Consider the following 273,062-nt stretch of genomic DNA (forward strand, 5'->3'; position numbering starts at 1 on the left):
AATGCTTTGCGGCCGGTTATAGGATGTGTTCTTTGAAATCAATAGAAAGATGGATGCTTAGACTATATAAAAAAATCTCTGTATACGATATGAAATGTGCAATAATAATGCGAAATAAAAAAAAAATATTTATATTAAATTAATTAAGTTGCTTAGTTAAACTTAGCGAGTAGTATAATTTCATCAAAATTAGTTTATTTACTAATCCGGGTCTGCTTGACGTCTTAAAACGCTATGTCTAGGTAATAAAAAATGTAGGTATTTAAAAAAATACACGCTTTTTAAATGACTTCAAATATTCAAGTCAATTGTTTTTATTTATTTTAAGGTATGCTTTTTAAATTATTTAAAACTTCGACATTGTTACTTAAAAAAAGATTTTCTATTATTTCAAAACTGATCATACTTTCCATCAGGCGAGATGCCAGCTAAAAGTTTCTGTTGTTAAAAAAAAACTAACGCGGTATTTATTTTGTTACTTTTTATGTAATTTAAAAACTTAATGCCCTTTTTTATTATAATAGTGACTGAGTTTCTTGCGCTGCTTCTTCTCAGCACTGCCACATTTATTGTCCCGAAGCAGTGGTAGCGTTAATATTGGGACGTGTAAAAGTGCTTTTTCAAAGCCTATTTGCAAAAATAAATGAGTTTTATGAGTTGTTTTATGAGTTATATTGTTCGCAATTAGGTATTTCGTCAACTTTAATCTAATCTCTCGAAGACAGTTAACAGTATTGACAGGATACCCCGTCCAGTTTCCTCATAAAAACCGGTCCGTTGCGAGAACTCCTTTCCCTAACTAACCACTTATTAGCACTGTCACAGTGAAAATATAACCAGTAGGTAGTCTCTATTTATTTATTTATTCAAGGAAAATCTACAGCATATTCTTATAAGTAATTACAAGTACCTACCATGTTTAAATTGTATAGCAAGTAATGCCAATTACAGGTTTTCCTTAGTTACATAGTAAAATAAATGCGAGTCGGATACAATGATCAATGAACACATATACCTACCTATATCTAACAGTAGATAGATGTTGCACTACTTCACATTTTTTATTACTATTAAAATATGTTTGATTTTGAGTTTGAAGTATTTATATTTACTTAAACTTAAATTTTAAATTGTAAACAATATCATCACACTACATAACGCAACAGCGCCACAATTTAGCACGCGACTTAAAGAAAACATTCCAACATTACAAACCTCGCGATTGGAGGTGTATTTGATAACAGTACTTATTCATTAAATGTTAAATAAGAAAGAAAAAAAAAAGAGTTAGGAATTTAATAAAACCTTCACGTTTTATTCGCACGTATAAAGTCCGGTCGCCGAGCACGTAAAATTTCGTCCAATGACCCCAAGCTACCCACAAGGTGGGTCGACAACCTCATAAAGGTAGCAGGAAGGCGCTAGATGCGGGCCGCTACCAACCGGGCGATATGGAAATCATCGGGGGAGGCCTATGTTCAGCAGTGGACGTACTGTGGCTGAAATATTGATTATGATGATTCCCACCTCTAGTTCCCACCGCTGCAACTCCTGTGTAGCCAGGATCTACAGCTTGACCGTCAATAAATATTTTGATTTGCTTTTGTCGAAACTGTCATAGAAATGCTACTGCCATCTCTTTTACTGTGGCCTATGACGCAACATTGCAATTTTAATCGTGAAATATGGAAAACTGGCCTAGCCAGCTATTTGTGAAAATATATCAATATTAGTTTGTATTAAGGTAACCTACTTTTAAACTGTCAAGCCTCCTGGTCGACTAGTTTGATACGGGAATATTCCCACCTCTCGTTCCCACCGCTGCAACTCCTGTGTAGCCAGGATCTACGGCTTGACCGCCAATAACCCAACCAGTGAAGGTTAAGTTGGTCCCGGGGGAAAGTTAAACTGTCATTGGACCCGCAACGAAATTAATCAGAAGAAAGAAGAAGAACTACTGACTGTCCCCATCGGCCAGTTTGCAAGGCATTTTCCGACGAAAAAAAAAGAAAAAAATATTTGCTGTAACTCTCAAACGGAAGGAGTTATAATGAAGTTACGGCAAGTGCAATGGAGCGCGTCATAGCGGGCTATCATTATACTTATTAAATGTAATCTTGTATGATGTTAGATAACGCCCGTTTGCTATAATCAATTCCTATCCAAATCCGTCAGTCCACTGTCAAATCAATTATCCACAAATTCCAAAATATTACACTTTCTTATTGATTAAAGTTGTATAAACAATATGAAAATATGAGGACATCGAAAACCAAGGATATTTTGACCAAAACAGATTAAAATTTGGATTGAAATTGACTGTAGCAAACCGGCTCATGTCACTGAAGATTGAAACAAGGCTCGTATGTGTCTACTAGTTTTTGCTTGCGGCTTTGCCCGCGTGAATGTTGGTTTGGAAAACCGGGATAAATCTTTTTTCCCAGGTCCTAATGCAAATGTTACAATCTTTTTACATATTATTTAGATTTTAAAAGGTAGATGCAAATCGCGCAAAAACCAAAGGAAGTGAGATTAACACATTGATGGACAGTAATGTCCACAGGTGTTCAGGTAGTAAAGGATGATATGACAGAACGCCTATTATATAGACGTCATAGTTTTTACTCATTTTACATTGACACTACTCACATAGGCACTGTATGTGAATAAGTAGTGTCGTATTGGGAAGTAATTCTTAACCTGTACTGTCCACCAAAGTGTTAAATAAAAGGATTTTGTGTTATTTGACATTGAATATCAATGACGCGGACACGTTAAGAGACTTGAGACATCTTTTAGAATTCCAAAATACAGATACAGGCTGCTATCAATCGGCCAATCTTAAAATCATTGGGGGAGGCCTATGTTCAGCAGTGGACGTCCTGTGGCTGAAATAATGATGACAATGATACCGAAGTTGATCCTTTTTTGGCTTATTTCGGTGATGCTTACGTAAAATATACCTTTTTGACCCATTAAATGTTTATTTATTTATTTATATTAAATGTACACTGAACATCAAATAAACCGCACCTTCCGCGACGCGAACTTTAAAGATTTTCTTCTGACACAATCATGGTACCCCAACAATATTGGTGTTATTTGAAAGCCCAATAAATATCCTTAAAGAAAAATACATTTCATTTCTAAATAAATGATTAACATATACCATAAATGTGACTTGAAAATAGACCTCACTTTGGGCTCACCTCTGGGATCAATTAGACCAATTTTTATGGTTATAAAACCAAATAAAGATCTCACGTGTCCTCTTTAACAGATGGATAGCGATTAATCCCAACTTAACAGTTTTATAGTCATAAAAAATGGCTATAGCGTAACTACCTATTTTTTGAAGAAGTGTCTCTGGATCCTTGTAAAGACACATTTTTGGGGTAAAAACCTTTCCTTTAATGAAATGAAGTTTAGAACTAGGCTTTCAAATGGTACCAATGTTGGTGGGAAGTGGGGATGCATACGTTTGATAAGTGCTTGTCGCGGGAGGTGCGATTTATTTGATGCCGAGTGTATTTAACGCAGTTCTATTTCTTCCAGGGCAATCTGCGGGCGCATCGAGTCATACATCCAGTCGCTACCACCACCGTTCCGCCTACACCGACCTCTACTGGCTCGCGCCGCAAGCACAGAAGCTCGCACACCGGCTAGGGCGCCGTCTTTCAGCGTGTGCTGGTGCGCCACAACTAACGTGAGTACATGATCAGCAGGTCAGCAGTGGATACACTGCAGGAGCACAACCAAATGAAGGATTTCCTCAAATATTTTGTTACAAGAAACTATTGCCTCTAGGGTCTAAAGAGTCCTTTAAAGTGCTGTTTCATATCCGGCTCGAAGGACCATGAGACGCGACCGCGCGCCACTATAATGAGTGCTAAGGGTTTTGTTTTAATCCACAACGAAAAAGCTCTTGGTCTGCAATCTGAAATCAACCTTAGAGAAACTAGTTGACCCAGTGATCGAGGGGACCCAGTCTTGTCCCAACATAAAAAAGGATAGGTTAGGTTTCCTAACCTTTCCTTTACAAGTGCTAGATGTCTCAAATATTGCATGGGGGTTCCTTTTAGAACGTAGGTGCACACTAAGACGCTGGGCGCTGTAAAATCCGTCATACATTTAATGTCACTTTTTTACGCAGTAGACATCGAATGCGTTTGACGTAAACTCACTTCGCCCCCTGTACATCATTTTTGCCCATTACCAACTGTTTTTATCATCTTTTACAGCTACCAGAGGTGGTGAACGCAACCACCGGTAAACTAGAGAGTGGGCAGCCGTCGTTGCTCTGCAAGCAGAGTATGTTCGCGCGCTGGCAGCACGTCGTCAAGCGGCTGCCGCTGCTGCCGCAGGTAGGTTAAAGTGATAATAATCATTACATCACTAATATAGCATGCCCTGCTACCACTTCAGGACAACTTATGGTCTGGCTGAGAAGTGGCGGAAGAAACTCAAACGCGTCTGTCAAGTATTTGATAAAAAATGTACTAGTTGACAGCACGTCATCAGGCGGCTGCCTCTGCTGCCACAGGTAATCATCATCATCATCATTTCAGCCACAGGATAGCCTACTTGACACTGTCAACATCATCATTCAACATCATCATCATCATCATTTCAGCCATAGGACGTCCACTGCAGATCATAGGCGTCATGAATTATCATCATCAGTTCAGCCACAGGAATAGGCTACATGAAACCATTAGTCAATAAGATAGGTGACACCACTAGTCAATAGGTTACACGTTACACATCTCTAGTCAATAGGCTGGTTGATACCACAGGCTAGTCACTATTAGTCAATAGGCCACTTGACACCTTTTAGTCAATGGTCTAGTTGACACTTTTAGTCAATAGGCTAGATGACACTATTAGTCATAGGCTAGGTGACACCATTAGCCAATAGGCTAGATGAAACCATTTGTCAATAGACTGGTCATCACTAGTCAATAGTAGTGTACACCACTAGTAAACAGATTAGTTGACACAATTAGTCAATAATATGTTTGACACTAGTCAATAGGCAATTTTACACACTAGGGCTAGTTGACATCATTAGTCAATAGGCTAGTTTCACTACTAGTCAATAATAGTTGACACCACTAGTCAATAGGTTAGTTGACATTAAAAAAGTTAATTTATTGACTGCTACAATTTTTTTTAAATATTTCCCTTATTTCTCCGTTCCAGGACAACAATATCGGGATAGATCCGGTGGAGATGCCTGAAGACATGGAGCACTTATTGTACAACGAGGCGAAGCAGCTCTGCCCTACTTATCAGGTAAGTGGCATTTATATTATCTTTCTATACAGGGTGTTAGGTAAATGGGTATATGAGCCGACACTAGCCCATGTTAACATGGGCATATAAATGGTATGGTGAAGTCAGAAAATTGATATTTTCATTTTAATTATTTTTATTTTTATACAAATCGGATTTTATGAAAAAAAAAAAAACAATGGTGATATCAAATTTCTGACTTCACCATACCATTTATATATCCATGTTAACATGGGCTAGTGTCGGCTCATATACCCATTTACCTAACACCCTGTATACTTGTGATTAAAAGACGTAGCACAATAAAATTATCAACCCGGAAAGGGATTTGTAACCGTATCAACTCAGTATTCTTAACTAAAATAGAAAGACACGGGTCTTATTAATAAGTTACATTATGTACTCACGGCTTGACGTTTCGGCTGCGATGCTGCAGCCGTGGTCAAAAGCAGTTGCCTGCTTGTGACCACGATTACGATTAATAAACGTCGTGTTAAGACCTGTGTCTTTCTATTATAGTTGAAATGGAACGCGAAAGTTTAAAATCTTCTTATACAGGGTGTTAGGTAAATGGGTATATGAGCCGACACTAGCCCATGTTAACATGGGCATATAAATGGTATGGTGAAGTCAGAAAATTGATATCTTAATTTTAATTATTTTAATTTTCATACAAATCGGATTTTATAAAAAATATTTTGTATGAAAATTAAAATAATTAAAATGATAATATCAAATTTCTGACTTCACCATACCATTTATATGCCCATGTTAACATGGGCTAGTGTCGGCTCATATACCCATTTACCTAACACCCTGTATATTCTTCTGATTAAATTCCTTGAATTTGTACGCCGACCTTGGGCCAAACATAGTGATACCGACTTCATTTTTAACACCTGTAATATGTTATTTACCTATGTTCCACAAATAAACGAATTTGATTTGATTTGATTTGTGATAACCCTTTAGGAACTTAATAATGCAGAAAGCATTTTGCAGCAGAGGGAAGTCAATATTATACACTTTGAACTCCTCTTTTATTCTTCTGATTAAATTGTAGCTCGTATTGTCCTCGAAAATTCAAAAGTGAGATTTTACAATCAGTGAAGATAAAACTACTACAGTCAATAATTTACTACCATGTATAAGATTTTTTAAATTACCTGAATTTACAGATATTCAAAGATATCTGAATATTAGAGCTACTTTAAACGAATTTTGTAAGATTTTTTTCCTGTTCAAAGTTATCCAGAAAAAAACAAAGTTACCCAAGATGACTGTAATTCCATAGTTATTTTGATTTAAGCATTGAAGATATGCATTTCAATTCTCACTCAACTTTTATTTATCTACCCGCAGGTAGCAAAACAGTGTCTAATCGACGCGTTCGACAAAGCCAAACTAGGTAGGTGGGTGAAGAAGCCGTTAGAGCAGGATCAGTTTGCGTGCGAAGTGGCCGATGCGCCGGCGCACGTGCTGTTTGCTTAGGCGGGCCGCGCGCTGTCCGCGCCGGGGGGGGTGGCGGCGGCTGGAGGGGGCGGGGACTTAGGTGGCGACGATAGGGATGGTAGCTGGATGGATAGGGGTGTAATTGGAGACGATATAGGGGTGGAAATGGATGAATTTGGGTACTGGGGTGTAATTGGCGACGATTGGAAAGATATTGATCAAAACAATAGTGAGTTTATACGAGGTGATGCTAATAGGGGGAATTTGAGAACATTAGGCGTTGATATTGGGACGGATAAGGGGTACTGGGGTGTAATTGGTGACGATAGGGATGGTAGAGAGATGGATGAGGCTGAGTTTGTACAAGATGATTTTAATAGGGGGGATAAAAACATTAATAGGGACAATAGTGAGGGTAGTAAGACGAGAATTGCTGAGTTGGTACAAGAAGACGCTTATATGAAAGGTAGGATTAATAGAACGGATGATATTGGTATAGGGAAGGCTGTTGGAAGAGAAGACAGGGACTTGAATTGGGGCGATAGTGAAGGTACTGGGATGAATGAGGCTAAATCTGTTGGAAAAGTGGGAGCTAGTTATCGGACTGGAGCGCTTAGGGGGGGTAGAATCGTAACAAGAGATCGTACAGATGATGTTGAGGTGAAAAAGGCTGAGACTATTCAAGAAGACGCTTTTATGAATGATAGGATGAAAAGTGGGGACAATAGTGAGAGTATTAGAGTGGATAAGGCTCAGTTTATTAGAAGAGACTCTCTTAAAGGAAACAATACTGAAAGTATTAGGACGAGAAAGGTTAGATTTGTAGAAGAAGTCAGTTATAGGGGAGGCAGGGTGAATTGGGATGATACTGAAGGTTATAGGGAGGATAAGATCAGAAATAGGGAAGTTACTGAGAGTATTGGGATGGAAAAAATTGGACACGTCAGAAGAGAAACTTATAGTAAGCACCATAATGTTGATTTTACTACCAGGTCTGGACTAACTGGACACGATGCTAATGATATTAGCACAATAAAGGCTGGAATTGTTCGCGAAGACGATTTTAGAGTCCAAAGCGATGAGCCTGTAATTGAAAGTAAGGTTGATGAGCATAATTCTGAAGATGACAGCTGGGACGATGAACACCCAGATAATGATGTGTCATCAGACACCGACGACGCAGAAGAAATTGTGAGGCTGAAAAGTTATGTTGCTAGTATGATCGAAAAGGATGCAGCGAAATTTAAAGACGATGTAGTTGGTAATATTGATGCTGGTAAAAGAAAGAGCCGTAAAGATTCTTATGGAGATGACGCTAATGATGCAAGCAAAGGGTTCGTGTTGAAATCTTTTGATAAAGATAAACGGAAGAAGAATAAAATTGAATCCATCTATGACACTGTTAAATGTAGTCAAGGTTCAGAAACAATTAGTAGTATTAAAAAAGGTAATATTTCTAGCTTTAGTGATGAAGTTAGGCCTAAACCTAAAAGCTCAATCGCAGACAGACTAAAACAATTTACAGAGTTACAGAATGAAAATAAAATGGGTCTAGATAAAGGTCAGAGATCTGATACGAAAACAGAAAAAGATACAACAAAAGACGCTAAAATTAGTAATAAAAACAGGGTAACACAAGATCCAATAAGCGCGTATTTTATCAAAAACAACGCTAGGCACAGAGTTAATCTGGATGAAAAGATAAATAAAAATTTAAAGAAGCCAAACGTTTTTGAATGTAAAAGCACAGAAGTCGTACGCGTGAGAGAAACTTACCATAGGAGTTACAGATCACCAGACAGCGAAAGTTTTCTAGCAGATGTTCTTAATAAATACGAAAAAGACCCCCTCAATTTCAACACTGATACATTAGAGTCAGAAATAGACGAAATGTGTCAAAACATATTCGATACCAAAAACACTGTAGTTATTAAAAATGAATGCTTTTTAAAAGACGAATTGAGAGTTCAGATCGAATATACAAACGAAATAAGTAATGTAGTTGACGAACAAAATATATACAATAATAACAATGATAGTCTATACGATACAGAAGCGACGAGCGATCTAATGAAGGAATATGACAATGAATATAACAACACTCGTAGTCGGCACATAAATATTCTAATGAACAGGTTTAAAGACATGAAAATAAAGCACGAGAATAGCCTACAAACAAAAAATCTGGAAGCTTCCAAAATGGACACACCACAAGAAACAAAACCTAGCATCAATAAGTTTTTAGTATACGATTCTAAAGTCCGAGCGAGCTTCTTGAAAAGTTCCCAAGAAAGTCCCACTAGTCATGTCAAAATTGCCCCTAATCCTTACTCTACTATATGGTCACCGAATTTAACAGATTGCAATCCAGAACCTAAAGTAAAAGAATCAATTTCACAAAACGATGCTAAGTCACAAGAATCAATTTCACAAAACGATGCTAAGTCGCAAGAATCGAGCTCACAAGTTTCAAAAGATGATTCTATACCAAGTATGCAGAGTAAATTTTTGCTAAAGAAAATGCAGATGTTTCAAAATTTAAAGGATGTAACTTAGATTATTTCAATATTGATTGGGATTTTGATTAATTATGATTTTGGCGTGAAGTCGGGAGAAATATTCTAGCGGAGAGTCTTGGTATACGAATTTATATACAGTCAGTGTGAAATAGTTCGGTGACACCTGTAGTGGCCAAAAAGTTGAAACACAACCTAATTAAAAAAAAAAAAATAAAAAAAAAAAAATTCAAATTGTAACAGAAGACGTGTTGCGAACTTTTTGGCTACTTTGGGTGTCACTATTTGATTCTGATTACTGCAATTTAATTTCAAGTTATCTACTAATTTTTCGATTCAAAGTAATGTTAAAAAGAAATAGTATTATTGTCGAATTCAAAACTTACTTTATAGCAATTCAATGCCTTTTATAAGTTCATATATTTACTGAAGATATAACTTATTTTCCATATAACTCATATCATAAAATAGCGTCAAATTACACCATATAAAAAAGTAAATAGCGTACATAAATTCTCGTCTCGTAAACTAATCGTACAAAATGGGTAATGTATAATATTTTTGATACAAAATGGAGGGTAGTCATTGAAATACTTTGGGGGGTATTTTTGTTTGTAAAGTAGTCGTAAACCAGCCATCCCCGTCAGCCCCCACAGAAAAGTTGTCGAGAACATGCAATATTCTATAATATATGTGAAGTTTATAAATATATGAAATATGTATACTGTCTGCTTGAAGTGTAGATATAGACAATAGACATGCATGTAGACATGTGTGCTTTTATATAGTTACCATTTTGTTAATAATATCTTACTTATTCCTTATATATCACCATTTTTCCGCATAGGTGCTTCGTAATTTAATATTCTACATTATACCTCAATTGCATAGTTATATATTTATTTCAAATCGTTATTTATATTGCCTTTAATAGTCTATTTCATGTTCTAGCAACTTATTGCGGTGCGTATAGTGATAGAGTGTGACTCGCCTTGGCTTCAGTTTTTTAGTAAATTAATAGGAATAGTCAGTCTGTGCATCCTTTCATTTTTACCAAGAATTGTGTCAAAATTATGATGAATGTCACGATATTGTTGGCAAATCTGAGACGAGAACAGACTCTTTTACACCAAAAACTCTTTTATCTAAATATTATATTAAAGTCCAGTTTTTGATTAGGTAATATTATTTGAATGTTACTATGTTTTACTGGATAATTTTATGTGTTGTGTAACTCAATATGTATCACGATAGCTTGTAATGTAACAACCTGTTTCTAACAATGTCAATTTAGCGTCCTGTTTCTATTGATGTCAATGTAACGTTCTGTTTCTAATCATTTTAATGTAACATTCTGTTTGTAGAAAGTACAATGTAACAATCTATTTACAAGCTTTTGCGATACATGCTGAATTACACAAATAAGATCAGTACGTTGAAAATGACCGGATTTAATGTAAAATTGTAGTTCATTCGTTCATTTTTATTCTAAGTGGCAGCGTTCATAGAACATCTTTAAATTAATATAATGTCGTTTCTAAGTCATAAGTTTTAATACCATAGTTTAGGTTATCTAATATGACATTTAAGCATTTGTGTTATTTTAAAAGTGACATTTGTGTATTCAAATGATGGTATTTAATTAAAGGCAGGGCTTTAATATCTATGGGGTGTAAATTTACTCTCAACGGGGTGTAAAAATTTAATTAATTAATTAAAAACATAATGATTACTGTTAAACACGTGTTTTGAATCTGTAAAAAAGGATTAAAGATCCAGTTAATGAGAGTGAGGAATATACAGATACCATGCGCCACGGTTTATTTTAAATAAGGTAAATTATATGAAAGGTGCGCTTATTTGATAAAAAATATTAAGTTTTATGACTGATAGTATCTCCTCTCACAAAACAATTATAATGGTAAAATCTCTACTCTCTGCGTTAAGGGTAAACTTACACCCGTTAAATGCACGTTTAGTTTTAAGTTAAAAATCTTTGATACTTTGTTTTAGTGCCATACGTTCAAAAATTATAAGCTGGCTTATTTACACTTCATACTCAAATTTATATTCACACTATGATAGTAAAGCCGTATATTTACTTCAGTAAAGTATAATGTAACGCGCGTGGTTGACATAAGAGCATTACATGTAACGTTTGCACAGTGCAAGTGTGTTCAGAATGATACAAAAATAGAGCACAAGAGTTCAGTTCAGATGGCGTCCATTTGTGTTACTATAAACGGAACGTTACTATAAACTGTACGTTACTATAAACGATACGTTACATTACACGTTACATAAATTGAGATCCGGATTAAAATGTTAATGTTGATCATTATTGTTTGAATTACCGTTGATAACACGTATGCCGTTTAAATGCAAATATTTTATAAAGTGTTACCTATAATAGTATTATTATAATAGTATTATTATAATGTCAAAGTTGTAATGTTAGAAGCTCAGGATGTTTGAATGTTAGATTTTAAAACTGTTAGATATAAGTAATTTTACTAATTAAAAATTTTGGGTTTATTACAAAACTTTAAACGCTCGTTGAACACTTGTTTAAATTGACATTTAGTGTGGAAGTGACATTTTAAACCAGTGTTTAACGCGCGTTTAACTGTTTTTTTTTAATAAGGCCCTTTATGTCTGATTTTTAGATGCTGAGAAATTTGGTACTTTTAAAATGATTCCAAAATTAATATCCTAAAAAATACACAATTGATTTTACATTTTATTGATTTATTAAGTACAAAATACATAGAGAATTAGTTCTTTGTTGCTTTTATAGACTTTGCCACGTTTTTTTTAACCGATTTATTGAATCAATTACTAATTTCTCAGCAATTAAAATTAAATATAAAAACTACTTAATTTCAAACAGATTTATTGCTATTACTAATTTTGTTCACAATAGATCTCAGAAAGCTGGATTTTTGACGATATTTTGAGTTCCAATGTAGGATTTGTAAAGGTCATCCAAAATACTCACATTCAAATTCAAAATTCTGACTTATGGTAGCTACAGTCAGCGTCAAATAGCTCGTGACACCCAAAGTGGCCAATTTGACAACACAACCTTATTCCAATGAGGGCTATCCTTTTAGCGCTCACCAGTTAGCGCCACTGTAGAGTAAGGTCCTGTCACTTGCTAGTAGCGAAGACAGTGGCGCCAACTTGTGAGCGCTAAAGTGGTAGGAGGACTATCGCATTTGCACTCATCAAGATGGCGCCACTGTAGAGTAAGGTCCTGTCAATCGCCAGGGGTGCCAACTGTTAAGTATAAAACGATAGCCCTCATTGTAACAAAGACGTGTTGCGAACTTTTTGGCTACTTTGGGTGTCACGATCTATTTGACGCTGACATAGTAAAAAAGTCAATAATTTCTTAAAATTCAATTGTAACTAGATTTTAGTAGAGTTATTTAAGTATAGTATTTTGGATGGCCTGTATTAATGTTGTAAGTAATACTTTAGGTCAATTTTATGTTGTAACGAATATTATGATAGTTGTAGTAAGCGCACAATAAATATGTGAATTAGAATATTTCTTTTATTTAAATATACCAACCAATGAGGGCTATTGATTTTTTTAATTTTTTTTAATACACAACGAGGAAGCTCTTGGCCTGTATCTCACCTGATGGTAAGTGACGATCAGGCCGAAGGTGGAAGCGAGCTTCACCCGGAATCCTCAACCACGGAGGAACTGGCTATCTTACCTCTAACTGCCGGAACACAATAATGCTGTTAACATTGTTGTTATGGCGACAGACTTAAGTAAGACGGTGGTAGCTTAGCATTAGGAAGACTGTTATACTTTCACATTCCAGTTGGCGCCACTGTCGACTAAGGTCCAACTGGTTGGTTCTGAAATTGTTCGAAGCAAATAAAAGAAAGGGTCATTTTGGCACGTAATATAATTTATTGATACAGTTATGACACAGTAAAAAGTATTTTAACGCAGGTTTAGAAAATCCTTATCATTTACTTTTGTTAAAAAAAAAACATGATATGCCAATATACCAAATCAAGTAAATAGATTTTAAACTGAATTCATGGATCGACAAGAGTTAAAACCTATTGGGGATTCGAAGAAGATTCAACATTTTCATTATTTTACAACCTGTTGATTTATGATGATTAAGTAGGAGATTAAATTGGTACTTGAAAAGACAATTAACGCCCGTATTCACAAACGACTTGCTTAAGTGAAGCAGCAAATCGAATGCACAGCGTTGAATGGAGCTCTGTGATTGGTTCATGTGTCACCCTGTGCTTCACGCACACTATGAGACCTCATAGTAATTGTTTGTGAATACGGGCGTAACTCTTGGGTCTTGATCCATACTTCAGTTCTTATTGTGAAATACGCACGAAGAAAATTATTTTTGATTGGATATTTCAAATAAATGCTGTAGATATTTATATTTGACTTATACTATTTGATCACAGTTGCCCCGTAAACTACCTATAGACTTTAAAAATACTTTTTAACATTTATATCTTATAAATTATACAAATATTTTATATAAATCTATATAATATCTAAAAATACACCTTTTTCTTTGCCTTACGAACTATCAATGATAAAACTAAATAAAGATAAAATGGAAGGATTGTCTTCCAGATTTAAGAATTAAATAACAAAAATATAGGCATTAATTACAAATAATGGCGATTCGCTGAGTGGGTGGCGTTTATTTCGAGGTAGGCGTTATTTTAAAAGCTGTATAAAACAGTAGTTTTTAACAATAAAAGTAACTTGCCAAATGGACTATGGACGCAAGTAATCTGTATAAATTGATATTTAAATGTAACTTTAATGGACAAAAATTTATATAATATATGGATATATACATATATTATATGGATGAACATATAATAAATATTCGACTGTCTTGGAGTGGCTTATTGTGTAAAAATATGGTATAATAGTAAAAATACAATAACTATTCGATTTCGTCTTGGATTGGCTTATAAAATAGTTATATTTATATGAATATTGCTGGTCAATTAAATAATATAATTACTATTTTAAGTCACGATGTTACTATGGTAACTATACATATTTTTCTTGTATTCAAAACACATAAATGTGTCTAATCATACTATTGAAAAAACTACATTTTTACTGTAATGGAATCAAGTTTAGCATCACAATCTGAGGTAACTATGAAATAATTGGTAAATAAATGGTACCGTGCTGGCTATCTCAGTTGGCGCCAATGGCAAGTGACTCGATAGTGGCGCCAACCGGCAAATGACTTAAGGGTGGCGCCAAGTGGTATGTGCAAACAAACGAGACATTTCTATCATATTTACGCTTGCCCCTTGGTAAGTGACAGAACCTTACTTGATAGGGGCGCCAACTAGTGTATTCAAAATGGACAGTTCTATAATATTTACGTTCATCAGTTGGCGCCACTGGGTAAGGCGCCAACTTGTGAAAGAATTCGAGAGCATTCGTTAAAGTCTGAATCGTGCACAATAAATTATTTTGGTTGTAAAATCGACCTGTCCATAATTTTGGACACTTGACTTTATTCTAGGACTTATTTTGCCCTTAGCTGATACCAGTTAGCTCCAGCTTAAAGGACGAAGCACACTTATCAACTCGGAAACGGATCGTAACCGTATCAACTCTGCGGTGAGTATTCTTTATACGAAACTCCGTACTTACTGCAACGCACACTTATCCACATCGTATCTTACGCCCGTATTCACAAACGATGCTTGCTTAAGTGAAGCAGCAAATCGAACGCACATAGTCGAATAGAGCTCTGTGATTGGTTCGTGTCATCCTGTGGGTTGACGCACTGTGAGACCTCATAGTAATGTTTGTGAATACGGGCGTTAATCGCCTCGAAAGGCAATACAGTGTTGATTCCTTTCCAGGTTGATAAGTGTGCTATGATCTTAAGAATCTCCCAGTTTGGCCGGTTTGAATCAGCAGACGTCCTATGGCTGATCCGATGATGATAAAGAATCTTCTGTCTCGCTCTCGCACCTGCATTTCTTCAGCGCCGCATGCATAAGGGTCATCAGTTCTTTGTACAGCATACAATGGCGACTGGTCGGCTTGCATATCTCTCTGTGGTCAACTGGGACGCCGTATAGAGAGCCTATGCCTGCGTCTGGAAAATAAAGCCGAGGTTAGTTGAATTTATTTTAAAAAACATAATTAACTTAGCTGGGGCCAATAGTACCAGGGCAACAGATATACCGATTGGCCGTGTGGGGACGGCCGTAAAGAATACAATTCCCCACCGCCAACAGGAGGCGTGTCGTAAGAGGCGACAAAATCCTGTAGCACGAGATGGGCAGCAGCGTCTGCGTGCGAAATTTATAAAAAACTGCGCTCGCCAACCCGCCTGCCAAGCGTGGCGAGTATCGGCAATGATCCCCCCAATGAGGAACACAACAGCGACCAGGCCCCCAGTCTCCGGTAGCCCCGCAGTTCCTGGCTACGGTAGCGGTCAGGATAGCAGCGGGGCGGGGGGTGCTAAGAATCTCCGGAGGCGGACTGGCTACCCACACCAACGACGACTGGCCCTGGTAACGCATAATATACGCACATTGAGGACTGACGAAAGGATCACAGAGTTGGAAGACGAACTGAGTAGGTTGCGATGGAGTATAATGGGACTATCGGAAGTCCGACGAGAGGGCGAGGACACGATCACTCTAAAATCCGGCAACCTACTCTACTACCGGGAGGGCGAACAACTGTCCCAAGGTGGTGTCGGGTTTCTCGTCCACAAGTCCCTCATTAACAACATCATCACCATCGGAAGTGTGTCGAGCAGGGTTGCTTACCTGATACTCAGAGTATCCAAAAGATACTTGCTGAAGGTAATTCAGGTATACGCACCGACCTCTACACACCCAGATGAGGAAGTAGAGGCTATGTATGAGGACATAAGTAGGGCCATACATACTACTAAAACCTACTTCAATGTTGTTATGGGGGACTTCAACGCGAAGCTGGGCATGCGAAGTGATGATGAGCTGAGAGTGGGGCAATTTGGATGTGGGCAACGGAACCCCAGGGGGCAGAGGCTGGCCGAATTTCTGGAGAAGGAAGACCTCTTTGCGATGAACTCCTTCTTCCAGAAGCCGCCTCATAGGAAGTGGACATGGATGAGTCCCGATGGTTCTACGAAAAATGAGATTGACTTCATCATGACCACAAAGCGACGAATATTTAGTGATGTCTCCGTGATCAACAGGGTGAAAACCGGTAGTGATCACCGAATGGTCAGAGGCATACTAAATATTAACGTCAAGCTAGAAAGGTCCCGTCTGATGAAGTCTACGCTCCGACCCTACAATTCCCATATCCACTGCCCCGAGAGCTTTCAGCTCGAGTTGACAAATCGCTTTGCATGCCTGGAAAACTGCGAGTCAGTGGATGAGATCAATAACGGGTTCGTAGAAACTGTCCAGGCGGCTGGGCTTAAATTCTTTAGACCTCGTCGTAAAGACAAGCCGCAAAAGCTCACCGACCACACCCTCAACCTCATGGCAGAACGACGTGCAATGACGCTGCAGTCCTCCGTTGACGCTACGGCATATAGGCAGCTCAATAGACAGATAAGGAAGTCCTTGCGACATGATATTCGCAACTTTAATACTAACAGTATTAAAGAGGCGATAGAGCGGAACCAAGGCTCCAAAGTGTTCGCAAGAGACAACTCTATTGGGCAAAGCCAGCTGACGAAGCTAACGACGGCGGACGGTAGTGTAACGTCAACAAAAGCCGAGGTTCTAGGTGAGATCGAGAGGTTTTATGGACAGCTATATACCTCGGTCACCAAACCCGTTGATAGCTCAACTTCAGATCCAAGAGCTAAGCTAACTCGACACTATACCGAAGATATCCCGGACATCAGCCTATACGAGATTAGGATGGCTCTCAAACAGCTAAAGAACAACAAGGCACCGGGTGATGACGGAATAACATCGGAGCTTCTGAATGCGGGTGGAACACCGATACTGAAAGCCCTTCAGAGACTCTTTAACTCCGTCCTACTCCAGGGAACTACGCCAGAGGCATGGAACAGAAGCGTGGTGGTGCTCTTCTTCAAGAAAGGTGATAAGACCTTGCTGAAGAATTACAGACCCATCTCGCTTCTGAGTCATGTCTACAAACTGTTTTCGAGAGTCATCACGAACCGTCTCGCGCGTAGGTTCGATGACTTCCAGCCTCCCGAACAAGCCGGATTCCGAAAAGGTTATAGTACCATAGACCACATCCATACGCTGCGGCAGGTTATACAGAAGACTGAGGAGTATAACTTGCCACTATGCTTGGCGTTCGTGGACTATGAGAAGGCCTTCGATTCGATTGAGACTTGGGCAGTGTTACAATCTCTCCAGCGGTGCCGTATTGACTATCGGTATATCGAGGTGCTGAAGTGCTTGTACAAAAACGCCACCATGTCGGTCCGAGTACAGGAGCAGAGCACGAGGGCGATTCCACTGCAGCGAGGCGTTAGGCAGGGAGATGTTATATCTCCGAAACTGTTCACCGCTGCATTGGAAGACGCTTTCAAACTCCTGGAATGGAAAGGATTCGGCATAAACATTAATGGCGAGTACATCACTCACCTTCGGTTTGCCGACGATATTGTGGTCATGGCAGAATCGTTAGAAGATCTTGGCACAATGCTCGAAGACCTTAATCGAGTTTCCCAACAGGTAGGCCTGAGGATGAACATGGACAAAACGAAGCTTATGTCGAATGTCCATGTCCCTACCCAGTTTCAGTTGGGAGCTCAATTCTCGAGATTGTCGACAAGTATGTCTACCTCGGACAAACGATTCAGCTAGGTAGGTCCAATTTCGAGAAGGAGGTCAATCGTCGAATCCAACTCGGCTGGGCAGCGTTCGGGAAACTACGCAACATCTTTTCGTCCAAATTACCTCAATGCCTGAAGACTAGAGTGTATAACCAATGTGTGTTACCAGTGATAACTTATGGCTCGGAAACGTGGCCTCTCACTATAGGCCTTATACAGAAGCTCAAAGTTGCACAGCGTGCTATGGAGAGGGCTATGCTTGGTGTTTCTTTGCGAGATCGAATCAGAAATGAGGAGATCCGTAAACGAACCAAAGTCGCTGACATAGCCCGACGGATTAGCAAGCTGAAGTGGCAATGGGCAGGGCACATAGTACGCAGAACTGACGGCCGATGGGGCAGAAAGGTTCTGGAATGGAGGCCGCGTACCGGAAAACGCAGCGTGGGACGTCCACCTACAAGGTGGACCGACGACATCGTAAAGGTAGCAGGGAAGCGCTGGACGCAGGCCGCTACCAATCGATCAACATGGAAAGCATTGGGGGAGGCCTATGTTCAGCAGTGGACGTCCTATGGCTGAAATGATGATGATGATGATGAACAGATATACAAAAATACAAGGTAACATTCAAATCAGGGATGTTATGGATATGAAGTTTCGGTTATGGATACGGTTACGGAGATTAGAATTAGAAAAATGTAAAATCCAAATAGCAAGATGCTGCGCGACCCATATAGCCTATGATAATGGTAAAACAGGTGAGGATATCAAATTGTGCCAGGAAATGCCCGACAATTAACAAATATTAAAAAACATAAAGATTTAGACTCCGCCTTTATCCGAAACTATCCGAAACTTGAATCGGTTTCGGTTACGGTTACGGATATTTTTTTATTTCGGATATCCGATAGTTTCGGTTACGGTTACACATATCCATAACATCCCTGATTCAAAGCGAACGTGCGTCCACGTGCACTGTGAGACCTCATAGTAATGTTAGGCATTAGCTAAGGTGTTCTCTTACCAGCAGAAGGCACGCTCACGATCCTCAACCAAAGCACCGACATAAGAGTCTTGCATGTCTCCACCAGGCTCCGAACCGGCGGCCGGGACGGGTCCGTCGCCTTCAACCACCGGTCCTGCAGGGACAGGACGAGGGAGCAATCTGGAAAGGAAATGAAAGGTTTTTAGAGTTATATAAATTTTGGTCCTTCGAGCCGGATAAAAAATATTTGTACGTGAATTTTCCGTCTAGACTCAATCGTAATTTGAACACTAATATCCTAGCCGTGATTTTCTGATTAGTTTTCTATTAAGCGAAAAAATTGATTAGACAAGTGACAAAATAAATTGAGTGTAAATAATACCTACTATGTTATATGTATTAAATTCAAATTCTTCGATTTTGTAGGTAAGTAGGCTTTTAAAAAGCTCTATTACCTACTGTGTTTGAGATTTTTTTACTTTCGCACTTGATGGTGAGATGCAGTCTAGGATGCTACATATTATCTGCCCTGTAAGTGCCTATTCACAGTTTACACTCGCCTTGAAAAGCCCGCCTAGTGTTTGGGAAAGACAGCAGCAGGCAACGAATTCCAGTTCCTCTGTTCGTATTATGAAAGAGTGAAGAGAATGCGTGTGTGGCGGATTCAGGCACTTGCCACCAGCAAGTATTATCTTTCCTCTCATCCTACTACAATTTGATATATTAAGGAAGGTATAATTTTGTGTTGTCTTTGAAAAACCACTGACCTTTACTGATTTCCAAGATCTCAATGCTTCTAGCCGTGATGGGCGTCTTGATGTCCGCCAGCGGGGAGCCTCGATGCGGCACTGAATAGAACATGAATCCGGCACTGTTCAGCCAGAGGCTAGCTTGCTGCGATCTGGAGTCTTCTGTAAGGTAATCATTACATCATTCATCATCATCATCATCATCATTTCAGCCATAGGACGTCCACTGCTGAACATAGGCCTCCCCTAATGCTTTCCACGTTGATCGATTGGTAGCGGCCTGCATCCAGCGCTTCCCAGCTACCTTTACGATGTCGTCGGTCCACCTTGTAGGTGGACGTCCCACGCTGCTGACATAGCCCGACGGATTAGCATGCTGACGGATTACATCATTATCAGTCACTAATTAACTGTCTAATCCGTCGGGCTATATCAGCAACTTTAGTTCATTTACGGATCTCCTCATTTCTGATTCGATCTCGTAAAGAAACACCGAGCATAGCCCTCTCCATAGCACGCTGTGCAACTTTGAGCTTCTGTATAAGGCCTAAAGTGAGAGGCCACGTTTCCGAGCCATAAGTCATCACTGGTGGTAACACACATAGCCCGACGGATTAGCAAGCTGAAGTGGCAATGGGCAGGACACATAGTACGCAGAACTGACGGCCGATGGCAGCAAGGTTCTGGAACGCCACTTACCGGAAAGTGCAGCGTAGGACGTCCACCCGCAAGGTGAACCGACGACCCTTTACGAGGAAGGCGCTGGATGCAGGCCGCCACCAACCGGCCATTGCGGAAATCATTCGGGGAGGCCTATGTTCAGCAGTGGACGTCCTATGGCTGAAATGATGATGATGATAAAAGAAAGAAGTGGTTGCCCCCAGCAAACATGGCGGCGCACTGGTAGCAGACGAGGCGAAGAAAATCGATCAATCGCGATCAAACGCATCATTTCAGCCACACGACGTCCATTGCTAAACATCTTTACTGAATAATTTATAATCTTACCTTGACTGTTTGAAGACGAATCTTCTTCACTAATTTCTCTTTCCAACTTCACAATTTTACAATCTGCATTGGATTCATTACATTGTTCTTTATTTTCATCTTCTGTTACAATTTCTTTTTCACTATCTTCTATTAACACATTATCGTTTTCATATCCAATATTATTAACTTCATTAATATTACAATTTAACTCGTTCATTGCCTTCTCGTTTCTTTCATTAATTACATTGTCGTTATTATTTTCAATGTCGTTAGCATTAGTCGTTTCATTTTCGTCTCTAAATTGATTTTTTTCTTCGTTTGTTTTTGTGAGGGTGTTAGAAATATTGTCTTTTTGACTCTGCAAATAGGCTTCGTAAGCTGGAAAAAAAAGAGAAATTTTAGTTAAGTAGGTACACTACTTACTAACTTATCGTCAGATATCGAAATAACAAGAGTTTCTTAATATTCTGTCCACATGCAGTCGCGTGTTTTTCCTATGCACCTATAGTATCTCACGATCGCGGGAGTAAAGGTCATAGCAGACTTATCAACTCGGAAAGGGTACAACAACGTATCGCCTTTCGCGCACTGTCAACCGTGAGGCGAGACGTTTACGTTACGTTGCGGAAATGTGCGTTGCAATATAAAGGTTCATACAAAGAATACTGACCGCCTCGAGTTGATACAGTTACGATCCGTTTCCGGCTTGATAAGTGTGCTACAACCTTTAAGCGCGTCATCTAGTTCTAGACCACGTTACCTTCGCAATATATCTGTTTGATAAACAGTCCCCCTTTCGAATGGCCGACCCAAATGATCGGTCTCTCTCCCACGCCTAATTCTAGAAGCTGCTTCGTCATCTGCTCCGCTCTCTCGTGTAGCCGCAGCCTGGAAAATAAGATCATCATCATCAAGTCTTTTAGTCTCCACTGCAGGAGCACGACCTCCCTCCCTAATTTCATCATCATCATTTCAGCCACATGACAGGACGTCCACTGCTGAACATGGGCCTCCCCCAATGACTTCCATAAAGTTCCACATCGCACGGTTGCTAGCGGCCTGCATCTAGCGCCTTCCTGCTACCTTTATCAGGTAATTTACTGAAGACAAAATATGGAGTAGGTACATATTTGGTCTACACTCCCCAAGCTTCAGTCAAATGACGTCCACTGTTGGACAAAGGCCTCCCCCAATTATTTCCACAATGACCGGTCCTGCGCTGCCCGAATCCAGGCACGTTCACCAGAATATCGGTCTACCTAGTGGGGGGCCTGCCCACACACCTCTTCCGACCCTTGGTCGCCATCCGAGTGCTTTTCTGCCCCAGTGGCCATCATATCTGCGAGGTATGTGCCCCGCTGACTGCTAAGCAAAGATTCAGTCAAACCAACGTGATCACACGCAATCAGCCGGCGTGCAGCGATGGCGATCAGACTATGCATTGATCGCCATCGCTGCACGACGGCTGATCGCGTTGGTTTGGCTGAACCTTAAGGCCCAGAACACCCGAAACTGCAACTTCTAGTTACTTTTGAGTTGCATGGTTGCATCTAAGTTTCTGCCATAGATTCCGTTGAGAGACCACACATGACGCGACCCTTCAAACCAGTTTCAACGAAATCTATGGCAGAAACTTAGATGCAACTCAAAAGTAACTAGAAGTTGCAGTTTCGTTGCAATTGCGTTTCACCGTGTGTTCTGGGCCTAAGTGTAATTTATTTAATTAAAGAATCCAACAATATTTACCTTTTGCATTGCTTGATCCACAACGGCCTCCACAAGTACGGGTCGCTAGTATAGTTTATAGAAATGACCCTAGCTTCAGGATAGTCTTCCTTAATCCAGTCTCTTGGCCAGCAAGTGGAATAGCACTCATCACACACACACCCACACCCCACTTCACACTGCCTACCCTCAGTCACTTTGCACACACAATCCACTTCTTCTGGCTTCACTTCTTCACACTTCTCTTCTCTATTCTCATTTTCGAATAAATCACGAACGAACTGAGCTTGCGTTTCGAAGTTATCTAATATCTCAACTTGATCTAGAGTTTCGTTGAAAAACTTTTCCGTAGTAAACGCTTCATCGTTGGAAATGAGTTTCTTGAATTTGTACAAGTCGTCGATGTTTTTGAAGTCGTTTTCGAAGCTCTTCTGGGTTCGTTTGTCTATGCACTGGCAGGGTGAAGGTCTCAGAAGGGGAACCCTGCTGGGTTCGAGCTCGTACTTCTCCCGCCAGTCACCCTGTCTCCAGGTGTTGCCGAGGGATCCTGAAAAAGTTTTTTAGGTTAGTATTTTCTGTTTCATGATAGGGCTTTTTTAAGGCCGCCTTGATATAGCTATTAGCTACCACCTAAGGTTGTCCCCATATGTAACAACAATGTTAACAGCATTATTGTAGGTATTTTGGGAGTTCCCGACAATATTGTCCCATCGGGAATCGATCCCGGGACCTCTGGGTCTGAGACTGGTGGTCTTCCTAGTCAACAGAGATTTAAAGATAGCTGATGAAAATTCCTTTTAGCACAGAGTCCGTTTATGACCGACTGGTGGTCTTCCAACGGCTTTTACGTGTCAATAATCTTTTTGCCCTACCAGCGCTTCGAGAGTTCGAGACCATTTGGCAAATGCTGAGAAGAAGCGCCGGAACAAAGTCAGTCAACACATTGTGTGTAGAGTGATGGTTTTCCAAACCACATAGGTTTAAAGTCGCTGACATAGCCCGACGGATTAGCAAGCTGAAGGGGCAACGGGTCGGGCACAGTACGCAGAACTGTCAGCCTATGGGGCAGCAAGGTTCTGGAGTGGAGGCCACGTACCCGAAAACGCAGCTTGAGACGTCCACCCACAAGGTGGACCGGCGACCTCATAAATGTAGCAGGAACTGCAGGAAGGCGCTGGATGCAGGCCGCTACCAACCGGGCGATGTGGAAATCATTGGGGGAGGCCTATGTTCAGCAGTGGACGTCCTGTGGCTGAGATGATGATGATGATGAGAGCTGATGAAGATCCTCTTACCACAGAGTCCATGCACGAAGATGACGTCGATGCTGTGATGGGTGGGCGCGTGTAGCACCTGGCATTCCACCTTCGGGATCGGATGGAGGTGCTCCGTGCCGGCCACTCGTTGCTTCACCGGCTTGCTCGCTGAAAGAAGAGACAAGATTTGGGATATTATTAAGCTACTCAATCTTTGCTAGTTTTAGAAACAACGAGGATGGAGTGGAAAAGTCATCTACTTATGGCATACAACTGCACGCGGGAAGATTTAATGAAGGCTACTGACAACGCCACTTTTGTGGCGGGGTTTTGGGCTGACACTGTAGGTTTGTTGTCGACACGACAAGAAGAAGAAGATGGCATCCACCCCGAAACGACGAAGCCAGCAACACTGTTTACGTAGTTTCGGGTCCATCTGTCACCGTCTCTTATGTTGGCATCACGCTTTATGTGAGAGAGATGGCATCATTCGATAAGACATTTTTCGGAGTAACATCACAGGTTGACCGGAATGACTAGGATGCATTTTTCATTGAAGGTCATAGCAGATTTATCAACTCGGAAAGGGATCAACTCTGTATCGCCTTTCGCGCGCTGTCAGCCGCGAGGCGAGGCGTTTACGACACGGTGCGGATAAATGTGCGTTGCAGTATGGAGTTTTATACAATGAATACTGATCACCTCTAGTTGATACGGTTACGATCGCTATCCGGGTTGATAAGTGTGCTACATCCTTAAATAGGACTTCCGTCTCGTTCTGTGGATGTCGTAGAAGGCGACTAAGGCCGGGTTCCCACTATGCCGGACCGGCATTTCTGCCGGAAATCGGACACCGGACAAGGGTGTTCACATATCCATCCTAGACTGCATCCCACTTAACATCAGGTGCGATTGTGGTCAAATACCTGCCTTGTTATGCATAAAAAAAAAAAAAAAAAAAAACATTACACCGGATCACCGGATCCGAAATGCGAGCCGAATGAAGTGCGGGGAGCACGGGCGGGGCGGGGTGGGCCGCAACTCGTTCACATTACTCCGGTCCGGTGATTTTGCCGGCATTTTGTAGCGACAAAACGCTCGGTAAAAATGCCGGGCTCGGCGAAAAAGCCGGATCCGGGATAATGTGAACAGCTTCATACAATTTGTACCGCCGCTAGGCCTTCCGGCGATTTTACCGGACCGGGAGTTCTGCCGGTCCGGCATAGTGGGAACCCGGCCTAAAGCATAAGTATGTGAACATCAAGCCTCCCCAACCCGTCTGGCCAGCGTGGGGAGTGTAAGCCAAATCCTCCATTTACCTCTAGTAAATTAAAGGGTCGTGCTTCTGCAATGGAGACTTAATAAAGGACTTGATGAGGATTCTATGGTCTCACCTGCAATGGAAGGTCTCAGGGCGTGTCCAGCCAACAGCCTGTGTATTAGCAACGTGGCAGTACTCCATAGACACGATACACACCATCGTCTGCCAAAGAGAAAATAAATCCGTCATTAATGGGGCCCAAAGACTGAAGCGCACCAGACATTGTGACTGACAGTGTGGTGGTAATGAAGGGAAGACGGTTATAGTGCGACAAGGCTATCTATAAAAGCGAAAGGTTACTGATTGACTGACTGACTCACTCACTCATCACGAAATCTCAGAGAAACTACAAGTGCTAGGAGTCTCAAATGTTGCATGGGGGTTCCTTTTGGACGTAGGTACTCACTAAGACGGGATTTTGCAAAATTCAACCCCTAAGGGGGTAAAACGGGGTCCACGCGTACGAAGTCGCGGACGGCCGCGGGTGGAGTTTCGTAAAATACTTTCTTAGCGGATGCCTACTTCAAACATCTACCTGCAAGCCTTTCCGCCCGATCCGTCCAGTGGTTTAGGCTGTGCGTTGATTCAATAGATCACTATGTCAGTCAGTCAGTCACCTTTGAGTTATAATATTTAGATTAGATTTTCTCTGTGCTTTAAAGTATCTAAACAAACTGTTCAATTTAAAGTAAATAATACATGATCAAGATTTTACAAAGGAAAACATAATGGATTAACTCATCTGATAGATTGCGTCATAGCTAATAGAATTCAACAATTAGAGTTAGTCACTGTTGATAATTAGATAGATTAGACTACTGTCTGTACCTATATCTTTATTCTTTGTCTATTTTGTGATTATTAAGTAGTCAATTAATCCAACGGTACCTAAACTCAAAAAATAAACTTAATTAAACTAACAGTCTAACCTACCAACTTACTCATCTTTATTCTTTGTCTATTTAAAGTGATGACAATTAATCGATTAATTAATCTCTAACAACATTATACAAACTTGAAAAAAATGTTTTTACGTTTTTCCAATGTTTCTCTTCTCAGACTATAACGAAAAAACGCGTAAAACCTAAATCAGGTAAAATCTCCCAAGATTCCTACAATAAACTTAGGAATTTTTTTTTTTTTTTATTTTGGAATTTCTTTATTTGCATAATTGACATACATACATGTTTAGTTAGAAACATGATAACTTAAAAGCTAGCGTTTTTTATAGACTTAATAGTACGTCTTTATAAAACATGCAACATAATCATTTAATTTAAATCATAAAAAAAGAAAAAACTTAGGAATTGTTTAAAACGACTTATGCCCGTTTTCACCATCAATCCCTAATTTTTAAGTGACCCCTATGGTCCCTATATAATTTGTTTGGTTTTCATAGAGGGGTCACTTGAAAATTAGGGATTGATGGTGAAAACGGGCAGTGGAAACCTTTTTTTCAGCCATAATATCCTGATTTGCAACGAAACGAAGGAAAGTCGTTAATATACGGGACTAGGTACTGTTAATTATGAAAAATCTAAAACGTTAAAATAACGATATCGTTGTGGCCAATGAGATGCTGTCATAGTGACATTGACAATACGTCAACGTCACGCTAGCATCAAACGTCAGAATAGAGGGACGCGCGGAGACGACTCCGCGCGCTTTTGTGCTAAGTGATGAATTGTATCTAAAATAAGGCAATATAATGTGAAAGTTAAGTATCCAGTGTTTTATTTATGAGAATAGATCGACCGGCCTCTAATAGTACTTATTCCCAATCCCACATCTCGTCACACTGTGGGAAGGAATAAATAAATAAAAATATCACTACATAAAATATTATTACTTTTTAGGGCTCCGTAGCCAAATGGCAAAAAACGGAACCCTTATAGATTCGTCATGTCTGTCTGTCTGTCTGTCCGTCCGTCCGTCCGTCCGTCTGTCCGTCCGTATGTCACAGCCATTTTTTTCCGAAACTATAAGAGTATACTATACTGTTGAAACTTGGTAAGTAGATGTATTCTGTGAACCGCATTAAGATTTTGATGCAAAAATAAAAAAATAATAATAAATATTGGGGGCTCCCCATACTTAGAACTGAAACTCAAAAATTTTTTTTTCGTCAAACACATACGTGTGGGGTATCTATGGATAGGTCTTCAAAAATGATATCGAGGTTTCTAAAATACTTTTTTTCTAAACCTAAAAAAGTTGCCCCCCCCCCCCCCTCTAACTTCTAAAATACTTAATAAGAAAATGAAAAATCTAAAAAAAACATAGGTGATGTACATTACTATAAAAACTACCAACGAAAATTGTTTTGAACGAGATCTAGTAAGTAGTTTTTTTTAATACCTCGTAAACCGCTTATTACCGCGTAATCTTTCATACAAATAACATAAATTAAAAAAAAATCATAAATCAATGGTACGGAACCCTTTGTGCGTGAGTCCGACACGCACTTGGCCGGTTTTTGAAACAGGGACGCGCGCGATAAAGTTTTTCTGTGACAGACAAAATTCAACGCGCGAGGCCGCGGGCGGAAAGCTAACGTAAATAATAAATTAAAACTATAGTCCGAAGGAATAAATAAATAAAAAAATTAAAAACCTTGGGTTAAATTACTTTTTCTGCTTGTCTTACAAGTTCTGGTTTCCTAAACATGTACCTACATGATTTTAAAGTTGTACGTCAAACTTATTGTTTTTGTTTTGTTAACATAACCATTGTTGAAAAGACGTAATATTTACGTAGAAAAAAAAACATTTCACGTAGGTACATTATAATTTTAGTTGTAAAATTAGTATAAAAAATAGGTTTCCGCCCGCGCGGCTTCGCTCGCGTGGAATTTTGTCTGTCACAGAAAAACTTTATCGCGCGCGTCCCTGTTTCAAAAACCAGGATAAAAACTATCCTATGTCTTTTCTCGGGACTCAAACTATCTCTATGCCACATTTAATCAAAATCGGTTCAGTGGTTTAGGCGTGATAGCAAGACCACAGCAAGACAGACAGACAGACAGTTACTTTCGCATTTATAATAATTATTCTAGTATAGATTAATAAGTAAAAATTAGTAAGACTACACAGTTTCTAAAAAGTTCACTAAATTCTGAAGGGACTATTCCCACCTCTCGTTCCCACCGCTGCAACTCCTGTGTAGCCAGGATCTACAGCTTGACCGCCAATAACCCAACCAGTGAAGGTCAAACTTGTCCCGAGGGAAAGTAACTGTCATTGGACCCGCAACGAAATTAATCAGAAGAACATAGGAGTTCGAAGTTAAGGTTCGACTTCCAGTGTAAAGCGGATGACAGGTGACAAAACAAAGGTTTAATAACCTTGTTAAAGATGATCCACGCTGAACTGTCCCACCAAACTCAATGACAGGGGGGCGCTACCATCATTCAACTATACGGTTTCCAACATGGCAAAAATCGGAACCAGCGATCCGGTATTGACGGTGGCGCCCCACTGTCAATGTCATGGATAGGACAATTCAGTATTTTGGAACTATAAACAGTCAGTAGCCTCATTTAGGGGAACGGCAAATCTGAAGCATAATCTGAAGTGTCACTGGCGTTTGACGTCTCAAAAACACCCTCCCGCTTCCATACCTCAGGTACGGACTGAGTTAAGTGCTAAACCTTAACTTGCTAATGTCTATTTCAATCAGGGATCCAGGTCGCATAGTTACGTATTAAGATAATGGTTTCTACACGTGTATAATATTACTGGATGCGTCCTACGCCATGTTAGCACGTAAGGGATATGCCTTTATTAACAACCTACAAGATAATCATAGAATAGTTAAACCTACCCACCTTATTCCTTGTTAAAACTAAGGCCCGGTTCCCAAAGCTGAGAACGACGAATTTTTCTATAGAATTAAAACTCATTTACTATTTTTTGCAAAAAGGCTTTTAAAAAGCACTTTCACACGTCCCAGTATTAACCCTACCACAGCTTCGGGACAATAAATGGGCCAGTGCTGAGAAGAAGCAGCGCAAGAAACTCAGTCACTATTGTCAGCCTCCTTTTCAAGGGTTTACAATCTTTATAATATGTATACAAGTCATAAATATTGATGGTGCTATTATAATGTGCTTTATTATGAATGGCTCTTGAATCCGCAGTCCTATGCCTAAACCGTTGAGCTATTGTGGCCTCTTTCTATTACAGACGCCTATGGCTTCATTCAAACTATGTAACTAAATAGGTGTTATATCACAAAGATTATTGGTTAGATAACCACTCGTAATAAGTTTACTTAGTTAAGAGACCCACCCCCACTTATCCGGTGGATGTCGTAAGCGATTAAGGGATGTCTGGACTTTTCTCCCTGTTCCTGTTTATTTATTCATTTAGGAAAACTTAGGTACTATTTACTTACCTTACTGGAATGGTTAACGGGAAATACTAAATATTTTCCCTCCGGGCATTTTTTTAGACACTTTTATTTTTGTAGTCGCTCATCGTTACTGTACATTAAACATTGTATTTTTCTTAGTTTATTTTGAACTAGCTGTGCCCGCGACTTCGTACGTATGAAAATAATTTTATTTCCCGTTTTTGCAACATTCTTTACTGCTTCGCCCCTATTGGCTGTAGGGTAATTCCTCAATGGCAGTGGTTCTTAACCGGTGGTCCGCGGATCACTGGTGGTCCCTGGAGGCATTCCAAGTGGTCCACGAAGACATCGTAAAACGTGATAAGTCAACGCAAACGGCGCACCTCCCCTTTCATAGGATTTTGAAAAAAATAATAATAAGTAGTCCCGACAAGACAGAAATTTGGTAAAATGGTCCCTCGTGACTTACCTCCTTACTAATAAAACTTACACGCTCGTTGAACAGTGTTTTAAAGTGACCTGTGTAACTTTTTATTAGTAAGGGGGTTAAAGTTTAAGAACCACTGCTCAATGGGCTAAAACACAAAAATATTTTTTCAAATCGGACCAGTAGGTAGTATTATTATTATTCTGTGCCAGTAGTTCCTGAATTAGCGCGTTCAAGCAAACAAACTCTTCAGCTTTTTTATCTACAACGAGGAAGCTCTTGGCCTGTATCTCACCTGATGGTAAGTGACGATCAGGCCGAAGGTGGAAGCGAGCTTCACCCGGAATCCTAAACCACGGAGGAACTGGCTATCTTACCTCTAACTGCCGGAACACAACAATGCTGTTAACATTGTTCTTATGGTGACAGACTTACGTAAGATGGTGGTAGCTAGCCAGGCGGACTTAGAACAAGCCCTACCACCAACCAAACCGAACAGAAAAATCTGCCCCCACTGGGAATCGAACCCGGGATCTCTGCGTCTGAAGCAGGTGGTCTTACCACTAGACCACAGAGGCGGTTATATTAACTAATATTAAAGATTTGAACCTACCCTAATGTAATTTACATAGTGTAGTCTTGTACATATCATGTTACATATATCACGACACACATACATCCAGCAAGATGTATCCCTGATACTCGCTCTAAATAGAGCTACAATTGCTTGAATGGCTAAATTGGTGTCAGTCACTTAATATATTTATTGGTGTACTGACGCGATATCTGGGGTCCCTGGACTATCAGGGTCAAAGACAAATGATTATGATGTAGTTATATCTTTTAGAAAGAAACATTTATTGCTATGGGCATCACACAAAGACCAAAAAGGTAAATAAAAAAAGACAGAGGACATAACAATGGAAGAAAAAAAGCAGTGCCACCCTGTCGCACAGCGATGCCTATCGCAATGGGACCCCACTCAGTATATGCCATGGCCCACGGTGGGGAAGGCCACGACGCTGGTTTTCAGTGTGCCCCATGTCGAGTGGGAGTCGCGGACACTATACGATATCACGACAACTCGACCCCGGGACAACTCGACCCCGTCAACTCGACTCCGTCAACTCGACCCTATGACCATTCAACCCCTGTTACAACTCAACTCCTGCAATAGGGATGATGATGATGACTAGGTAATGAAATCGAAATCTGGGGGCACGGCAGTGCCCCCACCAAGTCGAGCAAAAAAGCGGCACGGCCGTACCATCCTTTTCTCGAAGCAATTCAGGCCATTTTCGACCGCCTGTAACTTCGTTGTGGATAAAACTAGAAGGCTGAATTTTCATTAGCTATGCAGGCATTGTAAAGACACGGTATATTTAAAATTTCATTCAATTTGAACCAGTAGTTTAAGAATTATAACGGGTCAAAGTTACTTAATTTTGTCACTCACTGACTGACTCACTGACTCACCGATCATCAAAATTCTAAGGCACTTCTAGCAGACATAGAAGCTTCAAATTTGGAATATAAGTAGTGTTTGGTGTATGAATCAAGGAAAAACTAAAATATTTGGGGGCACGGTAGTGCAACCGCCAAGTCGAGTAAAATTTTTCAATTTCGGTCCAGTTTTCTAGATACATAACTGCTGTCTACAAAATACAAAAAGAAATGAGATTTGGGGGCACGGTAGTGCAACCGCCAAGTCGAGTAAAATTTTTCAATTTCGGTCCAGTTTTCTAGATACATAACTGCTGTCTACAAAATACAAAAAGAAATGAGATCCCATCAAAAACAATACTTGTCAAAAAAACCAAGTCTCGCAACTCAGTTGTTCTACGGTAAAAAGTTGTGAGATCCATGTAATACCAAGTCCAGGCCAGGAAATCTTTAACGTTTTACATAAATATATTGAATTGGCCATCGCATGAAAACACGTGTAAATTAAATTATTTAGTGCGATGGCCAAGTCAATAATTTATGTAAAACGTTAAAGATTTCCTGGCCTGGACTTGGTATTACATGGATCTCACAACTTTTTACCGTAGAACAACTGAGTTGCGAGACTTGGTTTTTTTGACAAGTATTGTTTTTGATGGTTCTATTTAGTCCGTCAGACAGATAGTTAAAAAATATTACTCTTTTTTTCCATAATCGAATAATTACAGTGTTATATTGAGTTGAATTGTCATGTGACGTCACTTTTGAGTAAAAATTCTGCTCAAGCGTGACGTTTCGCGCCATTTTAACTCGATGTAGCACTGTTATTATTTAATTATGAAAGAAAATAAAAAATATGTGTCTAATATTTTCTAATTATCTGTCTGACGGACAAATAATTGAAATTTTGTCATCCAGCATATTCTAAATTCCTTCATGGCCCTTCATCACGCTACTACCCATGCGGCCATGGGCGTACCAAGCTTTGGTTTTAAAGACTTTTCTCGGTTAAGTCACATTAAGTTAGTTTGGGACTAGAAACGTAGTGTTAAATATCCAAGGATATTTATTTATTTATTATCACCACGTACTTACCTAAGTCATTTTTTGGCGAAAGAGACGCGTCGTATTGTCCAATCTCCTGAGAAGTTGCGAAAAATGACACGTACTTAGTGATAGAATTAAACGACGTTTTTTAATGCTGTTAGCTGCTGGGACACAGACACAAACAACAAAGGCAAGGGTATATAAGGTCTAAAGAACAACAACAATATTATTTACAGCTCTAAGTTTTTTGTCTGTAACAGTAGCCACTTCCTAACATAATAAAAAACGATTCAAGGTCAAAATGACCACTTTTCAATACGAAAATAAACTGCATCTCGATTACCCACTGTTAAGTGAGTCTATTATTATAATAACAAAATTATTTAACTGTCTGTCCAAAGGCGATTGAGACAAAATTAGTAGCATGCAACCCGTCTGGCCAGTGAGGAGTGTGAGGCCAAATCCTCCATTTGCCTCTGGTAAATTAGAGAGGGTCGTGTCGTGCTCCTGCAGCGGAGAACGATCGACCGAACTCTTAAGTTCTTCTGATTAATTTCGTTGCGGGTCCAATGACAGTTTAATAAAAAACTCATTTATTTTTGCAAATAGGCTTCTAAAAAGCACTTTTACACGTCCCAGTATTAACCCTACCACTGCTTCGGGACAATAAATGGGCCAGTGCTGAGAAGAAGCAGCGCAAGAAACTCAGTCACTAGTCAGCCTCCTTTTCAAGGGTTTACAGTCTTTAAAATAAACTTTCCCCTGGGACAAACTTGACCTCCACTGGTTGGGTTGGCGGTCAAGCTGTAGATCCTGGCTGCACAGGAGTTGCAGCGGTGGAAACGAGAGGTGGGAATAGTCCCGTTTTCATTGGTTGGATTTTTATTGGTGGTCAAATTGTAGATCCTGGCTACACAGGAGTTGCAGCGGTGGTAACGAGAGGTGGGAATAGTCCCGCGGCAGTCAAGCTGTGGATCCTGGCTACACTGAGATTGCAGCGGTGGGAATAGTCCCGCGGCAGTCAAGCTGTGGATCCTGGCTACACAGGAGTTGCAGCGGTGGGAACGAGAGGTGGGAATAGTTCCGTTTTCATTGGTTGGGTTTTTATTGGCGGTCAAACTGTAGATCCTGGCTACACAGAAGTTGCAGCGGTGGGAACGAGAGGTGGGAATAGCCCCGCGGCAGTCAAGCTGAGGATCCTGGCTACACAGGAGTTGCAGCGGTGGGAACGAGAGGTGGTAAAAGTGGGAATAATCCCCTAACCTACATATGTTATTACCGTTCTACAGGGTTCTAAACGATCACCCAGCAAACGTGTGTAGCGTATAACTTTATAAACAGCCGCGCTATAAGGTTTCGCGCCCTTGAAAAATGGTTGACTTTAGGGTGACCAGCCGTTAGGGAAAACTATAGGACATAGGTACCCTAAAAATACTTGTGAAAAATGTGTTGCACTTCTTCTATTTTATCTTATATTCTATTCTATTCTATCTTATCTATCAAATGCACTTCTATTTTATCTATTAAAGATTAGTAGCATGGATTACTTCGTTCGTCTCAGCCAAATGACGTCCACTGCTGGACAAAGGCCTACCCCAAGATTTTCCACAATGAACGGTCCTGCGCTGCCCGCATCCAGGCTCTTCCCGCAACCTTTACCAGATCGTCGGTCCACCGAGTAGGAAGCCTGCCCACGCTACGTCTTCCAGCCCCTGGATTACTTACCTACCTACATATTCAAATTCAAATTCAACTTTTATTGTATGTTACATTACAATTTAAAGTGTTAATTTTGTTTAAAATGAGAAGTGCACGAGTTTGTTGCCCTAACTTATTCTTGTACACATGTGTATTTTTAATTACCTAACTACCTAAGTATAAATGTTAAATAAATTGTATTTTCTATAATAAATAAAAAGGCTGACAAAGGTGACTGAGTTTTTGCTACAACTTTTCAGTAACTACTAGCCGATAGGCTATCCCAAAGGGAATGTTAAATCAAAATCAAAAATATTTTATTCAATTTAGACCACAGGTGGCACTTATGACGAAAATAAAAGCGCGTGTACCTACTTACCCATCTACTTTAATATTTTTTATTAAAAAGCTGGTGCGATGGTGTTCAATTTTAATTTATCATAATAAGTAGTCCTACGTATTCAAGAAAGCGCGTCCCTAAATCTCCCCAGAAACTCGATTTATGGTCACCCTATCGCATCGCACGCTTATATCGTATGAACGGCACCAAGCTAAAGAATATCAATGTTATGTAGGTTACAATAGATGCTATTTTACGATAAAGTATACCTACTAAATTATCAATTACTTACTGACTGTACATACGTACATAACGAAGTCATAATCTAACTAAAAACTGTAGCATTTTATGACCTGTATTCATAAAGACCTAATAAAATATGCGACAAAAAATATAGTGTTTTAAGCTATACCTAAACTAATAATTGAGGCTGGATTTTACTATTGTGTAGTTAAGTAGGTAGGTAACTAAAGAACATTGGACAAAATAGACCAAAAGTGAAGTAGTAACAAAATTTTAACTTGGAACTTGTTTTTACATGCAATTAATCACTCAAAATTAAGTTAAAATTTAGTTTACTATTATTTTTGCTCTATATGTTAGAGTAGGCGCACACCGTTGATTTTTAGTTGGCCGATAGTTGTGCCCGATTTTAATTTGTATGAAGAATCGGCCACATCGAATCGGCGTAGTGTGCGCACTCCCATACATGCCCATACTGATCAACTGCCCGACTAAACTATCGGCCGACAAAAAATCAACGGTGTGCGCCTACTCTTAATTTTTATATCTATTATTTTAGTACCAAGTAAATATTTTTTCTTTCTTTCTTAATACGTGTAAATCACCATAAAGACACGTACATTCGTTTTAGTTTATTCCCTTAGATTAATAAAATTTATTCCAGTAATCAACCGTTTAATGCAAATTGCAAAGTAGTAGGTAATTATTTTTTGTTTTTTGTATGGTTCAGGTGTCTTGAAAATAATTAAGTACCTACATACTAAACGACGTCGTTAGTTTTTCTCATGAAATTCAAGGAATTAGTTCAAAAGTATTTAAAAAAAGGAAAATAGAAAAAAGGAAATATTCATTCACTGTCTCGCATCGCAATAGCAGGTGGAAATTTTCGTAAAAACACAATAGAACTTAAAAATCTCGAAATGATTATTAAGAGACCATACTTAGTGAGTCCTATAATAAATAAATAAATATCCTTGGACATTTTACACTGCGCTTCTAATCCCAAACTAAGCAAAGCTTGTACTATGGGTACTAGACAACAGATATAAACATACTTAAATACTTTTTTTTGTATACATACATATTATACATAGTAACACCCAGACCCGTCACAGAAATTAAAATTACTTAATTATTAATTCAAATTCTGCCCGGCCGAGAATCGAATCTGGGACCTCTCGGAATAGTAGTCCGTTCCGAACCACTACACCAAACTGCCGACTATATTTATAAAGTTATCAGACACCCTGTTATTGATAAAAAATAATATAATTGCACCTCCTCCTTTTTCAAGTCGGTTAAAATGAGAAAAACAATCATTATTCAAAGTGAAGGGCCTTACGGAGGTGAACTTCTCTATATGAAGTTATGTAAGACAAGGCAAAGCCCAAAGGGCTTGCCAGTGTACCTTCAAGGTTTCTAATAGTTCATGACCAGTTTTAGAGCGTTTGAAACATTGTGAGATAAGATAAGATTAAACTTTACTTCCTTACGAAGTTATAGATTTCAATCTATCAAATAAACAATCAATTTTTTCATGTCTCATAAAATTAGTGGTTTTTGGATTTCCCACAAGTTTTCAAGACAGACAGACAGACATATCAAAACTATAAGGGTCAGGATCCTTGTCAGGACTGCGGAACCCTAAAAAGATTTATAAAATTAGTTTAGACAGGTGCGCATGTCTTAAACTTCCTTAACCAAGGCTTCCATTTAAATCAATTCAAAAACTAGAACATGGACCCTGAACGGCATTTAGAAGAGAGGAGGGAGGGACATTATGAATTTGTTGAAAAATTAAACATTACCCTCCATTTAGGTCTCACAGTCAGGTAAGTAAACGTCAAATTTTTAAAACATTACCCTAATTTTTAGGGTTCCGTACCTCATAAGGAAAAAACGGAACCCTTATAGGATCACTTTGTTGTCCGTCCGTCCGTCTGTCAAGACCCTTTATCTCAAGAACGCGTGAACGTATCAAGCTGAAATTCACATGAAATACTCAGGTCTATTGTCCCTTTAAGCTGTGAAAATATCAAACTTCTAAGCCAAGCCAATCAAAAGATACAGCCGATTATGTCGATATTTTCAACAAATTTTCGACACTCGCAAAGGAATCAAAACCTACAGGATACTTCCCGTAAACTCAGAATCTTGAAATTTGGCATAAAGCATTGTCATATAATGCAAATATAGGAAAAATTGCGAAAATTTCATTTTTTTAGTTATATAATATAATAAAAATATTTTAATAAAATGAAACTTACTACCTTATTTCTCACGAACGAATAAAGGTATCAAATTGAAATTTATACCAAATACCTAGATCTATTGTCCCTTTAAGAAGTAAAAAAATCAAACTTCTAAGTTAACGCGATCAAAAGATACAGCAGTTTATACCGACACCTTAGACGAATTTCCGTCACACGCTAGGGAATCAAAACCTACAAGGTACTTCCTGTGAACTCAGAATCTTGAAATTCGGCACGAAGCAACGTTATATAGTACAGATAAAGGAAAAATTGCGAAAATGATAAATTTGAAGTTATATAAAATTTAAAATATTATTTTTGCTTACATGACATAAAATATTTTTTTAATAATTATAAACTTACTACCTACCCTTTTTCACATGAACGCGTAGAGATATTAAAGTTGAAATTCATATCAAACACTTCTTAAATCTAATTGCCTCTAAACTGTGAGAAATTCTAAATCAACGCAAAAATTCAAAACGCTGAGGTAGGTTACCTATAATGCAAATATAGGAAAAATAAATAAATAAAAAATAATCATACCGTATATTTTGAAATTCGCCACTACTCGCAACGGAATCAAGTAAGTAATTTGATTTAATACGTCATAAATTGTAAACCGCTACGTTTGTACGGCGGAACCCTCGGTGTGCGAGCCCGACTCGCACTTGGCCGGTTTTTTTGAAAGTACAATCGGGTTAAACGTCAAATTTTTGAAACCTTACCCTACTTTAGGTCGTACAGTCGGTTAGATCTTCAAATTTTTTGAAACATTACCCTCTTTTAGGTCGCGCAGTCAGGTGAAAAACGTCAAATTTTTGAAACATGACCCTCCTATTAACGCACAGTCGAGTAAAACGTCAATTTTTTGAAACACGCCCCTCCTTTTAGACGCACAGTGGGGTAAACGTCAAATTTTTGTGCAATTCGTCATACATCAGTCATGAATGCTGTTAACATTAATCTACTAATAGGTCAGAGGTCGGCACGTGTTGATAAGCAACTGTTGCTACACTTTGTAGTGAGGGGACAACGTCGATATGTTGTCGATATGTTTCGCTGTTGTCGATAAGTTTTGTGAACAAAAATTGCCCTTTTTAACCTTAAATGGTTTATCTTTACGGGTTTTCTTTGTAGTATGGTTTTAGCAGACTGAAATAGAACCATGCTCTTCCTGAATGTTTAATGTGAAGACGACTTAGGAACATAATAATACGCCTTGCGAATATCTGGCCGACGTGGAGAGTGCAGGCCAAATACTGCATGATTTATGTGAACGTCAAGCCTCCTCAAGCCGTTTGGCCAGCATTAGACGAAATCCTCCACTTGCCTCTGATAAATTATCGAGACTCGTTCTCCTGCAGTGGGAACTGAACGACTCGTTAATGATGATGACGAAAATTCCCTCATAAGATTTTAGTGCACAAAATTAAGAAGGTGAAATCGTGACCAAAACACTTATAAAGTATATTGGTAGTTAAGTAACGTAAGGTCCAGTTTCCATCGAATGGAGAGGATTTGTTTGAAGCTGAACGGAGAAGTGATGTGGAAATAACGAAATCTGATAAGTTATCCATACTTATACACCTCTTCTCCTCTCCATTTTGGTGGAAACCAAAGTAGGTAATGAATAAGGTTTATACATAGAAATAGTATTTTTATAAAAAGGAACATCGATAAAATTTTGTACCGCACTACTAATCCCAACTAATATTATAGGGACTAATATTATAAATGCGAAAGTAACTCTGTCTGTCTGTCTGTCTGTCTGTCTGTCTGTCTGTCTGTCTGTCTGTCTGTTACGCTTTCCCGCTTAAACCTCGCAACCGATTTTGATGAAATTTGGCATAGAGATAGTTTGAGTCCCGGGAAAGAACATAGGATAGTTTTTATCCCGGTTTTTGAAACAGGGACGCGCGCGATAAAGTTTTTCTGTGACAGACAAAATTCCACGCGGGCGAAGCCGCGGGCGGAAAGCTAGTTAAAGATATTTAAATAGCTGTTTAACTGCATTATTCATTAAAAGGGTACTTAGATTCGACCTTACAGCCTTACAGTTTGACAAAGCAAACTCAAGTGTTTTATTGATACCTAGTCAAAGTAATAAAATACTATTTACTTATCTAAGTAGTAGGATCCATCATCATTTCAGCCATAGGACGCTGAACATAGGCCTCCCCCAATGATTTCCATAATGACCGATTGATATTACCTATTTAGTTACTCAATAACTTGTTTATTTAGGTAGATACTTTTTATCTCGCGGACACGCTTTTATTTTTGAATAAATAATATTTATTTTATAATTTAATTCTTTAAAAAAATATGCTGACTTTCTTGCGCTGCTTCTTCTCAGCACTGGCCCATTTATTGTCCTGAAGCAGTGGTAGGGTTAAAGCCTAATACTGGGACGTGTAAAAGTGCTTTTTAAAAGCCTGCTTGCAAAAAATAATGAATTTTTATTTGTTTTGGCGCTGGATGCAGGCCGCTACCAACCGGGCGATGTGAAAATCATTGGGGGAGGCTTATGTTCAGCAGTGAACGTCCTGTGGCTGAAATGATGATGATGATGAATGATTTTTTTTTATTTTTAATGCAGAATTCATACATTGATCGTTTCCCACCAAAACATTTGTAAATGATACATCGTGCCCCAATAACGTTATCAGTAACTGTTATCAGTTGTAATTGAGCAAATTGAGTCTTATCTCCTTGGACATTACATTATCTAGTTACGAAGGTACTATACATGTATGTATATGTATACGTATAAGTAGCTGTAAATGGTGATTAGGTTTAGCAGAACTCGCTCATAATAATAAAAAAAAATAGTAAAAAATAATACGGTCATTCTCCTGATCTGGATTATTTTGTTGATTACCCCGACCTTTTTTATTTTTGAATTTAGAGTAAGTTTAGGTAAAACATTTCAAAATAGACATTATTACGAGCATATTTTTTATATTGGCCCATCGGTAGCAAGCAGGAATAAAAAGTTATGCGACATCAAAATTTTCATGGTCGGGGTAATCAAAGTTGGGAGTCAGAGTAATCAAAAATAAAAAAAAATATTTTATTTTCTAAGGTTTTTTTTAAGTTATGGTAAAATAAATGTTATTATAACTAGCCATTTGTTATTTTGATGTATAAACGACAATATTGTAAAGTTTCAACAAAATCTGTTAAGTAGTTGTTGCGTAAAAGAGTAAAAAACATACATATACATAATACATATAATATTAGTGACTCAATGTCCTATGTCTCCTATATGGGACAGAAGGCGTCCACAACAGTCCTCCATCGCATTCGGTCTTGAGCTTCGTGTTTGATCTTGCTCCAAGTCTTAGCAGTGCGCCGCTATGTTTTTTTTGGCGCGACCACGTTTGCATTTTCCCTGGGGGTTCCAATCTAGAGCCTGCTTGGGGATGTGATCGGGGTCCCTTCGGAGAGTGTGGCCGATCTAGTTCCACTTGCAGCGTTTATTCTGCTGAAAGATCGGTATTTCGTGGCAGCGTTCCAAAAGTTCGTCGTTTGAAGATTTTGGAGAATTCGGCGAAGACAGCGGCTGAAGAAGATCTGCAGCTGGTGCGAGACAACCTTAGTGACCTTCCACGTTTCACGCCCATAGAGCAGAACTGGTTTGACGTTGGACCCGAATATTTTGATCTTGCGAAGTTGTGCGAAGGTAGCTCTGGCCTTGGCAATGCACGAAGTGATGTCCTCTTCGGTACCTCCAGGCTCTGAAACGATGCTCCCGAGGTAAGTGAAATTGTGGACTCGTTGGACATCCTCTGCACCAACGGTGTGCAATTCCTCACTCCAGATCGCATCTCTTGGGTCTTCTGGTACTGATATCCTTGCTTTACCCTTTTTTCGGCACAATAATTAGAAGTCCCTTATGCCAGTCGTCTGGGAGTTCCTCTTCCATCCAGATGTTTTCGAAGACAGGTGTCAGGACGTTAACGGCGGAGTTTACATCGGCTTACAGCATTTCAGCGGTGATAAGGTCGAGTCCAGGGGTCTTGCCAATTTTGAGGGATAATATTATGTATTAATAGGAGATAGGATTTCATTTTAGTAAAGGGTAATTTTGCTTATTAAACGTTATTTAGTTAATCATTTATTAGTAAAATTACAGTATTATTGATTACTCGGTGACAAAAGTCGGGGTAATCAAGGTCGGGGTAGTCAAAAAATTAAGGTTTATCCTGAGCCCTGCCCAATCTGTAAGTTGAATCCCATATGTTTTAATACACAAAAATGCGGTTACATGGACCATTATTCCTGTACATTCTCGAGAACTTTCCATGTAAAGAAACCTAAAAAAACAGGATAGAGTAAATCAATCGTGCACTGAACCAAGGTCGGGGTAATCATATTCTTATCTCGATAACTCCGAAATCCTGCGACGAGTTGCATTACCGATCACCTCGGCACGCAGGCCACCACTAAAGGTTCACGGGGGAGGATAGAGCTCGTTTCTTAATTGCGTAGCTAGGGACGTAGGCGCACATTAGTGACGTGTCGGGGTAATCACGGTTAACGCCCGGACACAACTTCAAATAGTTATTTTACAAAACCTTTTAGTCATATAGTTATATCGTATTTAATTTATCAATGTTTATTTAATCAGTAATCGATTACATAAGCATTGAAAGCGGTAATAATAACGGATTAATTTATACGAGCAAATTTGTTCTGAAATCGGGAGCGCGGACACGTCGTGGTAATCAATTTTTGACGACTTACGATTTTTTTTCAATTACTTAATTAACTATTATTAACTATCTCTGTGGTTTAACAACAAGAACCAAAGTTATACTATTAGATAAAAATATTTGTTACTAAAATATTATGATATTCGGGTACTTTTTGGCCCCGTACACGTTATTTTCTTGGCCGGTGGAATGACCCAATAACATCCAATAAACCTACATTAAATAAAATTTTCGAAAATAACTGATTTAAAAAGAAAAACCGAATAATAAGTAATTGAGAACTTCCCCTTTTTTTGCCGAATAGAGAACCTGTTTTTTGAAGTCGGTTAAAAATCAATTCAGTACAGTACAGCCTGACTGCTAAGAAATGTTACTGAATTCAGTCAATTTTTCAGTCGGATTTTTTAAATATCTTTGTTGCAATGTCAATAGTGGTCCAATGACAGTTCTTTCCCCCTGGACAAACTTGACCTTCAATGGTTGAGTTTTATTGGCGGTCAAGCTGTAGATCCTGGCTACACAGGAGTTTCAGCGGTGGGATTGAATGGTGGGATTAAGACAAGGTATCAATCATGATATTTTATCGTTAGGATTAAGCTTATGATGGATGGATTTGACCCATATAGATTACACTGTTTACGCCCAAAATAATATTTTTTAGCTCCTTAAATACGTTACATAAGAAAATTAAAAGTCATCACCAGGTCATTTTTAGTCTCCACTGCAGGAGCACGACTCTCTCTAATTTACTAGAGGCAAATAAAGGATTTGTCCTACACTCCCCACGCTGGCCAGACGTATTTAAGTATATCTTTGGGTACGGAATCCTAAGAAAATGCCTTTTCTGTGAGCAGACCCGAATTCTACGCAGACAAAACCCCGGGCAAAAGTTAGTGTAATAATGTAATTTATTTGGTCGCGTATTTATTTAATTTTGTCAGCACGTGTGCATTTTCCTACTTGGCGAATATCCAATATGGCGGGTCGTTGAACTGAGTTAGATAATGTGTGACATTGGTGAGTCACGCGTGCACATCTGCAATTAATAATTATAATTACATATTAACTTCCGTAATTAAGTTGTTTTATTATAAATCACGTTTATAGATTACCACTTTATTGTTTAAGTACCTACTAACTTTTTCGCGCGTTTTCCCTCGTGTATATTTCGGACTGTCACAGAAATACTTTTTCGCGCGCATGTCCTACAGATTATAGAGTAGGTATGGTTCAATTACAAGCAGACAGTTACTTTCGCATTTATCTTGATGATTACAGACTATTAACTGATAACGTACAGCTACTTATTTTAAACACACATGCCATTAACGTTTAAAACTTTATTTCCTGTGAGATAACACTACTAGCTACCAGTAAGTCTAAAGCTGGGTTGTATCATCTTACTTTAACTTAAACAAACGTCAAGTCTGTCAAATTCCATACAAAAGCACCGGTTAGTTACGGTCAATTTCGGTGGTGCAACCCAGCCTTAGTTATTTGTGCTAAAACTACAGATTGGGTACTGTATCTATAAAATTTTAAACTTTCGCGTTCCATTGCAACTAAAATAGTAAGACACGGGTCTTAACGCGACGTTTATTAATGAGTTACATTATGTACTCACGGCTTGACGTTTCGGCTGCGATGCTGCAGCCGTGGTTACAAGCAGACGTCGTGTTAAGACCCGTGTCTTACTATTTTAATAGTTGTATCTATAAGGAAGTTAACCAAAGTTCTTTCAAAGTAGATTAAGGCTGAGTTCCACCATCTTACTTTAACCGTAACTTTAACCATAACCGGTGTATTTGTATGGATTTTGACAGACTTTTGACTTTGTTATAGATAAAAATGGTAATAAGATGGTGCAATCCAGCATAAAAGTAGGGCAACACCCACTCTTCCCGTGGGTGTCGTAAGAGGCGATTAAGGGACAGATTTAAATATCAGGGGCCCTTAGAGACAATAACATTCTTGATAGTTTTATTTCCAAATCTCCTAGAAAGCGAAGGGCATAGCTGGGCATTAACTCGTTAATCCGTTAATCGTTAATTAACGAAGTTAACATTTCTATTAACGGATTAACTTTTAAGTTAACTTTAAAAAATGTTAACGGACTCGTTAACTTCCGTTAAATTATCCTAAGTCCGTTAATCCAGTACCTACTATTTACCAAAAAGATACAGCAGGCACGCTGAAAAACGCTAGAAAAACGCGTTCTGACAAGTACGTTCGGGCTTCCAGAACTTCCAGAACCCAAAACAAGAGTTTTTGTAACCAGATCACTAACGACACTTGTTAGTATGTGAGTTGTCCCACACTCTTGCAGCTGAATTTAAGACCAGTTTTCCTCGAACCGATTGAGCTGAAATTTGGTATACTTATGTTTGTACGATGACAATGCAATGTTATGGTATCATTGAGCTGGTCTGATGATGGAGTCATGAGATGGCCATAGGAACTCCTAAATGAAATGGTGGCATCGCATCGAATTTGGGCTCGTTGGATTTGTCTTTTCGAGCACTTTAGTACTAGATGATGAGTCAAGAGGTGGCCATAGGAATTCCTAAACGATACGGTGGAAACTTATCGAGTTTGGGCTTGCTGGATTTTGTATTGTAATTGAACCAAGGCTCTGAGATTGAGATACCTACTACTAAAATAAAAAGTGTAAAATCAAATTATAATAGTTAAAAAACTTTTTTAAAAACAAGCTTTTATACTGACATGCAGCTGTACTAAAACGAAAAAAAAGAATTGTACTTATGCAAGGTTCAAATAATTTCGAAAGCTTGTAGCGCAAACATAAAAGAGAAATAAATGCCATGCGCGATACAAGCTTTCGAAATTATTTGAACCTTGCATACAATTCTTTTTTTCGTTTTATTATCATGTGTTAACGGATTAACGATTAACGTTAACTTGCGTTAAATCTTCCGAAATGTAACGTTTTAACGTTTAACGAAGTTAATTTTTCTATTAACGGTTTAACGATTAACGAAGTTAACTATTTGATTAACGGTGCCCAGCTATGGCGAAGGGCACGACTTCTAAATCCGTCTGGTCAGCGTGGGGAGTGTAGGACAAAACTTAGGTTATTTTTAGACCTTAAAAACACGCTGAAAACTGAGTTCGAACTTAAATAAAGCCTAACTACGGCGTTTCTATTTATGAAAAGTTCTAGGTACAAGGTGGACCGACAACCTCATAAAGGTAGGAAGGCGCTGGATGCAAACCGCTGCCAACCGCATGTTATGGAAATCATTAGGGGAGGCCTATGTTCAGCAGTGGACGTCCTATGGCTGAAATGATGATGATGATTGGTTTCTTCAGTTAGACACACATTGTAGGTATTAAACCAAGATAATGGCTACACTAACTATGGTAAAAATATCATAAAATACTCACACTAAAGCCACCAAGTACGGATGCGCTTTGACATTCCCCTGGCCGCCATCCTGCGCTATAGTGACGTCACCGGAAGTCGCCATCTTGTCAACCGTCAATTATGTCAGCCAGCCGTCTGTAAAGACACGAGCCGAGGTTGTAACTAGATTTTAAACTGCAGTAACTTATTTACTTAACTTTTTATCGAGTTGATAAGATTTAGGAAATGTGGGTCAGTCAGGCCCTTTCTATAAAAATGCGGTTCGAAATAGATACAGCGATAAACGGGTTTAGCGATTATTTATGAGATGTCAAAACGCAATTTCCACGCACATTTATAGCGTTTAGTAGGTTCTTGAATAAAGTATGCGACGTAGTAATAGTAAACGGGAATGTACCCTCATAAATACCTACCTTGTTTGTACCACATGAAGCAATAGATATTATGATTATGATTATTACATAACACCCCTAGTCAATTGAGATACTTTTTGTGAGCTGTCAAAACGTTTCTTTAATAATGAGCATAGTTTATCAATTGACCTAATGAGAAGTTTTCAAATTACTTGTGTTTACATTAATTACAAATTATTAGTGCTTAGCTTACTGTAATCAATAAAGTATTTAATTCTATTCTATTCTAATAAATATCTAGTTATGTAGTTAATAACTATCGAATACTTAGTTCATAATAGGTTTGGATAGAGTAGAATAGGGCCACCCCTACTCAACCCAAGGAAATCGTAAGAGGCACTATTATGGCAAAAATATGCGAACATCAGGCCTCCCCAACCCTTCTGGCCAGCATGGGAAGTGTAGACCAAATCATCCATTTTCCTTTGGCAAATAATTGAGTGTCGTGCTCTAGCAGTGAAGACTTATGATATTTTTGTACAGCAAATGAGCCAATGATTTATTTTAAGTCTTCTTTTTTATTAGTCACTTCAAAGAATGATTGTGAACAGTACCAGCTCCTATTTCGTATTATTACGTTCAAACGAGTGTCAATTGGTTCGTTTTCATTCATGCCGTGTTGCTAAGCGGACCGATTACCATTCGACGCTTGCCAAATGTCGGCAAGGCCATGACCTAACGGCTATTTGAAATTACGAGTAACATTGTCTTTTCGCTAATATAAATTACAGTTTTAATTGAATTGTAGGTGAAGTTGGATTTTGGATTGTATAATTTGTGCCGACGTAAAGGGCACTAAAGGTAGCACACTATCAACTCTTGAAAGGAATCATTTAACTGTATCAACTAGAGGCGGTCAATATTCTTTAAACTCCATAGGTAGGTACTGCAAACTGCAACGTATATTTTTCTCATCGTAACGTAAACGCCTCTCCTCGCGGTTGACAGCGCGCGAAAGGCGATGACAGCTCGCGAAAGGTGATACGGTGTTGATCCCTTTCTGAGTTGATAAGTTTGCTATGACTTTAATACGTCTCAGCCTTACTTTTTTAACATAACCTCAGGGGCGTAGCGCGTAGCAACCGCCGTATCAGCCATATCAATGATACAGGGACCCCGGGCTACTGGGGCTAAAGGGGCCGAAATTGTTCAGATTGGACAGTAAGCAACTGCCTAGATAAGTTCTAGTTTTTTTTTCAAAGATTTTGAACTTGATTGTATGAAAATCCGCGACCACATTGCGAATCTTAACTCCTCCAATGTTCTGATTAATTTCGTTGCGGGTCCAATGAGAGTTTAACTTTCCCCCGGGACAAACTTGGCCTACACTGGTTGGGTTACTTATTGACTGTCAAGCTAGATCCTGGCCACACAGGAGTTGCAGCAGTGGGAACGAGAGGTGGGAATAGTCCCGTTTTCATTGGTTGGGTTTTTATTGACGGTCAAGCTGTAGATCCTGGCCACACAGGAGTTGCAGCGGTGGGAACGAGAGGTGGGAATAGTCCCGTAACCGCATTGCGTAACGACAGTCAAACAACCAAATGAACAAGAAAAGAAGACGGTAAATATTTTGATTCCACCACCATCCGTCGATTGAATCTTACGCGGTATTTATTGTTTGTAACACATTCTATTGTTCTTTAAAGGAAATGTCGTCTGACAACTAGTTAGTGTGTTTATTTGATTAGTAATTGTTTACTTCGAGTGCTTTCTCAATAGGGCACTAGATTTCACACATCATGTGAATTATTATGAAGCAAAGATTTGTATTTTTGTATGTTTGCAACGAATAAAACTCAATAAATACAGAATCGATTTCAAAAATTCTTTCACCATTAGCATGCTACATTCTTTATGAGTAACATAGGTATAATCAGATTGAAATTCACTAAGATAAAGCTAGTAATTAAATAACTCTACGCGGTGTCTTCACAAATTAAATAAGTTATTATAAAAACTACTTTCAATTAAATTAAAATTTTATTTATTGCGCAACATGAGGTATTTACGCAAATTGTTTCGCTTAGTTGGCATACAATTATGTAGTATGATAATCTGACTCATTTACGTTTATATGCTGTATTTATTACAAATAAATAAACTCAGTTGACTTTGGAAAATATTTTTACATGCAACATAACTACAGATCTATACAACGTTTTCTTCACAACTCCTAAAAAGTATCTCAATTGACCGATTCCCTATTGATTTGACATTCAATCAATTGCTGTACTTTTTTAAGCTGTCAAACGCGTTTCCTGATTGGGGTTTTTTTTATAATAGTACCGTTGTTTTTACGGGTTAATTTCTAAAGAATTCAGTTGTTAATTCTTTTTTCATGCAATTCAGTAACTTTGCTATAAAGAACTTAAACACGTCCCATTATATGTATTTTCGCCTTACTGCTCGGGGAATGATATGAGTACTAGGCCAGTCTAGGTACATAGAAAACACCCAGGCCGATACAAAAAGATGTTCATGCACTTATATGCACATATCGGACGGTGTTTCTTTACGAGATCGAATCAGAAATGAGGAGATCCGTAAATAAACTAAAGTCGCTGACATAACCTGACGGATTAGCAAGCTGAAATGGCAATGGGCAGTAGGGCACACTACGCAGAACTGACGACCGATGAGGCAGCAAGGTTCTGGAGTGGAGGCCACGTACCGGACTGCTACCAACAGTGCGATGTGGAATTCATTGGGGGAGGCCTATGTTCAGCAGTGGATGTCCTGTGGTTGAAATGATGATGATGATTGTGCGGAGATCGAACCCAAACCCACGACGTTTGTAATAGATTGTACGCGAACCACTAGGCCTTGCGGCTAATTTGAAATCAGTTGTGTAAATAATAAAATAACATCAGTTTCTAAAATAAACGTTTAGGACCGGAAAATCTAGTTTTTGTGTTGAAAGAACCTTTAATATCGTGTAAATTCATCCTTTAATGGCCGGAAATCAAAAAAAATCTAAATAAACAAAAAATCTTATAATACTAGAGATGCGCTTTGGTTTCGCCTGGGTTTAATAGTAGATGGCCTACTTTGTAAACTGACTTATTTATTATAAACTAGCTGACCCGGCGAACTTCGTACCGCCTTAGCGTAGAGATTTTCTTAATATTTTTTTCCGTAAGAACCATCCTTGGACTTCCACAAACATTTAAAAAAAAGAATTATCGAAATCGGTTCAGCCGTTCACACGTGATGCCGTGACAACGCGAAACGGGTTTCATTTTTATATATATAGATTTAGTAATAGGTAAGTCAACATTTTCAGTTAGATTTAGGTATCGCCATAACTCAAATGATTTAAAAAATCTATAATAGGTAGGTAACTACTGTTATATTACTAAAACTGATATCATTGTATTAATTAAAAAAATTATAATACTGTGTAATATTTTTATTTTGTGATAATTTTGTTTCGTAATATAGAACCTGTCGAAAATAAAATAAATGGGCCATTCTTATTCTTACGCATTTTTGTGTGAGATGTAAGAATAGCATATGTTTTTAAAGAAAATCAGTGCACTGTATATTAATTTACTTAGTAAAATGCCCAATATCATTTTTATCATAAAACTATTAGAAGAATATTAAAAAAAAGTTACAAGTCCAAAATGTCACGGACCGTGTAGTGTGAGATTCCCGGATTTGGACATACAATATTTTTTTCTGAAGAGATGTTATGTTATTTTGATAAATATTACAGTAATTATGCAAGATTAATACATGTTATATAAGACTGTTAAAAATTTATATCAATAATAATTACCATTTTTGATTTTGAACACCAAACATTGTGTGAGCAGTTTTTGTGTCACAACCACGTGCGCCACTTTAAATATGCGTAACTCGGTAAAAAACTATCTTTGATATTGACATCCCTTGCTAAGTTTTTTTAGAACAGTAACATTGTCATCTTATTAGATTTGCAAATGGCTGAACGTAGTGAGTGAGCCGCAAAAAAATATTTTCTATTTATTTAAAAAAAGGGACAACCATAACACGTCCATCCCGTGTACGGTTTTTAAAGGTAGGTATCAATGTCACGCTATTGTATAAAACATAATTATGTACCTCATGCAGTATAGTTTCAGATAATTGCACAAGATCTGCTAATTCACAGATAGTTTTTTGGATATATCGGACACGTTCCAAATTGTCACGGCCATGGTATTAAAAATGTGTCACTACCGCAAACTATTTAAGTACATGGTCGTGACATTACAACGCGTGGTTGTGACATTCTATTTTTATTATTTTAATAGTTTTTGTTGTTCTGCTAAATTATTTTGTGTATTGTGCAATTTTTAGGAGTAGCCTTTTAGTAAGTGTACTTATTTTTCGCTAGTATGATTTTCTAGATGCCACGAAGGAAAAATTATTGCACTTTCTCATTTCTGCAGTAATATCAAATTTTACTGAGATAGCTCCCGATAAAGGCCCTGCAGAGTTGGTAGGAGTTGTTTTAAAAGGAATTGCTATTAACCATATTTTTAGTGGTACGGTGACTATGAAACATGTTTAAGTTGTCAAAACCAACTGTTATGTGAATCCTACAGAAATCTCATATGATACTCAATTAGGTACCTACTGTGTTTAAGATTTACTAATTTGTTAAGCATATTATCATATCGAAACCATGTAGGTAGCATATCGGAAGCATGATCAGATAGTGCCAATAATAAAAAGTCTATTTTTTTATTATCTAGTAGATATATTAACTACCTGACGGTATTTTTGATCTCAATTTTAATTAAATTTTTGGATGTTCAGAAAAAAGTACATATTACCAAATAACACCTTTGTTGATGAAACGAATTTAGTGTATTTTATTGTTAATCAATTTAAACTATTATGATATAAATTTAACAACATAAATATTATTATTTACAGTAAAAATGTAAAACTGTCACATCCGTGTCATGTAGTGTCACAGCCGTGTTTACGTAGGCTATTTTGTTTCCTTTCCGAGGGCTTTAAGGTTGTCCATATACATCAAAAGTATGGTTTTGGTTTATACTTTCGATACACATCGCAAAAACTTTAAAAAAAAAATCTTTAATTTTTAAAAAAAATATGGCACAAATTTAAGAATGGCCCAAATAAGAAATAAACCTAATGATAGTCTTGTACTAAGTCTTGTACCAAAACGGAAATCAATAAAAATACTTTTAAAATGAGGAAATAAAAAAATCTTTTTTACCGTCACAACTCTACGACGCAAGCACCAAATCCATTCAGCCTCCACCATATTATTAGATTATAGTAAAATAGACACTGGGCTCGTATTTATGTAATAAGAAAAATTCGTGACAACTACAAACGATCACAGAACATTACACAAAAAAACTGAATTCATAAACTACAAATCGTCTTGTGTTTCCGCGAATATCATAAATCGTGTTAAAACTTTTTTGTTCAGTGAAACTTTTTAAAACAGATTTTTTATTGTCTGTGGCACGCAACCATCTGCGACGCGGTTTCCCGCCATCATGCTAGTTCGTCTTTCTTAGTACGTATCAAATCGAGGCTCGCAAGCGCCATCTATCCGCCTGACCCCGTACTTTTTTGACCTTAAAATGCGTTTACGTTTATAAAAATATTAATTTGTTATACAATGTTTTATTATTAAAAGTTATTTAATTGAAATAGAACTCTATAAAATATTTTATAGTCTCTTAAAACTTTATAATCAAGAAAAATTAAAATTGGTTTTAAAAAGTCTTGAATCGTGTGAACGCTTCCATAATATGTCGGTTAACCACTTGAACGTCAAATCTGACATTCTAATTTGAAAACTTGATCGTTGCTGTTGCGCGCTCCGTTTTCTTATTGGATTTCTTTCTCTTTGCATTCGCGATCCTTGATAGTAAAACGTTGAGTCGAGCTAATGCTCCTCCGTTCTAACTTCAGGTCTTGTGTGTGTTGAGAAAGTGACTGAGATAGTGACTCTGTTATATACCTACGTGTCGTGTTGAGATAGTGACTCTGAGAAAGTGAACTTTTACTTTTGTTTATGTGCTTGTGTGACCACAACCATGCCTCAGAAGATCTGCTGTGTTTCTTCATGCAAATCATCACTTCAAAATGGTTAGTAAATAAATACTTGTAACAGTAATAAATGGTTACCTACAAATAACCAACCTTATGCTTTACTTAGCTGCCAAGTGCCATAAAAATTTATTACTTTAATAAAACTTGTACCTACCTACTATTCAATCTCATCTTAATCTGATGATGTAGAATGAATAGGTATCTAAATAAAGTACAACTAAAGTCTTAACAACAAACAACCTTCAAACTTGTGAGAGTATAAATTTATTGCAATCCGTGATGATAAAATTAAAAAAAACACCTTATGTTTATGCCATCAAAAAATAAATTGTGAACTCATGCCAGATTATAATCTGGCGCAGTTAGACTACAATTTGTAATCTTACCTAACCCACTATTAGTTTACAATGCCACTCAATAATATAATACTCTAAACTAATGGAGTGCACAAATTGTTACGGAGACATAATAAAAGAAAATTCAATTTAAAAATAACTTGTATTTTAATATGTTGATGGCCACCGGTGGCTTTGGTCAATAGCCCATTTGCGCCAAGCTTCAGGTGTTACAACAAACTATAACTGAGAAAGATTACAATTTGACATTAACTTAAATCTCATTTTGCAGGTGCCATTCTTCATAGCTTTCCGAATCCATTGAAAGAGTTGGAAAAGTTTCGCACATGGGTGAAAAATGCTGGTATTGATGGAGAGGATGACAAACATATATTTGCCAACAGAAGAATTTGCCATCTTCATTTTAATAAAATATATCATTACCCGAAAAACAGATTGAGCAAACTGGCAATTCCAACACTGCATCTTCCAGGTATTTTAGTTAGTTATACATATACATATAGGACAATAATAATTATTACCTATGTAATATTTTTTTCACACATTCTAAAATTTTATTCACCGAGATAGTGTGGTACTAAATTTAAAAGTGGTCTTATGTTAAAGAGATGTGCAATTTATCTCACCAGCGCAGCTGGCATGTAAATTTGTGTAAAAATACATCCGTAATTATTAACTTTTAATTAATTACTTGTAATTAAACTAAGACACAGGTTATCATTACCTACATTATACACCATTCTTCCAAAATCTTAGTTGTTAATTTTGTAATAAACTAGTTGTACCTAACACATTTACCTAAGTTCCCTATAAAAATAGGGTACATAAATTTTGTGACACTAACTACTAACATAAATAAGTTCCTACTATGTTTATAATGTATAAAAGCCATAATAATTATGGATTGACATTTGTACCAAAATTATGGCCTTGCAGGATTGGAACCCGCAACCACTGTAGACTGGAGCGTGGTTTTCTTCTTTCGCATAAATTAAGTCCTGACATTCCTAATATACTAAGGCAACATCTTGCAATGTCACCATGTATGTTGTTCTACATATCTCCAAGTCGAGCAATTTTTTATTCTTATGACGGATGAAATATTAAATTTGTCTTTATTTTTTAGATGTCCCATCCAGTTACACAGCAGAGCCTATGGACGTGTGTGAGCAGCAGCCACCCACATATAAAGAGATCTATTGTGGTCCTAATACTAGTAAGTAAATATTATTAGTGTTCTCTTTTATAAAACAGCAAAACATTAAATGGTATTGTACCTATAGTTTATTTACAAATCAGTATGAGTTCATAAACAGTTATAAGAGTTTACAGAACTTTTAATTATTAACCCCCTTACTAATAAAACTTACACGCTCGTTGAACAGTTTTTTAAAGTGACGTTTAGTATGGAAATATCATTTTAAAACAGTGTTCAACAACTGTGTAACTTTTTATTAGTAAGGGGGTAAGATTATAACAAAAATGAAACAATGGACAAAATGTCAAGTGGCAAAAATCGGAATAAATAATAACCCAGCATTGATTGAGCCTATTGTAACTAGGACACTGAAATTTTATATTGCATAATATAAAAAATTATGCTGGACCTTGGAGGAGGGCTTTGTCCAGCAGTGGACGTGAAAACAAGGCACTGACATCATGTTTTTTTTCATTGTATTAAAATGAAAAGTGATGCCGTGGTCTTTCTTTTTAGTTCTTAAATTGTTCATATTTAAACAATACAAAAAGGCGTGTAATGTGTGGGTAAGATTGATTGTTACCTGTCAAAAATGCTATCCTGGGACGCCATTCGAGTGTGACGAGACGTTTAAGTGTATCTTCCCTTGTTTTAATCTTATGTAAAACTAATGCCATAATCAAATATCTGGTCGGATTATTTGTATGAAATTTTGTGAATTTGAGCAACAAAATCAGGTCTTAAGAGGTTATTATAATCTTTCAAAATACCATGCTCATTTGAACCAGAATGAAGTAAATTATAAAATTTATTTCTTTTCAGGTGCACCACAACCAACTTCTAAAAGGCCTCAGCCCATGACAATGGATGACCAGCAGCCAAGCACGAGCACTATGACTTACACTGGTGTTACTAGAAGTAAGTTTTGTTTTATTTTATAAATGAAAACTGATGCCCAGCCGGGCTAGGATGCGCGTCGTGATAAACTCATTTTAGACGACACATGTATGAGTTATTATTATTTAAAAAAAAAACATAACCCTCCTTCTGGCGTAGTCGGGTAAAAACATTACAAAAAGGCTCTCCGTGCGTGTAATGCGTAGGTATAGACCCAATATACTTAACTGTCCTATCCGTGACATTGACAGCGGGGCGCCACCGTCAATACCGGATAGCTGGTTCCGACTTTTTCCATGCTGGATGATGCTTTTACACTACGCGGAAATTAGTCAAGTCAATGTGAACACACACCGAACAGTGAGGTGGGGATGAAAAATAAATGATTTTCATCCCCACCCCGCTGTTTGGTGTGTGTTCACATTAACTTGACTTTTCTAATTTCCGCGCAGTGTAAAAGCAGCAGGAAACTATAAAGTTGAACGATGGTGGCGTCCCCCTGTCAATGAGTTTGGTGGGCCAGTTCAGTTTAGGTCATCTAAAACACCGATTGTTACCTGTCAAAAATGGCATCCTGGGACGCCATTCGAGTTTCACATTTACAAGAAGCATAAGCCGTATCTTACCTCTTTGTTTTAATCTTGGGTAAAACTCAAATTCAAATTAAAAATATTTATTGCGTAATTCTAATCCCATAATCTCAATATCTGGCCGGTTTATTTGTATGAAATTTTGTGAATTTGAGCACCAGAATCAGGTCTTAAGAGGTTATTATAATCTTTCAAAATACCATGCTCATTTGAACCAGAAGGAAGTAAATTATAAAATGTATTTCTTTTCAGGTGCACCACAACCAACTTCTAAAAGGCCTCAGCCCATGACAATGGATGACCAGCAGCCAAGCACAAGCACTATGATTTACACTGGTGTTACTAGAAGTAAGTTTTGTTTTATTTTATAAATGAAAACTGATGCCCAGCCGCTGAGCCGGGATAAACTCTTATGGATGATTTTAGACGACACATGTATGAGCTTATTTAAAAAAAACATAACCATACTTCTGGCGCAGTCGGGTAAAAACATTACAAAAAGGCTCTCCGTGCGTGTAATGTGTAGGTAAGGCCGATTGTTACCTGTCAAAAATGCCATCCTGGGACGCCATTCGAACTCGACATTTACGAGACGCATAAGCCGTATCTTGCCTCTTTGTTTTAATCTTAGTTAAACTCAAATTCAAAATCTTTATTGCATAACTCTAATCTCATAATCAAATATCTGGCCGGATTATTTGTATGAAATTTTGTGAATTTGAGCACCAGAATTAATTAGAGAAGAAGAGGTTCTTATTATCTTTCAAGATACCATGCTCATTTGAACCAGAATGAAGTAAATTATAAAATGTGTTTCTTTTCAGGTGCACCACAACCAACTTCTAAAAGGCCTCCGCCCATGACAATGGATGACCAGCAAGCAGCAAGCAAGCAGCCAAGCACAAGGACTCACAGTGGTGTTATTAGAAGTAAGGAAAATAATTTTTTTTTTTTATACATAATAATGTGGTTATATTAAACTAACTCTTACCATTTCTTAATTTTAAGGCCATATGTTCAAGAACCAATTTGAACAAGATCTATATAAAGCAGTCGCCAAAACACAAGCGGAACTCAGACGATGCAAAAAAGCAAAAGCGGGATTAATACAGAAGTTACAAATAGCCAAGAAATTGACCCGTTCCAAAGCTTATCAATATGTTACAAAAGACTTGTCACCAGCAGCAAAAACATTTTTTGATATGCAAATAAGACAATCTACAAAACACCCCAAAGGACATCGTTTCACATTAGATGAAAAGATATTGGCATTATCATTATATAAACCTAGTCCAAAGGCATATCGCTTGCTGAGCCAAATATGTGTTCTGCCGAAAAAAACTACCTTGAACAAATTAATGACGAAAACATATTTAATGCCTGGGATAAATGATATTATCTTTAATAATTTAAAGAAAAGGGTAGAAAAAATGCCTAGTAAGCATAGATATTGCTCTATAATATTTGACGAAATGGCCATTGCTGCCCATGTTGCATTTGATAAACATACCGATAAAATAAAAGGTTTTGAGGACGACGGATTCGAACGCGAAAGAAAATTTGCTGATCACGTGTTGGTATTTATGGTCAGAGGAGTATTCAAAAAATTTAAGCAGCCTGTCGCTTATAGCTTTTGTACTGGATCCACAAAAACGGAGAAGCTCAAAAGGCAATTAAAAACAGTAATTGAAAACGTTTTAGCAACCGGACTCAAAGTCATTTCGACAACGTGCGACCAGGGATCCACTAATATGGCTGCCATAAATTCACTAATAAATGACACCAAAGGTCATTATATAAGGCAGAATCAAGAATTTAAAGGGGGGTTTTTTGAAATCAACGAACACAAAATTTACCCACTATACGACCCCCCTCATCTTTTAAAAGGAATAAGAAACAATCTGATTACAAAAAATTTGGAATTTACTCTGAATGGGAAAAAGCGCACGGCAAAATGGGCCCATTTAGAAGCTCTATACAAAAAGGGCCCAAGCTATAAAGGCATGCGCTTAATTCCTAAACTTACCGCGCGCCATGTAATTCCTAATTTAATACCTAAAATGAAGGTTAAATACTGCACGGAACTTTTTAGTAAAACTGTCAGCGTTGCCATGGGATTTACAGCAGGTAAACATTTATTTGTACTTGCCTTTTATGCCAGTCATCATAGTCACGAATATTATAATTTATAACTTAGTTTCTACTGCAAGAGTTTCATGTCATCTGCTTGGAAATATTCCATGATTTCATAATGTCTAGATTCGTTTTTAACTGACTTTAACATAAGGATTTAATTTTACAAAAATGCATTGAATACATTGGACTTGACTACAATTAATTTGATTAACGAATTAATAAATTAAAATTAATTTGGTGCACGACACTATCTGGACTACCTTATAATAATTTTATTTAAAACAAGTATATAAATATATTTTATACTTGTATGTAACTATATAATGTGTTTGTTTATAGGAACTGGCAGAATCCCAAAAGAAGCTCAAGATACTGCAGAAATTTTATTATTTTTCGACAATTTGTTCGATTCCGTAAACGGTAGTTACAACAGAATTGAAAAGGGTAAAGTTTACCGATCTGCGGTCTCGCCAAAGTCACCACATCATAAGTTGTGGTATAAAAGTCTACCAATATTAAAATCCATGCAATTTGTTGGTGGAGCACGCTCAGGGGTGGTTCCATCTTTAAGAAGTTGGATTAAAACTATAGAAGCATTCCAGCAAATAACAAAAAAATTACATTCCATTGGGCTCAAATCTTTACTGCTGCGCAATTTCAATCAAGACCCTTTAGAAAATTTTTTTGGTGCAATAAGGGCTCATGGGCATCGAAATATAATGCCTACAGTGCCGGCATTTGAGGCTTCTTATAAAGCGCTTTTAATAAATAATATGGTGTCGCCTAAATCAATTGGGGCTAATTGCGAAAGTGATGATGGCTATTGTTTACAAAATCTCAAATACCTTTTTTATGAAAACATTGTTAGGCCCTTACCTAAAAATATAATAATAAATTTTGATCACATAAACATGGATCTAACCAACATTGATAATTTAATAAAAAGCCAAAATCCGTTAAACATCGAAAAATGCGCAGCAGCTGCTTATTGTAGTGGTTGGGTTATTAAAACAATTTATAAAAATATTGGTTATTGTGAAATGTGTAAAAGTGATTTAGAAGGGGATGGTGAAGAAATCTATTCAAAATTTATAACTATGAAAAAATATTCAGAAAAATGCAATCTTCACTATCCCAATAAACATTTGCTGGAATGCCTATTGCATATAGAAGAAATCACATTGTTAATTTTATCAACACAGTGTGAATCGGATCAAATATCCGAATATATAAAATTGGTAACCACTTCTCTTGTAACATTAAATTTTGTGACATGCGAAAGTCATAAAGAAAAAGTTAAAGAACTTATAATATGTAAAGGAATTTCCTTGATGATAAATGACTGGTGTAAAGAAATAAATAATATATTAAATGGTAAAAATATAGTTTTTGATGAAAATTGTCCTATGAAAATGTTAGCGCACAGATATTTTGTATCACATAAAAGTAAAAATAAAAGTTTTAAATGATTTACATATTTGTTTTTTATTTCTTTTACCTTGTTTAGCAATTGGTTATGTGCAGTTTTATTTTGGTAGATTTTTTTTTCCAAATTAATGCACTGTTGCATTGTTTTGGAAAAAAATCTACCGAAATAAAACTGCGCCTCAAAATAATATTTGGAATAATACCTGGATACGAACCATGAACGACGAAAGCACCGTGTTACAAGCAGAAGCGAGTACGGAGCTTGAGAACTAGATGGCGCCTCTTTCTATCAAAACCTTGAGACGGCTATCTATACGTAGTACTTATTCTTATCTATGCCCGCCATACTATTTTCCGATTACGTAGTTTCTTCACAAGTTTACCGATTCGCTTTGGCTAAAACTTAGTTAGCTCATATTGCTTTGCCATTAAAGTTCAAAATATATCGAGTTCACTACACGTGTAACCTTGTATAGCTGAATACTTTATCACATGTTTACAAATTTCATTTGCTGCCTCAACAACCTGTATAACAATGAGCTAAGGTCGAAATTCGTCTACTCAGAAACTGTTCTATTATGTCCCCATAGGTACTATCACTATACCAAGTTATCAGTGCAGTTGGATAGCTAACCACCTTTGTAGCAGTAGCAGTAGTCTAGTTAAATGACCGCAAAGCTAATGTTGTTTTGTAAATCCACGAATGAAATCATTGTTGTCAAATTGTTACAATCAAAACAATGGAATTTGATCGCGTTGAGTAGCAATGCTCTCTGTTATTGAATAGTATGTTACAAGCATGGACCAAGATGTATGATACTTATGTATCAACTTTTACTTTATAGTACGAGGTATTTACCATTTAAAATAGTATTCACACAAGTGGCACCTTTATTTTATTGTAAAGAGTAGGCAGGCAGCATTAAATTAATTACAATCGAAATAAAATTTAACTTTTATAAATGCCGCGTGAATCCACAAAGTGCTCTTATTCAAACATTCAACCATACCTACTTTTTAATTTTTTTCATTGCATTTATTCCTTTAAATTATTTATTTCTAAAATATTAAACTTTTTACATAACTATTTTATTGTTTTTATTAAAGTGAGCTGTGTGTGAAACGGAACGTCCATTAGAAGGGAGTGGGGGGTGGCCTTGACTTTTGACACTTACATATGAATGTTGCCTATAATAATGCTATCTGCTGTAAATGACGGAAAATATAAATGCTTCTGCGAAATAATACTAAATTATATATGACCAGGAACATAAAAACCCTGGCATAGAGGCGCTTCAATTGCATTTGATAGTGCAACACTGAGTACAGTCGTACATGTGTTAAATTAATAGGCTAAATTTATGTATCCGGATTCAGGATTACGGGCTAATTTGATATATTCATAAATGAACGAAAAATATTATTAAAGGTAACCTGGTTTAAATAAATTAAATGAAACCATCAATCGAGCTAGTAGGATTTATTTTATTATTCATCAATAATCAAATTCATAACTTGAATATTCAACTGCAATGTCTGCTCATGAACGCTTCAAACTCGGTACTTCTTTCCCAATTCCATAAAATTCAAAACTTAGAAAGTGACAAAAAACTTTAAAATAGGTAGTTGAAACTAGAGATGTGCCGCTGAGAAAGTTCTCGTTCCCGGCAATATTCCCAGTGAGAATATTCTCGAGAACCAAGAACGCTCCCGAGAATATTCTCAGTGTTCTCGATAGAATACATTTAGTTTTAATTTTAATTTTGTTGGTTATATGATATTATTTGTAATGTTTTGAAACTGGGCGTTAAGACTAGTCGTTATAAACAAGGCATGACACGTGTGAGTGAGATATTGCTGTCTTGCTCACTCTTTTCTTGGCGAACGCGTACCGCGGCTTTAGGACTCGGCTACGGTATTTGAACATCAGTCTGCCTCTGAGTTTTAAGGCCCTTGCCACCCTAGCGGATTGCAAGCGGATTCAAAGCGGATTTAAAGCGGAGCGGCAACGCGACGGAGACGCCGCGTGAAAATATCGTGAAGCTTCCCGAAGGCTGCTCAGCCGAGCTGGATTAGATGATTGACCTTTTTTCGAAGTTGAACCTACCTAACTGGACTGTTTGTCCCAGGTATACATTATTGTCAACAACTTCGAGTGTAGAGTCTCCAGCTTTTAGAGGAGTGGGTGCAACACGGTCTTTAGACATGATTTTTAAATCTTGTCCATGTTCATTTTGAGACCCACTCGTTGAGAGACTCTATTGAGGCCATCGAGCATTGTGCCTAGATCGTCCACGATCTCGGCCATGACTACGATATCGTCTGTTGTCTGGGTGATGTGCTCGCCGTTGATATTTATGCTGAATCCGATCTAGCCCAGAAGCTTAAAAACATCTTCCAGGGCGATGGTGATGACGTCGACGATGACAAAGCAGCTGATTGTACTCCTTCATCTTCCATCATGCCGTAGTGTATATTATTATGGTCTATCTATGGTACTAAAGCCTTTTCGGAAACCGGCTTGTTTGGGGGGCTGAAAGTCGTCGAGCCTGCTAACGTGACAATTCGTAATGACTATCGAAAACAGCTTGTAGACATGGCTCAGAAGCGAAATGGGTCTATAATTTTTCAACAAGGTCTTGTCGCCTTTTTTGAAGATGAGTATCACCATACTTCTTTGCCATGCCGTAGGCGTTATTCCCTCGAGGATGACGGAATCGAGCAGCTTCTGAAAAGCCTTTAGTGCCGGCGTTCCGCCTGCTTTCAGAAGCTCAGCCGTGATTACGGTGCCTTGCTGTTTTTCAGCTGTTTGAGAACCATTCTAATCTCGTACAGACTAATGTCCGGGATATATTCGGTAAGTGTCGGATCAATCTAGCTAGCACGTATTTACGTAAAATGTGTCAAATGATCCGTTGTCTGACGGATCTATCTATCGGACGGAGCTATCCACAACTTATCCAGAAGTGGCGAAACAGGCCCTTACTAAGCGATTGTGAAATAAGTCCTTAATGTCAAATAAGAATAGTTTAAAAAACTAAAAACACGCTTTTAATTACTAACAGCACTAAAAGGCCAAAAATCATCAGGACCCTGGACATCATCTAGCATTAAAGTGCTCAAAAAGACAAATCCAACGAACCCAACTCGATGAGTTTCCACAGTTTCGTTTAGGAGTTCCTATGGCCACCTCCTGACTCCATCATTAGGACCCTGGACATTATCTAGCACTTAAAGATCTCGAAAAGACAAATCCAATGACCTCAAACTCGATGTGATTCCGCCGTTTCGTTTAGGAATTCCTTTGGCCACCTTCCAGTCCCATCATCAGACCAGCTGGTACCACAATATTGTATTGTCATCTAATCTACATTATAATTGCCAAGTTTCATGATGATACAAGACTTAGAAGTACGTGTAATTCAGATTCTAAGATTCCATTACATAGTTAGTTACATACACGACGACCTAATAAAAGCGTGTTAAAAACGAAAAAATGGACAGTTACATTATTTAATTACGTGTAAAAAGAAATTTCTGTCATCTTACATATCTTTAAAACGACATTTCACGACGAAAAAAATAAAATACAGGGTGGCCAAAACAGTGAGGTCTAAAAGAAAAATTTAGATTCCTTACATCAAGGTGTACCTAAATCACCCCCATGTATATTATACGATTGTGCTTAGTTTAGGAGATAGAGTTAATTTTGTGATTTTTTAAAATTTTATGACCTAGTAGGCTTTAAACATTTTTATCTTTTTTTTGGGTTGACTTTTTTCAGATTTCTTTTTTTCTACAGATTTGTTATGAATTGCAGATGTTTGAAAAAAATAATCGCCTTTCTATCTTTGATTCAAGGTACTTTGATACAAAAGTTTTGCTAGAAACATTAAAATTATGCTTTTATCAGAACACTATCAAATTTTCAACTTAAAAGTTTAAGTAAAAAAAAGAACTTCCATAGGTCCAAAACCATTTTAAAAACTGCGCCGTTTCCTGAACATTCATAATAATACAAAAAAAGATCTACTTAATAGGCCACTATTTCCTGTAATCGGTCCACTAAAGTGGTAAGTCGGAGATTCCGTTACATGTTTTTGACTTTCTTAGAGTGAATTAATATTGGGAATCCTCTAAGTTTACATTACGTAGAACAGATTTAGAGCAGTAACTGGACAGAACATGTTTTTATTCTAAACGAGGAAGCTCTTGCCCTTCATCACACCTGGTGGAAACTGATGATTATGCTGAAGGTGGAAGGGAACTTCAACTACAAAGGAACTATGGCTTCCTACCTCCAAATTCCGGAACACATTGTTATTTTAAGTAAGTTTTGATGACCATAAACCAAATATCCCTCCTTCTTCTTCTCACTGTAGTAGGTATTTCAAGGGTAATAGTAAAATGTAACAACTGCCTCTGTCTTCAAGTGGTAAGAGGTAAGCTTCAGAGGTCCCGGGTTTGATTCCCAGTGGAGGTGAAATTTTCTGCTCGGTTTGGTTGGTGGTAGGGTTTGATCTAAGTCTGCCTGGCTAGCAACTCTATTTTCCTAAGTCTGTCACTATAACAATAATGTTAAAAGCATTACTGTATTCCGGCATTTGGAGGTAGGAAGCCATAGTTCCTCTGTAGTTGAAGTTCCCTTCCACCTTCAGCCTAATCATCAGTTTCCACCAGGTGTGATGAAGGGCAAGAGCTTCCTCGTTGAGAATAAAAACATGTTCTGTCCAGTTACTGCTTTAAATCTGTTCTACGTAATGTAAACTTAGAGGATTCCCAATATTAATTCACTCTAAGAAAGTCAAAAACATGTAACGAAATCTCCGACTTACCACTTTAGTGTACCGATTACAGGAAATAGTGGCCTATTAAGTACATGATTTTTTGTATTATTATGAAAGTTCAGGAAACGGCGCAGTTTTTAAAATAGTTTTGGACCTATGGAAGTTCTTTTTTTTACTTAAACTTTTAAGTTGAAAATTTGATAGTGTTCTGATAAAAGCATAATTTTAATGTTTCTAGCAAAACTTTTGTACCTTGAATCAAAGATAGAAAGGCGATTATTTTTTTCAAACATCTGCAATTCATAACAAATCTGTAGAAAAAAAGAAATCTGAAAAAAGTCAACCCAAAAAAAAGACAAAAATGTTTAAAGCCTACTAGGTCATAAAATTTTAAAATATCACAAAATTAACTCTATCTCCTAAACTAAGCACAATCGTATAATATACATGGGGGTGATTTAGGTACACCTTGAGGTAAGGAATCTAAATTTTTCTTTTAGACCTCACTGTTTTGGCCACCCTGTATAATAAAGGTGCAGTTGCCGAGAATATTGCCGGGAAAGTTCCCGAGAATATTCTCGGGAACACTGGGAATATAGCCTTTCACTGCAAATAGAGTGTATTGTTTAATATACACTTATCTGTCGACTTAATTTAATACTAATTTACTTGAGAAAGTTTGTTTATTTCCATTTGATAAACATGATTCTCAACCTTTCTCACTTAGGAGAACGCTCCCGGGAGCGCTCCCGAGAATATTCTCAGTTGGGAGAGCATTCTCGGGAACGGCACATCAATAGTTGAAACAGACTACAGCTAATTTTCATAGTGGACTGTACTATACGATAAACATGTCAGTCAATTTGACAACCTTTGTCGGAAACATTATTCAATGAAAATATTGTCCGAACCCTTAGTATTTCTCTTGGACAAATACATTAACACATCGTGAACCACTTTTCTTTCACGACTATAAAAATATTTTAGCAATTTAATTCATAAAATCAATTGCACACATTTAAAATAAAGTTTGTTTACACTTTGACAACAATAGACTGACATTCAAGGTGACATGTCAATGAAGTTTTCAGTTACTGTTGCCATTAAAAGAAATTAGTACCATTAGTTTTCCGCAACATGGCGAGGTTTTTTATGTTCCTGGTCAGGCTATATAAGGTGTTATTTTTTGTACTGATCATACTTTACCAACGCATCTAATAAAATCATACAAATACAACCCAAGTGTTTTTAAAAAAAAAATCAGGCTAGTTTTCGAGTAAAACGACAAAGAATGTTTCGAAAAAAATAAAAAATAAATCATCCTTTGAGCGCGGTGAGTATTCGTTTACGCACTATCGTAGTAGCCGGCCGAGGGCAACGACCACTGCCACGTGCCGCGCCGCGTGAGTCGGCCATATTGATATCGCTGCCAGTCGCTCCGCGCCCACAGCCCGCGCCGAGCCGCCGATCGGCATGCGGGAGCGCAACAACATAAATAATCGTCCCAGTCCGTCCAATGCGCCCAAACGTATTGCAGTGTATGTGTCATTTATTACAATGCCGCGCTTGATCAATAACAAAACGCAGGTGAAATTATGTTTCGGGCACACTAACTGGCCGACGAGAAACATTGACGAGTCGAAAACCTTCATACCTTGCTTGTTTGGAGCCGCGCAGCGTTTCAGGGAGCGAGCCGCCGAGCAGCAGCCTGACTTGACGAGATCCCGTGCGCTTCGAGGACGAAGTTCTGGATTTCAATTTCAATCACCGGCACAGTGCTGGCGGTACCCAGATGCGAGCGCCGCAGACGGCGGCTTTTGCGTAAAAATACGGAATGCCTTATCAAGGAGTTGTTGCCAGAGGGCCACGACCGCGACCTAGTTCTATCGATGGTTATTGCGGAAGTCTACCTAGGTACATACCTACAGTGTGATTTGGACAGATGAGTGCTTGTTTACGCGAAAGGGACTTTTTCCGTAAAAAAGTTAGTGCGCGAATTGTGAATACAACATCCGACGTGGTGTCTAGTGAACAGCAAGCAAGTGTGCAGCCCGAAAGCATTACCTCAATTCGATCGTGGCTAGATTAGACAGTGCAAGACAGTGTTTACGTGAACATTCAACAAAGGCTTGACGTTCAAAATGTATTGTGATTAGTGTAATAATAACCTAGGAACTTTAAATAACAACATTCAAAATAGGTAAATGTGTGAATAAGTAAAATCAATGAATCTAAAGTGTGATGGCAAATCATAATTTAGGAATTAAAACCAGGAAAATTGATCAGTGAGTTTTATTTACAACACCTATTCATATTCAATATTAGGGTGCATTTCCACTGAAGCGAAGCGAAGTAGTAATAGGTATGTACCTATCAATTTTTTATTACGTCTCTAAATAAATTGCGTAGGCATTACGAAACCGTAGATATTGAATTCCAATTTCTATCCTTTTTTAAATTTCTAGTTTAACGCGGATGATTCGCCTCGGTTCGTTGGAAAAGTCCCCCGCTATTACACTAATGAAAATACACTTATTTACCTACTTATGTAGCTAGATTTTGTTTCTCCCAGCGCGTAGTACCTATTAACATGACGTAACATCGTACATACTCACGAGTGATAATTTTTGGTAACGTAGGTTTAGTGTAATCTAACCTTTATGTGTGAACGTTGAATGAACGCGCGCGGCCATTGTTCGTACTCGTATGAATGAAATGAGTAAAGAAAGAGAGAGAGGCAGTGAGTGAAGACAGGATGGTTGTAAAAATAATATCTTTTTTTTGTTAGGAAAAGTAAAAACAAAAACTAGCCTGAATTTTTTTTTAAAAACACTTGGGTTGTATTTGTATGATTTTATTAGATGCGTTGGTAAAGTATGATCAGTACAAAAAATAACACCTTATATATGTGTTTTAATCTAAAATAACAAAAATATTTAACATCAATCTGTCCAAAGATTTTATCTTCTTCTTTGGTTTATGGCGATGAACTTGCGTTTTTTCGCCACTGAGGGCACACTATTCCGCCAATGTCACGTGCGCCAACCAAAGATTTTATGCTTTTCAAATGCGAAAAAGAAGATTCCGTGGAGGGTAGTTGAACGGGAAGCATGGTCGATCTATTTTAATGGTTTCAATTTATTATTTAATGGACTTTAGTGTACAAATTTGGTGTTATTTTGTGTTCTAAAGTGCAGTGAAGTGATAAATTATAAAAAACATTGAAATACTTCGAATTTGAGCGCGCATCGAGTGTCGAGTGGGTTGTCGTATGAACAACCCGCTTTGGACCCGGTAGCGTCTCGAAACCTGCTTACGGGCATACTTAACTCCACGGAATCCATGAAAAATCAATAGAACTGAAACACCCACGTTCTATTGATAACTTTGTCAATTATTTTTCACTCGACATTGGCAGAAATAAACCTCCCAGAGAGGTTTGGTTGCCATTAAAAAAAAAAAAAAAAAAAAAATGCGAAAAAACATGCTCACTGTCAAAAATAAAGATTAACAATACTACTGTTTTTAGTGATTGCTTTTATGCTATTACTTTTTTAACGTTGATATTGTTTATGTCTTCGCTCGATTCTGCTATTTAATGTATTATTTTAAAGGTAAACCATAATCTTATTTGTATCTCTAAGCAATAAATAAAATATTAATAAAACTGCTCTTAATATACATACATCCAAAAAAAACAGCAAGCATATTATCCAGTTGATTAAACTATTATAATATGCCAATGATATGCACATTAAAAAAAAAATCAATACATGTAAAACATGGGTACATTATTTTCCAAATATAGCAACACCAAATATGACGGCCATGGCACTTCTTTCAGTCACGCGAGAAAAAATCCGAATTTGTGATTAAAAATTCTGTTGTTAAAACTTAATGTTTAAACTTTAAAGTGTTGTTGTGTTGTTTATAAAGTGTTTGAGTGTGTATTTGTGTACTTTGGCTGTGTAGTTGGCTTGTTATAAGCGAAAAAATGCAGCATTTTTTCTGTTCTACATAATGTGTTGATAAAAAAACAACGATTTTTTGTGACTGCCCATCACAGGTAGGTCGCACTTTTTTCCTCGCTGTATTGATTAACTCGCCGACGAGTTTGTGATGCTCTGTAATTTTTACGTGGCGCTGGAAACACGCGTTTTCAGGCTAAAATGGGTTATTTTGTAGTGTTTACATGCCGAAATAAGTCTAAAAATGCACTTAGTTCGTGTAGAAAACATATTTTTTGTGGTTTATAGGTTTTAATTACTAAAACTTGCCATTAAATTCTAATTAAACACTCATTGATGGTAATAAAGTCGTCAATAACTTAAAAAATTGGTTTGTTTACTAAAATTGAGAGGTTATAGACACAAACTTTTGATTCTTACTTGAAAAAAGTTGGTAAAATTTATATTTTACTTGTATTCTACTTCATAGTACTATTTAAGTGCTTTTATTATTAAAAAAAACCTAAGATAAAACAATTTTTGTAATAAAAAATGCATAATAAGTATATACAATTATACATTTTCGTCTTTTTGCACTAAAAATTGTTCTTTTGTTGTTCTTTTAAAAGTGACTTAACCAAATAATATTTATAATTTTCAGATAACACCAAAATGAATCAAAACATGGTTGAAATGGATCCGCTCAGTTCGTACGAATACCCAGGCTACGATACGTACAACCCTGCTCCAATTATTACCCCAAATTTAATTCCCCCTAACATTATCCCCCCTAATATCATCCCCCCTAATATTATCCCACCCTACAACTATGACGTCAAAATGGAACCTCCACCGATGACAAACCATGAATTCTTCAACAACTTCCTTCAAAATGTCACCGAAAGCAACGTAAACCAAGAGAAAGTACATACAAACCTCAACGAAGAACCAAATAGAAATAACTTTAGTAATAATGTAGCACAAAATAATACAGATAATGACGTAAAACCTGATATTAAGAAAACGATTAAAAAGGAAAAATTAAAAGGGAAACGCAGCAGTTATTGGTCTGAGAAAATTACGGATGACAATTTCCAGTTTTACGGTTGTGCTATATGCAATATAAGTTACCCATCGTTAGGTGAGCTAGACCAACACGTTACTATACACAAAGATAGATTAACTAGCTACGATTTAAAAATTAAGAATTTAATGAAACGGAAGAAACTAAAAAAAGAACAAAAAAAGCTAAAGAAACTCAAAGGAAAGGTAAAAAAGGAAGACAAAGATTTTGAAATACCAGAAATTAAGCCAGAAGAAGGATATATAGGTAACGAAAAGGCAACGGAGTATAACGGTGAAAATTCAAATCAGAACAACGAAAATCAACCATCAAATAGTACGGATGATAAGAAAGATGTGAAATTGACGACTAACGAAAATTCAAATGCAACGGACAAGAATTTGGAGAAGATATACAAATGTTTCGCGTGTCAAAAACAGTTCACGCTTAGTTATTATTTGAAACTTCACGTTAGGTCACATACAGGTAAGAGTGAAGAAATTACGTTTTTAATTTTTTGTCTTATTATTTTCCTATTAAGGTACCATGGTATTAGGTAAAAGCTAAAAGCACATCAAAGCATACTTACACCATGATTCTAAAATGCCCTTTTTCCTACAAAGTTCACAGTCTGTATACAAGTTGTATTGCTATAAACGCGTTGACGGTGCGCTTAAAATATAGTATTTTAGAGTTTACTCAATATTTCTTTTTCAGCAATAATCAAAGTCAAAAACATGTGTTTCTGTCTCTATTTTTGTGTATTCTGTCTGTCTGTAATGTCTGTCTCCCAGTGTTGCCAGACGTCCCGATTTTGGCGGGACGTCCCGATTTTTAAATAAAATTTAAATGTCCCGCGCGGGACAGGCTCGGTCCCGCTTTTCGGAGAGAACTCGACCGTACGTGGCGTACGTACTAAATCTTATTTAAAATATTTTTTTTTTGTTAAAATACATTTTGTATGGCTACTTTTGCTATCTATTGTCACGTAAACGTAATTTTAAGTCAAATAAAAAGATAAATATTTGAAAACCTTTGATTATAATACGTTTTTTTACTATGTCCCGCTTCTGACGGAAGAATCCCGCTATTATCACTCAAAAAGTACCAAAATCCCGACTTGGCAAAAAAATAACTGGCAACGCTGGTCTCCACTGTCCTTATATTACAACCAGATAAGACCCCACTGTATTAACTTGATATGCTGTCTTCCATACATTGTTGACAATGTATTTTATTAAAAACGCATTGTTAATTTGATTTCAGACGAAAAACCATACACCTGCTCGGTATGCGGACAGTCGTTTATAACAGCAAGCAAACTGGGGAGGCACAACAAAAGAATTCATCTGTCCGTCAGATACCAATGCAGGATATGTTACAGGTTTTTTAATAGGTAAGTAAACCAACATGCATTGTGCCGAAGTGGTGGTAGGGCAAGCTTTATGCCCTGAAAAGAAGCGGCCGCCCGCGACTTCGCACGCGTGGATCCCGTTTTACATCCTTTGGGGTTGAATTTTCCCAAATCCCGTCTTAGTGAGCTCCTATGTTCTAAAAATCCTTTCTTAGCGGGATGCCTACGTCATAACATCTACCTGCATGCCAAATTTCAGCCAGATCCGTCCAGTGGTTTGGGCTGTGCGTTGATAGATCACTATGTCAGTCAGTCACCTTGAGTTATATTTAGATTAATTAATTATTTTACATTCGTTTTTAAAAAATCTGTTTTTATTTTTCAGGTTTGAAAATTTGACCGTGCACTTTGATAAGAAACACCCGGATGACAAATTGGAAGGAGAACCGTATGGTAAACATTATTATTTTGTAATCTTAGAAGTATTTATTAATTGAGAAACTCAACAGCTTATTTTACATGTTATGTTAGTTATCATTGCGACTATTTTTAAAGTGTGACGAATTTGCACAGATATATTTTGTGACGATTCATATTTGTGACAAATTTCAATAAAAATGCTTGTTCACAGAAAAACAAATTATTTTATTTTGTACTAGCATCGAATAAATACTCTTCTTTCTTTCTATCATGAAAGATATTATTTTTACTAATAAAAAGTTGCTTCGATTCCTTAGGCTTATTTAAATTTAAATAAAAGTATGATTTGCTTTCTATCCGAGACTTGTGCAACAAAATTGTGGTTTATCAGACAGATAAAATCCTAATAGGCTAAAATAGACTTTTTATAAACAATTGAAACTAATCCCTAACAACAATGCAAAAAAAAATATCTATAACTAAAAAACCATTTTTTCTTCAGACTTCAACGCAATCCTACCATACCTGAAAGAGCTAGAAGAACAACTGAGAGAGAAGGCAGAGGCAGAAGCCGAAGCGAAACCGAAGTCCGAGGACATGTGGGGAGACGTGTTTGAACACAACCAGACAACGGATAGTGGTCCCAGTGTACTACCTAAGGTAAAAATTCATAATAAAATAAATATTCTTGGACATTATACACTTCGTCTTCCAGTCCTGAACTAAGCATAGCTTTTACAATGGGTACCAGACAATAAAAGGTGACAATAGTATTCAAACCCAACCAGCGTGCTTAAAAAATTCCTAACCAGCATGTAGATAGTGGTCCCTATACAGTATTAAATTTAAATTGTTTTGATACATTGGAAAAGAAGTCTTCGCGCAAATGGATTTTAGCGCAAGTGTATCACGCAAGGGTCCTCAGGAACATCAGGCCTCCCCAACCCGTCTGGCCACAGTGCAAATTTAGCATTTAGCAGTCCACTGCTGGACTATGAGCCTCCTGCACTATAGTGGAGGGTTTTGCCATAATCCCCACGCTCGGCATGGTTAGAGATCGTAGTTTAAAAGATTGATGTTTTTCATAGAGCGCTGCTGTCCGTTCTCTGTTTGATTGTAGTCCCTAAGTAGCCTCTTACGACACCCGCGGGAAGAGTAGGGGTTGGTGACAAATGTATTCTACTTTGCCGTCCGCTTGGAAAAAAATTCCCATCCAGTCACACCCTTACTCGATGGAACATGGCGACGTGGCGGAGACGAGGTGAAAAGTCTAGCCGGAAACGTTGCGCATCCGCGGCGATCCGCTTCGCCTTGAAACCGCTTGTAATCCGTCAGTGTGCCAGCTCACTAGCAGTGCAGCCAGTAGCAGTGTGACACGTTGGGACAAAACATTTTAAAGAGATGTATCTTATAGATGCCCCATCGAGTAACGGTGTGTGTGAGCTTAAGAGCAAAATGACGATTTGTAAGAACTATTTATTAGTCTAAACAAATAAAGAAATTTTGACTTTGACTTTGTGACTGAATGGGAATTTTTTTCCCAACAAGTAACAGGGTTACCCGTTTGGGTGTGACTCGTTGGGAACAAGCGCTAAAAGTTTTTACTTTGACTTATTATTATTCACAGGACGAAGACACCAAACACTTCGACCCTCCCCCTCCCATCGACGTTCTAATCGAAGAGGTCAAAGTGGACCCTCCAGACGTCGACATCAAGCGCGAGTGCGACGACGACGCGCCGGCCGACGACGGCAGCGTCAAGGACGAGAGGTGGGTAGTTAATTTAGAATGATCTCGCGGTTGACAGCGCGCGAACGGCGTTGACAGCTCGCAAAAGGTGATGACAGCTCGCCAAATGCGATTACAGGTCGCCAAAAGCGATGACAGCTCGCGAATTGCAATGACAGGTCGCGAAAGGCGATGACAGCTCGTGAAAGGCATGACAGCTCGCCAAAGGAAATGACAGCTCGCAAAAGGCATGACAGCTCGCGAGGAGCAATGACAGCTCGCCAAAAGCGATGACAGCTCGCCAAAAGCGATGACAGCTCGCGAAAGGCATGACAGCTCGATGGCAGCTCGCGAAAGGCAATGACAGCTCGCCAAAGGCGATACGGTGTTGATCCCTTTCCGATTTCGAGTTAATAAGTCTGCTATGAGCTCCGTGAAGCAGCAACGCTATGCGAAGTCGAACGCACAGCGTTGAATAGAGCTCTGTGACTGGTTCGTGTGTCACCCTGTGCGTCAACGCGCGCTGTGAGACCTCATAGTAATGTTTGTGAATACGGGTGTAAGTCTGCTATGATCTCCCATCGACGTCCTGATCGAAGAGGTCAAAGTGGACCCTCCAGACGTCGACATCGACGTCGACATCAAGCGCGAGTGTGACGACGACGCGCCGGCCGACGACGGCAGCGTCAAGGACGAGAGGTGGGTAGTTAAAAATTATAATATAACCCAGGAAGAGTCCAGAACAACCCCCCTTCCATTCCATAGCTTGCCAAAAGCGATGACAGCTCGCGAAAGGCGATGACAGCTCGCCAAAAGCGGTGACAGCTCGCGAAAGTTGATGACAGCTCGCTAAAGGCATGACAGCTTGATGACAGCTCGCGAAAGGCAATGACAGCTCGCGAATGACGATGACAGCTCGCGAAAGGCGATGACAGCTCGCGAATGACGATGACAGCTCGCGAATGACGATGACAGCTCGCGAAAGGCGATGACAGCTCGCGAATGGCGATGACAGCTCGCCAAAGTCAATGTCAGCTCGCGAAATAGCTCGCGAAAGGCGATGATAGCTCGCCCAAGGAGATGACAGCTCGCGAAAGGCGACAACAGCTCGCCAAAGGCCATGACAGCGACTTAATATGACTTTTGGCGACATCTATCGACGCGCCACTACAATTACCCAACAGATGGCACTGACACCTACCGTACTATGGCGCCCGCCGCCGCGCCTGCAATCCTGCATCGCGGTATTAAAGTTTTTTACCCTGACTGAGTATACATACAGGGTGAAATTTTGTAATGCCACCTGGAGGGAAAGTACTCTTAATACTGTAGATAGAAAATTTTACTCGAAGTAAACATTCCTTTATTTTTTAAAAGAAAGAGAACTGAACCCACACACTACCCCCTGCGGTTGCTAAATGCAAAATTGGCTTGAGTAACTTCGTCACATTATTTTTTCAGGAAAGTATTTTGGTGTTTCAGAAACATGTGTATTCTGTCAAATATTAATAGAAACACCGAAATACTTTACTAAAAAAATTTACTCAGCCATTTGCACGAAAAAACTTATTGTTACTATTGGGTGAATTCGTTACATATTACTTATTTAATTTTGTAAATCTTGGTGTCTTTGTCTATTTGTCACAAAAAAATATCAAGTCACACTTTTCATTGTTTTGTATATTTAAATTGCAGTATAAACTGGTCACAGGTTTATTTTTTGTAATCATTATTTTCGACCTTTTATCCTTAAAAATCTAACAAATATTACAGCTCCTATTATTTCTATTCCAGATATTCCGACGACGATTACTTCCCATCCAACACATGGGCTGCCTCTCCCAAGATAGAGGACGTTCCTCCCCCCTCCCCGACCCGCCACAAAAGGACAAAAGGCGACGGCCCCCTCAAATGTGACGTGTGTTCTAAGAGCATTAGCACAGTGTCCTATATGAGGGTGCATATGCGGACACACACTGGGGAAAGGCCTTTTAAGTGTTATGTGTGTGGGAGGGGCTTTATTACGTCGAGCAAGATGCATAGACACGTGCTGACTCATCAGGAGACTTGGGAAGGTGAGTTACTTGAGTATTTTCCATGCAGCTTTCAAATAAGGGGGTGCATATGCAGCCTCAAACTGAGGAGAGGCCTTTTAACATCAAGCATGATGCATAAATACGTTTTGACTCGGAATGTCCTATATGAGAGTGCATATGCGGACCCATACGGGAGAAAGGCCTTTTAAGTGTTATGTGTGTGGGAGGGGCTTTATTACGTCGAGCAAGATGCATAGACACGTGCTGACTCATCAGGAGACTTGGGAAGGTGAGTTGCTTGAGTATTTTCCATGTAGCTTTCAAATAAGAGGGTGCATATGCAGCCTCAGGAAAGGCCTTTTAACATATAGCAAGATGCATAGCAACGTTTTGACTCATTAAGAGACTTAGGAAGGGGAGTTACTTGAGTATTTTAAACGTAGCTTCCAAATAAGGAGGTGCATATGCAGACATAAACTGGGGACAGACCTTATGACGTCAAATAAGATGCATAGAATCGTTACTTTAGTAATTTAGGTCAAAAAGCATCAGTACAGTGTCCTATATGAGGGTGCATATGCGGACCCATACTGGGGAAAGGCCTTTTAAGTGTTATGTGTGTGGGAGGGGCTTTATTACGTCGAGCAAGATGCATAGACACGTGCTGACTCATCAGGAGACTTGGGAAGGTGAGTTACTTGAGTATTGTCGATGTAGCTTCCAAATAAGGGGGTGCATAATATGTAGCCTCATAGTGAGGAGAGGCCTTTTAACATCAAGCAAGATGCATAAATACGTTTTGATTCGTTAGGAGACTTGGGAAGGTGAGTTCATCATCATCATCATCATCATTTCAGCCACAGGACGTCCACTGCTGAACATAGGCTTCTCCTAATGATTTTCATAAAAGCCGGTTGGCATCGGCCTGCATCCAGCGCCATCCTGCTAAAGCCCGGTCGCCGAGCACGTAGAATTTCGTCCAGTGACCCCAAGCTACCTATCCTTATCGCTCGCGCGTAATTATATTGCTGTCGTGACTGTGCGAGCTAGAGAGGTTATACCTTTATGAGGTCGTCGGTCCACCTTGCAGACCACTCCAGAACCTTGCTGCCCCATCGGCTGTCAGTTCTGCGTACTATGTAGGGAAGGTAAGTTACTATAGTAATTTAGGTCAAAAATCATCATCATTTCAGCCATAGGACGTCCACTGCTGAACATAGGCCTCTCGTAATGATTTTCATAAAGGCCAGTTGGCATCTGCCTGCGTCCAGCGCCTTGCTATCTTTATGAGGTCGTCGGTCCACCTTGTGGGTGGACGTCGTATGCTGCGCTTTCCGGTACGTGACCGAGGACCTCATAAAGGTAGCAGGAAGGCGCTGGACGCAGGCCGCTACCAACCGGTCATTATGGGAATCATTGGGGGAGGCCTATATTATTATGTTCAGCAGTGGACGTCCTGTGGCTGAAATAATGATGATGACCCCTACTGGGTTCTGTCAAAAGTTCTGTCCTTTCTGGACATATTGATACTTATGTGTCCTTTTTTTTATCCACAACGAGGAAGCTCTTGACCTGTCACCTGATGGTAAGTGACGATCAGGCCGAAGGTGGAAGCGAGCTTCACCCGGAATCCTCAACCACGGAGGAACTGGCTGTCTTACCTCTAACCGCCGGAACACAACAATGCTGTTAACATTGTTGTTATGGCGACAGACGGTAAGATGGTGGTAGCTAGCCAGGGGGACTTAGAACAAGCCCTACCACCAACCAAACCGAACAGAATAATCTGGCCCCACTGGGAATCGAACCCGGGACCTCTGCGTCTGAAGCAGGTGGACTCACTAGACCACAGAGGCGGTTTAAATATATTCTGATATATTTTTGTCTGTTTGTCTTCAGGTGACGAAGCTCCAGTGAAATTAGAAGATGTAAAACCAGACATGGAAGAAACGGGAAAAGATGGGAAATTGGATAAAAAGTAAGCAATCTTAAGTCATTCAAATTTTTTCTTAACTTTACTATCATATAAGTTCCTGATAGGCTATTTGCGAGCACTAGATAAATGATACTTACAAATCGTCAAATACCCTTAAGTTTATCTGACAGATAAGTTCCTGATAGGCTATCAGCAAGTTGTAACTAAAGCTATATTGCATAATTATAAATCGTCTACTAGTTCTCATGTTTATTTGACAGATCAGTTCCTGGTAACATATAAGCAAGTTGTAATAATTCAATTTGCATTAGTTACTTATCTTAGAAATCGTTAATCTTGGCTCTTTTAGGTATTTATCTGACAGATAAGTTCCTGATAACCTATCAACAAGTTGTAACATAAAAACAATTTGCATTTACACAACTTAGAAATCGTCACTTTGGCTTTATTTATCTTATAGATAACTTCCAGATAAACTATCAGCAAGTTCAAATCAAAGCTATATTAGGTACAAACTTAGAAATCATCAATTTTGACTTGTCAGGAATTTATCTGTCAGATAAGTTCCTGATAAACTATCAGCAAGTTTTAAACTAAAGTTTTTTTCAGGAGTCTAATAAAGAAGGCCAAAGCGAAATTCAACAAGAAGCAAGGTCCGGGCGAAAAGCAGAAGAAGTATAAGAAACGGCCGCACGCGTGCGAGTTCTGTCATAAACGGTTCCTGCATCTGGAGACTTTGCAGGTAATTGATATACAGGGTGGAATTTTGTAAGGCCACCTGAAGGGAAAGTACTCTAACGCACGTATTTACAAACATTACTATGAGGTCTCACAGTGCGCGTGGACGCACAGGGTCACACACGAACCAATCACAGAGCTCTATTCAACGCTGTGAGTTTGATTTACTGCTTCACTTGTAAGCAAAGCATCGTTTGTGAGTACGGGCGTAAATACTGCAGATAGAAAAGTGAATCTTTTTTTACACTACTTACTGGCATTAATAGATTCTGTTTAAAAATCTGGGAAAAGTATACCCAGAAAAAAGATATTTTTTTTAAAAGCCTTCTAGGTAGGTCATGAATGTTTGAAAATGTTACAAAATTCATGATAACTTCTAATCTACGAAAAATCGTAGAACATACATGGGGGTGGAATCGATCGGTATGGTCCTTACCTATCAGGTGGTCGGCTTGACACCTTACAGGAAACACCCTGTATATTATGTATGTCTAAAGTCTGGTCTGTGAGCACGTAGAATTTTGTCCAATGACCCCAAGCTACCCATCCTTATTGCTGTCGCGCTCGCACACTCACTGCGGGCGCCCGTCGCACAGTCGCATAGACAAAATTCTACGTGCTCACAGACCAGACTATGTAAAATGTAACAAACCATCATTATTTATATTCACAGGTCCACAAAAAGTGCCACGACGGTGAGGACCTAGTAATGAAATGCAACTTCTGCCTGGAGACGATGCCTGATGAACCGACGCTCCGGGAGCACGAGGCTACGCATAGCGGACCGAGGCCCTACCTATGCACGATATGCGGGAAGGGATACAAGAAGAAAGAGACCATGGTCAGTATTAGGAACTAGTATTTTTATCGCGTGACTGGTACTTAGTATTTTGGAACTAGTATTTTTATAGCATGACTGGTACTTAGTGTTTTGGAACTAGTATTTTTATCACGTTACTGTAACTAGTATTTTAGTCTTTCTGTAATAAAAAATATGCGGGAAGGGCTACAACAAGAGGAAAACTATGTATGGTAACTAGTATTTTTGTGGAACTAGTATTCTTATCACGTGCTTTGAGCTAGAATTTTAGTGTCATTATAACTGCGTGCCCTTCACAGTAAAAGGGAGACCATAGTTGGTATCTAGTGCTTTGTCACGTGACTGGAACTAGTATTTTAGACATTGTTTAAAAAGTGCACAAGATGTGTCGCATATTTATGTATTAAACTAGGATAGCGGTGCTGACTTTAGTGTCTGTGTAGTGATTAAACTATTTCTAAGAAATAATGTATTTTACAGTTGTTTGTTTTCTTAAATTAAAAAAGGGTCTAATATTATTATTAATAAAGATTTGATTTCTTTAAAAATACTCTTCATTCTGGTACAGGTATACCACCGCAAGCACCATAAACCAGACAAGGATTACATTTGCAACGTGTGCTCCAAGTCCTTCAACGCGCCGTGCAAGTTGCAACGACATATCGTCAGTCATAGAGCTGACAAATTCGTGCTTAGGTGAGTTACTGACGTCAGTTTCGGGACTATTTCCACCTCTTGTGTAGCCAGGATCTACAGCTTGACCGCCAATAACCCAACCAGTGAAGGTCAAACCATATGACTAAAGTCCGGTCGCCGAGCAGATAAAATTTCGTCCGATGACCCAAGGCTCATCCTTATCGCACGCGCGTAATTATATTGCTGTCGCGACTGTTCGACGGGCGGCCGCAGTGAGTGTGCGAGCGCGACAGCTATATAATTATACGCGAGCGATAAGGATGGATAGCTTGGGGTCATTGGTCGAAATTCTATCTGCTCGGCGACCGGACTTTACATCTGCAACGTGTGCTCCAAGTCGTTCAACGCGCCGTGCAAGTTGCAACGACATATCGTCAGTCATAGAGCTGACAAATTCGTGCTTAGGTGAGTTACTGACGTCAGTTTCGGGACTATTCCCACCTCTCGTTCCCACCGCTGCAACTCCTGTGTAGCCAGGATCTACAGCTTGACCGCCAATAACCCAACCAGTGAAGGCCAAACTAAATAAAGACTACCGCCCGTATTCACAAACGATGCTTGCTTAAGTGAAGCAGCAAATCAAACGCGCAGCGTTGAATAGAGCTTTGTAATTGGTTCGAGTGTCAACCTGTGCATGCACGCGTACTGTGAGAACTCATAGTAATGTTTGTGAATACGGGCGTAAATATGCAACGTGTGCTCCAAGTCATTCAACGCGCCGTGCAAGTTACAACGACATTATTGTCAACCATAGAGCTGAAAAAATCGTGCTTAGGTGAATTACATTCACAGATCACATAAACTAAAGGAAGATGTAAAAAGGGGGCGGGGCCAGTGTCGCAGCAATATGCCCAAAAATGGAACACATTGCTTGCGACAGCAATGATGACAACAGCGACGTAATATGTGTAAACTTTACATTGCTTGCGTAGTAGTAAAGATTATTCGAACGTTGAGTACTGAAGCCACAATAGTCGATCGGCGGCGGGGACCGAACCCGTGTTCCCCGGATCACGAGTCGGCCAGTCCGACCCCTTCACCGTTCGGCTATCGTGGCTTTGACACTCGTAGATAGTTTATTATTAACTAGCTTTCCGCCCGCGGCTTCGCCCGCATGAAATTTTGTCTGTCACAGAAAAACATAATCGCGCGCGTCCCTGTTTCAAAAACCGGGATAAAAACTATCCTATGTCCTTTCCCGGGACTCAAACTATCTCTATGCCAAATTTAATCAAAATCGGTTCAGTGGTTTAGGCGTGAAGGCGTGACAGACACAGAGTTGCATTCGCATTTTAGGCCCAGAACAGACGGTGAAACGCAACTGCAACTTTCTGATGATTCTTATGAATGAAACTGACACTGAAAGTTTCAAACTGGTCGCGTCATGTGTGGTCTCTCAAGGGACGCTATGGCAGAACTTAGATACAACTCAAAAGTAACTAGCAGTTGCAGTTTCGTTGCAGTTGCGTTTCACCGTCTGTTCTGGGCCTTAGGGATTAATACTAATACAAACCACCGATTTTATTTCACAGGTACGAATGTCCAGTGTGCGCTCACATGTTCAACACGAAATACCACGTCCAAATGCATCTGGCGACGCACCAAAAGGAGGGACTGTGAGTATTTTGGAACTAAAGCCCGGTCCGTGAGCACGTAGAATTTTGTCCAATGACCCCAAGCTACCCATCCTTATTGCTCGCGCGTAATTATATTGCTGTCGCGACTGTGCGACGCGCGCCCGCAGTGAGTGTGCGAGCGCGACAGCAACATAATTACGCGCGAGCGATAAGGATGGGTAGCTTGGGGTCATTGGACAAAATTCTACGTGCTCGCAGGCCAGACTATAGTATTTGTGAACTTATTAAAACAGGTTCATCCAGTGTCTAAGTAGCTCAGATGGAAAAGCAGTCGCCCGGCAAGCGAAAGGTGGGTTCGATTCCCACCTTAGGCAGTTCGATTTTTTTAAACTGATAAGATTTTCGTTCTGTCTCCTTCCAAAAGTTGATGTGCCCTAAGTGGTCTACATTGTTTATCTGCTTAAATTATAAGATAACTAGCGACCCGGCCCGGCTTCGCACGGGTGCTAAGTATACATACAGGGTGTCCCAGAATGGGTGAATCAAACTGCTAGGATGTAGCTCTACTAATGTACTATCCCTAAAAAATACGAAAAAAAATTAAAGCGCATAAGGACACCAAAAAAAAACTTGTTTTGAAAAAATGAAAATAAATCAGCTTTGTCTAAGTATCTGGCTATAATTGCTGCGTTTGGAGTTTATTTGTACTTTTTTCTTATTAAAATTAATTGTACATGATCGCTTCGTTTATCTGTAAACAAACTTTTGAAAATAATGACTAGATTTCGAGTTTAGAGCACTTTATTTAAAAAAAATCCGATCTCAAAAAATTTTTTTTTAAATATTTTTATGGATAGTACATTAGTAGAGCTACCTCCCCTAGCAGTTTGATTCACCCATTCTGGGACACCCTGTATAAATCTTCCTCTTCAATCACTCTTTTAAAAAACCGCATCAAACTCCGTTGCGTTGTTTTAAAAATATCAGACACACAGACATCAGGACAGACAGACGGTAAAACGATTGAGTATTGTATTGGAGTAGTATTTTGTACCTAGTATTTTATAACTGTTATTTTTGTCACTTGATTGTTGACCACTAATCTAATGGCATATTTTTTATGATCTGTCTAAATACAAATTCGCTATAGATATTTTATAGGAATAGGTTCCTATGACCTCGCTTGATTGTATATTATAATCCCATTTTATATTTATTATGTATACAATTTACAAAAAAATGTATTTAAGTATGTTTATATCTTTTGCCTAGTACCATAGTACAAGCTTTGCTTAGTTTGGGACTAGAGGCGCAGTGTAAAATGTCCAAGGATATTTATTTATTTTATTTAAAATACATATTTGAATAATAATGACATATTATTCCACTACTCCCACATACATATAATTTTAATAACAACATATTATTATCATTTTCAGCATAATGGAAGAGAATCGCAACGAAATCTTAGCCATGGTGCTCCAAAACGCTCGAAAAATACCCAAGCAAACTGACGGTAGTGCAAATCTAACGGATCTGATACCTTCAGACGAGCGATCGCGCGTTTGCAACATTTGTGGCGAAGTTTTTCAACATTTCTATTATTTAGAAGAACATCTGAAAGGCCACGGCTCTAGAATAGCTTTAGAAGATATAACCAAACCTGAAGAGAAAAAACACGTCTGCCAAGTTTGTAATAAGAGTTTTAAACTGCATTATTATTTGAAATTGCACAGTTTTACTCATACGAAGGAAAAACCATTTATATGTCAGCAATGTGGGAAAGGATTTATAACTAAAGGCAAACTCAAGAGGCATCTTGAGACGCATACCGGTCTCAAGAAATACCAGTGTCATATTTGTTACAAATTTTTCACGAGACCCAGTTATTTGCGAATTCATGTACGGACGATTCATGGGAACCAAGATTATAATTTTAGGCTTGAAAAGAACTATAGTGTTGGCGCCATGTCGATGTCGATGATGAGCCAATCTAGCATGTAGACTTGCGACTAAGTCGCAGAAGCGTGCGACTAAGTCGCAGAAACGTGCGACTAAGTCGCAAGTTTAGTGAAATTTGTTGCAGCAAAATTTTTAGCGCTTGACTCAGTCATAGACTTGCGACTAAGTCGCAGAAACGTGCGACTAAGTCGCAAGTCTAGTGAAATTTGTCGCAGCAAAATTTTTAGCGCTTGACTCAGTCATAGACTTGCGACTAAGTCGCAGAAACGTGCGACTAAGTCGCAAGTCTAGTGAAATTTGTCGCAGCAAAATTTTTAGTGCTTAACTCGGTCAGTGCCTGAGGTATGGGAGCGGCACGGGAGGGGTGACATTGACATATACAGGGTGGAATTTTGTAATGCCACCTGGAGGGAAAGTACCCTTATTATAGTTCCAAAATACTGAACTGTCCTATCCATGACATTGACAGCGGGGCGCCACCGTCAATACCGGATCGCTGGTTCCGATTTTTGCCATGTTGGAAACCATATAGTTGAACGATGGTAGCGCCCCCCTGTCATTGAGTTTGGTGGGACAGTTCAGCGTGGGTCATCTATACTGTAGAATTGTAGATAGACAATTTTACTCAAAGAAAACATTCCTTTATTTTTTAAAAGAAAAAGAAAACTGCATTCAAAGATTTTCCAAAATTTACCACCATACCATACAATTTTCTGTAAATAATTACAATAGGTAGTTTAAAATTTCATGGTTTTCCTTTCATTTGATTTATCAAGTTTGTTACAGAGATTTCATCTTTATACTTAACCCTAACAATCGATGCTATAAAAATACAGGGTGTAATTTTTTACGTATTTTAGTGGGTTCGATTCCCGGGTGTAGCAAGCAAAATTTTGGTAATGTTTGAATGCAGTTCTATTTCTTTTCAAAAATAAAAGAATGTTTTCTTTGACTCATTTTTTCTATCTACAATATTAAGAGTACTTTCCCTCCAGGTGGCATTAAAAAAATTCCACCCTGTATACTGGATTATTAGTTCCGATTTTTGCCACGTTAGACGACCATTCAATTCTGAAATTTACAGGAGGGCGCTACTGTCAATACTGGGTCGTTAGTTTTTTATTTTTGCCACATGACGTTTCAGAATCGTGTGACTATAATTATGACTTGATAGGGCATATAAATCTAGTCTCGCTGACGTTTGACGTTATAAAAACTCCCTCCCGACTGAGTTAGCGCTACAGCTTTAGATACAGTTACAGATGAATTCCATAAGAAATGCATTCAATTTTAGATTTTAAAGTGCACTAAGATTGAGCGTTGTTTGTTGCACTTAAAGCTTAGTGTTGCATTCTCTACCCGCTTAGATGACCCGGATTCCATTCCCAGTGGAGCAAAACTGTATGTTTGGTTGGTGGTATAGATCGTTTCATCCACGAAGACGCGCCCCACCATTCTTCCGCTAATGTTTGAGTGTTATCGGTACACGCTAAATGATCCATGAGTGCACACGCACACTACAATAATGCCTTATGGATTGCTCGGACCACACTACCCGCAAAAATCATAATAATTTATTCAGTTTAGACCACAAGTGGCACTTATGAACGTCAAAATGTAAATAATAAAAAAAGAAAAGGTAGCCCTTATGGGGCACTTTACATGTCTCCTTATCTTTTGGACACCCCGCGCGACCGAGACCAAACATTGCTAGGGCGCGTCCGAGTGGATGAAACGATCTATACAGAGTGTTAGGTAAATGGGTTTACACATGTTAACTTTTGCTAGTGTCGGCTTATAAACCCATTTACCCAACAACCTGTATAAGGCTTGTTCTAAGCCCGCCTGGCTAGCTACCACCATCTTACCTAAGTCTGTCGCCATAACAACAATGTTAACAGCATTGTTGTGTTCCGGCAGTTAGAGGTAAGATAGCCAGTTCCTCCGTGGTTGAGGATTCCGGGTGAAGCTCGCTTCCACCTTCGGCCTCATCGTCACTTACCATCAGGTGAGATGCAGGCCAAGATCTTAAAAAAACTAGTTATTTGAATTAAAATCGAAAAATCGACATTTCAAATATCGATATACGTGCAACACTAAGATTTTTATACCTCAGTGATTTTTCAATATTTGTATTTTTGTTACTTACCAGTGTTGTGTATAAATATTATTATTTTTGTATTTCTCATTAAAATTAGTAATGTATCGGATCTTGCCTTTGTTTACATATTTCTAAATAAATAAATATTGTAAATAGTTTAAATAAATTGTAAATATTATTATTATAATTAGAAGTCTTTAGTTTTATAATGTTAAGTTTAGTTTTAGCGAATTTTTAAATTGTTCCCGAACTAATATTAGATATTAATGTTTTTTTGTATATTTTTCTATTGAGACTTAATTTTTTTTAGATTTTTCTCGGACATTTTTACAATACATCACAAAATTTTCTTGTATCACAATTTTAATAGTATATTAATAAAATAACATGGCGTGCACCATCTTACAACGCGGTCGAGTTAAGGACATCGCACACTTATCAACCCGGAAACGGATCTTAACCGTATCAACTCGAGGCGGTCCGTATTCTTTGTATGAAACTCCGTACTGCAACGCGTACTTATCCGCACCGTAACTTACTGTATTCACAAACGATGCTTGCTTAAGTGAAGCAGCAAATCGAACGTACAGCGTTGAATAAAGCTCTGTGATTGGTTCGTGTCACCCTGTGCGTCCACGCGCACTGTGAGACCTCATAGTAATGTCCATACTGCGGTTGACAGCGCGCGAAAGGCGATACGGTATGGATCCCTTTCCGAGTTGATAAGTCTGCTATGAGTTTTGCGCACCTGGCACCCGTGACGTGCCTTCTTCTCAGCACTGGCCCATTTATTGTCCTGAAGCAGTGGTAGGGTTAACACTGGGACGTGTAAAAGTGTTATTTTAAAGCCTATTTGCATAAATAAATTATAGTCTGGTCTGTGAGCACGTAGAATTTTGTCCAATGACCCCAAGCTACCCATCATTATCGCTCGCGCGTAATTATGTTGCTCGCACACTCACTGCGGGCGCGCGTCGCACAGTCGCGACAGCAATATAATTACGCGCGAACGATAAGCTTGGGGTCATTGGACAAAATTCTACGTTCTCACAGACCGGGCTTCATTTTTTTTTAGCTTTTATGACGTCACAGTGTGCGGGTGAGTGCGAGGGAATGTCGCATTCCAGCGTGGTGCGCAGTTAGCTTAATCGAGTTGTACTTTCTATAACAAATGTCAAGTCTGTCAAACTTCATACAAAAACACCGGTTAAAGTTAAGGTGATGCTTTTTTATTGAAAATAATTTTACAGTTTTTGGTGGTTTTGGCCTTATTGTTAGCTAGGAGATATATTTCCAATGTCTTGAGATGTCAGACGACAGGGCAGGGCACATACTACGCAGAACTGACGGCCGATGGGGCAGCAAGGTTCTGGAGTGGAGGTCGCGTACCGGAAAACGCAGCGTGGGACGTCCACCCACAAGGTGGACCGACGACATCATAAAGGTAGCAAGAAAGCGATGGACGCAGGCCGCTACCAACCGGGCAACATGGAAAGCATTGGGGGAGGCCTATGTTCAGCAGTGGACGTCCTATGGCTGAGATGATGAGATGTCAGACGACAGTGTAGTCAAACATCATCATATCATTTCAGCCACAGGACGCCCACTGCTGAACATAGGTCTCCCCCAATAATTTCTGTACTGACCGGTTGGTAGCCTAACATGATTTTGTCATAAAATGTTAAATGAAAAATTTACTTCACTTGACATTATAAAAATATCATGAGCTAAAACTATTTATACCTATTCGAATCTATAACGTTACTCCAGTGCCAACTGGTGAACGCACAGTTGTCATTGGCGCCAACTGCTGAACGCATAGTTGTCAGTGGTGCCCACTGTTGAACGCTTAGTTGTCATTGGCGCCAATTGGTGAACGCATAGTTATTAGTGCGCCAACTAGAAAACTTATTTTTTTGTGGCGCCAACTGGTATTCGTATAATCGAGTGGCGCCAAAAGCCTATTCTGTCGTCAAACGAAATCATTTGTGGGATATATCTTCTAGTAAAATATGGTGTATTTCACAAGCATTTTTATACAGGGTGTAGGTCGCTTAATTAGTTAAGTTTGAGAATATCTGAGTTGATCTCTAGAATGCTAAGTTTTTGAATTATTTCAAACATATACAGATATACAGGTGTCGCACGCAAACCATACAGGTTTTAGCCACTTTGGGTGTCACAAACTATTTGACGCTGACTGCTTGAGGTTTCTATGAAACTGTGACTTAATTCGCGCTAAGCGTTTCGCTAACTCTTTTATAATGCGAACAGCTAGGGACTGGAATTCGCTGCCTGCTGCTGTCTTTCCCGAAGACTATAATCCGGGCCTTTTCAAGACGAGAGTGAATAGGCACTTACAGGACAGATATGTACCATCCTAGACTGCATCTCACTTAACATCAGGTGCGATTGCCGTCAAATACCTGCCTTGTTCTGTATTAAAGAACAGCACATTTGAAAACTCGCTGACGTTTTGACGTTACAAAAACATCCTCACAAAAAGTTATACTGCCGCTGAGTTTTGCGCTATACGTATGTTTTTAACGTTTTACCAATGTTTTTACACGATTAAGTTTAAGTTGATTATGTATTTAGCAATATGTTGGTATAATATGGTGTATATTTTCGGGTTGTTGATTATTTGTAAAAAGCAAATAAATGATTAAGTTTTATTCGTTGGTTTCATTTCATTCATTTATTTACACTAAAATTAATACTTAAAGAGGGTTTCAATATTTGAATTAAACTAAATAAAATCAATACTAAAGTCCGGTCGCCAAGCACGTAGAATTTCGCTCACACACTCACAGCGGCCGCCCGTCGCAAAGTCTCAACAGCAATATAATTAGTATACTTATGCGAGCGATAAGGATGGGTAGCTTGGGGTCATTGGACGAAATTCTACGTGCTCGGCGACCGGACTTTAGTGGTTCCAAATCGGAACCAGCGATCCGGTATTGACGGTGGCGCCCCACTGTTAATGTCACTGATGGGACGGTTCGTTGTAATTGGTCAATAAATGCTTGTGGCTATGATAGTGGTGCCCCCCACTGGTGAGTGAGCGCTGAAGCTGTTAGGACTCGCATTTAATCAAAATCAAAAATATTTTATTCAATTTTGACAAATATTTTGGCCCTTATGAACGTCAAAAATAATAATATCATTATAACAACAATGTTAACAGCGTTGTTGTGTTCCGACAGTTAGAGGTAAGATAGCCAGCTCCTCCGTGGTTGAGGATTCCGGGTGAAGCTCGCTTCCACCTTCGGCCTGATCATCGCTTACCATCAGGTGAGATACAGGTCAAGAACTTCCTCGCTGTGGATAAAAAATAAATAAAAGGTAGCCCATAAGGGGCATTTTACACTCGTCAGTTGGCGCCACGATCTTCCCATTCGCCAGGGGCGCCAACTCAAGCGCTTATACTTTAGCTTTCTTTTTTATCACCGGTAAATTATTAGGTTCAATGCTATTTACCTACCGATTATTAAATTATATAAATCGAAAATTTAGATTTTTCACGAAAAAACATCCTGTATTTCTGTGTAATCTAAGAAGTATGAGTTTCATACTGCTTCCTTCAAATTCTTTTTGGTAAATAAATGAAAAGAACAAATTGACAGGACATTTGACAGAGGATTGGCAATCATCAAAATTTTTGTGTTAAAAATCTTGTTTTATTTCACAAAATTTTTAGAAAGAATCCAAATGACTGGTTAAAAGTTGAAATGATTCAACGAACGAAGAGTTGAAGCAGCAGTATGGACCACACTGCTGAGACTTACAGAGTAAAGGTGAGTTCCAATGCTCGTTATAAAACTATGATGTTGTCATCATCATCATCACCTTGGCAGTCCACTGCTGGACATAGGACGCCTCCAACATTTTGCTATCTTCTTTTCCGTCTTATTGTGGGCGTCCCTACATAGGAAACGTGACATGTAGCTTAATGGATCACGTGCTAAACTGTGCCAAAAGTCGCGGGTTCGATTCCCGCTCAGTCAGTTTGTGGCATCCAACTTCTTTAGCGATTTTTCGCAAGTCGTCACTAAATACTATATTATTATGTGATCCCCAGTGAGATAACAAATTACTTAGTGTTTTTGAAGGGTTTAAATATTCCTGCCTGATGATGATCTTCCATCGCCATAGGTCCACCGAGACGAATCAACTGTGCGATGCCGAGCCAAGAATTCCTCCTGCTGTATGGACGGCTGCCCGAAGCCGAAGAAGAAAAAGGGCTCCAAATGCAAGACCAAAAAGAACCCATCGCTGGACACCATCAAGAAATCCCTGAGCGTTAACTGCTGTGCATGTTGTTGTGTGTTAGCAGACTACATAAAAGAAGCCTGCAAGCTTATATGCTCTTGTTTGAACGAAAAACCGACAGAGACCAGAATCTGCGAGTTGTTCTCCCAATTGTTGGAACTATCCTGGTGTCTAGGTTCCGATTGTTGTCATTTGATCAAGCATTTGTTCAGATTTTTGTGCGTTTACAAGAAGTGATTTGGTCTCTCAAACTTTTTGTGGCAATAAAAGTTTGTGATGTAGTTGGCGTTTGATTTTGTAAAAAGTCCGGTCGCCGAGCACGTAGAATTTCGTCCAATGACCCCGAGCTACCCATCCTTATCGCTCGCGCTATTATATTTCTGCCGCGACTGTGCGACGGGTGGCCGCAGTGAATGTGCTCGGCGACCGTATTTTAGTTGACATTTGAGTTATTTACAACTCGGTGAAGTTAACTGCGCACCTGGCTGCCGTGACGTCACATCGACACAGGTACGGTAAGGGCGATGCGTGGTGTGCGGGAGTCGCATTCTCGCGAGTTGCGCAGTTAGCTCGATCGGTTTGTAGATTGAGCAATAACTTTATGGCACAATTTTAGCAAAAAATAATTTATTTTTTGTCCTACCCCCAAAAAAACACCACTTGCTAAGCAATTGTGACAGATTGAATTCTGCAAAATTATAGATGACCCACACTGAACTGTCCCACCAAACTCAATGACAGGGGGGCGCTACCATCGTTCAACTAAATGGTTTCCAACATGGCTAAAATCGGAACCAGCGATCCGGTATTGACGGTGGCGCCCCACTGTCAATGTCATGGATAGGACAGTTCAGTATTTTGGAAGTATACGTGAATGCGCGGTATACTTAGTCGTAATATAAAAAAAAATACGAAGCAGTTTGGTGTGTAATGTAAAAATGAAAGAATTGCACACGTACCTTTAGCTACTCGAGACTGCAGATGAAGCTGTAGACGCATACGCGCATACGTAGCACACATTTCTCACAGTACACTATACAAAGCACACAAGTCAATTTAAACCATTAATACTACAAAATATCACGTGAATTTAATAATTTTGCGGAGCGATCACCACCATCACCCCCGCCCCGGCGGTGGTCGTTCGAAAACTGACAACTGACGAACAGCGACATCTAGCAAGTCACTGCGGAAACTAGTGGCGCCGCCATATATCCGTCCACTTCTTTTAGTCATCCTTATTATGGATAGTTATTTTTAAAGTTTAGTTAAACTAAGTAATTTTAAGTTTTTATGTTTTTTTTTTTAATTTAATTGTATGTCCTAATAAATAAAATTGTAACTAAGAATAGAAATAGGAAACGCGTTTCATGCGTGAACTGTGGAGTCAAATCAAATCCTTTTTTATTTATAATAATATTAAAGAACATTCAATCTGATTTTACTCAATTAACTCTAAAATTAACAATAATTAAAATAATGACGTCATGTGCTTGTATTTTCATACAAACTGATTTTGACAGCTTGAAAAGTAAGTCAATTGATTGGTCAATACCTGAATTTATTTCATTTCATTTCTCAATTTGTTTTCCAATAAATGGAGATTTTATTTTTTTGGTTTTTGGTTGGTTTGCTTTAGAATCAATTAATATATCAAATAGTTTTCGTAAAAAAGAATAATATAGGTAAAATACTAGGAATTTAAAGAAAAGTCAACAATTAAAACTAATAATTTTTATTCAATTACAAATACATATATAGCAAAAATGCCGGTGTCATAATTTTAAAGATTACAAATAGGATCTTAAAAATAAATTCTCGAAATACGGGGCGCTTAAATCATTTACTATATAATAAAACATTCTGTTACAAAAACTTAACTACGTACGGACGTACGTATAATATACAACGCATGCATATTTTAATAAATAATAACATTATATATTTATTTTATTTAATCTATGCATGCTTTTAAAACAATTGATTGTAGAATAAAGTTACCAGTGCTAAAAAAACTTTAAAATTAATATTTTTGCGAAAAATTTAAACTTACGTTTATAAAAAAAATTATACACGAAAAAAATCTTATTCTCAATTTACGAGCACAGCAGCAAATCAAACTATGCACTGTAGCATCTTAATTAGTTGTAATTTTTGAACAAAAATGTGTAGCGTCATTTGCTGCTGTATTTATTACCTAAAGATCATAAGAATCTTGGAATACAGTATAGAATTCAAGACAAAAACAGTTTTTTTAAGCTACACCCCGTACTAACACGTTAATAAAAATCAACTTGTCATTTTAACAACTCTAGACTATTTCTAGGTAATGTCAAATTGATTGTAGGGCCCGGAGCTAAAAAAATAAAAGAAAATATATGTTTAAATTACAAATAAAAATGGACCCTACACAACAACCTCTGATTAAGCTGGGCGTCATGTCTCTGATCGTTTTTTCTTCATTTGATTTACATTTTTTTTACATTTCGCCCATAAAAATCAATTTAGTTGCCGAATAAAAAACCAAAAAAATGAAATAAGTTAAAAAATCTACAAACGTAGGCTAGCCGAATGAATCTTAACCTTACATAGAGTGCTAACATATATTATATTTTGTTTATCATTTAATAATTATATGTATACAGTCGGTCACACGATATTACATCGGGTAAGAAATAAAAAAATATGTAAAATCATAAGTTTTCGTGTAATACTGAAAACGTTAATATCATTAAGTGTTTTTCGATTTTTTTACGCTAAAAAAAATGGAAAAAAATGAAAGAAATACCGACGAAATCGTGTGATCGACCTTTCTTAATATTTTTAAAAGCACAAATGGCGATAGGGCCTTGTAAAATGGTCTCGGCCCGTAGAAGAAGCATTTCATGCCAGTAACACTAAAGAATGCACCAAAAGGCCATACTCTGGGATTTTGATGAGAAATTTTCATTGTACTTCCAAAGGCGAGGTGAAAATAACCTTCTTATGTTAGTAAATTGCTTAAGACTTATTTTGTGACATTAAAAAAATGAGAAAAAAAGAAATGAAGATTTTTTTGGATTAATTCGAAGCTGAAATTTAGTTTTATGGAACGACACAGTGTAAAATTATTGTCAAGTCATTTTAATGCTAATTTATAAAAAAAATGTACTGTCCCAACATTTCCCATCAAAACCCCACTTAACAGCATGTGAACTAAAATTAAAAATTAGTAGGTATTTGTGTAAAAAAATACAATTCCACATAAGACAGACCATGGCAAGTCGCGTGTTTAAAAAAATCGCCTTTTCCACTCATTTCAACGAAATAAATTAATTTCTGCAAATCTTAACTATTTTCATAGCACTAACACCTACGCTGTGGCGATTCAAGCGCCATCTATGAAACCGTAGCTACCCATTTACCGAAATAGGTGGGTAATTTTTGTATTACATTATTATATTTGTACGAATATCAATTTTGATGTTCAACACAACTAAAAAAGTATATTTCTTTCTTTCTTAGAATAATAAAAAGACAGGTATACATACATATTCTGTACCAAAAATAAAATAATATTGCAGTAATATTTATTTTAATTACGGTATTACAGTTAACATTTAGTGAACACTAAAACAAATTTAGTGGATCACCACTAAACTAAATCTAGTGGACACTAAACTAATTTTAGTTTCATTAAGTTAGAAATAAGATTTAGTTTCTCCAAACTAAAACTTGACACTGATTTTTCATTTTTAGTTTTTCCTTTTTCGTCTTTTTAGTCTCTAAGCAGAAAACAACTAATTTAGTTTTAGGCTTAGTGAACAATCAAACAATCGAGTTCATTTCACACAAAAACCATACGAAAAGACCTTTCAATACAAAGACTTTTAATAAAATTAAAGTAGGTAAATAATAAGTAGTGCAAAATATATGTACGTGTACGCACACACAGCGTTGTAAATACGCTCTCAACCAAATGTATTGGCTAATATTAAAAGAGAAAAATTAAGAAATGTAAATAAAAATATGTTCACTAAATGTCGCTAGTGGTCTGTTTTAGGTTTTTGCAAAGAACAGGCTAATGCATTTTAATATTAAAAATATATTTTGTCAAATATTTTTTATAATAAATTAGGAGTGGCGCAAAAAATATTCAATATTTCAAAAATATGCGTTTAAATAAAAAATAAACTTTACTGTTTTCATATTTTAAATGCAAATGTTTCAGGTATTGTATATCATATAAATATAATATTGTAATATCATACACACAGCTAAGAGACAGTTTTTGCGAATACAAGACACTACGGGGTCGATTTTACATTTGTTTTTGATATCGATCCAACATATTTTTTCATTTTTTTACATTTGAAATTGCATATTTTGCTATTTATTGCACACTTAAAAAGTAATTTAAAAAATGTAAATCGGGTGTTTTAATTAAAAATACATTGAATTGATTTCAAAATACAAATTAGATTTCTGCGCTTCACAACTCAAACACATCCTATCTCTAAAACAACCAAAATACATTTTAAAATAATTGGGTAAAAAACTACTAAAAAATTACCTTTTGGACAGTAATAAAGGAAGCTCAAAATAAGTCTTGGTGGTTGGCTGTACCGATTTTGATAAGACTTTTAACTGGTGTGAAAGAGATAGCATGCGATTGCCTATTAGCTCACTCTAAGCTTAGTACATCGAGGCGAACCGGAACCTTATTTATAAAATACAAGTAAAACTTGAAAGCGAGATGGCAGTGTGTGTTTGTAGTTATATCTGAAAAAAAAAAGAACAAAAATTATCAACAAGAATTTTCGATAAATTGACCAAAAAAATAATGATCAAAAATAGGGACTTGGATGTCACTAGTCACTACGTTGCAAAAAGTGTAGCACGGTGTGACGTCACGCGGAATAATTTCGTGAATTATTGACTTGATTCGCGAGCAAAAGTATGGAATCAATCTATTCGTTTTGAGAGATATTTAGAACTAAATGATTATGAAGATTAAATAAATAAAAATGGTATCAGTTTAAAGGTTATATTAAAAACTTTAACTTGATACCATAGATATAAGTATTGAATTCTTCAGATAATAACAAACTCGGAATTTAGAACAAAATACTGGAGGTTGATTTAATACTTTTGCTCGTAAATATATTACATTATTTATGTTTTTTAATATTTATTTATTGACTATTTTTTATTCATAAATTTATTATTATATTATTTATTCGTAAAACAATAGACTAGCTATTATTTTATTAATAAATAACCCCAAAAATCATTAAACTCACCTCTAGGCGGGAATGAATCCAAAAATCAGTACAACTCACCTCTAGGCGGGAATGAATCCAAAAATCAGTACAACTCACCTCTAGGCGGGAATGAATCCAAAAATCAGTACAACTCACCTCTAGGCGGGAATGATACCAAAAATCAGTAAACTCACCTCTAGGCGGGAATGAATCCAAAAATCAGTACAACTCACCTCTAGGCGGGAATGAATCCAAAAATCAGTACAACTCACCTCTAGGCGGGAATGAATCCAAAAATCAGTACAACTCACCTCTAGGCGGGAATGAATCCAAAAATCAGTACAACTCACCTCTAGGCGGGAATGAATCCAAAAATCAGTACAACTCACCTCTAGGCGGGAATGAATCCAAAAATCAGTACAACTCACCTCTAGGCGGGCTGTGGCGTGCTGGACTTGTCCTTCTTTTTCTCTTTCTTCTTCTTCAAGAAGGAGGGCGTTCTCAGGCCTTTCTTCTTTTTCTTATCTTTCTTAGGAGAGTCCTCCGTCGACACCTCCTTGGAGGGTGATCCCTGGACCACCAAAAAAACTTATTGAACTACCAATAGGTAAACGGACATTAGGGGCCATCCATAAAGTACGTCACACGAATTTCATGATTTTTTGACCCCCCCTCCGTCCTTGTCACAGGTGGTCACATTTCTGAGACCCCCCCCCCCCCTCCCTAGTGTGACGTAACATGTTTTGCAATTTCACATCGAAAAATTATTAAATTAACAGCAGTTCCGAAATTAGTTTTATTTCCATTTAAATTAAGTATTTTTTTTTATGAAATCAATATTATCTAAATATATAAAAGGAGAAACTGACTGACTGACTGACAGATCAACGCACAGCCTAAACGGCTAAACGTAGGCACTTGAAATTTGGAAGGGACGTAGCTTAGGTACCGTAGAGGTGCACTAAGAAAGGAATTCCCGAAATTCCCACGGGAACGGGAATTAGCGGGAAAAACGGGATTCACGCGTACGAAGTCGCGGGCGGCCGCTAGTATCAAATATTTGAAACAATTGAAATGTGATGTCACGAAACTTAGGACCCCTCCCACCCCTTGTCACACCATGTCACACTTTGTCAACCCCCTCCCTCCCTCTTTACGTGTGACGTACTTTATGGATGACCCCTTATCAGTCAATGAGTCCCGGCTTCTACCAAGGCGGAGCAGAGCGGAGAAGTGTTTTGAATAACCAATCAGATTTCATTAATTCACTTAGGTATAACTTTTTATTGTTATCCAATTTTCTAGCAAAAAAATCGCGATATTGCGATGTAAAACGGAACAACCCCATCTATTGGTCGCCGGCACACAACTAAACATATTCAAAATTTCAAATTCTGTATGTAGGCCTGTTGAGGAGAAAAACTCTGGAGCCGATTTGGTAAAGTTGTATTTGTACTACACGCAGTAGATGTTGCTTTCACATATTCAATTCTTTCAGGGTTTTAGACCAGGTTTCCACCAAGGCAGAGCAGTGAAATTTTTTGAATAACCAATCAGATTCCATTGTATGCACATCTCCACTCAACTCCGCTTCGGTCGAAATGGCTCGCGCGGAAAAGAGTGTTTTCTATAGAATTTGACAGCGGCGGCGGCGGCGCTCATAGATAGCAATAGACTGACAGCTACGCACAGCTCACATATCTCTTGTCTCGCTTCCTCTCCGCTCCGCTTTGGTGGAAATAGCGGTCTATTCCACTTTGATCACCTGGCTTTGATGACCCAGGTGATCAAAGTCCACTTCCAGCGACAATTTAGTGTCCTTTGATCACCCACGGATATGATGCCCTGGGTGATCAAAGTGGACTCCAGTTAAATTATTATTTTAGTGTCCTTTGATCACCTACATACAAATCACACCTCCTCTTATACTTAATGTACGGACAAACATTGTTTAGGTAAGTAACGCTTTAAAATATAAAAAAAAATTAAACTGTAAAAACCACAGATATGGAACATATTAAGAAAATGTTAGTACTTACCGTGTCTATTCAGAGGAGGTGTGATTTGTATGTAGGTGATCAAATGACACTAAAATAATAATTTAACTGGAGTCCACTTTGATCACCCAGGGCACATATCCGTGGATGATCAAAGGACACTAAATTGTCGCTGGAAGTAGACTTTGATCATCTGGGTCATCAAAGCCAGGTGATCAAAGTGGAATAGACCGAAATAGCATGCTAGCTTCGCCGCACATCTCTCGTCTTCGCACCGCTCCGCTTTAGTGGAAACTGGGCCTTACATACGCCCTAAAACAGCCTACACCACTCCACTACTACAGGAACTACAGTCAAACGCTACCTGTAGGGATATAATAGTTTTTTTATTTGATTTTGCCTCACCTCTTTACTGCTATGCGAAAATGTGCTCTGGTGCGCATCCGAGTGATCCCCGTTGACAGTGTGCTCGCCTATGGAAAACCGGGTAAGTCAGAAACACGAAAAATAGTTTGCAATAATGGTACAACTCAGAAATTTGAGAAATTGGCATTATCAATTTACAAGATCAATCTATAATATAATGTAGTCTATCTTAAAATAAAAGCACTAGTTTAATTTAAAAGAATAACACCTAATGGTTGAAATCCAAAAGTACAAAAAGGTTTTTCTCTGTTCAAAAAAATTACGGGGTAAACGAAATTTCGAATAATTTAAATCTATTAAAAAAATTTAAATGGCTCTAAAATGTATAAACAAATATTAATTCTTCTACTATCTGTAATATTATCTGGCTATTGAAAAAAGTAAGTTTGAACTAAAACCATAATCCTCCTTCTAGCTCAGTCGGGTAAAAATAAAGATATTGTGCTATTTATTTCACACTGGTAAGTAAGATTAGTTGTAAAATTAGCCAAAAAAGGGTGTGAAAAAACCAGAACGTGCTAGAAAACGTGCAAAAAAAAGTGACTTACCCCGCAAAGTAAAGCTTCTCCCCCGGATCCACTTGAAAGCTTCGCATGCAAGCCACAGGCACGGTAGTGCGAGGCCAAGTTACACAAGTGCAAGCATTTATATCATTGATCTACACCAATAGTAAAAAGGTGCGTACGCAAAATTTTGTACAAGACACTGAGTTATTAGTAAATAACTTTTTTATTGATTAAGATTTTCATTATAGTCACCCGGTGTTTTTTCCCAAATATAAAAATTATACACCTCGTGACGTCATTTCACTCGTTAAAACATGTGCTGTAACGCTCAGTTATACAAGTAAATGCATTTTTTTTTTGTTTTTGTTTTCACAGATCAAGATGTACCATTACTCTAAATTAATTAATTATTAACTGAAATGTATAATATTCTCCATAATATTGAATGATACAAAGTATCTCTGGAACGCTGTGTTCACGAAAGTTTTGAAGGGAAAGAGCACTATTTTATTTTTCTCCGCTTTGGATTTGTATTTGAATTCAATTCATTTGTAGATCAATGATGTTAAATGTACGATTGATGTTAGTTATCACAAAAAGCACAAACATAGAACTAAGTTTAAAAACTAAATTTTACTATTAAAAGAAAAAAAGAAAGAAAAAAAATATTTGGCTAATTTTATTGTTGAAGTGTATTTAAAAAAAACTTAGTTCTACGTTTTTAATAGAGATAAAAAACGTAATAAATAACACAAAAAATATTAAAAATAGTTTAATACCACAAACATTCTTACAATAAGCACAAACAAAACATGTAGCAAGCGTTACATACAAACCGACGTTATAATTGAAGTTTTATGTATTAATGAAAGAAGTAAACCCCGCACTATGAAGACACCAAACTTTCAATATACGCAAAGCTTCTTTAATTATTTTAAAAGGTATTTCAATATTTAGAAGAATAACAGGTTTGAAAGATATTTAAAGGTATAGGTCCAGCAATTAAATCGGTAAGTGCCTGAGGTATGAGAGCGGCACGGGAGGGGTGACATTGATATATCGTGACGTGCCAAAGTATACAGGGTGGAAACGATAAGTGATCTCACTCGATTATTTCTAAACTATACAAGATATCAAAAAACTAATTACTGATCCTGAAAGTGCTTCACGAGTTCTATCAAACGGTACCAATAATCGGTTACATAATAAACTGGATCTATCCGAAAATTCAATGTTTCTAGCCTCCATACATTTGGTAAAGCCACAAATTATTGAATACTACACAAGATATCGTAAAACTGGTTACTGATCCTAAAAGTGCTTCACGAGCTCTATCCAACGGTATCAACAATAGGTTACAGAATAAACTGGATCTATCCAAAAATTCAATGTTTCCATTTTCCATACATTTAGTACTACCACAGTCATGGCACTCATTTCTTGATAATTATTATAGCAAGTAAAGCCTAAAACTAATGTTTTCCATAAATAATTTTAAATAAGAATGCAAATTATGAGTTTATTTTAAGTTTATTATTTAATTTTTTAAAAATACATTTATAACCGATTGAGTCCCAGACGGCATTAATTAATGTCATAACAATTGATTATCTATTGTGTCTAGATTCGCGGAGCTTGAAGGATTAATATTGTGTGGTTGGCATACATTTAGTATGGAAGCTGGAAACATTGAATTTTCGGATAGTTCCAGTTTATTCTGTAACCTATTATTGGTACCATTTGAAAGAGCTCGTGAAATACTTTCAGAATCAGTAACCAGTTTTTCGATATCTTGTATAGTTTAGAAATAATCTAGTGAGATCACTTAACGTTTCCACCCTGTATTATTTAGTCACGATAGCCGAACGGTGAAAGGGTCAAACTGGCCGACTCGAGATCCGAGGAACGCGGGTTCGAATCCCACCGTCGCTCGACTATTGTGGTGAGCCCACTCGTAACACAAGCTTATTTAGCTTACCACGAGGGGCTAATGGGACTATTAGTAATTTGGGCAATACAAATTGGTAATAATCTTTAAAAAAAATATGAAGGAAATCTGACGTCTCGCTGACGTTTGACGTAACAAAAACGCCGCTCCCATACCTCAGACACTGAGTTAAGCACTAAACCTATAGCATACCAAAATGTCATTTCATAGTACAGGTTTTATGACATGCAAATAAATTATAGAGTGCTAAAAAGAGCATAGTTAATTGATAAAAAAATAATTACATAGAGTGACAAAAGGACATTTATAAAGCCTGGTCCGTGAGCACGTAGAATCCCGTCCAATGACCCCAAGCTACTCATCCCTCACACTCACTGCGGGCGCGCGTCGCACAGTCGCGACAGCAATATAATTACGCGCGAGCGATAGGGATGGGTAGCTTGGGGTCATTGGACGGGATTCTACGTGCTCACGGACCAGGCTTTAGATATAGCGATTAACTGACAGAGCATACAGATCTGAAGTCTCGCTGACATTTAAGAGAGATTTTAGAGAGAATTACTAGGCTCTAACTTCTGACATCTTTCGGTTGATCTAGGGTGGTCATCCTCTCTCCTAATTGCCGTGCCCTACAGGGCCCATAATGTTCTAATTTTAAGTACATAATGGATGCAATAAAATATTGAGTATTAAGATGCCAGAGGGGCGTTGTCTGTGCGGTGCGTTAGCTGTGCGTCGACTGAGCGGTGACGCTCCGTCGTTCTACATATAAAACTGAACGATATGCCATACGATGCGTTGAAATGACGGACGGCGACGCAACGCACGCGCAACGCAAAAGGAGAGGAGGGAGACGAGGCGGGGAAGGGAGATGCGTTGAAACAACGGAGCGGCAACGCAGTATTAATTGCATATTGAAGGTGACAGTTGTTGCGTATTTAAATTATCGTCAAAATGAGCGCGGAAGATATTGATTTAGATTATCATAACTCATTAGTACAAGAAAGACCGCTTTTATGGGATAAATTACACTGAGATATCCTACACCAGCGGTTCCCGAATGGTGGTCCGCGGAACCCTGGGGTTCCGTGGAAAGGCCGCAAGGGTTCCGTAAAAAATATTATCCCACGTTTCGTGACCGACGTTGTTCGCTCGCACCGACTTGTTTACGAGGGTTCCGCTAGGAAAAGTATAATCAATTAGGGTTCCTTGGCAAAAAACAATTGGGAAACCCTGTCGTACACCAACGCTGCGACGTCGGAAATAGCTACGTTGACGCATCGCCGACGTAGCGCTCGTGTGGCAGTTACTGCGTTGAAATGCTTGCGTTGCGATAACGCGTCGCAGCCGCAACGCTCGTGTGGCACCTCTCTTACGTAATAAAAAACACCCTCCCGTGTCGTTATCATACCTCAGGCACTCAGTTAAGCGCTACAGCTATAGTAAGCATTTACATTGTTAAATTTTAAACACATGATATCAATGGAAAATTAATAGTACAGAAGACTGCAAATCAAGCTATACAATATAGCATTTTATGTTGAAGCAATAAGAGCTATCGTGTCATCCACGAAAACGCGCCCCACCATTCTTCCGCTAATGTTTGAGTGTTATCGGTACACGCTAAATGATCCATGAGTGCACACGCACACTACAATAATGCCGCTCGGATCGCTCGGATCAAAATCCCCGCACCCCGCGCGACCGAGACCAAACATTGCTGGGGCGCGTCCGAGTGGATGAAACTATCTATATTTTGCGACAAAAATATTATAGCTGATGTATTGTCGCTGTACAGTCACTGGCAAAAAATTCGTGATATCCAAAGTGGCCAAAGAGTTGACAACACAACCTTATTCCAATTATTGTAACAAAGACGTGTTGAGACTTTTTGGCTACTTTGGGTGTCACGAACTATTTGAAGATGACTGCTATGTCCAATAGTAATAGCTCACAGAAAAAATGGAAGAGTTATTCTAAGCATGTACAAAAAAAACAATACAAACACAAATGTAAACGAACTTAACACAAAAACAGACATTCCCTAAAAATAGCTAAAAAATGAGTTGATACACTATTCCACGCATTGAACAGAGGTACTTAAAAATGTTTTAATATAGAAATGTTGAACGCCAATTTTTTAATACTAATACTTCCTAAATAAATGAATGGTTAAAAAAACTTACAGTAATATATTGTTTTAAACACCCCATAGAGATATTTTTATTATTTATGCCCATAAAGGGCACACAATATCGTCTTAAATAACAAACTGAAATACATAGACAAAGTGAAAACTGCGATGGCTTCGCTGTCTCCTTTGAACTACAATTTCGCTATGAGAAGCGATCGCGACATCCTAGTGAGTGCAAATACGATAGCACTTATTTCGACGAAATTATGCAATATTGAAATATTTCAATAGCTATTATCTAGTTTTGTAGCCTCCAAATCGCTCGGATCGAAACTCTCTGACATTCTAAACTTCGATATAATTCTATAAAACAACGAATCATCAATCGGAGGCCAACTCGAATACTTCCTCGACCTCTTCAAATCTCTGGAATCGTACAGCAATCGCTTCTGATTCGATTCCGTCTCGATTTTCGAATCGAGATTCGATTCGCAAGTATTATAGTCTGTATTGCTAGCGCATGCTGTTGTGAAGCTATCAGTCGTGAACTGGCTATCATTGTATTTTTCTTGCAAGACACCGGATCTTTTATACCCTTCAAAATCTTCATCATCGTTTACGCTAACGAAGCTAGCGACTTTATTGTCGTCAAATTGTCTACTGTACCTCTTGACAGGTGTCATTTCTGTCAAACTATTGTCGAAAGACAGCCAGTATTTGATGCCGCCGCTATGTTCGGTTTGCGACATCGAAATCACGGGTGCTTTTTTGACGAATGGAGAACCTAAAATTGTGTCGTCTTTTTCGTATAGTACGCTCAAATCGTCGCCAGCGAAATTTGTGCTATTGTTTCTTATTGGAGATTCGGTGCACGATTCAAATGCTTTGCTTTCTCTGTTAGGAGACGAACATCTACTGTATTGATCTTCAAAAAAAGCTGTGTTCATATCTGACTTAGAATCCATGACAAAAGTTTCGTTTAGGAAATTTTCTGCGTCCGCTATTTGGTTTATTCTTATACGCTGTTCTTCGGTTTCGGTGTCGTTTGTAATGTATGGGATTTCGGATTCATCATTCATTGATGAATTACAATCTGTATCATCGGGGTCTTCATGGTAATTGTAATTATCATGCTCCTCACACAAGTACGTCTTGTCAGTAGCACTTTTTTCAGTAACATAAGTTATATTAAAATCAATTCCATTGTACAGTTCACTTTCATTATCAACCTTAACGTCATGCGAGAAGCGATCACTTTCCATTAGCAGTTTATCATTATTGAGACAGGTTTCTAAATCATTTGCATCTTGTAGGTTACTTTCAGTTAAAACATCTTGATTAACTGTTTGTGTGCTTTCAACTTCTGCTTCCGAAATAGCCAAATCTGTGTTTATACCATCATCGTCCCATAAAGGTATGGCAGTCAACAAAATATCTTCTGAATCTACAACTGTAACAACTTTTTTAGTATCTTTTTTAGCCTTATTCTTTTTGGTGCAAGCGAAAAATGCCGCATTAAAAACATAGTAAATTATCGCTTCTACAATTTTATTCGTTTGGTTAATTTCTAACTCGCTATTTTCAGTGGATACAGTCTCGTTTAGACAAACATTCGTTTCTATGTCATCAATTATCTTTTTTATTGAGAAGAACTCAGAACTTGAGTCAGAAGACTTCGTGTCCGAATTTTCTGATTCCACACTTTCTCTAACTTCAACGTTTTCAACTATGCTTTCAATATTATTATTATTAATAGCATCAATTTCGAATTCAGTCCTGATTACTCTATTTTCGACGTTATTAAAGAATTCTTCCTCTTTATTATTATTATAATCAATCCTGTTCAAAATGGAAGCAATGATATCTGAGATCACCTCCAATTTCTCAAATTCTACCGTCGAATCAAAGCTCAATACTTCAACACCAGAACTGACGCTGTAAAGACTGGATCTGACGTCTTTATTATCATTGAAATTAGGGTTATATTGCACTGTAGTGGTGCTCGCAGCCTCACTCGCCAAAATGTCGAAAATATCGTCGTATACACTCTCTATGACTTCATCTTCCACGGTTTCTGTTTCTTTATAAGCATCTATGGCAGTCTGAATTATATTTGTCGAAATAATCTCCAAATCGTTAGTAGTTATGTCAGATTCTTCGTCATTGATAAAGTATTCTTGTTTCACGTATTCCGTTTCAAGCATTTCCGTTGTTATTTTAATTTCGCTGGTAACACCGATTTCGTCTTTCAATTCGACGGCTGACACTGCTTTAGTTATTACATCTTCAATGATATTACTGACATTATTTACTGGACCTTTTTCTTTATCTACAGAATTATTAGAATCGTCGTAAGAACTTTTGGACTCTTCCAAAATTGGCTCCAAGATTGTTGCGTTACTTTTAGCAATATCTCGCCTTTTTTGCGGCGACTTTTTCGGGCTATCTTCTTTCTTCGCGTAGTCGTCGCAGTAAAAATTAATAGGAACGGAATAATCTCTAATATCCTTTTCTACGAGGTCTTTCACTGGACTCTCATACACCGCTTCCTCAAAATCCAGCTCATCAGTAAAGCTGTGGTATTCTCCTTCTATTGACTCCACAGTATTGTTATTTACTTCATCTATTTCTCTATGCTCTTCTACTTGAACACACTCAGCCCTATACACGTCATCTTCATAGACAACATCATTTTTCTTATCTTCAGTCAGCGTATCATCAATTTTCTCCTTTTCCGGAGAATCTTTCTCGATTATAGTCTCATTTTGGGACGAGAAACTGTTTCCTAGTTCGCCTAAATAGTTGTCTTCGTTGAATTCCTGACTTTCGACGAACTCCTCTTCCACTTTAGCCACTTTGAACACTGGGACGACTTTTTCTTCGACTTTAACCACGTTTATATTGGTCGCTTCCTCGATACACTTTTGGGGGATGTCATCGACGGAGAAGTACAACGAATGGCGTAATTTTTTGTTCTCTCTAATTTCCCACGCGTAAGAATTGTTGGTAGCGCCACAAGAGCGACATCTAGGTAAATGATAATGCGTCGGTTCTGGGTATTTGACATAATTATTGACAAAACCACTATGTGACCTTGTTCTGTACAACTTGGTAAGTTCAGAAACCCTTTGCCTTGGCAGAGACCTGGTTTTAAAGGCGTATTCTGACTTGCATCGTCCGTCCCACTCTATGGAGGGTATAGAATACAGACTTGATCTAGAACTAGCATTGCATTGAAGATCTAAAGTTTCAACCTTAACTTCGTCTGAGATTTTGAGTTTGTTATTAAGACTGATTTTGCATTTGGGGTGTTTTTTGGCGTTTTTTTCGGGGGATTCGTACTTTTTTAAAGCGTTTTCGAAGTTGGCATTGCGTGAATAGTCGTGGTAGGATCGTTTGTGCGACGAGAACGCGTCGTGGCGGCTTCTAGCGTGCGTTAGGCCTGCAAACGTGTTGTGGGTTAGCGAGCAAGCGGTACGTGCAAGGATAAGGTATGGATTATTTTTGAACCATGAATTCACCATCTAGTTTCTGATTTTCAAATGATTGAGTATCGAGTCACTTGTAGAAGAAACTAATGATTCTGTATTATCAATAGCTATAGACGAATAAGTATAGATAGTGTAATAAATTTATTAGACTCCAATATTTACAGAAGAATATTGGGGCTAAGATAGGGCTATTACAAGTGAATATACATGGTTCCTTATTAGCTCTTGTCGTTAACTTTTTTGGAAAAATAAATGTTTTCAATAGATACACATATAATATGTTAATGTTATACGGCACATATGATAAGCAATATGTAAATGTATGTATATCGATGATGTATTTGATAACGGCACAACAATACAAGAACACCAAGGGATAGGATACAAATTGTAGCTTCATACAACACAATGCGTAGTAACATCAATAACATGTAGCGTAACATCAACGTTGACCTAAGACGAACACAATCGATATTTTGTAGCCACGGACTGATTGTTCAAGTAAAACTAACCACAAATAGCTCCAAACTATACAATATCATGAAACAAACAATAACATATAGGGACATTATGGTAAGCTGAACACAAACAAATATTTCGTAGAGACGGACTTAATTCTCTTATAAAACCAACGACAAAGACCTAAGTAATGACAAAAAGACACACGACAACACAATGCGTAATTAATAACATCAATAACATGTTACAATAACATATTATAGTGTAACATCTCAACGTTGAGCTAAGACGAACAATTGAATATTTTGCAGCGACGGATTTATATTTAAGTAAAACAAAGACCCAACGTAATATCAACAAGATATACCATAACATTATTAACAATAACATATAGCGTAACATTTTAACATTGAGCTAAGAACATAATCAAATATTTCACAGCGACGTACTCAATATTAGAGTAAAACCAACGACAAACCCAACGTAGTATTGTCAAGATGGACAATAAAATTAACAATAACATATAGTGTAACATTGAAAGACGAACACAATCAAGTATCACAGCGACAGACTTATATTCGAGTAAAAAGTCAACGACAGAACAACCAAAAGACGTTATGACAAGACATACCTACACTATAACCCACAACCTGACACATAACCAAAAGGACCTCAAAAAACACGGCGTATAATTGGCGGACTTAATCACAGCATCCTCTACCAGACATTTCCCTTCCCCCTACCTTTAACGACCACGCGTTGAACTGCGGCGACCTGTTGCGACCTGACCACCACTTCTTTGGTCGGCGGCGGCGCGCTTGACACCGACGAATCAAGGAAGACCTCGTCGTCTGATAACAGGTTCGGATCGCGTGGTGCTTGATGTTAAATAATAAGGAAATTATCGAACAATGACGTCAAATATGAATATTGAAGAACGTATTTTAAGGCCCGTATTCACAAACGACGCTTAAGTGTAGCAAAAAATCGAACGCACAGCGTTGAATAGAGCTCTGTTCATGTGTGACCCTGTGCGTCCGCGCGCACTGTGAGATCTCTGTCAAGGACAGGATTTAAAAAGAAATTAGAAAGGAAAAAATAAAGATGTCACTTTCGAACAAACGAAACGCAATACGGCTTTCATTTTGCTCTGTTCGTATTATAACGAATTATGAAGAGAATCAATCTCATAGTAATGTTTGTGAATACGGGCGTAACAATCACAAAAGAGATTAGAATAGAAACAAAATATAAATACTTAATAGAAGAACGATATGGAAGAAGTATTAGAATAGGAAAGCAGATGAGAAAAGAGCTATGACAGAAACAAAAAGCATGACAAAGACTGAATGAGATATAAATAATCATGAAACGGTAAGTGACGTTATACGCCAACGAAAATCGTTGGTACAGCCTATGCGATAAATGAAGAAAGTAGATACATTGCTCTGTCTAGAAATCAAGTTAGACATAAGTTGCACCTGTCAAGAACTAACAATCTCCTCGTCGCCACTGAATTCTAAAAATAACGAACAACGCCCTAAATTAAAGGGATAACTGCAAACACTGTTAAAATCTTAAATACTTTACACTCAATCTTAAAATACTCTGACATCAACAAAGAAAGCCGAACTAAAAATTCTTTATGAACATCCATAACACCAAAATATTATTACATACTCGCAAGCAAAAGTATGGAATCAAATAAGAGGTGTTTGCTTCGAGAGATTTTAGAAACTAAATGACTAGGTATGTCTGTATCTATAGTATCAGTTTAAAGTTTAAAATAAACTTTAAAATGGTACCATTTATATTAATCTCCATTAATCATTTACTTCTTAAGATCTCTCGGAACAAATAAATTATTCCTACTTTTGCTTCAGAGTGTATAATGTAAATATAATAATATCGTCAACATACACAGCCGAGCCTAACACCACACCGAACCTCACCTCTGATGGGACCTCGGACCACAACCACGGGCGCCGGAGACGCGGTGCCGGAAGACAGGAACACTTCATCATCAGGCAACAGGTTCGGATCCGGTTGTGCCACTTCTTGGTGTTAGTAAACAATGGGGATTTGATGGAAGCCGTAAGGTAGATCTAACCAGTTGTGTATTGTTTTTGTACATAAATATACATTTATATGCTCGTGGTAATTATAATGTTTGACTTATGTGTGTTTTAGATTTATGTATAATGTGAAGATAGAAAGAAAAGTGTAAGATATTATGCAGAGAAATAAAAAAAACGTGTATGAAATGTTAGAAATCCACACCTTATTAGTAAAAGTACAATTAGAGATAATGACAATACGAACATTCTATAGTATATTTCAACATAAATTTCAATTACAAAAATAATATCTATAGGATATTCGTATTGCCAAGGTTATTAAAATTAGTGAATAAGAAGAAAACAAAAAATCGTGCATAAAATGCAACTTGCTATACGAAAACTTTGAACACATATTTTGTAACTGAAACACACATTTATTGTTAACTACAATAGAACAGAATTCGTATATTTGGAAAATCATCCTGTACTTTTTTAGACTAAATTAAGTAAAATATGAGTTAACTATAATAAGAAAGTAATGTAATTTTATGTTTTACTATTATGACCATTCCACCACCTTCAAAACTTAGAAGGTGACCGACATTATAAGAAAGAGATAATTGTACAAAATATGTGTTCATGAATATAATAATTATTAAATAATAATAACAAAACCAACCTTTAGTCCTGTCCGCGTGAGCGCGTTCGGCGTTCAGGAACTCATCTACAAAACCGTACCTTGTTATGGCAACACATGCGCTACTGTACAAGATTGAACAATGATAGTGGCAACACTGAGGCTTTGAAAAAAATTCTTTCGTTCGTTCGTTCCAGCTGAAAGACGTCTGCTGGACAAAGGTCTCCCCCAAGGATTTCCACAAAGACCGGTCCTGCACCTCCCGCGACCTTCACCAGATCGTCGGTCCACCTAGTGGGAGGCCTGCCCACGCTACGTCTTCCGGCTCGTGGTCGCCACTCAAGAACTTTCCTGCCGCAGTAGCCATCAGCTTTACGAGCTATGTGCCTACTGCCACTTGATTTTAGCGATTCTGCGGGCTATGTCAGTCACTTTGGTTCTCCTGCGGATCTCCTCATTTCTGATTCGATCACGCAGGGAAACCAAAATTTACCCAATATGATTTTGATTTCGGTTGGTATTATTTATCGCGCAAAGAAAGTTGGAGTGGAGGTCACGTACCAGAAAGCACAACGTCGTCGTCCACCCACAAGGTGGACCGACCTCATAAAGGTAGCAGGAAGGAGCTGGATGCAGGCCGCTACCAACCACCCATTATGGAAATCATTAGGGGAGGCCTATGTTCAGCAGTGGACGTCCTGTGGCTAAATGATGATAATGAACGAGGTATCTGTATATTTGTTTACCATTATCATTGTTTTTACTCACACAGTATAATTTGTTATAGTCGACACAAAAAAACATCGTAAAAAATAGTTTACGATGACAAAAAAGAGATGGGAGATTAAAAACAAATTAATTTAATTAAAAATGTGTCGACTACGCATCATTCATTGATTTTTTTTAAATTAGTAAATCAACTAACTACTTTTTAAAACTCAAAAACAAAATGCATCCAAATGCAAGACCAATTTTGATATCAAGAAAATCACATGCCAAAAAGTTTTATAGTATGGATGCATATCAAATATCAAACTACTCATAAAGTTCCGGACAGTTTTCTCTCGGATATCGATATGTTACAGTCAAAACTTATGATCGGTCAAAACCACTTTTGACTGCAAAAGTAAGTCAAGTGATTTTGACTGATGCCCTTGGTCAATATCACTTTTGAGTGATTTTTTCAGTTAAAAGTGGTTTGCCAAAACCAAGCGGTGGTCAAAACCAAGGACGTTAGTCAAAATCACTTTTGAGTAGAAAAAAATCTGTCAAAGTCAAAATTTCTTTATTTGTTTAGACTAATAAATAGTTCATACAAATCGACATTTTGCTCTTAAGGAGCCTCTACATGTCTCATAATCTTTTTACCCTACCAGCGCTTCGAGACCAACATTTGGCAAGTGCTGAGAAGAAGCGCCGCAACAAACTCAGTCACCACTGTCTGCCGGTTAATATAAATAAATAGAAATAGCAGTAGTAGGTACATTCGATTCATAACGATCAAAAGTGGTTTCGCCTAATTTTAATTTTTTTGTTCGCTCGTATAAGTAAAATCTTTGCACTCAAAAGTGGTTTTGACTAACGCGCTTGGGCAAAACCACTTTTGACTGCAAAAATCAGTCAAAATTGGTTTTGACCGATTATGAGTTTTGACTGTAACATAGATATATCGATGAAATATATTATTATCGATCACTTACCATCACTCAGCACGACCTCCGGTTGACTCCTCACTGGCGCTTGCTTGGTCTCTATTCTCAGCACTCGGTGTTCTGAAAATTTTAGATTTTATTTTAACAAGCTTTCCGCCCGCGGCTTCGCCCGCGTGGAATTTTGTCTGTCACAGAAAAACTTTATCGCGCGCGTCCCTGTTTCAAAAACCGGGATAAAAACTATCCTATGTTCTTTCCCGGGACTCAAACTATCTCTATGCCAAATTTCATCAAAATCGGTTGCGAGGTTTAAGCGGGAAAGCGTAACAGACAGACAGACAGAGTTACTTTCGCATTTATAATATTAGTTGGGATTGTATCTAAGTTATGTCATTTAATTTTTATTTAGGTAAATTGCTGATTTTGTAAATTAGAATTAGGTAAATTCCAAAATACGGGATGTATGGATAGAGCCCCTATCCCATGGAGACAACATCCCGTTTTTGCAGGTACTGTATTTTGTAGGATCCCATTTAGTAGTATACGCAATTTTCTGCATACATTTTTTGCAAACAACTGTACCGCAAAAAACCGTACCTGCGGAATACGGGACGCTGCCGTGTCAACACACAGGTCAATTTCGACGCCTTAGAGTGAAATCCTCTTTGGTGTAAAAGAAGTAATTTTTCAGGAGGAAGATAAAACTGCGTGTTACAAAATTTTTGTCGCGTCTTTTATGTTTTTTAAACTTAAAAGACGCCGTGTTTTGCTGTAATTATTTTGTAAACCCGCCTTTATATCCAGAACTGTTATATTCTGTAAGAGACTGAAATGCATAAAATGCATTATTATGGGAAAAAATGCATTCCCGAGGTTATCTAGATTCCGCAAAATTGGATGGCCCTGGACCTGGAAGTCTAATGCTTCAACCACACCAACGCGTGCAGATTGCCATCGCCGGCGCGATCATAGTCCAATGACAGGTCGCGCGACCCATGAGAGTCCGACCTGTTATCGCCGTACGGTTAGGCGCAAAATGACAAATCCATAAATTTTTTATTAATATATGATATTTTTTATTGATTAGTTTAACCGCTGAGATAATAATATAAAGTACTAATACTTTAGGTTTTAGGTTAGGTTTAAGATTTTTATGGATTTGACATTTTTCGCCTAAATGGCGCCGTGATCGCGCCGGCGATGTCGTTATACACGCGTTGTGGTTGAAGCATAAGAGTAGGCGCACATCGTTGATTTTTAGTTGGCCGATAGTTGTGCCCGATTTTAATTTGTATGAAGAATCGGCCAAATCGAATCGGCGTAGTGTGCGCACTCCCATACATGCCCATACTGATCAACTGCCCGACTAAACTATCGGCCGACGAAAAATCAACGGTGTGCGCCTACTCTAAGGCGACGCAGAAGGAGTAGTTATCTCACCATCCCTAGACTCTTCCTCGGTCTCCGAAGGAGCGCTGGCGGGAGAAGTTATCTGCGCCGCGCTAATCGCCTCAGATTCAGACAGGTCGGTGTCATCTGAAAATAATAAATACAAATATTATACTAGGTCCGGGTCACGTGATTTTTGGTACTAAATCCCGATCTGGATCACTTTCTAGCAACTGAACACTGTAATCCGGGCCTTTTCAAGGCGAGAATGAATAGGCACTTACAGGGTAGATAATGTACCATCCTAGACTGCATCTCACTTAACACCAGGTGCGATTGCGGTCAAATACCTGCCTTGTCTTGCATAAAATAAAACTGAGCTAGGTTGCACCATCTTACTTTAACTTTGACAAATGTCAAAAGTCTGTCAAACTCCATATAAAAACACCGGTTATCGTTATAGTTAAAGTTCACGTGACATTAGATACTGGTCCGCGTCGTGATAGTAGGTGCTAAGTCCGTGTCACTTTGTATCTTGGTCACTTACTCTTGGTACTAGGTGAGGGATACCTAGTATCTATGGCACTCATTAGTGGAGTACTAGTCACGTGATAGTAGATACTAGGAGCGAGGCCCGTAATATCAGCTACAGGATCCGCGTCAAGTGATACGAGTTCTGGATCATGTGATATTCAATACTAGTCCCTGTTCACGTGATATTTTGTACTAGGTCCTGGTCACGTGATACTCACACTCGTTGCCGCGCTGCTTGCGCTCCACCACGCGGCGGTACTCGTCGATCTCCCGGTCGGTCACGTGGTCGAACGGGTTGCGAGCGTACGGCGCGCTGTAGACGGTCGCGTTGTGCTGGTACCCTCGTTGGATGATGCCTTAGTTAGACTATAGCTAGACTATAGCTAGACTACCTAGAGTCTAGACCTACCTAGGGCCTAGAATAACAGCTATTGGATCTGGGTCACGTGATACTAGCCCCACGTCACATGACACCAGCCACTAGGTGCGGGTCACATGATATTAGACACTAGGTCAAAGTCACCTGAGGCCCATGAGGACCTCATGATGCCTCCTAGTGCCTTAGTTAGACTACCTAGTATCATCTTGGGCACTCACTAGTGCAGTATTGGTCACGTGATAGATACTAGTCCCGGGTCACGCGATATTAAGATACTAGGTCCAGATCACGCGATATTAAGCTACTAGGAGTGGGTCACGTGACATTAGATACTAGTCCCGGCCCGGGTCACTAGACATTAGATACTAGGTCCTGGTCACGTGATATTTTGTACTAGTTCTTAGTCACGCGATATTAAGACACTAGGAGCGGGTCACGTGACATTAGATACTAGTCCCGGCCCGGGTCACTAGACATTAGATACTAGGTCCTGGTCACGTGATATTTTGTACTAGTTCTTAGTCACGCGATATTAAGACACTAGGAGCGGGTCACGTGACATTAGATACTAATATTAGATACTAGTCCCGGGTCACATGATATCTGTGATATTTTGTACTAAGACTTGGTCACGTGATATTAGAAACTAGGTCCTGGTCACGCGATATTAAGACACTAGGAGCGGGTCACGTGACATTAGATACTAGTTCCAAGTCACGTGATAAGATACTAGGAGCGGGTCACGTGATATTAAATACTAGGTCCTGGTCACGTGATATTTGATACTAGGTCCGTGTCACGTGATACTCACACTCGTTGCCGCGCTGCTTGCGCTCCACCACGCGGCGGTACTCGTCGATCTCCCGGTCGGTCACGTGGTCGAACGGGTTGCGAGCGTACGGCGCGCTGTAGACGGTCGCGTTGTGCTGGTACCCTCGTTGGATGATGCCTTTGGATGCGGCGCCCAGGAGGACCTCCTAGTGGCTTAGTTAGACTACCTAGTATCATCTTGGTCACTCACTAGTGCAGTACTAGTCACGTGATATTAGATACTAGGTCCTTGTTACGTGACATTTTATACTAGGTCGGTGTCACCTTGTATCATCTAGGGCACTCACTAGTGCAGTACTAGTCACGTGATATTTTGTACTAGTTCTTGGTCGCGTTATATTTTATACTAGTTCGGTGTCACCTAGTATCTGGGTCACTTACTAGTGCAGTACTAGTCACGTGATATTAGATACTAGCTCCGGTCACGAGATATTATCTACTAGGTCCTTGTCACTTGTGATATTTTGTACTAGTTATTAGTGACGTGATATTAGATACTAGTCCCGGGTTACGCGATGCTAGGTCTTGGTCACGTGATATTTGATACTAGTTCCTGGTCACGTGATACTCACACTCGTTGCCGCGCTGCTTGCGCTCCACCACGCGGCGGTACTCGTCGATCTCCCGGTCGGTCACGTGGTCGAACGGGTTGCGAGCGTACGGCGCGCTGTAGACGGTCGCGTTGTGCTGGTACCCTCGTTGGATGATGCCTTTGGATGCTGCGCCCATGAGCACCTTAAGGGGAAAAAACAGTTGATTTTAAACCTTATGCCATGGTGATAGAGTTCAAAATGTAGCGGCAACAAATCGTCCATGACCATATACTTTGGATGAAATACACATAGAGAAAAATACTATAGTCTGGTCCGTGAGCACGTAGAATTTTGTCCAATGACCCCTAGCTACCCATCCTTATCGCTCGCGCGTAATTATACAGTGTGAGTCACGTTAAAGTGTACATATGAAAATAGATGAAACTAGACCTATTTTTATCGACAAAAAAGAGGTCAAAAAATTTTTGAGATTTTTTTTTAATTTTTTATAGAATTTTTTCTCTTCCAATTACTTATTGTAAAGAAAACGTAATAACTTTTAAACTAAGAGGTATATCCTGATAAAATAAAAACAGTAATAATGCTAAATAACAGGCAATACTAAAAAAAATCATAAAATACACAAAAAAAGGCCAACAAATAATAAAAAATGATACTTTTTAAAAAAAATCTGCTTTTAAATTCGTGTTTTTTTGGTTATTTGATAAATTTCTCCAAAAAATGCCCCTATAACCGGTGGTTTTTATTACTTTGTATTATTCTCTATCGTATTACCTTCGTAAAACCAAAAATCACATGTCTCTATCCCTATCACAACGTTTGCAATGATCGTTTGAACTAAGCCTCTCCGGGCGCGCCATTCAACGCTTCGTTAACAACGAAACTGAAAATGGCTCTAGATTTGTAATTTTGATAAAGACAAGTTAGATTTCAAATAAAAACAAAAGATTTTGAAGTAAAATAAGCATTTTAGTTAAAATTAAAATTGTCTCTACCTGTAGCGGAGAATAATGTTGTGGCAGGCCTTTGTTCAAACGATCATTGCAAACGTTGTGATAGGGATAGAAACATGCGATTTTTGGTTTTACGAAGGTAATACGATAGAAAATAATACAAAGTAATAAAAACCGCCAGTTATAGGGGCATTTTTTGGAGAAATTTATCAAATAACCAAAAAAACACGAATTTAAAAGCAGATTTTTTTAAAAAATTATCATTTTTTATTATTTGTTGGCCTTTTTTGTGTATTTTATGTGTTTTTTTAGTATTGCCTGTTATTTAGCATTATTACTGTTTTTATTTTATCAGGATATACCGCTTAGTTTAAAAGTTATTACGTTTTCTTTACAATAAGTAATTGGAAGAAAAAAAATTCTTTAAAAAATTAAAAAAAAATCTCAAAAAATTTTTGACCTCTTTTTTGTCGATAAAAATAGGTCTAGTTTCATCTATTTTCATATGTACACTTTAACGTGACTCACACTGTATTGCTGTCGCGACTGGCACCCGAAGTGAGTGTGCAAGCGCGATAGCAACATAATTACGCGCGAGCGATAAGAATGGGTAGCTAGGGGTCATTGGACAAAATTCTACGTGCTCACGGACCAGGCTTTAGCTCCAGCACGAAAAACTTTCGAGTTGGAATCGTTTGCGTATTCAAATCGCCATCAAAAGATTTAGTACGAAAACTACAACAGCGCCCTTGTGAACGTGTCGTAAAGTGAACTTAGTATAAGAAATGGTTGCACGAAACTTATTTTGAAAATCAAAATTGTCACGTTATTGTTTAATTCGAAGGTTGAGTATCGAATTTTGTCGAATACGCAAACGATTCGAAGACGAAAGTTGTTCATGCTACAGGTACAGACTGTATTCCGTCACGATAGTCCAAAATAGCCGTGTGGTTGCGGTTTATGTTTTTTCTATAACGTATATCTATAGTCGTGTTTTGTCTGTCAATGAACAGTGTTATTTGTCTATAAACTAGCTTATTCTTTGAATGTCCATTGAATGTGTATTGTGTAGTGTTATGGTACTTGTTTAGTCTATGGACGTGTATTACCTTGGGAACTAGGATGTGTTTGTGATTTTATGAGGATTGTGTTGTCTATATGGACGTTTATTGTCTATACGAGCGTATATTGTCTATGGACGTCTATTGTCTATGAACGAGCTTAGTCTATGGATATGTATCGTCTATGTGTCTATTGTCTATAGTACGAGTTTAGTATTTATTCATTTATTTATAGGTACAACAACAGTATGAATGTTTAGTACCTTTTATGGGCGTATACGATATTTTTTAGGCTTGTGTTCTCTTTGGGCGTGTGTTCTCTAAGGACTAGTTTAGTCTATGGATGTGTACTGTTTGCTGAATTGTCTTTGGTATACGAGTGAATAGTCTATGAAGTGTGTTTAGTCTATGCCCGTGTTTTGTCTATGAATAATATAAATATGGACTGTCTTTGAGGGCGTGTTTGTGTGTAAATAGGTCTATGGGTGTGGCAGTATTCTATGAGTCTATGGGCGTGTAATCTATAGTCTATGGCTCACCACGTGGTCCCCAGTGTGCGTATTGGCAGCGTCTTCTCCCACCAGCTTGCTAGCTTCGTCCCAAGTGACTCCCTCGAGGATATGCGACTGAGGTCCGGCGCTTATCTTGTCTGCGCGACGATTCTCTTTAATCTGTTGTTTAGATAGTTATTAAGAGTTTAAAAATAAATTATTACAAAAGAAAACTATTAAAAACAAGCTTTTTCCATCATCAGACCATATCCATAACATTACTATATTCCATTGTGTATGCAAAATTTCAGCTCAAGTTGTCAGGAAGTAGGTCTAACGTCCGTATTCACAAACATTACTATGAGGTGTCACAACGTGGCACACGAACCAATAATAACAGAGCTCTATTCAACGCTGTGCGTTCGATTTTCTGCTTGACTTAAGCAGGCATCGTTTGTGAATACGGGCGTATTTCACTTTGCAAGATTTTACCCTGAAGTATTTTTTGTAAATACCTATAGGAGATTATGTAGGGTTACAGGGGGCACAGTGACACACGGGGTACAGTAAAACAAGTTTAATATTTCTACCTCTTTTTATCAATTTATTTTTACTGGCCACACTGCTTTATTAAGCGTTCGCACTGCCATCTTGGTGCAGTTGTCTTTTCTCAATTTGAAAGCTGCCTGTTGAATTCTTGCAAAAAAACTGATTTTTGAAAGTAATTCGTATCTTTTTTCACGAAAAAGATTTCGATTTTATTAGTACACTGTTTACCAAAGGTATGTATGGCTATTTTTTTAATAATTCTTGCATATTTCTTGTAATATTGACATCAGACGAAGGCCGGTGTTTATAACCTAAAGAATGTTATATGTTTTTGTGTTATTGAAGGGGGTCATGGGGTACAGTGAAACGGGGCACAGTAAAACATGTTTCAGTGTAAGATAAGTTTTTTGTTTTGAGAAAACACCACAATGGTTCGTAACCGGAAAAGAAAAACGGATATAGGGCTTCCTAATGAAGCAGATATGAACTTATGAGAAGCAGAAAATCTGAAAAATGTTAATTTTAGCACATTGTATAGGTATTTCAAGAAAAAAAAGGAAAACCGAGAAGAAGAGGGACAGGTCGTGCGATATACGCCCAACTACAAAGTGCGAAGAGTGTTTACGGACTGTGCCCCAATCTGTTTCATAGTACCCCTACCCTAGTTTTACTGTACCCCAGATCTGGGGCACAGTACAACAAAAAATTGATCTCGAAAAAGTGCCAATAATTTAAGATTACTTATAGAAACATGTAGTTTGATATTGTTGATTATTAAAGGGATAGCTAATGTAAATTTTCTTGAAAAGAGTTTATTAAAATAATAAGATATTTTGTTTCTATGAACAAAAAACGTTTTTTTGTTTCATTGTGCCCCACCTTACCCTACATGTTTGTATTTTGCAGGGCTCGAACCCGTCACTTCTAGCATAGTAGTCTGGTACAGTCAGTGTGCATGAAATAAATCGTGACACCCAAAGTGGCCAAAAAGTTGACAACACAACCTTATTCCAATTGTAACAAAGACGTGATGGGAACTTTTTGACTACTTTTGATTACTTCGTGACCCACGAATTATTTCACGCTGGCTGTAAGCAAACCACTACATCAGGCCCGTTTAGGCGCGATTGGTCCAATTCGCAATTGGTCCAATCGTGAAAAATTTACAAATTCGCGATTGGTCCAATTCGCGGTTGGGCCAATTCGCTATTGGCCCAATTCGTTATTGGCCCAATTCGCTATTGGTCCAATTCGCTATTGGTCCAATTCGTAGTTAGTCCAAAATAGAAGGATATCCTAAATGAAAAAAATAAAGAGGTTATTCAACTTTACTACTACATAATATATGCAGAAAAAAGCGAATTGAATTGGACCAATAGAGAATTGGAATTTTTCACGATTGGACCAATTGCGAATTGAACCAATCGCGTCTAAACGCATCAGGCCGAAAGTAGGAAATAATTTTAGTGGTCATTTTGTATAATTAATATTAAACAATCTAATAATAATAATTTTTACATACCTGTTGTTGCAACGCCTTGAACTCCTTAGGGTTCGTGTTTTTGGGCACAAATTGTAGTGTATCAATCTTGACTGGCGTGCTCGAATGCGCCGGCGATCCATCCTGAACCCACTGCGTACGCAATACGGTCCACAATCCGACGTAGCGAGAGGGAAAGAGAAACAAATTAGTTAAAATGTTGCCATATAAAAAATATACAAGTGGGTAAGTGGTTAATGGGAAAGCATGAGAAAGAAAGAGAAAGAAACAGTGCTAGAATGGGATGGGTGTAACCCAAGATTCTCCCCAGGCCTGGTAGATCGAGCGTGTACAGTATAGTATGCATTTATTTATTTATTTGCGATTAGAGCAACGCAACACATTCATCATGCAAAGCATTCGATTTGACGTTAATTCAAAATCCAGTGTTGCCAACTTTAAAAACAATTAAAAAATGTTGGCAGCACTGCATCAATGTTTTGACAACCATATGACGTCAAAAAAAAAATTTGATTAAAAAAATGGGGAAGAAACAAAAAGGTAGTGCAGGATTTGGGATTTTTGTATTTGGCAACATTTTTGGCTAATTCATTTCACTTTTTTCTTTTTTTTTAATGGTAACATTTAAACCTCTTTCGCTACACTGTACAGACTCGATTTTTTTGAATAAAATTAATTTATGTATAGTTAATTTTATTCCAATACCAGGGTAGGGTAAATGAAATGCTGTTGATATAATGTTTGATATCAATTTTGTTTTCAAATTCAAAAGTGCACCAAAGATTAACACCGCCAATATTAATGTAATGGTATGAAGCTTACGTTATGAGTACCTACCACGTTAGTATAAATTATATAAATAAAAAACATTTCAAAATATCTTGCTAAGCGCAAAATTAGAGAATGCCCTAGCTAGACCAAATCTTCAATAAAATTTTTACAATAATTATGAGTCGGAGAAAGATTCTTGTGAAGAGAAAAAAATAATAATTGTTCAACCAATGTAAGAATGCGAGCAAAGTCGCAGGCAGAATTATAATAACTTTTTCAATTCATATTGGAGATCCACACTTGAATATAAGTCAAAATAAAATTATGAAGACTCCACAAAAAACAAATCATGTAAATCTTTAGTGAAACTGACGAATTGGATAGTATTATAACAAATTATTGACTCTGGGAAAAAAGGCTACCTTTTTATTGCCTAAAATTAAACATAATAATATTGAAATCAATTTGTTAGGACCGCCCAATACCTTAAAGAAACAAAAATAAATAAAGATACACCGTTAAAAATACTAAAGAATAATTAGAATTGGCCTAAAGTTGAATACGCTACAGAGTTGCGATTTATAGAGAAGATTTATTTGCTTGAATTTCTTAGAAAATGAAGCAATAAATACCAACAACTATAAATAATACTTCAGCCGTGTAAATCTGGCAGAATATAAAAGAAAAATACAGAGTCTTCCCGTGGATATCGTAAGAGGCGACTAAGGGACAAACATGCGAACATCAGGCCTCCCCAACCCGTCTGGCCAGCGTGGGGAGTGTAGGACAAATCCTCTTGCCTCTGGTCAATTGGAGGGTCGTGCTCCTGCAGTGGAGACTGAATGACCTGATGATTATAACTAGTAAGAGACCAGTAGTGAGAATATGAATAATATTTTTTCTGGCGTTTCCTCTCAGCACTTGCCATGTTTGTCTCGAAGCGCTGGTAGGGCCCAAAAGATAAGGAGACATGTAAAGTGCCCTTTAAATGCTACCTTTTCTTTTTTTTAATTACATTTTTCTGACGTTCATAACTGCCAAAATATTGGTCAAAACTGAATAAATATTTTTTGATTTGATTTGATTTTGCAAAAAAAAAATTAAGTCTATCCAATCGCAACTCCGTAACGCACACCCTTAGCCGAAGAACAAGTGTCAGTGGAAAGAAAATAAAAAAGAAGAAGAAAGAAGAAATAAAAAGAAACGGCACGAGTCAACGTGTTATTACCTCATCGTTGTTAGCGTCCACCCACTGCAAAAGATTATTGAATTAGTCACAAAAAACAACACAAAAAATCCTCAAAAAACTTCAAAAAATCCATTATATCAAAGCATTTCATCGTGAGAAGAAGCCAGCTTCATTGAAAGAGTTATTTTTGATTTTTTTGTAAATCTTTTTCATTTATTTTTAATTGTAAACATAGATTCTATAAGCACATTTTAAATACGCGAAAAAAAAGGGCCGATTTTTTCAGATTTTTTTTAAATCAAATTAATTTTTTGAATAAAAAAATCGGACCTTCTCTAATAAAAAATCTTTGATTACTACACACAATAGCAAAGCGTTATAGCTATGAAAAACAATCACCATATTTATATATTAATATCTTTATAATATCTTTTTAGTTATAAAAAAAATGTTCGATGATTCCTTGAAGTATAAAAAAAGAGAAAAATAATAAAGTCGTAGAAAAAGGTTATTCTTGAGCGGATTTGAGCGCACTAGTATATGAAAACTTCAAAAAATATATAGCATGTTGTTTTGAGACATTTTTTTAAATAACTATCTTCATCCCGCGGTTTTACCCATTTTTCCCCCTCCTACTATACTCTCTCCTTCTCTCTCTGACGAACTACCCTCTTTCTCTCTTTCTCACATTCATCTATGTATTAAAATGCAAATAAAGTATTTGAATCTCTCCCTTTTCTCTCTCATTCACTCCTTATCTCTCTCATTACCCCTCTTTTTATTTTATTAGTATAGACATTAGAAAATTAATTTATATTGCACAACCTTTCAATATAGCTGCTCTGATTTTATATCGATTATCAGTCTTCAAATAATAGGAATAAATGGAGAAATAATAAAATCAGTATATTTAATTCACTTTTCACATAAAAAATAAACAAAAATACTTCCAATCCCGTGACATGTCAATGTAAATTCTAACTAATTTATAATCATCGTTTATATGATTTTGTTCAACGATTCATTTGTTAAAAAAAGTATCTGATTCCCAATTCTAAAGTTATGCCACACAACTGTCACAATTATATCACTGTCACGTCACTTTCGCGTCACGTTCACGTCTCGCCTCTCTAGTTTTCTCAAAACAACATGCTATAGTTTTCGTGTAACGTTAGTAGTGAAGAAAACCTACATTATTATATTTATATTGAACGACCGTAGCACTATAAGATAAAACTGTTAACATGGCTATTGAACGCGTTGGTTTCTGTCAAACTGACATTTTGACCGCTGTCACTTGCTCACATTTTTTAAAACTAGCTCAATTGATTTTTGAATCTTAAGCAAAGGGCATGAAGTTCAAAGTTAAGGATTATGTAGCTCATTATTTAAGTTGGAGGTAAGATAGCCAGTTCATCCGTGGTTGAGGATTCCGTGTGAAGCTCACTTCCACCTTCGGCCTGATCATCACTTACCAACAGGTGAGATACAGGCCAAGAACTTCCCCTAAAAACTACCTAATTGAGCTAAAAATGTATAGCTTATTAAGCCAATGTCTGTATCTTTAGTTGATAGATCAGTAGCGAGTCAAAAATCTTGAGAGTAATGTCAAATGTCAAAAACGTCATGTCATTTTGACAGAAACCAACGACATCTATTTCTAAATAGTTGTCTATAGAAACTGTTTATACAATAATGAATAAATCGTTTTAATTCAAAAGATATAAAAGCAAAAATATAAACAGTCTAATATTTTTTTGGTTTTAAAATTAATTGGGGGGTTCCATAACATTACTATAATTTATTTCATTGATTCTATAAGAAGCATAGACAAGATAAATAATACTTAATTCACACAAACGCTGTTTTTTTACTTTGAAAACAGCTTATAAAGTTTTTAAACTTAATAACCGAGGTTTAGACTAGCAATAAAACTATAATAGATCGTTTCATCCACGAAGACGCGCCCCACCATTTTTCTGCTAATGTTTGAGTGTTATTGGTACACGCTGAATCATCCATGAGTGCACATGCACACTACAATAATGCCGCTCGGATTGCTCGGATCAAACTCCCCGCACCCCGCGCGACCGAGACCAGACATTGGTGGGGCGCGTCCGAGTGGATGAAACGAATTATACAGAGTGGTGACATCTTGCGGTCAAGTCAACTTCTGCAAGTTTCATTGCTAGTCTAAACCTCGCTATAGAAATGATTTGATTTTAAAATAAAACATTTGGAACCCCGCCGTACGTATAAATACCACTAACCCAAAATATTATAGTATAATAAAGAATATAAAATATAAGAATAACATTGGAATGTCTTAGAATTATACCGCATTATTTGAGACCTAAAATTGAACAGATAGTATTTATTCTTAAAATCTTTGATATAAATATAAGAATAAAGGATGTTAACAAAAACTTCTTGCAAACTATTTTGTATTTGCTTGGATTTTTAAAAAGTAGGTTTAAATAATAATTGACGTATAAATTATATCATTGTCTCTGATGTATAAGCTATACTCTTGTAGTTTCATCAAAATCCGTTGAGCAGTTTTTACGTGAAGTGACAAACATTCATTCATACTCAGAAACTATCTAGGTATATGATATTCGCTTATAAGTTCACCATTTTAGTGCTTGAAAACTTTATAATTCTTTTTGTGTGAAGCTACATCCATATTACAGCGGGGCATACAAATCGTATGCCCCGCTAACGCCCCACACATATGTGAACAGCCTCTATAATTCCTCTTTTATGTAAAACTTTATCCACAGTATAGCGGGGCATACAAATCGTACGCCCCGACAACGCCCCACACAATTGTGAACGCCCCACAGCAAGATTTTAAGAATAAAAACTGTCCGTCACATAAAATCGGCGGTGACAACGCTATAAAATTATATGAATATAGAACGCTTACATAATACATTATGACTTCTCATATTTGTGATAGAATAGGGCGTTATTTGATTTTATAATACGCTGCAAAAAATGGATACTTGACACCATTAACCAATTTCTTTATTTATAAACCACACTTCAATTAAATAGTTATCGGAAATGTGACGTCATAACTCAAGAGTTGCTATACAAATGATGGGATTGGTGTGTTTTGACAGCTAAAAAAATTAATTGATTGTGGTGCCAAGTACCTACCCATCTGTAGCGTATGAAAGGCCTTAGGCAGTTGTCCCACGACAAGAAGCGACTGTCAATTATTTTCTCGCTCAGAAACGTCACGCATGTCAAAGCTGGCAAACGTCATCCGCACTGTTGAGTATAATGATGGCTCAATGGCCTTCTCTTTATTTTATTTTATTATCTTTCAAAATTCTCGAATGTAACTAGGGTGATTGCTATAGTAATTAGCCTATACATAGTTATTGGCATATTGGATTGTTAATAAGTAAGAGACAAAAATATTTACTACATTGGACTGCGTATTTCTCAGAAAAAATATCCTCTCTTATTAACTTCCATTAGGCTTGTTTCTTTTAATTTTAGGCAAATTGGCCAATAACTATGTATTGGCTAATTAATTACTATAGCGGTCATCCTATGTAATTTTGCGTAGTGTAGTGTGACTTTTTTTCTTTGTTTTGAGAAAAACGGAGCCGGTATAAAGAACCTGCCACTAATCAAATGTGCAAAAGCGACTACGTTTCTTGACCGACAAAATCAGTAGTAAGTAAAGTCCGGTCGCCGAGCAGATACAATTTTGTACAATGACCCCAAGCTACCCATCCTTATCGCTCGCGCGTAATTATAGTGCGACGAGCGGCCGCAGTGAGTGTGCGAGCGATAAGGATGGGTAGCTATCTGCTCGGCGACCGAACTTTAGGAAGTTCATATTAGTCCGACTTTTTATGTCATGATGACACATCAGAAGCCATCATACATTTAATATGTATACTCTGTTTCATACATTTAATATGTGACACATCAGAAGCCATCACGACACGGCACGACACACAAATTTAAACGTTACCATACTGAATGTATGAAACGGGGCAACTCCCCGCTAATCCCCGCTAAATTTTGTCATTGTGTGCGTGCGCGCCGCATACGTGTTGGCGCGCTCACATACAAACCGCGCTCGGTGCGTTTCTATGAAGATGACCTACTCATTTGTATTTACTGTCTGTTCGGATGCGTCACGACACAACGCGTCTGACTAATATGAATCAGCCTTTACTTGTCGAAGGTACAACTACCAAATTCCACTTCTCTCCAGAACTCCAGAACCTCACCCTTCTGGTACACATGTTTAGGTCCGATATAATAACTCATTCACATTGCTTTTAGTGTCATTCGGCCATGTTTATTTACCAGCTTAAATTATTACGACATACGTTTTTAGAGCGAGAAAAAAAGTAGTACCTACTAGTCGCTTATTCGTCGTGGGTAAAGTCGCGCAGCGAGAGTTGAGGCGATCAACACGCGTCGCTTCACGCTTCATGTCGCGTTGCGTCGCTTCATGTCGCGTTGCGTCGCTTCATGTCGCGTTGCGTCGCTTCATGTCGCATTGCGTCGCTTCATGTCACGTTGCGTCGCTTCATGTCACGTTGCGTCGCTTCATGTCGCGTTGCGTCGCTTCATGTCGCGTCGCGTCGCTTAATGTCGCATTACGTTGCTTAATATCGCGTTGCGTCGCTTCATGTCACGTTGTGTCGCTTTAAGTCGCGCTTTGTCGCTCACCTAGATTACATCGCGTTCGCCTCAACTCTCGCTGCGCGAGACACAACCACCTAGCTCCCTAGTGTCCCTACTCGGCCTCGACTCTAAGATATTCTACCTTGGTGATCTTCTTGGGGTCGCTGGTGCCGGTCTCCAGAACCTCGACCTTCTGGTACACATGTTTAGGTCCGATATAATAACTCATTCACATTACTTTTAGTGTCATTCGGCCATGTTTATTTACCAGCTTAAATTATAACGACATACGTTTTTAAAGCGAGAAAAAAAGTAGTACTAGTCGCTTATTCGTCGTGGGTAAAGTCGCGCAGCGAGAGTTGAGGCGATCAACACGCGTCACTTCACGCTTAATGTCGCGTTGCGTCGCTTCATGTCGCGTTGCGTCGCTTCATGTCGCGTTGCGTCGCTTCATGTCACGTTGTGTCGCTTTAAGTCGCGCTTTGTCGCTCACCTAGATTACATCGCGTTCGCCTCAACTCTCGCTGCGCGAGACACAACCACCTAGCTCCCTAGTGTCCCTACTCGGCCTCGACTCTAAGATATTCTACCTTGGTGATCTTCTTGGGGTCGCTGGTGCCGGTCTCCAGAACCTCGATCTTCTGGTACACATGTTTAGGTCCGATATAATAACTCATTCACATTACTTTTAGTGTCATTCGGCCATGTTTATTTACCAGCTTAAATTATTACGACATACGTTTTTAGAGCGAGAAAAAAAGTAGTACTAGTCGCTTATTCGTCGTGGGTAAAGTCGCGCAGCGAGAGTTGAGGCGATCAACACGCGTCGCTTCACGCTTAATGTCGCGTTGCGTCGCTTCATGTCGCGTTGCGTCGCTTCATGTCGCGTTGCGTCGCTTCATGTCGCGTTGCGTCGCTTCATGTCGCATTGCGTCGCTTCATGTCACGTTGCGTCGCTTCATGTCACGTTGCGTCGCTTCATGTCACGTTGCGTCGCTTCATGTCGCGTTGCGTCGCTTCATGTCGCGTCGTGTCGCTTTAGCGACAGCGCACACTGGGTGACAAGTTGCGTTGCCTAATCGCCGCGATTGTCAATTTCACAACGCGACGGAGCCACGGCGATTAGACAACGCGACGGAGCCGCGGCGATTAGACAACACGACGGAGCCGCGGCGATTAGACAACGCGTCGGAGCCGCGACGACAGCTTATATTATATGAAATTGACAAGTCGTATTTCGTCGCACATCTAGGACATCGCGTTCGTCTCAACTCTCGCTGCGCGAGACACAACTACCTAGCTCCCTAGTGTCCCTACTCGGCCTCGACTCTAAGATATTCTACCTTGGTGATCTTCTTGGGGTCGCTGGTGCCGGTCTCCAGAACCTCGACCTTCTGGTACACGTTGGGCGAGTTAAGCCAGCGCGTGCGCTCGCCGGTCTTGCCTTGGCCTTTCTTCCACAGGCTGTGGAACAGATAATATGAGATAAAAATCAAATAAAAGCATGACACAACAAACAATAACATACTAGTGTCTTGCTCGCGCCCTAGTGTCTCGCTGAGACACCCTAGCGTGTCACTCGCGTTATATTGTGGCGCCCTAGTGTCACACTGTAACGACCTTCTTGCCTCCTGAGGGCTTAGTGCGAGTTTACATCAAACTGGTGAGCGCATTTAAAAAAAATCTATAAAGATTTTAATTCTTGAAAGTATCCGCTAGGGTCACTGTACAATCCGTCATACATTTAATGTCATCATTTTACGCAGTCACTAATGAAAACGATTGATGTAAACTCATACTAAGCCCACTGGTGTCTCGCTTGCGCCCTATAGTCTTTTTCACCTAAGATGATCCGTATGACGTTTCGAGTTTGAAAGATTTAGAGATGTCACATAACTAAACCATAGCGATTTATCTATCGATTTTTTTCGAAGAGTTAGTAAAACCTACTTTTAGAGAAATTTTTGTATAGGTGTTATTTAACAAAAAAACATGTTTTTTTTAATGACAAATATTATTGTAACAATTTTTTATTGATAATATTCAAATTTTATGGTTCGTGTTAAAAAAAAACGATTCCTAAAAAGTACTGGTTCTGTTTCTTTAAATTAAAAACTATTAATTTACTTTCAATGCGTTTATTAAAGTCAATAATCGAAAAATATAGTTGATTTTTGTGATGTTTTTAATAACTAAGTATTCACTGCAATCGATTAATGAACCGCGGAAATAATCGATTTTATTATACAAGAAATACCCCAGCACTAAATCTATTCCGTTTCACACATTGCGTACATTAAATAAAAAATATTTTAACATCGTATTTAATTAAAATATTATCAATAGATTCAGATTTTACTATATATTTCAAGACAAGTAGTTAATTCTTTTTTATCATATTGCTAATAAAATACAAATATTTTTTCAAAAATATTCTGCGTAGTATGCGTAATATGGATAACCTTGAATGTCATACGGATCATCTTACGTGAAAAAGACTATAGTGTCTCTTTGTATCCTGCTCGCGCCACATTGTCGTGCACTAGTGCCTCACTGGAACCCTAGTGTCTCGTTTACGCTCTAGAGTCTCGCTCGCGCCCTAGAGTCTCGCTCGCGCCCTAGTGTCTCGCTTGCGCCTTAGTGGCTTACACACGCCCTAGTATCACACTGTAACGTCTTACTTACCTCCTAGAGAATCTAGCGTCTCACTCGCGCCCTAGTGTCTCCCTGAGACACCCTAGTGTGTCACTCGCATTACAGTGTCGCGCCCTAGTGTCACGCTGTAAGGTCTTACTCGCCTCCTCGTGCCTTCAGTGTCGCTCGCGTCTTGACGCGAACAATATCAAGGTGTTGCACCAGAGTAAATACAAATGAGTAGGTCATCTTCATAGAAATTTATTATTCGTTCATTCATTGAATTGATCATTGATTGAATTGATTAGCAACTCACCGCTAATCAACGCTAAATTTTGTCAGTGTGTGCGTGCGCACCGCATACGTATTGGCGCGCTCACATACAAACCGCGCTCGGTGCGTTTCTATGAAGATGACCTACTCATTTGTATTTACTTTGGTTGCGCCCTAGTGTCTCGCTCGCGCCCTAGAGTCTCGCTCACGGCTTAGTGTCTCGCTTGCTTATGGCTTTAGTAGCTAAGTCGGCACGTCTCTCTGTGGGGATGTCATAACAAAGGACCAAATACTGACCCCTGCCTGTAGAGCTCCTCCTCCTCCAGCAAGTATCCCAGCGAGGAGACAGCAGGAGGCACCTCCACATCGTTCTTAGGTCGCGGTACGTCGTTCTGTGGGAAGAAAGATAAAATAATCAGTGAGTAAGAATATTTGGTAAAAACAAGAACTTAGTGCTCAATGCGGGTTTCATTCGCAGACTAAGAGCTCCTTAGTGTCTCGCTCGTGCCCTAGTGTGTTGCTCGCGACCTAGTGTCCCTGATAGTGGCGCCCTAGTGTCTTGCTGGCGTCCTTGTGTCTTACTTGCCCCCTAGTATTTCTGTAGTGTGTTAATGTATCACTCGCTTGCGCCCTAGTACTTCGCTCGCGCTCTAGTATCTCTCAAGCACTCTAGTAGTGTCATGCTAGCACCCAATAGTGTCTTTATCGCACCCTAGTTACTTGCTAGCACCCTAGTGTCTCATTCGTGTCCTAGTAGTATCTCACTCACACCCTAGTTGTACAGCTTAGTGTTCGTCCCGCCCTAGTAGTGTCTCGTACGCGCCCTAGTGTCACACTCACGCTCTAGCGTCACACTCACGTTCTAGCGTCTCGCCCTAGTGTCTCACTCGCGCTGTAGCAACTTCCTCGCTCGCTCGCAGTCTAATGACCTCGCTCGTTCACTCCCTAGTGACCTGCTTGCTACTAAAGCCTGGTCCGTGAGCACGTAGAATCCCGTCCAATGACCCCAAGCTACCCATCCTTATCGCTCGCGCGTAATTATGTTGCTGTCGCGACTGTGCGACGGGCACCCGCAGTGAGTGTGCGAGTTTACTGCTACTGACGGCCTACCTTGACGAACGGGTGGCGGTAGATGTACCCGGTGCAGAAGCCGGCGTTGTCTCGCTCGCACTCTAGTGTCTCCCTCGCACCCTAGTGGCCAGCTGTGATGACGTCATACCTTGACGAGCGGGTGGCGGTAGATGTAGCCGGTGCGGAAGCCGGCGTTGTCTCGTAAGCACCCTAGTGACTAAGCTCGCAACCTTGTGCCTCGCTTGCCCTATAGTCTGTCTAGTGTCTTTGAATGTCGCTCGCACGCGCCCTAGTGACTCCCTCGCGCTCGCTCTAGTAACTTGATTACCTCCTAGCTAGTGTCTCGCTAGCGCTCCAGCGCCCGCTCGCAGTCTGGTGACCTCGCTCTCTCGCGCTTTAGCGACTCCCTCGTTCCCTCGCTCTCTCTAGTAACCTGACTCGCTCGCGCTGTAGTGACTCCCTCTTTCTCTAAGTGACCTGCTGTAATGATGATGATGATGCTGGCACTCCAGTTACTTGTGTCCTAGTGTCTCCCGCTCGCCCTATAGTACCTTGTCCACGCCTTAGTTTCTTGGGTTGCCCTATGGTCGCACATTAGTGCCACTGGTGCCACTCTAGCTAGTGCCTATCTCTCGCTCTCTCTCTAGTGACCCAGCCTACCTTGGCGAGCGGGTGGCGGTAGCTGTAGCCCGTTCGCTCGCAGTCTAGTGACTTCTCTCGCTCGCACTCTAGCTAGTGCCTATCTCTCTCTCTCTAGTGACCAGGCCTACCTTGACGAGCGGGTGCCGGTAGATGTACTGTCGTCGCACTCCAGTTGCTCATGCCCTAGTGTCTCCCTCTCGCCCTATGGTCGTACTCTAGTGCTTCTGGTGCCATTAGCCTGTGGTACTGAGGGTCGTCGGCCTACCTTGACGAGCGGGTGGCGGTAGATGTATCCGGTGCGGAAGCCGGCGTTGTCCAGCATCCGCATGAGCGCCTCGAACTCCTCGCCGCCCACGCGCCACTTGCCCGCGTCGGACGGCGGCTCGCGGGCGCCCGCCCTAGCGTGTCGCCCTAGTGTCTAGCTGTCTAGTGTCCCGCTGGCGGCCTAGTGTCCCGCCCCAGTGTCTTGCTAACGCCCTAGTGTCTCGCTGGCGGCCTAGTGTCCCACCTTAGTGTCTTAGTGGGGCCCCAGTGTCTCGCTGGCGGCCTAGTGTGTCGCCCCAGTGTCTTGCTAACGCCCTAGTGTCTCGCTGGCGGCCTAGTGTACCACCTTAGTGTCTTAGTGGCGCCCTAGTGTCTCGCTGGCGGCCTAGTGTTCCGCCCCAGTGTCTTGCTAACGCCCTAGTGTCTTGCTGGCGGCCTAGTGTCCGGCCCCAGTGTCAGTAACGCCCTAGTTGTCTCTCTAGTGTCTTAGTAGCTCGCTCGCTCGCAACCTAGTGCCTTGCTTGCCCCGTAGTGTCTCTCAAGTGTCTTGGAGTGATTCTCGCACGCGCCCCAGTAACTCCCTTATGATCTTGTCCCGCTCTAGCGCCCGCTCGCTCGCAGTCTAGTGACCTCGCTCGCTCGCGCTTTAGCGACTCCCTTGTTCCCTCGCTCTCTCTCTAGTAACGTGACTAAGCTCGTTACCTAGTGCCTCGCTTGCCCCATAGTCTCTCTAGTGTCTTTGAGTGTCACTCGCACGCGCCCTCGCGATCTTGTGTCTCGCTCTAGGAACTTGATCGCCTCCTAGTGTCTCGCTAGCGCTCTAGCGCCCGCCCGCTCGCACTCTAGTAACCTGACTCGCGCTCTAGTGTCTAGCGACCTAGCTCTAGTAATGTGTCTTACCCTAGTGACTCGCTCGCCTCCTTAATCGCGCTCTAATGACCTTGCGCGCTTGCACTCTAGTGACCTCACTCTCTCGGGCTGCATAGCGACTCCTTCTTTCTCTAAGTGACCTGTTGTGATGATGCTGCCTATCGCCCTATGGTCGCGTCGCGTCCTACTCCTCTGGTTCCTGTGGTACTGAGGGTCGTCGGCCTACCTTGACGAGCGGGTGGCGGTAGATGTAGCCGGTGCGGAAGCCGGCGTTGTCCAGCATCCGCATGAGCGCCTCGAACTCCTCGCCGCCCACGCGCCACTTGCCCGCGTCGGACGGCGGCTCGCGGGCGCCCGCCCTAGCGTGTCGCCCTAGTGTCTAGCTGTCTAGTGTCCCGCTGGCGGCCTAGTGTCACGCCCCAGTGTCACGCCCGTGTCTTGCTAATGCTCTAGTGTCTTGCTTGCGTCCTAGTTTCTTTTCGCCCTAGTGTCTAGCTCCCTAGTGACTTGCTGGCGGCCTAGTGTCCCACTTAAGTATCTCAGTGACACCCTAGTGTCTTGCTTGCATGCCTGTATCCCACCCTAGTCATAGTGGCACCTTAGAGTCTTAGTGGCACCCTAGTATCTTGCTTGCGTCCTAGTGTCCCACCCTAAAGTCTCAGTGGCGCCCTAGTGTCTTGCTTGCCTTCTAGTGTCTTAGTATGTCGCTCGCTCGCACCCCAGTGACTAAACTCACGACCTAGTGCCTCGCTTGCCCCATAATGTCTCTAGTGTCTTAGTATGTCGCTCGCACGCGCCCTAGTGACTCCCTCGCGCTCGCTCTAGTAACTTGATTGCCTCCTAGTGTCTTTCTAGCGCTCTAATGCCCGCTCGCAGTCTAGCGACCTCGCTCGCTCACGCTTTAGCGACTCCCTTGTTCCCTCGCTTGGGCTGTAGTGACCTCCCTCCTTCTCTAAGTGACCTGCTGTAATGATGATGATGAGCTGGCCTACCTCGTCGCACTCTAGTTTATTTATTTATTTATTTATTAATGCAAAACACTTGTAAGCTTACAGAGCAGGTCCAAAGCGCTTACAAGCTTAAAAATAAAATAAACATATCATACATTTAGGTCACAAATAAAATACATGTAGTTGCTCGTGTCCTAGTGTTTCTCTCGCCCTATAGTGCCTTGCCCGCGCCTTAGTTTCTATGTGGTGCTTAAGGTCGTCGGCCTACCTTGACGAGCGGGTGGCGGTAGATGTAGCCGGTGCGGAAGCCGGCGTTGTCCAGCATCCGCATGAGCGCCTCGAACTCCTCGCCGCCCACGCGCCACTTGCCCGCGTCGGACGGCGGCTCGCGGGCGCCCGCCCTAGCGTGTCGCCCTAGTGTCTAGCTGTCTAGTGTCTCGCTGGCGGCCTAGTGTCCCGCCCTAGTGTCTTGCTAACGCCCTAGTGTCTCGCTGGCGGCCTAGTGTTCCGCCCCAGTGTCTAGCTAACGCCCTAGAGTCTTGCTGGCGGCCTAGTGTCCCACCTTAGTGTCTTAGTGGCGCCCTAGTGTCTCGCTGGCGGCCTAGTGTTCCGCCCCAGTGTCTTGCTAACGCCCTTGTGTCTTGCTGGCGGCCTAGTGTCCCACCTTAGTGTCTTAGTGGTGCCCTAGTGTCTCGCTGGCGGCCTAGTGTCCCACCTTAGTGTCTTAGTGGTGCCCTAGTGTCTCGCTGGCGGCCTAGTGTTCCGCCCCAGTGTCTTGCTAACGCCCTAGTGTCTCGCTGGCGGCCTAGTGTACCACCTTAGTGTCTTAGTGGCGCCCTAGTGTCTCGCTGGCGGCCTAGTGTTCCGCCCCAGTGTCTTGCTAACGCCCTAGTGTCTTGCTGGCGGCCTAGTGGCTTGCTGGCGGCCTAGTGTCTCACCTTAGTGGCTCCGTGGCACCCTAGTGTCACAGTGGCGCCCTAGTATCTCAGTGGCGCTCAAATGTTTCAGTGGTGCCCTAGTAGTGTCTCGCTCGCGCCCTGTAGTGTCTTGCTCGCGTCCTGTATTGTCTTTATCCCGCCCTAGTCCTCCTCGTGCTCTAATAGTGTCACGATCTGGCCCTAGAAGTAGCCGCTCACGCTCAAGAGACTTGCTTACCACCTAATACCTCGCTCACGTCTCAGTGTCTCGTTCAACCTCTAGTATCCCACCCGTGTCTCGCTGGCGCTTCAGCGCCAGCCCGCTCGCAGTCTAGTGACCTCTCTCGCTCGCACTCTTCTGTCTCGCTCTCTCCCTAGTAACCTAACCAGCTGTAATGACGTCATACCTTGACGAGCGGGTGGCGGTAGATGTATCCGGTGCGGAAGCCGGCGTTGTCCAGCATCCGCATGAGCGCCTCGAACTCCTCGCCGCCCACGCGCCACTTGCCCGCGTCGGACGGCGGCTCGCGGGCGCCCGCCCTAGCGTGTCGCCCTAGTGTCTAGCTGTCTAGTGTCCGCTGGCAGTCTAGTGTCACGCCCCAGTGTCTTGCTAATGCTCTAGTGTCTTGCTTGCGTCCTAGTTTCTTTTCGCCCTAGTGTCTAGCTCCCTAGTGACTTGCTGGCGGCCTAGTGTCCCACTTAAGTATCTCAGTGACACCCTAGTGTCTTGCTTGCATGCCTGTATCCCACCCTAGTCATAGTGGCACATTAGAGTCTTAGTGGCACCCTAGTATCTTGCTTGCATCCTAGTGTCCCACCCTAAAGTCTCAGTGGCGCCCTAGTGTCTTGCTTGCATGCCTGTATCCCACCCTAGTCATAGTGGCACATTAGAGTCTTAGTGGCACCCTAGTATCTTGCTTGCATCCTAGTGTCCCACCCTAAAGTCTCAGTGGCGCCCTAGTGTCTTGCTTGCAAGCCTGTATCCCACCCTAGTCATAGTGGCACCTTAGAGTCTTAGTGGCACCCTAGTATCTTGCTTGCGTCCTAGTGTCCCACCCTAAAGCCCTATTGGCGCCCTAGTGTCTTGCTTGCCCCCTAGTGTCTTAGTATGTCGCTCGCTCGCACCCCAGTGACGAAGCTCGCAACCTAGTGCCTCGCTTGCCCCATAGTGTCTCTCTAGTGTCTTTGAGTGTCGCTCGTTCGCGCCCTAGTGACTCCCTCGCGATCTTGTGTCTCGCTCTAGTAACTTGATTGCCTCCTAGTGTCTTGCTAGCGCTCTAATGCCCGCTCGCAGTCTAGCGACCTCGCTCGCTCGCGCTTTAGCGACTCCCTTGTTCCCTCGCTCGGGCTGTAGTGACTCCCTCTTTCTCTAAGTGACCTGCTGTAATGATGATGATAATGACGTCATACCTTGACGAGCGGGTGGCGGTAGATGTACCCTCGCTCGCAGTCTAGCGACCTCTCTCGCTCGCACTCTAGCTAGTGCCTATCTCTCACTCTCTCTCTCTAGTGACCCAGCCTACCTTGATGAGCGGGTGCCGGTAGATGTATTGTCGTCGCACTCCAGTTGCTCGTGCCCTAGTGTCTCCCTCTCGCCCTATGGTCGTACTCTAGTGCTTCTGGTGCCATTAGCCTGTGGTACTGAGGGTCGTCGGCCTACCTTGACGAGCGGGTGGCGGTAGATGTACCCGGTGCGGAAGCCGGCGTTGTCCAGCATCCGCATGAGCGCCTCGAACTCCTCGCCGCCCACGCGCCACTTGCCCGCGTCGGACGGCGGCTCGCGGGCGCCCGCCCTAGCGTGTCGCCCTAGTGTCTAGCTGTCTAGTCTCTCGCTGGCGGCCTAGTGTCCCGCCCCAGTGTCTTGCTAACGCCCTAGTGTCTTGCTGGCGGCCTAGTGTTCCACCTTAGTGTCTTAGTGGCGCCCTAGTGTCTCGCTGGCGGCCTAGTGTGTCGCCCCAGTGTCTTGCTAACACCCTAGTGTCTCGCTGGCGGCCTAGTGTCTCACCTTAGTGTCTTAGTGGCGCCCTAGTGTCTCGCTGGCGGCCTAGTGTTCCGCCCCAGTGTCTTGCTAACGCCCTTGTGTCTTGCTGGCGGCCTAGTGTCCCACCTTAGTGTCTTAGTGGCGCCCTAGTGTCTCGCTGGCGGCCTAGTGTCCCGCCCCAGTGTCTTGCTAACGCCCTAGAGTCTTGCTGGCGGCCTAGTGTTTCACCTTAGTGGCTCCGTGGCACCCTAGTGTCTCAGTGGCGCCCTAATGTTTCAGTGGTGCCCTAGTAGTGTCTCGCTCGCGCCCTGTAGTGTCTTGCTCGCGTCCTGTATTGTGTTTATCCCGCCCTAGTCTTCCTCGCGCTCTAATAGTGTCTCGATCTGGCCCTAGAAGTATCCCGCTTACGCTCAAGAGACTTGCTTACCACCTAATACCTCGCTCACGTCTCAGTGCCTCGTTCAACCTCTAGTATCCCACCCCTGTCTCGCTGGCGCTTCAGCGCCAGCCCGCTCGCAGTCTAGTGACCTCTCTCGCTCGCACTCTTGTGTCTCGCTCTAGCTAGTGCCTTTCTCTCTCGCTCTCTCTCTAGTGCCCCGGCATACCTTGACGAGCGGGTGGCGGTAGATGTATCCGGTGCGGAAGCCGGCGTTGTCCAGCATCCGCATGAGCGCCTCGAACTCCTCGCCGCCCACGCGCCACTTGCCCGCGTCGGACGGCGGCTCGCGGGCGCCCGCCCTAGCGTGTCGCCCTAGTGTCTAGCTGTCTAGTGTCCCGCTGGCGGCCTAGTGTTCCGCCCCAGTGTCTTGCTAACGCCCCTAGTATCTCGCTGGCGGCCTAGTGTCTCACCTTAGTGTCTTAGTGGCGCCCTAGTGTCCAACCCTAAAGTCTCAGTGGCGCCCTAGTGTCTTGCTTGCCCCCTAGTGTCTTATCGCCCTAGTGTCTAGCTCCCTAGTGTTTCGCTGGCAGCCTAGTGTCTCGCCCCGATGTCTTGCTAACGCCCTAGTGTCTTGCTTGTCCCCTAGTCTCTCTAGTGTCTTAGTATGTCGCTCGCACGCGCCCTAGTGACTCCTTCGCGCTCGCTCTAGTAACTTGATAGCCTCCTAGTGTCTCGCTAGCGCTCTAGCGCCCGCTCGTTCGCAGTCTAGCGACCTTGCTCGCTCGCACTTTAGCGACTCCCTTGTTCCCTCGCTCGGGCTGTAGTGACTCCCTCTTTCTCTAAGTGACCTGCTGTAATGATGATGATGACGTCATACCTTGACGAACGGTAGATGTGCCCTCGTCGCTCTTTAGTTGCTCGTGTCCTAGTGTCTCCCTCTCGCCCTATAGTGCCTTGCCTGCTCCTTAGTTTCTCTGGTGCCATTAGCCTGTGGTACTGAGGGTCGTCTGCCTACCTTGACGAGCGGGTGGCGGTAGATGTATCCGGTGCGGAAGCCGGCGTTGTCCAACATCCGCATGAGCGCCTCGAACTCCTCGCCGCCCACGCGCCACTTGCCCGCGTCGGACGGCGGCTCGCGGGCGCCCGCCCTAGCGTGTCGCCCTAGTGTCTAGCTAGTGTCCCGCCCCAGTGTCTTACTAACGCCCTAGTATCTTGCTGGCGGCCTAGTGTCCCACCTTAGTGTCTTAGTGGCGCCCTAGTGTCTCGCTGGCGGCCTAGTGTTCCGCCCCAGTGTCTTGCTAACGCCCTAGTGTCTCGCTGGCGGCCTAGTGTCCCACCTTAGTGTCTTAGTGGCGCCCTAGTGTCTCGCTGGCGGCCTAGTGTTCCGCTCCAGTGTCTTGCTAACGCCCTAGTGTCTTGCTGGCGGCCTAGTGTGTCGCCCCAGTGTCTTGCTAACGCCCTAGTGTCTCGCTGGCGGCCTAGTGTACCACCTTAGTGTCTTAGTGGCGCCCTAGTGTCTTAGTGGCGCCCTAGTGTCTCGCTAGCGGCCTAGTGTCCCACCTTAGTGTCTTAGTGGGGCCCCAGTGTCTCGCTGGCGGCCTAGTGTACCACCTTAGTGTCTTAGTGGGGCCACAGTGTCTCGCTGGCGGCCTAGTGTCTTGTCGCCCTAGTGTCTAGCTCCCTAGTGACTTGCTGGTGGCCTAGTGTCCCGCCCCAGTGTCAGTAACGCCCTAGTTGTCTCTCTAGTGTCTTAGTAGCTCGCTCGCTCGCAACCTAGTGCCTCGCTTGCCCCATAGTGTCTCTCAAGTGTCTTTGAGTGTCGCTCGCACGCACCCTAGTAACTCCCTCGCAATTTTGTCTCGCTCTGGCGCCCGCTCGCTCGCAGTCTAGTGACTCGCTCGCTCGCTCTGTAGCGACTCCGTCCTTCTCCAAGTGACCTGGTGTGATGATACTGGTGGTGACGTCATACCTTGACGAGCGGGTGCCGGCAGATGTACTGTCGTCGCACTCCAGTTGCTCGTGCCCTAGTGTCTCCCTCTCGCCCTATGGTCGTACTCTAGTGCTTCTGGTGCCATTAGCCTGTGGTACTGAGGGTCGTCGGCCTACCTTGACGAGCGGGTGGCGGTAGATGTATCCGGTGCGGAAGCCGGCGTTGTCCAACATCCGCATGAGCGCCTCGAACTCCTCGCCGCCCACGCGCCACTTGCCCGCGTCGGACGGCGGCTCGCGGGCGCCCGCCCTAGCGTGTCGCCCTAGTGTCTAGCTAGTGTCCCGCCCCAGTGTCTTACTAACGCCCTAGTATCTTGCTGGCGGCCTAGTGTCCCACCTTAGTGTCTTAGTGGCGCCCTAGTGTCTCGCTGGCGGCCTAGTGTTCCGCCCCAGTGTCTTGCTAACGCCCTAGTGTCTCGCTGGCGGCCTAGTGTCCCACCTTAGTGTCTTAGTGGCGCCCTAGTGTCTCGCTGGCGGCCTAGTGTTCCGCTCCAGTGTCTTGCTAACGCCCTAGTGTCTTGCTGGCGGCCTAGTGTGTCGCCCCAGTGTCTTGCTAACGCCCTAGTGTCTCGCTGGCGGCCTAGTGTACCACCTTAGTGTCTTAGTGGCGCCCTAGTGTCTTAGTGGCGCCCTAGTGTCTCGCTAGCGGCCTAGTGTCCCACCTTAGTGTCTTAGTGGGGCCCCAGTGTCTCGCTGGCGGCCTAGTGTACCACCTTAGTGTCTTAGTGGGGCCACAGTGTCTCGCTGGCGGCCTAGTGTCTTGTCGCCCTAGTGTCTAGCTCCCTAGTGACTTGCTGGTGGCCTAGTGTCCCGCCCCAGTGTCAGTAACGCCCTAGTTGTCTCTCTAGTGTCTTAGTAGCTCGCTCGCTCGCAACCTAGTGCCTCGCTTGCCCCATAGTGTCTCTCAAGTGTCTTTGAGTGTCGCTCGCACGCACCCTAGTAACTCCCTCGCAATTTTGTCTCGCTCTGGCGCCCGCTCGCTCGCAGTCTAGTGACTCGCTCGCTCGCTCTGTAGCGACTCCGTCCTTCTCCAAGTGACCTGGTGTGATGATACTGGTGGTGACGTCATACCTTGACGAGCGGGTGCCGGCAGATGTACTGTCGTCGCACTCCAGTTGCTCGTGCCCTAGTGTCTCCCTCTCGCCCTATGGTCGTACTCTAGTGCTTCTGGTGCCATTAGCCTGTGGTACTGAGGGTCGTCGGCCTACCTTGACGAGCGGGTGGCGGTAGATGTATCCGGTGCGGAAGCCGGCGTTGTCCAGCATCCGCATGAGCGCCTCGAATTCCTCGCCGCCCACGCGCCACTTGCCCGCGTCGGACGGCGGCTTGCGGGACGCTTCGAATATCTGCGAAAGAATTTATTGGATTAGATTACATTTTAAATTATTTAGACAATAATGCACGAAATTTTAATGTAAAAAATGTTTTTTTCAGTTGTAAAAAGATTTAGATTGGGATTAAGCCTTACCCTTCTAGCGTGATGGATAACTACAGTGATTGCTTAACCATCCTAGACTGCATCTCACTTAACATTGGGTGTGGTTGCTCCATTACCCCCTAGTCACACCTTAGTCTTAGTGTCCCGCCCTAGTTTTGCGCCCTAGTGTCCCGCTCTAGTGGCGCGCCCTAGTGTCCCGCTCTAGTGTCGCGCCCTAGTGTCTCGCTGGCGTTCTAGTGACTTACTTGACGTGACGCTCTAGTGTCGCGCCCTAGTGTCCCGCCCTAGTTTCGCGCCCTAGTGTCCCGCTCTAGTGTGGCGCCCTAGTGTCTCGCTGGCGTTCTAGTGACTTACTTGACGTGACGCTCTAGTGTCGCGCCCTAGTGTCCCGCCCTAGTGTCGCGCCCTAGTGTCCCGCTCTAGTGGCGCGCCCTAGTGTCCCGCTCTAGTGTCGCGCCCTAGTGTCCCGCCCGAGTGTCCCGCCCTAGTGTCCCGCCCGAGTGTCTCACTCTAGTCTCCCGCCCTAGTGTCTCACTCTAGTGTCCCGCACGAGTGTCTCGCTCTAGTGTCCCGCCCTAGAGTCCCGCCCTAGTGTCACTCTCGTGTCCCGCTCTAGTTTGTCATTCTAGTGTCTCACTCTAGTATCCCGCTCTAGTGTCCCGCCCTAGTGTCACTCTCGTGTCCCGCTCTAGTGTCACTCTCGTGTCCCGCTCTAGTTTGTCATTCTAGTGTCTCACTCTAGTGTCCCGCCCGAGTGTCCCGCCCTAGTGTCCCGCCCTAGTGTCGCACCTGTGCCTGCTGGGCGGCGTGTAGCGGCCGCAGCTCGGCTCGAGGCACGGCGGCGAGGCGCAGCTGGACGTCGCAGGCGGCCGCCAGATGGCGCGCCCTAGTGTCCCGCCCTAGTGTCTCACTCTAGTGTCCCGCCCGAGTGTCCCGCCCTAGTGTCCCGCCCTAGTGTCCCGCCCTAGTGTCCCGCCCTAGTGTCCCGCCCTAGTGTCCCGCTCTAGTGTCCCGCCCTAGTGTCCCGCCCTAGTGTCCCCTCTCGCTCGTCACCTGTGCCTGCTGGGCGGCGTGTAGCGGCCGCAGCTCGGCTCGAGGCACGGCGGCGAGGCGCAGCTGGACGTCGCAGGCGGCCGCCAGGTGGCGCGCCCTAGTGTCCCGCCCTAGTGTCCCGCCCTAGTGTCCCGCCCTAGTGTCGCGCCCTAGTGTCGCGCCCTAGTGTCCCGCTCTAGTGTCTCACTCTAGTGTCCCGCTCTAGTGTCGCGCCCTAGTGTCCCGCCCTAGTGTCCCGCCCTAGTGTAGCACCTGTGCCTGCTGGGCGGCGTGTAGCGGCCGCAGCTCGGCTCGAGGCACGGCGGCGAGGCGCAGCTGGACGTCGCAGGCGGCCGCCAGGTGGCGCGCCCTAGTGTCCCGCCCTAGTGTCCCGCTCTAGTGTCCCGCCCTAGTGTCCCGCTCTAATGTCTCATTCTAGTGTCCCGCTCTAGTGTCGCGCCCTAGTGTCCCGCTCTAGTGTCGCGCCCTAGTGTCCCGCTCTAGTGTCCCGCCCTAGTGTCCCGCCCTAGTGTCTCATTCTAGTGTCCCGCTCTAGTGTCGCGCCCTAGTGTCCCGCTCTAGTGTCCCGCCCTAGTGTCGCGCCCTAGTGTCCCGCCCTAGTGTCCCGCCCTAGTGTCCCGCTCTAGTGTCGCGCCCTAGTGTCGCGCCCTAGTGTCCCGCCCTAGTGTCCCGCCCTAGTGTCCCGCTCTAGTGTCCCGCCCTAGTGTCCCGCCCTAGTGTCGCACCTGTGCCTGCTGGGCGGCGTGTAGCGGCCGCAGCTCGGCTCGAGGCACGGCGGCGAGGCGCAGCTGGACGTCGCAGGCGGCCGCCAGGTGGCGCGCCCTAGTGTCCCGCCCTAGTGTCGCGCCCTAGTGTCCCGCCCTAGTGTCGCACCTGTGCCTGCTGGGCGGCGTGTAGCGGCCGCAGCTCGGCTCGAGGCACGGCGGCGAGGCGCAGCTGGACGTCGCAGGCGGCCGCCAGGTGGCGCGCCCTAGTGTCCCGCCCTAGTGTCCCGCCCTAGTGTCCCGCCCTAGTGTCGCACCTGTGCCTGCTGGGCGGCGTGTAGCGGCCGCAGCTCGGCTCGAGGCACGGCTGCCAGCCGCAGCTGGACGTCGCAGGCGGCTGCCAGATGGCGCGCCTGGTGGAAGGCCTCCTCGAGGGTCGCTCCGCAGCAGAGGGCGCCGGCGCTGCTGAGTACCAGCACGGTGGAGGTCGGCCCGAGAGCGCGGACCAGCTTGTCGCGCTCCTCGTTGTCGAGGACGCCTGTGGACAAATAATAAATTTAATATCCTTGGACATTTTACACTGCGCCGCTAGCCCCAAACTAAGCAAAGCTTGTACTATGGGTACTAGACAACGGATATAAACATACTTAAATAGAGATTCAATTGAAATGGATAAATTCTTTAATCAAAGAAAAACGGGTCTCAATGCAATACAATTTTCATGAGTTTTAGTACTCGCGGCTTGAACTTTCACATATATTGCTACAGACAATTCAATCAAAAAATTACAGTTGTTTGTACAAATTGAATTAGTTATTGGCCGTATTGGTTCCGGTAGAGCAGAATAGACATTGTCACTCATCCCGTGACATAATCCGAACATCAAGCCTCCCTAATCCTAAATAGAATTTGGCCTACACTTTCCACGCTCGCCAGACGGGTTGGGAAGGCCGGATGTTCGCATTTACGACACCCACGGGAAGACTGAGGAGGTCCAGTTGTGCCAGTTAAATAGGATCATGCTCCTGCAGTGGAGACTATGTGACCTGATGATGACTCCTAGAGTGAGGATCGTCCTAATACACTCTTCTTACCAGAAGGCCGATCATGGAAGAATAGGATTGGTCGTATATTGCCAATTTTTTTTTTTGCTCTATTGTTGATCTGTATTGTAATATCTTTGATACCAAATAAATATTATTTCTTTCTTTCTTTCTTTCAATTTGCGCTCCTGCAGTGGAGACCTGATGGTGACTCCTAGAGTGAGGATGATCTTATGTTCCCATGTTAGTCCCTTAGTCGCCTCTTATGCCATCCACGGGAAAACTGAAGGTATTCTGTCGTACTCTGGGATCCTATATCTACCAATTTTGCTTACCGTAAGGCGGATCATGGTAGGCGATGGGTCCCAACAGCGCAGCCTCGTGGCACAACGGCAGCACACCGCCCGTGGTGGCTGATACGGCCAGAGCGGATGGTGCACGTAGATGTAAGACGCAGCGGATGTCGGGACGTGTAGTGTAGTGTCACGCTCTAGTGCCACACTCTAGTGTCATGCTCTAGTGTTGCGCCCTAGTGCGACTTTAGCGTCGTGCCCTAGTCCCACGTTCTACTGTCACACTAGTGTCACGCTCTAGTGTCGCGCCCTACTGAAACACTAGTGTCACGCTCTAGTGTCTCGCCCTACTGTCACACTAGTGTCACGCTCTAGTGTCACGCTCTAGTGTCGCGCCCTACTGTCACACTAGTGTCACGCTCTAGTGTCTCGCCCTACTGCCACACTAGTGTCACGCTCTAGTGTCACGCTCTAGTGTCGCGCCCTACTGTCACACTAGTGTCACGCTTTAGTGTCTCGCCCTACTGCCACACTAGTGTCACGCTCTAGTGTCGCGCCCTAGTGCCACGCACTAGAATCGGGGGGAAGGGAGATCGCAAGAAGACTGAGGGTGGTCTTAAAGTGCCAATTAGGTCTAAAAGTGACCCGATGAGGACTTGACACTTACCGTAAGGCGGATCATGGTAGGCGATGGGTCCCAACAGCGCAGCCTCATGGCACAGAGGCAGAACACCGCCCGTGGTGGCTGATACGGCCAGAGCGGACGACGCGCGTAGATGTATGCTACACTCTCTTTATAACATAGACCATGGGGTGGAGGGTTGGTAACCTGAGACACAGGAATCTTCCTAGTTCAGGTATCAACCCACCAACATTCTTACTTTGTTTTCACTGATTATTTGTTATCATAATATTATCTGTTACTAGCTTTCCGCCCGCGGCTTCGCCGGCGTGGAATTTTGTCTGTCACAGAAAAACTTTATCGCGCGCGTCCCTGTTTCAAAAACCGGGATAAAAACTATCCTATGTTCTTTCCCGGGACTCAAACTCAATCTCTATGCCAAATTTCATCAAAATCGGTTGCGAGGTTTAAGCGGGAAAGCGTAACAGACAGACAGACAGACAGACAGAGTTACTTTCGCATTTATAATATTAGTTGGGATGTTGGTGAGAAATAAACATTACTTTACTTACTTTACTTTACTTTACTCTCACTTTACTGTCGCGCCCTAGTGCCACACTTTAGTGTCGCGCCCTAGTGTCACACTTTAGTGTCGCGCCCTAGTGCCACACTTTAGTGTCGCGCCCTAGTGTCACACTTTAGTGTCGCGCCCTAGTGCCACACTTTAGTGTCGCGCCCTAGTGCCACACTTTAGTGTCGCGCCCTAGTGCCACATTTTAGTGTCGCGCCCTAGTGCCACACTCTAATGTCGCGCCCTAGTGCCACACTTTAGTGTCGCGCCCTAGTGCCACACTTTAGTGTCGCGCCCTAGTGCCACACTTTAGTGTCGCGCCCTAGTGCCACACTTTAGTGTCGCGCCCTAGTGCCACACTCTAATGTCGCGCCCTAGTGCCACACTTTAGTGTCGCGCCCTAGTGCCACACTCTAGTGTCGAGCCCTAGAGCCACACTTTAGTGTCGCGCCCTAGTGCCACACTTTAGTGTCGCGCCCTAGTGCCACACTTTAGTGTCGCGCCCTAGTGCCACACTTTAGTGTCGCGCCCTAGTGCCACACTTTAGTGTCGCGCCCTAGTGCCACGCTCTAGTGTCGCGCCCTAGTGTCACACTAAGTGTCGCGCCCTAGTACCGCACTTTAGTGTCGCGCCCTAGTGTCACACTCGTAATGTCACGCTCTAGTGTCGCGCCCTAGTGCCACGCTCTAGTGTCACGCTCTAGTGTCACGCTCTACTGTCACGCTCTAGTGTCACACTTCAGTGTCGCGCCCTACTATCACACTCGTAGTGTCACGCTGTAGTGTCGCGCCTTGTGCCACACTTTAGTGTCGCGCCCTAGTGCCACGCTCTAGTGTCACGCTCTAGTGTCACGCTCTAGTATTGCGCCCTAGTGCCACACTTTAGTGTCACACTCTAATGTCACATTCTAGTGTCACACTAGTGTGGCGCCCTAGTGCCACACTTTAGTGTCGCACCCTAGTGCCACATTTTAGTGTCGCGCCCTAGTGTCACACTTTAGTGTCGCGCCCTAGTGTCACACTAAGTGTCGCGCCCTAGTACCGCACTTTAGTGTCGCGCCCTAGTGTCACACTCGTAATGTCACGCTCTAGTGTCGCGCCCTAGTGCCACGCTCTAGTGTCACGCTCTAGTGTCACGCTCTACTGTCACGCTCTAGTGTCACACTTCAGTGTCGCGCCCTACTATCACACTCGTAGTGTCACGCTGTAGTGTCGCGCCTTGTGCCACACTTTAGTGTCGCGCCCTAGTGCCACGCTCTAGTGTCACGCTCTAGTGTCACGCTCTAGTGTCACACTTCAGTGTCGCGCCCTACTATCACACTCGTAGTGTCACGCTGTAGTGTCGCGCCTTGTGCCACACTTTAGTGTCGCGCCCTAGTGCCACGCTCTAGTGTCACGCTCTAGTGTCACGCTCTAGTGTCACACTTCAGTGTCGCGCCCTACTATCACACTCGTAGTGTCACGCTCGTGTCGAGCCCTAGAGCCACACTTTAGTGTCGCGCCCTAGTGTCACACTAAGTGTCGCGCCCTAGTGTCACACTTTAGTGTCGCGCCCTAGTGTCACGCCCTAGTGCCACACTTTAGTGTCGCGCCCTAGTGCCAAAATTTAGTGTCCTATTGTTCTCTTGGATCCTATATCCTTCTATTTGACTTACCGTAAGGCGGATCATGGTAGGCGATGGGTCCCAACAGCGCAGCCTCGTGGCACAACGGCAGCACACCGCCCGTGGTGGCTGACACGGCCAGAGCGGATGGTGCACGAAGATGTAACACGCAGCGGATGTCGGGACGTGCTGCGTGAACGCTTGCGTGCAGGGAGAATCCTGTAAGAGAATTACCAATCAAATTGAGAACCTCTATTTTATTGAAGTCGGTTAATATAAGTGTAGAGTTTATTATGAGTGGATTACACGGATTCTATGCTTTCAAGGGTATCTAAGACCATCAGGGCATATTACTTTAGCCTTGAATTTTTTTGAAATAATCCAGCACTTTTCATTTTTTTTTTATTGGAAATACAGCGAAAGTTACAGCAAACGAGTTGTCGGGTTTCGGGTTATCGGATTTTCGAGTTGTCGGCGGTTGAGTTGTCAAATATTGTCAGAGTTGTCATGAAATCAAGTTGTCGGGGATAGAATTATCTTGAGTCAGACGCAAATTCGACATTTCCGAAGACGTTTGTGTACCATTGTCACTTTGCTTGAGAATCAAAGTTTCAGAGGTTCTGGAGACTTACCCTCTTGGTTGACGGGGAAGTTAGTGGTGCCCTGATCTTGCACAACACCCTGCATGTCAACCTTCACCAGCGAAGAAGCCGTCACCTCATGAGGCAGTAGTCCTCGAGGAGTTGTCAAGACTTGTTCCACAGCGGTATTCAGACGCGCGGTTATCTGACCGGCTAGACCAGCTGGAAATAGAATAATATACATTAGAAAAAAGAAAGAAAGTTACTTGTTGGTGAATAACATCCGTATTCACAAACATTACTATGAGGTCTCACAGTGCGCGTGGACGTATAACTGAATTTAAGACCAGTTCTCCTCAACCGATTTAGCTGAAATTTGGTATACTTATGGTACCATTGAGCTGGTCTGATGATGGAGTCAGGAGGTGGCCATAGGAAGTCCTAAACGAAACGGCGGAAACTCATCGAGTTTGGGTTCGTTGGATTTGTCCTTTCGAGCACTTTAGTGCAAGATAATGTCAAGGGTCCTGATGATGGAGTCAGGAGGTGGCCATAGGAACTCCTAAACGGCAGAAACTTATCGAGTTTGGGTTCATTGGATTCGTCTTCCCGATCACCTTGGTGCTAAGTGATGACCAGGGCCCTGAGATTGAGATATATACTAAATAGTGCAAAATAAAATTATAATAAAAAAAAAACTTTTTGAAAAACAAGCTTTTATTCTGAAATGCTAGTACTAAAACGAAAAAGAATATTATATGCAAGGTTCAAATAATTTCGAAAGCTTGTAGCGCAAACAGAAAAAAAAGAGGAATAAATTCCATGCGCGATTTGTTTTTCTTCTTCCTGTCGAGTACACTTCACTACTCGACAGGAAGATGAACAGGCCTGCTAATTCTACTTACTCTGCGTCCATCCGAACAGGTCAGCGAGTCGGTAGACCGCAGCCAGCTTGCAGCGGAGTATCTTCTCGCCCTTCTCGTAGCCCACACCCTCGATGCCTCGGATGTCGTTGATGGGCAGCACGCAGGCTGGACCCTGGGGATGATGGTGGTCAAGATTAGATAATAATTACAATCAGTAGAAAACTATGATATTTCAAGCCCACCCGAATGGACGACGACGCGAGCCGCCAGTCTGCTTGTCACCACGGCTGCAGCATAGCAGCCGAAACGTCAAGCCGTGAGTACATATGTACTTTATTTTCAGTTTGGCCCTAAGGTTGACTGGAGGAAAATGCCGAAAGGCATTAAATCCGCCTTATATGTACAATGTTTTATGTGCATTTAAGTTCAAAATAAATAAATAAAATACATAATGTAACTCATTCATTAATGTCGCGTTAAGATCCGTGTCTATCTATTTTAATTACATTACTAATGTTACAGAAACGTTGCTTCACCCCTTTATTGATTAAAAACCCAAAAAAAGGTTCGTTTCTCGTGTTGATGGATGGACTATGTACTTAAGTACTCAGAGGTTACCCTAGCTACGTAACACACATCTTACATGACTGAGTACCAAGCTTGTCAATGGACTATACTCTGTAAGACCTTTCAATATAGTCGTATTTTGCCATCAATTAGTCCGAGACTGTGTTGTGTAGAGCGCGAAGCACCAAGCTAGCTGATGGAATATACGCTCTAACACCTGGAGCTAAAGTCGCATTTGGCTACCACTTGCTCTGAATCTGCTGGAATATACAGCTGATGGCTTAAGTACTCTAACTCCTGGAGCTTCATTTGGTCGAAACCACCCAGTGCCTGGCCCGGCCAGTACAGAGAACAGATCTGGCAGATGGAATATGCATTATAACTCCTGGACTTACAGTATACAGTTGCACTTACCCTGAGGCTGCCAGTATGCAGCCGCCCGCCAACCATCTCCCTTATACGCTGCAGGAGAGGCGCGTCGCTTCCTTCATGAGCTTGCTGGTCCAGCACTCGCTCCAGCTCCTCACGGAACAGCTTCGAGGACATGAGAGCCTCGACGCGCTTGCGACGCTCCATTTCGCGGACGTCCTGGAAATGGTGAAGAAAAATTTTGTTGGTGGAAGTTTAATGCAGTGTACAACATTGGTACGAGACAAAATGGTCTATGACCATAGGATAATAAGTGTACTACGTACAGAAAGTTTTCTTCGCGAAAGTATTAAAAAAAATGTCTACTTATTGTCGTCAACAATGTAGCGTAATTTAGCTTGTTTCAGAGTCGAGCACCGTTTCGTTTGACTTGTGTGTGTCAGTTATCGGTACTATGCCGATGCGATAGGGCTGACGTCTCGCTTTGCGTGAGAGGGATGGCAACATTCGAAGAAACTATGCGAGCATCAGACCTCAAAGCGTGGGGAATGTAGGCCAAATCCTGCTTTGGTAAATTCGAGAGGATCGTGCTCCTCCAGTGGAGATGGGAAGAAGAGGGTTGTCCACTGGCAATGGAGACTAAAAGACCTTATATGATAATGACGATGAGTAATCCGCCTGCGTGCGAGAGGTGGGAATACTTCCGTCTCACAACTTGTCTGACCAGGGTGGGGAGTATATGCCAGCCTCTGGTAAATGGGTTAGAGGGCTACCTACTGCAGGAGGTGCTGGAGACTAAATGACCTGATGTCGATGGCGCCTCCTAGAGGCATATCACTCGGTACCCTCCAGGCATCGAACCCCCAAAAGAACTATCAGGTTCACACTTACAGCGTCGATGTCCGCGGGCCGCTGCTTCATCCTCTCGTCCTCTTCTTCACTCTTCACTGTTTTCAACGAGCAGGGCTACCCCGAAACGCTTTACGTAGTTTCGGATCTAACTATCACTATAGCTTTTGCTGTCATCTCACTTTGCGTGAGAGGAATGGCGACATTCGAACTTCGGATAACGTTTCTCGGAGTAACCCTACTGGAAGATGTGTTCTCGGAGGTGTATCAAAAGGATAATAGTAGGAATAGTTTCGGCAGAGACCCTGTCTTCCAGAGCTTGTTGTGTAAGTGTGGAGAGTGTATGCCAGCCTCTGGTAAATTAAATTAGAGAGGGTCATGCTCCTGCAATGGAGACTAACGCCCGTATTCATAAACGATACTTGCTTAAGTGAAGCAGAAAATCGAACGCACAGTGTTGGATAGAGCTCTGTGATTGGTTCGTGTGACACCCTGTGCGTCTACGCGCACTGTGCGACCTCATAGTAATGTTTGTGAATACGGGCGTAAATGATCTGATGAGGTATTTTTAATTTACTCACAGCGTCGATGTCCGCGGGCCGCTGCTTCATCCTCTCATCCTCCTCTTCAGCAGAGAGCGCCGCGTTCCCGTTCGGCACCGTCTCTGTGTCCGTGTCCGCCATCGCTGCCGTTTGGATCTGCAACAATTGGAAATATAGAGTTAATAAACCATTTTGAGTTTGGTTAAAGCAGAATATTATTGGACCACCCCTACTATTCCCGTGGAAATACGACAACTCGACCCCGAGACAACTTGACAGGAGAACTATAGTCTGGTCTGCGAGCACGTAGAATTTTGTCCAATGACCCCAAGCTACCCATCCTTATCGCTCGCGCGTAATTATGTTGTTGTCGCGCTCGCACACTCACTGCGGGCGCCCGTCGCACAGCCGCGCCGGCTTTAGACCCCGTCTTAACTTTGCCCCCCTTTGTCGCCATTATTAATTACGCCGAAATAAGGTGTCACTGGATGCGAGCGGCGCAGGACCGGTCTTTGTGGATATCCTTGGGGGAGGCCTTTTTTCCAGCAGTGGACGTCTTTCGGCTGAAAACAACGAACGAAGGTGTCAATGTGTTTATCTTAATGTGCCGTCGTCCGAACAAATAAGTATTGCATGCTCAATTTTATGAGTGTTTGTAAGTTGTAAACAATTTTATGACTATCACCTGCAAACATTTTCACAGAAATAGCAAAAAATAATATTCTATTCTATTCTTTGATTCCAGCCGAGTAGAATCCTACTAATATTACAAATGCCAAAGTTTGCATGTCTGGATGTCAGGATGTCTGAATGTTTATTACTCTTTCACGCAAAAACTGCTGAACGGATTTTGATGAAACTTTACAGTATTATTGTTTATAATCCAGATTAACATATCTTAGGCTATAATTTATGACGATATGTGACAAATAAATTTCAATAAATAAATAAGACGTGTCTAAAAAGCGCCATCTATCGTCATTGGTTAAAATCTACAGCGCTGGACAAACTACAGCTGTTTTTGACGTTCGTAAATATTCATGCGGGGGAAGCCGTGAAACGCCATCTATCAACATGATACCATACGGGGGTAAAAAGAAAGAGGTCCACGCGTACGAAGTCGCGGGCGGCCGCTAGACAAATAATTAATTAATACAATGTTATAACATTGATATAAGATTTGTAAATCATCCTGTAAAAGAGCGTTTTATTTTAACCAAGTTTATTCAAAATTTTGTGAGCTTGCTGAGTGGTTAGTTTTGTAACCACCGCATTTTTAACGTGCGAATTCGACATAAAAAATAAGAGTTACGAGTATTGTTAGCTTATTGTTATTCCAATCTCGAGCCAGATAATAAGCAGGTACACGAGTTCTGATGATATAATCTTAGGTTTTTTACCGTTATACCTATGTAGATGATATTATAATGGCGTAAGCGAGCCCACAAATTACTTTAAAATGGGGATGTTATGGATATGTAGTTTCGGTTATGGATACGGTTACGGATATAAGAATAATATTATACCGGTTTCGGTTACGGTTACGGATATTTTTTTATTTCGGATATCCGAAAGTTTCGGTTATGTTTACGGATATCTGTGCTTTAGAATGCAATTTGCAATAGTTGTCCAACACGGTTCATTCATGGCCGCACACTTTACATCGAATAAAAAGTAATAAGAAAAATAAAAAATTATACTAGATGGCATTATAAAGGTAAATCAGGCTGTTATGGCTTTACATAATAATGCTATACAAAAAACAATTTAAACTGCCTACATCCGAAACTTTTGAATCGGTTACGGTTTCGATATTTTTTTATTTGGGATATCCGAAAGTTTCGGTAACGGTTACGGATATCCATAACATCCCTGCTTCAAAATAACGAAGAATGTTTTAAACTGGGTTGCTGTAATCAATGCTAATCCGAATTCGTCCGTCAGCTGTCAAATTTAAATATGTTTTTGGTCAAAATATCCACGGTTTTCGAGGTTTTTACATTTTCATATTGTTTATGCGACTATTTAAACAATATGAACGTGTAAAAGCATCTAAAATTATGGATATTCAATCAAAAACAAATTGAAATTCATAGCCACGATAGCCCAACGGTGAAGTGGTCGGACTGGCCGACTCGAGATCCGAGGAACGCGGGTTCGAATCCCACCGCCGCTCGACTATCGTGGTGAGCCCACTCGTAACACAAGCTTATTTAGCTTACCACGAGGGGCTAACGGGACTATTAGTAATTTGTGCAATACAAATTGCTAATAATCTTTTATAAAAAAAAATTAAAAAAAATGACAGTTGAAGGACGGATTGGGATAGTTTACAACAATCTTAGTTTCTTTGGAAGCAGAGTAAAATATGCTAGCGGTACTTGTGTTGTGGAAGTAAAAAAGTTACACATAATACAGTAGTGATTTAGTAATTACTTTGGAAACTTACTACATAGTACATAGCCAGGTAAACCAAGTATGGCATCCACGAAACGACGTCTAGTGTATACTGGTGCACCATAATTTCACTATTAACTCGTACTTCTTTTCCTTTTACACGAATTTTCAAATAAACTAGATTGCTTCTAGAGGCACTCGAACCTGCGACCTTTCGGTTTCACTTTGGCCTTTACTTACACACGACTTTTCAAATAAACTCGATTGCTTCTACAGGTACTCGAACCTGCGACCTTTCGCTTGGAAGGCGTTACTAAGCACTATGGTACTCCTCCAAAAATACCACTCACTGAAAAATCATGAAATCTCAGAAACTGTTACACCTACAAACTTGAAAATTGGCAGGTAGGTTCCTTATAGGGTGTAGACATCCGCTAAGAACGGATTTTACGAAACTCCGCCCCTAAGGGGGTAAAACGGGGTCTACGCGTACGAAGTCGCGGGCGGCCACTAGTATCTCTATAGCTGAGTGGTTATAGTCGCTAAACAACAAAATATCGTGGATTCAACTCCCATCAGAAACTGTAGACTTTTCAAGTAAATAAATAACTTTTAATCGACTGTGGCTCCTTTCTTGATCCAAAAATCTACCCGTTAAAACATCATCTTCAAAAACAACCTTTGCACTCTCACTAAATAATTTCTACTGACTGTAATACAAATCACAACACTTATACAACATTTAAATATAAGTATTTATATAAATAGCTCAAAACGCAGGCAAAACCACTGGCGTTATCTACCACACTGTCACTCAAAATTAAATGTAAAATCACTGGTTTATTAATTATTAATTAACCAGTCATTCATTGAGGATAACTGCCATTTTAACTGCTCACTATTTAATTTAATAAACAAATATTTTAAATTAAACGTTGCATTAACATTCACGACGATATTCGGTGCCAATTAGCGACAAATATGTACATTAATTATAGATTATACGTGTTTAACAATAATTATACTGGTTTTTGACCGCGGCCTTGAGTCCATGAGTTACGCTCCTGATAACCGATTATATCAATGGGTGATCATCATCATCATCATTTCAGCCATAGGACGTCCACTGCTGAACATAGGCCTCTCCTATTGATTTCCACAATGGCCGGTTGGTGTCGGCCTGCATCCAGCGCCTTCCCGCTACCTATTTTTTTTTATCCACAACGAGGAAGCTCTTGGCCTGTATCTCACCTGGTGGTAAGTGACGATCAGGCCAAAGGTGGAAGCGAGCGAGCTTCACCCGGAATCCTCAACCACGGAGGAACTAGCTATTTTAACCTCTAACTGCCGGAACACAACAATGCAATATGAGGTTGTTGGTCCACCTTGCGGGTGGACGACCTACGCTGCGCTTTCCGGTACGCGGCCTCCACTCCAGAACCTTGCTGTCCCATATTTTTAATGTCGTGGAACTGTTGGGAATCAAATTATGAACTAGGGATGTTATGCTACGGATATGTAGTTTTTGTTATGGATACGGTTACGGATATAGGAATAATATTATACCGGTTTCGGTTACGGTTACGGATATCTGTGCTTTAGAATGAAATTTGCACGGGTCATTCATGGCCGCACACTTTACATCGAATAAAAAGTAATAAAAAAATAAAAATTGATACTAGATGGCATTATAAAGGTAAATCAGGCTGTTATGCCTTTACATTATACCTAAATGCTATACAAAAAAACAATTTAAACTGCCTACATCCGAAATTATCCGAAACTTTTGAATCGGTTACGGTTACGGTTTCGGATATTTTTTTTATTTCGGATATCCGAAAGTTTCGGTTACGGTTACGGATATCCATAACATCCCTGGTATGAACTTAATTTTTTTGGATACAATAGAGATATTGGACATTTGGGAATAAGCCCGACTCTACGAGTGGTTAAAACAGGTCACAGGTCGTCGGAAGTGTGTGGTATGAAGCAGTGTCGTTGCGTGGCTTGCGACGTTCGTATGGCTTCACCAATGGCCGACCTTCGCCCCGTGTAAAGAGGGTTATTGTAATTTATTTACACGCACACGGATGTGGGTGTGAAAAATCTGCTAGTGTTTTAGCTGCCTTCAAAAGAACCTTCTTCAGTGCAGTCGGGTAAAAAAGATTTTCAATTCGGTTGTTTTTGTATGTTCGTTCGTTCGTTTCAGCCAAATGACGTCCACTGCTGGACAAAGGCCTCCCCCAAGATTTTCCACAATGAACGGTCCTGCGCTGCCCGCATCCAGGCTCTTCCCGCGACCTTTACCAGATCGTCGGCCCACCTAGTGGAGGCCTGCCCACGCTACGTCTTCCAGCACGTGGTCGTGGTTTTGTATGTACCTATACTTAACTAAAAAAAAAGGAGAAGGCTCCCGATTTGGATTTACAGTGTAAACTCTTTATAACGTCACTCGATTTAACGACGAACCCCTTATAACGTAGAAACTTTACTTTGCAGCTTTGTTGGTTAACCTTAATTTTCTATCCGCTGTATTTGTCACTGCATTAAGGGATTAATGATGACATTGACATATTATGACGTGACTGAGCGTAAGAATCTCTAAGAAATCAGAAGGCTTACCATGAGTTTACGTTAGGTGTGCTCGCTAGCGACTGTGTATGACATATTGTGCAGCGCCCTTAGCGGCTACTTTCAAGAAATTTATTTATTTATTTTATTGGGCTATCAACATGAGATACAGTAACACAATTAAAAAATTAAGCCAAAGGTCTCTAGCTAACTGCTCCCACACAAACGATATAATAATATCTTCATAGATTTTTTTCAGGTACTCGCTAGCGAGCACATCTAACGTAAACTCATGGTAAGCACACTGAAATCTCGCTGACGTTTCACGTCTCAAAACACTATCCCGTTCCCGTGCCGCTCCCACACCTCAGGCATTGACTGAGTTAAGCTCTAGACATACATACTGAACATTGTAACGTTTTCCACAAACGAACACAAGCCTCATAAAGCCCATAAACTAGACGGGTAAGAACAATAGTCCATACATCATACGGAACCTATGTGGGTCAGACGCCGTCTTATGTCAATTCACGGTCACAGGGGTGAGTGACCGGCGGCCATTTTGGATTCTACGTATTGTCGCCGATCATCGATTTGGGAGTGACGAGCGAGTTTTTGTTGGGTGTCATATAGTCTGGCTTATAATGTATGAAACAAAAAACTAGGCAGTTTATAAAGGAGTTTTTAGTTTGATGGACAAGTTAGTCATACATCGGTCACTTATTTATTTTTTATTTTTTTATCCACAACGAGGAAGTTTTTTGCCTGTATCTCACCTGATGGTAAGTAATGATCAGGCCGAAGGTGGAAGCGAGCTTCACCCGGAATCCTCAACCACAGAGGAACTGGCTATCTTACCTCTAACTGTCGGAACACAACAATGCTGTTAACATTATTGTTATGGCGACAGACTTATGATCTTTATCCGACATCAAAAAGAAGGTTATTAATTTGATCCGTATGGTTAAATATTTCTCAGCGTTAATCTCTCGTTTGATTGAAACAGATTTTGACGCAGTTTTTATGTTTTAAATTATTGAGGAAACCATTCTTGGTCAAATGTATCGGAAACATACCCCAATTAGGCGAAATTTTCCGGTAGAAGTTCCTAATATTTCCTGCAATATCATTAAGTGGGAATTTGGATGAAATCTTCAGGAAATAATGCCCTAAATCGGGAACAATCGCGGGAAAGACCATTAAATATTGAGGGAAAACTGCTGGATATATTCCCAAAATTGGGAAATACGTGCTATCCTAAATTCAAACATATCCTACCATAACCATTAACCACTAAGGCGGCTTCAGACGCGTGTCAAAACATATCACTTTAACGAGGATCTGAAATTAATCCGGGCGCGTTTTAACGCGTTAGAACTGTCTGCTTAAATTTGGTTCCGTATAAGAAATGTTTTTAAATGGGCCGGCCACTGGAATTCTCTGGATTACAATGGAATTCTGGGGAGGGAATTCCACTAATTGACTGTAATGGCGGAGGGAAGTCGAACCATAACATCCAACTTCTATTATGTTCTTCTGAATTCTGATTAATTTCGTTGCGGGTCCAATGACAGTTTAACTTTCCCTCAGGACAAACTTGACCTTCACTGCTTGGGTTATTGGCGGTCAAACTGTAGATCCTGGCTACACAGGAGTTGCAGCGGTGGGAACGAGAGGTGGGAATACTTGGCTGTAATGATCTCCATAAAATGAACCCAGGCTGGAAATATTGCGGAAAGATACCGGAAACATACCCCAATTTTGCAAATATTTCCTGCAATATGCCAATTAAGTGAGAATATTCGGGAAAGCTGATAGACGCTGGGACAGAAAAGTTCTTGAGTGGTGACCACGAGCCGGAAGACGTAGTGTGGACACTGGACAGGCCTCCCATCAGTTAGACCGAAGATCTGTTGAAGATACATATAAAAAATACCCTTATGTTCAAAGGGTACTACAAGGTTCGAGACTATATTGATGACAAGGATGCGTGGTCAGTTCAGTCTGCACATATTTGATGTACTCGAATTTGGTTATTCTTACCGTTAGATAATTCCTGGCAATAAGTGGTGACTGAGTTTGTTCCGGCGTTTCTTCTCAGCACTTGCCATATGTTTGTCTCGAAGCGCTGGTAGGGCCCAAAAGATAAGGAGACAAGTAAAGTGCCCCATAAGGGCTACCTTTTATTTTTTTATTTTTTGACGTTCATAAGTACCACTTGTGGTCTAAACTGAATAAATGATCTAGATTTTGATTTTTTATTTTATAGTTAGTCCCACATAGTTGCCCTATAATACGAGCGCGTATCTCCAAAACCCCATTTTATAGGGCCGAACGTACTCCGAAATAGAACGAGTGCGATCGTGGAATGCGCTTCCGCCCATAGCGTTCCATATTTAAAATTTTCACCAAACTTTTTAATTTTATTCAGAGCTCGGCGCGCGCGCATTGTGCCGCGGTTTTTTTCGTTTGTTTTCGTATGGCGAAGGAATGCATTCTGTTCAGCCTAATCGGGTTGATCGTTTTTCTGGTGTTGCCAAGATTGGAAAACGTGTTTGTTTGTAATTGTGACGCGAAAGGTCTAGAAATGCCTGATTTGAAATTCAACAGGCATGTGGCAATTTTATGTGATTTAATAGCAAAGGTTTTGATTTTTTTATTAGTTCTCGCTGATATCTATCTGACGCTTGTATTTTGAAATGATGCTTTAGTACGAATCTACACTCAATCTCAAAACCAGATTCCAACCTTTATTGGAAGTCTGTATTTTGAAAACGATTCTTATTAAATTCAAATATTTCATTTGCTCCTCAGGTTAGTATCAATGAGAACTTACGACTAGTGTCAGTATATTACTTAGTAAGAAAAGAGGGCGCGTGTCCTCTTCCAAAACCGGGACTGAAAAAAATATCCGGCTTTTCCTGATTTGTATACTGTCACTAAACCAATTTTCATCTTTATCAATCAATGGTTTAAGCGGGAGAGACACAAATATTATCTATCGGCCTATAAAAAGTCTGTAGTCTGCGGTGACTCTTATGGTGGGTTGCACCATCTTACTTTAACTTTGACAAACGTCAAAAATCTGTCAAACTCCATACAAAAAACACCGGTTATCGTTATAGTTACGGTCAAAGTTAGGTGGTGCAACTCAGCCTTATAGATCTCTCTACCTAAGTTCTAACGATTGCCTTCGCAATCGCTGCAGCGCGGGATCATTGCGAAACTGCTAACTTTATAAATTATTAAGCGCTTTTTCGCCATAGCTCTCGAGGGATATGCAATCGCGACCAGAGTGCAAGCGACAGCGATTAAAAAACATACCACCGAGTAAAGAGCGCGTAGGGAAATTGATTGATCACTTAGGGCTAAATCGAACCTTAACTTAGAACTCCTCCTATGTTCTTCTGATTAATTTCGATTGATCACTTAGGGCTAAATCGAACCTTAACTTAGAACTCCTCCTATGTTCTTCTGATTAATTTCGATTGATCACTTAGGGCTAAATCGAACCTTAACTTAGAACTCCTCCTATGTTCTTCTGATTAATTTCGTTGCGGGTCCAATGACAGTTTAACTTTCCCCCGGGACAAACTTGACCTTCACTGGTTGGGTTATTGGCGGTCAAGCTGTAGATCCTGGCTACACAGGAGTTGCAGCGGTGGGAACGAGAGATGGGAAATGTGGGAATAGTCCCATTTAAGGCTGATTTCAATCACCGAATAACTTTTAACTGAAGAATAAAATTGGCCTTTTGACAGTTTCCGTATGGGAAATAATAAACATGTCAAAATGAATAAATATTCCTAAGGTAAAAGTGATTATTATCTGAACATTAAAAAATTTGCATCTAAAAAAAAGCGGAGGTAGATTAAGATTAAGACCACATTGTTCATAGATTACATAAAGAAATTTAATTAAAAAAAGACTATTATTACGTATACTTTCCAAAATAAATTGCACTACATTAGCATTATTTTGGAATAATACTTTGATTAATGCTAAGAAGTATGATCATTGAGGCCTCTCAGACACCCCACGCTGTATCATTTATCAAAACAACGAGGACTCTTTTAAGTTGCGCCGGCGCATCTAGTTGCGAAAGCGCGTTCGTCATTGACCGTTTTTGCAATCGAACAGTATGATCTCCGTTTCTAATATGTCTACCGCTTAACTCAGTCTGTGCCTGAGGTATGGAGCGGCACAGGAGGATTTTGACAGTTAAATGTCAGCGAACTTTAGTATGATAGGTCCAGACACGTCATAATATGTTAACGTCACCCCTCCCGTGCCGCTCTCATGCCTCAGACACTGACTGAGTGAGTTAAGAGTTAGACCACTGAACGGGATGTGTATAAGTGCCCTGTTAAGGGCCTATAATTATACTGATAAATATTTGATTTGATTTTGACATTGGAACGTTGAATTTGAACACCCATCCTCACTAAGATTAAACATACAGATAAAAGCTCATAAAAACTTTCATAAAACTCATCTATTTATGCAAGTAGGCTTTTAAAAAGCACTTTTACACGTCCCAGTATTAACCCTACCACTGCTTCAGGACAATAAATGAGCCAGTGCTGAGAAGAAGCAGCGCAAGAAACTCAGTCACTAATATTGATTAGAAATAAAAAAAATAAATAAAATAAAATAAAAGTTTATTTAACAACTTTAACATTTTTTACATTGCTTACATTGCATTGTTGTACATACATTTCCTTAAAGACCCGTTTAATGCTAAGGTTGTACCGACAAACGCTTCAGTTCATAAAGTAACTGAGATTTCTACGCTAGGCTAAGCCTGTCATGTAGACAATCTTTTGTCACAAGTTAACAAAAATATTTATATCATATGCGACCTCAACTCATCTCTATTATCTAAGAAACACGTCTCAAAACCGGTTGTAAACATCGACATTAATTTTACAGTCATTTCACATTCACGGAAGTGGCTTTTGCCTTTGATATTGATCTTTTTACAAATAAATAAATCTATTTCCATAAAATTCAGAAGCAATGCTAAATATCTAATAGAGGCTGTCTATAGCTGTTAGATGCATGCAACTGACGTGAAGACCCAACTAACGGATTTATAAATAGCGTTCTATTAATAGGCGTGCGTCAGGGTTCTATATTAGGGACATACTTATTGCTCATGGCAAGTGATTTTATGTTGATTTTGCATCATTTAATATTATTTTGATTTTTGTCACAAAAATAGATCGTAGGGAGGTGAACCAAGGATTGAAAGTGGATTTTCGATACTCAATTATTTCTCAAAGCATTTGAAATTATTATTATTAATCATGCTTTTGATAAGATATCAAGTGATTGTGATCTAATTAAATCTGATGGTAAACAGCCTAACAGTGCTATATTTTATTTATTGAATAGCTAATGCCCGCGGCTTTGCTCTCGTTAATTTTGATCTGTTACAGACAGAAATACTTTAACGAGCCCGTGTTTTTCTTTCATAAACCGGGAAAAAAACTCACGTTTCTACATCTAATTTCATCTAAATTAGTTTAGTGGTTTAAACGTAACAAAGTAACAGACCTAGTTTCGCATTTACTCGTATAATATTAGTAGTATTACGTGAATATTCCCACCTCTCGTTCCCACCGCTGCAACACCTGTGTAGCCAGGATCTACAGAAAAAACCCAACGAGTGAAAGTCAAGTTTATCCCGGGAGAAAGTTAAACTGTCATTGGACCCGCAACGAAATTTATTAGAAGAACATAGGAGGAGTTCGAAATTAAGGTTCGTTAGTAGTATTTAGCTTTATGCCACACAAATAAGTACATACAGCGAACTTAACAACACTCCGCGTCTGTTGCAATTATAAAATGAAAGAAATATATGTCAGATCGTGGCGTACTAAGACCTACTTATTACATAATTTCAAAGCGGGCCTTCCATACAGTACCATACAATTGCATACAGACGTCACAGCATAAAATGGACTCGAAGCATATGGCGCTAAACGGCCAGTCTAACAAGACCTATGGATACTTCTATCCTGCTCTAGGATTAGAAAAGTAGACGGGTCTATTAAAAATGGTGGTGGAATAATCGTAAACCCAGTTAGGCTTTGTAAAGCAGCTGAGCTATTTTAAGCTTTAATTCAGTGTTATTACGAACTGATGTTGAGTGCCATCGATTGTATTTTTATAGTGCTCACCTAGTTGGAAATATACTTGAATAGGTTTTGCAATATGTACCTTCTTTTGTTTTTAATAACAGAATGTTCTTTAGTATAGTTCTTGCAACTCACAATAGAGAGTGAGCTTTACTTGTGTGTGTACGTCTACATACATGCACATATCGATAGTGTTATGTTTGTCAAAACTTGTAAAACGAACAGTAGTGAGCCACCACGCCCACCTCACATGTAAAGCTAAAGCTCACTCGCCTTCTTAAATTGCAACAACTATAATATAAGAGGCAAAATGAAGGCAATTTTATCACTAGAAGTAGAAAAGAAGGGATCTCTTCCAGACAACTTGAGGAACATCCCAGCTTACTTGGGATGTATAATCAGTAGTGGTAGCATTTGTAATTTTTTTATCACCTTCATACAACTAAAACTCCTTTAATTTCAAGGCAGAACGTACACTTACTTTTACCTCACTCGTAATAATAACCACACCAAATGTATACTTTAATGCATTGATTCCCAAAGACCTTTAAAGGGGGCGCGGACCATCTGTGTACTTAAGTAGAAAAAATCTGCGACCGCTGAGAGAATGCATTCCAGACTGCTCGATACGACCAATAAAATAATCTTGACTGGAGGAGGGGGGGCGCGGAATTTTTTGTATGGTCGAAAGGGGGCGCGTCTTAAGTTTGGGAACCAATGCTTTAATGGCTAATGGACGGTGGCGCCACTGTCGTGACTGCATTAAGCTGTACTGGTTCTATTAAAAGTTTAAGGTCGCTATAGGATTTAAAAGAGCATATGAATTGCTATTTGCTGAATAAATGTAATGTTAAAATTGGAAGGTGCCTGTGACCTTCATTTTACTGTCGATGAAATCAGACAGCAAAGTGATCGTAGGGCATGCTATATTCTGGACTTATATGCCTCCATACTGGTATTAGAGTTTGATAACTGCCAAGTACAGTTGTAAACGAACTTAAGTCGCTGACATAGCCCGACGGATTAGCAAGCTGAAGTGGCAATGGACAGCCGATGGGGCAGCAAGGTTCTGGAGTGGAGGACGCGTACCAGAAAACGCAGCGTCGGACGTCCACCCACAAGGTGGACCGACGACCTCATTAAGGTAAGCAGGCAAGTACTGGATGCAGGCCGCTACCAACCAGGCAACATGGAAAGCATTGGGGAAGGCCTATGTTCAGCAGTGGACGTCCTATGGCTGAGATGATGATGATGAAGTACATTCAACATCCCATAAGACTGTTTCTGTTGCACAATAGCCTGTTAATATACCACGAAATAAGACTCTGTTTAGCTTGATATACTATCAACCGTAACTTACACCGAAAAGTACCAAAAACTTTCCCCAAAATGGCTCCATTGTTGTCAAAATTCACATAATTTCCGCGTAACTCGTGTCGACGGACTATAATCGCGGAAATTAGGTAGGGCCGACGACCGCGCCCTAATGGGCGTTAGTTTTCACTTCCTCATTTACATTTTGCAAATATTCAGTTGACCGAACTATAAAAAAGTCAATTTAGAAAAGACATCATATGAAATCTGTCGCTATAACAACAATGTTAACAGCATTATTGTGTTCCGGCAGTTAGAGGTAAGATAGCCAGTTCCACCGTGGTTGAGGATTCCGGGTGAAGCTCGCTTCCACCTTCGGCCTGATCATCACTTACCATCAGGTGAGATACAGGCCAAGAGCTTCCTCCTTGTGAATTAAAAAAAATACGGGCCAAGAACTTCCTCGTTGTGGATAAAGAAAAAAAACACTGTTATTGGGCATATTAACAACTATGCCCGCGAAAATAGTTTTAATAATATTACAATTTCTTAGCGATTAAGAGTCGCTCCTCAAACTAAATTTTAAATAAACAACTTGATAAAATCGAACTGCCTAAGGCGGGAATTGAACCCACGAATCATCCAGTGTCTAAGTAGCTCAGATCGAAGAGCGCCCGGCAAGCGAAAGGTCGTAGGTTCAATTCCCGCCATAGACAGTTCGATTTTTTTAAGTTGCTTTTTAAAAATAATATTTCCTGTTTTTGCAACATTTTTATTTACTGCTCCGCCCCTATTGGCTGTAGGATGATGTTATGTAGCCGAAACTCTTCCTCAATAAATGGGCTATAAATAAAACACAAACAGAGTTTTTCAAATCAGACCAGTATTTCCTGAGATTAGCGCGTTCAAGCAAAAAAATGCTCTTAAAACGCCTGTCTTTATTAAAATCTTATTTTCACTTGGAACAAAGAGAAACATCACCCTACGCAGTTCACATCCCTTGTCTATTACTGTCCTGCGACGTCACTAAGATGACGTCATCCCAGGGCCTACAGCACACGCTGACCTGGTTTCGCCCCTGCTTATTCATAAGCCGCCAAAGAACGCAACGTGAAACGTGACATGGCTCTTTTAAGCAAGATAGAGGCTTACTTTGTGGGTCTCACAATATGAATGGCTTTGCAGAAGTCGAGTCTGGGTAAATATTGTCAAAAGCTCAGAAAAAATATGAAATTACCCCTGGTTTTATGTTTTGTTGTGATTTAAAGCTTGAGAATGCTCATTCTATACTTAAAGTATGAACTTAAGTAGTGTTAATTGTGAAAAACGTTAAAATAACGGTATCGTTATTGCCAATGAGCTGCTGTCATAGTGACATTGACGTAATGTTAATGTCATGAATTGTAATTTAAAATAAGGCAATATAATGTGAGACTTATGTATCCAGTGTTTTATTTATGACAATAGATCTACCAGCCTCTAAAAGTAGGTAAAAAGATTTGAGATTAGGTACCTACTAAAGCCGAATTTTCAAGTTGATTTAGGTACCCTTCAATCAGATTAATTTAGAAACCGGGGGACACTTCAATTTTGCAGTGTGACGACTTCGATATTGAATAAACATATACAGTGTAAACTCTATACATAACGAGTCGGGACTGAGCATTTTTCAACGTTATAGAGAGGTCGTTAAATGTGTGACACGGTAGAGCGGATATAAAACAAAGTAAACCAACAAAGTCAAGCAATTTAGACGTTATAAGGACTTAGTCGTTAAATCCAGTAGCGTTATAAGAGTTTATTACACTGTAATAATGTTTCTATTCACAAATAATCCACAAAGTACAAGAAAACACAATAAACTCATCTTGATTTAGTTTTTCATTCACATCTCGCTCCAACCGCAAGTACATGGAGATAACAAAGAGAGGTCCATAAGAAGTGCGTGCGTCTAGTATCGATTACTCTGACCTCAAGCAAAATGGCCGCCAATTTTGTTTCTCTATAAGTTGATCCAAAACTCAGGTAGTCTTTTATTAAACCTAGATACAGAGAAGAAAACTCACTGAGTGAGATCAGTCCGAGTGCAATTTGTGTTAAAAAAATTAGTGTGGGGTTACTCCGAAGATAATTTCAGGCAATCTAGCTATCCTACTAATATTATTAATGTGAAAGGATGAATGGAATTTGGTATAGAAATAGTTTGAGACCCAGGAAGAAACATAAATAGTTTTTAACCAGGCTTTTGTATTCTGTGCCAGAACAAAATTCACGAAGCCGCGGTCAAAAGCTAGTAAGTAAATATTAAAACTTTATCAAACTTCTATTTCACCTGGAAACAGAGAACAAAGCAATCACAGTGTGAAAACTAAACGTCGTCTAATATCGATTCAGCCTCTGACACTTTGGCGCCCAACGTGGTGTTTCTCCGAAATAGATTCACGCCCGTATTCACAAACGATACTTGCTTAAGTGAAACAGCAAATCGAACGCACAGCGTTGAATAGAGCTCTGTGATAGGTTTGTGAGTCATCCTGTGCGTCCACGCGCACTGTGAGATTTCATAGTAATGTTTGTGAATACGGGCGTCAGATGATCTAAACATAGTAAATAAGTGAAAAAACTCATTGAAACTCCTTTATTTTACCTGAACAAAGCGAATGGCCCGAGAAAACTTAACAACACTAATATTGCCTCCCGACATATTGGCGCCCAACGTGGTGCTTTTTAAGTAGAGTCTACTTAATCTAAACATAGTAAATAAGTGAATAAACTCAATGAAATTCCTTCATTTTACCTGAACAAAGCGAACGCACCGACAGAAGAACGTGCGTGCGTCTAATATCGATTCGGCCGACCTCCGACACAGTGGCGCCCAACGTGTTGTACAAGTGGCGGAATGTAGCGAATGTTTTGCGTTACAGGTGGGTTATTGTCTACATTTACGTCAAAATGAAATTACTATTAAATAATAGAACCTCTACTAACAAAACTATCGCTTCGAGGGCAACATTTGGCAAATAAGGGCAGAGAAGAAGCACCCCAACAAACTTAGTCACCATTTTCTGCCAATCAATCATGTAACATGTAAAAATTTCGTTCGTTTCAGCCAAATGACGTCCACTGCTGGACAAAGGCCTCCTCCAAGGTTTTCCACAATGCACGGACATGCGCTGCCAGCATCCAGGCTCTTTCCGCGACCTTTACCAATTAGTAAAAAATTTACTCTTATTATATTATACTTCTCCATGCTAATGCATTACCTTATTGACATTTAATATGAACATAATCATAATTTTCAATTCATTCTGTGACACATGTTAAGAGTTGCGGTTTAGATTAATCTATGGATTATTGTCTGGGCCTAAATATGACTGTAACTTAGTTTTGTGAGCCTTAAATAAATAAATAAAATAAAAAATCAAGACATAACATCAGCAATTCCATAAGTATAGGTACAATGAAAATAAAATTGACATTGTTCAATACGCTGCCATCTTGTATTTAGAACAACCCCACCCCCAATTCGAAACAAAGAAATCCAAAGACAGAGCAAGGTTATTGCTTTATTATTGGAACAAACAAACTACCCTCATAAAACTTCTGATGGTGCAGATATAAAATTGGATAAACACGCGTTTCTTTCATTAGAGAATTGGGGTCGATGGACTGTTTATATGTAGTCTAGAGGACATTATGAAAATTCAAAGCGACTCCAAAAATAGTAATAAAACAATATTGCCCTACTTATTTACCTATTACCGATTATAAATATTTGATTGACGACCTAATAAAGGTAGCAGGAAGGCCGCTACCACTCGGGCAATATGGAAATCATTATGGAGGTCTAGGTTCAGCTCAGCAGTGGAAATGCAGTAGCAGCAGTATCAATGATGATGATGATGACGCGCAGCGCTCTATCTGCGTGACGTTGCAACGTTAACCATGATTACTTACTTAGATAAATGCACTTTAACCTACTACAAATGCGATTTTTCCCAATTAACTTTGATTTTATGCCTTGGAAAAAACGTACGACATTATTGAAGGAAGATTATTATGGTAGACGAGGTACAGACAACGTAACATTACGGTAAAATAATGTTTATTACTGAAGATTAAATAAAAAAAACACTGCGGGTCTTTAGTTGTTATAATAGAGCGATTTGAATATAAAAACGTAGTTTTTACGTAAAAGGTGAAAGAAGACAAAATATCCGGAGAAACATTTGAGTTTTACACAAAAAAGTACACATTTTTGTTAATTATTTAACACTCCATAAAAGGTGTCACAGAGCACACATAAAAACCTTTTTATGGACACATGTAAGGGTGTTGACATTTTTATCATGGGCTTCGTACCACATGTATGTAAATGAATTTAAAATGGAAATAGAAAACACTTCAGTTTGAATGTTTTTATTCTGTTGGGAGAAAGTTTCCTGCAGAAAGGAAAAATAAGATTTTAACTACAGATTGCCGAATTTTAATTCAAGATTAAGATACACTAGCCTTTGCCTGCACTTTTATTAGAATGATAAGAAACTAAAGAAATGTAATACCAAATCCTTTGTAAATTTTACAAAAATACATATTTTTTATGTAATTTTATAACTTTTCCATATTTTTTTCGTTCAATTTCTTTTTTTTTAGATAATTTAAATTTAAGTATAAATTTACTTGCAATAATAGTAATAATAATAAATAAATATCTTTGGACATTTTACACTGCGCCTCTAGTCCCAAACTAAGCAAAGCTATGGGTACTAGACGACGGGATAAACATACTTTACTTATGTATACAGGGTGTTAGGTAAATGGGTATATGAGCCGACACTAGCCCATGTTAACATGGTTATATAAAAGGTATGGTGAAGTCAGAAAATTGATATCTTCATTTTAACTATTTTAATTTTCATACAAATCTGATTTTGTAAAATTTATTTTGTATGAAAATAAAAAAAAAAACATGATATCAAATTTCTGACTTCACCATACCATTTATATGCCTATGTTAACATGGGCTAGTGTCGGCTCATATACCCATTTACCTAACACCCTGTATACTTTTTTTTTTTGTAATATTATCTTGATATGTTATACTATTTATACGGAACCCTACTAGTTAGTTCTCTTCAAACTTGGCCAGTTTTTTTCCTACTATCTAATCAAAAATTCACCCCACCATTCGGAGGGCAGGTCCTCCTAATGACGTACGCCTCGAGGGAATAGTGCGCCCTTTGATGGTATATTTAACGCTCTTGGATGTACAGATGCGAGTACATCAGTGATTACTTTTGGACTTGGAATATCGTACTTATTGCTATAGTTCTTGCAACTTACGAAGGCGGGTGAGCTTTAAGCAGGGTACTCATCTAGCCGTGTAGCATTTTAGGCAGGGTACTCACCTGCCATGTAGCACGTAACGTAGCATGTAACGTGTCCAACCTTCAAGTGAGTACGGCTCGTCTACGGTCATCGCGTATCTAGCTGCGAGCTCCTGGATCCTACTGCGAGCCGCCTTTGTGCTCGCAGTGATACCGCCACTCGGCGGGTCGCTGCGATTTCCCTGCGAACCACGCGCGAGCAGCTCGCAGCGGGCTCGTGCCTATATACTCACTTGATACAGTATCTGGTACATTACATGCTACACGGCTAGATGAGGAGTACCCTGCTTTAGGATCTGGGAGCTCGCAGCTAGATACGCGATGACCGTGGACGAGCCGTACTCACTTGAAGGTTGGACACGTTACATGCTACATGACAGGTGAGTACCCTGCCTTCCTTGTGTGTGTACGTGTACATTACATGCACTTAACGGTAGTGCAATGTCTATCAAAACATTTGAAAAACGAACAGTAGCGAGCCACCACACATGTAAAGCTCACTCGCCTTCGTGCTATTTGTGTCAAACTCGACGTGCCGTCATCTGAACAAACATGAGATATGTGATTCAAGAATACGAAGATAAAGGTTGATTGTTTTAGTGACGGTCAAACGTCAGCGAGACTTCAGATTTTTAGATTTGTATGATCTGTTACGTCATAATTATGTCAATTTGACCCCTCCCCCTCCCGTGCCGCTCCCATACCTCAGGCACTGACTCAGTTAAGCGCTATACATTTTTATTCAGACAGACCTACGCTTAAGACAATAAACTTCTTTATATTCCCGTTATCCTCTAATAACATAGCAAATGCGCCTTTTCTAAATATTCTTACAAAAATAATAACAGCCCATACACAGTTCAACGACCCGTGTACACAAAATGACTATAATTTTCTGTCTAGCCTGATATTTGAAAGCCATGGCTTCTACGAAAGTACGAAACCCATCAATTTGGTGTAGGTTGGGGAGAATGGAGCCATTAGTTTAAGTCAAGGTCGATTCAAGTTAAAAATAAACAAAATATTTTAAAAAAATCTAAAAATACAAACGTAGGTATTCCTCCGAAACAAACTTGACCTTCACTGGTTGGGTTATTGGCGGTCAAGCTGTATATCCTGGCTACACAGGAGTTGCAGCGGTGGGAACAAGAGGTGGGAATAGTCCCGTTCCTATCCTGCTAATATTATAAATGTGAAAGTTCGTTAAAAACTATTGAACCTATTTATGTCCTATCATAATAATGCGTATACTATAATCATGTGGTCTCGGCCCATTGCTTTCAATGTTTATTTGTGTCAATGCTATGCCCACATACATACAATTTGTATGCTCCCATACACTTTCATATAATCATATTCTGAATAAATCTTTATTTACGCCGCAAACGCACGGCGATATGGAAATGAGCAAAAAATAAATATGTAATCAGAAATAGGTACTACATCCGAAGACCACACGGGAAAAACAATGAATGTCACCTTTTTTGTGAAACTGACTTTTTAATGCCATCTGTTAGCTTTTTAGAGAAACATTCTATTACAAAAATCAGAATTGGGTAAAATCATCGTAGACAACTGTAATAGTTCAATTTGTGTTTGTTTGTCCATGGCAAGAAACGGTTATGTTATGGACCATAACTTAAAAGTTATTTAAACAAATCGAGTTTTAGAAGTACAGGCAAAGCATAATGTTAACATAGTAATAAGATGTTTCAATATTTCACATAGAGTATAAAATAAAAGAAATATAGACTTTTAAACTACCTATATAAAACTGTTTTTCTCTTAATTGTGCTTTTTTGACATTCTTTGTTTTTCCCGTGTGGTCTTCTACACACAGGTCTGTCCAGAGTGGGGAGTGTAGGCCAAATCCTCCATTAAAGTGTTTTGTATATCGTGCGGATTTCATCTCGGATGCTAGTCAATCATTTATTAGAGAGGATCGTGATCCTGCAATGGAGACTAAATATCTTGATGATAATGATAATGATGGTGATGAACAAAGAAGTTCACTAAGGTCCAGAGCAGATGGTGAAACGCAACTGCAACGAAATTGCAACTGCTAGTTACTTTTGAGTTGCATCTAAGTTTCTGCCATAGCGTCCGTTGAGAGACCACACATGACGCGACCAGTTTGAAACTTTCAGTTTCATTCATTAGAATCATCAAAAAGTTGCAGTTGCGTTTCACCGTCTGTTCTGGGCCTAAATGACAGAAATGAAATATCTTTAAATTGCCCAAAATTTAATACCACACAAGAAACAAAAGTACACTTTTGCGTAGCTTCTAAGTGCGTTTCTAGTCTGCTCTGCACACTTGGTATGATAAAATATTGGACAATTTGACGGAACGACATCCCTAAATAACGTCTTAACCTAACCCTTCAAATGAATTGGATAATTCCCAAATAGTCCCATTGAACGTCCTGATAAATCTCAATTATACTGTGCTTCATTCTTCAAGCTGTAATAAATCAGCCGCCATTGTCGCTCCAAAATAAAGATAGGCGTGGTGGTGACCACAGTCAAGGGGAAACGTAGGAAAGGAAAAAGTGATTCCATTTTTTCCTTTGAGGTACGGAACCCTAAAAAAACTGAAAGACTACCATACTGTTACTCAATGTTGTATGGATGTCTGGATGTTTGTTAGTCTTTCACGCAAAAACTATTGAACGGATTTTGATGAAACTTTACAGTGTTATTGTTTATAACCCAGAATAACATATAGGCTATAATTTATGACGATCTGTGATAAACTAAATTTCACTCGGGTAAAGCCGCGGGCAAAAGCTAGTATTAAATAAATCTGAGTAGAAGCTCAAGCTGAAATAGTACCGTCTCATTTCATAAACCGGGCCTTAACATTTAATTCTTGTTTTTTTAGCCCAATCAAGTTTTGATTCCCTTGTAAGTGGCATCAACATCTAAAGGTTTTAAAATCAAATTCAATAAAAGTTTAGAAAATATTACTCTTGTATGTTCGTTCGGAGCTATGACGAACATAAAATACTATTATATTATACTATGGCGCTTATGGTGGTACGATTCAACGGTGTGGGAGCGACGACCCTTGACTTTAGGTTTAGTCTGAATTGTGAATACTGATGACGTCGACAGTTTACACACCGTGGCTTCTTATGTGGTTATAATAGGGGTGATTTTGCAACGATAATGTATATCCTGAAGTGATATGGATTGTGATTATGTGTGTAGGGGCGTTACGCCTTGACATGATTGGCGTTTCTATGAATTTATTATTGAAAGTTCGATGGAGCAGTGGTGAGTCGTTTTGAACGCAGGTCCTGGGTTCGGTTCGTAGCGTGATCACTGTAGAGGAGATATTTTATATATACAGGGTGTCCCGTAATGTAACGTCAAGCCGGAACTGGGTGTTGAGGCAAGTTGTGCTGGTTATCAGAAAAATATAAAAAAAAATCTATGTGGCATATTTTAAAAATAATAGGCATTTAAAAAAAATCAAAAAATTCTACTCCAGGTGACGGTCCTTTTGCTCGTGTTGCCACAAATCTTCACTTTTTCCAAATTTTTTTTGTGTTATGTAACCCTGAATAATGCTTCTCTAAATTGTTATCAAAATTACAAAACCAGCTGCTCCAGCTTGGACGAAAAAAATACATTATTCCCAAAAAAAATTTCAAAATAAAAATTTTGCCTAGTTTAAACTGACTGTACTGAAAAAAAATTGTACTACGCGAGTATGGCAAGTGACGTCATAATTTGGCGCATTTAGTAAGGATTCCAAAATGGTATAACACTTGGTAAATTCTTGCTGTAATTGTCGACAATTTTTGGTTTTTTGGAAATAATCCCATTTTTAACTTTATCTACCTTGGTTAAAAATTATTATTCTAATGAAACCAAAATTCAAAATTCTGTGACTGACTACCGTACAGTCAGTCACAGAAACTTTTGTCACCATGACAGTAATTAGTAGTTGACATACTGTGACAAAAGTCACCCGTGCGCGCGCGCCTTTACTACCTGCCCTGCCTGCACTTGTACTTGGTAACAGGGATAATAAGGATATGAAGTTTCGGTTATGGATACGGTTACGGATATTAGAATAATATTATGCCGGTTTCGGTTACGGTCACGGATATGAAATCATTTCAGATTATCCGAAAGTCTCGGATAATTTCGGTTACGGAATTATTAGAATTTCAAAAATGTAGGTATAATACAAATAGCAAGATGCTGCGTGAGCGTGACCCACATAGCTACTTTATGTACCAACTAAGACGACACCTATGTATGATAAAGGTAAAACAGGCTGGCATATTAGATGGTGCCAGCGAATGCCAGACAAGTTGGTAACAAATATTAAGATTTAAGGTACAATTCCAAGACGGGCCGCAGACCGCAAACTGCAACCGCAAACTGCAAAACTATGAAATCGGCAGCGCGGCATTGCAGCTGCGGCGTGTATACTGCAAATTTCATAGAGTTTTGCAGTTTGGCCTTTATCCGAAACTATCCGTAACTTTTGAATCAGTTTCGGTTACGGTTATGGACATTTATTTATTTCGGATATCCGATAGTTTCGGTTACGGTTACGCATATCCATAACATCCCTGCTTGGTAAGATGGCCCTCTCCGTCCCGCTCATACCTTTTAAAATGGCTTCTCCACCTCACTTAAGCCAGAAACATAAATTTTGGGCACATTAGAATAATATTTTTAACCAAGGTAGATAAAGTTAAAAACGGGATTATTTCCAATAAATAATCCCGTTAATAATAAATTGTCGACAATTACAGCAAAATTTTACAAAGTGTTATACCATTTTGGAATCCTTACTAAATGCGCCAAATTATGACGTCACTTGCCACACTCGCGTAGTACAATTTTTTTTCAGTACAAGCAGTTTAAACTAGGCAAAATTTTTATTTTGATTTTTTTTTTTGGGAATAATGTATTTTTTCATCCAAGTTGGAGCAGCTGGTTTTGTAATTTTGATAACAATTTAGAGAGGCATTATTCAGGGTTACATAACAAAAAAAAAATTTGGAAAAAGTGATGATTTGTGGCAACACGAGTAAAAGGACCGTCACCTGGAGTAGAATTTTTTGATTTTTTTTAAATGCCTATTATTTTTAAAATATGCCACATAGATTTTTTTTTATATTTTTCTGATAACCAGCACAACTTGCCTCAACACCCAGTTCCGGCTTGACGTTACATTACGGGACACCCTGTATATATATTTTTTATAAATATCATTGGACATTTTATACGCTTCTAGTCCCAAACTAAGCAAAGCTTGTACTATGGGTACTAGACAACGGATATAAACATACTTAAATACTTTTTTTTGTAAATTCATACATATTACATATACATAGAAAACACCCAGTCCAATACAAACAAATATGTTCATGCACACAAATGTTTGTACTGTACGGGAATCGAACCCGCAACCTCTGGAATAGTAGTCCGTTTCGAACCACTACACCAAACGGCCGACGGCCGATTTGTTTATGATCTGTGTAGCCAGGATCTACAGCTTGAACGCCAATAAAAACCTAACCAGTGAAGGTCGAGTTGGTCCCGGGGGAAAGTTAAACTGTCATTGGACCCGCAACGGAATTCATCAGAAGAACATAGGAGTTCGGAGTTAAGGTTCGACTTCCCTCCACTGCACGGATGACAGGACTACAGGAGACAAAACAAAGGTTTAAGAAAAAGATATGCACGACGGAGTAAGCATTAGTATACGTTCTCTGTCACGCATAAGTGATGATCATCGTAATAAATGTTTCTTTCTTTTTTTATTAATCAATTAAAGGAACCTATCTTAGCTTAACTAGAATTTCTAGTAAATCCATCCAACCAGATAATACGTCCCTGTTTACACCACATGAACACCCATTGACTTCCACATACCTCAAAATTAGTATAATTATACCAATTAGCATAGCACAGCATGAGTTCATCGTACTGTATGGAATCATGGATGAACTACCAGAAGGCGATAATTTGGTTGAATGACAAGGTCTGTTCGGATGTGTTAACCGTCTGTGCTCTAGTGGTACCATTTCTCACACCTAGAAGTCCCGGGTTCGATTCCCGTGAAGACTCAATTTTGTACTCGCTTTTATTGGTGACTAGCGGCCGCCCGCGACTTCGTACGCGTGGATCCCGTTTTACCCCCTTAGGGTAGGGGTGGAGTTTCGTAAAATGGGTCGCCACTTTTAGAAAGTGTGTCAATTAAATACCCAGACCCAGCGGCAGCACTGAGTTGGCGCAATTGCGCTACACGGCGCAGTGTTACCAGCGTCTAAAGACACAGTGAACGTCAAATAGTGGATGTCACGCATCCAAAGTGGCCAAAAAGTTGACAACACAATCTTATCCCAATTGTAACAAAGACGTGTTGTGAACTTTTTAGCTACTTTGGTTGTCACGAACTATTTGACGTAGACTGTGTTAGTCTACCTTGTTGTATATTTATTTTATTTATTTTATTTTAAGTTTAAGCCGTATAACCCCCACCACCCACGCTAGGAAGCACCAAAGGGCGGTGAGTCATCGGCCGTTGAACCTGCGTAGGCGCAAGGAGGCTTTGATCGGCCACAGACTAACGGATGTCAGTAAGAAAGGTTTGAGAACTTATTGCAAATAAATTCACTTAAGTTAATAATATGGAAACCCAAAATCTTTGATTATTAATTTAAAACTGCTAGTAAATTAGATAGAGTTCGTAAGTGAGTTCGTGCCCCTGCAGTAAAGACTGGATAAATTAATTGTAATGATAGTTTAATTTCAAAATGATACCTTCACGTCATGTTCCTATGAAATAGTCTTATTGACAGAGACGGACAACGAAGTCATCTCAATAAAGTTCCATTTTACCAGACTGCGCCAAAATGGCGGTTAGTTCTTTACCATTAAAGAAAAAAGAAAAGGTGACCGAGTTTCTTTATTATTTACTAGCTTTCCGCCCGCGGCTTCGCCCGGGAATTTTGTCTGTCACAGGTCATCATAAATAAATAGCCTATATGTTATTCTGGGTTATAAACAATAATATTGTAAAGTTTCATCAAAATCCATTCAGTAGTTTTTGCGTGAATGAGTAACACACATCCAGACATTCATACAAACTTTCGCATTTATAATATTAGTACCTATGATTATTATTTAAACATCTTACAAGCTAACAGAATAAAAGTTCCAAAGCGATAATAAGATTAATTATACATTAATTATTATTCTTGCGTTGCTTTTTCCCAGGACTGGCCCATTTATTGTCCCGAAGCAGTGGCAGGGTTAAATTAATACTGGTAAAAGCGCTTTATAAAAGCCTATATGCAGAAATAATTTAGTGACGAATCCTAAAAATAAACTGACTTAATGGACCAACTGCATTTCAGACTTCCTACACTGTGGCGAACGCCAAACCAATCGACCGTGGCATTGCCAATCGATTCGCGACCCTCACGCCTACGACATTTGACTCATACGCCGTTGTCTAGGTATTTTACGTTGGTTGATGTAACAGAGTACTACTGGTCTTACATCTCTAATATGAATGCGAAAGTAAATCTGTCTGCTTGTTATGTTTAAACACCTCTGTGGTCTAGTGGTAAGACCACCTGCTTCAGACGCAGAGGTTCGATTCCCAGTGGGGGCAGTTTTTTCTGTTCGGTTTGGTTGGTGGTAGGGCGTTCTAAGCCCGCCTGGCTAGCTACCACCATCTTACCTAAGTCTGTCGCCATAACAACAATGTTAACAGCATTGTTGTGTTCCGGCAGTTAGAGGTAAGATAGCCAGTTCCTCCGTGGTTGAGGATTCCGAGTGAAGCTCGCTTCCACCTTCGGCCTGATCGTAACTTACCATCAGGTGAGATACAAGCCAAGAGCTTCCTCGTTGTGGATAAACTCAGTCAGTGTCTGAGGTATGGAAGCGGCACGGGAGGGGTGACATTGATGTGACAAGGTATACAAATCTCAAGGTCACCCAAAGGGCGATGGAGCGTGCTATGCTCGGAGTTTCCCTGCGTGATCAAATCAGAAATGAGAAGATCCGCAGGAGAATCAAAGTGACCGACATAGCTCGCAAAATTGCTAAAATTAAGTGGCAGTGGGCGGGGCACATAGCTCGTAGAGACGATGGCCGTTGGGGCAGAAAAGTTCTCGAGTGGCGACCACGGGCTGGAAGACGTAGCGTGGGCAGGCCTCCTACTAGGTGGACCGACAGTCGCGGGAAGAGCCTGGATGCGGGCAGCGCATGACCGTTCATTGTGGAAATCCTTGGAGGAGGCCTTTGTCCAGCAGTGGACGTCATTCGGCTGAAACGACGACGACGACGATACAAATCTGAAATCTCGCTGACGTTTGACCATCACAAAATCACGCTCCCTAAATCGATTTATATTATTATTAATTCCGAAAATTTTAGTTAAAGTTATCTTATCATTTAAGTCAACGCACTGTAAGTAGGTACGTTCGATAAAATTAAATCATGAATCTAAATAATCTAAGATTAGAGTGAAGATTAAAATATTTTTGATTTAGGTATTCAATGGAAAAAATATCTAGGCAGTTGACAGGGTATCAATCAAGCTAAAGAAGACACCAGTCCTTTATACCTTTAAATCGTCATCATCAGGTCATTCAGTCTCCACTGCAAGAGCACGACCCTCTCTAATTGACCAGAGGCAAATGGAGGATTTGTCCTACACTCCCCACGCTGTGGCCACTGGCCAGACGGGTTGGGGAGGCGATGTTCGCATATTTGTCCCTTAGTCGCCTCTTACGACATCCACGGCAAGAGTAGGCAATTGGTTTAATTCTACTTTCCAAAACTAAACCTACCTTTTAATGAATACATCTTATGTCGCTGACATAGCCCGACGGATTAGCAAGCTGAAGTGGCAATGGGCAGAGCACATAGTACGCAGAACTGATGGCTGATGGGCCAGCAAGGTTACGACATCATAAAGGTAGCAGGAAGGCTCTGGACGCAGGCCGCTACCAACCGGTCAACATGGTAATCATTAGGGGAGGCCTATGTTCAGCAGTGGACGTCCTATGGCTAAAATGACGATGATGATGATGACATCTTATGCAGTTGTGATAAAGTTCAAATTCCCAATGAAAATGTAAAGTTTAACGTGCTGTTGTTAGTACATTTAATTAGTAGGAAAGCGAGCAGTAAAAGCGTGACTTGCAGCCTATTCATGAACCATTGGGTTAGGTAATTGGGTAATAACGTATCATATAACGTAGCGCAGTGTTTGATGGACTGACGACCTTAAGAAGATAGCAGACAGCTGCTGCACGAAAAATGTTGCAAAGAGATTGGGTCATTTTTCAAGATAGAGTACTCTAAAAGATCGTCGTTTCAGCCAAATGACGTCCACTGCTAGATATAGCGTTGCCAGCCGTTTGGATAAAGCCGGACATAGGTAGGCTTTTTGATTGCGTGTCCGGCCAAAATAAACGGTGTCCGGCTTTTTTTTACATTTCGCAAACGAGCCCGCCCTCTCGCACTCCGCCACCAGATATGCGACTAGAGTTGCCAGGTGTCTGGTGAGCTACTACATGTAGCCTGCTACTTACTTCCTACGCTGGACGCAGGCCGCTATCAACCGGGCAACATGGAAAGCATTGGGGGAGGCCTATGTTCAGCATTGGACGTCCTATGGCTGCGATGATGAATCAAAAAAACACATATCCGCTCCGCTCTGGACAGCTCCGTCTTGGTGGAAACTGAGCCATAAACAAACATACACTTAGTAATGTGTGCACAAAAATATTCTTTAGAAAAAACGCCCACATCTTTTGTATCTGTATGACCTTATTTTCGCACGGACAAGGAGAAATCCGCCAACTCCAAATTGATAAGGAATTAAGGAACCATAACAGAGCAATTTTGTGTGAATCATGAATCGGTGCAAATAGGTACCAAGGTCAGTCAACACAGTTGAATGTTTGATTTGCTAATTATGTATTTATTCCAATGGACGTGATGTCATAATCCCTGTTGGCGATGGCCACCAGAAGTAGGTACTTAAGCTATAACTTCGTATTTTGTATACCTGAAAATTACAAACTAATCTACTTATTATTATTAACCTACTAAACTTACCGAAGTCCTGTGACTTACCTTGCATTTTGTTTGTATAGCCTGAATTGTATCTATGTTTAAGCTATGAGTATATTTACATCGTAGTAATAATATGTAAACTGTAAGCCGACCACATAACTTACACTGTATTATGTGATTTTGGAACATTAAATAAGTAAGCGAATCTGGGTGCGCGCGTAGGTAATAATATTATCGCGCGCCTAGAACATTCCGAGCTAGCCGTTAGCAATGCGGCCCGCTGATTGGCCGGAGGCCTCTCGCCTTTTATGGTAAGAAGCTTCTAGCGGCTCACCGCGCCGCACACGCGGCCGAGAGCCGCCAGCCAGTCGTCGTCGAACTCTCACCCTCTGCGAACGTACTAGTGCGCACACCCGGACGCGCCTTCATTTTCAACGTACCTACCTGGACTTTCATTTCACCTATCATCATCGTTCACCCATCGACCTACATCGCCTACAAAGTGGTCCTACGAGCCGAATCATCGATTGTGAATTGTGAGCACAGTGATCCGCCATCATGTCTTTGCTTCGCTCCCCCCGCGGCGCCGCTGTTAAAACACGCCGACAAATGATGGACGAAGACAAGACAAACAAAGTGAAAGTCGCTAGTGAAGTGTTGAAGAGTGAGGGCAGCCAGTCCACGCGCACATCGTCTGCAGCACGGCGACTCACTATTGCAGCTGCACGTAAGAGGGCGGAAATTGAGATCGAAGCGATCGAAGCCGCAGAAGCAGCCGCGAAAGCCGCCGCGAAAGCCGCCGCGGAAGCCGCCGCGAAGAAGGCGGCGATTCGTAAGTCTCTGATTGACATAGAATTGAACGCCGACCTTTCCGAGCTGGGCTCAGAGGGGAGGAGTGTGAGGTCATCATCGGAGAAAGTGGAAGCTTGGCTTGACACAACACACATTGCAACGACACATCGGGAGGAGAAAGTCACCTGCACCGCGCCCCAGCAGCGTACTGAAATACAAGAGCTGGCGGCTGCACTTACAGTTGCGATCTCCAATGCCGCTGCAATGCACCAAAACGACCAACTGTTGTCGAGATTGGCCACCTCCAAAGACTTGCCAATCTACTACGGTGACCCCCTCGACTGGTTACAGTTCCGGAACGCATACTTCGAGTCCACCGAGATCTGTAAATACACCGACATCGAGAACATGTGGCGCCTTCGTAAATGCCTACGAGGCGAAGCTAAAGACGCAGTATCTTCGCTACTTATTGACTGTACATCACCTAACGAGATAATCGACATGTTAGAGCTTCGGTTTGGCCGACCTGAAATTATCATGAACAAGATAGTGTCACAGTTGAGAAAAGTAAAACCACTAGCTGAAAGTTACTTTCTGCTTAACAGACTTTCTATACCTAGAAGCACAAAAAGTAGCCGCGGCCGGTGTTAGCTTCGTACACAACCAACACGAAGCCAGACGTAAGCCAGAGTACATCAGAAGCTCTCACAAAAATGTACTTGTGTCTACCAACTACGACCACAACGAAAAGTGTAACTTTTGTAAAACACAAACACACTCACTTGAACAATGCATAAAGTTCAAGCGAGCCCTACGAAAGGATCGCTGGCGTTTCGCACGTACAGAGAAACTGTGTTTTCAATGCCTACTACCACGACACGCCGATACTACGTGCACAGCCCCCGAGTGTGACGTCGAAGGTTGCGGACTAGGCCACCATCGCCTTCTACATTGGTCGAACCCGCGACCCCAGCTACAGACGGCATCAGAACGCGACGAACAGCGTCTCAGTGAGAGTGAATGTGAAAACGTAAACCACACTACCGCGCTTCAGTGCAACGAGTCCCAAGTACTACTCAAAATAGTGCCGGTTACAGTTTTCGGTCCGAAAGGCAGTATGCACACGCACGCCTTGCTAGACGACGGTTCGACCGTATCGTTAATCGCGTCGCGACTCGCGGATGAGGTTGGACTGCACGGAGCGCCTCATACCATGCGCGCTCGTGGTGCATGGGACAATGAAATGACATGTGATACGGAAATAGTGAACTTTGAAATAGCGAATAGAGACAATAAGCGTTTCAGTTTACAAGCTAGAAAGATTTCCCAACTCAATTTGCCAATGCAAAGTGTAGTTAATGTTGATTTTTGTAAATATGAATGTGTAAATATTGATTTGTGTAAGTGTAATGCCCAGCCTATGTTACTAATCGGGCAAGACAATTGCGACTTAATCGCTCCTATTGAGTGCATAAGGGGAAATCCAGGTGAGCCATACATGACAAAGACGTGCCTAGGATGGTGCGTGCACGGGACAACAAACAAGGTAATTGATTCATCTGTTTGCTTTACCACAAACTTGTGTTTTGTTGAATCCTGTGAACCAACTCAAACCGTCGCCGCCGCCTGTTGTAATAATACCGACGCGCTGGTCGGTAGCGCGGTCCCGCTCGCACTCGTTGCGTGCGAGCAGCCCCCAGTCGCGCCCCGCGCGCATAGCAACGCGCTGGCACAGAATAAGTAATAGTACAGGTACAGAAGGATTACTCCGCAAGACGATTTAAATAAATGCGAGTCTTGCTACGACGCGATACAGTGGAATTCAGCTCGCACAGCACTAAGTACTTACAATTTTATTCACCTACAAGTTTTGTCTCTTTCTATCGCGTGCCTCTGAACTCTTCTTACGCTGTTAGGGTTGCTGTCTAGTAGTGTCTAGTAAAAAAATAATTAATCTACTTATTTGTAATGAGGTACCTATGTAGGTAAGTACGCATTGATTATGGAAAACCTTGGGAGAGGCCTTTTACCAGCAGTGGACGTCATTTTTGGCTGAAACGAACGAACGCATTCTGAGCAGTAGTCATGGTAGGTTAGGTTCCTATACTATCCTAAGAATTATTGATTACCTACATGGCCAACATACCTTTCAGCATCTTTGGGAAGCGAAAAAAAAGATAAATCCGGTAGATTTCTTTTCGAATTTAAACACCCGAACGCCGCACAATAATATTTCTTTCTCTTTATGTCCATTTTTAAATAATACTTCGATCATAGAATTAGGTACTACAACGTGCCAGCGTCCTGACGGGCGCGCGCGTGACACTCGACTGATATAATACCCGCCGGCGGGGCGCTTCGCTGTAGGTAATTATCGGATGTACCGCGCGGAGTGAGCCAGGCCTGGCGCTGGCCGATAGCGCGGCCTCACTCGCACTCGGTGTGTACGAGCCGCCCCCACTCGGGCCCCACGCGTCTGCGGACGCCGCTTACATACCTACGGCGGCGCGCGCGCTCGATCTTACTTGCGACGACGAGATTTTAGGCAATGCGCAATGTAGAGAATTTATCAACTTGTTTAGTTACGAAATGTACGAACGGAGAATCGTTGCCGCGAACATTTGATACTGTCGAATGTAGTAATAACAATAGTAATAGCTTTGTTAATTTTTTTGGAACATGATCGATATTATGTGTACATGACTTGCTTCAGTTGCATGAGTTAGTTAGAAATTATGTCTCATTGGAATCGATAGGAATAATTAAACAGTGTAAATATAAAGATGATTTACTTGTGTGATTAATATTTTAGAAAGTTTAGGTAAACTTGTTGACGGTCTTTGGACCGAGGGCTTGCCGTGGACGCATGACGTCACTAACTTGCCGGACTCTTATTTTGTTCTATCTATGACTAGGTTATTATGATTATTTTGTATAAGTTTTAATTTAAGGCCGGGTAGCAGAGAAAATGGCGAAAATGAGGTTTTCATTTTTCATTTTTGAGGTACTAAACAGTAAAATTAAAGGCTAAGATTTTTATTGGGCATAGTTGAGGATATTTTCTAGGGCTATTAACGGATGGAAACACGATTTGATGAAGTTGACTCGATAGAATAAATTCCCAAAGTTACCTCTATTCGTTTTCTATTTATGGTTTTATTTTTAAAATAAGCGATTTGAGATTCTAAATCTTTTACTAAACTAAAGTTCAGAAATAACTTGAGGGCTTTTAACGGATGAAATTTTTATATTGCGTCTTATTTAGTTACTATGTTAAAAAATGTGGAAAAAATCGTCCATGACGGCTTGGACAATCTCAATCAGTCGCGCGGTGGCGCTTACGGAGGACGGACGCGTGTCAGTTTTTTGGCCGTGACAGTCCGCGATTTGTCAATATTTTTGACAATGATGACTTTGATGAGTCACAGTATAATAATATCAGTGTTACTGGAGAAAGCTTAAATTTTTGATAATTAAGAATTATCAATTTTGTCTACCTATTGAAATTTAAATCGTTCGCATCCTTTTAAACGAAGACTCTACTCATGATACATAGTACATTCCTCAAATATGAGATAAAATCAATGAGTTAAATTACATTTTAATAATACCTACATACAATCGTCTTACACTCTTTAGAAGAGCACACTGACACAAATAAATAATAAAAAATACTGTCTAAGGTCTGTAGCTAAAGGTCTAAGCTGTAAGATAGAAGAATCTTCTAGCCAAAAAGATGGCAGATGCAGCAGATGTCAACGGATTTAAAACTGGAGTTCATATGACTCCTTGTAGACTTGAGTCTCTAGAGCGTCCCTTCCTGCACCATGCGTAAGAATTTTCACAAAAATACTGTCTAAGGTCTGTAGCTAAAGGTCTACGCTGCAAGATGGAAGAATCTTCTAACCAAAAAGATGGCAGATGCAGCAGATGTCAACGGATTTAAAACTGGAGTTGATGTGACTCCTTGTAGACTTAAGTGTCTAGAGCGTCCCTTCCTCCACCATGCGTAAGAATTTTCACAAAAATACTGTCTAAGGTCTATAGTTAAAGGTCTAAGCCGTAAGATAGAAGAATCTTATAGCCAAAAACATGGCAGATGCAGCAGATATCAACGGATTTAAAACTGGAGTTCATGTGTATCCTTGTAGTTTTGAGTCTCTAGAGCAGTGGTTCTTAACCTTTAAGTCATGAGGGACCATTTTACCAAATTTCTGTCTTGTCAGGGACCACCTCATAATCGGTCAAAACCAGTTTGACTGCAAAAATCAGTTAAAAGTGGTTTTGACCAAGGTGTGCAAGTGCACATCGTGGCCCACTTGGAATGCCTCCAGGGACCACCAGTGGTCCGCGGACCACCGGTTAAGAACCACTGCTCTAGAGCGTCCCTTCCTCCACCATGCGTAAGAATGTTTCAAAAATACTGTCTAAGGTCTGTAGCTAAAGATCTAAGCTGCAAGATAGAAGAATCTTCTAGCCAAAAAGATGGCAGATGCAGCAGATGTCAACGGATTTAAAACTTGGAGTTCATGTGACTCCTTCTAGACTTGAGTCTCTAGAGCGTCCCTTCCTCCACCATGCGTAAAAGTTTTCCAAAAATACTGTCTGAGGTCTGTAATAAAAGTCTAAACTGCAAGATAGAAGAATCTTTTAGCCAAAAACATGGCAGATGCAGCATATATCAACGGATTTAAGACTGGACTGGCACCACCTTGCAATGTCATCCTCTCATTGTTATCTGTAATGTAAATTATTTTTAAAATGTATTTAAAAAATAAAATGTTCGTTTTATTATTTCAATAATCTGACCTCTCAACTCAACTACACTACACAAACACCTTTGTTCGCAACTGTACTGACGAAACCTCGATATTATACCGTTCATTTAAGATGGCAAGCTTTTTGTTGCGGTAATGCCTTCCAGGTAACCGTGTGTGATGCTTATTGCTCATAGTGATTTTCGATACAGAGCCCCGTACATACGTTATACATAAATTATAGAAAGAAAACACCCAGACCAATACAAACAAATATGTATGCAATTTTAGTATGATATTATTATTTATTAATAAACAAAAAGACTGAACAAAATTGATGCGTGTACTGATTAATGTAATTAACCACATGCAAAGCTTTGTGAATTGCAACAACTATAATTTATTATCCAAGCTCTAAATAATCGCTACTACGAGTAACTGATCATAAAATGTTTTTCCAATCGCTCAAGCTCCCGAGGATCTACCGATAGGTCGGGTGACGTAATCTTGAAATTCTTTTAGCCGGCGCGGAACTTCCGGAAGGTCGGGTGACGCCACGCCTCTTTGAACCGTGTTTACTTTGGCAGTTATATTCTATGTTTATTCGATTCTAAAATATATTCCCAAAAATTTTGAAAGTTGTTTTAATTTGTATCACTTGGATATGATTTGTATTAGAAAGTGCTGTGAGTGTGACGCTTGAACGGAAGGAAGTCAACCTAACCTAACCAACTGCGTATTTCCAAACTGCGTATTTCTATACTGTGTAGCCGCGAGAGCTCTTTGGCGCGCTGTCTTCGGCGAAGTATTGCGCGCGCAGATTTTGACAGCGCGAAATACCTACTTTAGCAGAAATACCAAGCCTTAATGAAAAAAATATTGTGTCACATTTACTGCGTGCTAATTTAGATGTTATTGTATTTGTTTACATGTTACCGCGTTTTTAAGACATTCGTCCTTCCTATCCTAATACCTACCTACTTATGGAAACTTTGTTAGAACCGCGCGACGCTTGGCTAAGCCGCGCTTGAGGCAACTGGCACTATAGTCTGGGACCAACAACGGGTGTGATGAAGTGACCAGTGAGTGACGCGCGTAGTTTTAATCTTGGTTTTGAGTGTCGCAAAGCGACACTAGGGGGGAGGATGTTGGCGATGGCCACCAGAAGTAGGTACTTAAGCTATAACTTCGTATTTTGTATACCTGAAAATTACAAACTAATCTACTTATTATTATTAACCTACTAAACTTACCGAAGTCCTGTGACTTACCTTGCATTTTGTTTGTATAGCCTGAATTGTATCTATTTTTAAGCTATGAGTATATTTACATCGTAGTAATAATATGTAAACTGTAAGCCGACCACATAACTTACACTGTATTATGTGATTTTGGAACATTAAATAAGTAAGCGAATCTGGGTGCGCGCGTAGGTAATAATATTATCGCGCGCCTAGAACATTCCGAGCTAGCCGTTAGCAATGCGGCCCGCTGATTGGCCGGAGGCCTCTCGCCTTTTATGGTAAGAAGCTTCTAGCGGCTCACCGCGCCGCACACGCGGCCGAGAGCCGCCAGCCCAGTGTTGCCAGAAGGTTACTTTTGTAACCTTTTAGGTTACTTTTGAACTGCTGTGGTTACTTTTAGGTTACACTAATGAAAAGGTTACTTTTAGGTGATTTTTCAGAAATTGTAGAATTAACTTTACAGGTTATTCAGTAAAAAATATTAATAGTGACAATTTAAAAATTATGTCATAAAGTGCATTTAAACTTGAATTTGATTTATTATTTGTTAAAAAAAAATGAGTTTTAGCGAATGTTTTTCGATAATAAAACGCAAATCCATGAAACGTTTTTATACGATTGGTCACTTTTCGAATTTAGATGATCAATTGTATTCATTTTCCATCCATGAACAACCTTACACAATCATCGCTCCGCACCCCCCCCCCCCCCCCCCCCCCCCCCGTATGAAGGTTACTTTTGATTCAAAAAGGTTACTTTTTTTTTATTTCTGGTAATTTCTGACTAGACCCGACTGGCAACACTGCGCCAGCCAGTCGTCGTCGAACTCTCACCCTCTGCGAACGTACTAGTGCGCACACCCGGACGCGCCTTCATTTTCAACGTACCTACCTGGACTTTCATTTCACCTATCATCATCGTTCACCCATCGACCTACATCGCCTACAATCCCGTTTTAGAATCGGTCAGTTTAACTTTGTATTCACAACTGACCCGGCGAACTTCGTACCGCCTAAAATTAATAATCATCATCATAATTTCAGCCACAGGACGTCCACTGCTGAACATAGGCCTCCCCCAATGACTTCCACATCGCACGGTTGGTAGCGGCCTGCATCCAGCGCCTCCCGCTACCTTTATCAGATCGTCGGTCCACCTAAATATAAAATCTCATGTAACATCAGAAATAATGTAGGATTCTAATGGTGAAAGAATTTTTCAAATCAGTCCAGTAGTTTCGGAGCTTATTCAATACAAACAAACAATCAAATCTTTTCTCTTTATTTGTTATGAGATTATTATGGATTTATATGGAAAATGATCTAGAATCTAGATAGCGCTGTGTAGGTTGTCTATATTCCCACCTCACGTTCCCTAGGTTATCTATGAACGGTACTATTCCCACCTCTCGTTCCCACCGCTGCAACTCCTGTGTAGCCAGGATCTACAGCTTGACCGCCAATAAAAACCCAACCAGTGAAGGTCAGGTTGTCTAAGAAGTATCTGTTGTTTAATTGGGTAGATGACACCATGTCTGTGCCTGTTTACTAGTGACGTCATAGGTTAGCTATGCTGCCGTCTATGTTTGGACGCCTATGACTTATTGCATTCTTTGGATGGCAGTAGTTTTTAGGATAGTCAAAAATGTGGTCATCAAAGTCAGTCAGTTTTGTTCAGTACTTAGGCCCTCCAGGGCGCTTATACACGTCCCAAATATAGCTTGCCCTACCACCACTTCGGGACAACATATGGGTGGTGTTGAGAAGTGGCGGAAGAAACTCAGTCACCTTTGTCAGCCTCTTTTTAAATTAGATACAGCAAATGAATGACATGATATTTAAACACGTATGTAGCTGTATTTTTTTTATCCGCAACGAGGAAGCTCTTGGCCTGCATCTCACCTGATGGAAGGCCGAAGGTGGAAGCGAGCTTCACCCGGAATCCTCAACCACAGAGGAACTGGCTACCTAACCTCTAACTAATAAAAATCAAAGGTTAAACAAACACAGTGTGACATCACTTGAAACAGTATCCAGCGGTCAAAAAATAAATGACGCATAATAATCTGTGCACCGAACGCATCGCGTTACGTTGTTTATCCTGTGGTTATGTCATGCGCTCGCGCACGTTTTATACGATGACAGCTACTTGACACGTGACTTCAATAAACAACCATTTAAATTCTTTGAGACCACACCTTTGGCTGCATGGGTTATATGGAATACTAATGCTAATGCTATGAATGCGAAAGTAACTGTCTGTCTGTCTGTGACTTAATCACGCTTTAATACTGATCAGATATTTTATGAACTAGGGAAAAAGTGGATAGTTTTTATCACAGTTTTTGAAAGGAGGCCACGGGTGCTTTATATTCTTTCTGTGATTATACGTGGGCGAAGCCGCGGGCAAAAGTTAGTTGAGTAAATACTATTCTGCATTCCGTGGCCATGACTAACAATATACTTATTCACAAATAGATTCGCTTTATTAATACAAATTAATTGTTTTGATGGACCAAAAAATAATTACATAAAATATTGTATTTCCATCTGGAAAAATATAATTTAGAAAATGTTAAAATCTTTTTCAAAAACGCATTGAGATTTAGTAAATCATAAAAATTAAAAATAATGTTCTTTATTCTCTCAACTGTGGCATTTTTTTTTTCTGTATAACGGTTTTTCGCAGTTTTTTCCTTGAACCGGTATTAGCCACTCACTATTTACTAATCAACGCATAACTTCATTCATAAAATGCTCAATTAATTACAACCAAAGCCCTATCGCAACAATATCGATTAAAACCCGTCAACCAAACATCCCTACACCTAGGGTTGCCAGGCGTCCGGCTTTAACCGGACATGTTGGGCTTTTTTCGGACGTGTCTGACCATATTTATATTCTCGTCCGGCCTGTCCGTCTTTTGTTAGTTGTCGAAAATCGAGTGCACAAGTAAAGCCATGATGCGATTTTTTATTAGAAAATATTTCTCTGCTAATAGAACATACTGGCGGCCGCCCGCAACTTCGTACGTGTGGATCCCGTTTTACCCCCTTAGGGTTGGAGTTTCGTAAAATCCGTTCTTAGTGAGCAGCTACGTTCTAAAAGGAATCCCCATTCGAAATTTGAGACTCCTAGCACTTGTAGTTTCTGAGATTTCGTGATGAGTGAGTCAGTCAATCAGTGACCTTTCGCTGTTAGATACATTAGGGCTTTTAAAAACTTATGATTAGCTTGTTGTATCCGGCGTTTAGGGTAAAACGTTCGACAAAATTAAGCACAGTCCGGATTTTGTGTTTCTGGATCTAGCAACCCTACCTACACCGCATAGTTACGGAAGCACCGTTCCGCAGGACGCTTCCAATTGGGGCCGCACCGGAAGTGGCGGCGGCGCGGGAAGATGGCGCGCGATTCGACGTTTGAATTTAAATGTTCGAATTTGGAAAAAATCTCATTTTGCGATAAACCCTCGAGAGAGGCGGACGTGTTTTATTATGGTTTACGCGTAATTAGGCTGTAAGTGTGTTTACTACTGCTTTGACATTTCTACTGACAGTGTGGTGGCTGGAATGAAGAAATGGTTAAAGAGTGACAAGGCAATTTGTAGGGAGATTTTGAATGTCATCACCGAATGACAGTAATATTGATGTCATTATTATTACTGGGGGCCTATTGGATGATTTATTGATGTATGGTGTGAGTAATGGGCTCGTAAAATGGTAATTTCGATAGCATTAGTCAAGGATAGTTAACATGACCAATTTTTATTCATACTGACACTGAAATTACTGCTAATGAAGTCCATAAACATTACAATAATTACTGAATATTAAACTACCTCCCAGTGTGGCCACCGTGTATCATAACAAGTAAGCAGGCTAGTCTAGAATTCTAGATTCTAGTATATTATGTAGGCCACTAACGGGATTATTCCTACGTATCGTTCCCACCGCTGCAACTCCTGTGTAGCCAGGATCTAGGTACAGCTTGACCGCCAATAACCCAACCAGTGAAGGTCAAGTGTCCCGGTGGAAAGTTAAACCTGTCATTGGACCCGCAACGAAATTAATCAGAAGAACATAGGAATTCGGAGTTAAGGATCGACATCTCTCCAGTGCAAAGCGATGACAGGTGATAAACTAACGTAGGCCTAGGCTTTAGAGTCAAGGTATTGACAGATGACTTGGATAGCGTCTAAACTTATATTATGCTGCCCACGTAGTACGTGTCAATACCTACTTACCACAGATCACAGAAACTAAAGTGAGATGTGATAAGGGGGCGGGGCCGGTGTCGCAGCCATATGCCCAAAAACAGAACACATTGCTCGCGCGCGAAAGCAATGATGACAGCAGCGACGTCATAATGTAAATAGTTTACATTGCTTGCGTAGTACTAAAGACTATTCGAACGTTGAGTACTGATACCGCAGTGGATAATAAGCACTATTTTGATCTTTGTGTGTGAATTTCTAAAGCGACACTGAGTTTAGAACTCAGAGCATTAGTTGGCATCTCTCTATTTCTCTATGCTACTTACATACGTAGTTTAACGGATCTCATATAGCCCTTGATCACACCATAGACAACAGTCTGACGCAGACAAAAACCTCCTAAATCCTACCCTATTTGTCATCGTCGTTGAAAGTTCCAATCCGCATTGCGCCAAAGTGGGGGGTAACGGCCGGACTCCCTAGTAATTGGGGAAAGCCTGGCGTTTAATAGCTTTCCAACTGTTGAGTTAGTGTTTTTATTGGACGTCGTATAGTAATAAATAAATAAAATATCCTTAGACATTTCACACTACGCCTGGGACTAAGCTTGAACTATGGGTACTAGAAAATGGATATTTATTTACTTATTTATTTATTTTATCACCAACAAGGTTACATTGTAACGTTCACAAAAGTAACTTAAAAAAATTACACTTGTTAAATGTTACATACTTTCGCCCGTATTCACAAACGATGCTTGCTTAAGTGAAGCAGCAAATCAAACGCACAGCGTTGAATAGACACATCTTTTGGTCTTGTCACCATTGCATGCATTACTTATTTGTGTAAAGATGACTGTTTTGTTGGTAGAGACAATAAAATAAATAGAGCTCTGTGATTGGTTCGTGTGTCACCCTGTGCGTCCACGCGCACTGTGAGACCTCATAGTAATGTTTGTGAATACAGGCGTTAAGCCAAAGCCTAGAGAATTTAATCCCGTCTACATCACCGTCTGTAAAACTCCATTACAACACCCATTCGTTATACGACGACAAACATGGTAAAATGTCTCGAATGTGTGGCGAAGACACACTTTGACCTATTTCAGACAGAGATAATGGCGCGGTTGCAAGACAGTTCTCGTACCTTTGCATAAATCCGTGAAAACGCCACTCTTGTAGCGGAGTTTTGAGCTGACAGTGCTGACACTGTATAAGTTTGTTGTCAACAGATAATTGAAGAAGATAAATCCGTAAACGCACCTACACTGTAAATATTAATGTTTCGCTTTTCAAACTGAAACCAACGTTCAATGGTCAAACAAAATTGATGTTTATTAAATCTTCGCAGACGACAAAGTCATTCCATTAATTCAAGTCCCCATAAACTGCAAGCGAAATCGCAGACCCATATGTCTCAATACGTAAGACATACTTTGTGCCTAATAAAATTATAAAAGCCATTCTGAACGTAGTCAAAAACCATTTCAATATATCACAGCTACCCTTCACAAGCGCATTCACATCCGTTAATGTTTTGGCATTTGTCCAAATGTCAAAGTTAAATCACTGTATGCTTTGGAGTCCCTGCAGAATACAGATTTTCTATCCAGATTCATTTATTTTGCGAGTAGGCTTTTAAAAAGCTCTTTTACAAGTCTCAGTATTACTTTGACCCAGGTCCACTGGCCCATTAGTTGTCCTGACCCATTAGTTGTCCTGAAGCAGTCTTCGGGACAACTAATGGGCCAGTGCTGAGAAGAAGCACAGTCACTATTCGTATTCGGCCAATAGTTTGGTCAGACACACAATCGGTGTAGTGTGCATATTTTCATACATGTTCATAAGTGCCACTTGTAGTCTAAACTGAATAAATATTTTTGATTTTGATTAACTGACCGACTAAACTATTGGCCGACAAAGTCTGCAGTCTGCGGAGAACCTTAAAGTTTAAATCAATGGTTTGTGAATTCTGTATCATGTGTAGTCTACGCCAGACGATGTAAAGCTGTTGGGAAAGATTTTAATGACGCATCTTGAAATAATGAGGAAGGGAAAAGAAAACGTTGTTACGTTTTTAGTTACTATCTGAACCGTTATATAAAATCTAACGAGTGTAGCTTGTACTGTACGCTCGACAAGATTCAGCTGATTTATCTGGTAATCATCTTTTTATTAATTACATTTATTAAATTATAACTAATAGTCGTTAATTATAGACAAATTAGAGGGTTGTTATTTAATTTAAAGTAAGATGGAAGTAATTTGGTGGTTAACCGTATTAAAAACAACGCTCAAAACTCAATTCAATATTTCAGTCATAGATTAGTTGCTTCCTTTGGGGCTAGATGACGCTGTGTGAAAATGTCCAAAGATATTTATTTTACTGCACTTGACAGTTACATGTAGATTCAGTCAGATAAATATCATGAAACGAATTGATGTTCATAAGTACTAAATCTTGATGTAAATTTTAGTTAAATTATGCTTCTTGTAAACTTATTTATTAGTTCATTCAATAAATAAAAACATTTTTCATTTTCACTGCAAGAGCAAGATTCTCTCTCGTTTAATCGAGGAAAATGGATGATTTGGAGCCATTTGCAGAATTTTACAAATTAATTAGGCAAAAAACAACTTTGTGGAACCTCTGTATTTTTGTTCTACGCCAGACGTCGCCGCGAAGGCGGAATCGATAGCTTTTTACGAGTTTACCGGCAACTGCAAGGGGAGGGGATGGGGAAATTTAATGAACTTAATTGTACAGGGTGTGCGTCGGTAACTCAGCAATATTTCATTTTATACGGATAACTCAAAATTGCGCCGCGATGCACCAAAATACTCCATTTTGGGGCAGGTCCAACGATAGTTCAAAGACTATGACAATCCTTTTCAAGGCGAGAGTGAATAGGCACTTACAGGGCAGATAATATGTACCATCATAAACCTTTGTTTGTCACCTGTCATCCGCTTTGCAACGGAGGGAAGTCAAACCTTAACTTCGAACTCCTCCTATGTTCTTTTGATTAATTTCGTTGCGGGTCCAATGACAGTTTAATTTTCCCCCGGGACAAACTTGACCTTCATTGGTTGGTTTTTTATTGGCGGTCAAGCTGTAGATCCTGACTACACAGGAGTTGCAATGGTGGGAAAGAGAAGTGGGAATAGTCCCGTTTCTAAACTAACAGTCGCTGTGCACTGCGCTAACTCATTTTGAAGAAGTGAGTTACCACCAAATCCCCAGTTGACTGAGTTGGCGCAATTGCGCTACACAACTCAGTGTCTGGCAAAGGGCGGTTTCCCTTTTTACGTGGAAGTGAAGGACTCTTGGCAAATATGAGAATGATTTTTAAAACCCGTTTTGCGAGGGTTCGCTCAACCCACATTATAAACGTAAATAAATTCTATATTATGTACAATCACGGTTAAAAACATGCTAGGTTATTTTACAATAAATTCCTTGAGTACCTATCTAATGCCCGTTTTCACCATCAATCCCTAATTTTTAAGTGACCCCTATGGTAACACATAACAGGAATTTTGTTTGCATAGGGATCACATAAACATTAGGGATTGATGGTGATAAAGCATTGTCACAGAATAAGTAATAGTACCAATTGTAGACACATTCATAATGGCTCTTGGCGTCTCGGTTCTGTTCTGTATCACTAATCTTAGGTTTTTGTTGTATGTGGCTAAGATTATTTTAAATAGGCAATAATGTAATGCAGGAAAATACATTAAGATATCATGTTGTCTCTGTACCACTAATCTTAGGTAATAGTGGTATGTGACTTTTAATTCGTTTTTAATGATTAAATTACTTACTTAATCTGTCGTGATGATATCTATGACCCACGTCTCGCGGGAGTCATGCACCGATCTGTAACAAGAAATCATGAATTAATTCAGATTCTTTTACAGTATGAAGTACCGGAAAACGCAGCGTAGGACGTCTATCCACAAGGTGGATTGACGACCTCATAAAGGTAGCGGGAAGGCGCTGGATGCAGGCCGCTACCAACCGATGTGGAAATTATTAGGGGAGGCCTATGTTCAGCAGTGGACGTCCTGTGGCTGAAATGATGATGACGAGTTTGATCCTAAAACTGCAAGCAGTCTCATACAAATGATAGGTCTTCGTTAACTGGAGAATAATCTCAACAAAGTTGCTAGTTTAATAACATCCATATTCCATAGCAGTTTGAGTAACTAAACCAAATGTAAACCGACCGAAATAAAGCAAGGTCGCGCACGAGTGTGCGGTTCGGTTCTCGAGTGATTCAAGTGCACCAGTCACAGGTCAATAGTGGGTATCATGTACTCATGGATATGTGTATATTTCAACCATGAAAATTGTAAAATGGCTGTAGATTTTCTTAATCTACATTTATAAAAGCGAAATCTCACTTACTCACTCATCACGAAATCTCAGAAAGTACAAGTGCTAGGAGTCTCAAATTTTGCATGGGGATTCCTTTTAGAACGTAGGTGCTCACTAAGACGAGATTTTGCAAAATTCTACCCCTAAGGGGAAACGAGATCCACGCGTACGAGTACGAAGTCGCGGGCGGCCGCTAGTAATAAATAATTACCTTACCACGCACTAGATTTTGCTCTGTTCAACTGAACTGTACTGCAATCCGTACATCTTACTTAAGTGCCACTTTGACATTCATGTAAGCGATCTAGCGCTGCATGTTTTAGGTTTGGTTAGACGACAGAACTAATGGCAGCAAACTTAAGTTTAATTAATTCATTTCAAAATAGAGCCAGAATTTTGCCAGCTTAAAGCAGTTTCAATGACTTAAACCTTACTCCTACGACTAGGGTTGCCAGGTCCAAAAACACGAAAGCCGGACTCGGTGCTTAACTTGGCCGGACATTTAGCCCTAAAAGCAGGACATACCTTTTATCATGTCAAGCGGGGGGGGGGGGGGGGGGGCAATTATTATCATGCTCAGCACTTCACTTCAAAAGCCTAAAATTCATAAAATTCATTTATTTTTGCAAATAGGCTTTTAAAAAGCACTTTTACACGTCGCAGTCCGCCTCTCCAGCTAACAAAAGCCGGAGAGGCCGGACAAGGGAATATTTGGCCGGACAAGTCCGTAAAAAGCCAAACATGTCCGGACACCTGGCAACCCTACCTACGACATCATACGACAGCGGTATTCCTATTCATGTATTTATTTCAGTTGTCAAAGTGCTGAACGGATGCGCATTTGTGTACCGTCACGGTCTGATTGTCATCCGATTTGACACAGGGTCACACTATAATGACGTATTTGTGTCAAATACAATCGATACATAAAGGTAGCAGGAAAGCGCTGGACGCAGGCCGTTACCAACCGGGCAACATGGAAAGCATTGGGGGAGGCCTATGTTCAGCAGTAGACGTCCTATGGCTGAGATGATGATGATGACAATCGATACAATGATGACTCGTAATACTGATGACCGTTGGGGCAGAAATGTTCCAAGAACCGGAAAACTTACGCCCGCATTCACAAACATTACTATGTCTCACAGTGCGCGTGGACGCAAGGGGACGGGGACGGGTGACACACGAATTAATCACAGAGCTCTATTCAACGCTGTGCGTTCGATTTGCTGCTTCACTTAAGCAAGCATCGTTTGTGATCTCCACTCTAGAACCTCGCTTCCCTATCGGCCGTCAGTTCTGCGTACTATCTGCCCATTTCAGCTTGCTAATCCGTCGGGCTATGTCAGCGATTTCGTTCGCGTGGGTGTCAAATCAATGAACACAGCCGAGAACAAATAACAGCTGTCAATGGCCCTGTGTTTAAATCTTGGCAGTTGATTGAGACCTCCGATCGATCGATGAAGACAGTCAATGAAGCTCTGTGGGATTGCCAATCAGAAGATCAAGATCGGTGGGTGTAATTGTTTGGAAAACTATAGTTCTTAACACCAGTTCTATATTAGTTTTACCCGCGGCGCCGTCTGCATTTCATTCTGTTACAGAAAGACTACGCTCGTATTCACATTACTATGAGGTCTCACAGTGCTCGTGGACGCACAGGGTCACACGCGAACCAATCACAGAGCTTTATTCAACACTTTGCGTTCGATTTGCTGCTTCACTTAAGCAAGCATCGTTTGTGAATACGAGTGTGAGTTTCTTGCGCTGCTTCTTGGCACTGGCCCATTTATTGTCCCGAAGCAGTGGTAGGGTTAATACTGGGACGTGTAAAAATTCTTTTTAACAGTGTACTTGCAAAAATAAATAGATTTTATGAGTTTATTGGTTAATAGTAGCAACTATCCAATTAAATACAAATCTGTTACCTAATTACCAATTAGTTAACACCACAAGCTTAAGACAATGCAGTTCAACGGCTTGATAACATCTGTACGGTAGTGAAAGTGAGCTTGTACTACCTTCAGTTAACGCTTTACTATATTATTATTCTAAACTGGTTTTTGTCCGCGGCTTTACCCGCGAAAATTTCAGACTGTCACCGATAGCCTACACGTGTACCGGTGTACCCCCTTCCAAAAACGGTACAAAAACTGTCCTATGTATAATGATTTAGCAAGATGAAAGGTATAGAGATAGTTTGAGACCTAGGGAAAAACCAAAGAACAGTTTTTATCTCGATTTTTGTTAGACCAAAATTCATGCGGGCAAAACCGCGAGTAAAAGCTAGTCTATACTAATATTATCTTTTCTTAAATTGTGTAGGTTCAAATTGTAAATTAACACGAATGTATATTAGAATTACTGTATCACTTAAATCAAAGCTAGACTAAAACGAATGTTGTGTTCAGCTACAATCGGAGTGCAAATTAATTGTTAATCTTTGTTCAATGTACTTTATTTTTAAGCCACGATTTGCAATCTGTTGCTGTACCTTAATAAATAAAAATAAATAAAAATAAAATTATAAATGCGAAAGTAACTGTCTGTCTTGCTTTCACACCTAAACCACTTAACCGATTTTGACGAAATTTGGCATAGAGATAGTATGAGTCCCGGGAAAGGACATAGGATAGTTTTTGTCCCGGTTTTTGAAATGTTTTTCTGTGACAGACAAAATACCACGCGGGCGAAGCCGCGGGCGGAAAGCTAGTTAAAAATAAAGAGGATTATACAAGAAGCGACAGTCTTCATTGGAGGTCACTGCCCTCTTTATCAATTGGGTAAAAGTTTCTACAGTCCTATACCCACACTTGAAATGTCAAGATGTCGCGCCTCTGACCTGTGATAACAATTTGTATGAATAACCACCTATCACAGAGTTAAATGACAAATTGATTCATAAAGTTTAACTGGCAGTTGTGACAGTTCTGATAGAGCAAGGAATTTTGTGACGCAACGATGGTTTTTAGGTCCATTTTGTTTTAAAACTAAAGATATTTTTTTTACTTTTATAAGGCAATTTTTTTTTTATCTATTTCTGTAAATAGGCTTAAAAAAAGCACTTTTACACGTCCCAGTATTAACCCTACCACTGCTTCAGGACAATAAATGGGCCAGTGCTGAGAAGAAGCAGCGCAAGAAACTCAGTCACTATTGTCAGCCTCTTTTTCAAAGGTTTACAGGCTTTAAAATGTACAAAGTTATAAATATTTATGCGAGCTAGGCAGTAACGCATCCCAAATATTTTTATGTTTTAAATAATCATCGACTTTATAGTAGCCCTTTTTCATAGTAGCTTTATTCACGTAATAAAACTTCAATGACAACAAATCGCTGAGTTGCGCTTGCGATCCTATCGAGTAATCGTTCTATCGAAATGACCCTTGTGAATACGGATTTAGAAATGTATTTCAATGGGACGACTTAACTTCTGAACGTCAGCGAGATTTTGACTATTTCAAAATACGTGAATTAGGCCACAGGTCATTTTCTCCATTAAAGGACGACCCTGTCTAATTGGCCAGAGGCAAATGGAGGATTTGGCCTACACTCCCCACGCTGGCCAGACGGGTTGGGGACGGGACTGTTCCCACCGCTGCAACTCCTGTGTACGTAGTACACATTTAATAAGGCGCGTCGTGAATCTTCGACCACGCAGACAAGGACAAAATTTTTCCGATTATGTTCCCCGTCGCACTTGCGCAAGCCCCGCCCATTTCATAATTACACTGCAGGCCAATTGTAACGGAATTACGGGGAATAAAATATTTATCTTTTTGCCAAAAAAAGTTTAATAGAGTATTTAAACTTCTTAAAAAACAAATTATAAATACACTTGTGGTACCCGTCGTTGTTCCCGATTTCCATAACACAAGTGCTTTTGCTACATACTTTGGGATCGATCGGAGCAATGTACGCGTCTAATATGTATTTATTTATTTACTAGCTTTTGCCCGCGGTTTCACCCGCGTGAGATTTAGTTTGTCATAGATCGTCATAAATTATAGCCTATATTATGTTATTCTGGGTTATAAACAAATAATACTGTAAAGTTTCATCAAAATCCGTTCAGTAGTTTTTGCGTGAAAGAGTAACAAACATCCAGACATCCAAACTTTCGTATTTATAATATTAGTAGGATTATTTTTGTGGGATGTATTTAATCCATAATTTAGAAATGTTAATATTTGCATGCTACATATAATTGTAGCGAATTACGATAATGCACTTTATTTTATTTATCATAACATTTTTAATATACTGTAAATATTTGAATTTCTGAATGTGAGAAGAGTAAATGCTGAATCTATTAATGAATTGTGAATGTGTAGATGTACGGAGATTGGAGGCTCACAAAAATAAAACACTTTTTTTGCCACTAAGTGTACTTTTGTCTGCAACGCGTCTACGCACTCTAGAGTATGGCGGCTGACTAACATGTGTCACAGCGCGCGCAAACATGACGCGGCGACGGACCAATACCGGCACAGGAAGAAGACGCGCCGTGCGTGGAGTATCCCGATTGGTCAATAGCATTTCCCGCGCTACTTAAATTCGTCTTCTGCGCAGGTACATCGGTGAGCCTTATTAATTGTGTACTACTGTACCCAGGATCTACAGCTTGACCGCCAACCAACCAGTGAAGGTCAAGTTTGTTACGGGGAAAGTTAAGGGGGTTGGGAACGTCTGAAGTTCGCGTATTTGTCCCTAAGTCGCCTCTAAGATATCCACGGGAAGAGTGGGAGTGGTCCTTCTATCTCCTCCTCTCTTATGAAATGCTCTCATCATCATCATTTCAGCCACAGGACGTCCACTGCTGAACATAGGCCTCCCCCAATGATTTCCATAATGACCGGTTGGTAGCGGCCTGCATCCAGCGCCTTCCTGCTATCTTTATGAGCTGAAATATTACGTTGTAAATATTGATTGTCTTCTAGTGTATGTCTTGTTGGTTGTCCTATTAAATAAATAAAATAAATGAAATGCTCTATTTAGCTTAAATTCGCCATTAATACCAACGAAATGTTAAACAACGGTATCAACGTGCTACTTGTGTTATCAAAAACTCACACCGAGACTGCTGATAACGTATAAATAAATTGTACAAGACAAATAGGTTTCTTTACGATAATAAATGATAACCAATGCAACGGTATCTGTTCGGTAACCTTGGGATTGTTTGTATGACTTGTATGAGACTTCGGGCGTGGTCCTTAATGGACGAATGAGGGCTATCGTTTTAGCGCTCACCAGTTAGCGCCACTGTAGAGTAAGATCCTGTCACTTGCTAGTAGCGAAGACAGTGGCACCAACTGGTGAGCGCGAAAGTGGTAGGAGGACTATCGTATTTGCACTCATCAAGATGGCGCCACTGTAGAGTAAGGTCCTGTCAGGGGTGCCAACTGTTAAGTATAAAAACGATAGCCCTCATTGATTAAGCTTCGGCCATTTCAGCCACAGGACGTCCACTGCTGAACATAGGCCTCAACCATGACTTCCATTCCACATCGCACGGTTGGTAGAGGTAGCATAGCATCCAGCTCCTTCCTGCTACCTTTATGAGGTCGTCTTCAATTTTCATCTGGTAAATTAAATTTGAACTACCGACCCTCGAATCAGTAGTCTGATACTGACAATATAGCCGTATCTGTAAGTCTAGCGCTTAACTCACGTCAGTGCCTGAGGTTTGGGAGCGGCACGGGAGGGGTGACATTGACATATTATGACGTGACAGAGCATACAAAAGACAATGCCGGAAATTGGCGTCTTTTTTTTTCGCGCGGCCATCGACCAATCCTTGTTTTTTGATTACAAAATAGTGTAATAAACCAAACTTACTATGACATGTATACCTCTAAACTCAGTCTGAACTGAGTTACGAGCGTTAGAAGTTTGATGATTTACATACTAGATTTGCTTTTTGCGAGCAAGTTTTGTAAGAAATTGCAACAAAATAGTGACATTGTATGTGTAAACAAACAATACCATCCATTAAAGGCTCCAGACATCAGTGTGGAGCAGAATCAGCGCAATAAAAAATAGCGCAATATTTTGTTGCAATTTCTAACAAAACTTGCGCACAAAAAGCAAATCTAGTATGTAAATCATCAAACTTCTAATGCTCGTAACTCAGTTCAGACTGAGTTTAGAGGTATACATGTCATAGTAAGTTTGGTTTAATACACTATTTTGTAATCAAAAAACAAAGTTTGGTCGATGGCCGCGCGAAAATAAAAAGACGCCACCTTCCATACAAAATCTGTCATTGCCATTTCAAGTCTAGCGACCGTTTGATGTTAACAAAAACACTTAAAAAAGGCATGTCCTTTAGGGTAAAATAACAGGTCAAATGAAGCACCAAGTCCGGTTTTTCGACCTGGCAACCCTCCCGTCCCGCTCCCATACCTTAGACGCTGACTGATGCCCGTATTCACAAACATTACTATGAGATCTCACAGTGCGCGTGGACGCACAGGGCGACACACAAACCAATCACAGAGCTCTATTCAACGCTGTGCGTTCTGTTTGCTGCTTCACTTAAGCAAGCATCGCTTGAGTTATCCGCTAGACATATTAGACATTGTGCTCATACAATCCCACTCAAACGGCCATCACAATATAACCACTTGCGCCGTGGCGTCTTTCCGTTCTATACATAGCCAGAACGCACCCATAGGAAACTGCTCGTGTATATTTCGGAGTGCCTGTTTGTAAATCTGTGACTCCAAACTATACACGAATTTTGCGTACTGATCGTGTATAGTTCGGAGGAGCTTAGTAAAAAAAGTCATCTCCAAACTATACTCGATTAGTTTCTACTACACCACTTACACTTGACTAGAGTGTGTTTAGTTGATATTGATTTAGTAAAATTCAGTAAAATATGGAACTATATTTAAAATTACATTTATATGATATTATTACATAAAATATTATTATTTTACTGAATCTATAATAAATCTAGATTTTTAAAACTATTGTAAGTGGTTTTTTAAATTAAATTGATTAGGTAGATTTCAAATTAAATAACAATTTAATTAATATGAGAGAGAGTGAGAGAAGAAAGTTCAACGCGCATTAAATACAATATTATGCGAGACTTTAAATGCTAGGTTTGTATTGTCGGCCGTTTGGTGTAGTGGTTCGAAGTGGTAGCGGGTTCGATTCCCGCACAGTACAAACATTTGTGTGCATGAACATATTTGTTTGTATTGGACTGGGTGTTTTCTATGTATTAATAAGTATGTATTTACAAAAAAAAGTATTTAATTATGTTCATATCCGTTGTCTAGTACCCATAGTACAAGCTTTGCTTAGTTTGGGACTAGAAGCGCAGTGTAAAATGTCTAAGGATATTTATTTATTATTTATTTTATTTATTAACTTTTATCTCAAGAACAAAATCATTTTGACATATTTCCATACCTACAATTGGTGAAATATCAGCCCCAAAACAAATATCTTTTCTATGGCAGAATAAGAAACACCAAAAAATCCTTTATCAAAACAATGACACGTGTCGTAAGATGATTCAATGTTTAAAGTAGACACGCAGATATGAATTAATCTATCTATAAAATAAAAATGAATTGATGTTCGTTAGTCTGATTAAAACTCGAGAACGGCTGGGCCGATTGAGCTGATTTTGGTTTTAAAATGTTTGTCATAGTCCAGGGTAGGTCTAAACGGTGAGCAAATACGCGCGCGATATTGTTTTTCTGTAACAGACAAAATTCCACGCGAGCGAAGCCGCGGGCGGAAAGCTAGTATGTAATAGAAAGAGAGGTCAATAAGTCAAAATGACTAGCATGCAACTACTCGCGTATAAATTGTAATCACGCACTTATTACAATACATACATGATTAGTCCGTATGCGTACTGGCGATGTATATTTTGGAGGAAGATAATTGACCTAAGTCACTACAAAGTATACGCGAGCAGTACGCAGCGTATGCGTACTGGTCGTGTATAGTTTGGAGGAGCTTAGTAAAAAAAGTCATATCCAAACTATACTCGATTAGTTTCACACCCTTGCGTTCTGGCTATGTATAGAATGGAAAGACGCTGCGCCGTGACATCAACATCACTAGCAAATTGGTTGCAAGGTCGCCGGATGGTTGCGAAATAATTTGGATTGTCTGCAGTGGGGCATTCAGAGGTTTGCGGTTTGATTCTGGTTGAAGTTCCTCTTTTGTATTATGATATTACTAGCGGCCGCCAGCGACTTCGTACGCGTAGATCCCGTTTTACCCCCTTCATATCTTACACGGTTTAGATTTTTTTTATACAAAATTAAATGTTTTTTCCCGCTAACTTCAATTCCCGTGGGAATTTTGCAATATCCTGTTGTAACTAAGCTTTAAGTTTACGAAGGTACCTGCATGCCAAATTTAATGCGGTTTAGATTTTTTATACAAAAGGATTTTCCCGCTAATTCCCGTTCCCGAGGGAATTTCGGTAATTGCTTTCTTAGTGCACCTCTACGGTACCTAAGCTACGTCCCTTCCAAATTTCAAGTGCCTACGTTATTTATTAGATGCGCAATAGTTAAATTTGAAGAGCGCCGAGCGACTGTTAAAAACATAACCCTCCTTCTAGCGCAGTCGGGTAAAAAAAGCTATTCCACTAGCTAGAGTCTAGCTAGTGGAATAGCTTTTTTTACCCGACTGCCGATTGTCTAGCTGCTAGACAAACTCGGAAATCGAAGAAACTTCTACAGAACCTTAGTATTGCAGTTTTAAAAGGCATTTTTTTTTTAATCAAACTTGAGCATAGGGCATGATGGTATCTGGGATTCGAAAAACCGGTAGATTTTTTTATGTAAGACAAGGCAGGTATTTGATTTAAATAAAAAAATCACGGTGGTATGCGAGCCCCACTTAAATATTTATTTTATTCTGTTTTTAGTTGTTATAATCAGCTATCACAGTTCATGGAGATATGACAAATAGACCGACGGATAGTGGAGTCTTATGTTTCCGTTTTTATTTACCCTTTGGGTAGGGAACCCTAAAAAAGAAATAGTCCAAAGAAAAAGGCTCATTTGAACAAACTTTCCACACATGTCAAATATGTATGTATGTAGTTACTAGCTGTTGCCCGCGGCTTCACCCACGTGAAATTCAGTTTGTCACAGATCGTCATAAATTATAGCCTATATGTTAATCTGGGTTATAAACAATAATACTGTAAAGTTTCATCAAAATCCGTTCAATAGTTTTTGCGTGATAGGTAACAAACATCCACACAAACTTTCGCACATAATATTAGTAAAGATAAAATCGTAAGCCGTATATTTTAACCCTGTGAAGGCTAAGTTGGCCCAAGTAACCTCAGTTACAAACTATACATTGTTACATATCCTTTCCTTCACGCAACCATAATGGCTTCCAAAAACCCAGCGGTATTTTTTATCTCATTTTCGACCGCATCTCGTCCGACCGGTTGTGACCGGCGGGACGGGTCGAAAGAGACGGAGGATGGACGTTTACCACAATGTAGTTGGTGTCAGTATTTCACGCAAAGTTTAGTAAGTCATTTGGCTGCAAAAAGGTTTTTAAATACTGCGTTTACACGTCCAAGTATTACTTTACCACTACCACTGCTTCGGGACAATAAATGGGCCAGTGCTGAGAAAAAGCAGCGCAAGAAACTCCGTCACCATAATTTATTTAGACCAGGGATGGCGAACCAAAACAAAGTATATTTATTATTATGTAACTTCATTAAATACTTTTTTTTCTTCATTAAACGGAGCGAAGGACGTCCACTCACAAGGTGGACCGACGACCTGATAAGGTAGCAGGAAGGCGCTGGATGCAGGCCGCTACCAACCGTGTGATATGGAAGTCATTGGGGTAGGCCTATGTTCAGTAGTGGAAGTCCTATGGCTGAGATGATGATGAGACTAAGGCCCAGAACAGACGGTGAAACGCAACTGCAACGCGACCAGTTTCGCGACGCGTCATGTGTGGTCTCTCAACGGACGCTATGGCAGAAACTTAGATGCAACTCAAAAGTAACTAGCAGTTGCAGTTTCGTTGCAGCATTTTTAGGCCTCAGCCTCGAACTTAGCGGGCAGCGGCGCGGGAGCGTCGTCATTTTTTTTTATAAAATTTTTGCCCACAATAAATCGAGCGTTAGGAATAAATTTGAATCGAAATAAAATTGTCGCCGTTGTTCAGACATTTCGTTTGCGAATAAAAACAAATATCTCGACAACACAACCCCGAACACAACACTTCGCCGCTAAACGGAACTTGTTGCCGCTTGTTTCGAGAACGGGTCTGCGTTGCCCGCCCCGCTCCCGCGCCGCCGCCGCTCTCGCCCCGCTGCTCGCTAAACTCGAGGCTGAGGCCTTAAGCTTAAAATCTCAATTCAGAAACCGGCTGTTACTTGGTTAGTATCAACAAACCTACCGAGTATACTTTAACTGTGGTTTAACGGTCGATACGTTCAAATATCCCAGAACCGGTACGGGCTAATATTTGATATTAGCCTAGCACTAAGCCGCTAAGTTGATTTTAAGCCTCGTCATCATACGGGCATAAGTCGCAATACTAAACTGATAAAAGTCCTAAAATTATTTTTTATCCATTATAAAAAGTATTTTTTATCCACAACGAGAAGATTCTTGGCCGTATTTTCACCAAATAGGTTTTGTGGTAGGTATATTATGAGTGAAAAGTTTGAAGAGACAAACAGTTACTTTTGGATTTATCTAATAACTAACGGCCGCCCGCGATTTCGTACGCGTGGATCCCGTTTTTAGGGGTGGAGTTTCGTAAAATCCTTTCTTAGCGGATGCCTACGTCATAACATCTACATGCATGCCAAATTTCAGCCCGATCCGTCCAGTGGTTTGGGCTGTGCGTTGATAGATCACTATGTCAGTCAGTCAGTCACCTTTGAGTTAATATAATATTTGGACTACCTAATATTATAAAGCTGACGAGTTTGTTTGTTTTCTTGAGCAAGCTAATGTAGCACTAATCTCAGGATTACTCAGGAACTATGGTCCGATTTGAAAAAATATTATTGTGTTAGACAGCCCATTTATCGAGGAAGGCTTTAGGCTACATAACATCACCCTAAAGTCAATAGAGGCGGAGCAATAAAGAAAAATGTTGCAAAAACGGGATATATTCAAACTATTTTTCACGCGTACGAAGTCGCGGGCACAGCTAGTATTAATTTAAGTACTAGATTTATAATCAAGAAAATTTGTGACTGTGTCTCTGACAATAATACCTATTAACAATTTTTTTCTGTAGTCAAGTCTATAGCACATCAAACCCCACATTTTTATAGCACAATCGCCCCTATAACCACTAATTAAGGTTCACATTGTCAAGCTTGTCGTGCCGTCGGTACACCAAGTCGCATTCATCGAAACTCCTCAATCAGTAAACGATAAAATGAAACAAGCAAACAAGGGCACGGCTATCTTATCGTATCTTGGAAACACTTGGTATTGATAATGCAGTTAAGTTGGTGTTGAATTTAAACACCCATTTCACCCAGTTAAACTTATCCTGCTTGATAGATCGATAGTTCATTGATACAAAACATTTAGGTAGGTACTTATAGATCGTTTCATCCACGAAGACTCCTGTCTGTCTGTCACACGTTAAAGATATATTTTTTTTATTTGATGATGGCATAGAGCAAGGCTGCTCAACCTTTTGAAGAGTCGGGCCAAACGGTGGATTGAGTCGTTAACGACGGGCCACCTACATTTTTGACAGCTAACTTCAGAGAGATCTTAAAGTTTGTACTGTGCCCGGCGGGATTTTTTATTTGGTGCGTTTTTTTTTTCAAACTGTACATGCGCGGGCCACTTAAAATACTTCTGGGGGCCACACTGTGGCCCGCGGGCCTGGAGTTGAGCAGCCTTGGCATAGAGAATTAGAGATAGTTTGAGTCCCAGGAAAGGACATAGGGTTTTTATTATAAACTAGCTTTTGCCCGCGGCTTCACCCGCGTGAAGTTTAGTTTGTCACAGATCGTCATAAATTACATATAGCCTATGTGATATACTGGGTTATAATAAAAAATAATACTGTAGTTTCATCCGTTCAGTAGTTTTTGCGTGAAAGAGTAACAAACATCCAGACATCCATACAAATTGTGGAAATCCTTGGGGGAGGCCTTTGTCCAGCAGTGGACATCTTTCTGCTGAAACGAACAAACGAAGCGAATTTGGCAAAACATTCTATCAACACTACACTGTACACGAGTGGTTAACACTTCCTGCGGGTTCCCCACTGGGTTATTTATAGCAGGTTCGACGCCGGAAGAGCCAAGTAGGTAAATAGCACATGGTTTGTCCTTATTCGTTAATGGGTCTTGTGTAAAAGCTTTAAGATAATTGGGTGAAGATAGTAAAAGCGTGTTTGGTATGGAGAAATTGAAATGGGATCGTTTCCGTGATTTCTGTGAAATAGGGAAAATGCTGATTTGAGGAAGCGATTATTACATAGATATTGGTTACTTACCATGTGTTATATTTACGCCTTTAGACACAAATGTACAATCTATACTTTACTTAATAAAGCTAAAGAGTTTGTTTGCTTGAACGCGCTAATCTGAGAAACTACTTGGTCCGATGTGAAAAAATATTTTTGTGTTACAGCCAATAGGGACGGAGCAGTAAAGAAAAATGTTGCAAAAACTGGAAATATTATTCATTTCCACGAGTACGAAGTTGCGAGCACAGCTAGTTATTGGATACAAAGACACAATAAGACGGTCTTGTCGCTAGAAAACGTTCTCTTCCAGACAAAAAAGGGCCATATTCTGACTTTATAATAGGTCCGAAACGAACGCGAAGCTGCGAGCAAAAACTGTACATAATTTTTTTTACCCGACTTTGCCAGAAGGAGGGTTATATCCGCACATGTCCCACTATCCTGTCATCGTCTGGAATGCTTTACTCAACTAGTACAAATTACTGTATTACGACCAACTATGTCATATGGCCTTGTCAACAGAGTTGAATCCACTCCCACTCTTCCCGTGTCGTAAGAGGCGACTTAGGGACAAATATGTGAGCATCAGGCCTCCCCAAAACATGTCTGGCCAGCGTAGGGAGTGTAGACCAAATCCTCCATTTGCCTCTGGTAAATTAGAGACGGGACTATTCCCACCTCTCGTTCCCACCGCTGCAACTCCTGCCAGGATCTACAGCTTGACCGCCAATAACCCAACCAGTGAAGGTCAAGTTTGTCCCGGGGGAAAGTTGAACTGTCATTGGACCCACAACGAAATTAATCAGAAGAACATAGGAGGAGTTCGAAGTTAAGGTTCGACTTCCCTCCATTGCAAAGCGGATGAAAGGTGACAACAAAAGTTAAATAATAACCTTTAAGATATGCACCACGTGTATCGTGCTCCTGCAGTGGAGACTGACTGACTTGAAGATGATAACATTCTGTGATTATTTCAACTGGTGTTATGTATGTAGTTGGTTCTATTAAGGTTCTTGAGATATTGAGGTACAGCCCGTTGTGTCCCAATGGGTAGAATAGAGAACCCTAATTTACCAGCGTCGTGACCTTCCCCAGTAATCCCCACCGTGGGCCACGGCATATGCTGAGTGGGATCCCATTGCGATGGGCATCACTGTTGCGACAGGGTGGCACTGCTCAGTTCACTATTTATTTCCTTGTAATATTTATGTGCTATCTCTGTCTTTTTTTCCGTATACCTTCTTTGTCCTTAACTAAGTGATGTTCATCTTAATAAATGTTTGTTTCTTTCCCTAAAAGTGACGTAAATACACACAGTTTCATATCACGACGTGGGCGTATTTACTGGCAATGACGTGTTGCAATTGCAACGCGTAAAGGTCACACGTATAAACGGAAGTTCGTTTATCTGGATGACATAATCATAATAACCAGGTCATTCAGTCTCCACTGCAGGAGCACGACCCTCCAATGTACCAGAGGCAAATGGATTTGTTCTCCACGCCGGCCAGACGGGTTGGGAGGTCTGATGTTCGGATATTTGTACCTTAATCGCCTTTTCAGGCCTATGTTCAGCAGTGGACGTCCTATGGCTGAGATAATGATGATGATGATGAATCGCCTTTTACGAAATCCACAGAATCTATCATCAGGTCATTTAGTGTTCACTGTAGGAGTACGATTCTCTAATGTACCAGAATGGATTTGTCCTACATTCCCCACGCTGGCCAGACGGGTTGGGGAGGCCTGATGTTCGCATGTTTGTCCTTTAGTCGCCTTTTACAACATCCACAAGGACTGCCATCATAAGGTCATTCTGACTTCACTGCAGAAGAACCAGTCTCTCTAAACCAGAGGCAAATGTATTCGGCCTAAACTCCCCACGCTGGCCAGACGGGTTGGGGAGGCCTGATGTTCGCATGTTTGTTCCTTCTTAGTGTCCTTATGTGACATCTGCAGGGCTTATCATCAGGTCATTTAGTGTCCACTGCAGGAGTATGACCCTATAAAGTACAAGAGTGGATTTGTCCTACACTCCCCACGCTGGCCAGACGGGTTGGGGAGGCCTGATGTTCGCATGTTTGTTCCTTCTTAGTGTCCTTATGTGACATCTGCAGGGCTTATCATCAGGTCATTTAGTGTCCACTGCAGGAGTATGACCCTATAAAGTACAAGAGTGGATTTGTCCTACACTCCCCACGCTGGCCAGACGGGTTGGGGAGGCCTGATGTTCGCATGTTTGTCCTTTAGTTTAGTTCTAATTTACGAAAACAAATGGAGGATTTCACCTACATTGTAAGGCGGTTATCACACTGCGCCGCACTCCGCCGCGGAGCGCGTGATTTCATATAAAAAATCACGCGCGCGGACGCGTTGTCAGTGTGAAGTGCCGCGCGTGTTTTCCATACAAACTGAGGTACTTGCATACAATTATTAAATCTGTCATTTGCGGCGCAGTGTGATAACCGCCTAATGTGTCTCTTTTGATAAAAAAATATGTCTAAGTTTTGCTATAATGTAGAAAAATACGTGTAAAGAGCCATGAAAGGAATCACCAACATCTTGCGTTCCTTCTTCACAGCACTGGCCCATTTATTGTCCCGAAGCAGTGGTAAGGTTTAAGTAATACTTGTGGTAATACAGGGACGTGTGAAGGCGCTTTTTAAAAGCCTATTTTCAGAAAATAAAGACTTTAAATACATCATCATCATTTCAGCCATAGGTCGTCCACTGCTGAACATAGGCCTCCTCCAATTATTTCCACAATGGCCAGTTGGTGGCGGCCTGCATCCAGCGCCTTCCCGCTACCTTTCAGAGGTCGTCAGACCACCTTGTGGGTGACTTTAAATACAAACGTATAGAATTTGAATAAGCACAGCAAAGAACATAAGAAGTTACGGCACCGCTAGATTATGTCTAATGTGTAAGTATTAAAATATGACTCATGCGACTTTACCGGTTACTTCATGTTTTTTACAGCAAGAGTACGTACAGTCGACTGCATAACACTTTAATTGAAAAAACATCATAATCGAATTAGATTCTGTCTCACATCGGCAGTTATACTTTGATACCTAGTAATAAAAATACTTTTGTTACCTAAAATAATAATATAAGACGTGGGTAGGTAGGTAAAGTTTTACAAGTGAGTAAGTAGTTAGGTGCTCTGCCCATTGCTACTTCAGCTTGCTTATCCGTCGGGCTATGTCAGTAACTTTACTTCGATCAAAATATTCGGGTCCAACGTTAAATCCGTTCTGCTCTATGGGTGTGAAACGTGGAAGATCACCAAGGTTATCTCGCACCAGCTGCAGGTCTTCATCAACCGCTGCCTTCGCCGAATTCACGGCATATACTGGCCCGAAAAATCTCCAACGTCGAGCTATTGGAACGCTGCCACGAAATTCCGATCGACCAGCAGATCAAGCGCCGCAAGTGGAACTGGATTGGCCACACTCTCCGAAGGGACCCCGATCACATCCCTAAGCAGGCTCTGGATTGGAATCCCCAAGGAAAACGCAAACGTGGTCGACCCAGGCAAACTTGGCGGCGCACTGTAGCGGACGAGGCGAAGAAGATCGGCAAAACCTGGAGCGAGATCAAGCGAGAAGCTCAAGACCGAACGAGATGGAGGACTGTTGTGGACGCCCTCTGCCCCATCTAGGGGACATAGGACCATAAGTCAAGTCAAGTTACTTCGTTTGGGTATCTCTTAATTTTGATACGATTCCTTAACACCTTCGCTGCCAGTCCAAAAAAGGCAATCGACGAAAATTGAGAAAAAAGAAGAAAAAAAAAAAGAAAATTTTACTTGGCCTGGTAGGAAAGTGCAGTGTCGGACAACATTGACCGCGTTGGCGTTTAATGTGTTAAAGAAATACTGAGCATATTAACCTTCTTCATTAGCAATGAAAGACAAGTCTCTGCGAAGACCTTTTGTCCGCGACTGTACCCAGCAGTCGTTGCGTAAACAAAGTTCATTATAGCTTTGCCATTTCGCAGATTGTGAGACTGGCTGCGCTGATAAGCACTTGTGCCAGTGCAAGATATGCTATGTGGCTATTTTACGCCTCTGGAACAATGGTGAAAACTAGACGCGCTCAATCCTTGAATTTACCAGGTGGGACAACTGATTTGATATATATTTCGTGTAGTTAATACACTTTAATAGTAAAAACCATATAATTTGACACCACAGTGTCCACAATTCTCTATACTTTCTCTTAGCTCAAAATTTTGGCAAGTTTTATAGCTTAATACTTCACGATTAGATGATGCCAAATATTTTTAGTACAAAAATTACTGCTTCATGAAGCGCTCCATAGAGCCTAAAATAAAAATCATGAAATTATTCACTGTTTCCCATCACCAACGCGTCCCTACTTTGAACAGTATTCCATAAATCAGACGTTGCTATTTGCAGAAAATTTTGACCCACCTTGTACAAATTAAACAATGTTGCCTCTTTTAATTTTAAAGAACTCAACATAACTGAAAGTGACGAAGCATTTATTAGTTCAAATTACTTTACAAAAACACTTTATTTTTAAGAATAAGTAATAAACACTTTATTTTATTTTATTCAGGACTCGTGAGCGGTAATATTATAGCTCTCACTACCCCACAGCCCTATCCAAACCGGTTCATCCAAAGCTCATGATCGCAACGGTACTCCGTTCATAACGTAACTTACACCCTGATCGCTTGACCTGTCCATAACTATAGGATTACCATGGCTCATGGAGTTTATGCTATAGGGGCTCTTTTAAATAATATCTTTCTGAGAGCTTAATCGTCTAATTAGAAAGAACCTTGATCCCTGTTTCTTTTATTCGCGCTAGAGCGCTTGATTTCGACCGCCGATTTCATCATTATTTTTTAAAAGTTCTTATACAAGGCAAGGAAATTTTCGCAGAAAATGCGTCGCCCGATGCCTTTAGGCAATTAAGGGAAAAATAAGCGAACATCACTTCTAGCCAGTGCCAGTGTAGGAACTGGGGAGTGTTCAGTGTAGGTCAAAGCCTGCACATTTCATCATCATCATTACAGTCACAGGATGTCCACTACTGAACATAGGCTTCCACCAATGATTTCCACATCACTCGGTTGGTAGCGTCCTGCATTTGCCTCCAAGCAAATTAGAGCGGGTCGTGCTGCTGTAGTGAATACTAAATGACCTGATGAAGTCTACTAATAGACAAACACTGATTACCTACTGCAGTATGCCTCACGGTCTACGTCATAATACTGACTCAGTCGTACCCAGTACATCAACCTCTAAATGTGTGTAGAAAGAAATACGTGTTATTTGGAAACGCCTCATATCTGGATCGCTGCCAATCCACCGAGTGTATCGACAGAGTCCGTTTCTATTGATATTACGGGACTATTCCCACCTCTCGTTCCCACCGCTGCAACTCCTGTGTAGCCAGGATCTACAGCTTGACCGCCAATAACCCAACCAGTGAAGGTCAAGTTTGTCCCGGGGGAAAGTTAAACTGTCATTGGACCTAGAGCCCTTAAAACGAGGACAGCCGACCATAAATGAAATGGGAAAAGGCACAGAAGAAGCTCATTGTTGTTTTGGTAGTCTTGGAAGAATCCCGATAGAGACGCGAAATAATAGTTAATTAACTAGTAGCAGCTCTAGCGCAAGACGTCCACCCGCAAGGTGGACCGACGACCTCATAAAGGTAGCAGGAAGGCACTGGATGCAGGCCGCTGCCAACCAGTCATAGGCCTATATTCAGCAGTGGACGTCCTATGACTGAAATGATGATGATGAAATTAACGTAGTTCCACTGGGAAAATCGTTATATATTCGTGTATAAATTGGAAATATCAACAAATGCAATCGCATTTCTAATCGCGACTAGATCATATCGAATATCGACATCCTGCCGATCGCATTTGTGCCGACAATCGATAAGACACGAATACCGACCGATATTAGGGTTGCTAAAGCCCGGTCTGTGAGCACGTAGAATTTTGTCCAATGATCCCAAGCTACCCATCCTTATCAAAATCCCAGTAATTATGTCGCTGTCGCGCTCGCACACTCACAGTCGCGACAGCAATATAATTACGCGCGTGCGATAAGGATGGATAGCTTGGGGTCATTGTACAAAATTCTACGTGCTCACAGACCAGACTATATTGTTCAATAATAATAATCGGCTAGTTTCCTAAAAAACCGTCGGTCGTTAGATTATTTTTATCAAAAAATATTGGACACGTTTGGTTATGGTGCGTTGAACTTCCGCGTGACGTCACGCCGTGCTTTTTTGCAACGTAGTAACGTCACGAGTCGCCCTACCTTAATTTTTTTCTTTTGTCATTTAACAGGGATACAAATAATTACAAATTACGTTCCTACTTCGTTAATTCAATATAAGGCCCGGTTTCAACCAGAGCAGAGAAGAAGCAGACCCGTACTTCCCAGATGGGAAGTGGAAATAATGAATCTGATTGGTTATTCAAAACACTTATATATGCTCCGCTCCGCTCCGTTCTGCTCCGCCTTAGTGGAAACAGGGACTAAGGCAACCCTAACAGCTCAGTCTTTCATTGAGCGAACTCGGGGATCGAAACGGTGCGATGACGTCACTTGGCGGGAGGCCAGCTGAGATCATAGAGTTCGTAATTGCAATTCATAATTTTATTTCTAATGCAGTTTCGCCTTAGATGAAGTGATATTGTGCCGATTCAATTTTGAAGTTAGCTTTTCTACGTTGTTTTGTAGTTCATACTAGCAGACTTATCAACTCGGAAATGATCAGTCAATATCTTTTTTTTAATCCACAACGAGGAAGCTCTTGGCCTGTATCTCACCTGATGGTAAGTGACGATCAGGCCGAAGGTGGAAGCGAGCTTCACCCGGAATCCTCAACCACGGAGGAACTGGCTATCTTACCTCTAACTGCCGGAACACAATAATGCTGTTAACATTGTTGTTATGGGGACAGACTTAGGTAAGATGGTGGTAGCTAGCCAGGCGGACTTAGAACAAGGCCTACCACCAACAAAACCGAACAGAAAAATCTGCCCCTACTGGGAATCAAACCCGGGACCTCTGCGTCTGAAGCAGGTGGTCTTACCACTAGACCACAGAGGTGGTTAACATCATAGCACATATCAACATATCTGTCAATATTAAGTCAGTTCAAACTTCAAATGCTTCCTACATCACCCGTAGCCAACAAACCCGCACGGAACACGTCATATCTTGTCCCTGGCAGGGATCCAAGTTGCTTTATTATGGGGCAGACTGGACAAAAGGAGGATCGCTCTGGAGATATGTCGCCTTGGTACTTTTGGCGTGCGATATTCCAGGAATGGCTTTTGCAAGAGATTCTGAAGTATTTTTGAAGTTCCAGAATAGGGGATCGGCAATACCTATTTATTTACACTTCGAACTCCTATTTTCTTCTGATTAATTCGTTGCGGGTCCAACGACAGTTTAACTTTCCTCGGGACAAACTTGACTTCACTGGTTGGGTTTTTATTGGCGGTCAAGCTGTACCTCCTGGCTACACATGTCGCCCTGGTAATTTTGGCATGTGTAATTCCAGGAATGACTTTTGCAAGAGATTCTGTAGTATTTTTGAACCTTAGGGGCAGATTTTTCAATCGTCGGATAACTTTTAACTGGAGAATAGCCGAGGGAAATTTCCCTGCTTCTCTTAAATTGGCTAAAGTCTCTCCAATACATAAATCCGGGCCTACAAGTGATCCAAATAATTATCGCCCAATTTCTGTATTACCAGTGATGTCAAAAATTCTTGAAAGAATGATTTTTACTCGTTTGGATGATTACCTGTCCTCCCTGGGTTTCTTTTCTGAATTTCAATATGGCTTTAGACCCAATTCAAACACATTAGCAGCTACCTTAGATTTAATTACTGATATAAAAACCAATATAGACAATAAAAAGATTGCATTGGGCGTGTTTATTGACCTAAAAAAGGCTTTTGACACTGTTAGCCACAATCTTTTAATTCGGAAACTTGAAAAGCTTGGGATCACCGGTTCGGCTCTACTAATGCTCAAATCGTATCTTAGTGATAGACACCAAATTACTAGGATTCATGATAATCAAAGTAGCGCGAAACCAATTACCTGTGGAGTACCGCAGGGGTCAATTCTTGGGCCACTACTTTTCCTCATATACATCAACAATATCACCGAAACCAAAGTTCATGGAAGGTTGACTCTGTACGCAGATGACACCTGTTTCTTCTATTTTGGAAATTCCCTAGACGAAATTATGGATAAAGCACAAGAAGATTTGAATACTATTTACAACTGGTTCCAATATAATTTATTAACGATAAATGCTTCTAAAACATGTTATTGTATTTTTAAACCTAAAAACAAAAAAGTCGTAAATAATTTTAAACTAACTATAGATGGGGAACCAATATCTGAAAAAAAAGAGGAGAAGTATCTTGGCCTAAGGATTGACAACCACCTTATGTGGACTTCGCAGATCGATTACGTTAGGGCAAAGCTCACCTCGTTTCTTGGTATTATAAGACATAATGTAAACTGCTTTCCACGTAAAGTTCGATATATGCTTTATAATTCATTTGTAAAATCTCATCTTATTTACCTGGTGGAGCTATGGGGAACGGCATCTAATTCGAAGTTAAAAAGCCTACAAATCCTGCAGAACAAAATAATTAAGTGTCTATTTAACTTTCATTATCGAACAAATACTGACAAAATTTACAAAGAAACCAAACTTATGAACATAAGCCAACTATATCGATTCCAAACACTCATACTCATCTACAAAATCCTACATAAAAAAATACATTCTAAAATAAAACTAAAAATCAATCATGAAACTCCAAAATACAGTCAACGAAGACCCAAAAAATTCTTCCTGATACCGGGCTCAAGAACAAATTACGGTCGGAAGGTTTTGACCTCTGAAGGAGCACTACTATTTAATAAATTGCCCGACCTTATAAAAAAATCAGAATCATTAAACGTTTTCAAACATAGACTCAGGGACCATATTTTGGAGGATGCACTCACGCTAAGACCGGTATAATAATATCAGGTGTTGAAGTATGAAATTGCCGTTTTGGAGAGTGAGTATTACAAAAAATCATTTCTTACAAACTTTATTACGAAAAAAATTTTTTTTTTTTTTTTGAGAAAACAGAAACCAAATTTTATAAAGTTTTATCTTTAAAGAATGTTTTGTGATTATGTTTAACTTTCAATAAATTTAAAATATAGATATCTTAGGAAAAAAAAAACTAATGAATATTGAACAAAAATAAAGATGGCAATTTCATACTTTTACCCCCCTTTAGTGTCTTAATAAAACATCTATTTAAATATTTAAAAATTAAGCTCTTTAAAAAGTAAAACAAACTAACATAAATTATATTTAGAAAAATTCATGTACGTCCTTTTGCGGGAATGGCCTTCCAAATCACGCTAGCCGGTCGACGTCGGCTCCTGCGCAGTCAGAGCGCCAGTCGCCGCCTGGCAGCCGCGCGCATTGTATGTATGTACAGTAATGTACAACTTAGTTTTATTCACAGTAATGTCAACCTAGAAAACTGAGTGTAAACGTATGTACAACAAAGTTCAAGTAAGTACAGGTTTGTTAGGACGGTTCCCGCAGAAGTACATCTGCTTGTTCTGGCTATTGGACAACTTGTAAATTATCTACCTACATAAAATTTGTTAATTTCTCATGTAAGTGACTGTAATGTTTTTAATGAGAAATAAATGTTCTTTAAACCTGAATAAGTTTGGCACATTGACAGTTTCAGTATGGGAAATATGTCAAAATGGCAAGTTTATTCTTCAGTTAAAAGATATCTGACGATTAAAAAATCTGCCCTAAGCATTCTTCTTACACACTAGAGTATCTACTTTAACTAATCCTTTCATATACATATCCATCGATACTAATTAATTGACATGTTAAAGCAGATAGAGTTACTTTGTCCGTCTGTACCCTTTCACAGTTAAAACACTGAACCGATTTTGATGAAATTTGGTATCGCAGATTAAATGTAGGATAGTGTTTTCCCAGTCACTAAAAGGGAAATACGGGAAGTCTTTCAGAAAGATATTTTTGTTAATGAAACTTTTTGTGACAATCCACGAAGGCAAAGTAACTTACGCCCGTATTCACAAACATTACTATGAGGTCTCACAGCGCGTGGACGCACAGGGTGACACACGAACCAATCACAAAGCTCTATTCAACGCTGTGCGTCGATTTGCCGATTCACTTAAGTGATGCTTGCTCAAGCAAGCATCGTTTGTGAATACGGGCGTAATAAATAATAATCATAATATTACGTAGTACTTCGTAACATTCAGTAATACAAAATGCCATACATAAAATAAAGACAGTTTTATATTTATAGCCTTCTTATGAGCATAAAAGCACGCACAAAAAATACTCCAATACAACGTAATGTCTGCTAATGCTCTTGATAACCCTGGCAATCATTTGATGATGTAATATGTACAGTCAAGAGCACATTAAACTATAAAATATTGTGAAAAGTCGCTCTTATTATTAATTGCAGAAGATACAAGTGTTTTGCTTAACAGGGCATCTGTACAAGTAATATTAGGCAGGTCATCGAACAGCGTAGCATTATTATAGCATTAAATGTACTTATTTTAGAAATATGTGGATATAGAAGCGTAGATTTAGCCTAGGCGTAGTACCGACTTTTAGTTGGCCGATAGTTGAGTCGGGCTGTTAATCAGTATGGAGATGTATGAAAGTGCGCACATTACACCGATTGATTCTTCATACAAACTAGAATAGTCATCGGTTGCCTAACGTCCTGTGATGCGTGCGTGCCTTATTCTGTGGCTCGACTTTCGCCTGGCGCGGCAGCCAAATAAAAAGCCTAACAAAAGCCGGACAGGCCGGACATCGGTTATTTTGGCCGGACACGCAATCAAAAAGCCTAACTATGTCCGGCTTTATCCGGACGCCTGGCAACCCTATATGCGCCTAGGCTGGGGAAAGAAAAAAGAAAGTCATGGCGTCTATGGCATGGGAAAAGTTAGTCCCTGAGAGATGTAGGTAGGATATTCCGATTAGCAACTCCTGTGTAGCCAGGATCTGGCCAAAACCCAACCAGTGAAGGTCAAGTTTGTTCCGGTGGAAAATTAAACTGCCATTGGACCCGCAACGAAGTTAATCAGAAGAACATAGGAGGAGTTCGAAGTTAAGGACAAGGTTGACAAGTGACAAACAAGGGTTTTGAGCCTTTAACCATTAGTAACCTTCAAAAAAGATTATATTGAAGAGAGAGACGCAGGCCGCTACCAATCGATTAACATGGAAAGCATTGGGGGAGGCCTATGTTCAGCAGTGGACGTCCTATGGCTGAAATGATGATGATATTGAAGAGTAGAGGTAGAATGTAAAATGCGTAGACCTCGCCTGACTCACGTGTCCCAGTCAGTATCCACTAAGGATGGACCAAGCGCATTCAAATTATAATAATGCATTGTCTGGCATATAACTGACTTAATAACATTCGCGTAGTGAATACAAATAACGTAACTTACGACTGGGGTCGCCATGATTTGGGTTTCTGCAAACTTCCCAATTTATAAGTGTTTTAAAGTTTTTTAGAATTTTCTTACTAAGAATACTAAATAGGCTCTAAATTAAAAAGATCTGTAAAGAGTCTGACAAAACTCCGACGGGGGCGAGTGGCGACTCGTATATTAATCAAAATTACCTGTAATAGTCGGTTATTCCGATACTTTGAGACTATCAGTGTCTTACCATTGTCGTATCAGATCGTTATCCATGAAGCAGTGGTAGGGTTAAAACAGGGACGTGTAAAAGAGCTTTTTAAAAACCTAATTTGCAAAAATGAGTATTATGAATGTGTGACAATCAACTAATATTTAGCCGTGACTTCACCAGCGCGAATGTCGGTCTGTCAAGTACTCACTATTATTCTGTGGTCTAAGATGCTAGGGAGTCCCACATTCAAATACCGGCATAAAAACTATTCTATTCTTTTTTCTGTGTTTCTAACATCTCCATAGCCATAGGTACCAAAGTTAACAGAAAAGCAGAGTCACTTTAAAATTTAAATAGTAGTGGATGGATAGTAAAAAGAAGCTACTTTATTCTAATTTTATTTGTTTTTAGTTGTTTCTTACGTAGCATGTCCCGATTCACAACCTATAACTGGTAACACTAAGAAATGTACGCAGAAAGCCGAGTTTTAAAAGGCGACCACGAAACAATGGTAACATATCGCATAAGTAAACGTAAGGTGAACTTATTGTACACTGGCCTTACGTACTTGTGACAGCCTTTTCCCTGTGATCCTGATTTTGGCACGCGTACGGTTAGCCCCAATTGCGCTAAAAATTGTCAACTGCAACGCGATTGGACTACGAACGAAAATCAGCTTTTTGACAAATCCGTGTCGCGGTATCGTTTTGACAGCTAGTTCAATACGTACTTGTTTGTAATAGGCACGGTAATTAGGGGCGATTTGGCAAAAATTTACATGTACATACAGCCTGTTGTACTGTTGTCCGTCTGTACAGTTAGTTTACAGTAAATCTGGACTTTTAACAAGTGGGTGAACTGAGTGAACTTTCTTATTGCGGTATGCGGCGACATTTGAGTAATTAAATTGGGTAGAGAATGTTAAAGGGCAAACCAGTAAATGTAAATTAGCATGAACTTAAAACGAAACTGTTGTTTTATAAAATCAGAAAATCTAATATTTCTTTGAAACTAAGCCAAAACAACTACTAGTTTCTTCATAAATTTTATACATAATAGTAAATATCCTTGGACATTTTTACACTGCGCCGCTAGTCCCAAATTAAGCAAAGCTTGTACTATGGGTACTAGACAACGGATATAGTCATACTTAAATACTTTTTTTTTTGTAAATACATACATATTATACATAGAAACACCCAGACCCGTCACAGAAATTAAAATTCATCATTTCAATTTCTGCCCGACCGGGAATCGAACCCGGGACCTCTCGGCATAGTAGTCCGTTCTGAACCACTACACCAAACGGCCGAGTAATATCTAACGATTGAACTAATAAAACATGGATGTCCGCTTCTAAGGGAAAATAAAAGGGAAAAAATATGCATAGCATACCTACATCTGAACAGCACATAAAATTACAAGGTACTACATTTTGAACCAGATGTGTGCATCTGAAACTTTGTAGTATGAAAATTGTTTTCATTAGAGACATCCACTCAACTTAGATAATTATCTTATCAGAAATATGTTAAAGTGGCTTTAATTCTTATAAGAAAACATTAATTACCTACCTAATTAATTATTATATAGGTATCTGTAGAAGTTATCTACCTAGAACACTACCTAAATAATAATAAATGAAAAAATAGACAATCTATCTCCAAAACAAAATAATCGTCAAAAAATACAATAATTTTCCAGTCCAAAACCGAAACTTTAAAAAACCATCAACGTATCATAAAAGGCTAATAAAACCAGTTTCCGTTACACCATAAATGAGAAGTAGCTCTTAGTTTTTACGCAGACCGAATCCAGTGGGCATTTTTTGCACCATACACTGCTGTTAACAGTTTTTTGTGAATAAACGTCTACAATCAGTGCTATTGTGTACGAGACGAAGTTCGTTGATTTTTGTACGGTAGATCATTGTCAGTTGTCATTTTAAATTGTTACGTGCTTTATACTCGGTGTATTATAGTATACTGCAAGCTCATAACTTGAGAAATTACCTAAAGAGAATAATTAACCACTACCATATATTATTATAGCACGAAATAAATTAATTTCTGTCCGTCATTACGTACGGTCCATACGATAAATTGGATTTAACGTTTTGTAGATAAAAAGTTTGTTATAATTAAAAGCGATTAATTACTGAGTAATTGATTATTATTAATAATTTATTACTCAATAAATAACCAACTTTATTGTTGTTTTAACAGCGCATTAATAATTTTCATTATGTAAGCCAGATAATAGTGTTTAAATATTATTATCACTTGTTCATAATTTTAATAAGCATAATTGCTTAACAAAAGCGAAAAAAACTGAAGAATTAGTTTAAGATTTAGTAATTTAAACTTTTATCGAAAATCCAACTCGAAAAGTGGTGCTATCAAATCAGAATCAGTACAAATTCAACCAATTAAAATCCGACCGAATTAAATACACCTATCATTATCCGAGGTTACGTTGTAATAAAGACGTAGCTCACTCAGCCGGATTACACGGTCAGCGGTGTCCGCCCGGCGGTATGAATGACATCATCTTTTTATTGAGTACATGATAACATGGTACATATTTAATTGAACACGGCGAGATACGCCCAAAATCTTACAGTATTACGTACGAAAATAGATTAGACAACTTCAAAGACGATGTAGTTGTAACAAATTGGATGTTTGGACGAAAATTATGTCTTGGTAGAGATTTGTAAGTGAAAAATACAGTTTTTACGGCTATAATAGCGTAGAAAACACACAGCGGTGAAGCCAATGTCTTAAATAAGACCGACTCGCCCGCGCTGTAATAGCCGCGACAAAAAACGACCCCGATACCGAAGACACACCCTACATTTATGTGTTCCACGGAAAAACTCGTTTCATACGAAAACCGCTGCAAACCAATTGGAAATGTAAACAGATTCGAACGAAAGAAAGCTAATTGCACGCAATACGCACCGGCAATCGGGTCTGGAGGGCAGCAGACGTCGATTTTTTTCTCAGTCACTTCACACACACTTCTCACTAGAATAGAAGCTATGTAACGCACTAAGCACTTAAACGACGCAACATCATACAAAATACACGCACTGAATGATCCTCTTTATATTTTAATGCACTAGCACCAACGACATTACGCGCAAACGCGTTTTGTAACTCAATTTCGTTCGTAAAAAAGAATACGATTTGCACGCCACCGGAGTAGATCGATGGTCGGCGCGAGCTTCGCTTTTTCGCCGCGGCGTCGCTGCTGTCAAGTGGTGACACTTTTTTATGCAGATGGCGCTGCAGGCGTTAATGTTGCTATACCTTTGGTTGTCAATTACCCCATTATAATCGTCGTTTATTCTGTTTATTTTATTTGGACTGATGACCAAACCAAATGTTTTAAGGTAATCTTTTAAAACTGAAGGACAAATTCCTGTCAAAAATTGTATTTAGTGTATTTGTAACCAGACGTACATAATTACAAACGAGATAAGTTCAGTACAGTACCTTGAAAACATTATTGCCCGATCGCGAACGTCGGTGCCCGATCGCGAACGTCTGTCTGCGACCGACGCGGACGAGCCTGAGTCCCGATTACGGTAATTTTTAACGTCTCCAATCCAGACACGCTTCTCGATTCTGCGATACGATTGGTCGTTCAACAGCATACGTCAGCTGTTTTGACCAATCGTATCGCAGAATCGATGAAGCGCGTCTGGATTGGAAACGTTAAAAGTTACCGTAATCGGGGCTCTGGTGCAAGAAATGATTTTTTCCTGGCGGCTTGGTGACTGGAATTGAACCGCCACCGGTGCAGACTGAGAAGATGGTGAATTGTCTGCACGTGAAAAAAGAGGTTGTCCGGCTTGCAGAAATTTATAAAAGTTACCGTTCCTTGTATGAAATTAAAAAATGTAAATAAAACAGCTCCCTCTCAATTGACACAATTTATTTTATCTCGTAAGCTCCTGTACAGTTAACAATTACGATATTATAACTACTGTAATAGATAGTGCCAACCTCAAGGGATTCAGGGTCGTTAATTAGGTTCGGTTTGGTGAATATTATTGCCACTACAAATTTCTTAAAACTCAGCCTAAATATTAAAAGACTCTACTAGTTAAGATAACTGCGCGATGTCAGGTCGGAAAGACTCCTACTTGAAGGATGGAAAAGTGGGTACCTTGGAAGCCATGCGGTTATAAGCCGTTACCCTGAACGTTCCTCTCTTCTTCCGGGGTCCAACGGGTCTCGCACACTTTTAGGCTACAAGCAGCGTCCTCCACGGCCTCAAGCGCGCAGTGCCAGATGAAGCTCTTGCATCTCCTCGACAGGAAAGCGTTCAAACTCTTGCAGAGACAGAGGTTTGATGACAAGGAGGAAATGCGAAGAGATCAGCAGTTTAGAAAGGAGAAATAATTCATACGAAATGAAGAGAAATTAAAATATATGAAATATCATCAAAACATTATGTTTAAATTATAAAATCACGCATCTGAAACGAAAAATACGAGTGTCAGCATCACAATATGTGGAACGTGGCATTAGGTTATGAAAAAAACCCGCAATGGAAAACAAATACTTACGAAGACTGTTCGCTAATGAGGATCAGTACTGTTGTAGAAAATTCAATAAAACTAGTATCTACGTTAATCTTTAAGACATAAGAAAGATATATCTTTTTGAATTATCCAAATCGGACCATTAGTTACGAAGATATTAAGTAATAAACATAGGCCGTTTTTGCCGCTAAAAGTCAACGTACGCAGGGCCGCGTGACGTCACTATATCCGAATCGAGCGCAGCCGGCGTACTATTGGGATGGAAAATATTTTTTTCCAGCTAAACTATCAGTTTTAGAAAAAAACTTTTAATAACATTTATTCATCAAAAGAAAGTAAACTATCGACCAGTAATTTTTTTTTTTAAATTGTGAAAAATAAGTATCGCTATGTCCAAAAACCACATTTTCATAGGATTCGATGCAATGCGGAGACGCGGTTGGGGTGAGTGTAACTTAATGATTGTTTGTATTGAACATAATAATACATAATATGATGCTAATACCCAGTTTCTGGCCTGGGGGGGGGGGATAAGTCATACCCAGCTTATAGCCTGGGGGGAGGGGCAAGCAAGCCTTACCCAGTTTCTGGCCTGGGGGGGGGGGGGGGTAAGTCATACCCAGCTTCTGGCCGAGGGGGAGTCATACCTAGCTTATGCTTATGGACTGGGGGTCAAGTCATAACCAGTTTCTATGGGCTGGGGGGAGGGGCTAGCCTTACCCAGCTTCTGGCCTGGGGGGAGGTAGAGGTCAAGTCATACCCAGTTTCGGGCCTGGGGGGGGGGGGTAAATCATACCCAACTTCCGGCCGAGGGGGAAGTCATGCCCAGCTTATGACCTGGGGAGAGGAGGGGGGCGGGGGAGTCATACCCAGCTTCTAGGCTAAGATTAAATAGATTTCCAGGAGGGAGCAGCTGGCCCGCCCATGGGAACGGCGAATATCTTTCTTTCTTTCTTTTAGTTAGGTTTAACGTAGGTGTAGCGTTCCATTGAATCGTATGAGCGTATGGATTTTTTGCGTTATTTTTCACAATTTCTATTTTCAAAAATTACCTATCGATAGCTTACTTTATTCTGATGAATAAATATCATTACAAGTTTTTCTCTAAAACTGATAGTTTGGCTAGAAAAAAATATTTTCTATCCACGCGGTACGCCGGCAGCGTTCGGATCGGATATAGTGACGTCATCGTCCTCGCGCCGGGCGGTCAGTGAACTTTTTTAGTAATTTGGCCATAACTTCGTCAATTTTTGTCGTAGAACAAAAATTTTTGGACTGTGTATTAAGGATTTCTTAGCCCTATAAATCTGCATTCACAGTTAAAAATCGAAATGATCCTCATTTGAGCTTCACTCGCAGTCTTCAGCAACCCAATACCCTCATCCGAATAGGATTTAGGGAATTTCTGAAAGAAACGATCACATGAAATACCACGTACTGGAATACGAAAAATATCAATCACGAAAAATAAATAAATTCTCCGACGGGAACTTACCTCATGTGTGTTTATTTTTAAAATATATTAAGAAATTATCGTGGATGCATTCTGCATCACACGATTTGAAACACAGGGGACTACATCCCCAAAAATAATAAAATTGCGGTTGCGCAAGATCGACCAAAATTCCAAAGTGATTTGACAGCTCAACTGACAGCCGCGAGTCATAGAGATCGCAAGACGTTTCGTTTCGCCGCTTAGAAAAGCAAACACCAATAAAAACCATGATGAAAACAACTTCCAGAACACTGAAAATATTCCATTAAAAAATAGAATAATCTAAATAAAAACATTAGGAAATGTTTCAATAAAATATATTTCGATTAACTGAGCAAAAAGCGCCATCTATTGCAAACCTTCTTCAATCAAACTTCCAAATCGGCCAATAGATGTCGCTAGTGGTATCCAAAATCAGAATATCGAGTAAGAAAATAAATTTGTGAAAAACAGCAAACGGCAACGTTACACTGGGCTTCGCTCGGCCTCGTCGGCACGCGCATCGACGATCGCCAAACGGCTAGAGTACCTTCTGTACTTACCACTCTGCCCATTGAAGCTGGAAAAGCTCTTCAAGCTACCAGTGCGCGTCCCTTCAAAAATAAACAAAGAAAAAATAATAATTATTGGATTTAAAGTTTTTTACGAGTTCTCGTAAAACATGATTAACCTTCAGCACTTCGGCAGTCAGGTTAAAGGGTCAAAAAATCTGAACGACCAGGGTAATAATAACACGGCAATAATTGTTAACTGCCGATATGATAGGAGTTTTTAACTTACTGGCAACACTAAATGGTTCTCTACTCCTTTTTACGCATCATCCCGATTTTCAAAATACATTTTCATTGTAAAAATATTTCCGCTGTTTATTATAAAATATTTATTTAATGCATTTTGTTAATCGAAAATGCAAAACCTTTTCTATGTTATTAAATAAAGGCTCTTTAGATCAAAATGTAATAAAATATTAACTTATTTAGAAATTAAATAACGTGGAATGAAACGTAGATACGTTTCATTTCACTGAAATCATTTAGGTTTCCCTTCATTTAATTAAAATGTTGATTATAAAATGTTTTGCAATAGGTAGATTACCTATTGACATTTAATTGTTTTAAGTAAAAATATTTTGTTTCTATACCTCTTGAGAAAACAATTTTTCTAGCTATAGAAAAAATATTTACCAAATAGGTATATACGCGAAACGGAACGTAACTGACAACGCGTGCAAGAAAATTAAAAAAAAAAAGACTTTTTGGCGGGAAGTCGAAAAGGGCGGTCTATCTGTTTTTATTTAATTCGTATTTTATTGTTAGTTTGTGTATATTTTGTAAAAAATTTGTTGTAAATTAGTAATTTAGTGTGATTAGTGTATATATTATATAGGGGTAAGTCCATTTGCATATTTATAAACTATGGAGACGGAACCAGCTCCTGACCCTGATCCTCCCCCAGCCACTCCACAATCTCAGTCCAATCCTTTATTGACCTTAATAGAGGCTGATAATTTCATATCTAACCAACATGTAAAAGAATTTGAGTCATTTAAACTAGTAACAAATAGAAAAACTCAGAAAAAAATTAACAAACATTTATTAAAGACCAAATCCTCTCCTAAAATGCACATTACCACTGCTTTTCAAGAAATTTTAACGCAAGCTCCTCCAGCTCCGGTGATCCAACATTCTCAACAGAATAACCAAATAATAGGCAGAAACAATTACCAGGATCAGGATGCAGGTCCTTTTCTGGTACATGTCCAACAAAAAGAAACTCCCAACTCTGGCTCCACTCTTCACCCCATCAAATTTGGGAATTTTCTATTCAGAAATAATTTAAAAAATATTTTGGATGATGGCATTAAACGAATAGGGCGAAATCGATTGGCAGTGACATTCAAAACACCTGGTGCGGCAAACTCATTTTTGTGTAATCCAATTATATTACATGATTATGTTTTATCTATCCCAACATACAATATCACCAAAATGGGCATTGTCAAAGGCATTCCCTGCGAATGGTCGCATGAAGAGATTGTAGGAAATTTAAGAGTTCCTGAAGGCTTTGGTCCAATCATTCGGTCTCGCCGGCTTAGCCGCAAAGTTACATCACTTGAAGGCCCTAAATGGTTGCCCACTCAGACGGTAGTCCTTACATTCGATGGTCAAGCTCTTCCTCCCCGAATTTATTCCTTTTTTTCCTCACTGCCTGTTGACCAGTACATATTCCCAACAATTCAGTGTTTTAACTGTTGTCGTTTTGGACATACCAGGGTTCAATGCAGAAGCAAACCCAGGTGCTTTAAATGCACCGGGGACCACTCAGGCTCTAATTGCGACGAGACAGATGTTTCCTGCATTAATTGTGCAGGGAAACATCAAGCAAATGAACAAACCTGTCCCGAATTTATACGACAAAAAAACATAAAGCATTATATGTCAGTTAACACAGTATCATATCTAGAAGCCTCTAAACAGTTTCCATTCACTAAGTCATACTCAGATGTCACAGCTAGTTCTCCCAAATCACCTTCACCTTCAAAACCTGTAACAGAACAAAATTCATACAAAAAGACAGTTTTTATAAATAGGAAAAGAATTACTCAGCTCCCACCAGGCTATGACAAGAAAGCACACGAGTCTTTAATTGATCATATTCCATCTCCACAAAATGGTTGTGGTTTCTTGTCTGAGCCCTCATCTGCAGGGGAATCTCACTCTGTCTCCTCTCAGGATCTAAATAATCTGCTGTCTTCATTGATTAATATTATAGTTAACTCTGCATTACCGTACTCCGTTGCCATTTCTTTAATTAACAACTTGTCAGTCTCTATTTATAACATTATCAAAAATGGATCAAATCCTCCAGTGGAATTGTAGAAGCATTTCGTCTAAAACAATTGAACTCATTACATTAATTAACCAACACCAGCCATTTGCCATAGCTGTCTCTGAAACCTGGCTGAAGCCAGGCTATAACTTTAGAGTTCGTGGCTATTCAGTCTTGAGAGATGACAGAGATGATGGGTGGGGTGGTGCCGCTCTACTGATTAAAAAACATTACTTATTTACATCACTAGCACTTCCTTCCTACAATAATAATCACTTGAATGCAGTAGCTGCAAAAATTGGGGATATTTCAGTACTGTCTGTATACATTTCTTGCAAAGATTCATCTGTTATTCCGATTTTAAGAAATTTAATCCTATCTCTTCCTGCGCCTGTGTTAATTTTAGGTGATTTTAATGCACACCATTCTCTTTGGGGTGCACCAGTCAATGATTCATTTGGTAGTGATCTTGTGGAGCTTATAGACGAGTTAAATCTGTGCGTTTTAAACGATGGTTCAGCAACAAGGAGACCCTGTCCCGGCCAATCTTTAAGTTTTGTCGATATCTCACTTTGTTCACCTACGCTATCTTTGAGTCTGAGTTGGAGATGTTTATCATCCACTTATGGTAGTGACCATGTTCCGATTGTCATTACGTTACCAAAGAACAACCGTTCTGTAGATCCACTTCCTCCCTTGCGTAAATATATTCTAAACAATTGTGATTGGTATTCATTTAGCATATCTGTTGAGCAGAAAGTCAAGTTATTGCCGAAAGTTTGTAAAGTTAACCTCAATAACTCATTTGACAGCTTAGTGTCAGCCATTCAATCATCAGCTGATGCAGTTTTTAAACGTAAAAATGTTGCCAACAATAAATTACCCTCACCGCCTTGGTGGGATCCAGAATGCACGGCGGCTATTAAAAAAAGAAAAGATGCCGAAAAAGCATGTCGCGATTCACTAAGTATGGAAAACTATTTAAGGCTTGGTATTTCTGCTAAAGTAGGTATTTCGCGCTGTCAAAATCTGCGCGCGCAATACTTCGCCGAAGACAGCGCGCCAAAGAGCTCTCGCGGCTACACAGTATAGAAATACGCAGTTTGGAAATACGCAGTTGGTTAGGTTAGGTTGACTTCCTTCCGTTCAAGCGTCACACTCACAGCACTTTCTAATACAAATCATATCCAAGTGATACAAATTAAAACAACTTTCAAAATTTTTGGGAATATATTTTAGAATCGAATAAATATAGAATATAACTGCCAAAGTAAACACGGTTCAAAGAGGCGTGGCGTCACTCGACCTTCCGGAAGTTCCGCGCCGGCTAAAAGTATTCAAGATTACGTCACCCGACCTATCGGTAGATCCTCGGGAGCTTGAGCGATTGGAAAAACATTTTATGATCAGTTACTCGTAGTAGCGATTATTTAGAGCTTGGATAATAAATTATAGTTGTTGCAATTCACAAAGCTTTGCATGTGGTTAATTACATTAATCAGTACACGCATCAATTTTGTTCAGTCTTTTTGTTTATTAATAAATAAAAATATCATACTAAAATTGCATACATATTTGTTTGTATTGGTCTGGGTGTTTTCTTTCCATAATTTATGTATAACGTATGTACGGGGCTCTGTATCGAAAATCACTATGAGCAATAAGCATCACACACGGTTACCTGGAGTGCATTACCGCAGCAAAAAGCTTGCCATCTTAAATGAACGCTATAATATCGAGGTTTCGTCAGTACAGTTGCGAACAAAGGTGTTTGTGTAGTGTAGTTGAGTTCGATGGGTGCCGGGAATAAAGCCACAATCGACAAAACACAATTTTACAGGAGAAGAGATTTAGTGTCAATTTTGAATAATTCTAAACTACGAGGCGTATCAAAACGGTTTGTATATCAAAGGATGCGTTATTTTTTCTGGAGTAACATTTAATGTGCATAAGGTTATAGTGCTTAGAATATACTTTAAAAAGGTAGAAATACATATTGCCGCTTCATACATTGAAAGTCGGTTCCGTAAGAGTCCATTGTGGTTTTATTCCGGTAAAAAGTGTGCAATTAATCAAACAGCAATAGTGTATTGCAGCCTCGGGCGCTGATCTGAAGGATACAGTAATAGCCGTTTGCTTGTAGAAGATTTAAATAAAAGTTTTAACATTGTATATGGCACGATTATTCCGGTCAACAAATTTTAAATGATGAATGGGAATAACGATTCAATATCCATAGTGCTTTTGGTAAATCAGGCAGTTTCAAAGATACAATTCTGAATAAAATTCAATAGGTGTATAGGGACCCGCAGTTTACTAAAATCACTTAATCGGAAAACTGCTGCTATGGCTATTGCGGCTTTGTTCCAGGCACCCATCGAGTTGAGAGGTCAGATTATTGAAATAATAAAACGAACATTTTATTTTTTAAATACATTTTAAAAATAATTTACATTACAGATAACAATGAGAGGATGACATTGCAAGGTGGTGCCAGTCCAGTCTTAAATCCGTTGATATATGCTGCATCTGCCATGTTTTTGGCTAAAAGATTCTTCTATCTTGCAGTTTAGACTTTTATTACAGACCTCAGACAGTATTTTTGGAAAACTTTTACGCATGGTGGAGGAAGGGACGCTCTAGAGACTCAAGTCTAGAAGGAGTCACATGAACTCTAAGTTTTAAATCCGTTGACATCTGCTGCATCTGCCATCTTTTTGGCTAGAAGATTCTTCTATCTTGCAGCTTAGACCTTTAGCTACAGACCTTAGACAGTATTTTTGAAACATTCTTACGCATGGTGGAGGAAGGGACGCTCTAGAGACTCAAGTCTACAAGGAGTCATATGAACTCCAGTTTTAAATCCGTTGACATCTGCTGCATCTGGCATCTTTTTGGTTAGAAGATTCTTCCATCTTGCAGCGTAGACCTTTAGCTACAGACCTTAGACAGTATTTTTGTGAAAATTCTTACGCATGGTGGAGGAAGGGACGCTCTAGACACTCAAGTCTACAAGGAGTCACATGAACTCCAGTTTTAAATCCGTTGACATCTGCTGCATCTGCCATCTTTTTGGCTAGAAGATTCTTCTATCTTGCAGCTTAGACCTTAAGCTACAGACCTTAGACAGTATTTTTGAAACATTCTTACGCATGGTGGAGGAAGGGACGCTCTAGAGACTCAAGTCTACAAGGAGTCATATGAACTCCAGTTTTAAATCCGTTGACATCTGCTGCATCTGGCATCTTTTTGGTTAGAAGATTCTTCCATCTTGCAGCGTAGACCTTTAGCTACAGACCTTAGACAGTATTTTTGTGAAAATTCTTACGCATGGTGGAGGAAGGGACGCTCTAGACACTCAAGTCTACAAGGAGTCACATGAACTCCAGTTTTAAATCCGTTGACATCTGCTGCATCTGCCATCTTTTTGGCTAGAAGATTCTTCTATCTTGCATCTTAGACCTTTAGCTACAGACCTTAGACAGTATTTTTGTGAAAATTCTTACGCATGGTGGAGGAAGGGACGCTCTAGAGACTCAAGTCTACAAGGAGTCATATGAACTCCAGTTTTAAATCCGTTGACATCTGCTGCATCTGCCATCTTTTTGGCTAGAAGATTCTTCTATCTTACAGCTTAGACCTTTAGCTACAGACCTTAGATAGTATTTTTTATTATTTATTTGTGTCAGTGTGCTCTTCTAAAGAGTGTAAGACGATTGTATGTAGGTACTATTAAAATGTAATTTTAACTCATTGGTTTTGTCTCATATTTGAGGAATGTACTATGTATCATGAGTAGAGTCTTCGTTTAAAAGGATGCGAACGATTTAAATTTCAATAGGTAGACAAAATTGATAATGTTTAATTATCAAAAATTTAAGCTTTCTCCAGTAACACTGATATTATTATACTGTGACTCATCAAAGTCATCATTGTCAAAAATATTGACAAATCGCGAACTGTCACGGCCAAAAAACTGACACGCGTCCGTCCTCCGTAAGCGCCACCGCGCGACTGATTGAGATTGTCCAAGCCGTCATGGACGATTTTTTCCACATTTTTTAACATAGTAACTAAATAAGACGCAATATAAAAATTTCATCCGTTAAAAGCCCTCAAGTTATTTCTGAACTTTAGTTTAGTAAAAGATTTAGAATCTCAAATCGCTTATTTTAAAAATAAAACCATAAATAGAAAACGAATAGAGGTAACTTTGGGAATTTATTCTATCGAGTCAACTTCATCAAATCGTGTTTCCATCCGTTAATAGCCCTAGAAAATATCCTCAACTATGCCCAATAAAAATCTTAGCCTTTAATTTTACTGTTTAGTACCTCAAAAATGAAAAATGAAAACCTCATTTTCGCCATTTTCTCTGCTACCCGGCCTTAAATGTTACTGCTGCAACCAAGCGGTTGTTGAGGAAAAAAAAGAAAGCTGGCTGGCAAAAGTTCTGTTCTTCTTTGTCGCCAGACACTCCACTCACTATTGTTTGGAACAATATTAAACGTTTTCGATCTTCTTTATCAATCGCAAATCGTAACTCTTTTAGTTTAGACTGGGTAAATGCTTTTACAAACAAATTAGCTCCTAACTACGTTCCTAACGCTACTCAAATGCCTTACACATATTCACTTTCTAATAATAACTGTTCTAACGACTATTTTAGCTCGCCATTTTCTATGAGAGAACTAAAATTAGTTTTAGAGCATGTATCAGATTCCTGCCCTGGCCAAGACAGCATTCCATACTCGTTTTTATCACATCTTACTGCGCCTTCTCTTTGTTATTTGTTAGATATTATTAATATTGTAATTGAATCCGGCTTAATTCCCTCTGCTTGGAAAATTCATATTATTATTCCTATTCTTAAACCTTTCAAAAATCCTGCAGAACCATCCTCTTATAGGCCAATAGCATTAGCATCCGTATTTTCTAAAATTGCCGAACACTTAATTAAAAATAGATTAGAATGGTTCTTAGAGCGAAATAATTTGTTGGGTAAAACTCAGTTTGGTTTTAGAAAAGGTAAAAGTACAGCGGATAGTTTGAGTATATTTTCTACAGACCTTCTTCTAGCGTTCTCAGAAAATAAATCAGTAACAGCAGCATTTTTAGATATAGAGTCCGCTTATGACAATGTTAATTTATTAATCTTAAAACAAAAATTAGAATCGCTACAAATCCCTTTTAATTTTACAAATTTCATTTTCAATCTTTTTACTGAACGAATGGTTACTGTGAGAGTTCCTGGTACTGATAACATCAAGCGATTTTTGTGGAAAGGTGTCCCTCAAGGATCCGTCCTAAGCCCTCTATTGTACGATGTGTATACTAGTGAACTCGAACGCGTTATTGCCCCTTCCTGTTCAATTCTACAATATGCTGATGATGTCTTAGTATACTCAGTTGATAATTGTATTGCTACGGCTTCCTCGACACTAGAAGAATCTCTAAACAACCTATCCCTGTGGTTATCAAAGCATGATTTATCCCTATCCGTCTCAAAAAGTACTATAGTGGTATTCTCTAGGAAAAGGTTGATTCCGGATATAATTATTAAAGTCAATGGCAATCAGCTTCCCATCGCTAATGAAATTTCTTTCTTGGGAAGGAAGTTTGATAGTAAATGTAATGGCCAATCTCATATCAACTACACTGTGGACAAATGTGAGAAAGGTTTAAATGTCATGAGAGCTCTCTCAGGGGTGTGGTGGGGTGCTCATCCTACGACTCTTAAGCTTGTTTACAACGCATTAGTACGAAGTCTTTTAGATTACGGCTCCTTCACGAACAGCTTGGCCTGTAACACTGCCCTTAGGAAATTTGACTTGGTACAATCCCGTAGCCTCAGAATTATACTTGGTGCTATGAGAAGTACACCAGTCAACGCCTTGCAGGTAGAGGGTGCAGATCCTCCATTGAACATGCGTCGACAATACCTTTCAGACAGGTTCATCTTTAAAACTGCCCAATTCACAGACCATCCTCTCTTCGGCAAACTTCAAACTCTAAACGAATTCATCAACGGTAACAATAGTTTCTGGCGTAACAAGCGTGTGCCACATTTAGTTTCTAGCTACCGTAAACTTATTCAACTTGATGGTGATATACTTAAGTTCCCGTGTCATCCGTTATTTCATTATCAACTCATTGATATTCTATTTGAACCAGATGTATCTCTCTCTATAGGCATTGGTAAAGACACTATTAACCCAAATCAAGAAATACAACGCTACATTCAGCAGAATGCCCCAGATTATGAAATATTTTTTACTGATGCATCTAAAACCGTATTACCAGATCAAGATTTTGACTTGAACTCTGATAACTTTGTCGGATCTGCCTTTTTAAGACAGTCTACAGGTTATTTTAAACTTTTTAAGTATCCAAGTTTGGCTTCCAATTATAGCGGCGAAGGTTTGGCCATCTTGGAATGTATTAAGTACATTTTAGAGCAGAAAATAAGTAATTCTCTGATATTATCAGACTCTCTGAGTTTTCTACAATCTCTTCTGGCGAACCCTTTCAACAAAAATTTGTATAACCCTTTATCATTATTGGTGAAATGTAAATTAAGAGAATGCTGTGACCAGATGTTAAGTGTGAAGTTGGCCTGGATTCCTGGTCATTCGGGTATTAAAGGTAATGAATCAGTTGATAAACTGGCAAAGCTTGCTTCAAGACAAGGCTATAATAATAAGAGTGTTTACTGTCAGGATCTGGCTTCGATTCCGCGCTATATTATGCTACAAGACTGGAGTCAGGATTGGGAAAGTTCTTCCCAACACAAAGGTAAATTTTTTCACCAATTTCAACCAAGTGTCTCTCTGAAGCCTTGGTTCTCAAAATTCCGTTTAAGCAAGGATATCACTTCCACTCTATCCCGTTTACGGTTTGGTCATTGCTCTATTCCAGCGCATTTGGCGAAACTTCACATTTTAGATTCCTCAATTTGTGATTGTGGCCTGGAGGAAGGTAGTATAGAACATATTCTATTTAACTGTACTCTATATAATTCTCTGCCCCTACATAGTATATTAATTAAAAACAAAGCCCCCCTTCCTTACAATCTTTCATCTATTTTAAGTATTACTAATAAAAAATATGTACATTCCCTTGTTAAATTCATTAAGCACCACTCTATAAAACTTTAAACTTATATTTTATATATTAAATTTATGTATTTTATACGACCTCAACCGCACCTAATATCCCAAGCCCAAGCCCAAGTCCCATCCCACTTGGTCCCTCTTCTTAACTCGTCCCACACTCACATGAAAATGGCACAAATCAAGTCGGCCTCGACGAGTATTGCCAAGAACAAAAAAGAAGAAGAAGAAAATTAAAAAAAATATTCAGTAGAAACCAAAATGGCTGTCGTTTAGGTCGTGCTTGTTGTTAAATTTTTTTATTTTTGCAAAATTTTAAAACTGTTGACATAAATCTGAGGTAAGATTTCCACTGCTCCACTTTAAACTTATTTATATTAAAATTACAATCCATAATAATGGTTTATTTCTTCATATAACAGGACAACATGGGGCGGTCGCCTAGCCCGCCGCGGCGACGCGACGACCGGCGTCGTGAGGACAGAAGAGACCGAGATAGGGACCGCGACAGGAGAAGACAGCGGACCCGGTCCCGTTCCCGGTCTCTAGAGCGGCGTAGACGGTCCCCGGACCGGCGGCGGTCCCCATCGCCGAGACGCAGAAGATCTCGCTCCATATCTCCAATACCTACCTCATCGTTCGCTCCGAAGCCGAAAAAGACGTTCGGAGAGCGTCCCATAGTCACCCCCGCCGATTTGGAGGGAAAAACGCCAGAAGAGCAAGAAATGCTGAAAGTTATGGGCTTCTGCGGCTTCGATACAACCAAAGGTAAGAAAGTTGACGATAATGTTGATGGAGATGTCCATGTTGTTCTCAAGAGGAAATACAGACAGTACATGAACCGGAAAGGCGGTTTCAACAGGCCTTTAGACTTTGTTGCGTAGTTGTTAGCCGTCATCGCATGTTAGACCTGCAGGGTCGACCGAGGAAGTTTTTACATGTGATATTATTGAAACTTGAGGGTGCTGCAGTATGCACGATGAGGCTTACTAGGCCGTCTGAGTATAAAAGACTATCGTCAAAATTATAATCGTTACTCTATCTGAATTCTAGTTAGATTTAAATTCTTACTCCCTTGCTAATAGTAAGTTACGTGCGTTAAACGCCAGCTTAAAATGATATTTCCAATTTTCTACACAAAATGCCACTTTAGACTGGTAGAATTTGCATAACTTTTATTAGTAAGGGTTGTATTGAATTTTTACAATGGATAGTCTTTTAAAATGCCTTGATTATTTTGCCTAAAATCAGGAAGAGGACTCAATTCTATCAAATTATTATTAGTTATTGAGAAGCAGCATTTTTTTAGGTTAAAAAAATGCTATACATTGCCTAGATCTTGAATTTGGGTATCAAAAAACATTGGGCTTAAAAATATTTCAATTTAAATAAGCAATAAAACAGCCAGATATAAAAATAACCTCATTTGATCAAAGAATTGAAATCAAATACAAAAAAAAACTTGTAGTCCTCATACATATCAATGTTTTCCATTTAAACTGGAATAATTTAGGCAATGACTTTAAAATCAAGGCAAATCTAACGTTGCATACTGTGCAGCCTCTCATCTAGTATTAAGTGTTACACATCCTGTTTTCATCTTTTCTACAAACTTTTTTTGAGTGTGACTGTTGTACTTTTGAAATGATAAACTAAAATCTGTTTCCGCTAAAAAAGCCAGCGTTTTTGGCTAGACTAATGCCCATTTTCACCATCAATTCCTAATTTTTGAGCGACTTCTATGAAAACAAAATTCCTGTTATGAGTTACCATATAGGGGTCACTTTAAAATTAGGGATTAATGGTGAAAATGGGCATAACTCAATAATATCACACAAAGTTCTTAGAACTCAAACCAATTTTTTTTGTTATTCCAATCTCTAGTTTTAAAAGTACAACAGTTCCATTCTGCCTTAGTGGTTGGTGAAAATATTATTCAGAATCTTCTAAAAAGTACAGTCAGTGACATAAACATTTTACAAACTAAAATATAATTCCAATAACTGTCACTATTGTTGAAACTCAATATTTGAATGAATCTCCCAGTTCATATCACCTTGTCTATATGAGTGCTGTCACTAAATCTCATAGACAATAAAAAAATAACTATTGTCTCATAGTGCGCCCTCTGTGGTCAAAAAACACAAGTTCATCATAATTCCCAAATGAAACAGACTATTGTCTCCTACTACTTTGTTAGGCCAAACCTCTATTGTGGAAAAATATCGCCATAAGAGAGAAAACGGAATGTTTTAGTCCATTTAGACCACGATTTGGCACTTAATAACGAGATTAAAAGGACGAAGAGAGGCATAAATACGGTCTTCCAAAGAAGAACTTCTAAAATCAAAAATATTTGATTCAATTTAGACCACTAGTCTATAATATATAAAGCTTGGCACTTATGAACGTCAAAATACAGTAAAATAAGTAGCCCATAAGGAGCACTTTACATGTCTCCTTATCTTTTGGGCCCTACCAGCGCTTCGAGACAAACATATGGCACAAGGACGGTCTTCCAAAATTTTCACCGACCACTGGCTATAGTTCTAAGTAGTGTTAAGTCCGTTGAACCAGTACCCGTGCGCTGCTATTGCCCGCGCGGGCCCAGACTAGCGCATAGCGCACCAAGAAGCGCCCTGAAGTCTCTCAGGTTATGGTTGACTGCCTTTACTGTCCGTTACCTCATTTATTTACTGCGGACTAACAGTTTTACCCGAAACGTCCATCAGTAAGTTTTTATGTTGGTAAAGAGTCGGTCAAAACTCCAATTTTTGTAATCTCATCTTGTCACCGTACAGTGACTTTTTCGAGAAAGATTTGTTGTTTATCGCTGTCTTTATCGACGAGTACTTATCTCATTTACTTACTGTGGACTAACAGTTTTACCCGAAACGTCCATCAGTAAGTCATGTACGGTAAAAATTACAGATTCTAAGCTATATTGAGTCACTGTCCACAACTGTCAATATGGTCTTATACTCAAATCACATGAGAAGTAATATAGAGGAATCCATTCGAGTTACTCCTGGTCTCATATCAGTCTTTATTGACCAGCTTGAAGCTTTACCTAAAATTCAAATTTTTCCCAAGAAAATGAAAAATTTGGGACTCTTTTCTGACTTGTTTTTGAGACTCGTGAACAGCCATTTTGTTATTTTTATTGAGAACAAAATGGCAGTTAATTTTTATTGATAAATCTGACAAAGAAAATTGAAACACATGCAAGCAAAGCTAGATTTTGGATTTGCATTGTGATATTTAACTGCTCAATAATTCCATCAAATTAATACCTGACTGTCCTTTTGAGCTCTCGTAAAAATGCAATAATAAGACCCCATTTCCATTCTTATTTTGTGTTTTTTATCGCACAGCTCCTTGGGACAGCCAGCCTTTTTTTTCGATATTTTTTGATAAAGAACCAGTTTATTTTTTGGTAAAAAAGACAGTAAAATAGGCAGAAAACCGTATAATAAGACTGAAGTAGGCCTGCCAGTTAACGTTGCCCGACGATGCGCCACACACAAAACCTTCCCATGAAATGGTAAAAATGTAAATAAGAATTTCATTTTTTTTAAAGAAAATTCTGGATGATAATTTTTTTTTGAAGTTTTTGCCAGTAAGTATACTACTAAACTTGCCGAGAAAACTTGCTACTTTAAAAGTACAGTCGGTTGCGGTAATTTGCATGATTTTTTAACCTTATACTCCCGAAAAAAGTCTTACGTTTTGTGAAGCTGACTACAAAACTCAGGTCGATTGAAAAAATTCAAATTAGCCATAGTTATTATTTACATTTTCATTGTTTTCTGGGAAGGAAACTTAGCAATAGTGTAGATACAGAGTTATTTACTATACACGTCATTATACACACCTCCCCTTTACCCCCTATCCTCCACAATGTACAATAGTTAAAGTCTGCTACGTCAGAATGTTGCGTCTCTGATATTTTTTGAGTTTTTGAGCCAAAAAAAACTTTTTTTTCGATAATTTTTTAACCTAAATTGATATTTTTTGGCTCGAAAAAAATGTCAGCGACGTTGCGTTCTGCCGTAACAGTCTCCATAGCCCATATTATACAATAATATACACAGGTTGCTTGAAATGTGATATTTTTTTAATTGATAATTATATTACTGCACACGCATCGCGCGGGGGCAGGCCTGCGAAACTACGTTGGGCCGGGACGACTTCAGGGCGTTTGTCACAACACCCACACTTTCGAATGAATCGGAAAATATCTGATTAAAAAATATCAGGCGTCAAAATTATCCGATATTTTTGAACACACTTCACAGAAACCAGAAATTGTAAACAGTTTTACATCAATAAAAATTATTACTACACCATCGATATTTTTCACTTACATAAAAGTAAAAAAACTATACCATAAAAATAATCCGACTGATGGTGTTTCATACAACTGTGTTCACATTTTTGAATAAATTTACACATTACAACATTGTAAAAAAGAACAAAAATGTAAAATGCACACTTTCGCGCCATTTTCGCTGAACAAGGCGCTATTTTTGCATCAATCACATTTTTTTGTTGTTTTACATCAAAATTTAACTACTTTGTATACTTTGGCATAATTTAATAATACTTTGAAATTATTTTGGTACATAAAAATATATTTTTGCACTTCACGAATATAGTGTACCTCTAAAACCGATTTTTTTTTTGTTTAAAAAAAAGGAAATAAAGAAATGATTCATTCCCACTGTATATACCACGAATTTATTTATAATTTATGACAAATAATAATAAAAATTATAATTTTCTTTAATATTTGGCTAAGTCAGAGTTTTATGTTCGAAATAACGTAGAAAATATGGCATCCTTGGATTTTTTCTTGTATAATTATAAGTTTTCTATAAACAAATATCCAAATTATTATATTTGTAAAGTGTCTAATTATTAATAAGTTTATTATAATTAATAATGGTATCTCCACGCTCTACAATGTAAGAAGTACTTAAAAGTTTACAAATAAAATGTAAATTCTAATACCAAATTATAAAATACTTTTAATGAAAAACTGTGCGTGCGAAGACCCATATTATAAAAATTACACCAATGTAAAATGTACCTATCGTTTAATTTAAGTTAAAAAATGTACGTTTATGTAAAAAGTGAGTTGTAATTTGAGTTCAATGTACATTTTGTATGGCTGTTTTGTAAGTAATTTTTTTATATTCACCAAGGATGTAAACTAAAAATAAACAAATTAATTTGAAGTAACTGTTTTTATTTTATTTTCCCTTAGCACGCTTAAACAGAATCTAAGGAGAAGGAGAGAATAGAAAGTTTCATTCAATTTAAGTTTGTACTTTTGAAAAGTATAAGTAATCGTACGTAATATATTTTTAATATTTTTTAGGTACACACATACACTAGCTGCTGCTTCGCGAGAGTATAAGAGCCCGGCCAGACTAGGTGCAGACTTTAAGTCGCCTGACAAATTGATCAGCTTCTAATTTGTGAGAAATCGGCCGATACCAAATCGGTGTAATGTGCGCACTTTCATACCAAACTAATTCATACTGATTAACTGCCCGACCAAACTATCGGCCGACAAAAAGAATGAGATGGCGAGATTATCATCAAAAGAAAATACGTTAAAAATTCGCACGGTCCGTTATTTTAAAACGACTCTCGCACTTTTGTAATACCCTACAGTTACATTTGCATCTGCAGCCATTGTGTTGAACCAGCTTCACTCAGGACGGCAATTTCAATGTCAATACCAGATAAAACTAGTTTTAAAACTGTTTAAGAAAGTTCCGATCTTGGTACGAATTACAAAGAGATAACAGCTGCTTGGGAAAATATAACAGTTTTTGAGGCAGTCTAGTCGACTAAGGTCATAGCAGACTTATTAACTTTGAAAGGGATCACACCGTATCGCCCTTTCACTGACAACCGCGAGGCGAGCTGTTTCGTTTCGGTGCGAATAAGTGTGCGTTGCAGTATGGAGTTTCTTACAAAGAATACTGACCGACTCGAGTAGGGATTGCAATTGCTGGATCCAGCATACAGCAATCCAGCTGGATCCAGCGCCTTTTTAAACATGCTGGATCCAGCATACAGTGCTGGATCCAGGGATGCGGATCCGCAAAAGTATAATTTTCTATTGCTTAGTTTCGAATTGCCGCCATTTTCAAAACGGCGCGGTGACGTTGCCGTTCTGTTATTGTGTGCGTTGACCGGGCCTCTCCGAAGTTACTGGTACGTTAGTGTGCTTGAAAAATCCAAAAAAGTATGAAGAAGAAGTAAAAAAAACTGTATTTTTTCCTTTGGCAAAAAAGAATGCGATGGGACACGAGATGAATACTTTGTTAAATCGAGTAAATAAACAAAATAATATTGTAGAGCCGGTGCAAGAAGAAAAAGATATCATGGAGTTAGAAGAGAATGGTTTAAATGATGACGCAGAACCCGTGAAAATGACTTTAGAGCAAGAGCTTGAGATGGAACTTAAAAGAGAGAAGGAGAACTTTAATAAACAAAAGCCAAAGCCAAGATTAGATTACGAAAAGGTACTGAAAAAAGAAATGAGCGTTTATGAGACCGAACGAGTGCGAGGTGAATATTTATCTATGGTGTATGACTATTTAATGATCCTAAAACCGACTAGTGTAGAGGCCGAAAGGGCATTTTCAGCAGCCGGCTACATATGCAGTTCTGTGCGGTTGGGAGTTTAGACTATAGATAAAATTTGTTTTCTAAGGTCTTACTTCCAGAGGATTCAAAAAAGACATGGTCAGTCTCTTGTCGTCAGATTTTAAACTGCCTAATTATTGCAGAAGATTATTTCGGATTCGTAACTTCGATTGATACAAAAAATTGATTGCAGATTAAATTACGGTCCTTTTCGCCTAGTTAATTTTATAAGAATTTTTAAGACTGTTTGTCCTACTGATTAGCCGTATTTCATAGATTATCGTAAGAAGTACGATAATATAAAAATGAATCGCAATATGTGTTGGTAAGCGCAGACCTCAACAACGCCTGGACCATTTTTTTTTAATGTTCGTTGAAGTCCAAGGATGGTTTTTACGGCGAGAAAAATTCGAATAATTTCCGGGAAAACCCCTCAAAACAGCACTTTTTTCACGCGGGCGAAACCGTAGACGGAAAGCTAGTTACTTAATAAAAAAGCCTTAAAAATGTCGCCTTTTTATATTCGTTCCACATTTTGCTGGATCCGCGCTGGATCCAGCTGGATTCAGGTCAATCCAGCAAGAATCCAGCTGGATTGAAAACGCCGCTGGATTGCAATCCCGAGACTCGAGTTGATACGGTTACGATCCTTTTCCGGGTTGATAAGTGTGCTATGTCCTTAAAAGCTTTTTTATGCATAACAAGACAGGTATTTGACCACAATCGCACCTGATGTTAAGTGGGATGCAGTCTAGGATGGTACACATCACATCTGCCCTGTAAGTGCCTATTCACTCTCGCCTTGAATACGCCCGGATTATAGTGTTCAGGAAATACAGCAGCAGGCAGCGAATTCCAGTTTTTGCATTTAAGATGCTATTATACCAGTTGAGTAGGTTTTAAGACAACATGTTTCGATGTAAAATATGGGTACCTAGTAGTGACCGTCCTTTCTGACGCACATAATTTGGGTTTTTAAATTTATCACTACACTTATGAATAAAAAGCAAAATAGCTTACCGTAGTCTGCTGACCAATCATTAATTTCCGTCGACCAATTAGATTTTTCTGTTCACCAAAACATGAATATTGCTGACCCGTTAAATAACACCCAAATTAAAATAATAAAAAAAGAACAGACTATAGTTTCCGTTCGGTAGTCTGTCCATTGAGCTCCTTTTAGTTTTCAACCGACTTCAAAAAAGGAGGAGGTTCTCAATTCGACCCGTATGTTTTTTTTTTTTTTTTTTTTCTATGTTTGTTACGCGATAACTCCGCCAATTATGAACCGATTTGAACAAATCTTTTTTCGGCGTATAGGTAATACCTCAAGGGTGGTCCCATTTAAATTTAATAATAGAAAAAACAACGCCCAAGGGTGGAAAATTGGGGATGAACTTTTTTATACGCAATATCTCCGCCGATTATAAATCAATTTGACTGATTATTTTTTTGTTGAATAGGTATTATCAAAAGGGTGGTTTCATGCGAATTTGAAGAAAATATTTCACCCCCAAGGGTGGAAAATTGGGGATGAACTTTTTTATACGCAATATTTTTAATTTTTAGTTTTTTTTTGTGTTCACGCATTTGAAGTCGGTTTTATTTTTTTTAAAAGTTAATTATTAATTTGTAAATTCAGGGTATGCTAAATAAAAAATATTATTCGTTTATTCAACTTTATTTCCATAAAAATAACATAGGTACATTATCGTAGAGATTCTTTATACTACGCTCAACAGCCAGTTTGTTTAACATAAAAATAAGTAGGAACTAGCGGTAATAATACTAGTACTTTTACAAAGATGAAACAGCAAATAATTTAAATTATAAATGCATAAAAATCGGTAAATAATACAAATAATATTCTTAACATAGGTCCTACAAGGTGGGGTCGAAATAATTATTAATAAGTCAAATCAAATACTTTTATAAAGCTCTCTTTCTGATAATACAATTTGACTGTATTATTTTAGATAGGTACAGACTGCCTCTCTGTATATTTCAAAAATTTAATGGTAAATTCGCAAGGCATTCCATATTATTTATACTTCACTGGTATTATTAATAATATTTAAGTAAATGTTTTATTCAAATATAATTATGTAGTTGTGTTTATAATTAAATATATACCACAACACATACAACGAAACACACACAAAACATATTATTAATTAAGATTACAATAATACTAAGTCTGCTAATAAATTTAATTAATGAAAAACACATATTAAACGCCATATTTAAAGTAAGTGGTTGAAAAGTCATCTACTGCAATGTATTGGTTTGGGTTTTCTTTATGTATAATAAGTACATATTTACAAAAAAAGTAGGTACAGTCAGCTTCAAACAGTTCGTGACACCCAAAGTGGCCAAAATGTTGATAGCACAACCTTAATTCAGTTGTAACAGACGTGTTGCGAACTTTTTGACTACTTTGGGTGTCACGAACTATATGACACGTACATAATTTAAACTTTTCTATCGTTTTCTGGTACTCATAGTACAAGCTTTGCTTAGTTTGGGACTAGATGACGCAGTAAAATGTTCAACAAATTTAATTTTAAACAAATTACGCGCTAAAAAGATAATACTGTTGAATCAAAGAGAGCAAATTAATTATAAATGTCAATTTTTGCATTTCATAAACAACTATCTATCTATTTATTTATTAATAACATATTAATTAACACACGTTTTAGTGTGAGCGGTGACTGTAAAATAATGTAATCATCTTAGCTATGTAATACTGGCAAAATAAAATGACTTACGAGTTCTTTACAAGTTTTACATATCACGGCACCTAAACCGACAGGAGTTATGAAATATACCTGTAGTTTAGTGACTTTAAACTAGTGTTCAGTGCGTGTGTACAACTTTTTATCAGAAAGGGGTAGTATCTTTTAAACTTTAACATACACGAATAATTTATTTTTTACATTATTATTTAATACTAAGCAATATTTTTTTATATCCTATTCTAATCGCTTTATTTATAATTTATCTCTTTAGTGTAAATGCTTTTTTTGTTTATTTTGTAGTATATTACAAATTTTATTTAACTGACCATTGCAATGGTAACTTTTAGGTATATTCGTGATATTTACTATTGTATTTGACACCACCAAACAATTGGAGTACTTTTTATGGGCTGATTAACCTTTGCTTAAGAACTAATTGAGTTTTTAAGCAAAGATGACAAGCAAAAATATCACCAGGCTTCTACAACCCGTCTGGCCAGCGTGGGGAGTGTTGGACAATTCCTCCATTGCCTCTGGTCAATTAGAGGGTCGTACTCCTGCAGTGGATACTAAATGACCCGAATATCTTGAGTTTTTAAGAACAGAATTATGTGTTCTTTTAGAAAAATAGTTTTATTTTATTTGTTTAACATATTTAATACTAGCTTTCCGCCCGCGGCTTCGCCCGCATGGAATTTGGTCTGTCACAAAAAAACTTTATCATGCGCTTCCCTGTTTCAAAAACCGGGATAAAAACTATCCTATGTGCTTTCCCGGGACTCAAATTATCTCTATGCCAAATTACGTCAAAATAGCTTCAGTGGTTTAGGCGTGAAAGCAAGACAGACAGAGTTACTTTTGCATTTATAATATTAGTATAGATGGTGTCAAATTCAATTACTTAAGCTTGTTGATATAGTTTAGCCTGTATTTAATTTCTATCAAAAATAACAACTAAACATTTTTATTTTGAGGTCGATAAGAAAATATCTATAGTTATTTTCTCGATATTTACCCATCACTAGTAGGGCAAGCTGTGTTTCTATATTTTATTTAGTTATTATTTTTGATAGATTAAAAGAATATAACGCATACAAATACAAACTTTAGTATTTACATATCTTTTATATTTTTATATAAGCGACTATTTTATTTGATATTTTATTGTGATTATATTAAATTTTAATGATACTTTTGTGGCATTTTCAGCTTTATTATGTAAATCTAATAGGAATGGTTGTTTTTTAACTAAAATAAATACAATTAAACTCATTCTAGAGCCTTCTAGAATCTATAAAGGTCATAGCACACTTATCAACCCGGAAAGGGATCAACACCGTATCGCCTTTCGCTGTCAAACCGCGAGGCGAGGCGTTTACGTTACGGTGCGGATAAGTGTGCGTTGCAGTATGGAGTTTCATACAAAGAATACTGACCGCCTCGAGTTGATACGGTTACGATCCGTTTCCAGGTTGATAGGTGTGCTTCGTCCTTAAGTAATAATGACATCTATACTGTCATTCAATCAAAATATCTTTACTTATATGCCAATGCCGCCATGGGCGTATGGATTGTATTTTGAAAGCCGAAACACCCTGTATTTTTGAGCGTTGGGTGGAAACCAAGTGTTATTTTTATGTGAACGGTATTCCAAAGGCCATTACAGTTCAAAATTCACTGGCAAATTTTGCAAGTGTGCTTATAGTCCGGCCCCTGAGCACGTAGAATTTTGTCCAATGACCCCAAACTACCCATCCTTATCGCTCGCGCGTAATTATATTGCTGTCGCGACGGGCGCCCGCAGTGAGTGTGCGAGCGCCACAGCAATATAATTACGCGCGAGCGATAAGGATAGATAGCTTGGGGTCATTGGACAAAATTCTACGCGTTCCGCGACCAAACTTTAGTAGACTTGCTCCGTACTGGACTTTAATAGGGCATTACTATACAAATTAATTTGCTAGTAACTTCTGGCAACTTCTAGAACAATCTAGAATGGGACATTTTGCCATTCATTAATTATATCTAACTATAGGTCTGACGCTTAACTCAGTGCCTGAGGTATGGGAGGGGCACGGGAGGGGTGATTTTCACATACAGGGTGGAATTTTGTAAAGTACTCTTAATACTGTAGATAGAAAATTTTACTCAAAGGAGACATTCCTTAATTTAGGAAAAGAAATAGAACACATTCAAAGATTTCTAAAAATTTGCTTGCCACACCCGGAAATCGAACCAACTAAAATCTGTAAAAAATTACACCCTGTATTTTTATTGCATCGATCGTTAGGGTTAAGTATAAGGATGTAGTTTCTCTTACAAACTTGATAAATCAAATGAAAGGAAACCCGTGAAATCTTAAATTATTTTAATTATTTACAGAAAATGGTATGGTGGTGGTGAATTTTCGAAAAAAAATTGAAAATCTTTGAATGCAGTTCTTTTTCTTTTCAAAATTAAAGGAACTTTTTCTTTGAGAAAATTTTTCTATCTACAATATTAAGAGTACTTTCCCTCCAGGTGGCATTACAAAATTCCACCCTGTATTATGACGTGACAGAGTATACAAATCTGAAGTATAGCTGACGTTTTACATCACATAACATCTTCCCGACAGAAGAAGTTCAAAAGTTGTTGATAATTATGTATACCTGGGACAAACAGTCCAGTTAGGTAGGTCCAACTTCGAGAAAGAGGTTAATCGTCGAATCCAACTCGGCTGGGCAGCGTTCGGGAAGCTTCGCGAAATTCTCACGTCCGAAATACCGCAGTGTCTCAAGTCAAAAGTATTTGACCAGTGTGTGTTGCCAGTGATGGTGTACGGATCTGAGACGTGGTCGCTTACTATGGGCCTCATAAGAAGGCTCAAGGTCACCCAAAGAGCGATGGAGCGTGCTATGCTCGGAGTTTCCCTGCGTGATCGAATCAGAAATGAGGAGATCCGTAGGAGAACCAGAGTGACTGACATACCCCGCAGAATCGCTAAAATCAAGTGGCAGTGGGCGGGGCACATAGCTCCAAGAGCTGATGGCCGCTGGGGCAGGAAAGTTCTTGAGTGGCGACCACGAGCTGGAAGACGTAGCGTGGGCAGGCCTCCCACTAGGTGGACCGACGATCTGGTAAAGGTCGCGGGAGGTACCTGGATGCAAGCGGCGCAGGACCGGTCTTTGTGGAAATCCTTGGGGGAGGCCTTTGTCCAGCAGTGGACGTCTTTCGGCTGAAACGAACGAACGAACATCTTCCCATGCCGCTCCCATACCACAGGCACTGGCTGAGTTAGCACTAGATCTATAAATAACATTTCACTTACACTAAGGGAACATATACTTATATTACCTTCTTCATCTCTCTAGAAGCTTCTTTTTTCAACTTTTTTATTCTAGCAGTAACTTTAAGGTCATAGCAGACTTATCAACTCTGAAAGGGATCAACGACGTATCGCCTTTCGACCGCGAGGCGAGGCGTTTACAAACACACGGTGAAACGCAATTGCAACGAAACTGCAACTTCTAGTTACTTTTGCGTTGCATCTAAGTTTCTGCCATAGATTCCGTTGAGACCACACATGACGCGACCAGTTTGAAACCGGTTTGAACTGTTCTGGGCCTTACGGTGCAGATAAGTGTGCGTTGCAGTATGATTTCATACAAAGAATACTGACCGCCTCGAGTCGATACGGTTACGATCCCTTTCCGGGTTGATAAGTGTGCTACGACCTTTATACTACGCCGAGGCCAAAATGTGAGTATTATTTTAAGTTTGTAATTTTTTTGTTATAAATATTGAATTTGTTTTTTCTATCTATTTAGAAGCATTTTTTTTAAATTTAATAAGTGATTTTTTGCACAATTTCGAAATGTCACTGTATGCTATATTATATGCTATAGTTCGTTTCATCCACTCGGGCGCGCCCCAGCAATGTTTGGTCCCGGTCGCGCGGGGTGCGGGGAGTGTGGTCCGAGCAATCCGTAAGGCATTACTGTAGTGTGCGTGTGCACTCATGGAGCATTTAGCGTGTACCGATAACACTCAAACATTCGCGGAAGAATGGTGGGGCGCGTCCGAGTGGATGAGACGATGTATATTTTTTCTTCTGTCCCGTATTGAGATTTGAGATCCATTCTTTTAGAACATAAATGCTTAACTATTTAATTTCTTACTGAGATCTGAAATTCTCGAATATTCTGCCTCCATCTACCCTCTTTATCAATCAATCTATAACATTTTCTAGAAAAACCGACCACATTCCGTCCTAGAATATAATTAGATTCTTACCTATGGGAATTAGCGTTCTGTGATCTTCTTTTTCGTTCTGTGATCTTTATTTTTCGTTCTGTGATCTTTTTTTCGTTCTGTGATCTTATTTTTCGTTCTGTGATCTTATTTTTCGTTCTGTGATCTTATTTTTCGTTCTGCGCTCTTCTTTTTCGTTCTGTGTTCTTTTTTTTCGTTCTGTGATCTTATTTTTCGTTCTGTGATCTTTTTTTCGCTCTGTGATCTTTTTTTTTCGTTCTGTAGTCTTATTTTTCGTTCTGTGGTCTTCTTTTTTCGTTCTGTGGTCATCTTTTTCGTTCTGTGATCTTCTAGAACGTTCTAGAAGGGCGCAGCCTCGTCGAGAGTGTGGAGCCAGTTGAATATCATCATATTTCGCTCGTATTTCGACAGGGGGCGCCCGCGTTCTCGCTCTAAATCTGCCGCGGTGAGAGCTAAGTGTGCTGCTTCTGTAAATTAGATAGATTATTAGTTATTACATTATAGATATTGCCTTACCACCAACCCCCCCCCCCCTTCATTCGTCAATTGTATAAAAATGAGTAAAGCCTGGTCCGCGAGCACGTAGAATCCCGTCCAGTGATCCCAAGCTGCCCATCCTTGTCGCTCGCACGTAATTATGTTGCTGTCGCGCTCGCACACTCACTGCGGGCGCCCGTCGCACAGTCGCGACAGCAATATAATTACGCGCGAGCGATAAGGATGGGTAGCTTGGGGTCATTGGACGGGATTCTACGTGCTCACGGACCAGGCTTTAGTAGTGCCACTGTATTTCGTCACGCCTCTAATCAAATAAAATCATTTTTGTTTGTGAACATAAATAATAATAATAAATGACTTCTTTAGGAAATATAAGAAAAACATCTATCATATTTTATTTTTTCCTAAAGTAGTCATGACCATGTTCACCATACGGCGCTGGCTTATCGTTGAATTTTGGGACACAATGTAGGTATATAAAAATTGATCATTGATGTTGGTAATCGAATCGCATCATACGTGACCAATTCTTTTTTGGTGTGATTATTTTATTCAGAACAACAAACAATTACATAATATGGTTTATACTAATGTTATTATTAACCATAATGAATATTATAGCCCGACCAGGAACATAAAAACCCTCGCCATGTTGCGGAAAACTAATGGTACTAATTTCTTTTAAGGCGATTAGAGTCCTCAATGACCTTGGGCGTTTGACCTTCACGCCGCGAGCAACACCCGCGTACCCCGCACCAAAAACTCCGATTTGACACCGATCAAAAATACACGGGCATAGGTAGATACAGAATAGAAGCTCTTTCTTCATACATTACACTGCCTATTATTTTAAACTTAAATTGATGAACCTTGATGTCGGTGTCATTTTATTTTATTTTTCGTAAATTTTCTAATGCTTTTGTCGGTTCAGTCGTTCTCGAAATTTGAACAAACCCGACTTTATTACAAGCTTTTATTTAGCTTGCAATTTATGATGTATGTAGGTATATTACATAAATGTTTGTTCGGGTGGAATCTTGCAAGCTGAATTAGTTAGACCAACTTCCTGACGATAACTAGGCTAGATGACAAAATTTCAATTATTTGTCCGTCAGACAGATAATTAGAAAATATTAGACTCAATTTTTTTATTTTCTTTCATAATTAAATAATAACAGTGCTACATCGAGTTGAAATGGCGCGATACGCCACGCTTGAGTAGAAGTTTTACTCAAATGTGACGTCACGCGAGATTTCAACTCAATATAATACTGTAATTATTCGATTACGGAAAAAAATAAAAAATATGAGTCTAATATTTTCTAATTATCTGTCTGACGGACTAAATAGAATTTCGATTTCATTACCCAGTCATCATCCCTATTGGAACGCATTAGTACCTAGTATTGTCTATGGCCTAAAAAAGCAAATGTTTCTGCTTTTGTCTATTGTCATTCTCTCTGTGTCACTTATGAAGAATGCCTTGCCTTTTAAGCATGCCTTGACGTCATGTGCCTCATCTTCTGAACTTTGGTGCGCTTCATCTCTTTAAATTTTCATAAGTTTAAAAATGTGAAAAATACATTTAGAGTTTGTTTTTGGTAAGTTCACCGACGGACTAATTCAAACTCTTGCTACTTTCTAGCTTTATCCACGAAACATCCCTATTCTTCGAAATTATTACGATCTACAAACGGAAAATTTCTGCTACTACGCCGCAGTAAATTCCCCATCATAAATAAAAAGATTTTTTTTAAAACAAGCTAAAACTAATAAAACTCTCTCATTTATTTCTGTAAATAGGCTTAAAAAAGCACTTTTACACGTCCCAGTATTAACCCTACCACTGCTTCAGGACAATAAATGGGCCAGTGCTGAGAAGAAGCAGCGCAAGAAACTCAGTCACTATTGTCAGCCTCTTTTTCAAAGGTTTACATGCTTTAAAATGTACAAAGTTATAAATATTTATTTATGCGAGCTAGGCAGTAAAGTATCCCAAACATTTTTATCTTTTAAATAATCATCGACTTTATAGTAGCCCTTTTTCATTAAGGTACTTTTAATATGTGCTTTGAATTTATGAATGGGTAGTTCTACAACAGTTTGTGGTAATTTATTAAAGAATTTAATACATTTTCCCATAAATGAATTACCAATCTTATGCAATCTGAAATTTGGAACGGCAAGTTTATTTTTGTTTCTTGTATTAAAGTTATGCAAATCGCTCTTTTTCGTGAATTGCTCTATATTTTTGCGGACATATAAAAGGTTTTCATAAATGAACTGTGACTGAACTGCTGAACTGAACTGCTCTTGTATGCTAATAATTTTGGTTTCATGACATGCTCCTAAAATTCATCACCTTATAAGAGGATTTCAGTTATTATCTGCGAAACTTTTTAATAATATAGGTACGTTTCATGGTTTGGTAATTTAGGGAAGTTTATTTGCACTTAACATGAAAAATATGGTATCAATGTACTGTGTACCTATGCACCTTCAGTGGCAACAACAAGGTCTACTGAGTACCTATAGTCTACTAAAGGCATGAAATAGATTAATTTCACTAAAAATTAAAACCAACTCCAAAACGACTCACCAAAAGGTAGGCTGCCACCGACTCCGAAAATGGCTAATTTTGTAATCAGTATCCAAATTTTTTAATAAGCTCTAATAGAACAATTCAATACCACTTTATCTTAATTTTTTTTAATGTGACAGGAGGCAAACGAGCAAACGGATCACCTGTTGGTAAATGATTACCGTCGCCCATAGACACCCGCAGACCCAGGGGCGTTACAGGTGTTATTTTTAATTGTGGTATTTTCGCGAAGAAACGTATTGAAAATATAAATTGTTTTCTTCACGTAAATCGATTAAGTTACAGATTCTGACTAGCTCCTAATTTTGATACTGATTGCAAAGGCCTAGTAAATAAATAACGTAATAATTTTTCTACTTGTATTTATCTAGTGCAGTTGTTTTGGAGTCAATTATGGTTTTTTTACACTAATAGATTCTATTCAGGTAGAAAATAGCGTCTGAGCGCGTCATAATTCAATTGTATCATCTGACTGCACGTACTCTATGAACAATTCTGACATAAAATCTATTGTCGAACAAAAGCTGGGTTGCACCATCTTACTTCAACTTTGACAAGCGTCAAAAGTCTGTCTAACTCCATACAAAAAACACAGGTTATCGCCAAAGCTACGGTCAAAGTTAGGTCACGTCAGGTGGTGCAACTCAGCCAAAGAAAAAATTCATTTTGATCGCTAATGTCAGTTTGCAGCGAGTGACACAACCTCCCCGTCTGAAGGCCAGCGGCCGACTGCCGCCCGCACCCCGCGAAGGCCCCCTCAACAGCAAAACGTTCGGAATTTATCAAAAGTAAAATTTATGAATGAAAGTAATGTTCGATTGAAAAACGAAACGTGTCATTTAAAGATTAAAGAATTCCTAATCTATTCGTGCAAAAATCTTTTAAATTAACATAGCCGTTTTGGAGGAGTAGGGAATTTAAGTAAAAAATCGATGTCCCGTATTTATTTTTTTAATCCAAAACAAAGAGACGTAGCGAAAATTCAAACGTCACAAATGTAGTCCTTGAACTGTTGTATAACATATATTTTTTTCAACTATTTCTATCCAACAGTAAAAGAGGAGTAGGCTTTACAAAATGCCCATTTGGCGCGGATTGAGGACACTAATCGCCTTAATGGCAACAGTAACTGAAAACTTCATTGGTATGTCACCTTGCATGTCAATAATTAAACTGTCTATTGCTGTCAAAGTGTAAACAAACTTTATTTTAAATGTGTGCAATTGATTTTGTGAATTAAATTGCTAAAAACTTTTTATATTCGTGAAAGAAAAGTGGTTCACAATGTGTTAAAGTATTTGTCGAAGAGAAATACTAAGGGTTCGGAGAATATTTTCATTGAATAATGTTTCCGACAAAGGTTGTCAAATTGACTGACATGTTTATCGTATAGTACAGTAAACTATGAAAATTAGCTGCGGTTTGTTCCAACTTAGCTATTTGAAAGTTTTTTGTCACTTTGTAAGTCTTGAATTTTATGGAATTGGGAAAGAAATACCGAGTTTGAAGCGTTCATGAGCAGACATTGCAGTTGAATATTTAAGTTTTGAATTTGATTATTGATGAATAATAAAATAAATCCTACTAGCTCGATTGATAGTTTCATTTAATTTATTTAAACCAGGTTACCTATATTAAAATATTTTTTCGTTAATCTATGAAAATTATCAAATTAGCCCGTAATCCTGAATCCTGACACATAAAGTTAGCCTATTAATTGAACACAGGTACGACTGTACTCAGTGTCGCACTATCAAATGCAATTGACGCGCCTCTATGCCAGGGTTTTATGTTCCTGGTCAGGCTATACTATTTTTTGTGTTCGTTATTGTCAAGGGAAGGTTCTCATGTAAAATATAAATAAGTACAACGTACCGGGGTGCACGAACCGCGCCTGCTGCTTGCTGGGCACGGCTAAGGTTGTGGGGCCCGGCCCGCTGGCCGCCGCCGCGAGCGCCGCCGCCGCCTGGGAAATAAATAAATAAATATCCTTGGACATTTTACACTGCCCCTCTAGTCCCAAACTAAGCAAAGCTTGTACTATGGGTACTAGACAACGGAAATAAACTAGGGATGTTATGTGTTAGGAATTGGGATAAAAAGGAGTAAAAATGATACCCGGGCTCAGGGAAAGCACTATATTAAGGAATCAAGGAAGATACAGGATCACAGGGATATCGAACCAAGCAGACAGTTAACAAGTCAAATCATAGTAAAAAATAAAATTATAAAAAAATAGACTATTAAAAGGAGGCCGTTCGTAACATTATGAATATCCGTAACCGTAACCGAAACTTTCTGATATCCGAAATTAAAAAATTACGTAACCGAAACCTGTATAATATTATTCCAATATCCGTTACCGTATCCATAACCGAAACTACATATCTATAACATCCCTAATACAGGGTTATAGGCCAGTTTATACATCACAGGATACTAACAAACTCCTCCTATGTTCTTCTGATTAATTTCGTTGCGGGTCCAATGACATTTGACCACCCCAATGTAAACAAAATTCCTGTTTTGTATTACCATAGAGGTCACTTAAAAATTAGGGTTTGATGGTGAAAACGGGCATAACTTTCCCCTGAAACACACTTGGCCTTCACTGGTTGGGTTATCAGCGGTCAAGCTGTAGATCCTGGCTACACAGGAGTTGCACAAACTTTACAGTATTATTGTTTGTAACCCAGATTAACATTATGGGCTATAATTTATGACGATCTGTTTGTCACAGATCGTAATAAATTTCAATAAATAAATAACACGTGTCTAAAAAGCGCTATCTATCGTCATTGGGTAAAATCACATTACAGCGCTGGACAAACTAATAATAAACGGATCACCTGATGGTAATCACTTACCATCAGGTGATCCGTTTGCTCGTTTGCCTCCTATCACATAAAAAAAAAAAAAAAAAAAAAAAAAAAAACTACTGTTTTTGACGTTCGTAAATATTCATTCGGGGGAAGCCGTGAAACGCCATCTATCAACATGATATCTAACGGGGGTAAAACGAGGTCCACGCGTACGAAGTCGCGGGCGGCCGCTAGTTAAAAATATTTTTTGCGGGTAATATGCAAAATCTTATACATGTGTGGCAGCACTGCAGCAGTTACTTCGCCCGGGTAAAAAAATATCCGTAAGGTGTAAGAAAAATTAATATCCAAGGCAATGAGGGCTATCATTTTTATACTCAACAGTTGGCACCCCTGGCGATTGACAGGACCTTACTCTACAGTGGCGCCATCTTGATGAGTGCAAATGCGATAGTCCTCCTACCACTTTAGCGCTCACCAGTTGGCGCCACTGTCTTCGCTACTAGCAAGTGACAGGACCTTACTCTACAGTGGCGCCAACTGGTGAGCGCTAAAACGATAGCCCTCATTTACTAGTTTAACATCAACTCACCTCGAGCCGGTCGAGATTGAAGTCCGACTGCGACATTCTCTCCAGAGCGCGGTATGTAGTCAACAGGCGACGCTTGATGTAACTCTGACGAACCTGGAAAGACATCAATCATCAGGTCATCCAGTCTCCACTAGTGTTGCCGATCGATAGTCGACTATCGATTATTAATCGATAGTCTATCGATACAACAACAATGTATTTTTATAAAAAGGGAAACCTTTCATTGGCATACTATCAGTCTAGATCTTATAACTAACATTTTCAATGTATCGCTGTTGGTTTCTATAAAATAAATAAATAGCCAAACTATCGCAAGACTATCGATTGGCCTATCGATACTATCGATTGGCCTATCGATACTATCGATTGTTCTAGACTATCGATAGTCTGTAAATTTGCAACCGATAGTATCGATTCGATACTTTTTATTTAAAAGCGACAATACTAAATCGATGCTATCGATAGTTTATTCTTCACGAGCAACAATACTATCGATAGTATTGCACATATTCAATAGTATTGCCTCGTTTTGAGCTATCGATAGTATCGACAGTATGGATACTATCGATAGGCCAATCGATAGATAAGGCTTTTTCACTAGTCTCCATTGCAGGAGCACGACCCTTGTATGTACTATGGGTCATACTTTCAGCTACTCGTTTCCGGTCATTTCGTTCTATCGCAAAGAATCGCCATTTGATGAGAGCGAGAGAAAAAACGGAAATGGGTAAAGCCCGGTCTCCGAGCACGTAGAATTCTGTCCAATGACCCCGAGCTACCCATCCTTATCGCTCGCGCGTAATTATGTTGCTGTCGCGCTCGCACACTCACTGCGGCCGCCCGTCGCACAGTCGCGACAGCAATATAATTACGCGCGAGCGATAAGGATGGGTGGCTTGGGGTCATTGGACGAAATTCTACGTGCTCGGCGACCGGACTTTACTAGGAATAATATTTAAGTCTCCTATTTAAGTTTGTTTTACCTTTTTGTTGTCAGTCGGCAGCGGCCGCTGCGGCGGCTGTTGGACCGGATGCGAGCGCTGCGGCGACGGCAGTTGGGATCCGCCCACTAAAATACAAACAAATATCAAACACCAACAGAAAACATGAAGAAACATACGTCGTTGAAGCAGAAAAAAGGCTCACAAATCAATTTACAGTCAGTTATGAACATAATATTATTTTAAAAGATAAATAATAAATAGCATGTGGGACACAAAATAATTAAGATAAAACTAAAAAAGTAAAGTAGTAAGTATAAAACTAAGGCCTGTTTTCACCATCAAGCCCTAATTTTTAAGTGACCCCTATGTAAACAAAATTCCTGTTAATTGTTACCATAGGGTTCACTTAAAAATTAGGGATTGATGGTGAAAACGGGCATAAGTCACTCTGTCTGTGCGCTTAAGGATTGACGGTGAGCTTACAGTAAGTGATTTTCTAGTAATAAATAATTAAGTATAAACATAATACTAACCTGCTACCCAAGTGCTGCAAGAGCGAGATGCAGCGCTGAGCGTAAGCGCTTCAAGCGCTGCACACAGGCCCACCTCAGACGTCGCACTGAAAATAAAATACATCATCATCATCACGTCGCTTAATGTAATGTCACTTAATGTAGCGTCTTGTCACGTCACTTAATGTAGTCTTGTCACGCCGCTTACGTCACTTAATGTAGCATCTTCTCGGGTCGCTTAAGTCGCTTAATGCAACGTCTTGTCACGTCACTTAATGTAGCATTGTGTCACGTCGTTAATGTCACTTATTGTAGCGTCTTTTCACGTCCCTTAATATCAAAATCAAAAATATTTATTCAGTTTAGACCACAAGTGGCACTTATGAACGTCAAATATAGCAAACAATAAAAAGAAAAGGTAGCCCTTATGTAACATCACTTAATGTAAAGTCTTTTCACGTCACTTAATGCAACGTCTTGTCACGTCACTTAATGTAGCGTCTTGTCAGGTCACTTATGTCACGTAAATGCGTCTTGTCTTGTCGTTTAATGTCACTTATGTCACGTAAATGCGTCTTGTCTCGTCGTTTAATGTCACTTAGTGTAACATATTGTCACGTCACTTAAGTCACTTAATGCAGCGTCTTGTCACGACACTTAATGTAGCGTCTAGTCCCTTAATCTCGCTTTAGCTAGTTGCTTCATGCACTTGCCTCCTCAAGCCTTGTTGTCGGTGCGGCGCCGAAGTCACATCTCCGGCACTGAACGACCGGCGGAGCCCTAACTGAGCGCATAGGGCTGCGCAACCGGCCAGAAGCTCCCGGCAATGGTCGGCTGATTGTAGTGGCAGGGCTGATGACGGCCTCCTGGGAATAGAGTGGTCATCATCAGGTCGAATAGTCTCCACTGCAAGAACACACTATAGTCTGGCCGCGAATGTGCGACGGGCGCCCGCAGTGAGTGTGCGAGCGCGACAGCAACATAATTACGCGCGAGCGATAAGGATGGGTAGCTTAGGGTCATTGGACAAAATTCTACGTGCTCACAGACCGGGCTTTATACACAATTTTCCTCGCACTAATTATTTAGGCCAGATTTCCATCAAGGCGGAGCGGAGCGGAGAAGAGATGTGCGACAAAGCTGGCAGGCTATTTCCACCAAAGCGGAGCGGAGAAGAGCGGAGAGGAGACGAGAGATGTGTGAGCTGTGCGTCAGCTGTCAGTTTATTGCTATCTATGTAACATCGCACCGCTCCGCGCCGCCGCCGCTGTCAAATTCTATAGAAAAACAAGTCCACCCGACATTTCTTCGCTTGATCCATTTCTACCAAATACTTAGGAGCAGTATACGCTCCGACTTGGTATAGTCCGGTCGTGGAGCACGTAGAATTTCGTCCAATGACTCAACCTACCCGTCCTTATCGCTCACGCGTAATACACCGTGTTACTTTGCATTCTTGCCATATTCACAGAGATAAAAGTAGGGACCAATACCTATTATTTAAGATAAACAAGAGACACCCATAAAGAAAGTACACTGAGTTTTTAGTAAATTTGGTTTTGCAGTACAAATTGGAATAAACCAATTTTGTCTCGCACTTTCTACAGGTGCAAGTGGAATAAACCTAGTGGGCGTGGCCTAGTTCTTATTAATCTGTGATGTTTTATGGCTCTGGGTACCAGCCTTTTTATCCAGTCATAATAATTATTTTAAAATATTCTTCAGTTGATTTTAGATTTTCCTTTCTACTCTTAGTTTCTACTTTACGGGCTTAGGACCGTCAAAAATACGTAATAATTATTAGGCTTTTAATTAATTTATAACATTGTTCCCTATTTTTACAAATTAATAAATTAAGTCGAATGTCCATGTTACGCCCTACCCAGTTTCAGTTGGGAGCTCAATTCTCGAGATTGTCGACAAGTATGTCTACCTCGGACAAACGATTCAGCTAGGTAGGTCCAATTTCGAGAAGGAGGTCAATCGTCGAATCCAACTCGGCTGGGCAGCGTTCAGGAAACTACGCAACATCTTTTCGTCCAAATTACCTCAATGCCTGAAGACTAGAGTGCACAGATATATCTGTGCTAGAGTGTATAACCAATGTGTGTTACCAGTGATAACTTATGGCTCGGAAACGTGGCCTCTCACTATAGGCCTTATACAGAAGCTCAAAGTTGCACAGCGTGCTATGGAGAGGGCTATGCTTGGTGTTTCTTTGCGAGATCGAATCAGAAATGAGGAGATCCGTAAACGAACCAAAGTCGCTGACATAGCCCGACGTATTAGCAAGCTGAAGTGGCAATGGGCAGGGCACATAGTACGCAGAACTGACGGCCGATGGGGCAGAAAGGTTCTGGAATGGAGGCCGCGTACCGGAAAACGCAGCGTGGGACGTCCACCTACAAGGTGGACCGACGACATCGTAAAGGTAGCAGGGAAGCGCTGGACGCAGGCCGCTACCAATCGATCAACATGGAAAGCATTGGGGGAGGCCTATGTTCAGCAGTGGACGTCCTGTGGCTGAAATGATGATGATGATGAATAAATTAAGTATGAAATGAAATCACCTTATTCACAATTAATTATTTATTTATGAGTTCCTACTTACAAAGTTTACGTACTGCGAAGCAAGTGTTCAAAGTGTCCTCCGTTCTGATGAAGGCACAGTCTAGCACGGCGAAGCGTAGGTATTTTGCTTTAGTTTTCGCAACACATAAACGTTTTGTCTCACAGTTTCGCTGAAGCAATCCTTTCACGTAACACGTTTACACTTCGTTTCAAGTCACTCAAATAATAGTCCATTGGTGTTAGGTCCGAGGATCGTGGTGGCCAAGCTACTGGACCCCCTCGTCCAATCCACTGTTCACCAAACGTATTATTCGCGTACTTGACGTACTTATTGTGGGGGAGCACCATCCTGCTGGTAGGGTACGTCATCAAGCATTTCGTTTAAGACGTCTTGCAGACACTCCAAGCACCATTTTGATGAAATTATTCGTTGTTTGAATACATTTCAGTCATTTTTGTATTATTTTTAATGTGATTTGTGATTGATGGATTTCTCAGTTTTTTACAAAAGTGTCAAAAAGACATTTTAACGACAATAGATTGCAATAGATATTTAAAAATGCAATAAAAAGTAAAAAAGTCTCCATCGCACAGTGTTTTTTTTGACCCGAAAAAGTGACATTCTGTTTTTATCACTAATATCCAAAGTTTAACTTATAATTAATGTTAGACTAAAACACCCAGGTGACAAATAGCTATAGATTATTTTTAAAAAAATATTTTAGAAAATTTATTTTGTACTGGGTCAAACTACAATTTTATTATTATTTAAAGAAACGTACACACTAAGCTTCTCTTTGCATTGCTGGTAGGTAGGTTGGTGTATGGCGAATATTATTGCACCTATAATTATTTAAAAGTAATTATAGGAACGACAGTATGATTATTTTTTAAATTTAAGAAATTATTATTTTTCTCTTTTTCTACGCCGAAGTAGAATCTCTGCTTAGGTCAGATACATTTCTTAAAATAAGCTCTATCACCTATAATTTTTCTATATTCTAACTCGGCCGCAATTTCGAGAAAAAGTATTTTTTCCAAAATGTTAGGATTGTCACAAAAAATGACCTTACGTAGTTCCACTTTCTTTAGGGTTCCGTGGCCAAAGGATGCTAATCGGTCCTAACTATGTGTTTAATTTGTCTTAGGTAGGTTATCAGTTAAATTACTATCAGTGCTCAAGAATACTGTTTCTTCATCATCTTTTAAGATATATGAAGACTCTTGATCATCAGGAGTGGTATTTATATTTGCATAATATTAATTATGTCCCGTTAGCATCCTTTGGCCACGGAACCCTAAAGAAAGTGGAACTACGTAAGGTCATTTTTTGTGACAATCCTAACATTTTGGAAAAAATACTTTTTCTCGAAATTGCGGCCGAGTTAGAATATAGAAAAATTATAGGTGATAGAGCTTATTTTAAGAAATGTATCTGACCTAAGCAGAGATTCTACTTCGGCTTAGAAAAAGAGAAAAATAATAATTTCTTAAATTTAAAAAATAATCATACTGTCGTTCCTATAACTACTTTTAAATAATTATAGGTGCAATAATATTCGCCATACACCAACCTACCTACCTGCAATGCAAAGAGAAGCTTAGTGTGTACGTTTTTTTAAATAATAATAAAATTGTAGTTTGACCCAGTACAAAATAAATTTTCTAAAATATTTTTTTTAAAATAATCTATAGTTATTTGTCACCTGGGTGTTTTAGTCTAACATTAATAATAAGTTAAACTTTGGATATTAGTGATAAAAACAGAATGTCACTTTTTCGGGTCAAAAAAAACACTGTGCATCGCCATCGCTATAGTTCCAAAATACTGAACTGTCCTGTCCATGACATTGACAGCGGGGCGCCACCGTCTATACCGGATCGCTGGTTCCGATTTTTGCCATGTTGGAAACCTTATAGTTGAACGATGGTAGCGCACCCCTGTCATTGAGTTTGGTGGGACAGTTCAGCGTGGGTCATCTATAACAAGTGATGTGCATGCGTTACGATAGTTAGTGATGTGTTTAACAGATTGACGATAAAATAAAATATTCAAAATTAAAAATCAAAATTTTCGGGCATTATTTTTTAACGGATTTGTGTTCAGTATCAGTAATATAGTTACCTCTGTAAATATGGCAAGAATGCAAAGTAACACCCTGTATATTGCTGTCGCGACTGTGCGACGGGTGGCCGCAGTGAGTGTGCGAGCGCGACAGCAACATAATTACGCGCGAGCGATAAGTAGCTTGGGGTCATTGGACGAAATTCTACGTGCTCGGCGACCGGACTTTAGATACCGGGCTTTACAGCATGTGGTTATAAACTTACTTGATAAGCACTTTGCTGTCCGGATTGGGACTGGCAACCCTGAGAGACGGGTCAGGTCCTTGGCCGGCCTGGAACAATACAAGTTTTTATTCATTCACTCATTGAGACGGGATTTTCAATCCCTAAGGGGGTAAAACGGGATTCACGAATACGAAGTCGCTTGCGGCCGCTAGTATGTTAATATTCACTAGCATGGTGTTTAGACAATAATTACACTAGGTAGTTGATACAAATAAGAAATTGTTCCAAAACACCGTTCCCCACTCTTAGGTGACTACTTTTATTGAGGGCTGGATCCACACCTGATATTTGGCTGGAAGTTCGCATATTTCTCCCTTAGTTAGTCGTCTTTTACAACATCTTAGGGAAGAGTGGGGAGCTTTAATTCTACTAGACCAGAACTATACAGTACCCCCATGGTAGTCTTATCATAAGCGACTTTCGTCTTTAAGTTCTCTTTCATTTGTTACACAATAAAGGTCTATTTACCTTGCAAGCTAGAAGCCGAAGCACCCTAGCATCCGAGGCGGCCGATGACACGCTGAACAACGACAGGTCTGTGGTCACCGACTCGTGGGACGGCGAGCGGGCCACCCCACCACACGCACTTGACCAATATTAGAGAAGTGTGTAACTGGATGTCTACCCATAAGATGGACAGATGACCTGGCTGCAAGAAGGCGCTGCAGTTATAAGAGTGGCTATGATGAGGCGTCCACAAGGGACAGATGACCTTATAAAGGCTGCAAGATGGCTGGATGCAGGCCTCTAAAGTGTACCTTTAGTGAAGGCGCCGCAAAACTTCCTCTATGCCCTTCTCACCCCTACACTAAGCCAGACTACCCCCCCTCTTTTGACAGGCTGGCCTCAGAGCTAGTACTCTGAGTATGAGAATTGGGTAGTTTTAGTAGAAGCACCCACACTCTTCTTGCAATAATTAGGTAGTCCCGCGCTCTTAGACACTTACGAACAAAGTTAGGTATGCAGGGGTTGTCCCTTTCCCCACCTCGGTACTCCCATTGTAGTCTTTTTTTGAGCAACTTTTGTCTTTAGCTTCTGTCGAATTTCATATGCAGTACAGGTCTATTTACCTTGCAAGCCAAAAGCCGAAGCACCCTAGATGTGATTTGACCACTAACTTTTTGAGCTTGTTGGTCCACTAATGCTTTCTTTGGCAGGGGACAAACGGAGTGGAGGTGGTTCTATTCCAAGGATAGTAAGGCGGCAGATATTAGAGAAGGTTGTAATTACTCAAAAGAATCTCTACTTTTATACACTTAAGAACGAAGCAACCTGGGTATGTGGGTCTTTAAGCCTTACCTTGCAGGCCATTTATGTCGAACTCCTCCTATGTTCTTTTGATTAATTTCGTTGCGGGTCCAATGACAGTTTAACTTTCCCCCGGGACAAACTTGACCTTCACTGGTTGGGTTTGGCGGTCAAGCTGTAGATCCTGGTTACACAGGAGTTGCAGCGGTGGGAACGAGAGGTGGGAATGGTCCCGTTACCTTGCAGGCCAGTAGCCGTAGCACCCTCGCGTCGGAGGCGGCCGATGACACGCTGAACAACGACAGGTCTGTGGTCACCGACTCGTGGGACGGCGAGCGGGCCACGCCGCCGCCGCGCCATGCCTCGGCCTGGCACATCTCCACTGAAAAACGAATCATTATTTTAAAATACTATCAGGCCTGGCACATTTGGGGGCTGTTTTGCCTATGTTCAGCAGTGGACGTCCTATGGTTGAAATGATGATGATGATGGCACATCTCCGTGATTATGCATCAAAAACAAAAAACGCACTGTGTCCTCTCCTGAGATGTTTAATCCACAAGGCTTTCACGAGTGAGTAGTGAGTGACTCTTGAAAAAGAGTCTTGATACTTGTGCGTTGCAGTATGGAGTTTCATACAAAGAATACTGACCATCTCGAGTCGATATACACTCGACGTCAAATAAATCGCACCTCCCGCGAAAAGCATTTTCAAACGTATGCATCCCCACTTCCCACCAATATTGGTACCATTTAAAAGCCTAGTTCTAACCTTCATTTCATTAAAGGAAAGGTTTTTACCCCAAAAATGTGTCTTTAGAAGGATCCAGAGTCACTTCTTCAAAAAATAGGTAGTTACGCTAGAGCCAACTTTTATGGCTATAAAACTGTTAAGTTGGGTTTAATTGCTATCCATCTGTTAAAGAGGACACGTGAGATCATTATTTGGTTTTATAACCAAATAATGATCTAATTGATCCCATAGGTGGGCCCAAAGTGAGGTATTTTTTCAAGTCACATTTATGGTATATGTTAATAATTTATTAAGAAATTAAATGTGTTTTTCTTTAAGGATATTTATTGAGCTTTCAAATAACACCAATGTTGTTGGGGCACCATGATTGTGTCAGAAGACAATCGTTAAAGTTCGCGTCGCGGAAGGTGCGGTTTATTTGATGTTGAGTATAGTTATGCCCTTTCCAGGTTGATAAATGTACTACGTCCATAAGGTACAAATATAAACATCAGGTCTTTTCAAACTGGTCAGCCAGTGTTAAGCATTAGAAATAGTTTAAATTACTGTTATTTACCATACTATAGTTATTTACAAACTTGTCTTTAGTTATTGCCAAAAGCATTTGTGGTATTATGGACAACCATTCAGTCCTACATAGGTTACTATTTATAGAAATACGAGAAAGTCGCGGTTAAAAGCTTTTGTAGTTAAATTACACGATCTAAAAATAGATACCTGCAAGTCATCATAAAAAAGCCTCCCACGCTTTTTTCACCAAAGTATGCGCACTTAATTAAACACTACAGTAGATTCATCAATAATATTTTTAAAGCTATTATAAATATCTATAAACGATTAGGAAGGCTGTAAATTATGAAAAATATGAATGTTGCAACGAAATTTTAAGCGACTGCGACACTAAATGCTTAAAAAAATACTTAACGAGTTTTATTTATAGCCTGTTTACATTAAACAATACAGCTTATGTGTTGGGCAATATCTTGTAATAAAATGCAAAGTATTCGGTGTGTTTTGACAAAAATATCGGCAAAAACATGGCATGACAAACCGGAGTGATTTTGCGCCGTAATAACAAATAACAAATAATACTCACCGTTTATGTTAGGATCCACGGCGATGTTTTCACTTTCAACACGTGTAAAAAGATGAAAATAACCACTTGATTGATATCATGAATATTTACGATAGATTTCAGCAAGAAAATTTGGTAAAAACGAGAAAAAATCTTTTTCCGTCAATAATAAACCGGCTAAATTTAAAACGTCAAGTTCAGAAATTTGTTCATGATATTGTGAAAACAATTTTTTTAAATGTTTCTTCTATTTGTATAAGTAATAAAATTAACATTACTACAAGCACTAAACCCAAATATTCAAATAATATTTTGCAAAAATGGGTCTACAATATGATTTTTATATAAAAAGTTTCTATGATTATGAACATTGAACAACTATTGAGTTTTTGAACGAATCTGTCAGTGACTTTGAAGTTTGAAATAATTTACCTTCTTAATTTGGTCGCATAATTTCTTGTTTTCTGCGAAACAGTGCCATCTATATTACTTATTGAAAACTTTTATTCTAAAAGTGTCAGTACGTATTCATAGATGGCACTATAAGTTTTTTATTTTCAAATCCATTAATGGTGGTTCAACAGTACAAAATGTTAAAAGTTACAGTAAATAATTTATAGGTATACTACGACACTTGTCTTGTTTGTTATATTATTGATTTGATTTCTGATAAGTACTGCATTTTTGAGAAATGTCAATATTGTTCCAAGATAAATATATCTTTCGAATACCTATCTATTTGAATTCCTCATTGCAAAAAATAGTTGTTTGCTAGCGATAAGATAAGAAGATTAACTGGATAAACAAACACATAAAAAGTGGGTTATACATCGTAGAAATAGGGTTCCGTAGGAACATTCATGATTAAAACTTATAAGAATATACCTACCTAATTGCGAAAAATAAAGGCACATAAAATGTAGGTATTTAAAGGTGAATTACCCGAAAACCTATTTAACCTCTGTAGACACCTGCCCATAAAATAAATGATATTTAAATAATTACATTACCTACGTAGGTAGAGTTAAGTAAGAAATACCTAGCACCTACTGAGTACGAAGTAGTTGTTTTCACTGTTAAAAATATTTATATCTAATTATCTACCTACTTTCCTACCGAAAAATAAAAATAATCAATCTTTTAACATTGACAATAATATTATGTCTGCAAAATATATGTTACAACCTATTGAATCTATTGAAAATGTTTTGACTAAAAAATACATTCACCTGTTTACAGATTTAAATAATATTCAAACAAGTGTAACGACGATAGACAGCAAGTACAGCAACTTATGATGACGTTTCAAAAACATAACCCTCTTTCTGGCGCAGTCGGGTAACAAGTAACTTTATTTTTTTGTTTTTGCACATTAATAATCAAGTAATATAAGTTAGCACTTGTCGAAATAAATTACATAAGGTGCCTCCTCCTTTTTTGAAGTCGGTAAAAAAAGTAAAAAAAAATTGAACTTAGTAGGTATGCAGTGATTTCGTTGGAAGGTCATGCAGTAGTAAATAAAAAAACACTTAACATTATGTACCATCTATACATTTTTAACTCTCACTACTTACCATTTCTGTGGATTTTAAAATTAAAAAGTTATATATGTATGTACACGTGTATTGCTCTCCGGATATAGTAGAAGTGGTCAGTAGTCTCGCTTACAAATTAAAACAGATAAATTGGTTATTTATAACCATTTGAAAATGCCCTGCGTTTCTAAAAGAACATTGTGGTTTTAAAAACTAAATTTTGATTTTAGTTACTTTTCACAGATGGCGCCAGCAGCGCTATTTAGGTAAATACTTATTTAAGTTGGGTTATCGGTTATTATCGCTAGTTTTATTTCTATTTACCTAGTTTCAAAAACAAAGAGGGCCGCCTGAAATAAAAATGGGAACAGTCAACATGTTTTCAAACTGGAGGCTTATTATAATATTTTCCACTTCTTTTGCAACGAGTTTTTTGGCAGTAGATGATATTATTGATTAAGTACTATGAAATGGTACATAATGGCCTGATACACTGGCATATTTTTAATTAGAAGTCAGTCACAATTTTGACGTTATTACGTAAAATATCTCGTTTCATTAAAACAAAAGACGATACTTCAAATATTTTTTATTTTCTTTTAGCGGAACCAAAATTACATTGTAGAAAAAGCGCCATCTAGTGGGCTCGAGTTTTTTTTTTGCATTATTTTAGTTTTTGATAGCAATCATTATCTTTAGATGCTACTGGATATAATTTAGCTATGTCAGGAGTGTACGTAGTCGACCTATCGCATATATTACTTCTCCGCTTGTGTGCGACAGTAAGAATAGTGTGGACATTTCAGAAATCTAATAAATGCTAAGTGTAAACAAAATGGTTGATAAATAATGCATTTTTTGGACTTCACACGTGTATTATAAATAAAATTGTTTAAAATATTGTGTAAAGTAGGTACCTATATTCAAACGATCTGATAACAGTCATTTTAGTTCGAGACACAAGTAAATGTGCTATTTTTAGAGATAGGTAGTCTACGCCTTAATATCAAATGATGAACCTTCTTGTTTAAAGTGCCTCTACTATCAGTTGAATTTATTGTTGTTGTTGTTGTTTCAGCCAAATGACGTCCACTGCTGGACAAAGGCCTCCCCCAAGGTTTTCCACAATGAACGGTCCTGGGCAGGCCTCCTACTAGGTGGACCGACGATCTGGTAAAGGTCGCGGGAAGAGCCTGAATTTATTGATTTCAAACAAATTGTCAATTTAAGCTGAGTTGCACCACCTAACTTTGACCGTAACTTACACGATAACCGGTGTTTTTTGTATGGAGTTTGACAGATTTTTGACGTTTGTCAAAGTTAAAGTAAGATGGTGCAACCCAGCCTTAAATGTCCTGCTCTAAAGTCTGTTCGCCGAGAGTTGATAAAAAAAAAAAATATCAGAGGTTCTAAACTCATTATAAATTGCGGCCCGCTAATTATTAAATTTTTGATAATGAAAAAGTTGGTAGATTATCATTATTATCTCTTTTAAATTTACGGGAATTATTCCGGTTAGGGCATACGTGGGGATACGGATCAAACACGTGGCGTCCATGTGTTGGATAAAAAGTATTTCATTATTATCAAGTGGCTTATAGATCCCAATGTTGGGCAAAGCCCTACCCACTGTCATACCATTCATTTCGGTCTTATGTAAAATAAATCTATTCCGTTTCACACATTGCGGCCCGCGCCGGCCGGCCGCGGCGCTTGACGACAGCTGCGTGGCTCGTACCATGGTACCAATGGTACTCAGTGCGCGTTGTGACAAACGACGCCCGCCATACAGAATGCGATGATTAAGCGACAGTCGCTATTGCAAGACATTTCATAATATTTATCAACTCTCGGCGAACAGACTTTAAGAAATGTTTCCTTTGACATACAATACTACCCTACTACTTACCTACTCTACTGTGTAAATGGGACATTCTTACTATAATTAAACTGAAAGCCATTTACAGTTTCGGAGTTGAACTGAAATTGTTTTTCGAACAACGTCGTTGGCGACTATACCTAATCATTGAAGTCATTTCGAAACTATGAGCACTATGAGGCAGTGTGGAAAAAAAATTCGCGACATTCAAAACTGCAGCATTAGGGACCCTATTTGAGGGTGACTGTACTCTTTCTTAACTTTAAAAAAATCAAAATAGGCAAATTAAAACAAAAATGGCGACCACATCCATATTTTTATTTAGTCTGGTAGCTCGGGTATTGTACTTGATTGTGGCGCTGGCGTTGGCGGGCGGAATGCAAACTAAACTGCTCAGGGTCACCACAAAAGTATATTATTGTTATTATTTTTGTATTTTGCTGTATTTTCACGCTTTTTAGTCTTCAAATTAAGCGTATTGTATGTAACTTATGTTTCATGGTGTTATTTTGGCTATTTCAAACATTACTGTGTTTTTTAAAAAAAAACATACGGGTCGAATTGGGAACCTCCTCCTTTTTTTGAAGTCGGTTGAAAATCAGAAAACAATGATTATTTAGATGAAAAATTATGTAAAATTAATAAAAAAACATTATTGTAATGCATCATAACTAACATTGTAAGTATTGTGCACATATTTGAAAGAAATTGAAGTAAAATTATAATTTATAAAAAAAATTAACCAACTGAATAAAGGAGGGTAATGTTTAAAAATAGTTACATATAATAGTTTTTAATTTAAATTGTGTTGAAGGAATATAGTAAGATAGTAACTTATTGGTGTAGGTTTTTATGTTAATTCTAGCAATTTCTAAATATTTTTATTAAACACGCTCACTAATGAAAGTGAATACAAATGAAATATAAAGTGATGTTTAGTAGAGCACAGTTTTAGTGTTCAACATTATTATTATTAGCCACGTTTCATTAGTTTTATACAACTTCAAAACAGCATTATGAGCATTATGACGGTGTTATTGCTAGGAAGCGACCTCTTCCAGACAACCCACAGATAAAACAGATTTTAAAATAAAATTTACCTAAAATTGAAATTTCCCAAAAACTATAAAATTATTATTATTACTCATCGTTTAAAATAGATCGACGGCGTGGCAACCCTTAACGTTTATCAATACACACGTACACAGGCGGCTCACAAATACACGCACACAGACGCGGACACGAATTAGGGTCGACTCCACAGTAGATATATGAGCTAAAGCAGTACGGAAACTTAGCCCTTTCGGCGAGTTAAATACCTACACTTCAACTGAGTGTTAGGGTTGGCACTCTTAATCTTTATAAAATTAATAAGGTTCTGACTTACTTATTTATTAAAACGTTTATTTAGGTTTTTTAATTATCAAATACCTAATGGAATAAATTAATTGACTAAGTAGTTAACAAAAAAATAAAACGTTAATGAGGCTCTATAAAAATAGAATACATAATCGAATAAATTGATTAAAAGTAATATTAGAGGCCGGTAGAAGATATTCTATTCTCATAAATAAAATACCGGATACTTACTTTCACATAGCTATTGCCTCATTTTAAATACAGTTCATCACTTAGTACAAAAGCGTGCGGAGCAAATTACTTTATCAAATAGAACACATAAATTGTTAAAAAGCGTAATTACGTAATTTAAAAAGAACTATTACTAAATGAGATGTAAGCACTTTATTTAAAAAGTAATATTTAATAATTTTTACAATTCAGAATTATTACGAAGTTTAAAAAATGAAAGTTCTGGTTTTGAAGATGCCGAGTTCAAGCAGCCGTATACTACGCAATACACTCGTGGCATGTTTTTAAAAATACAGCGGACAGTGCTTGCAATAAAATATTATTATTAAAAACACAACGCGCGCGACACTCGCGACGGATGGACTGCGAGGTTCGCTTAGAGCTCGTGTAAAGCGTGCGTCTGTGTGCGTGAGTCTGATTTCGAGCGTTTGTATGAAGCTTCCGTACTGTTTGATTTATCTACTGTGTCGACTCTATACGGAGACGGCTGCGTGGTAAAGTTTGGTAAGTTAGAAAATCTGAATTTTGGTGATTATTGATAGTTTTTATCTTAATTTTATGAAAAAAAAAAAGATTTTTTAATAAATTTAGTGCAGCATGAGTTGAGAATGGTGACAGCTATGTAATAAGCATAAATATTACGTATAATGAGCGTTTATTGTGTGAATACACACTTGTACAAATATTTAAAAATTAAAATTAAATACAGATGTTTAAAGTAAATATGTTTAAGAATGCATTACACAGTTTGACAAGAATTTAATTAGTGTTGCGTATATGATTAATTATTCGACATTTAAAAGACAGGCAATCTCGCATTCAATTTGGAAACTAATTAACTAAGCACTCGTTTTAAGAATTAAATAAATAATTGATTTTGTCGCACAGTGCTTATGATTTTTTTTATAAATTATTTTGAAATGACTTTTTTAAACAACATTTTGAAATGTATCGTTGTAGCGACAGTTTGTTGGCTCAAGTTTTTGCATATGTTACTGTAAAAGCTCGAACTACGGTTAATCTTAAGATTTAAGTGTAAGTCTTAGGATTTACCGACATGAGTTGGTAAATGTAAGTATTTCTGAAAATACGACGATTTTTTCGAGCTTTTACCATTCGAATTCAGTATATGCTAGGTTTTACCTCTGTCAGCTGGTAGATGTTGGTTTTAGAAATAAAACAATGAGTAATCCTTAACTACTTACTTTTTGATAGTAATAAGTACAAACTTATTTAAATTATTTGCAATCATTTCTTTTTCTTGTGTTTTGGTGTTCACATTTTAACTGTTTCCTTTTTTTATTCCTTCTGACTCATTACCAACGAAGTTTGCTTTCGTAAAAGTTTACAGAACTTTTAATTAGTAAGATTATAACAAAAATCATGGCATGGACGAAATGTGAAGTGGAAAAAATCGGAATTATAATAACCCTGAATTGATAGTAGCACATACCTGTAAATATCATATCTAGCCTATCTAGGAAACTGATATTTTGTACTGCATGCATCCTACTAATATTATAAACGCGAAAGTTTGTGTGGATGTTTGTTACTCTTTCAAGCAAAAAGTACTGAACTGATTTTGATGAAACTTTACAGTATTATTGTTTACTAGCGGCCGCCAGCGACTTCGTACGCGTGGATCCCGTTTTACCCCCTTCATCTATCTTACGCGGTTTAGATTTTTTCATACAAATATTTTTTTCCCGCTAACTCCCGTTCCCGTGTGAATTTTGCAATATCCTGTTGTAACTAAGCTTCGAGTTTACTAAGGTACCTGCATGCCAAATTTCAAGCGTCTAACTTAAGCGGTTTAGATTTTTCATACAAATGTTTTTTCCCGCTAACTCCCTTTCCCGTGGGAATTTTGCAATATCCTGTTGTAACTAAGCTTTAAGTTTACTAAGGTACCTGCATGCCAAATTTCAAGCGTCTAACTTAAGCAGTTTAGATTTTTCATACAAAAGGATTTTCCCGCTAATTCCCGTGCCCGTGGGAATTCCTAAGTATCCTATAACCTGCCCAGGAGTACGAAGAATAATTGTACCAAGTTTCGTTAAAATCCGTCAAGTAGTTTTTGTTTCTATAAGGAACATACAGACAGACAGACAGACAGACAGACAGACAGACAGACAGACAGACAAAAATTTTACTGATTGCATTTTTGGCATCAGTATCGATCACTAATCACCCCCTGATAGTTATTTTGAAAATATATTTCATGTACAGAATTGACCTCTCTACAGATTTATTATAAGTATAGATAACCCAGAATAACATATAGGCTATAATTTATGGCGATCTGTGACAAATTAAATTTCACGCGGGTGAAGCCGCCGGCAAAAGCTAGTATTTTATATGACATGATCTTACGTTGCTAAAGAAAAAACAAGGCAGTGACATCATGGTTTGTTTAATTGTATTAAAATGAAAAGTGATGCCGTGGTCTTTTTTTAGTTCTTAAATTGTTCGTACATTTAAACAATACAAAAATGCTGCGCTCGTGTAATACGTAGATAAGATCGATTTTTACCTGTCAAAAATGCTTGTTTTGTTTTTCAACATTTACCATGCCATTAATGTAAATCCTAAGATTTACCAACGAAATGGTGGTAAGAGTTCGAATCGCAAACCTTTTGGGACATTTACCATTAGGAATTGGTAGATCTTAGGTTTTACTGGAATATCTTAGGATTTACTGCAATTCGAGCTTTTACAGTAACACATATAATTTAAAGTAGGTACATTAAATAATTCGGTAATTTATGATAATTATGACCGATTCACCTCAGTAACTTTCAGGTCACACGTGTAGACATTATTTTATTTAGGTACTCTATATTTAATTACAGTGAACTCATAGGTTTAAGTATTTTGATATTTCATACCACATTTTTTTAAATTTATTTAAGTATTGAAATGACAAGTTATTATATGAAAGTGATTAGAAAGAAAGAAATAGCACGGAGCATACTCAAATAGTAATATTTTATTTTAACTTTGTTTTTTTAATTAACTTTACTTTTAATTAAAAAAACAGTACTTCAATTGAACAAGTCATTTAATTTTAATGATCTAAAATGTTTAAAAAATGTTTTTCTAAAACCGCACTTACGCCCCTCTACGTACCGGCCCCCATTTTTTATTATACTCTCATGCACAGTAGATAAATCAAACAGTACGGAAGCTTCATACAAACGCTCGAAATCAGACTCACGCACACAGACGCACGCTTTACACGAGCTCTAAGCGAACCTCGCAGTCCATCCGTCGCGAGTGTCGCGCGCGTTGTGTTTTTAATAATAATGTTATTGCATGCACTGTCCGCTGTATTTTTAAAAACATGCCACGAGTGTATTGCGTAGTATACGGCTGCTTGAACTCGGCATCTTCAAAACCAGAACTTTCATTTTTTAAACTTCGTAATAATTCTGAATTGTAAAAATGATTAAATATTACTTTTTAAATAAAGTGCTTACATCTGATTTTGTAATAGTTCTTTTTAAATTACGTAATTACGCTTTTTAACAATTTATGTGTTCTATTTGATAAAGTAATTTGCTCCGCGCGCTTTTGTACTAAGTGATGAACTGTATTTAAAATGAGGCAATAGCTATGTGAAAGTAAGTATCCGATATTTTATTTATGAGAATAGATCTTCTACCGGGCCTCTAATAGTACTTAATCAATTTATTCGATTATGTATTGTATTCGATCATTATAGAACCTAATTAACGTTTTATTTTTTTGTTAACTACTTAGTCAATTAATTTATTCCATTATGTATTTGATAATTAAAAAACCTAAATAAACGTTTTAATAAATAAGTAAGTAAGAACCTTATTAATTTTATAAAGATTAAGAGTGCCAACCCTAACACTCAGTTGAAGTGTAGGTATTTAACTCGCCGAAAGGGCTAAGTTTCCGTACTGCTTTAGCTCATATATATACTGTGTCTCATGGTAGGAGTGTTTATGTCACAAAGACAGAATTTAGACTTTTTTGTGTAAATTTAGTTAAGTTTAAACATGAAATACGCGAAGGATGTTTCACATTCATGAATTAATAATAAAAAAGCTTTGGCTTATTGATTTGATTTACAAAGTTTTAAATTTGATTATGTAGCTACTTAAATTGTCAATTCATAAACTATTAGTACAAAAAAAAACGTCAAAAATGCATTTTAACACCCTAATTGCAAAGAATAGACAAAATTCATGCTCTGACTCTTTTACTCATGTAGAGTTTAGTATCTATGCATCTCTTTCGGTCTTTAGGCTGTGCATTTTGACCGGAATCGTAAAATTTTGCGGATAAAATGGATTCTTCTGACTCATCTAGAAAATATCATCCTTGGGAGTGTACTTTATTTAGAACGTTCTAGAAACAGGATAAGAATACCAATGTATTAAAAATCTCTATTAATAACAGAATGATTATGCTCGTTTTGTATTTTAAATGGTTTTTGACTTTGACTCTTTTGACTGAAATGATTGATCCAAAGATACCTACAAAAAAAAGTTTATAAATATTTTTAGAACGACTGTCGAATATATTTTTCGTCGCTATTACCTGTGACTTAATTCATGTAGTTAGTAACAAAATTTAAAAAAAAAACTGTTTTTTTTTTTGTACTAGTTTTTTAGACTTAGTGGTTTTTTTATTTTGCATGGACAAACTGTTATAATGGGTTAGTTTTTTAAAACATACAAGTAGGTAGGTAGATACTTTTGGACTTTCAGTCTATCTTTAGTTAATGTAGGTTTTAGTAGATTGTCTTTGTTTAGGACTAGATGGTACGATGGTCAAGGATATCCTTCTTTAGTTAAAAAGTTATTTAATTTGTGTTAAAAAAGACTAACAAAAAATATTTTATTAAAAATGAAAAAAAAAGTGTGAAAAAAATACCCATTACTAATCTATGCTACCATTTCCATAAAAAAACATAACAATATGTTATTTTTTTAACATTTCCTATCTTAGTGTCACCTATTTCAAATTTCAACTAGGTACCTAAATGCAGTATTTTTTACTTGGTGTATTGTAGTCTGTCTGTAAGTAGGTACATCTTACGCGTATGTTTTTATTGTTTATCTGTGACCTTCACATATCCTACATTTGTCATTGTTCACCAAAATTAGTAATCATAATAATCATTTTTTAAACTAAGTAACATTAATTTCTAGTAGGTAAGTAAGTTATCTTAATTTACTAGAAACTGGTCACGAATTTTGTAATCTAATTGAAAAGTTGTATCAAAATCTGTTCAGCCGTTTGTTGAATGACATGGAAAATTGAACTATTTTATTAATGAATATTTTTTTCTACTTTTCGTGTTTTTCTATAAAAAGATTTAAAAATGCAATAAATAACAAGGCATTAATACGAATAACTAAACGATTTTTGATGAAACTCAACACTATTTCATTGTTTATTTAATATTGTGTAAGACTGTATCATTTGCTGTAGATTTCTTAATTGCTTTTATAATTAAATACATAAATAATTACATAGATTAGATATTAAGCCATTGTTTTTATAAATCTATCAGGAAAATACATTATTACATAACCTTTACTTATTTATTCAGGCTATAGCTATATTAGCTACATTTAAGATAAATTGAGAAAGACGTTTTTTTGAAGAATATCCTGATTTTCGTTCACAATTTCAATCAAATTGATGCAAAAATGCATATTAATGAAAATACCTCAATAGATCGTTTACCCCACATTAAATTCATTAATACCTAATTACAAAAATGTTGAATCTTAGAAAAATTAAAAAAATACACCTATTTCGTCTCATGAATGTTAACGAAGCAACGCCGTTAGATTTTTCACTTTAAATCATTGGAATAAGGTGCAGATTTGAATGGATTAACGTAGCTGTATTTGTGTGTATTTGCGTGTTACTTACAGGACACTCACACAGGCGCATGTTGTTTATCTGACATTGTCAGGGATGGCACTTTGGGGTAGAGTTTTGTTTTTAAATCTGCAATTTTGGAATTATTTTGTTTAGAAGCTTTATATTTTCTTTTATTTGTTGAAAAACAGATTTTCAGTGCTATACAATACGTATTTTAAGATATTTAAGTTATGGATTTTAATAACCGAAACATAAATTGTAAGGCTGGGTTGCACTATCTAACTTTAACCGTAACTATAACGATAACCGGCGTTTTGTATGGAGTTTATTTATTTTATTTAATAAGTACACATACAGGTTACAGTCATTTACATATCAAAATACATAAACAAAATGAACACTGTCTAGACTCCAACCTACAAGTAGCGTACATTTAAGTTACGATTACGAGTTTGACAGATTTTCGTTGGTTAAAGTCAAAGAAAGATGGTGCAAACCCGCCTTAGACTTGCAAGTTGCAAGTGACGCATTTTTGGGCCTTAGTAAGTACTTTACCTCTAAAAATAATAAATAAGGGTTCGTTTTCTAAATAGTTTTGTGTGGACTGAGATACATTCTTTCTGGATCTAGCTGTTGCGAACAGCTTTGCTTTTATTTGATTTATGGAGAAAAATTGCACTGTAAGCTCTAAAAACCTACAAGTAAATATCTAATGTAGTAAATAAATAGATGCTTTTCCAACAAAGATGTTGAATAAAAGTTTGATGCTGTCGATTAGAAAAACAAATAGGTACATATAATAATTATTATTAAAATAAAAAACACTCGACGCTCAGTACGTACGTAATAACATTACCTACATAAAAACTTCGTCAAATAAGTACCTATCTAATTATCTATTTATCTAATCACAATACAAATCTATCTATCTACCAAATCATCCTTTGTCTACAAAAACACAAAATTAATTATTAATCCTCACAACTCACAGCCCTGAGTGCACTCACACATTGGCGCGTCACGTACACACGCACACACGCTTACATCGGATATATGAAACCGAATGCTTGTCAAACTAAATGGATACGGTGAATAGGGGTGGGAAAGTGTTTTGGATTATCGATTTTAATGTTTTGACCAGAAGGCTTAGTTAGTGTGAGTTTACATCAAACGTCGTCACTAGTGATCGCGTAAAAAATGACATTTAATGTATGACGGATTTTACAGCGCCTCTAGCGGAAACGTTCAAGAACTAAAATTTTCATACATTTTTTTAAGGCGCTCTCTATTTGATGTAAACTTTTGATGTAAACTAACACTCAGCACATGGTATGAAGGCTCATAAAGGTAGCAGAAAAGCGCTGGATGCAGGCCGCTACCAACCGGTCATTATGGAAATCATTGGGGGAGGCCTTTGTTCAGCTGTGGATGTCCTGTGGCTGAAATGATGATGATGATGAACGGTTAATCCTCAGTTTTGAAAAATTATTTTGGTTTTCTGCCATTTGGAAATGGACAATTTTTTCATTAGAGAGACTTAACATTATGAATATTTAAAAGGAGAAGGGAAGTATTTAGATGACACAATTTATTTAAAATGACTGTTATTGGTTATCAAAATTATTATGTAAAATATAAATTAGTTTTAAGACCAAAGAAATCATGAAACTCTTTTCAAAATTGCAAGCTCATGTACCTATAATTCAATTTCATTATTTTATTATGTTTGATATTATCTTTACATTGTAGTTTTCATATCGATTCTTCTACATCTACAATTTTCAAATATGTTTTTTTTACATTTTACACTAAATAAATATGTATTTGGAAATTTGCAAAGAAAATTATTTATTGCTTTATACAATTAAATACTAATTAGGTAAATTGCATAAATAAACGAGGCGAAGAAGATCGGCAAGACCTGGAGCGAGATCAAGCGAGAAGCTCAAGACCGAACGAGATGGAGGACTGTTGTGGACGCCCTCTGCCCCATCTAGGGGACATAGGACCATAAGTCAAGTCAAGTAAGTCAAGCATAAATAAACCTTACTTCTGAATCACTATCTATTTAACAAATTCGCATCAAACAAAATCCGTTGCGTAGTTTTAAAGATCTAAGCATACCTACAGCTTACATAGGAAAGGAACAGACAGGGAAAGCGACTTTTTTTCATACTATGTAACCCCCTTACTAATAAAAAGTTACAAAAATATTAAAATGACATTTCCATACTAAACGTCACTTTAAAACACTGTTCAACGTGTAAGTTTTATTAGTAAGGGGGTAATAATATAAGATGTATATATATAGACTATTATACATTTATATACAGTGCAAGCTTTTATGTATTTAAAATAAATATGCACTGATAAGAGCAAAACAGATAAAATAACTATCGACATCGCAAATCGACTATGCCCCAGCGTGCTGGCAGGAGTCGCGCTCAAGGTATGTTCGTATTATTATTAGCAATCGTAAGCTTCGCGCACAGTGGCAGCTGTAATATACATTTCGTATTATGTTTTATATCTTGAAAAAAAAATTATAAATAATATATTATATTCTTCTTCTCTTCTTATCGTGTCGACAACAAACCTACACAGTGTCAGCCCAAAACTCCGCCACAAGAATGGCGTTGTCAGCAGCATTCATTAAATCCTGAGTGCAGTTGTATTTTTTCAGTGATTGCATTTCAAAAGTAGAATCTTTATTTTAAAAATTATGCACTTGGGATATCGTATTTTTATGACACCGTAAAATTGTGAACTCTGTCAGTTTATAATAATGTATTTTATTTTATGTAAACCTTACTAGTTTATAATTTAAAGTATGATCAGATTTGCCACAATTTTGACTGTGTTGAAATTAAAAATTGCTTTGTCAAGTTAAACGACAAGCATAGTTATAATGTAAGTTTTTCAAGAAGTTATCGATTTTGATTTCGGTACCTCAACACGTTTTATTTTGTTGGAATAACATTGTCATCAAAACCTACAAACAAGAGTACACCGTTAATGTAAACCTTTTACATAAAACTAGTAGTTTCACATT

At 39.5% G+C, this 273,062-nt stretch overlaps 8 protein-coding genes and 2 long non-coding RNA genes across 13 annotated transcripts; 6 read left to right on the forward strand and 4 right to left on the reverse strand.

Annotated features, from left to right (window-relative positions):
* The first annotated feature begins 3,882 nt into the window (after nt 1–3,882).
* On the forward strand, nt 3,883–6,838 carry LOC135085945 (double-stranded RNA-specific editase 1-like). The gene is made up of 4 exons (XM_063980728.1): nt 3,883–3,900; nt 4,242–4,364; nt 5,203–5,295; nt 6,658–6,838. Exons 1-4 carry the CDS (start codon nt 3,883–3,885, stop codon nt 6,784–6,786), a joined length of 363 nt encoding a protein of 120 aa, XP_063836798.1. The 3' UTR covers nt 6,787–6,838.
* A 7,352-nt stretch (nt 6,839–14,190) lies between these two features.
* Nucleotides 14,191–50,914, reverse strand: LOC135085977 (uncharacterized). Its single transcript, XM_063980761.1, has 10 exons — nt 50,637–50,914; nt 45,029–45,143; nt 25,173–25,261; nt 23,818–23,946; nt 22,544–23,069; nt 21,558–21,685; nt 20,816–21,175; nt 19,826–19,969; nt 19,098–19,238; nt 14,191–15,406 (listed from the first exon to the last, which is right to left on the reverse strand). The coding sequence occupies exons 2-10, from the start codon at nt 45,109–45,111 to the stop codon at nt 15,231–15,233; spliced, it is 1,776 nt and encodes a 591-aa protein (XP_063836831.1). The 5' UTR covers nt 45,112–45,143; nt 50,637–50,914; the 3' UTR covers nt 14,191–15,230.
* Nucleotides 50,915–51,175: 261 nt separating this feature from the next.
* On the forward strand, nt 51,176–58,186 carry LOC135085972 (uncharacterized). 2 transcript variants are annotated; one of them, XM_063980753.1, is made up of 8 exons: nt 51,176–51,523; nt 52,115–52,315; nt 52,970–53,059; nt 53,864–53,959; nt 54,781–54,876; nt 55,353–55,457; nt 55,537–56,655; nt 57,004–58,186. In XM_063980753.1, the coding sequence occupies exons 1-8, from the start codon at nt 51,472–51,474 to the stop codon at nt 58,131–58,133; spliced, it is 2,889 nt and encodes a 962-aa protein (XP_063836823.1). In that variant the 5' UTR covers nt 51,176–51,471; the 3' UTR covers nt 58,134–58,186. The 2 variants fall into 2 exon arrangements, with proteins under 2 accessions (XP_063836823.1, XP_063836824.1); XM_063980754.1 differs by lacking the exon at nt 57,004–58,186 and having other exon boundaries at nt 55,537–56,761.
* An 8,522-nt stretch (nt 58,187–66,708) lies between these two features.
* LOC135085946 (zinc finger protein 43-like) lies at nt 66,709–71,455 on the forward strand. The gene is made up of 6 exons (XM_063980729.1): nt 66,709–66,945; nt 67,488–68,375; nt 69,156–69,285; nt 69,629–69,696; nt 70,166–70,323; nt 71,291–71,455. Exons 2-6 carry the CDS (start codon nt 67,499–67,501, stop codon nt 71,453–71,455), a joined length of 1,398 nt encoding a protein of 465 aa, XP_063836799.1. The 5' UTR covers nt 66,709–66,945; nt 67,488–67,498.
* A 2,497-nt stretch (nt 71,456–73,952) lies between these two features.
* LOC135085948 (zinc finger protein 112-like) lies at nt 73,953–77,621 on the forward strand. The gene is made up of 5 exons (XM_063980731.1): nt 73,953–74,116; nt 75,327–75,405; nt 75,973–76,105; nt 76,775–76,942; nt 77,490–77,621. Exons 1-5 carry the CDS (start codon nt 73,993–73,995, stop codon nt 77,619–77,621), a joined length of 636 nt encoding a protein of 211 aa, XP_063836801.1. The 5' UTR covers nt 73,953–73,992.
* A 9,255-nt stretch (nt 77,622–86,876) lies between these two features.
* LOC135086068 (uncharacterized) lies at nt 86,877–87,810 on the forward strand. The gene is made up of 2 exons (XR_010260284.1): nt 86,877–87,054; nt 87,413–87,810. It is a non-coding gene; the product is annotated as an uncharacterized LOC135086068 (long non-coding RNA).
* Nucleotides 87,811–89,248: 1,438 nt separating this feature from the next.
* LOC135085990 (protein hu-li tai shao) lies at nt 89,249–216,790 on the reverse strand. Its single transcript, XM_063980777.1, is given in 21 exon segments — nt 89,249–92,290; nt 93,201–93,343; nt 95,175–95,242; nt 108,131–108,202; nt 109,523–109,618; nt 111,788–111,950; nt 114,323–114,454; nt 116,346–116,456; nt 118,324–118,347; nt 124,290–124,410; nt 126,151–126,245; nt 135,034–135,190; nt 136,237–136,262; nt 138,429–138,649; nt 142,295–142,462; nt 142,876–143,046; nt 143,730–143,862; nt 144,672–144,845; nt 146,057–146,173; nt 188,729–188,783; nt 216,477–216,790. Coding segments are annotated over 18 exon segments (2,175 nt in total). The 5' UTR covers nt 146,159–146,173; nt 188,729–188,783; nt 216,477–216,790; the 3' UTR covers nt 89,249–92,290; nt 93,201–93,202.
* On the reverse strand, nt 99,599–103,307 carry LOC135085872 (uncharacterized). Its single transcript, XM_063980657.1, has one exon. The coding sequence runs from the start codon at nt 103,305–103,307 to the stop codon at nt 100,068–100,070; it is 3,240 nt and encodes a 1,079-aa protein (XP_063836727.1). The 3' UTR covers nt 99,599–100,067.
* A 4,350-nt stretch (nt 216,791–221,140) lies between the features above and the next one.
* On the reverse strand, nt 221,141–223,176 carry LOC135086129 (uncharacterized). 3 transcript variants are annotated; one of them, XR_010260305.1, is made up of 2 exons: nt 222,635–223,176; nt 221,141–222,107 (listed from the first exon to the last, which is right to left on the reverse strand). It is a non-coding gene; the product is annotated as an uncharacterized LOC135086129 (long non-coding RNA). The 3 variants fall into 3 exon arrangements; XR_010260306.1 differs by having other exon boundaries at nt 222,627–223,176; XR_010260304.1 differs by having other exon boundaries at nt 222,281–223,176.
* Nucleotides 223,177–229,932: 6,756 nt separating this feature from the next.
* Nucleotides 229,933–236,211, forward strand: LOC135085949 (probable ATP-dependent RNA helicase DDX46). The gene is made up of 2 exons (XM_063980732.1): nt 229,933–230,272; nt 235,880–236,211. The coding sequence occupies exons 1-2, from the start codon at nt 229,933–229,935 to the stop codon at nt 236,209–236,211; spliced, it is 672 nt and encodes a 223-aa protein (XP_063836802.1).
* The last annotated feature ends 36,851 nt before the right edge of the window (nt 236,212–273,062 follow it).

The sequence above is a fragment of the Ostrinia nubilalis genome, chromosome 30 (assembly GCF_963855985.1).
Source record: "Ostrinia nubilalis chromosome 30, ilOstNubi1.1, whole genome shotgun sequence".
NCBI classification, from domain to species: domain Eukaryota; kingdom Metazoa; phylum Arthropoda; class Insecta; order Lepidoptera; family Crambidae; genus Ostrinia; species Ostrinia nubilalis.

Bases quoted from the DNA above. Each gene is read 5' to 3' on its own strand.
- LOC135085946 (XM_063980729.1), top strand. From the start codon at position 67,499: ATGAATCAAAACATGGTTGAAATGGATCCGCTCAGTTCGTACGAATAC. The intron at 68,376-69,155 runs GTAAGAGTGAAG...ATTTGATTTCAG, and splicing joins TCACGTTAGGTCACATACAG to ACGAAAAACCATACACCTGC. The intron at 69,286-69,628 runs GTAAGTAAACCA...TTTATTTTTCAG, and splicing joins TGTTACAGGTTTTTTAATAG to GTTTGAAAATTTGACCGTGC.
- LOC135085948 (XM_063980731.1), top strand. From the start codon at position 73,993: ATGAGGGTGCATATGCGGACCCATACTGGGGAAAGGCCTTTTAAGTGT. The intron at 75,406-75,972 runs GTAAGCAATCTT...AGTTTTTTTCAG, and splicing joins GATGGGAAATTGGATAAAAA to GAGTCTAATAAAGAAGGCCA. The intron at 76,943-77,489 runs GTCAGTATTAGG...ATTCTGGTACAG, and splicing joins ACAAGAAGAAAGAGACCATG to GTATACCACCGCAAGCACCA.
- LOC135085949 (XM_063980732.1), top strand. From the start codon at position 229,933: ATGGGGCGGTCGCCTAGCCCGCCGCGGCGACGCGACGACCGGCGTCGT. The intron at 230,273-235,879 runs GTAAGAAAGTTG...ATAATATTGTAG, and splicing joins CGGCTTCGATACAACCAAAG to AGCCGGTGCAAGAAGAAAAA.
- LOC135085872 (XM_063980657.1), bottom strand. From the start codon at position 103,307: ATGGTGAATTCATGGTTCAAAAATAATCCATACCTTATCCTTGCACGT.
- LOC135085945 (XM_063980728.1), top strand. The intron at 4,365-5,202 runs GTAGGTTAAAGT...TCTCCGTTCCAG, and splicing joins GGCTGCCGCTGCTGCCGCAG to GACAACAATATCGGGATAGA. The intron at 5,296-6,657 runs GTAAGTGGCATT...ATCTACCCGCAG, and splicing joins AGCTCTGCCCTACTTATCAG to GTAGCAAAACAGTGTCTAAT.
- LOC135085977 (XM_063980761.1), bottom strand. From the start codon at position 45,111: ATGGCGACTTCCGGTGACGTCACTATAGCGCAGGATGGCGGCCAGGGG. The intron at 21,686-22,543 runs GTAAATATTGTT...CTTATTTTCCAG, and splicing joins TGGATCAAGCAATGCAAAAG to GCTGCGGCTACACGAGAGAG. The intron at 19,970-20,815 runs GTAAGATTATAA...ATTACCTTACAG, and splicing joins TTCGTCTTCAAACAGTCAAG to AAGACTCCAGATCGCAGCAA.
- LOC135085972 (XM_063980753.1), top strand. From the start codon at position 51,472: ATGCCTCAGAAGATCTGCTGTGTTTCTTCATGCAAATCATCACTTCAA. The intron at 53,960-54,780 runs GTAAGTTTTGTT...ATTTCTTTTCAG, and splicing joins TTACACTGGTGTTACTAGAA to GTGCACCACAACCAACTTCT. The intron at 54,877-55,352 runs GTAAGTTTTGTT...GTTTCTTTTCAG, and splicing joins TTACACTGGTGTTACTAGAA to GTGCACCACAACCAACTTCT.